General features: G+C 46.8%; 1 protein-coding gene across 1 annotated transcript; it reads left to right on the top strand.

The window, feature by feature from the left end:
* Positions 1-1,950: 1,950 nt before the first annotated feature.
* On the top strand, positions 1,951-222,627 carry ADSS1 (adenylosuccinate synthase 1). The gene is made up of 13 exons (XM_069638146.1): positions 1,951-2,208; positions 80,832-80,934; positions 94,191-94,253; positions 149,919-149,969; positions 152,049-152,115; positions 158,831-158,938; positions 160,779-160,860; positions 164,224-164,350; positions 185,642-185,796; positions 187,213-187,337; positions 199,735-199,832; positions 220,190-220,339; positions 222,090-222,627. Exons 1-13 carry the CDS (start codon positions 2,035-2,037, stop codon positions 222,140-222,142), a joined length of 1,356 nt encoding a protein of 451 aa, XP_069494247.1. The 5' UTR covers positions 1,951-2,034; the 3' UTR covers positions 222,143-222,627.
* The last annotated feature ends 65,731 nt before the right edge of the window (positions 222,628-288,358 follow it).

Below are 288,358 nucleotides of genomic sequence, written 5' to 3' on the forward strand. Positions count from 1 at the left end.
GACTAGCTAGCCCCCAGTCCCAACAGTTCCGACATCAGTTTAGCCCCAGGTCTTTTCCAGACCTAGCAACTCCCCTGCCCCTCTCCCACCGTGTCTGAAGTTAGCGCGTCTCCCAACATTTGAAGGGTTAGCCCGCCTACATTTTAGCCTAGGTGCACCCCTCTATGTGTACACTTGCATTTTGTTAGGCAGAGAGGTGAGGGAAGCCTTTCCCCGAAGCTGCTGGTGTTAAAGTTTTACTCTGTTCAGAAAAATGTACTTGAACAAACGCAGTAAAACTTTAAAGCTGCTACTTTCAAGGAAGACTTCCATCTCCTCTCTGCAAATTGTGCTTTAAAATATACTATTTTATAGTTGGTCCCCACACCAGACAATGGGGGCAGGGGGGTAGAACACTGGCGGCGGAGCCTCCAAGTTTGGCCCACACATTTTCTGGAGTGGCCCCTCCCATCACCACTTAGCTTCCCCCCTAGGACTCGTTGCGCCCCCGGGTCTGATTTCGAGGATGTTAGTTGTCTGTTAGACGTCCGGAAGGTTTAGAATTCATCTGAATTCTGGCATAGCGCTGGGCATCCCCCCAGAGCTTCGTTCTTCACCCTGCCAAGCCATTACCCAGGGTGGCTTTATTGCTGTCCCATTGGGAGCCGAGCTGGACCTCACTGATGAGGCCCAACAAGGTCGAAACGTGTCTGGGTTTGCTTATGGACGGGACATGCCTTAGAAGGGCAGCCTGGACTGCTCCCATTGGTTGCAGTACCTTACTGGTTTGCATACTGACTACCCTTTTGCAGTGGTGCAGGCTGACCAAAAAACTGTGGTGAGCAAGGTTTCTCAGAGCGATGCCAGGGGTTATGGTTAATCACTTTTTTTTGGTTACAGTTTCCATGAAAGGACAGTGGGTTGGAGTACCACTCACATGTCATTCTCAGTGGTCAGTGCCTGTGAAAGCTCGGCAGGGCTGGGGCAGAGTATGTCACATGGCGGGCTCACTGAATAGTTTGTCAATTAGATGAGTAGGGTTGGTACAGAATCCATCGCGTGTTACGATCAATTTGTACTGCCTCTAAAGGGCAGTCGGGCTGGGATCGAGTCAGTCACATGTCAGTAAAGTGCTTCTGAAAGGCTGTTAGTGCTGGTTTTACAGGAAGCCGACACGTGACTGGGCCCTACCCAGAGGTCAAAGTGGGAGGGAACTAAAGGGTACAACGTTCCCTTACTTCGCAGGGAAATCGGTCATAGTTCGCTTACTTTCTGTGACCTGCAGTACCGTTCCAGGATGGTAGCAGTAACAGTTGCCCTGCTGGGGATTTGCACCAATGCTCCGGTTTAAGAATCCTGTGCCAGACGACATTGTGCTGTCTCACAAGTGCTGGCTATGCTTTGTTTATTTAAACGGACTGCTTGTGAATGACGCCTATTGCCAGGCAGTCGTGCAGTAATCTGGGAATTGCTGTAGGCCCATGGAGCTTGCTTAGGCACAGAGGTGTTTGTAGGTAATGGGAGGGGCGGGCGTATCAGTGGCGTGAATGGTGGGTGAGGGGAAGGCTACATAAAGCTGCATGCTAAGGGGGCAATAACACACTAATGGTGGTCATGTAAATCTATACTTTTTCACAGTGTTTTCTTTACTCTTGCAAGACTTTTGTAAATCACAGCTTTTTGGGGGGGAGGGGAGGAAAGGAAGGACTCAGGTAGGGAGTTTGAATTGAGGGTGGGGGCTGGGGGTGGTAATGACTGTATGGGGGATTGAATGGAGCAGAAAAGAGGTGCGGGGCAGAAAAGGGGGCGGTACCGATTGCACACTTCAACCACTGGCCCTGCCGTTGTTTTATCCCTCTGCCTGGCCAGGGAGGGAGTGAGTTACTGATATGCCCAGCCAAAAGGGACTGGCCGTCTGTCACCTCCCACGACTGCTCTCCAGAGCGCACACACGTGACACCAGGAGCAGGGGCTGTTCTATATTTGGTTCTTCAGTGCCCAGGCTCTGGCAGGAGTAGGCAGTGCAGCGGGAGCTCGCAGCACCCCAGAAGCAGCATGGCAGCCCCCCGCTCCGCCAACGACCGGCCCAGTCCCGGGGGCTGCAAGAGGCCCCGCCTGGAGCAGGGCAACAAGGTCACGGTGGTGCTTGGAGCCCAGTGGGGCGACGAGGGCAAAGGCAAGGTGGTGGATATGCTGTCCACCGAGGCGGACGTGGTGTGCCGGTGCCAGGTACGTGTTGGGACGGGTGCTGCCAGGCGGTGGGCACAGGGCATGGGGCCGCCAGGCGTGTGTGCTGGGCATGATCCCCCCTCGCCCCCACCCTACAGACTTGGAAGTGTTCGGGTAGGACATGGCATAGACATACCCAGAATTGTGACCGCCATAGGAGTAAGTGATGGAGGCAAGTGCAGTATCCAGGAGTAAGTGATGGAGGCGAGTGCAGTGTCTAGGAGTAAGTGATGGAGGTGAGTGCAGTATCCAAGAGTAAGTGATGGAGGCGAGCACAGTGTCCACGAATAAGTGATGGAGGCGAGTGAAGTGTCCAGGAGTAAGTGATGGAGGTGAGTGCAGTATCCAGGAGTAAGTGATGGAGGCGAGCACAGTGTCCAGGAGTAAGTGATGGAGGCGAGTGAAGTATCCAGGAGTAAGTGATGGAGGTGAGTGCAGTATCCAGGAGTGATGGAGGCGAGTGCAGTATCCAGGAGTAAGTGATGGAGGTGAGTGCAGTATCTAAGAGTAAGTGATGGAGGCGAGCACAGTGTCCAGGAGTAAGTGATGGAGGCGAGTGAAGTGTCCAGGAGTAAGTGATGGAGGCGAGTGCAGTGTCCAGGAGTAAGTGATGGAGGTGAGTGCAGTATCCATGGGCAAGCGATGGAGACAAGTGCAGTATCTAGGAGGAAGTGATGGAGGCAAGTGAATTATCCAGGAGTAAGTGATGGAGGCGAGTACAGTATCCAGGAGTAAGTGATGGAGACGAGTGCAGTATCCAGGAGGAAGTGATGGAGGCAAGTGCAGTATCCATGAACAAGCGATGGAGGCAAGTGCAGTATCCAAGAGTAAGTGATGGAGGCGAGCAAAGTGTCCAGGAGTAAGTGATGGAGGCGAGTGAAGTATCCAGGAGTAAGTGAGGAGGTGAGTGCAGTGTCCAGGAGTAAGTGATGGAGGTGAGTGCAGTATCCAGGAGGAAGTGATGGAGGCGAGTGCAGTATCCATGAGCAAGTGATGGAGGCAAGTGCATTATCCAGGAGTAAGTGATGGAGGCGAGTGCAGTATCCATGAGCAAGCGATGGAGACGAGTGCAGTATCTAGGAGGAAGTGATGGAGGCAAGTGAATTATCCAGGAGTAAGTGATGGAGGCGAGTACAGTATCCAGGAGTAAGTGATGGAGACGAGTGCAGTATCCATGAACAAGCGATGGAGGCAAGTGCATTATCCAGGAGTAAGTGATGGAGGCGAGTGCAGTATCATGAGCAAGCGATGGAGGCGAGTGCAGTATCCAGGAGGAAGTGATGGAGGCGAGTGCAGTATCCAGGAGCAAGTGATGGAGACGAGTGCAGTATCAAGGAGGAAAGGATGAAGGCGAGTGCAGTATCCATGAGCAAGTGATGGAGGCGAGTGCAGTATCCAGGAGTAAGTTATGGAGGCGAGTGCAGTATCCAGGAGTGATGGAGGCGAGTGCAGTATCCAGGAGTAAGCGATGGAGGCGAATGCAGTATCCTGGAGTAAGCGATGGAGGAAAGTGCAGTATACAGGAGTAAGTGATGGAGGCGAGTGCAGTATCCAGGAGTAATCGATGGATGCGAGTGCAGTATCCAGGAGTAAGTGATGGAGCTGAGTGCAGTATCCAGGAGTAAGCGATGGAGCTGATTGCAGTATCCAGGAGTAAGCGATGGAGGTGAGTGCAGTATCCAGGCTTAAGTGATGGAGACGAGCAGTATCCAGGAGTAAGTGATGGAGGTGAGTGCAGTATCCAGGAGTAAGCGATGGAGCTGAGTTCAGTATCCAGGCTTAAGTGATGGAGGCGAGCAGTATCCAGGAGTAAGCGATGGAGCTGAGTGCAGTATCCAGGAGTAAGCGATGGAGCTGAGTGCAGTATACAGGAGTAAGCGATGGAGCTGAGTGCAGTACCCAGGCTTAAGTGATGGAGGCGAGCAGTATCCAGGAGTAAGCGATGGAGCTGAGTGCAGTATCCAGGAGTAAGCGATGGAGCTGAGTGCAGTATCCAGGAGTAAGCGATGGAGCTGAGTGCAGTACCCAGGCTTAAGTGATGGAGGCGAGCAGTATCCAGGAGTAAGTGATGGAGCTGAGTGCAGTATCCAGGAGTAAGCGATGGAGCTGAGTGCAGTATCCAGGAGTAAGCGATGGAGCTGAGTGCAGTACCCAGGCTTAAGTGACGGAGGCGTGCAGTATCCAGGAGTAAGTGATGGGCCTCCATCGAGGCTCTATCGGCCACAGGGACTTTGTTTTGCAGCACAATGAAGACCGCGTGTACGCGCTATGGACACATGTTACTACCATGGCTCCTGCTAATGTTATCTTGTTGGATTTGCGCTCTTTCAATTTACACATCTAAAGTAATACTGCGAATGAATTCAGTATGTTCCGAAAATATGCACAATCGCCGAATTGTGTACAGACAAACAGCCGCAATGACACCAGGTGCATGACGTGGCGATGGTGTGTGGAGCGGCGTATTAAGGAGTGCTGAGCCATGTGTGAGTCCAGCAAGCTCTGCTGTGAGCAGTGACGATATCGGATCATTATTAATGTAAAGGTCGCCCTGTCCTTCAGAAATGGCCGACTGGCAGCCAAATATTTCCTGTAATTATTCAAACGGGAGCAGGCTAGGCTCATGGAGCTCAGCCGATGCCGTGCAGCATAGCCACAGGCACACACGGCACACGTTCTGCTGTAGGGTGCAGACTTGCCATGTACTGTGTAGGCTGGCACCAGCACAGCACCTACCACTACACACACAAGGTGCAGGAAGGCTTGTGCTGGGGCGACACCAGTGCAAACTGCTTATCCTGGGTTTTTAGGGGAGGTACTTCAACACATTAAGCAGTTTGTGCTGTGCAAGTGGTCATTAACACGCACGCACGTCTGAGTGTGTACTGTATAGGGAGACACCAGCACAGCCGGACAGGCATCATCACACACATTCGTATGTGTGCTGTGCAGACAGGCTATAGCACACACCGCTGGCATTTTGCTCTTGTAAAGTGATGTGTGTAATGGGCTGCTCCCTCGGGATCACAGGGTCAAGGCTACACTTTGGCGTTCGGAAGAGACTGCCACTTGAAGGGCCTTGGGCTATTAATATCCCCGCCTTGTCCTTCAGGCCAGTGTCTGATGCAGGCCAGTGTCTGATCCAGGGCTGGGTGGGGATTACAGCAGCTTAACTGCCTGTGCGCAGCCTAAGCACTGCTACGTATTTGAAGGGGGACTTAGGGTTGGACCAGGTAATGATGTTACGTATTCATATAGCGCTTCCTGTTGGTTTTCTCCTGCTTCTAAGCGCTGCCACATTATTTGTTATTACCCAATTTAATGCTATTCATTGTATCGATCACTGCTGAGCCGTGAACTTGGGTGCAAGTAAAGTGGTGTGGGTGTTGCTGAAAGTTTAACTGCAGGTGAGTGTGTGATTTGTTGTAGCGGTAGATGGTATGCTTGGTGTTGCTAATGGGTAAGATGAATTTATTGGTGCTGCCCAGCTGTAATTTCAGGTACACCTGACCTCATGCGGAAAATCTTCAAATCCACTGTCCAAGCCTTGGTCCTCTCCCACCTGGAGGGTGGCAATGCCCTTTTGGAAGGCCTACCCTGGCACTTTTTGCCCCGGACGGAACACTAGAATGTGCCCCGCCCACCCCACCTCCCATACTCTCCCGTGACAGGCACGGCAAACCCCCTTCTCTATATCAATGAATCATTGCTATACAAATGCAGCTGGTTTCTTTACATTGCAATTCAAGTAATTTACAGAACAGATTCTAATATGAAAACACAGCTGTTGCTGACCAAGTAAATCGTTCTTCTGCCGGGGTTTGAGGGCCCACTGACCACTGGCCCTGTGTTGCAGGCGTTCTGTGTGTACCACCTCACTTGTTTTTCGCAAGGGGGAATGATAGCCTAACCATAGGAATTACTTTCTGATAGAAGGTTATCATTCCAAGATGGACATTCTGGTACACTCCTTTTTTACTCTTTCAAAATAATTTTGAAAGTAGGAAAGGCAATAATTAGCACCAATGAGTGTTCCTGTGTGCTTTGCATTAAATGATGAGAGCATTTCAGGAATATAACAGGGATCAGAGATTTCTATATTTGATAGACAAGTGTGTGATAAAAGGGTTGTATGTGTGAATCTCTAAGTACATACCAGACACATGGCTTGGTGCTCACCTCACGTTCACAACACACACCCTAACATTAAAATGTTTGTAGCCATGAAAAATACATACTCATTCGGACAGCTTGCATTTTTGGATGCAAGTATAAAATGGCTGCTACATCAGCCACTTAAATGGGATACAATGGGCCTCATTACGACCCTGGCGGAGTGGGTTTACGCCAGCGGTATTCGCGGCGGACCCGTCCGCCCCACTACGAGTTCCCGTAGCGCCATGGAGCGTTTTCCGCCTGGTTTTTCCGGGCGGAGAAATCCATGGCGCTACGGGACCTTGTTGTTAATTACGCCACCGTATTTTACGGTGGCGTAATTAACGCCTTCCCCACTCCCATTATACCCTATGGGGCAAAAATGGGAATGGGGAAGGGTAAAATGGGGAATGGGGATTTACCGCCCCGCCAACCTCGGAATGGGGCGGTAAATCCGCCAACCCCCATGGCGCTATCGGCAGCTTTCCGCCGTGCTCCATGGTGCATTTGGCGCCACGATTTCCGCCAGGGTCGTAATGAGGGCCAATGGCTCTTTTCCTTCTTGTTTCTGCAGAATTTTAGAGGAAGGAAGGGCTGGGTCTCAGTGTGAGCATACCCCACCCCCAATACAGAAACATCGTTAGGGAGTTATATCTATAGACAGTGTGAGAAACCTGAAGGTGTCTCACCCGCTAGTCCCCAGGGATCTGTCATCCAGGTGGCCAGGAAACAGCCATCGCTATTGGATCCAGTTCCTGGTGGTGGACCAGTGCGGGAGGATCACCTGGATGGGGGGTCTTTGGGGAGTGGAAGTGTGACACCGACATGTGAGACACAGTACCCCCTTTCTTGTGACACCTTTTCCCCATTCTATTATGTAGGATATTTAGAAACTCTATCCTCCCGCTTTTCCAACACAAACACTTTCTCACACTGTGAAAGACAACAGACTAACACCAGAGCCGTTTACCTGACATGTTCCAACACAAAGGTCAGGCAGAGTCTGGCAATTGCTGATAACTGCACACACCTGACTGCCCTTTCCCTTCCCCTTAGGGATAAAAGGTAGAGCACGAGAGCACACTCTGAGCAAGGCTGAACGCACCAGGAGGCAGCTATTGGAGGGCGCAAGTTCAAACGGAGGAGAAAGGCGGCGAGACCTGAAAGGACGTCAAGGAGGGAGATGCACTTGCCCTTTTCAACCAGACTTGTGAAGCCTACGACAACCAAAACATAAGACTGAGAATCAAAGCTGGTGAATGGTGTGACGGATGTCAGCGGTACAAGGAACCCACCTGCACTGATAGCCGGGGCAGGGAGACACGTTTGACATTGTGGTACCGCCTTGTCCCGTACTAAAAACCTGGGGAAGGGAGACGTGGCCATAAGATCCTGACTTATCATTTTGTGAACACTTCTTTCTTTTCTGGTGAACATTATCCCACACCATTTTGTATCAAATAGCGGTAAGGATTGGCAATAGGTTTTTTAGTATAGGCCCTTTTTTTTTTACTAGACGCCACTAGCACTGTATTATTATTATTTGATGGTCGCAGCTTGCTCCCATCTTAGATTTTGGTTTAGATTAGGTGTTTATCGCACCCATTTTACAGTTTAATAAACACCCTTGAACTGTGATTACTTGTGTGGGTCTTACTGTCATACCATGCCTTCCTTACAACAGGAAAGGATCCCCTGCAAGAGACACACAATAATGCACAGAAAGCATACACAGAAATGATTCTGCCTCTTACAAACTTTAGCATAACCAGTAATAAGCTGATGAAGCATTTTAAACAAAACTGGATTTTAATACATGGTAAAGGGTATACTCTTCCTCAGCCACTACCTCCTCACCATTGCGCAGGCCTCGTGGGTTATATCTGCAAAAAGAGCAGGCCCCAGCTTTAACTAACAGAGCTGTCATTAGCATCTCTTATTAGTGCTGGCCTGCAGCTAGTGAAAACCATGGTGTGGCAGTTTAGGAGGGGCGTTTGGCCTAGTGGATGTACAACTTGAGGCAACTTTTTTGATTGCTTTATGTGTTTAGGTGTGGGCACCGTATGGCATACCCGTCAGAGCCACATACACAAAAAGTTCCAGTGTGCTATTGTGTGGACATGGGACGCATCAGACAAAAACATGCATATGTGCTGTTACATACAGGAGCACCACATTGATGCCATAATGCGACAGGGCACTGTCTTGTGCAGCGCACAAATCCTTGCTGCACAAATGTCACAGCATTGATTTGCCAAGGACTACTGTCTGCATGGTGACATACAATGAACCCTGCTTTTCTAATCAAGGTGCCAAGTCACTTTGAGGTGCCATCTGGTGTGCGTGCTAGGCAGTGGCTGGCTTGTTAATAAAATGAAAAGAGCTTTGATGCCGAGCGGATACATTTAGTCCAAGTCCCAAAGCAGCCACTAGAATTAGAATTAATTTACAAAAAAAAAGTTTTGGTGTGTCAAATAAAAAGACACAAAAATCAAGAACATAGTTTAAAGCTTTTTCTGTGTGGTATTTTAATTCTCTTTGAAGAATGCATGGGTTTGGTCAGCTGACTGATACTTCTGCTGGTCTGGTGAATAAAAATTCCCCATGTTCAGTTTTTATGGCTGAAATGTTAAGCACATACTGTGTAAAAACAATGGCTTGTTAAATGAGCCATCACTTATAAATTACCCCCACTTTAAAGTCTCTGTCAACACAAAGGGCAAGGGGCACAGTTTGTGTGTCTCCAGAGCTTCCCAGAGTCTGCTTTCACAATATGCATTCCTTTGTTTTTAACAAAGGAATACTTAACTTTTTCTCTGGCAGCTCAGAGGCAGCAGTCTGGGCAGGCCCCTCCTGCTGTAACCCCCTGAGCTATTTAGGTGTGCTCCCCTGGCAGTCTCCCACTTCGCCCACCTCAGCAAACGGGTCTGCGGGCACCCGTGAGATGTGTCCTGCATGCAGCAGCATGACTCATCAAAGGTCTCTGCAAATTCGACCACATCACCCGACCCTCATCAAACTGCACTTGCTCCCTCTGTGCGCCTATATCATCCTCAAATCCTGTTGCAACATCTATAAGGCTGTCACCCTGAAGTCCCCAAAGTACCTCACCAAGAAACTCAGCACCTCTGGAGGCATACGATCCACAAGGAATAAGGAAATCTGAAGACTTTAACTCCGCCGGTGCAGGAAGGAAAACAACGGAAGACAGGTCTTCTCTGTCTATGCCCCAAGAATCTAGAATCTGCTACCAATCAACATCCGACTCGACCCTTGCTTCTACAGTTCAGCAAGGAATTCAAGACCCTCCTCTTCAAGGAACGTGTCACCCCTATCACTTATATCCACACACCCTCCACTCCCACCCTACCTCAACCTGGGTGATATGATCTGCACTGTTTTCTCCTCTGGTTGCTTGTAGATCCCTTGCTGCCAAGTGCTCGCCTTCCCCTGTTGTTAACTCCCCGCTCCCATTTTCTCTGCTTCCCTCACTGTGTCCTTCCACCTATGATTCTAAAGCGCTCTGTTGCTTCCCGAAGCCAGGTCCACATTTAATAAATACCCTAATAATAATAATATACATATGCCTGTGGTTGCAGGTGGCATTGTAATTGATGTAGGTGGAAGAGGTTCTTCAGTAATGTTACTTTTTAATTTATTTATGTATGTATAGGTATCACCGTTGCTCATGACGTTAATGTAGGCGCAGGTGCGGCTGCAGGTGAGGTGTATTCGCAGAGGTCTGCACAGGCAGCACTGCAGCTGGCTTTGTGAGGGTGGATATTGGTAAGCTCCAAACTAAAAAATATTCATTAGTGTAGGTACAGGTGTGGGGTTTATTACATATGTATGAATACGCTGGACACATAACAATATACAGTCCTTAAAATGTCCACTTATCTAAGAGTCTGAGGCTGCGCTCGTTAATATGAGTCCATTGAAGGCATACATGAATGGATATACCGCCTCTCTCGACAGTTTAGCCCAATCGGAACAAGAAGGACCCCCTTAAGGGGATTTCCCTTGGTAATAACTGAGATTGCTGCACCTAAGGCAATGGGTCAGAAGTCTCACCAAGAAAGGTTTCCAAGATGTCATTGCGAGTATGCTTGAAATGAAGATCCTAAAACCGAACATAGAAACGGGCTCAAACGACATTGGCAATCTATTTGCAACCTTAACTCATAATGATAGTAAAGCATTCGGGTACATAATTAATAAACATCTTACTAAAGTCGAAACATCTCCGATGAATCCCTTATCAGACAGTACCTGGTTGGTATTCCTAAGGCGCTCTTTCTTTAGCAGTTTGCCTACTCCTAATATTATCATCGAGCGTCATCGGATACATTCAACCATCAATATTGATGACACCATTGTAGAATCCCAGGGGTAAAGATATTAAACAACTCTAGGGCACCTGGCCCAGACAGGCTTTCACATGCTGCGATGAAAGCCTATCTGGTGTGTGGCTGCCGGTTATGAGGAACCTACACAGATGGCCAAACATGTTCCAGGCGGGTTTTTGTTAAAGCTGCTCCACACTACGGACACTCACTCATACAGCAACTGCAGGAGGCAGGGCTCCTCGTTACGCCGCCTTCATAGACGGCCGTTCAGCATTTCACACAGTCAATAGAAGTAGGCTCTGGTCCAAACGTATACACTTGGGCAATCCCATTGGGACTTCACCCTGATATACCAGTAGTATTAAACACTGCTGTGCCTGGAAGTATGGGTGACATGTCCAAGGAAATCTCACCTAATACTGTTTTCAAGCAAGGGTGCGTACTTGCAATTTTGGATTCCATTGTGAGGGGACGCTTATCGTGGAGTTCCATTTTGGCTTACGCCATTTGCTTATGACAAATTAAAAATAGTTTACTCTTTCTGTCCTTTTCCTTCCGAATTCGACAAATTCATCAACGCAGTGGAAAAGACAGCTGTCGGACGAAATTCAAGATTCAACTGACCCTTTTGGCCTTGGAAGGCAGCACCAGTCCTCGGCCCTTACAGTAGGGAGAGTGGGGGGCGGTCATTGTAGGATGCTTTTTCCCACCCATTCCCTTTCTCACACGGTTGACAAATGTGGGCCCGGCTTGGCCGAAAAATGGATCGCACATAATAAGGTAATGGAAATCATTGAGATGTACCCTTTCTTAGGTGTAATATTTGCCACATGACAGATGGAACTTAAATATCAAGAATATAGTTGCACGAAGCTCAAATAATAAAAATCGCAAAATTAGGGATTTTGTATGTCGACATGGTCGATTCAACTACGCAGGATCACTATTAATTTACAAACAAAGCCTTATACCATTTATTTTATGCAGTATGGAAACCAATTGTGCCGCTAAGCTAGAGTGGTTGGATACGTTTCAGGGTAAGGGTGCTTGGTTTACCGAATGCTCTCGCCAACCGAGCAAACGATTTGTATCTGGCATGACCTCTTTAAGCACTTTAGTTAAATTAAGAGGTATGCCTCTTATTCTAAAATTGATTACCAATAGGGAGCATTCTCTGAACACATTTCTGGTGCACATAATTAGTATTGAAAAGTGTACAATTTCTAGCATGTCTATCAGTGACTTAATGTATTTATTTATTTAGTGTGCATTTGTAAGGCGCTTATACATCAAGTAAATTGTGTTTCAAAGCGCCCACAGGGCAACAGGCAGGGAACATGGGAATGAAAGGCAAATATAAAAATGAAAGTTGAGGGGGTCCTACTAGGCCTTGTGAGCATTCAGTACGTGCAAGTGCAGAAAGAGAGAAGTGATGAGGGAGTGGGGGAAGTGCTAGGGAGGGAGCAGCTGTAAGTGCCTGGGTAGAATGGTCAGCTGCCGATAAATAAGTGTGGGCCTGTGATGGCATAGGCGGGAGGGTGCCAAGGCAAAGTGCTGGGAGGGGTGAAGGCTGTAGGTGATTAGGTGTGGGAGGTCAGGACCCAGGAGGACGCATATGGACCCTGGTCACCAATCTCAGCAACTGTGGGAATGGGCAGAGATGGGAGGAAGGGAAGGAGGAGGTGAAAAGGAAAGTCTTGTCCATAGGAGGGAGCCTGCTGAGGAAAGAGATCGGCCACCAGCTTGCTGTTTGGCGAAGCGTTTAACACACAGAGAGTTGGTGCCGGAGGAATGTGAAGATCAGGAGGGAGAGTATTTAGTGAGAGCAAGTTGCAGATAGCGTAGTCCCCCGCCCCAGACAGCCTTGTGGATGATGCAGAGGGATTTGAGTTTGATCCTTGCAGCAACCGGGAGCCTGTGGAGAGTTTTTAGAGATGGAGAGATGCAGTCCCTGGGCTTGAGGCCAAGGATAAGTCGTGCAGCCTTATTCTGGATTAGCTGGAGGGGTCATAGGGAAGAAGAGTTTAGGTTAAGCGTTAAGCAAAGGGCTATTACAGTAGTCTAGCCTAGAGAGAACCAGTGCCCTAGAGACATTGAGCATCTGGCGTAAAGTGAGGAAAACAAAGAATTTCTTTTAGGAGGTTGAGTTTAAAGTGGGACTTCTAGGCAAGGTTCTGAATGTGGGGGATGAAGGAAAGAGAGGATTCGAAGATGCCAATTGCAGTAGACAGAAAGACAACGGGATGCATACAATATGGTATGAATAAAAAAAAGAACTTGGGGGAAAAACATGGGGACATTTCCCAGAATATACTAGAAATTGAGAAACGTAAAAACATACAAGCAATGATAACTATAACCCATACGAATGGTCAACCTCAGCAATACTAAGTTAAACTCCCTTACTTTGAACTTCGGCGTACATTTCATTTGCTACTGTGAGGAACCTGAGGGCATCCTCACTTCTTTTCCCTCTGTATCCTCCTCATGGGGGCCAGGGAAAGGCCATTGCTCTTGGATCTTTACCCTGGGGGTGGATATGCGAGAGAGGATCACCTGGGGGAGGAGACTTGGGGAGTGAGGAGAGGACGTCCTTAGTTGAGACATGGTATCCCCCATTTCCTTTTCATAACAAACCCTCTATCCCTAAAGCCTTAATAGGCTATTGTCAGCCCTTTCCCTGTTCTTCCCTTAAAACATTCCCCAAGAAACATCAGTTTGGCACTGGGACGAGGAAGGGACCAGCTAGAGAAACACAGCCTCATTTCATTAATGCACACGCATACAGGCCTCAGTGATGTTCTAAAACGAAGAAGAGGACAGCAAGAGTAAGGCAGGACCACTGCTTCAACAGTGAGCGGGCTAGTCTTTTTTGGACCAATCATGGTGGGGAAAACTTTAAAAGCCAGAACAATTGTGTAAATGGAGTCAGCTGTGGAAGCAACGCTACGGACTGCTGGGTGCAAACAAACCTTTCTGGAACAACGATATGGCAAGCGGAGCACTCAAGACCCTTTGGAAGAAGCAGAGTTAATGCAGCGGGAAGCGAAGCTGAAGGACGATGGAGGCCGTTGCAGTCCGCCAGAGGGAGACTGGCGTCACCAAGCAAAGCAGTCATGTGAGTCCCGAGCTGTAGGAGGAGCATCAGTGGGTGAGCGAAGCCACAGAGAGCCGCTGCTTGGAGAATAAGCAAAGTACCGCACGGGAAGACAGAACTCATGGCGGAAGAGGACCTCGCAGGAAAGCCGTTAGCTCCGACCAGTGAGTGTACCAAGAAGGGGGAACTAAGGGCTGGTAGGCGAATGTTCAAAGCAAGCAATGAACATTGATTTAAGCAGAAGCGTGCATTTCTATAAATACCAATTTGAGTGAAAGCAAGTATAAGCACTTTTGCAAATCTGCCTGATACAAAGAACTGTATTAAAAGAGAAACCAAGCACTGGCAAATGCCACAAGAGTCAAAGGAACTGTATGTTATGAGACAACAAGCATTGGCAAGAGCCAAGAGAATACAAGGAAGTGTAACAAGTGTATGGTTGCCAACCAAGCCACGGTACAGTATCAGGTGAGTGTGACACAGGTGAATAAATCAAGCAGCACTGTCAAGTTGAAGCAGTGGCCTAGTCTTAATAGAAAAGCACCAAGTAAGGGGTTTCGGTTGGTGCACCTCTAATGGGTGGACCGTGTGATCCGACAACTATGCCTACACCGAGTGCACCCCTGCATGGAAAAGCCACTGAAAGCACCCACAAAGAAGCCTGGGTTTGAACTGCAACAAACTCGCATGTGTTTTGAAGTCAAGAGACTGAACTACTTATGTGAACTAGTGAAAAGTAACAATGTCAGAAGATCTGGGAAGTGTCCCAAGGAATTGTGTTGTTTTGAAAAGCTGGAAGATTTGAACTCTTGGGGAAGGGAACCCCCATATCTTGTGAACTATTTTCAACTTGGGGAAGGCAAAGTTAATTACAAGCCAAGAGCTGGAAGAAGCTCTGAACTTTATTTTGAACACTACTTATTTGATGCTGACATCCCTACACATTGTATGCAGTTAGACATGAGGGCAAGTATAGGTTTTGGACACAGACAGATATTTGTTTTGGACTTCCTGACACAGACTATCCTTAGTTTTCTTTAGGTTGGGAAATCCCCCCTTAGCATAGGGAAAGTTAGGCCTTACTCCATCCTGCATTTTGAGTTAACAATGCTTTGTAGACCAAACTTGATTCTGTTGTCTGTGTCTGCTTCTTGATGCCTTCACACTGAGAATGGATCTTCTCCCTTGTTTAGTGGTATTGGGTTCCAGATTTGGAACTGGGAAGGATAAGCGTAATTGCCGAATATATAATCATGTCGATAAATTGGAAACAACACAGAATCTTTTAACAGAATGCAATGAATTAGTCGGACTCTGCTAAAGAAATCATCACACATTGAGATGTGGTTTGCTGATGTGGGCAGGGCACTTATAGGGAACCGGGACCCAAGCGAGGCTTGCAAGGCAAGCCCGCGTTGTTCTAGGGCTAAGCTGACTGCGCTTGCACGGAAGGCAGGACACTCCCAGGGAGCCGGTGGCCACGAGCAAACGCGGTTGCCACAGACGTCATCGGGGGTAAACCATGACAGGACCCGCCGGTCCCGTTGACCCCGCTTCCTCACCCAGGTAAAGACCAGGAGCCCCAGTTAAAGGCCAGGAGCCCCAGGCTTCCAGGCATGCTTGAGAAAGAATTAACAAACCAAACGAGGGGCATGGACAATACTACAGGGCTCCCCGGTACGATTACATGCTGGGTAGCCCTTCCAGTTCACCAGAAACTGGAGCACCCCATGTCGGATACGTGAATCGCAAATCTCCTGTACTTCAAACTCAGGGGTTCCCTGTACACTAATAGAGGCAGGGCAGGAACAGGAGCAACCATAAGTGTCTGACTCATATGGTTTCAAAAGGAAAACGTGCAACACAGGGTGAATCCGCCAAGCCGAGGGTAGTTGCAAGCTGAATGCCACTGGTGACAAACGCTTGGTGTTCTTAAAGGGCCCAAAATAGCATGGTGCGAGTTTGGTGGGCAGATTATGGACAGGGAGATTATTTGAGGACAACCAAACCATGTCCCCAACCCGAAGCATAGGCTCGGGAGAACAGCTCTTGTCAGCCTGTGCTTTCAGGTGCTCACGTGCCTCCGCAAGGGTACCAGCTACCAGAGTATGTTGATTCTGGATGGAAGTCACCAGTTGGTGGGCAGATGGAATGACGCTGGGCAATACAGGGCGAAAAGGCAGCAGCTAAGGGTGGTGTCCGGAGGAACAGTAAAAAGGGCTGAGACTAGTGGCTGCTTGTACTGAGTTCTTATACGCCACCTCTGCAACATCCATATGGGCCAACCAATTGTTGTCCTGTATGGCATTAGCGAAGCACAGTAAGTACTGCTCCAGTGTTTGGTTAGTCCACTCTGTCTGGCCGTTGGTCTGGGGGTGATAGCCCGAGCTCATTGCTCGTTGAATGCCAAGACTGGTACACTTCTGGTTCGAAAAAGACGAGATAAACTGGGAGACGTGATCAGACAATATTTTCTCTGGTTATCCATGGAGACGATACACCTCATGAAGAAATCCGCAAGCCACCTGGAGAATACCAGGAATCGTTGGGAAGGGGACGGAGTGAGCCTTCTTAGTGAAACAGTCCACAATCACCATGATACAAGAATGTCCTTCAGATTGTAGGAGATTGACAATGAAATCAGTGGTGATGGTGTGCCAGGGATAAAGTGGCACCACAGTGGGTTGTAGCAGACCCAAGGGTCTTTTCCTCTGGATCTTGGTTTGTGCCCAAACGGGACAGGACTCCACGTATTGTCTCACTTGACTAGCCCATCCTGGCCACCAGAACTGTCTAGCAATCAATTCCTGGATGGCCTTCACTCCATGGTGTCCACTAATCTTGGAATCATGAAAACCATCCAGAATCGCGGTCTGAAGGTTGGCAGAAGGAATGTATAATCAATTCCAAAAGAACACCAATCCATTGCATTCACTCACATGAGGCCAACCCAACACCCCTGATCTGGTCGAATCAGCCAAGGTATCTTGCAGGATAGACCATAGGTGGGGAGAGAATGTGAGCAAGAAATGTTTCGGAGCGATCAGCAGGACATCCATATCGCCTCTTTCAACATAATTCTCCAAGGAGCGAGACAATGCGCCAGCCTTTAGATTCTGAGCTCTGGATATATAGGTGATTACAAAATCGCAATGAGAAAAGAAGAAGGCCAATCGAGCCTGTCGAGATGTATGGCACTGTAGCTAAAGTAGGTACTGCAAATTCTTATGATCAATGTGTACTTCTACAGGAAACCTCCCTCCCAGCAGGTCATTTCTCCACTCTTCAAACGCTGCTTTTATGGCCAGGAGTTCTTTCTCGATTATTGCATAGTTCCGTTCACTCAAGGAATGTTTGCGAGTATAATATGCAATAGTGTGTTAAATTCAAGAACCTGGATCCTTTTGTAGCAGCACTGCTCCAATGGTGAAATCGGATGCATCCGCTTCAACAATAAACAGTGTCTCATCATTAGGATGCCAAAGGATAGGTGCTGTCACACCTGAAGGGGTATCTGCAACCACCCTCTAACCACGGAAGCCGAAGAGAGTACGACCCTCCCACCTGCACGGGTTTGTGATGCGTATAAACAGGTCACCACGAAACAGCCAATTAAGGGAAGAGGGTTAGGGAGAGGTTGTGGATAGGTAGAGGGAGATTAGGATTACCGGAAAGAGGGTCCGGAATGCATAAATGGATGGGCATGGGGAAATACAGGGAAAATACCATACTGTATATGTGCAAATACCAGACAGTCTACAGCCTCTCTTGCTTGAGTCAGATGCTTAACACTTACAAACCTGTCTTGCTTCCTGCTTCCTGTCTGCCTCCTGACCTTCTGAAACATGTAAGCACATGTAAGCACATCCATGTAAACCACCCCGCTGGGAGTTTCCCCCAGGCACTGTCCAATTATTGTATGCTCTTCAATATTGTCGTGCTGTTCAGTTAACAACCTGTGTCAGGACTTTCTGACTCCCAACTCAGCATTGAAAGAAAAGTTTGCAAAAACATTCACAAGAATAACTCCTGTTCGTTCACAGAGATTCCTTTTCACAACACAGTTCACTTATGAAGCTAAACCATATCCATTCCACACACACTGGATTATACATTCAGGGCTTGTACTTATCTTTGGCTCGGGAGCGCCATTCGGCGACCCCGAGCGAGTAGCAGAAGTCAGTAACACACGTTCCGGCAGGCAGCGCACCGTTCACTGCATTGGCCCGGGGGCACAAGGACTTCACGGGTCTCACCACTATGGCCTGGGACTTCCAGACCGCCGCTGTCAGCCTCGCCCCGCAACTTGCTTTGTCTGCTCCTGCCTCACCACGCCACACTTTGCCCGTGCTCCTGAACGTCACAAGGTCACAACAATCAGCACTGAGCATGGGCAGGTGTGAGCCTTTTCAAGCTCAGGCCACACATGCTGTATGCACGCTGCCGCCGAGCCCGCTGGGAAATTTAGTTTCCGGGTCTCCCCACGCTCCACAGCCCTCCAATCCTCACAGTACCTCCTCTCCTAGCGGCATCCCCAGGTCCTGGTTTCTCCAGATGTCGTTTGTGGAACAATTTAATCAACCTTGGGGCATGCACCTCCTCTGCTGGCTCCCAGGAACGATCCTCAGGACCGTAGCCAACCCAATCCACCAAGTACCACAGGCGTTTGTAACATGCCCTGGAATCCATTATTCTTCATACTTCATATTCTTCCTGCCCATTCTTCAAAATGATAGGTGGCTGCTTGGGCCGAGTACCCAGGCCTGAAGGTTTAACTAAAGATACACAAGTTTTAGTTTTACAGCTGAATCAGACACACTTTTAAGCACCACATATGGTCCGATGAACCATGGCATACGTTTTCGCAGACCCACCATAAGAATGTTCTGAGTGGAGAGCGTCACCTTATTTCCTATCATATGCTTAGGGGATTCCTGCCTTTGCTTGTCAGCATACCCTTTGTATGTGGCTTTAGCTTTTTCCAAATTTTGGGATGCCTTTTGCCTGATGTTTGAAAGCACCTCCATCAGTGCTGGCATGTTAACTGCTCCTGGAAGATGTTCAGGAAGCATATTTTGCTCTTGCCCGTACAAAAGCATGTTGGCCAACATTCCCAAGGAGGTATATTGAGAGTTATTGTAGGTGAATTCAGCTACCCAAACGGTGTGTACCCATGAACTTAATCCATCAGCTAACAAGCATCTCAAATACTGTTCCATGGTTTGGTTAACCCGTTCTGTTTGTCCTGTTCTGTTTGTCCTGTTCTGTTTGCGGGTGATAGTTTGTGGATAATGCACAGTTGATTCCCAGCAACCACCAAAATGCTCGCCAAAATCGTTAGGTAAATTGCGCACCTCGATCAGATACAATTGTGTGATGTAACCTTGCTCTAAGACCCATAACTCTATCCCCTCTGAAATCATGTGAACTACGCACTGCCAAACTGCCTATCTCCAACTGTCGCACCCTATCTACATACCTAATATAAAGGCCACCAGGCCCCATCAGCACTTTCAAGGAGGACCTATCCAGCCTGCGAGCTAATAACATAAACTAATACTAGGTAACTTCAACCTAGGTTTTAACAACCCAGAGGACAAACATGCCCAAACTATAGCAACCATGCTTGAGGAACATGGCCTTACTCAAAAAGTCCTTTCTCCAACACTTGACAAAGAAAGGACCCTTGGTAGGGTTGCCTGCTTGAATCGTCCTACTACCAGCACTCATCTATGGATGGACCACCACCTAATTAATTTATTTTCAACCCTAGATAAACAACTCTCCAAAGACAAAGTTATTGCACCACCCCTCCCTACCAGAGCCAGGAAAAATATCACACCGGACAATCTCCTGCCACTCCTCCTTCCCACTATGCCACTCCTCCTTCCCACTATTAATACCCTCACTATAACCTAGCCCCAGATCTCCTTGTGGAGACCTACAACAAAACTATGACCAAGGCTCTGGACTCCATTGCCCCTCTTAAGGTACGCAAGAGCAAACAACAGACACACCTCAATGCATGGTTCACCCCCCACTTCAAAGAATTAAGACTACAGAAAAGGAAACTGGAATCCCGATGGCAACACTCCTCGTCTGACAAAAATAAAATACAACTTAAACACTATAAAAAAGAAATCCTATGCACAAAAACAATCTATACAATGAAAGAATATCCAATGCCAGCTCTAATACCAAGGAACTGTTTACTATCCTTAGGCAATTGGAATCTCTGATACCTTCTCCAGACAACACCCCCGAAGACAAACAATGGTGTACTAGCATTCAGAATCCCCCAGCAAACAAAATAACAACTCTCCAACTCAGAATTGGCAAGAAAAAAGCCTCCCTGTCCCCCATGGGACACTACCTATCAGCCTTACTGAAAACACGCCACGGCCGGCTCCCTTCAAATTTGCCAAAGTATCCGTCCAGGAAACGGAAAAAATGATTGCGTCCTTAAAGCTGTCTAACTGCAAGGGTGATAGCTGCTCGGCCCAACTAATTAAGGATGCTGCAAGGGATTTAGCCCCCTTTATCACTAAATTGATCAACGCTTTCTTCTCCACTAACACCGTCCCAAGCAATTTAAAAGTGTCATGGGTTTTACCTCTTCTCAAGAAACAAACTCTCGACCCCTCTATCCCCACTAATTACAGGCCCATTACCACGGTACCCTTCCTCCTCAAGATAATAGACAGAGTGGCCTATTTACAAATCCAGCATTATCTTGAAACTAATCATCTCCTAGGCTCCCGCCAATCTGGCTTTAGACCACAACATGGCACACAGACGGCCTTAATAGATCTCAAAACACAGATTGGCGAGCTCAACGACAGGGGAAATACTGCCATGCTGCTCCTCCTTGACCTGTCGGCGACCTTTGACCTGGTGGACCATGCAGTCCTGTGTGAATACTTGGCATCGGCGTCCCACTTTACAAGAGAGGCTACCGCCTGTGTCCAGTCATTTCTAGACAAAAGAACAATGAGAGTTTTCTCCGCATCAGCGGATCCTATTAAAAAATGTGGTGTGCCCTAAGGTTCTTGCATTTCGCCAACTATGTATAATATCATTACCAAGCCCTTATTTGACAAATTGGACAGACTGGGAGTCACCTACACTAACTATGCAGATGACACCCAGATCCTCATTCCGCTTTCGGGCAATTCTGTCTCCAATACGGCCTTGGTAAACAAAATATACCTTATCATTCAGGCATGGATGGCAAACCATGGCCTCTGCCTGAATGATGAGAAAACAGAGATCCTGCTCCTCGGCTCCGCTGCCAACTTAAAAAAAATCAACCCTGGCTACTCTGCATTTAACATTGATGGCAACATAATTACAGTAGCTAAAGAAGTGAAAATGCTAGGCTTTTACCTTGACTCTACCTTATCATTGAAAAGACAGGTAAATTCTCTAGCATCCTCAACTGCCTATACATGCAAACTTATTAGAGCATGCAGAGCGGTCTTAACTCAAGCTAGCTGCATTATCCTCGCCAATGCCCTTATACTTTCCAGATTAGATTACTGCAATGCCCTGTATTTAGGAGCCAATAACTACATCACGGACAAAATTCAGATACTACAAAATAATGCCCTGAGAACAGCCTTGAACCTTCCCACTAGAGATGATATATCCGATATGAGAAAAGAACATCACTGGCTAAAAATCAGAGACAGAATCACACTCAAAACAGCTTAGCTAACCTTCAAGTGCCTCAATAATGCAGCCCCACCTTAACTCGCGGAAAGAATAGTCGGAAGAACATCAACCCGTCTCACCAGAACTGCAAACTCCCACTGTTTTCTAATACCCAGATTTAGACTAAAAAAATCAGACGGAAGTAGCTTCCCCGTTAAGGCGGCCCAGTACTGGAACGCGCTCCCACTTGACCTTAGAAAAGAGCAATCTTACTACAGCGTCAGACGTAACATCCTCACATGGCTACACTCTAACAACCTCCTTGTTTGACAACGCACACTGCACCTGCGATCATCTGAATTACTGTTCCCTCTTGTATCCATCCCTATGTATCTTTATGTATATTCACTAGCTAGACTTGCTGATTACGTATTGCCTCCATGTATGTATCTGTCCTCATTTTGTAACTAAGCTTGAAGTAACCTTGTATGCTCTGGCGCCCAGTTACCTAAGGGTCCGGTGCGCATTACAAATGAATAAATAAACAAATAAATAATGTAACCCATGTAGTCATACTATGCTGTGCAAAAATAACTCTGCTAATGTATCAGCACTCAGAACTCCAATACAGGGAATAGAATCCTCCTGTTTAGAGAAATAGTCAATAACCACCAGAATAGTGTCATACTTATTATGCTTAGGTAGTTCTGTCACAAAATCCATAGAAATATGGGACCATGGCCCCTATTGGGTAGGTAATGTTTGCAACAACCCTCGCTTTTTCCCCATGATCTGCCTTGTTGCTCATACAAACATTACACTGTTGTATGTAACCATGCATTTGCGTGTTCATACCTGGCCACCAAATGTATTTACTCAACATCTGTCGAGTCTTGTGCTCCCCTGCATGCCCTGCTAAATGGGACTTGTGACACCATAGCAAGGCTTTGTTTCTTGTTTCTCAGGCGTGCCATTGGCAGAAACAGTCAGCCTGCATGGTAAGGTAACCCATTGCGTATGGACCTGAGAGAATTCTTACACAACCACTCCTGCAACTCTTCCTGAATTGATTCCGTATTTCTTCTAGTAGACCTTGCGTGACTGCTCCTCCAACCTTGTCTACCCTTATTATGGGGCGGGAATCCTGTGCTGTTATTTCGGGCGATTGCTGCCTGGTGAGTCCATCTGCTTTCCCATTCTTTGCCCCTGTCCTGCATGTAATGACAAAATCAAACTCCTCAAAGGACTGAGCCCATCGTAATTATCTTGCACTCAAAGTCTTGACAGTCTTAAGATACTGCAAATTCCTGGGATCAGTTAACACCGTTACCTGTTGTCGCGCCCCCATAAGATAGTGCCTCATTCCTGAAAAGCTGCTCGAATGGCCGACAACTCCTTATCCGTAATGGAATAGTTCTGTTCACAGGTAGTCAATTTGAGTGAAAAGAATGCGACTGGGTGCAGTAACCCCTCCTGATCCTTCTGTGAAAGAACTGCCCCCAGTGCCAAATTAGATGCATCAATTTCCACCTGAAAGGGCATCTGTTTGGATGATGTAAAATGTGTTCTATGTTGAACGCCCACTTGAGCTCCTGAAAGGCTACCTCCGCCTCCCTGTCCCACCTGAATTGGCTTGCCTTTTTTTTTAGCAGGCGGGTAACAGGTGTGATGATCTAGGAAAAATTGCCAATAAACCTGCGATAGAAATTGGTGAACCCCAAGAACGACTGCACTTCCTTTACACTCTGTGCGGATGTCCACTCAGTAACTGCCTGGACCTTTTTCCTGTCCATCTCGATACCTCATGGAATAAGAATGAACCCCAAAAATTCTACACATGAGGCGTGAAAAACGCATTTCTCTAACTTGGCATACAACCAGTGTTCACTAAAGCGTTGTAAAACCGCCTGAACATGCTGGATGAGCTATTCCCTGGTTTCATAGTAGATCAAAATATCGTCAATACAGACGATCACAAAAATGTCCATATATTCCCTTAATACATCCGCATTAAATGTTGGAATGCCGCTGGAGCATTACATAACCCGAACGGCATCAGCAGGTATTCATATAAGCCAAACTTAGTCCGGAATGCTGTCTTCCACTTGTCCCCAGTCTTCCACTTGTCCCCAGCCTTCACTCTGATCAGATGGTAAACTCCCCCAAGATCCAGCTTCATGTAAATAGTAGCTAACTTCACCTGGTCTAGCAAAACCGAAATCAAGGGCAGAGGAAATCTGTTCTTAATGGTCACTTTATTCAATGCCCTGTAGTCTATTCAAGTTCTCAGAGTGCCTTCCTTCTTAGGGATGAAAAATAATGGAGAAGATACTGGAGACTTAGACACCCTGATAAAACCGCAAGCTAACATGTCATTTAGATATTTTCAGAGATGCTGGTTTTCTTGCTCCTTAAGAGCATAGATTCGACTACATGGTAACTTGGCATCAGCCTCCAGATCGATCATGCAATCATGGGGTCTATGGAGGGGCAAAGATTCTGCCTTCCCTTTATCAAAAATGTCTGCAAATTCTGAATAGATTTCTGGCAATGTGGTTTCCACTGCCCCAATGCTACCCTGGCCTCCTTCCTGGTCTGTGACCCCATCCATCAAAAATGTTGTGGGCCTGCCTCTCCACAAAAATGCACAATACAATCTGGGGTCTCAAATGTCACTGTTCGCTCAACCCAGCTCATCATAGGATTATGTTGACCAACCAGGGCATTCCAAGAATTAGTCCCAAATGCAGCACTGAAATTAAATCAAAGGTTATCATTTCCTTATGTCCTGATAAACACTGCATTTGTAGTTGTTGCGTTTGTGTAGTGATGGGCCCCAAGGTTAACATGGAACCAGCTACAAACCTCACTGGTTCTGTGACCTCCTTACCCCGAGTGGGCAGCTTTAATTTCTCTGCTAATAACACATCTGCAAATTTCCCTGTTGCCCCTGAATCAATCATTGCGGGCACCGTTACCTTAGTAGTGGAGAACAGCAGTGCCACTAAAATATACAAATGAGGAGCTCTGTTTTGTAATGTGTTTGCAATACTGCTTGGGAACCTTTCTTGCTTAGGACTTGTCAATTCAGTTCCCACTATTGACAAGTCTGTTCTTTTCCCGCCTCTGATTTCACCCTAGGACCTCCCCTCTGCTGTGGTGTATTTGGACAATTCCGAATAAAATGACCACCCTTCCTACAATACAAACAAAGGTTCTCATTCCGCCTGTTCTCCTTCTCCTCCACTCTAAGAGGGCCCCGAATGCTGCCAATCTGCATGGGCACACCTTCTCCCTGTTTGACATTAGTTTCCTGACTCCTATCCAACCGTACAAATGGAACCTCTGGTCTCCTTTTTCCCCCCTTTCGTTCACTTATTCTGTGATCCAACCGTAAATCTAAATCAATCAGAGCTGGACATGTAGTGGGTTGTGGTTCCACTTGTGCTATTGCATCTTTCAACTCCTGCTTCAGACCCTGATAGAATAACACAGTCTGGGTTGCTTCTGGCCAATCTGTCTCTATAATAAGTCTATTACTTTGTTTGATGTAAGTCACTAAGTCCTGAGTTCCCTGGCGTAGCGCAAGCAGCTCCTTATCTTGGGCTAATTTACATTTTTACGATCAAATAAACGCCCAAACTCCGATCATCTTTCTGAACTAGCAGAATTGCCCATGCTGTTGCGTCCCAAGACAGATAGGAGATGACAAATGCTGTCCTAGCTTGAGAAGTATCAAAAGCCACTGGCTTACATAGAAAATGGAGTTGACACTGAGTCAGGAAAGCAAGGTATTTCTTGGGATCCGATGAGAACCATTCTGGGGTGGCCAGAGCTACATTTAATGGTTGATTAACTGCCACCATAGGTGGTCTTTCTGCAAAGAGGATGCTGGCCCGCCCCCTGTAAAGGTGTACCCTGGCCGATCAACCTGCTCACCTGCGCTTTTAATGCCATCGCCTCACCCAACTCTTTCTGCATGTCCTCAATAGCCTTTAACATTTCTTCTAACAGCTGGGAGTGGGACTCCATTTGACTTAGGTGGTCAATCTTCCCGTATGGGCGCTAATTGTTATGTCACACCTGAAGGGGTATCTTCAACCCCTCTCTAAGCAAGGAAGCCGAAGGGAGTACGACCCTCCTACCTTGGTCGGGCACGGGTCCCTGATGCGTATTAACAGGTCACTACAAGACAGCCAATGGAGGGGAAAAGGGTTAGGGAGAGGTTGTGGATAGGTAGGGGGAGATTAGGATCACCGGAAAGAGGGTTAGGGATGCATAAATAGATGGGTATGGGGAAATACAGGGGAAAAAACATACTATATACGTGCAAATGCCAGACAGTCTAGAGCCTCTCTTGCTTGAGTTAGATGCCTAACACCTACAAACCTGTCTTGCTTCCTGTCTACCTCCTGACTTCCCTAAACATGTAAGCACATACAATGGATATGATGTAGCCACATAACACACATGGAGAGCTGCTCTCCTACCAAAGGCCATGCATGATAACACATAATTCACGTGAGACAAATGAACATGAATGATCCAGAATTAAGGTTCTTGCCATCCTTTCTTCTACTGGCCTGTCTGATGTGAAGACTTCGCACTGGGAGCCACCCCGCTCAGAGTTTCCCCCAGGCACTGTCCAATTATCGTATGCTCTACAATATTGTCCTGCTGTTCAGTTAACAACCTGTTAACCACTCAGAGTTTCCCCCAGGCACTTTCCAATTATTGTATGCTCTACAATGTTGTCCTGCTGTTCAGTTAACAACCTGTGTCAGGACTTTCTAATGCCCAACTCAGCATTGAAAGAAAAGTTCACAAAAACATTCACATGAATAACCCCTGTTCCTTCACAGAGATTCCATTTCACAACACTGTTCACACATGAAGCCACACCATATGCGGTCCACACACACTGGATTATACATTTAATTCAGGGCTTGTACTTATCTTTGGCTCGGGAGTGCCATGCGGCGACCCCGAGGGTCAAGCAGAAGTCAGTAACACACGCTCTGGCAGGCAGCGCACCATTCACTGCAGCGGCCCAGGGGCACAAGCACTTCACAGGGCACACCATTACGGCCCGGGACTCCCAGACTGCCAGTGTTAGTTTCGCCCCTCAACTTGTTTCATCCGCTCCTGCCTCACCACGCCACACCTTGCCCGTGCTCCTGAAGGTCACAACAATCAGTGCCGAAAATGGGCAGGTGGGAGCCCTTTTAAGCCCGGGCGGCACATGCTGTATGCACGCTGCCACGGAGCCCCATGGGAAATGTAGTTTCCGGGTCTCCCCGCACTCCACAGCCCTCCAAGCCTCACAGGTGCTGTGAAAAAGGCTTCCTTTAATTTCCTGAAGGTCGCATCAGCCTGGGAATCCCAAAGAAAAGGTATCTTGATACTGGTCAAGTGGAACAAAAACCATTGCCAAATGCGAGAAATTAGGTATAAAGCAACGATAGAAATTGGCAAACCCCAGAAACCGCTGAAGTGATTTGAGATCAAGTGGTTGCTTCCAGTTCCGAATTGCTTGCACTTTCGCTGGATCCATGACAATACCTGTACTGCTAACCACATACCCCAAGAACTCAATTCTTTCTCGATGGAAAAGACACTTTTCTGCCTTGGCGAACAGTTGGTTGAAAGACAGTCTTTGTAGCACGTCCTTGACATGCCATATGTGTTCCTCCAGATTTGTGGAAAAGATAAGGATATCATCAAGATATACCCAAACGGTCACCCCAATCAGATTGGAAAATATGTGATGCATGAACCGTTGGAAGACGGCCGGGGCATTACACAGGCCGAATGGCATTACCCGGTATTCTTAATGCCCAGATGGTGTCTTAAAGGCCGTCTTCCAATCATCCCCTTCCTTGATCCGTACCAGGTGATAGGCACCCCTGAGATCCAGCTTGGTAAAAACACGAGCAGCATGAAGAGATTCCATGAAATTGTGAATTAAAGGTAAAGGGTATCTGTCCTTTTGAGTAATGTCATTCAATTGACAGTAATCAACACAAGGATGAGAAAAAATCCCTCCTTTCTTTTGCACAAAAATCAGTGGAAAGCCTGCTGGAGATTTGGAGGGCATGATGTATGCTTTCTCGAGGCAGTCCTTAATGTACTCTTGCAAAACCTCTTTTTCGGATGGAGATAGCGAACACACCTTCCCATGAGGAACCACTGCATCGGGCAACAGATCGATGGCACAGTCAAAATGTCTGTGAGGTTGTAGAGGGATATCCCCTGGTTCTGTGAATACACTGTGAAACTCTGAATAGCCCTGAGTTACTGTGAGTAAGGAACAGAAATGAGTCGACCTGTCTTCCAAGGAAAAAGGAGTGTCAGTCGTAATAGTCTGGGATGTTCTGGAGGAACAGCAATCCTTGTTACAGTGCGTGGATCCAAATTCCAAAGTCTGTGTTTCCCAGTCAATGCAGGGATTGTGGTATTACAGCCACGGTAGACCCAAAACTATCGGGTATGAGGGTGACTTGATTACATCCAAGGAAATGCTCTCTTGATGTTCGTTAATCCTTTGGAGCAGGGTTGCAGTGTTTTGACGAATGGGACCGGAAGATAACAGAGTTCCATCGATGACTTCCACCGTAGTAGCACATTCCTTGAGATGTAGCAGGATGCCGATGTTTGCCACAAACATGGAATCAATATAGTTGCCAGAAGCTCCACAACCGAGAAGTGCCAGAGTGTCTACACACGTGTCCTGCCAAGCAATCTGTATCTTCAACACTAACAGGACTACCGGCTGCATGGGCTGGATGACCGAAACGGGATTCAGAAGGACTGGAACAGAAGGAGGGCCTGTTGTTGCCTTCCCCATGCCTGCTAGTTTTCTGACTTCCTTAGAGGATGTAGAGGTCAGGATCCCAGGTAATGACCAGCGGCTATGCACTACAAACACAAACAAAGGCTTGTTCTGCACGTCTTCTCGGTCTCCATCAAAGGGCCTCTTACAGCAGTCAATTGCATGGGTTCTGGACCAGATTCAGTAGGGCCTGGTACCCCCATCGGGGTGGCTGGAGGTCTAGAGCATGCTCTCTCGACCCAGCGCCTCTCACCTCTTCTTTGTGTCAATGTATGGTCAATACGAAGCACCTGGTCCACGAGAGTCTGTAAGGCATCTGGTTCTGTTATATCCAATAGATCGTCCTTGTACTCCTCTCTCAGGCCCTACAAAACAAGGTCTTCTGGGTAACTTCTAGTCATTGTGAGTCTGTTGCCAGTTGCCGAAAGTGAATAATGTAGGCAATAATGGGCCTCATTACAAGTGTGCCGGTTCGCTAACAAAACCGTTGTTTCTGGAGCAGCACACTACGAGTCTGCCAGCTGGAGTTGCTGTGCCTGGCAGGTCTGACTGTGCCGGGCACAGCGGCCACAGTAGGCAGACCGTCACGGAACCCCTGGCACAGTTAATAATGGTGCCGGTGCTTCTGTGGTCCCCACTCCCATAGAATTACCGGCGCCTGACTTCCCGGCAGCTGGGGTTGTAATACCCGGTGTTACCGGGAAGTCAGGCACCAGTAATTTCTTTCAAGTATGGCGGCAAACCGCTGGTATCACCGGCAGGGTTACTGCAAGGCCCGTAATGAGGCACAATGTCACTGGAACCTTGTTGGATATCCATCAGCTGGTTCTGAGCAGCTGAGGCCACATTAGGGAACTTGAAGACACCCAAAAACGCTTCTTCGAATGTTGCAAAGTCGTTCAGTATAGGACTGTTTGTCGAAACCAAAGTAGCGGCCCAAGCAAGAGCATTCCCAGTCAAATAGTCCAATATATATCCAACCTTGGCTTTGTCATGACTGAAATGAGTAGGTCTAAAGAAAAAATAGTTCTTACAGTGTTTGCAAAATTCAGCCACATGTCTGGGATCACCGTTGTACTTTAGAGGTGAAGTGGGAGCCATGGCAGCGCTTCCCTAGCGTGACGTCAGGACAGTGCAAACACTGGGAGGGAAGGACAATTGATATCCAGTAGATAGCTATGTAGTACGCAGAACTCCAAAGGCAGGGTGCTGGTCTCTGGAGGCAAGGTACCCAAAAGGAGACTCGAGACTAAGCAATGACATAGGACCAAGAAGAGAACCAAGGAACAGGTAGGAGGCGAGAGAGCAAGGGACAGAGCACCAGGATGGGATGCCAAGGAAAGCCTGATCGGAGGGAGAACAAAGGGCAGAGAACCAGGAAGAGAGGCCAAGAGAAGCCTGACAGAGGGAAGCCCCCCTCCCTAAGGGAACCCAGGACAGGGGGCCAGGACAAGGACCGCCTAACCCCAGGAAGAACAGTGAAACAGGCAGGGAGCAAGGCGGGCCAAGGAATATGGAGAGACCAGAACCAAGAACACCAGGGCCAAGGAACTGCGTGCAAGAGCGTACCAGCGATCAGTAAACAAACTGCATTGAGACGCGGTTTGCTGATGTGGGCAGTGCCCTAATAAGGAATCGGGACCCAAGCGAAGCTTGCAACGCAAGCCCACGTTGTTCTAGGGCTAAGCGGAATGCGCATGCGCGGAAGGCAGTACATGGTCGCACGCGCATGTGCAGACCCGTAAACGTGGACGCCCCCAGGGAATCGGTGGCTGTGAGCAAACACAGTCACCACAAGCGCCTTTGGGGGTATCACAAAATATGTCAATACATTTAATCCTACAGTGTAACAACTTTCACGTCAATTTCTTGTTTCCTAAATTTAAGGAAAGGCACACAGGCTACAACTTTGCAATTTCTCCTAATCCACTTCTGCCAGCAGCTAAAACAGCATGCATAGCTTTTACAGGACAAATGCAGCTCAATAACTGCATTTCCAGCCAATCAGGGTGCAGTGTCCATTGTCCTATGAATAACAGCAGATCCGTGGATCCTTTAGTTCTGCGCTGCTGGAAGATTCAGTTAGGTTTGTAAGTCTTTAGCTCCTTTCATTTCGAACATTTTCATTCAATGTTGACATATAGGTTTCTATATTTTTGCAAGTATGTCGGAACTGATTGTCTGCAATGTCGTTTTTTTGGACCAGATTCAGTAGGGCCTGGTACCCCCATCGGGGTGGCTGGAGGTCTAGAGTATGCTCTCTCGACCCGGCGCCTCTCACCTGTTCTTTAAGTCAACGTATGGTCAATACGGAGCACCTGGTCCACGAGAGTCTGTAAGGCATCTGGTTCTGTTACATCCAATAGCTCGTCCTTGTACTCCTCTCTCAGGCCCTACAAAACAAGGTCTTTGTAGACCTTGTTTGTTTTCCTATCTGAAGCGGCGTCTAGTGAGTAGTGAGCAGAGCGAGAGAGAGAGAGAGAGAGAGAGAGAGAGAGAGAGAAAGAGAGAGAGAGAGAGATCATTGTGCCCGCTCACCGGGCTCCTTTTGCCAGACCCCACTGTGGCTATCGGGACACTCTTATCCCTTCAGCCATCTGCTCTCTAACGGCACTTACCCAGAGAACCGACCACGGCACCCCTCCTGTCCTACATCTCATCTCACAACATCTCCATTAATAGTGAGAATGGAATTGCTCCCAAGCACTTCTCACATTTCCATAGCGCTTCCTCGAATGACCCGATTTCCCCTTTCTCGCAGGTGGCACAAGCATCACTCCCAAGTCTCAGAGATGGTTCAACGGTTTTTATTGACATCTTTGTGCTGCCTAGGACCATCCCTCTCTCTCGTGTCTTATATTGGCTATTAGTTCATCAGCTTTCCGTGTCCAATCTGTTAACTACGCCCTGCATCTGGTCAGATCACTCATTGCTCACCTTTGGTGTTATTCCTCCTGCTTTACCTGCCAGACTTGATACCAATCTTAGATTGGATGTTCGTACGCGTAACGTGAATTTATTGACGCCTATTGTCAGAGAAACTGGGTTTATTAGGGGACTATGAGTGTGCAGAGGATTTAGCATTACACATTACTAAGTCTCTCATGGATGCCACTAACCAGTAACCAGTTGGCGACACTTAAGATTCGTCACATAAAAACAGAAAATACCCAGAAATCCTGGTTCAATGAGGACATTCTTGCTAGCAGGAAGAAAATACATGCAGTAGAACGCTGCCGGCGGAAAGATCCATCCAGTATAACCGTAGCCAACTATAAACTTCTGGTAAAAGATTATAAGGAGGCCATTATTAAGGCCAAGTCTGACATTTATAACCACAGGATCCAGAATGCTAAGTCACGTTCGAAGGAATTGTTTTCTGTTCTGCGGGAGTTTAAGAATAGACCCCCACCTTTGTCAGGGCCTGTGAAGGACAAGGAGTGATGCCAGGCTATTCATAATATATTTTTCTAATAAGATCACTACACACCAAATTAACATCCAATGGACAAAGGATACTTGTCCCTCTGTGGCTATGTTGGAAGCTGACCCAAAAGAGGCTGCTCTGCGCAACCCAGTGCCTCTTGTTTTTGACTTCACTCTGTACTCGAAATCCTTCATCATTCAAACTTTCTCAGAGATTAAACCCACCTCTTGCCAGAGTGATGTTTGTCAATCTATCCTGTTTATAAAGTGTAGGGACATTCTTGGCCCCTGGGTAACTAAGTTTATCAATCACTCATTTGCAGAGGGTAGTGTTCCTCTCTTTCTCAACGAGTCGTGGGTTACCCCACTTTAACAAAAGGAGTCTCTGGACCCATTTGTCCTGGAAAATTATCGCCCCATCACGAATGTGCCATTCATGTTAAATATATTGGACATGATGGCTTATTTGCAATTTCAACATTTTGTGGAGGGTAACAAGATCTTACTGCCCCACCAGTCCGGTTTTAGGAAAGGTTACGGCTATGCTTGACCTACAGACAACCATATTAGCGAACATGAACCAAGGGCAACAATCAGTTCTTATGCTGCTGGATTTATCCTCAGCATTCGACCTTGTTGATCATCCTCTTCTTGAGGATCGATTACAGTCTTTTGCCGGGTGTTCTCCTAAAGCTGCCAGCTGAATCTCCTCCTTTCTATGCCCAAGGAACTCTAGGGTGACTGTAGGTGACGTTTATTCGGAACCTTCCTCAGTTACCTGTGGCGTGCCCCAGGGGTCTTGTATTTCGCTGACATTGTTTAATGTTTACCTGATTCTGTTTCTGCTCCTGCTGATCAGCCTGGGTGTCCAGGTGGCTAACTATGCGGTTGATTCCCAGGTGGTTGTAAAGCTCTCTGGTTCATATTTTGAGGGCGCAGCCAAATTGGCCAAATTGAAAATCATTTATAAGTCCATCCATGTGTGGATGGCAGTAAATTCCCTGGCTTTAAATGCCAGTAAAACAGAGCTTCTAATTGCAGCTTCCGCCACCAAGTTTAGGTCACTACCCGCAGGTTATAAACATTTCTCACTTCTGGGCACATTGATCTTGATCCCGGTGGTGAAGAAGGTAAAAACTCCAGGGGTAGTCCTGGACTTTGAATTGTCCATGCTTCACCATATGGCCCTCATTAGATCATCATGTGGGTTGATTACCAAGCTCTTGTGTAACATTTGTCCTTTTCTCCATTATGAGAATTTAGCCACCCTGGCCTCGGTCCTTATTAACACGCGACTGGACTATTTTAACAGCCTGCTCAGTGGCTGTACGCATTCCACCATAGCGGCCCTTCAGGTCACTCAGAACGGTGCAGTGCGGACAGTCTCGGGTCTTGCAAGGCGAGCCCATGTTATCTTGGCCCGGCGGGGCCTACACTGGCTGCCTGTCAAACATGGAATCAGGTATAAAATCTTAATCCTAACACACAAATGTGTGAGGAATACGGCACCCCAGTATCTCACAGCACACCTTCATCCCTATGCTCCCACATGCTCTCTTAGATCCCAACCTCGCCTTAAACTGATGAAACCCAGATTTAGATTAGTCAAGGCTGGGGGGCACAGTTTTAGTGTACAAGGTCCCAACCTCTGGAACCTGTTGCCTTTGAACCTTAGAGCTGTCGAGACTACAGCTAAGTTTAAGAAAGAGCTAAAGACACTACTTTTCAATTTGCCTGCCGATTAGGCTGCTTAACTTCATGACTCATTACTTGGTTCCTGAGTTTCACCCCTGGTTTTGTTTGTTTGTTTATTTATTTATATAGCGCTCCAGACCCAGGGGTAAAAGGGCGCTTAGGTAAGTGGTTACAGGATACAGTTTATACATTTGGATATATTTTACAATTTTTACAATTTAGATGGTTTATGCACATTTATGGTACAGAACAATACAATCGAGGCGTGGAGGTAAGAGAGAGTGAGTGCTAAGGTGTGCGTATGTGATGTCATGAATGGGACAATGTGGTGTTAGTTTTGTTCAGTATCCATGAGATGACATGGTTTCTGAATGATTGAAAAGTAGAGATGGATTTGATGTATAGTGGTAAAGTATTCCAGAGTTGGGAGGCTAGAACCGGGCTAGCTGGTTCTGCCGGCTCTTTTTAAGGTAAATCTGGGCACCACCAAACATAATGGGCCTCATTACGACCCAGGCGGTAAGGGTTTTACGGCGGCGTAAACAGCGCCGACCCTTACCGCCTGAGTACGAGGTCCCTTAGCGCCATGGCGGACTTAACACCTGCTTTTAGCAGGTGTTAAAATCCATGGCGCTAAGGGACCATGGAGTTAATTACGCCACCGTAATTTACGGTGGCGTAATTAACGCCTTCCCCACTCCCATTATGCCCTATGGGGCAAAAATGGGAATGGGGAAGGGTAAATGGGGATTGGGGACTTACCGCCCCGCCAAGGTCGGAATGGGGCGGTAAGTCTGCCAACCACCATGGCGTAAACATAGTTTACGCCATGGTGGTAAAGTCACGGCCCAGGCGGTAACTTACCGCCTGGGTCGTAATGAGGCCCAATGTGTTGGAGGCTCTTGTAATTCTGGCAGAAGATTTCAGGGTGAATTTGTTGGTGAGGTATGGAGGGGCTTGGTGGTTCAGAGCTTTGTAGGTGAGGCAAACGGTTTTTAGGTCAGTTTTTGTTGTATGGAGAGCCACTTGCACGATTTTCTAATAGTAGAGATGTGCTCTCGCCTGGGAATGTTTAGAGCCGCTCGTAATGTGTTATTTTGGAGGACTTGCAGTTTGTTGATTATGGATTTGTTTGCGCCTAAGTATAAGCTGTTACAGTAGTCCAATTTGGACTGTATAAGAGCCCTAGCCAGTATGAGGCAACTGTTAGAGGACTGAAAAGGTCTGCAGGCCCTGATCAGCTTACCTGTGTAGGCAGTGGCCGAGGCAGTCATGTTGGTTTGTTTAGAGAGGTTGGTGTTAGCATCAAGGTAGAAACTGAGGGTTTTTACACTTTTTGCAATAGGTATGATATTTCCATTGATGATGATACTGTTGTAGTTGGGGCTAAGTTTCAACAGGTTGTTGGGTGAATCGACGAGGAGCAGTTCAGTCTTATCATCATTCAGGCAGAGGCCATTTGTGGCCATCCAAGCCTGAATGATAGTCAAGACTTTGTTGATCCGGTTGACGTCAGAGCTGTAGTTACCTGATATAGTTAGAAGTATCTGGGTGTCATCTGCGTAGTTAGTGTAGGTGACACCCAGATGGTCCAGTTTGTCGAATAGAGGCTTTGTAAAAATGTTGTACGAAGTTGGTGAAACACATGAACCTTGTGGGACAGCACATGTGATGGGTATCGGGTCATCCGCCGCTGAGGGTGAGAAGACCCGCATGGTTCTATTTGCGAGGAAGGATTGAATCCACGTGACAGCAGAGAGGGAGAAGTGTGCTGCCGACGACAGGTGGTTACAAAGGATTTTGTGATCAACCAAGTGAAAGGCTGCTGAGAGGTCTAAGAGAAGTAGGATGGCGGCGCTGCCTTTATCTTTAAGTTCATCAATCTGACTTTTGAGGTCAGCAAGGGCCGTTTCAGTTCCATGTTGAAGTCTGAAGCCAGATTGACGGATTCCTAGTAGTTGGTTTGTCTCTACATAGTCTTGAATTTGCAGGTAGGCAACTCTATCTAGAATTTTCAGAAGGAACGGGACAGTAGTGATTGGTCTGTAATGAGTGAGTATAGACGGGTCTAATGTTTGTTTTTTTAGAAGTGAGAGAACCCATGATTTTTTCAAATTGATTGGGACTGAATTACTGGCAAATGATGAGTTTATTAGTTTGGTGATGAAGGGGGATAAGTCTCTGGCTGTGTCTTTTATAATTTGAGCAGGGCAGCTGTCTCCTTTACAATTGAATGGTTTCAAAGAGGCTATAGGTTTTTGTACTTCAGGTATATTTACCTTCTTGAATGTGAAGCCTGAGTTAGAGTCAATGGTAGGTGGTGTGATGGGGTTGGTAGTCTTGCTACCGATAAGTTTTAGACGTTTGTTCTCTATTTTAGTTTGGAGCCCTGTGATTTTTTGGCGAGGGTGTTCTGGATGCTGGTGCACCAGGGTTTGTCCATCGTACAAGTATCTGCAGGAGGACTCAGGTTTTCTGATTCCTTTAGAATGTTAAATAGTTCTTTGGTACTAGATCCTGCCTGGTTTATCCTGGAGTTGAATGATTCTTTTTTGGTCCGAATTATCTCATTTTTTTTATAGGGATCTGATATTAGTGAGATTGGTTCTGTTTTCTGTAGAGGGTGCCGTTTTCCACAGCGTCGTAAGTTTTCTTTTTTTGTTCTAAGTAGTTTGAGTTTGGGGGTGCACCAGGAGTTCAGGTGTGCTCTAGGTTTCGTTTTGCATATTTTCAATGGGGCGATAGTGTCTATGGCTTTTGACATGGACTCGTTATAGGTATTGACCAATAGGTTAAGGTCAGCTGTGGCAGGTAGTGTGTCAGGTATAGGTACTACTACGGGTATTAAGGCCTCGGCAGTAATGTTGCGCTTATTCCTGGTAGGACAGGCTGGAACATTAGAGGATTTTTTAGTCTCTATGTTGTTGATATTAAGGTCTAGCGAGAGGAGATGGTGATCAGTCCATACAAGTGGTAGGGGGTCTTTCAGGTAATATTGCAGTTAAAGGCAGCTACCCAGACGAGAATTCTACCTTTCAGATGAGTGGGTTGAACGCTAAATTGTGTGAAGCCATGCTCAACTAGTGCATTGGCCAAAGAGGAAGCTGGGGGGTCATTTGAGTCGTCGTAACCAAGGTTGAAGTCCCCGAGGATGATAATTTGTGCCGATGGTTTAGAATTCTCGGCTACTAAAGAGGTGATGTCTTCTTCGAAAGATCCTGGATGACCTGGGGGCCTATATATTAGGTGAATAGCAATTGTGCTTTTGGGAGATGTTTGCAACTTGACTGTAAGGTGTTCACATGATTTTAGTGGAGAAGAGGTGGCTGATCTGATGTCTAGTGAGGATTTAAAGATGATAGCTACGCCTCCTCCTCGAGCATTGGGTCTATCGGCTCTGAGAATGGAGTAGTTGTCAGGGATAGCCAAGGTTAGGTAGGGGCCCGCTGCACCATGCAGCCAGGTTTCTGTTATGGCAAGGAAGTCAAGGTTATTGGTCAGGATGATGTCAGCGATTTCCGTGGGATGGGCAACAAGGGACCTGACATTTAGAAGTGCTCCTTTTAGGGGGATTTGTTTAGAGTTGTTAGAGGCTGTGCTCTTTTTGTTAGTCTTGATGTGAAATTTGGCAAATTCGTATGGGGGAGTCTGGTGCCCAGTCTGTTGTTACGGTCAGTAAGGTTAGGGTGGTTCTTTCTCTCTTCGCGTCACCTCTAATGATATTTGTGCCTTTCGTTTGTCTTGTCCTTTTTGTGCATGCCCTGCGGCCCGTGGGCATGTGGCGCAATGTTTCAAAAACTTAAAATAAATAAATATGTTGACCCCCTACCCTAACTCTGGCGTCCCTGACCCTTGTTCAGTAGACATTGAAGGTTTACCCCTACTTTCTACAGTCTGTCTTGTCCTGTGGCGAAAACCTAAATACAGAATAGCCTTTTTTACCTAAGGCTCCCCCAGGGACCTCCTAACTGTCCCTACTCTATCCACTGATTAGTGCTCTACCGGGATTCTGCCATACACATGTCATGCGCAATTCAGACTCTGCAAAACACGCCCACTCCCACTCCCTTTCCTACCCTTCCACCTCAGTCAACCCTCCATTCTCCAGTCCCATCGATGTTCTCACTCCTTCTAGGTCTTGCCTCCACCCTCTGATGTTACTCCTCCCTATTGAAAAGACTACTCTTCCCTCTTACCCACTGCTCATCCCTCTAAAACACTACTCATCCCTCTGAAGCACTAGCCCTCCCTCCAAACCACTACTCAAACTCCATCATTTCACTCTGTACCATCGACTTCACAAACACTACTTGCACTAGCCCTCCTACCACACGCATCACACAAGCACGCAGACTCCCACTGCAGTACCACTTCCACTCTTTAGCCAATACCATATCTACTCCAAAAATCACCTCCACAGTCCGCAGGTTGCTGGCCTTGTCACACCTTTGGTGAATGGTTGCACACCACGTGTGTCTATCTATTAAAGAGAACATCTTCCCACATAAAAAAAACCTTTAGAGTGGGTAAAATTGGGCGGGTGCTAATAGCGTTGAGCCACGTGTTGTGCTTTCGGGCAAGCATGTCTCCAGTAAAAACAAAGAAAACCGAAGTATTAAAAGACCAAAAGCACATGCCATTATAATGGTTTTTAGCATTTAGGCTATGTGGCACTATAAAACTGAGACTGTCTGTGATTTATTAGACAAAAAGGGTCAGTAAGATAGTACTTGATTGTGCCCTCTGAAATTGAATGTACTCATTGTGTCACCCATGTATGTGCCTATCAATTTGATATTTTCACTTATTTGTCAGATTGGAGATTTGTCCTCCCCTGTCTGCATACTTTGCTTATACATTTGAAAAATTGATAGGATTGAGTATAACCTATTGCTAAATATGGAACATGTGATGTGCGACTTAGGCAATAAGAGTGAATGTATGAATTATTTCACTGTTTTATACATCTATATATGCTTTGTTTTATCTGTAAAATTACAAACCGGTTTAGTCAGCATTTTTATAGTTGCAGTTGTAGGACCCATGGCCTACGTAATAAATTATGAATAATTATATACGAACAAAAACACTCCTTTTTGTGTGTGCTTTCTTTGAGGTAAATTAATAGCCCATTGAATATGGCCAGGTTTATGCAAATAACTAGGCCATCGAACCAATTCCTTAAGGGGTTCGTTTGGAGGGCTCCCCTTTGTGTGTTAAGATTACTATTATAATAGGGGCATTTATGAGGCACTCCCAACCTTGTTAAATAATAAAATGCTTTGCAGGACATCTTGAGGCAAAGCGGGAGACTTCCACTTCCATGGTACAAATATATCAAAACTTTCCCATCTTACATTGATCTCCCGGTAATGTGTACAAACCCCCTGGCTGTTGGTAAAGACATGAAAAGCCTGGCAAAATATGCGTTCAGCATGAGGGAAGAAGACTGAATACTTTTTAACATTGCCAATTCCACTTCCTATTATTTTTTTTATTGTGTTCTTGGTTAAAAACAAACCTTACACAGTTAACACTGATAAAAAGTGAAATTACATATGCATTATACACAACAATCATACAATATATAAAAATAAGATTAAAATGGCCAATGAGGTTAAAAAAGAATTGTCCCCGCCTGCTAAACTAACATCAGTCCTTTATAGGCCTCTCAAGTTAATCCTGTGCAAAAATTGCGTTAAGGAGATCAGCAGTGCTATGGAGTGACCACTAAGTAGCTCCCCCACACACTTACGCCGGGGTTGCTCCGAATATTGATAACAAATTTACCAGAGCGCAAGAGTCTTAGATTTATCAGAATATTGCAAAACAAGAGGAGGTGTTTTAGTTTTGGTTTGCCTCGAACAAAATCGGCATAAGGGGCACAAACTATTTGAGCGATCCCACAAACTCAGGTTCTCTTTAGTGTGCAAACGATTGTGTCTGAAACTCAGGATAGTGTTCTTGAACAACGGACAAGGAGAGCGTGTCAAATATGCCGGTTGTTGCCCCAGTTTACCGTGGGTGGCTGCAAGGCCAGAGAGGCGCTTGTAGGTCCCTAACTTCGCTCAACTTCGCTTGAGTCATGCCACTCAAGCTTTTCTTTATACTTAAACGGATTAGCCATAACATCAACCAGGTTTAACCTGGGAGTTGACAGCAAATCTTGACATTTTGTTATATAAGGATATGTTGACGAAAACTTTGTGCAAGAAAAGTCCTCAAACAATGAAGAGCAGGGAGGTACAAGGAATCTTCTGCACAAAAGCAGTCATTGCCATGTGAGACACATATTGTCTCGGGAGGATATATCAAGGGCAACGTGCTCGCCTTGGAGGCAAGACGACACCGAGCACCACATGTTCGATCCCCTCGTCCGCACTTAGAAACCTCTGGGTATTAAGCGATGTATCCATAACCTATCATATCATATCATATAATTCAGGGAAATAACCCTAACTCATAACAAATGGCTGGCATAGACGTTAAATTAGGCAACGTTAGGACTTATTTCAATAAAAAGCCTCCAGAATAGTCCATCAAGGTCAAACTGCATGTGGCACATCCCAAGACCAAAAAATGGTGCGGGCAGCACCTTCATCTCATAAAATGTAAGTAGCAGCAAGAGTGAGAACTTGCCCAATATTTTAGGAAAGTGTTTACTTTGAGTCAGAACATGGGAAGCTTTTAATTTCAGTTGATTCATTAGAGATTTAACCTAATTCTTAGATTGGTATCCGTGTCTAGGTGGATTAAAATGTTTAATAGGTGACTTGGGATACTCCACAAATCTAATTTGGTCCATAGAAGGTTCCTATTAACCTTATCAAAGGCCAACGAGAGGTGGATACTGGCCATGAATATGCTGGGAATCTCTCCTGACCCTGTGCATCTTTGGATGGTGTCCACAATGGATCCACAAATTCCCAGCCGGAAACCGGTTTGATTTGTTTTTTTAGAATATTATTCAAGGTTGCCCACGAATTTCATTCCCTCAGTAAAAGAGACGCAGAGATTTTATAGTCTGTGTCTAAGAGCACAATGGGCTGATAGTTCAGAGGGTTGGACTCTTTTTCTCTTTAAGGATCGATAAGAAGTGAATTGTAAAGATATTAGCCCACATGGAAGGATTTTGTTTAAAGTGCTTATGTCATAAGCCGTTCAGGCCTGGAGCACGTGAATTACTGCTCTTATTAATGAACTAGCCTATTTCCTCTGCATCGAACTTCAGCCACCACGCCACGTTAACGTCGATTATTGGGGTGGAACTTAAAGGTTGGGCATGCAAGGTCGTATAATATGCTGCCTAAAAAGACTCCATAGTAGGGTTTCCTTGGGAAATTAATTGGGAACCGGCCCCGTGAATTTACTAATTTCCAGTAATTGGAGCAGTTATAGGTGCGAGAGCAGGAAGCTGAGAGAGACATGGAAGGAGGTTGCATAACTATGGAGTTCCTAATAAATGTCAGAAAGTTAAGCTGATTCAAAGCTTCTATTCTCGACTCCACAGGACTAGAATCCAGACTTATCATCAATTTATAATCAAATGTGGTAATAGAACGGGTCTCCAGGTCACTCTATTAAGCCCAGTGGAGGCTGTCAATTAAGGAATATTGTGTTTCTTAGGAGCTGGTGACCCACCGTTAAAAAACACACACAAAGCATCTGATATCACTGGACGCATCCTCCTCAACAGAGAACTGACGACATTGAAAAAAGAACCCCTCCACCCCCAACCGAGACAAAAATAAAATCAATACAGGGGTGGAGAGGGTCTCAGTGCCAGGTACTCCTTCCGTCCCAACCACCTTCCACATTCGAATTAAGTCTAAACAAATTACATTCTTTAAAAAAGATAGCCACTGATTACCTCTGACAGTGGATTTCAGGTAACAGGCACAACATGTGAAGATCTCCATGTGGCTGGAATCTTTTTCTCTTTAAGGATGGATCAGAAGAGAATTGTAAGGATATTAGCCCACATGGAAGGATTTTGTTTAAGCAAATTCTATTCTTTTAAAAAACATAGCCAGTGATTACCTCTAACGCAGGATGTCAGGTAATAATTGGTGACCTGGTTGTCTGCTGTTTCATTAATTATATCCTTAGCTAAAGAGTCTGAATTAAATTCGCCTGCAATAAAAGGGAAATAATTCCAGTAGACACCGTGCCACTTATCTAAAATAGTTGTTAACTTGGTCAAGAAAGATTTTAAAGTGCTTTGTGCCTCGTTAAAATACAAATTGATCAATAGGAAAAACCAATGAAAATTACTTTATGTTAAGATGAAGAGGCAACGGAGCCTGTTTGGTGTTATCGAAGATTTCAACATTCGTTGCACAGCAGGAATTTACGGCGACGAGCATGCCACCTTAAGGTCTTCCATTTACACCCTGTATTGCATGTTGCACAATCTCAGAGAAGCCATCCAAAATTACTTCACCACAAAGAAATGTGTCCTGTCACATAATGATATGATGACTTCTTAATTTTGTACAAATGTTAACATCTTTCAAAATGTGAGGAAAGCCTCTTGATTTCCATGACACCACTCTAGTAATTGGGTAGGTGCTAAAAACCTGGATGCTTAATACAGCTTTTAGGTTTAACAGAACTCCATCCAGAAGCGAGCCAGGACCAGTCCTGTGATGAAGAATCAGATAGACAGGGGCGTGTCTGCAAAGGCTACGCTGTGATTCGGGGAAGATCCGTACCTGCAAGACATTTCTAAAAGAGGAAGAGTGCAATTTAAAGGTTGGGAAGCAACTCGTTCCTCATGCGGGATTGTCCTTCTTAGATCAAAGCCCCTTTTACGAAGATCATCCGTTGCATCTAATAAAATGTCACTCTCAATTCTGAAAGGTTTATCAATGGCAACTACGTCAGTACGAAAAGGGATGGTAAAATCAACAAGGGCAATGCAAGCCGACGTAATCATTTGCAATGAAGGCATATCATGAAAAAGGGTGAAAATGTTCCCTTGATTTAAGATTTCTTGCTTTTCAGAGTGAAATAGGTATTTGAGCTCCACGCATGGATAAAACCATGGTCCCTCCTGTTTTTCTGACACATTGTGGACCGTTGAACATACATGAATCACCCCGTGATGGAAACAACTCCTTTGAACGGAAAGAAGGCAACCGCATGAATCTTCCAGGGAAGACAAGAGGGAGTGTAGCCCAGAGGCCTGACCCACAGAGGAGACCTGGAGATAACATAACAGGTGTATTTGTAGAGCGCGCGTTGATCCCCAGAGGGACATCTTGGCGCTATTGACAGATAACAGATGTTTATTGTTACCCAACCTAATGGCACCCATCGACCAGATCAAAAACAGGCCCATGTAGTGGATGAATTAGTTTACTAAGCCACAGACCCGGCTGATGACCCAGAGATGAAAAGAAAGAGCGCTCACGGGAGCGTCGCCCTGCTCCATCTGGGAACAAGTGTCCACCACAGTTATTGCAGCCTCACTAGCGACTCCTTGAGTGGCTCCTGCTTGCTGACCTTTATTTTACTTCTTTTTTTGGTAGGGTGTTGTTACATCGCCTCTTATTTTTTCAATTTGTTTTTTTCCAACAGTTTTTTGTTGAAAAAACTTGTTGACAAATGTGGGGGATGGAGGGTGGGTAAGGGGATATAAGGGATGGGGAATAGGTAGTAAATAATAGGGGAGGGGGAATTGGGTGGGGAATCCCCCAAAAATAATAACAATTTTTAGATGAGTTTTTGAGAGGGAAACTGTCAGAAAGAAATTAATTGCAAAAAAACAGGCGATGTAAGAATGTCAGGAATCGAGGAGGGCGTGTCAAGAATCGAGCTGGGCGAGCGCCTTCCCCGTCTTGTCAGACACAACAGGGGCATTCCAAAGTACGCAATTCATACCACCGATCACATGTACAGTCTTATTCTTTCCCTCTTAAAGAAGGGTTAACTCACTGCCGCACCAAGCTCACAAAAAGATATCCTTCCTTCCTGTCGTGGTGGCGGTTGCCATGGAAATTGGGGCAGGGACACTGACTCCTTCAACGTCAGACGCACGTTATGGTCATGTGACCGTAACTTCAAAAACTCTAGTTTGCATTAAGCCCATTGCTTCTGATTTTGTATGAAGTGAGCTACGTTCAATGATCAAGATTCTGTTTCCCTGTTCTTGACCCTTTTGTTCCTGCCTTGTCTTCCGCTCCCCTTATCGAGTCTCTGCACCTTGGTTTCATGAAGTAACGTCTTCCGTCCTGTGTGTACCCATCCTTCTTTTCCCGTCCTTTGTGTTTCCTCCCCGCCTTACCTGTTTGCCTTCCTGCTGCCATTTCGGACTTCACCCAGAACTGTTTTTGCATCATACCCAACTCTTGCTGTGATAATTCCAGCTGCCGAACCGGATCTCTCCTAGGACTGCTTACTGCTTCACGTTTTGTCATTGTTGAAGATACTCCTGCTGCTGACCCGGACTGCCTTCAGGATTGCCTTTTGCCTCACGACTGATCATTGTTTATTGCCAGCCCGTTACCGACCCGGACTTCATTGGATTACTCACTATGCTTTAGGATCCACACAAATGCAAGTGTTCCAAAAGACTGCCGATACCTTACTCCTCGCCTGACCTCGGTACCGACTAGCGACTGCCGGTGTACCATCGTGAGGTGAGGGAGGAGCGTCCTTGTTTCGTCGGGTATTCCTTGTTGGACTTCCTTACCCCTAGACGTTTGCGTGCCGGCGGGAATAGCCCCGTACACCTCTGTACCTTGCGGTCTTACTTGGAGAAGATGCCCTATCTGGACTACCATCTGGCCCTCCCTTGGTAAGAAGTGTCTGTCCATACTTTTCATTTCACTTGCCATTTTGGTCTTTTGTAAGTACTAAGAATTCTTATGTCCTTGTTTATTGTAACAGACATCTTCCGGCTTTCCCTTTGATGTTGATGTAGTTTCAATTCAAGTTGTGTCACCTTGGAATTTGATCGTTTACACAAAGGTAGTAGAATTCTGTCTGTTCTACCTTTGCCAAAATTCGGATAGAGTTATTGTTAATCACTCTTTTCCTTTCCGGTTTAGGGAATCTCCTGCCACGCGTTTGGGTCCATTCTTCCAAACAATTGACCCCTTGGGGCTGGTTTCTTTCTATCCAGACACAGGGTTACATTGTAGGGTAGAATTCTTCTTCTACACTACGAGGGCAACTTAGATCAGGCATTCTTGACATAATCAGAAGCCTATCATGGACCCAAACGGCGCTTTGGCCCAAATCATGAAAATGGTCACTGATTTACGAGCGGGTATGACAGCTGCACATACCGCTACCCAAAAGCGCATCAAGGAAATACAAGCAGGCATGATCCCTGCTGCCCCTCCTGTATCTGATCCTATGGCCCCTTCAGGTTCAGGGATGGCTAGGTCAGGGCAGGAAACAGGTCCTGTTTTTATGACAGCCCATTTTCCTTTAGCCCAACCTGAACGGTTTTGCAGTGATCCTCGTACTTACCGTACCTTCTTGAATCAGTGCTGCCTACGCTATTTATGTAGACCTGCTTTGTTCCCTGATTCCAGGACAAAGGCGGCATTTCTGTTGTCTCATCTCGGTGGTACGGCTGCCTCATGGGCAAACCGTTTACTTGAACAGGGTAGTCCGCTGTTATTTGACTGCGATACCCTAATTGCAGCAATGAGTCGGGTCTTTGATACCCGGTACTAGACCCAGGCCACGGACCTTGAACTTTTGAGTTTACATCAGGGGATTCTCCGTTGTTGGCATACTTGGCCCGGTTTAATCAACTCGTGGCTGAGACCGGATGGCCCGAAGATAAGAAGACTTCTATGTTATATCATGGGTTATCCGACTCCCTGAAAGATACGTTGTCCACGGTTCCTATTGTACCCACAACCTTTCCCGAGCTCTTAGATATGGTGCTCCAAATAGACTCACGAAGAGCAGAAAGGAAAGGAAAGAAAAAGTCTTCTACACCTTCGGCCATGTTACCTCCAACTCCCGTTACTGGAGGACCGGAACCCATGCAAATAGGAGCTGTTCGTGGTCCGTTGACCACCGAGGAAAGAGAACTCCGAAAAAAGAACAATCTGTGTTTTTACTGTGGGTCATCAGAACATCTGTTGAAGGCTTGTAACAAGAAGCAAAAACGTCAGGGAAATGCCAAAGCTCGGCAGTAGAAGGAGTCAGTCTGCCGAGCTCAGTGTTTCTTGACTCCCTGACTACAAGACCTTTTACCATCTCTACCCGATGTTCCCATTCCCCAGATCACGAATGGTTCATTGATGCTGTGCTGGATTCAGGAGCCACGGGAAACTATATCGACGATGCTTTTGCCAAGAAATTGGGCATCCCAGTAGTTACAAAATCTCAACCAGAAATGGTCAATGCTGCGGATGGTTCAACTTTGCTTTCCAGTCTGGTCACGGAACAAACGGTTGACTTGTCATTAACCACAAGTCATGGCCATGAAGAAACCATCAGCTTCGACCTTATAGCAGCCCCACATAATCGCTTGATCTTGTGGTTACCTTTGTTGAGGCGCCATAATCCTGTGGTAGATTGGAACTCGGGGAACTGGATTTTGTGTCCTCCTATTGTGAGGCTTCATGTTTTTCCTTGAATTCTGAATCTAGGAATCCTTGCAGACTATTGTTACACGGTATCTCTTTCATTGGAGCCATTGTCACTAACACCTTACCTGAGGAATATGTTTCCTTTGGAGATGTCTTTGATGCTAAAGGAGCAGAGACCCTTCCTCCTCATAGACCATATGATTGTCCTATAGACTTGATCCCTGGGGCTAAAATACCCGCCAGTCGTATTTACTCTCTTACGCAGAAGGAGGATGTGATTCTGAAAGAATATATCGATAAATCTCTAAAAACTGGGTTTATCCATCATTCGCGCTTACCGGCAGCCTCTCCGATGTCCTTCGTACCTAAGAAGGAAGGAGATCTCAGACCATGCATAGACTACCGTGCCTTAAATGCCATCACCATCCGAAATCAATATCCGATTCCTCTGATATCTGTTCTCCTTGATCAACTCGGATCTTCCAAAATCTTCACCAAACTAGACTTACGTGGGGCTTAAACCTAGTGAGGATTAGGGACGGGGACGAGTGGAAAACTGCTTTCAAGACCAAATATGGTCTTTTTGAGTATTGCGAATGCCCTTCGGGTTGTACAACGCTCCGGCTACATTCCAACATTTTGTTAACGACATCTTCAGGGATATGACGGATCGTTTCCTTGTCATTTATCTAGATGACATTCTGATTTACTCCGATTCCTATGACAATCATGTACAACATGTCCGTCTGGTTCTGCAACCATTAAGGGAGTATTTGTTGTATGCTAAATGGGAAAAATGTATTTTCCATGTGAAATCTGTTGAGTTTCTGGGGTACGACATAACGGACCAGGGTATACAGATGAGCTCGAGCAAAGTTAGGGCGGTTCTTGATTGGCCGGTTCCAAAAGACCTCAAAACATTGCAGTCATTCTTGGGTTTCACCAATTTTTACAGGCGTTTTGTGCGTTCCTTCTCTGAAATCGTATCCCCTTTGACAGCCTTGACCAGCAGTAAGAAGTTATTTGCATGGGACCTGGTGGCTAACAATGCTTTTGAAATACTCAAACTAGCCTTCACTACTGCCCCAGTGCTCCAACATCCCAACCCACTTCTGTGCAGTTTGTGGTTGAGGCAGATGCTTTAGATACAGCATTAGGAGCTGTCCTATCCCAGCCTTGTCATGATTCTACTGCTTTACATCCTGTAGCCTATCACTCCCGGAAGCTTACTATTCATGAGCGGAATTATACTATTACTGAGAGGGAACTTTTAGCGTAAGAGATGCATTCATGGTCTGGAGGCATCATTTACTAGGTATGACAATCCCTGTTCAGGTGTACACAGATCACTGCAATCTGGTAACCCTTCAGTCAGTGAAATGTACCACTGCCAGACTAGCTCGTTGGCACGTCATTTTTTTTTTGCTTTCAATTTCATGATCACATATCGTCCTGGCTCCTGCAATTCCAAGGCAGACGCCCTATCACATATACCTGGTAATGATATGTCGAAGCCTGTTCCTACCTCTGTGTTACGCTCACCTGGTATCCACGGGGATGCCACCCAGCTGCCGGGACTCTGGTACCCCTCTCGGTCGCTCCCTGGATTTATCAGCGGGGAAGTTCTGCCTGGAAAACAGGTGGGCAATGTTCAAGTCTGGGCAACAGGGATAAGAGCCTCCCAACACCCGGTATGCCCACAGCCCCTCCCGACCTTTCCTCACCTTGTTTTGGGTTCTGGCGTGCTCTCCGTCCTGCCTTCTTGGCAGGGGCGCGTTGTCCTCTGTGGGCGAATGCGATCTAGTTACTTCACTTATGCTGCCCTTTTAGAGTCTCTAAGGTAGGTCTTATTACTGTATACTGTAAACCTTTCCTTGATTTACTAATGTCTTTTTTCTCTCTTTAGGTGTGCGGAAGTCTGCTGTGGAACGTTGGCTGGATTTGGACTCACCGACGAGTGATGGTGTTTCGAGAGCGCCTTGATGGGGTAGGTGAGTGCTTGCGCAGCGCTATGATGATGTCTTGCCTTGCTAACCTGTTGTCCTTTGCTCCCGCAGGTTGTGGTGTTCACCGGTGCAAGGAGTTCCAGAGCGGTGCTGATCGAGGGGTGACTTGAGTTAAGCTGCCGGCTCAAATGTATTGTCTAGTGTCTCTTTTCTCTCTTGCAGGTTCGACGATCCAGGAGGCATGCTGTTTCTTGGAAGCTGCTCGCAGGAGCAGTGGACAGCTAACGGTGGAATCTCAGGTAAGCTGCTGCTAATAACAATGTCCTTTTTGTCCTTTCAGGTGCAGTTCATCCGAGATTTGCAGATGCTGCAGAACACGGTGAGCGTCACGTTGCTGGATCGCAAAGTAACGTTAAGCGTGTTCTTCCAATCGGGTGTGGTTTAAATAGCCTCAAGAAAAATAGTCCAGGAAAAGTAGCCCCTAGGCTACCACACCCAAAACACTATACCGCATATCTTGGTTCCCAGGATGCAAGATATGTGGATGCCTCCATGTTGACTGGCATTGAAAAAGTAGTCCCCAGCACCAAGCACAAGTCTCATTAAGTATGAGCATGGCGCCAAAGGCGCCAGGACTTGCCCCAAGAGGTCCTTAGCCAAGGATGCGTAAACTTGTTGGGGGCCCGAACCGAGACCCCTCCTGGCCCATGGGCCTGCCCGGGGGGTTCAAGGAAATGGGTTGTGACAGCACTCCCCCCCAACGCCCCTCTCAAGGCGTTCCTTCTGTCCGGCCCTGGTTTAGTTGGGAAGCTGCGATGGAATGTTCTGAGCAAACGTGGTGCATGAATGTTTTCACAGGGTTCCCAGGATCTGTCTTGAGGTCCGAATCCTTTCCAATCGACTAGGTAATATAACCTTCCCCTTGAATACTTGGAATCCAAGATGCTTCTGACTTCAAATTCTGGTTGCCCGTCAATAAGTACGGGTTTTGGTGGCGTCTCAACCTGTGTACCGGGTTGCATTGGTTTTAGTAGGGATACATGAAATACCAGGTGAATCTGTAGGTTAGGTGGTAAATCTAGTTTGACGGCCGCTGGATTGATAATTGCCTTGATGGTGTAAGGTCCTAAGTACCTGGGTTGAAAAGTCCGGGTTCCCTTGATGGGTACAAACTTGGCAGCTAACCAAACCTTGTCTCGTATTTGATAGTCTGGGGCCTTTTTTCGGTGTTGGTCGGCAAATTGCTTTTGTTTTTCTTTGGCGAGGTTAAGGTGTTATTGGGCCTTTTTAAAAGCCTGAGTGATGTTGGTGTGAAGGGTTTTTACTGCTGTCATTTCCAAGCTTGTTGGGACATCCAATTCTGAGGTGCGTGGGTGTCTGCCATAAAGGATATAAAAGGGTGTTTGCCCGGTACTGGAGTGGAAGGAGTTGTTGTATGCGTACTCGGCTATCCATAGCAAATCTTTCCAGTCTCTTAGTTCATGGTGTAACATGCACCGTAGGTATTGTTCAAGGGTCTGGTTGCTCCTCTCGGTCTGACCGTCCGTTTGGGTGTGATAGCTAGTGAATAGCCTGACGTCAATTTGTGCCATAGTACAACATTTCCTCCAGAAGTTGGAGATGAATTGGCTACCTCGATCGGAGATCAGGACTGAAGGGAAGCCATGTAGTTTTACAATACCGTCCAGGAATACCTTGGCTAAAATGGGTGTGTCAGGGAGGCCTTTGAGTGGGAAAAAATGCGCCATTTTAGAGAATAAATCCACTACCACCAGGATGGTGTTAAACCCTTGACTAGGAGGCAGGTCAGTAATGAAGTCGAGGGAAAGAGTGTGCCAGGGAGTGGGTGGAATGTCTAAAGGTTGTAGAAGACCGGATGTTTTGTGTTTCTGCGACTTGTTTTGGACACAGACTCTGCAGGACAGAGCATATTGAATGACATCTTTGCGCCAGGCTGGCCACCAGAAGTTTGTTTTACATTGGCCAGAGTCTTGGTGATTCCTGGGTGCCCTTCGATCAGGGAATCATGGTAACTAGCAACAATCTGTTGTTGTAAGTCTTTGGCGGGTATGTACAACCGATACTTAAAAAAAGGTAAATGATCTTTAATGGAATATTGTTCCCCTTGTGCTTGCCAGGCGAGGAGGGTGGCTGGGTTCATAGTTTGTTGAATCTTGTTCTTAAGTTCAGCTTGGGTTAAGGCTGTAGTGAGACCCAAGATCTTGTCTTCCGGTATGATGGGGACTGGATCTGGAGTAGCATATACCAGGTCATCAGTGCCTGTGCGAGAGAGTGCGTCAGCTTTTCCATTCTTGACCCGTGGTCGAAATGTGATGACATAGTCGTATTCGGCGAAGAAAAGGGCCCACCGCAATTGGCGTGATGACTGGGCTTTGGCCGATTTAAGATATTGCAGGTTTCGATGATCTGTGATAACTGTGATGGTGTGTCTGGCCCCCAAAAGGTAATGCCACCAGGCCTTAAAGGCGGACTTGATCGCCAAAAGTTCCTTATCCGTGATGGCATAATTCATCTCAGGGGGAGAGAATTTCTTCGACCAAAAGGCCACTGGATGTAGCTGGCCTGTTACTGGGTCTCTTTGCGAGAGGACAGCTCCCATTGCTATGCTGGAAGCTTCTGTCTCCACGATATAGGGGAGATGAAGACGAGGATGTCGCAGGATTGTTGCAGAGGTAAATCTTTTCTTGAGGTCCTGAAAGGCTCTTTCTGCTTCTTCGGTCCAGGCAAATATTGTATATTTTTTGCTTAACAAGGTGGTGATCGGGTGTACAACCTGTGAGAAATCTGGTATGAACAGGCGGTAGAGGTTTGCAAAGCCCAACATGCTTTGTACCCCTTTTACAGATGTTGGTGATGGCCATTTCAAAACGGCATCCACCTTATGCAGGTCCATTCTGATGCCTCCCGGTGTAAGAGTAAAACCCAGAAACTCAACTTCGGTGACGCGGAAAAACACTTTTCCAGTTTTGCATATAAACGATGTTCCCGGAGCTTGGAGAGGACTGAATGGACGTGCTTGATGTGATCCTGTTTTGAAGTTGAGTACACTAAGGTATCGTCTATGTACACTAGGGCGCAGACATCTATTAACTCTCTCAAAAAGTCATTCATAAAATACTGACACGCTGCAGGGGCTTTGCATAACCCAAAGGGCATGACTTGATATTCGAACAACCCATATTTGGTGCGGAAAGCAGTTTTCCATTCGTCTCCGCTTATGACCCACACCAGGTGGTATGCTCCTCGAAGGTCCAGTTTGGTGTAAATCTGGGCATCTTTGACCTGGTCCAGCATCTCAGGGATGAGGGGCAAGGGGTAATGGTTCTTTACAGTGATCTGGTTTAATGTGCAATAGTCAATACAGGTTCTTAGGTCCCCTTCTTTTTTCGGTACGAAGAACAAAGGACTGTCTGCAGGGGACTTGGATGGGTGGATGAATCCGTTTGTGAGGTACTGGTCTAAATAAGCCTTCAGATGAAGGTTTTCGGGTTCCGTGAGAGCGTAAATCCTGCCACAAGGAACCTGAGCACCGGGAACAAGGTCGATCTGGCAGTCATAGGGCCTGTGCGAGGGTAGCGTGTTTGCTTGGTCCTTCTGGAATACATCCTGGAAATCTTGGTATTCTTAAGGCAAGGTACTAGTCACTCCCAAAGTTGCCACTTCTGGAGTCGTAGAGATACTGAAAGCGGGTTTTGGTCCTTGGTAATAACAGGCTGGAGAGCAGTTGCTGGTAAAGGTTCATTTTCTTGCCCGGCAGTCAATCAAAGGGTTGCGAGCAATTAACCATGGCATCCCTAGTATAAGCTGGAATTGAGGTGCCTTGATGAGATCGAACGAAATAAGCTCTTGGTGTCCATCCTGGCACAGCAAGGTTATTTCAGCTGTGCGCTGGGTTACGGGTCCAGAAGCGATTTTAGTTCCATCCACTGTGGTTACCTTGTCTGTAGTCGGCTTGGAACATAGGGGAAGCCCCATCTCTGCAGCTAAGTCCTGATCTATATAGTTCCCAACTGCTCCGCTGTCGATGTATGCTTCAATGGCATGCATTCTTGACGACCGTTGGTTATTGATTAAGATCACCGGAATTGCAAAGTGTAAGGTCGGTGGCTCATTTCCCTTACTCGACAAACTGGCCTCTACGTTTGCCGAGCTAGGCAGTTTCCCGACTGACACTCCTTCTCTTCATCCTTTTTCGGTGGCTCCAACGACCTTCCTCAGAGGTTTTACTGGGCAGTCCTTCAGGAAATGCCCTGACTTTCCACAGTACAGACATAGTTGTAGTTGCCTCCTTTTATCTCGTTCTAGTTTTGTTAGAGGGGGTTTTACCCCTCCGATTTGCTTGGGTTCCACAGTATTCTCTTGTAGTCGATGTGCATTGTCTCTAGGCCTAGCATACACTGGCCGTAGGTCCATTTTCGAACAGTCTGCCTTTCGATCTTGCAACCGGTGGTCCAGTTGCACTACCAAGACTATGAATTCTGAACAATCCCTGGGAGGGTCAACCACTTGAGCTAGGACGTCTTTTAGTTCGCCTCGTAGGCCTCGGTGAAAAAGCGTGGTTCTTTTGTTTTCAGGCCACCTCGCTTCAGCAACCAATCGGTTGAAAGTGGCGATATACGTTAGTAGGTCCTGAGTCCCCTGTCTGAGGGAAAGGAGTTCATTGTCCACAGCTTGTTCGAGGGTATGGCGAGCAAAGAGTTTTTCCATCTCCCTCTGGAAGTTCCCAAAGTTATGTAATAAAGGGTCATCATGGGATACCAACGGTACCGACCAATCTGCGGCACTGCCACTTAGGTATGATAAAACAAAAGCTTGGTCATTTGGGAATGCTCCCGGCCTGCAAAGAAAATGGAGGCGACATTGATTCATGAAAGTTGCGTATTTTCATGGATCTCCAGCAAACCTCTCCGGTGTTGCCAAAGGAACTGTACCTGGTAACACGACTTGTACCGGAGGTGAGGCTGTGGTTGACATGCTAGGATTTTGCATCGGTGCGTTACTCCCATGTAGAGGCGTCTGACCCACTTGGGAATGCAAGACTTGCCTGCTAATGTCTTCGGTACGCTCTTTAGTCACCAATAAGTCTCTCCGAAGAGCGTTAGTCTCCTGTCTGGCCGAGTGAACCTCGGCACGAAACTCTCCCAACAATTGGGCCAATTGGTCTAATTCTGATGTTTCCATGGCGCCCAGGTGGATAGGTTCGGTAGGCTTTGCGTTCTGTTACGCTTACCTGGCATCCACGGGGACGCCAGCCAGCTGCCGGGACTCTGGTACCCCTCTCGGTCGCTCCCTGAATTTATCACCGGGGAAGTTCTGCCTGGAAAACAGGTGGGCAATGTTCAAGTCTGGGCAACAGGGGTAAGAGCCTCCCAACACCCGGTATGCCCACGGCCCCTCCCGGACCTTTCCTCACCTTGTTTTGGGTTTTGGCGTGCTCTCCGTCCTGCCTTCTTGGCAGGGGCGTGTTGTCCTCTGTGGGCGAATGCAATCTAGTTACTTCACTGATGCTGCCCTTTTAGAGTCTCTCAGGTAGGTCTATTACTGTATACTGTAAGCCTTTCCTTGATTTACTAATGTCTTTTTTCTCTCTTTAGGTGCGCGGAAGTCCGCTGTGGAACGTTGGCTGGATTTGGACTCACAGGCGAGTGATGGTGTTTCGAGAGCACCTTGATGCGGTAGGTGAGTGCTTGCGCAGCGCTATGATGATGTCTTGCCTTGCTAACCTGTTGTCTTTTGCTCCCGCAGGTTGTGGTGTTCACCAGAGCAAGGAGTTCCAGAGCGGTGCTGATTGAGGGGTGACTTGAGGTAAGCTGCCGGCTCAAATGTATTGTCTAATGTCTCTTTTCTCTCTTGCAGGTTCGACGATCCAGGAGGCATGCTGTTCCTAGAATGCTGCTCACAGGAGCAGTGGACAGCTAACGGTGTAATCTCAGGTAAGCTGCTGCTAATAACGATGTCCTTTTTGTCCTTTCAGGTGCGGTTCATCCGAGGTTTGCAGATGCTGCAGAACACGGTGAGCGTCACGTTGCTGGATCGCAAAGTAACGCAAAGCGTGTTCTTCCAATCGGGTGTGGTTTAAATAGCCTCAAGAAAAATAGTCCAGGAAAAGTAGTCCCTAGGCTACCACACCCAAAACACTATACCGCATTGCTTGGTTCCCAGGAGCCAAGCTATGTGGATGCCTCCATGTTGACTGGCATTGAAAAAGTAGTCCCCAGCACCAAGCACAAGTCTCATTAAGTATGAGCCTGGCGCCAAAGGCGCCAGGACTTACCCCCAGAGGGCCTTGGCCAAGGATGTCTAAACTTGTTGGGGGCCCGAACCAAGACTCCTCCTGGCCCATGGGCCTGCCCGGGGGTTTCAAGGAAATGGGTCGTGACACTCTGTTTTGCTTCCTCACCAGGTGATATGTGGGTGTACGGTTGACCCCTCGTTAAGATCCCTTCTGGTCACCTGGGTCGAGCAAAACCCACAGACCGTTAAGGATGAGGGTATTATGATCATACACTCATTACCCTATCTTCATGAGAAAATCTTTCTTCCCAACGATGCGGCTCGTTCTTTGGCGTTAAAGTGGTGCCATGATTTAAAGTTTTCTGCATCACCGGAATCAGAAAAACCTTGGAATTACTGGACAGATGGAGTTGGTGGCCTACCATGACGGCAGATACTAGTCAGTACATCAAGACTTGTGCTAAACCTATGGGACTGTTACACCCGCTGCCTGTTCCCAGGTTGCCATGGAATATGATATCTATGGATTTAATTGTGGATTTACCACCGGTTACTGGTTACAACACCATCTGGGTTATTGTAGATTATTTAACTAAATCCGCCTTGTTCATTCCTTGTTCTGGGTTACCATCTGCTCCGGTGTTGGCTGACCTATTAATTTCCCATGTATTCAGGCGATTCGGCCTCCCTAGTGTTATTGTTACGGATCGGGGGTCGCAATTCACCTCCCGGTTTTGGAGGGCTATTACCTTGTCCTTAGGCATCGAAGGCAGGTATTCCAGCGCCTATCATCCCCAGACTGATGGGCAAACCGAGAGGATCAACGCAACCCTTGAACAATTCCTCCGTTGTTTCCTGCTCCATCATCAGGGTTCTTGGTTGTCTTTATTGGCCATGGCCGAATTTGCTTATAATAATTCCTTACATACGGCCACGGGGACCACCCCATTTTTGCTCTTTATGGACATCATAGCCGCACTTTGCCATTGCCCCTTTTATCTGGTTCCAGTAACCCAGCAGCTAATACTTGTGTTCAGTCGCTTACAGTTTTGCATTCCCGAGTGAGACAACATCTTTTGGAGGCCCAATGTCATACCAAACAACATGCGGATGCCCACCGTTTGTTGTCTCCGGCTTACTCCAAAGGCATGCAGGTGTGGTTGTCCACCAAAAATCTACGCTTACCTGGTCGTAGCTCTTTGTTGCCACGATTCTCTGGTCCTTTCATGTCTCGCTTCTGAAACCCGTCCAAGGGGGTTCCCGGTTACTCGTCCCAAAACACCCCTTGCCTGTGATAGGGTCGGTTGAGTATGAGGTGCATCAAATGCTGGTCACCAAAGTCTGTTGTAGGATCCGCCTTTTTCTAGATGATTGGAAGGGATACGGTCCTGAGGATCGGACCTGGGAACCTTTGGAACATATTCACGCCCCGACTTATTTGCGGGATTTTTGGTCTTCCTGTAGAGGGAGGCGTTCTTTGAGGTGGGGTACTGTCAGGAATCGAGGTGGGCATTTCATGAATCGGGCTGGGTGAGCGCCTTCCCCGTCTTGTCAGACACAACAGGGGCATTCCGAAGTACGCACTTCATACCATCGAACACATGTACAGTCTTATTCTTTCCCTCTTAAAGAAGGGTTAACTCACTGCTGCACCAAGTTCACAAAAAGATATCCTTCCTTCCTGTTGCGGTGGCGGTTGCCATCGAAATTGGGGCAGGGACACTGACTCCTTCAACGTCAGACGCACGTTATGGTCATGTGACCATAACTTCAAAAATTCTAGTTTCTATTGACCCCATTGCTTCTGATTTTGTATGACGTGCGCTATGTTCTATGATCAAGATTCTGTTTCCCTGTTCTTGACCCTTTTTGTTCCTGCCTTGTCTTCCGCTCCCCCTATCGAGTCTCTGCACCTTGGTTTCATGAAGTAAAGTCTTCCGTTCTGTGTGTACCCATCCTGCTTTTCCCGTCCCTTGTGTTTCTTCCCCGCCTTACGTGTTTGCCTTCCTGCTGCCATTTCGGACTTCACCCTGAACTGTTTTTCATCATACTCAACACTTGCTGTGATAATTCCCGCTGCCAAACCGGATCTCTCCCAGGACTGCTTACTGCCTCACATTTTGTCATTGTTGAAGATACTCCCGCTGCTGACCCGGACTGCCTTCAGGATTGTATTGTGCCTCACGACTGATCATCATTTATAGCCAGCCCGTTACCGACCCGGACTTCATTGGATTACTCACTACGCTTTAGGATCCTCACAACTGCAAGTGCTCCATAAGACTGCCGGTACCTTCCTCCTCGCCTCACCCTGGTACGGACTAGAGACTGTCGGTGTACCATTGTGGGATGAGGGAGGAACATCCTTGTTTCTTCGGGTATTCCTTGTTGGACTTCCTCACCCCTGGGCGCTCACGTGCTGGCGGTAATAGCCCTGTACACCTCTGTACCTTGCGGTCTTACTTGGAGCAGTTGCCCTATCTGGACTACCATCTGGCCCTCCCATGGTAAGAAGTGTCTGCCAATACTTATGATTTCACTTGCCATTTTGGTCTTTTGTAAGTACTAAGAATTCTTATGTCCTTGTTTATTGTAATAGATATCTTCTGGCTTTCCCTTTGATGTTGATGTAGTTTCTTTATTTTTATTTATTTATTTATTTTTAATGTGATATAGTTTTATGAACAAAAACTTTACACAGAATTCAACATAACAAACCAATTACAAAAAAAAAAAAAAAACATTTTATTCAATTTCAATGTTGCAAATTTATCCAAGTCAACATCATATGCACCGCTAGATAACTTAATCTAGTAACATATTTCCTTGCTATTTCTGGGGTGGGTAACTGTTCTTCGAGTTTTACCTTGACCATATTCCATACTCTATAAAGAGCCAGATGTAAGCTTGGATTCAGGGTATTAACACACATATACCAGAAATCTTTTGACTTGATGTGATCTAAATTATGAACATACTTACTATAATGCTTCATATAGATTGTACTCAGTCTGGGGCATAGCATGAGGACATGTCTCGTCGTTTCAGGGGCGGTTTTATTCTTGCATATCCTGCAGAAGCGCTCTAATTTGGGGATAGCCCTTTCAGGGCCGAGAACAGTTAGGACTGGTAGATGGTTAATACATAGCAGTAATATAAAACGTCTTAAATTGTCCAAAGGACATAGGTTCAAATATCCTTGTGCCTTTCTATAGGTGTAAAGTATATAGGATATGAACCCGTAGCTAGGTAAGCTTTCAAGATGTTTAAAGTTATTTTGCCAGTCCCAGATTTTTAATCGCTCCCCCATTTGATATTTCAAAAGTTTGAAATTCTCACTCCAATTAGGGGTCCACTCAATCCTCTCAAATAGCGATGTCATTTCTCTTACAAACTTGATCTGCTTGTTCCCAATTATCTCTTCTTTCATTGTCAACAGGAGAGAATTGGCAGTGCTCGTATGCATCTTAATATAGAGTTCAGCTCTTTTCTTTAAGACTAGAGCTTTTAGGGAGAGTAGCCCCAGTTCCAATCTTAATATCGCCATCGGTATTCCCTGTGATAGGCCCAATAGCCTACGCCAAAACCTACCCTCCAATACCTGGAGCCATTCAAGATTAAGATGGATCAGAGCTTCCAGTCCATAAGTTACCATTGGCACCAAGCATTGGATGTAAAGTTGGCGGGCCGCCCAAATAGAGTAACCACTCTGGTTGTAAGAAACCTGGCAAATCATAGCGGTTAATTGTGCCGCCTTTATTTTACGATTTTGTTCGCAGGATTGGAAATTTCCTCTGGAGTCAAATTCCACTCCTAGGTATTTATAGGAATGTGTGTATTGGATTTCCAGACCTCTGACCATCATTCTAGGGCGGCTCACCTTGCCGTGGCTGTAAAGAATCAGTTCTGTTTTCATATGATTTATTATGAGTTCATTCTCTTCCGCATACTTCCAGAGCCTCTCAGCCGAGCGTGAGATTCCATTGAACGTGTGGTCAAAAATAACCACATCGTCTGCATATGCCATGACTAAGCAATGCTGCGTGCCTATTTTGGGGGGGCAATTATGCACCTCACGTAAGTGTTCCGGAATATCAGAGACAAATAGATTATACAGGGTGGGTGCAGTTACACACCCCTGTTTCACCCCTCTGATTTGCTTTATCACCCTGGTTGTAGTCCCACTTCCATCTAGCCTCAGCTGCACTGAGGTACCTTGATGAAGGAGCTGTAGGTAGTAAAGCAATCCTTCGGGGCATGCCATTCCCCTTAGCTTCCTCCACAGGTTCTCTCTATTGACAGTGTCAAATGCTGCCTTAAGATCAATATATAAAGCATACAGCGGAGGGTTATTAGGTGAAAGGGCTTTATCTCTAAGACTATTCATGATCAGTAGGTTATGAGTAGTAGAATATCCCATTCTGAATCCGCTTTGAAAGCGGTCCAAGACTCCTGTCTTTTCTACCCAGGTCTGTAATCTCTGCAGAAGTAAAGAGGCAAATAATTTGCCCGAACAGTTTAACATGGGAAGCAGGCGATAGTTTCCTGGGTCCGATCTGTTACCTCTTTTGAATACCGGCACTAGAATTGCTTTTTGCCAGGTTTCCGGAATTCTCCCCTCTATTAACACCTTTCCAAAAAGTATTTTTAGGAGATTAGCCCAGAAAACCGGGTTATTCTTCATGAGTAAATTAGAGAGGCCATTCGGCCCAGGTGCACGCGAGGCTTTAAGTTTAGAGATCTTATCTATAAGCTCATCAAGATGTACCGGGAAGGGCTTAGGGATATGTATGGTAGTACCAGAAATTTCAACATTACCAACCAATGTCCCATTACGTTTCTCAAGAAAATTGACCCATTCCTCAGCGTCAATCGGATTTATTTGAGGGGTTTCCCTGCTTCCCCTTGCCTCCCCCAATAGTGCCCAAATATTGCGGGAGTTTCTTGAGCAAATAGTTCTCACAGTCTTTTGCCAGCATGCCAATTTTTTTGATCTTTTCCAATGTTTTAACCATGACCTGTACTGATTTTTTATCTCTTTAGTCTTAGTATGTAGGCTGATGAGGGATTTTGTATTGGCCCTAATTCTACGTATCTCCCCCCTTAATAAGCGTTTGGCATCTCTTATTACCTTGTCATAGGTCACAGTCGAGCCCTGTTCTTTAATAACAAGTGATGATTTTTTAGTTACATATTTGCCCGTAAAGTTGTAGATCCACCCTTCCAGGTCCTCCATAGACAGATTAGCAAACATGATATGATAGTCATTATCCCAATCACCACAGTCCTGGCTTGCTCTGAGTATATTTTTCTCAGACCATATTATTCGCGAGACAGCATGGTTAACAAGCAGACTTCCTGTCGCTATAGTTGGGGGAAATTCAGTGCCACTATTCAGGGTTAGACTGAGACCATTATGATCACTCCAATCATTATCTACTATTCTCATGTCATTAACTAAGGATGCCACCTCGGCGCTAGTGAAGCAATAGTCAAGGGTATGAGACGCCACACCCGCTCCCCAAGTAAAGTGCCCCGGGCGATCACTCATGGTTCGTCCATTTAGACATTCCAAATCCCAGCTCCTCATAAAACATAACCATTTCTCCCCTTCCTTATCATTATAGTCATGTTGCATAATAGAATACGGGTAAAGGGACTTGTTGTTAGTCGTGCCTCCTTCTCCTTTGATAAGGCAATTAAAGTCACCTGCAATAATGATAAGATTACTTTTACATTCATTTTTCATCGCACTCAGCATATCATGCAGCCTATCTTGAATTTGATCACTGGCTGAAGCGTCACATGGATTATAGAGATTAACCAACAATAACTTGGCCCAATTATCCTTAATTAATATGACCACTTCCACCGCTTTGATGTTATCCCCCAATTCGGTGGATATTTCTCTAGATATTATTGATTTCCCTATCCCAATCATCAATCCTCCATATGGTCTTCCCATTTGCCCTTTTTTAGCAAGAGTATGATACAGTTTGTAGCCATCTATTACAATCGGTACAGTCAACCAGGTTTCTTGCAACATGAAAAAAGAATGGTTCGTGATGAAGGTTAATGACCCATTAGTTGCAATAAAATGTTTAAAACCCCTGGTATTCCAAGATAACAATTTACAAGTTCAGGCTTTGTTTAATGCCAGGGGTAGCGCCTCCGCTATCCATTTAAGAGTGTTCTGAATATCGCTCATTTGTACTTGTTTCCCAACGATTGGCGGGGGGTTGGTTTCACCATTGATTTTAGCAGGTTTCATTTTATCATTAATCAATGGATCTACGTCGTGAGGGTTGACATCTACGCCCAACCCCACTTGCGTCAGATAGTCTTTGTGTTTTCGAATCAGCTGTGCAGAGGCCAAGACCGTACAATGTAACGCCGTCACATTCGGGTTAGTAGTGTGTAAAGGCTCCACAAAAGAGAAGTCCTCCGACCTGATTACTCTTAATTGAGGGATCAGGTGGAGTTTTTCAAGCATAGCCCCTCGTGGTAACCATTTACCGCAGGATTTCTGATTCAAGTTCTTCACAATACAGATCCTATTTCCTTCGCAATTTTCTTCTCTTAATGGCACCGAGGTTTCCCTCTCAGTGTTCACGCTTTCACAAGTACTATTAGCACTATTCCTTTGCGGGGTGGAGAATTGATTATCCATAATAGAATGGTTATCTATAAGAATAGAGTCTTGACTTGTATTGCTCACCGCCAATATTTCTTTGGGTTTCTCCGGCAATATCCAGCTAGTGAGTGTTCCAGGGCCCTTCATTAAGAGTTTCTTCCTTTTCAGAGCCCTTTTTTTTGCCTTTCTTGATTTTTGCTGCGGCTTTGCTGTATTGGACAGAGGTGAAGCCACCTCCACAGGGACATTCCTTAGTGCTGCTCTCTTCACAATTCTATGCTGTTTTTTGGTCAAATGGATAAATTCTTCTCTTGTAGGAGACTCAGCCCTCTCAATGTTCGTCGGAATAGCCGATATTTCAGGCTCCTTTATTTCTTCAGGCTCCTCTTCATACACAGAATCAGTGCCCGGACCAGTTAAGTTCAACTGCAGAACGGTATTGACATGTATTCTCCCACAGAGTTTTAGGAGGATTTGTAGCGCAAATTGCAGCGAGGATATTGACGCCTGCAAATCTGCAATAGCTTCAGAGTTCAATTGAGATAATTCATTTAATCGATCTGTATTATGCTTCCCTGGTTCTTCAAGATCAATCAATAAATTCGGAGATTCAGATAGTCGGCCCATACCGGGGGCCTCTAATGAGGTATTTGCTGTTTTTAACACCTGCGCTTCTACTGCAATACTTACAGCTTTCTGTATGTTCCCCGTCTCAGCACTCCCTCCCCTATCAATCTGTGGGGGGGGCATTGATTTCTGTATGGATAGACATAAATCGAGTAAAGAATTGTTGTCTATATTATCAAAATTCGTCAAATCCAAGGGACGACTTCCATTGTGCACTGTCGACAGTGTCTCCTCAGTATGTTCACTATTGCGCACCAGTGGAATTATTTCAAATAGAGCAGGTATAGTTCCTCTAGTATTAACTGGGGATTTCAAATTGTTCCCCCCAGATAAATTGGTAACAGGCATATTTAGGTTATTGATCTTGCCTTTCCTCAGGTTGTAAGACATTTTGGTACCGCGTGCTTTTGGTGGCATACTATCTCCAGGGGAGTTGGTGCAGGGTTACTAAGATCAAAGTAATAGAAAAATTACAGACCTATTCACACTGCACGTAGTTTCAATTCAAGTTGTGTCACCTTGGAATTTGATCGTTTACACGAAGGTAGTAGAATTCTGTCTGTTCTACCTTTGCCAAAATTCGGATAGAGTTATTGTTAATCACTCTTTTCCTTTCCGGTTTAGGGAATCTCCTGCCACGCGTTTGGGTCCATTCTTCCAAACAATTGACCCCTGGTGCTGGTTTCTTTATATCCAGACACAGGGTTGCATTGCAGGGTAGAATTCTTCTTCTGCACTACGAGGGCAACTTTGATCAGGCATTCTTGACAAAGAACATAGAACCTTTTTAAGAATTCTTTTGTGTACGATTGTGATGGTTTAAAAAGAAGTTACAACATAGGAGCAATTGGTGGAAGGCAGTTGGGTTTCTTAGTGTTTATGGGGGCTTGGCCCACTTGTTTGCCTTCACATGCAGGAAGGGCATGAATGGATTTCATAGAGGAGCTCTAGTTCACTTGTTTAAATTTTAGATTTCTTCCTTTGTGGTTTCTTGAGTGCTTCTTTTTTCCCTGGTTGGCATTCATCATGAACAACTGCTCCCATACACAATATTGAAGATGATGGAGAGTTTATGGAACTATTCTTAAATGGAAAGTTACTTAGCCTTTCAAATTCCAGTAAGAAATCCCTGGAGAAAGTGTTCCATGGTGTCAGACTATGCTATTGAGTAGGGAGGATCTGCTTGCCTTCCCTATTCAATACTGGATAGGTAGAAGTTGTAGGCTGCTTAACAAAGTTTCTTAATCCTCCAGTTTTTGATCAATGGCTGCAAATTAGAGGGTATGTGCCTTATCTTCAAGTTTGATGAGGTCAACGACTTTGACCAAAGAATGGAGTACAAAGTTTAGGGCAGTAAGTGAGGGAACATTAATGTCCTTGGCAACTTCGGGGCCGGTCAAGGGATAGGGCAGGCGAGAGGAATAAGAAGAACTAGATCAGTCAGAAGGAGAGCCCAATAAAAGAGTATCTAGGAGCAAATCAAAGCTGGTGTGTCTGAGAGTGACCCCAGGGAGCGAGAGGAGTTTCCCTTACGGATTAGGATATGTGGAGATATCTAGGTGTGGAGGTTCATGGTGACCCCACGGAGCGAGTGGAGTTTCCCTTATGGATTAGGATATGTGGAGATAGCTAGGTGTGGAGGTTCATGGTAACAACACCATCGTTAGACGGGGTTACCCCCGGCTTGGGTGAAAGGTTACCAATGCCATCCGATGAAATCAAAGGTAAGTCTCCCAAACAAGCACTCTGCGTGTGGAAAAAATCCATTATCTTTTTTAGATTGGTTGAAGCACACGTAAAGTCGTAAATACAGGGAGTTGGAGGGTTCTCAGAGGAATTACGCTGCCTGGAGGAAGAAGGGGACTGCCTGCGTAGGCTGGTAGGCGGTGGGGGAGAACCGCAGGAGACAGAATACCCCCAGTCGCTGAATATTTCTCAAAAGTACATAATTCGCTGCTTCAATAAAGAGATACCTACTTACACGGTCAATCAGGACCCTCCAACAATAACCCCAGGTGCGGTGAATGCGAAAAAGAAGGGCGGCTGTATCTCTCTGTTCTTCTGCTCCAACTGCAGCCACTCTGCAACACTCTGCTGCACTCCCCGCAGGATCGATTCATTTAAGCAATAGAATGTCACACTCAAAGCATTTCTCCAAGAAACAGAAAATGCTCTGCCACAGATTATGCCAAATCAAAACAACAGAAAACTGCTCCCAACTGCAGGCACTCTGCAACATGCGTTTTATTGGGATTCTAAAAATAGCTGGGGCTTCGAACACTATTTAGACCATTTAACTCCAGTCTGCATGCTCATTGAATATTAAATTTGGGTTCGATATTCTCCCTCTGTTTAACCTACTTAATGCTTGGGAATCTTTCTTATCCGATAAGTGCCATTTTTGTGTATCTGTTAGGGAAACGGTCACTCATTTTTGATTACTGTGCCCTTTTTACATACAACTCAGGAGATTATACTTAAGACCAATGTTTGTCAAGAAGAACAGCCGTAGCACGACTGACACTCTTCTCCAGTGTAAGGTCGCCAAGCACAGAGCGTAGCTTAAGAGGAAAATTGGTGTGGACACTTGCTTGTGATCTTAGTTCCAAAATACTATAATGCATTTAGGAAATCCAATTGTTCTCATTTTAATGATCATGAAACCCCGCCCCTCTTAAATTGCACCCCGATGTTTACATTTTTAATGCTATAACCCTTTAGATATTACTACTCTGACGAGTTTTATTATTTTAAAGTTTTTTTACCCCTGTCTTTTATCATGGTTTTAATCTATTGTATATGTTGATAGAATGTTTTTTATTTTGCTAGCCTAAATGATTTTTGATCAAATAAAGGCTGGTGATGATGATATTACTATGAAAGCAACTATTTTCAAAGTGCTTGCAACCTGTTCAATCATTCAGAGAGTGACTGATTAGTAAGATAAGCAGTGGCTGCTGAGATCTGAGTGAGTGTAACCTGTGTGTAGCCTGTTTGAATACCGGTAGGCCCGGTTCAAACCTTCCCTCTTTAATTTTTAATCAACAGAGTACGATTACGTTTATTGCTAGGTACACCTGTTAAATATAGATGCTACCAAAGGGCAAGCTTTTATGAAATATCCTCTTTGCCTGTCAAAACAGAACTCCCTTAAGTCTGTTGTCCATGTTTATGGTAATGGATCAGACCTGCGGCATGACAGGATATATGAAAAAGAGATAACATCATAGGGCATAATCTGCTGAAGAGCCTGCAGAGCAAAAGACAGCAGTGGAGACACTGCTGCCACGAGGAGCAGAAGCTGCACGCTGGTCCACGTTCTGAGAGCTGCCAAATGTCCAAGACCAAGTCTATTCCACTGTGCAAGGGAAGGCACCCAAGCTAGAAGGAAGACCCAGCACACTGCCACCAAGGAAGAGGATGAGCCAGATGGAAGGAAGGAGACAACCCAGAAATTACGACACCCTAAAACAGGACAGACTCGAAGTGGAAACAGGAGGCTTAGTGCTCTGCAGAAACTGCAGAAGGAGCGGAACCAATTGAAGAGCAGGGAAGACAGGGAGTTCTCTGTCACTGAAAAAGCACCCAAGGAGATGAATGCTGCGAGTCAAGAGCACTTATGTCATGTAAGGTTATGACAAAAGTTAGATGTACGTTGGAACATCAAAGTCTAGGACAGTTATGCCCTGCCTCCTGAAACCTACCTACAACAGTAGGAAAGGATACTGTGAGAAAGAGAGAAACATGCAGTGCATTCTGGAACCTGGAGTCAAGGTTTCCACGCCTTATCCAGCTACAATTAAAGATTAAAAGAAAGACAGAAACCAGTGGTACATCTCGGAGTAGAGAATAACATGTGACAATGTCCCCTCTTGACACTGAGAACTGATGGTGGGCTGTTCATAGGAGCCGGGTACCACCAACAGTATGTGGATACAGGGTCTGGTAGAGTTAAGTGGACTGGTCCCCAGACCATACTCGCTAAATTCCTTTGATGAGCTGGGGACCTGCTACATGAGTTTCCAAAGAAGTCATTGATGTTCATTTGAGGCCTATCCACAGACCTTTGAGGACTCTTTTGATGTATTTGGACGAAAGCTGCAGTGTCAGAACTTGTGGAGTAATCCCCTTAGACCTTCCCTGATCCTAGGACCACAGGGATTAGGAACAAACAGAAACTGTAATGATCCATTGCTGCATTCAAAATCTGGGCCTAGTCGAAGCACTACTACAGAGTGGCAGTGACACTGAAGAATTCTAAACTCATACACACACTGGCAAAATGCAGAATGTGTCCCTTCTTCATAAGGGGGACCCCCGCTACCCCCGTGTGAGGCTACGGATGTGCGCCAGCTCCGCAATACCCACCCTAGGCGTAGAGGCAAGGGGACCTCGCCAGGAGAGACTCTGGGGGTCATTACGAGGTAGGCAGTAAGGGGTTAACGGCGCTGGTAAAGGTGCCGGAGCCGTCAACCCCTTACCGCCTCATTACGCTAAGGACGTTCCCGCTAGCAGACGAGGATGCTAACAACGGGCCTGTTATTAACGGGCCCGTTGTTAGCATCATCCCCATTCCCATTGAGCCCTATGGGGGCTGTAATGGGAAAGGGGATGTACCGGGTCTGGGTTCATTGAATGAGGAATTACCGGGCCCTCCAAGGTTGGAATGGCCCAATATCTGCAGTGTCACAAGAGCATTACTTGCATTGATATTGTAGGTTGCCTTCTTTTATAATATAGCAGTTTTATAAGTGCTTTATGATGGAGTCCTCCTGCTTCTAAGCACTCTAATCATTGGTGTTAGCATGACGCGGTTTAACAGAAACCATGATATCAGTCTAGGAAGAATGAATGGCTGAGTCGGCCCTGCCGGGTTTTGTACTTCTGACCTGCAGGGTGGCCGAAGGTCCGAAGTGGCTGCTTAACTTGCTGGCCAGCACGGCATTAACGCTCAGCAGTCTTCAGGCGAGTGGGCAGGAAAATAGGCCTCTCTGCCCTTTACCCTATGCAGTCAGGCACGTGGAATGCATCCAGCTGGCATCACATGACTACTCTCTGCTTCCGTGTAGTGGTAGTGCCTATTCTTGCAGCTGGCTGAGAGAGGTCATCGTACATATACACGCAGCAAACTAAACATACTTTATAACCGCGTTCTGTAAGGCACCCTGCCCTGAAAGCGCGATTGAGGAGAACATTCGGAAGCGTGTTCAGGACTTAAAGTTAACAGTAAGTTCTGAATTCTTCTTACAAGGAGGCTCCATTTGGACTGAAGCGTGGAGAGAGAGAGAGAGAGAGAGAGAGAGAGAGAGAGAGAATGTGTGTACACAAAACTTAATTCGGCATAAAACCATAAAAGCAGTACACAAATAAAGAGAATATCACAAAGTATAGCAGACTATTGTTCCTTTTCACCAACTAGTGACATCCAATGTGATCATCTTGGGATCCCAAACAAGTCTCTGTTGACTATCCTTATTTTTTTCAATAAACTGAGTCTGGGTTTTTGAAACCTCATCGCATGAAAGCGTTTCGTCTGTCAGGGTGACCCGCTTATTTTTAACCCGGGCCTCTCCTTTGCATGGATCAAGGCAAGTATAAATACCGCAGGAGAAGGTCAGTCGGGTTTAGAGTTACGCCGCGGGCCGCAGACAGACCCTTCTCCAGCTCCACTCCAAGGCTGCCGAGAAGACCTACGCAGAGGTGTCTCTCTAATGAACTGACAACGGAACAAAGGTCCCAGAGAGTTCTCAGATATGCGCATGGCCACTGTGAGGGTGCCCCACGGATGCGGTAATTACCCACATGTTATGCGCCCAGCTAAAGCCTTCATCATGCGCGTGGCAGAGCTTCCAAACCTCATTGGGCAAAGCAGCCCCCTCTTGGGCTTGGAGGGACCAGGGCCAGGGGGGAGGGGGGCTGTTCTTTGTGCATTGTGAGGTAAAAAGGGGATACTATTGTGCCCAGGGGCGCCGAGTACGGGGGCTCTAGGACTCATATTGGTCCTGGAGGGGAGGGCTTAGGCATCGGTATTCAAGCTGTGGGGCGCGCCCCTCTGGTGGGCCGCAGCCTCATGCCCAGGGGGGCGCGCATCCACAGTTTGAAAAAAGAAAAAAAAAAAGAGGATAAATTATCAAAGGGTCGGGCCCTGCCACACATGCTTAGTGCCACAGGGGAGCAGCAGCCCGATCCAGGGCCCCTGCCACACATGCTTAGTGCCACAGGGGAGCAGCAGCCCGACCAGCGGCCCCTGCCACACATGCTTAGTGCCACAGGGGAGCAGCAGCCCGATCCAGGGCCCCTGCCACACATGCTTAGTGCCACAGGGGAGCAGCAGCCCGACCAGCGGCCCCTGCCACACATGCTTAGTGCCACAGGGGAGCAGCAGCCCGATCCAGGGCCCCTGCCACACATGCTTAGTGCCAGCAGCCCTATCCAGGGCCCTGCCACACATGCTTAGTGCCAGCAGCCCTATCCAGGGCCCTTCCACACATGCTTAGTGCCAGCAGCCCTATCCAGGGCCCTGCCACACATGCTTAGTGCCACAGGGGAGCAGCAGCCCGATCCAGGGCCCCTGCCACACATGCTTAGTGCCACAGGGGAGCAGCAGCCCGACCAGCGGCCCCTGCCACACATGCTTAGTGCCACAGGGGAGCAGCAGCCCGATCCAGGGCCCCTGCCACACATGCTTAGTGCCAGCAGCCCTATCCAGGGCCCTGCCACACATGCTTAGTGCCAGCAGCCCTATCCAGGGCCCTGCCACACATGCTTAGTGCCACAGGGGAGCAGCAGCCCGATCCAGGGCCCCTGCCACACATGCTTAGTGCCAGCAGCCCTATCCAGGGCCCTGCCACACATGCTTAGTGCCAGCAGCCCTATCCAGGGCCCTGCCACACATGCTTAGTGCCAGCAGCCCTATCCAGGGCCCTGCCACACATGCTTAGTGCCACAGGGGAGCAGCAGCCCGATCCAGGGCCCCTGCCACACATGCTTAGTGCCACAGGGGAGCAGCAGCCGGATCCAGGGCCCCTGCCACACATGCTTAGTGCCACAGGGGAGCAGCAGCCCGATCCAGGGCCCCTGCCACACATGCTTAGTGCCACAGGGGAGCAGCAGCCCGATCCAGGGCCCCTGCCACACATGCTTAGTGCCACAGGGGAGCAGCAGCCCGATCCAGGGCCCCTGCCACACATGCTTAGTGCCACAGGGGAGCAGCAGCCCGATCCAGGGCCCCTGCCACACATGCTTAGTGCCACAGGGGAGCAGCAGCCCGATCCAGGGCCCCTGCCACACATGCTTAGTGCCACAGGGGCCGGGCCTTTGTGAGGCCTCGGGCTCCATTAACAGCCTATTTATGAAGACAAAAGAAGGTGTGTGCTTTTTATTTTCTTCATGAATAGGCTCCTAATGGAGCCTGAGGCCCCACAAAGGCCCAGCCTCTGTAGCACTGTGGGTGGTGGCAGCAGGGTAGTTTCTAGCCCATTTGGTGCCCAGGGTGAAACACTAGGAATGCGCCCCCCCACCTAGCGCACCACTCTCACCACACCCCACTTCCACTGCACCCTGCGCGCCACTTCCAAACTCAATATAACACTGCACAACATTGGAACACTGGGACCAGTGGGGGCACAGCAGTGGGACACAGGGACCAGTGGGGGCACAACAGTGGGACACGGGGACCAGTGGGGGCACAACATTGCGACACGGGGACCAGTGGGGGCACACATTGGGACACAGGGACCAGTAGGGGCACAACAGTGGGACACGGGGACCAGTGGGGGCACACATTGGGACACAGGGACCAGTGGGGGCACACATTGGGACACAGTGGGACACGGGGACCAGTGGGGGCACACATTGGGACACGGGGACCAGTGGGGGCACACATTGGGACACAGGGACCAGTAGGGGCACAACAGTGGGACACAGGGACCATTGGGGGCACAACAGTGGGACACAGGGACCAGTGGGGGCACAACATTGGGACACAGGGACCATTGGGGGCACAACAGTGGGACACAGGGACCAGTGGGGGCACACATTGGGACACAGGGACCAGTGGGGGCAGGGGACCAGTGGGGGCACACATTGGGACATGGGGACCAGTGGGGGCACACATTGGGACACGGGGACCAGCGGGGGCAGGGGACCAGTGGGGGCACACATTGGGACACGGGGACCAGTGGGGGCACACATTGGGACACAGTGGGACATGAGGGCCAGTGGGGGCACACATTGGGACACAGTGGGACATGAGGGCCATTGGGGGCCCACATTGTGGCACGGGGGCCAGTGGGGGCACACATTGTGGCACGGGGACCAGTGGGGGCACACATTGGGACACGGGGACCAGTGGGGGCACACATTGTGGCACGGGGACCAGTGGGGGCACACATTGGGACACGGGGACCAGTGGGGGCACACATTGGGACACGGGGACCAGGACACAGGGACCATTGGGGGCACAACAGTGGGACACAGGGACCAGTGGGGGCACACATTGGGACACGGGGACCACTGGGGGCAGGGGACCAGTGGGGGCACACATTGGGACATGGGGACCAGTGGGGGCACACACTGGGACACGGGGACCAGTGGGGGCACCCATTGGGACACAGGGACCAGTAGGGGCACAACAGTGGGACACGGGGACCAGTGGGGGCACACATTGGGACACAGGGACCATTGGGGGCACAACAGTGGGACACAGGGACCAGTGGGGGCACACATTGGGACACGGGGACCAGTGGGGGCAGGGGACCAGTGGGGGCACACATTGGGACATGGGGACCAGTGGGGGCACAACATTGGGACACAGGGACCAGTGGGGGCACAACAGTGGGACACGGGGACCAGTGGGGGCACAACATTGGGACACAGGGACCAGTGGGGGCACACATTGGGACACGGGGACCAGTGGGGGCACACATTGGGACACGGGGGCCAGTGGGGGCCCACATTGTGGCACGGGGGCCAGTGGGGGCACACATTGTGGCACGGGGACCAGTGGGGGCACACATTGTGACACAGGGACCAGTGGGGACACACATTGAGACACAGGGACCAGTGGGGGCACACAGTGTGAAAAGGGGACCAGTGGGGCAGGGGACCAGTGGGGGCACACACTGGGACAAGGGGACCAGTGGGGGCACACATTGGGACACAGTGGGGGCACACAGTGGGAAAAGGGGACCAGTGAAAACACACACTCTCATACTTTCCTGCTGACACAAACACACACTTAGTACACGCCCACCCCCACCCCAAGTGGCGCGAAAGTCAAGGGAGGGGGTGGGCTGGGAGCCTGCTCTTACTTCCGTAATGTCACATAGTACTTGGGTACTTGTGACATTACAGTCAGAAGAGGCAGCGCCAGCACCTGTTACGGCGCTGCCGAACTCTCTGCCCTCGGCAATCGCCGCCACAAACCCAGACATGTGAACCCCTCCAGCCAGGGGCAGGGACCGGGGCAATTGCGCCCCCGGGCAATTGCACCCCGGGCAGCTGCCCGCCTCAACCGGGCCAAGAAACGGGCCTGGGTGGCATCAGTGGTGTGGAACTGCCCAAGTGTTCGCAATTTGGTATATTTCGGTGAATGCCATTTTTTATTTTGCACACTTTAATTCTCTCTTCATCCGTCTTCAGTAACCTCAAACAAGCATTGGCAAAGCCAACCGTTTGGGCTTTTGTGCAGGCAGGGGAAAGGCACTTGCCAGGCACAGCCATAGTGGTATTAACTGCCCATTGATTGGAGTAGGTGCAAAATGGTGCGAGTACCAGGCAGGGCCTCTAATAGCAGTCCCTGACAAATGAGGTGTATGCTCGTTTCTTGTAAGGTAAGACCTTATTAAGCATAAGTGGGGTGTACTTTTTTCACGGACTCCTTTCACGCGAGTGCTTCCATCAGTCCCAAACATCACCTGGGTGCAGGGTGAGCCTGGCTAACTGCTTTTTAACATTGTACACTACTTTACCAGAATTTCTGGTAAACTACAATGTTAAAAGCATTTAACACTCTTCGCCCCCCAAGTCTGAAACCACACTTGATTGCATTACACTTCAGCGAATATTGCATTATACTTCAGCAGAACATCTGATGTGTCCACTGAAAGGTTTAAGATTAAGCTACATCCCTAACTCTATCTGGTTACCCAGAGGTAACATCTTAGCAAATGTCACTTGTGGCTGGCCAATCTACAGCAGCACTATTGTAAGTTTGAATTGTTGATGTTTTACTGAACTATGGCACCACACACGTCTTGCTTGGTAGTTTTTAATCGGGAAACGTCTTTACTTCTCGTTTCCCTTGAATTGGGAACTTTCTGTTGTGGTGGTGGTGGTACTCCACCTTGCAGCTGTACCTTCTGTTTAGCAAGCATTTCATTCTCCCATCCTAGTTGTGTTGCTGGGCGATTATAGAGCGGTGGAGTAGGGGCAGTGATGTCTTACTGGAATGCAACTCGATGGCTTAAATCTCCTTCTTATTTGACTTTAGTATATGCAGTGCATGCTAGCCAATGTTTCCACTGTTCTGCGCTGCGCGCGCCCCCACCCCCCCCCACGCGCCGTTGCACCAGGTGGGCGACTACATGCAAATTTGCGGTCCTATAACTGCCAGAGATGTCACTTCCTGTATTTGAGATAATGAAAAGAAAAAAAGAAAAAAATGTTGAAATTAGAAATTTGGCTAGGGACTATACCATTCGTTTTGATCAAGTAATGTATAGGAAAAAATTAATTATGAATAAATATAAACAGGATATCAAAACCATTAAGTTCAATGCGTATCTGAGAAAAAATCAAAACATGATTAATCTCATGATAGGTAGGAAAACACGCGAAATATGGGCTATACTAAGAGATCCTATGGAAAGAAGCCAGACAGAGAAATGCTCCACAGTGAGTGGCGATCTATGGACTGAATTTTACAGTAACAAATATATACTACCAGATAAGTTCAGCTCACTTAAGTACGATGTAAAGGTATCATTACTGCCCCACAGTTGTCCATGGGACATCGAAACAATTGAGTCAGTGATTACGAATTAAAGTTTTCAAAAGCAGCGGGCCCCGATGGAATTCCTCCATGCGTGTTGAAGGATGATCCAAAATTTTGGGCAGCTCACTTAATGCGCAGCTTTGATATCATCTTTAAAACAAAGAAACTACCAGCTTCCTGGACATCTGCTCTAATTATTCCCCTTTATAAAAAAGGAGGAACAGCTGATCCAAAAAACATTAGACCCATAGCTTTGATAGATACTCCTGCAAAAATTTTTGCCAGTTTACTTTTTAGAGAATTGAATGCATCTATAATGTCTCTGCGTATCCTTTCACGCTTTCAAACAGGCTTTAGAAAACGCATGGGAACACAATTGAATGCAACTATTCTTGCGCACTTATTAAAGAGCTCAAGAGGAGCACTTAATGGTCCAATTTACATGGCATTGGTGGACCTGTCCTCAGCGTTTGACTGTGTGATTAGAGAAATATTGTGGGCAAAAATGCACAAATGGCAGATCCCAGTCCATTTAATAACAATGATAGCCATGCTCCATACTAACACCAGTTATAGCGTAAGAATTGATGGTACGGGTCGGCTAACTGACCCAATAAATACGTTTATTGGGGTGAAACAAGGCTGCAACCTTGCGGCCACTCTGTTTAATTTGTATCTAGCAGATATAGACAAGTTGTGGGAACAATCGAACAGCTTTGCTGTAAAATTGGGACATCTAAGGATAAATTGGCTAGCTTTTGCCGATGATATCATCCTTTTAGATCGCACGCCATTTGGACTACAAAACAAAATTCATCTGTTCTATGGCTACTGTGAAGAACACAACTTGACAGTCAACCCTGGAAAATCAAACATAATGATTTTCTCTAATAAAAGGAAAACAACATCATTTAAATGGCTAATCAATGGAAACATGATTTCTCGCTCACTGGGGTTGATTTATTTGGGATATAATTTAACGAATTCCGACTCGTTGGAAAAATGGCAAATATCAATATCAATCAAAGCATTGCCACTTGTAGCACAAATGAAGATTATCCATCGTAAGCTCTGCAGATTCTCTCTTATCCCACTAATAGAGTTTTACCTGCTTAAAGTAGAGGCAATTATATTATATGGACTAGATTTATGCACATTGGCGATGGGGCATATTCTAAATTCTGTACAGGGAATGATTTGGAAAAAGGTATTACTCCTGCCCCTTTCGTTACCAAATCCCATAATACTTCATGAATTGGGGCTTACATCTCTCGCGTCAAAAATGACATGGCGCAGGTTGGCAAACTTTGCTAAAGTTCTCCAACCAATGGAAAACTCGCTATATGAAGATTTAGCAGTTATGATTAAGAGGGGCAAACCTGACTCTATACAGAAGTCTTATAAGGAGATACAACAGGTATTGGATTTGATTGCGCAAAGTACAATAGACTTAGCTACCTTGCCTCAAATAGTAAAAAAAAAATTATATATTTATGATTGGGCAAATACATCTGATTTAATTGGACAATATAAAATGTATGAAGAATATTCTAAATTTAGGCATAACCAAAAACCAATATTACTATATATTAGGCAGGTACCTAGTAATATTATTAGAACAACGTACATGCGATTCAAGTTTAATCTACTGTTAACGAAAGACCGCATGAAATGTTGGAAACATAACAAAAATGAGGGGAATAACTTGAATTGTAGATTTTGTATGAGTGATGTAAATGAATCCTTGAAACATCTAGTATTATACTGTATTTCTTTTGAGGAAGTTAGACAAAAATATTTGGGCAAATTCCTATTTGGCACCTTGGGAATTCCCCTAGAAATGTTATGGGTAGAATGTATGTGGGGAAACAGGATTTCACTTATACTTGCACTAGTCAAAGTACTACAAATTATTGAAAAAAAACTCGATTGGTTCGAGAATTATAGTAAAGAATAGTAAAAGATGTGAAATTTGTAAATGTTTTATCTAAGTAGGCCCAAGTACATTGAAACCCTCATCCGATAGTGTTTGTACTTGTAGTGCTTGAATTTAGACTTATAAATGCTTTTTGTATGTTGGTAGAAATATTTTATACTTTAATAATAACTGTGTTATACATTGAAGAAATATGTTTTATATGTATTTGGAAACTTGAATTTTATGTTTGAAGAAAAAAAAAAAAAAAAATTGGATGTTGTAAAGATTTATTATCAAAAAAAAAAAAACTTCCTGTATTGGGGCCTCCCCCACCCCCGGGGAAATTCATAACTCGGCTCCCCTGTCTGTGCCCTTGCTCCGGTCCCAGTCTCTCTTGTTTCTTGTCACCAAAGAAACTACTGCTAAAAGCTACCGGAAGAGTCATTTGCCATTTTGGAAGAGCTGGTTCTGTCCCCAGGCGCCTGTGCGGACTTCCTCCTCCTCCTCGTAAGCGAGTTCTTGGGGAAGCTGCCTCTGCTCCAAAGCGGAGTGTCTGTGTGTGTGTGAGGAGAGCACTGCCTCCTGTCCTGACTTGCAGTGGAGGGCTAAGCCCACTCGCCTTGCCCCTGAACTCGGGATATTTGGGTCACACAGCACGGCGAACGTTTGACTTCCACTTGACCTCAAAATCGAAGAGCAAGAAAACATGTGTCTGTTTTTTGAATTGCCTGGTGTGACGTCCCAGTTGGACGTAGCGTGCATGCGCGGGCCTCGTTATGGACCCGCGCATGCGCAGTTGAACAAACTGCGTCCGTGCGGCAGTTGCCGCCGGGACGCGTAGCAAGCAACATCGCGTCCCGTGTCCTCATTGAGCTGTGTGCGGGCGCGTATGCATGTGAGGGCCGAGGGGCCAGATGTAACAACTGGCGACGAGGCGGGATTGCCACCACAGCGTTCGCCCAACGTACGTGGGCGCACAATCCACATCGGCACGCGAGGACACGACGCGGACCGAGCACGAACGTTTTTCTCCTCAGAGCAGTAGCGGCCTGAAAAGGTGCTCGTGCGCTGCTACAAGGAGAAGAAAGGAACATTTTTGGAACACTTGATTGTCCCCAACAACTTGGGGACAATCCAAAAAAAAAAAGCCGGACACAAGGATAAGGCGACAGACAACAACGGGAGGTACGTCGAGACTTACACCAGCCAGGTTTGCGGCCTCTAACACACCCAGAGGTGCCTGTGCGACCTGTGAAGATGGCAAGTAGCGACGAGGAGACAGAAGTGGCGACAAGAGCGGTGAGGACACAACAGGGGTCGCTGCTGCCCATGCAGGAGTTTGACACGTCGGGCCCCCCGTCCAAACTAGGACCCAGGTGGCTACTATGGGTCAAGAAGTTAGAGATGTACTTTACAGCGACCGGAACCACCAACGACGATGCAAAAAGGGCGACACTTCTGTATTCGGCCGGGCTGGACATTATGCGCATCTACGAATCATTTACCCTGCCAGTAGTCACGTACGACACTGTCAAGACTGCGCTAGAAAACCACTTCATCCCACAGTCGAATGTCGACTATGAAAGATTTTTGTTCTGCCGAGAGAAGCAAAGGGAGGAAGAGTCTCTCGATCAATTCTGCGCCAGACTGAGAATGATAGCCAACACATGTCGCTGGGACAACGACGAGCTGATGATAAGGAACCAGGTCCTCCAGGGCTGCAGCTCAGGTAAATTGTGGCGACAAGTGCTGAGAGAGCCGGGGTGGACACTGCAGCAGATACTAGATAGTGGCCGGACGTACGAGCTGGCAGAATCCAGAGGAGCGAGCATGGACGCGGCAGTCAGGCCAAGCGCAAGGGAGGAAGCTTTTGCCGTAAACAAAAGGACGAAGCTGAAGGATAAGTGGGTCCCGTAGACAACGGAGAACAGATATCCCACTGCACCCGGATCAATCTGCCAAGATTGCGGATATGACCTGCCACATGTAGAGGAGTGTCCTGCCAAAACGAGATCCTGCGGACAGTGCAATGGACCGGGGCACTATGCCCGCATGTGCCGCGCCCCTGCTCCTGTACCTACTCAGAGAGGCCCCGCGAGAACAAGGGGCAGCAGTTTCAGAAGGCAACGCAGCATCGCAGCTCTCGAACAGGAGGTGCGGAGGTTGCAACTTGCAGAAGAAGAAGAAGAAGAGGAGGACGAAGAAGAAGTGTTTTTCATTTCAAACATTGCCTCAGAAAGCAAACGGAGGAGACAACCCAGGTGTGTGGTAGACATACTGGGCGTGCTGACGCAGATCTTCATCGACACTGGAGCATCCGTATGCGTGCTGGCGGAGGAAGATTATCTAAAACTCCCAGGCCCGCCAGCACTGGACAAGTCCATGGCGAAGATATTTACGTTTGGGGGAGACACCCCGTTGCCACTCAAGGGTGTATTCGTGTCACCAGTGTCGAGGGGGGAAAGCACCATCAAGGCAAAATTCTTTGTCACGGATGTTAGCCCTCACTCGCTTCTCAGCTGTGCTGCGTCGGAGGCCCTCAATTTGGTTCACTTTGCATATGGAGTATACCAGATCGACATTGAAACGCTGTTGGACAAATTCTCGGGCATCTTCGAGGGTATAGGGAAGCTTAACGCACCCACAGTACGCCTGCATATCGACGAGTCCATCAGACCGACAGCCCTCAAGCACCGTAGGATTCCGTTCCACCTAAGGGAGAAGGTGGAGGAGGAACTCCGATCGCTCGTAAATATGGACATTATTGAGAGAGTGGAGGGGCCGACACCCTGGGTGTCACCAATTGTGGTGGCTCCCAAGCCGAAACAGCCCGGGGCGGTGAGAATTTGCGTGGACATGCGCCTCCCAAACGCTGCGATCAAGAGGGAGAGGCACATTACTCCAACTCTAGATGACATTATCGGAGAGCTTCAGGGGGTAAGAGTCTTCTCAAAGCTGGACCTACGAGCGGGCTACCATCAGCTTGAACTGCACCCGGACTCCAGGTTCATAACAACTTTCATGACGCATGACGGCCTATACCAGTTTAAACGCCTGAGCTTCGGTATCTCGTCTGCTGCCGAAGTATTCCAGAACACCATCAGGGGGGCGTTGGCTGGCCTAAAAGGGGTAGTTTTCGCGGACTCGGAAAGGGAGCACATGAAGAGGTTGGAGAACACGCTCCAGAGACTGAAGAACTTAGGGCTCACCCTTCATCGACAAAAATGCGAGTTCTTTAAGGACCGTATTGGTTTCTTCGGATTCATCTTCCATGCGGCCGGTGTGTCGTCTGACCCAGCCAAAGTGAAGGACATTAAGGAAGCCGCCCCCCCACAATCCCGCACGGAAGTAAGGAGCTTCCTGGGGATGGTAACTTACTGCGGGCGTTTCATCAAAGGGCTAGCGTCGCTGGCAGAACCACTCAGAGTGCTAACAAGGAACGACGCAGCGTGGAAATGGGGCACCGGTGAACAAGAGGCATTCCAGACCCTGAAAAACGCCCTATCTGATGGGGACACCATGGCATACTTCAACCCCAAGGTGGAATCGGAGGTGGTGGTCGATGCGAGTCCAGTGGGAGTAGGGGCTGTGCTGCTGCAACCCGATGATCGCGGGGACATGCGTCCCATCGCCTACGCAAGTAAGGCTTTTCGGACACGGAAATGAGATACTCGCAGATCGAACGGGAGGTGTTGGCCATCCTGTGGGGCTGTCGCCATTTCCGCTTGTACATTCTGGGCAAACCTGTCGTGGTGGTGACTGACCACAAGCCGCTACTGCCCATACTGGCGAGCGTGTCATTCAAGCCGCCCCCCAGGATCGAAAGGTGGATGCCTGCCCTGATGGAGTATGGGGTGAAACTAATTTACCGACCAGGAACGAACAACCCGGCCGACTACCTGTCGCGCCACCCCAGCAAGGAAAACTCTGTCACCGACATTGGGGCGAACGAGTGCCACGGGCTGCTGTGTCAGGTGGTGGAAGGGTCCCTTCCAATGGCAATCTCAAGAATTGCAATTGCGACAGAATGCTCCAAGGACGAGGTTTTTAGCATCATCAAGGCCGCCATGAGGAGCGGTGATTGGAGGGAGGTACTGCATAACAACTCGTGCCGTCAAGCAGAGGCCCAGAGCGACCTCCAAGCACTCTGGAAAGTGAGGGATGAACTCTCCGTCTCAGACGATGGGCTAATACTTCGAGGGAGACAAATAGTCATCCCACAGGCACTGAGGACAAGGGTACTCGAACTGGCCCACATTGGTCATCAAGGGGTTGTCAAAACGAAGGCTCGGCTGAGACACAAAGTATGGTTCCCGGATTTGGAGGGGCGAGTGGAGAGCTTCGTGAGGAGATGTGTGGCGTGCCAAGCAGCAGCCCCAGGAGACAGAGCCCCGCCGATAAGGTCGATGGAGCGTAGCAGCAAACCATGGGGAACTGTCCACGTGGACTTCGGCTCGACTGGTCGTGGCATGTACTTTCTGGTAGCAGTTGACCAATGGTCCAGGTACCCCGAGGTGGAGGTGGTGGAGTCGACAGCGACAGAGTTCGCGACGAAGGCATTAGACAAAATGTTCGCCACGCTTGGGTTCCCGGACCTACTGTGCTCAGACAACGGGCCTCTGTTCAAGGGCAGCCAGTTTGCAACTTACCTCCGGGAAAGGGGGATCCGGCATCGTAGGGTGTCCCCACTCTGGCCGCGAGCCAACGGAGAGGCCGAGAGAATGATGCGGACTCTTAATAAGGTCCTAAGAATTTCCGCCAGTGGCGGTGAAGACCTGGAGAGAAAGCTAGTGGAGTTTCTAAGAGAATACCGCATGACACCCCACCAGTCCACGAGAGTGGCTCCCGCCGAAGCACTGTTTGGACGATGCCCGAGGGGAATGCTACCGGAAGAGGAAGGCCGTCCGCCAGGGATAATAAACAACGAGGGTGTCCAGGAAGAACGGGCTAGGCGTAACGACAAAGAAAGTGAACGGAGGGGTCTGCAGGAAAAGGAGGTGCGTGTAGGGGACACAGTGCTGGTCCGAAACCGGCACCCCGAGGGGAAACTGTCCCTGCCATTTGAGCCGCGCCCGTGGAAGGTAACGCATTTAAAGGGCACAATGGTGACGGCAGCCTGCGACCGAGGAACAGTCACGCGCAACCGGTCGTTCTTCAAAAGAATCGAAACACCCGCTGAGAACGGGGTTTCAGAGGAAGCCATGGGTCGGGAGGGCCCACCTGGAGATCAGGAGGGCGAGCAGAACAGGGACTCCGCTAGCGCTGAACTGGAGTGTTCTACTCCGGCCACCATCTCGCCAAGGTACCCGGTCCGCCGCGAGCGGAGACTACCAGGGCATCTCAAGGACTACGTCCTGGACTCAGGTGACTGAACTGAGAAACGTAAGGTGAGACTCCAAGTTATTCATGCACCCGCCCACACGGGCACCAGTTGTGCAGGGGTATGCACACCCCGAAGGTTTACATTGTTTTGGTTAAAGTTGAAAAGGGATGTGACGTCCCAGTTGGACGTAGCGCGCATGCGCGGGCCTCGTTATGGACCCGCGCATGCGCAGTTGAATAAACTGCGTCCGTGCGGAAGTTGCCGCCGGGACGCGTAGCAAGCAACATCGCGTCCTGTGTCCTCATTGAGCTGTGTGCGTGCGCGTATGCATGTGAGGGCCGAGGGGCCAGATGTAACACCTGGTAAGCCTTTGCTATGAGGCCATGTTGCAATCGTCTTCATACATTTGGAAACCATCTTTCCAACCTCCAAACTGTAATTCCTGTAATTGGCTGTGGAAGCGAGAGTGGCAAAACTTGCTTATTTCCAAGATGAGGCCGGATCAGATAAGCAGACTCTGCAGCGCATGCGCTATTCACAATCTCACTTTCTCAAGTTAGATGCCACGGTTCCCATCACCAGGCCACAAAACGTGCACTCGCCACTAGCCACTGGCGAGTGATAATTCACTGTTGGCGAGTAAAACATTGTGTGGTGAATGCATGTGGGTAGCTAGCACTCATGCCAGGGGTTCCGTGACTTGGATGCCTAGCTAGAAGGTTTTTGCTTTAATTTAATTTATTTGTTCATTTATACAGCACGCACAAACCCACAGGCACGAGGGTGCTTTACCAGTTACATTTACGCAAGACTGGGCGTAGGCATATGTATAGATACATTGTTACATTGTTACAGGCATGGCAGCGCATGTACAGGTACACTTACAGACCTACAGCGTTCGAGGTACGCGGGGGTGGGCGGGTAGGTGTTCGGCGAACAACAAGAGTTTGAGGGATTTGCAGAAGACCCAGTTGGATTCTTCCACTCTAAGCACAATTTGCACCCTGTTATCCACACACTCTGAGCTCCACAGCACCCATCGTTTAGAAAGGCATTCAAAACTATGTGATGTTTTTTTATAACTTTTTTTTACAAGAAATTAAAAAGATGAATGTGAAAAGAATATTTCTTTCTTGTTTCTCTTTTGTTTTTTCCAGGGAGGAAACAATGCGGGGCACACGGTGGTTGTGGATGGAAAGGAATATGATTTTCACCTCTTTCCAAGCGGCATTATTAACCCAAAAGCCACATCCTTTATTGGTAAGTAGTTATTTTTGGATGTTGTCACACAAATAAACAATGCGAGTATTGTGGCTATATGAGAATGCAATCACATTTGCTCAATTAAGAAAAGTGTATTCTGTGCCTCTGTCCTCAAGGGGGTTTAAACTGCAAGGCATATTTTGCACCCATATTCTCTTCTCCATATTTTCATTTCTCCATCAGAAAAAAATGAAAAATCACAGCTATAGAGATAGCAAAGGTTACTTGATTTAAAAATCACAGCTATAGAGATAGCAAAGGTTACTTGATTTCCCTCGAAAAGGATTCCCACTTCTAAATTTTAAGCTCAGGTGATTTTTGAAACAACGAGATGAACAAATATTTGGGTCCTGCCTCCAATATGATTCAGAAACTCTGCAGATAGTCAAAAGTCGCTTAGGGATTGTAAGGTGCCGAAGAAGGAAACTGACCCAACGGAGGCATGGTTTTGGATATAACCCTTTATTTCTCAAATAGAAAACCTCACTGTCCCTTTCTCTAAGAGGGGTTTCGCTGCCTCAAACTAAAACTAAAGGAATTCTCAGAATGTCAGTCAAATCAAAGTTCCACCGTCCTCTGTCAAATCCTGCTCTAACCCTTACACTATACCATAAACTAACAGAAAGTTCCTTCTTCAAGAGAATGGCTCCCTTCTCCTGTTGTAAACTTAGGCAGTTCCCAATAGAACTCGAGGGAATGACTCCCTTCCCGTGGTGTCACCAGTACTACTCTCAGCCCAGTGCCAAGAGAATGCCTTCTTTCTCCTGGTGTTAATATGTACAGTTCACCATAAGGCCAGGGGGAGTGATTCCCTTCTCCTGGCATCTTCAACACAAGTTCTGGGCCTGCACCAGGAGAATGATTCCCTTCTCCTGGTGTTGCTTGGTTCATTTCCCAATATGGATGGGGGAATTACCCCCTTACCCTGGCGTCTTTATCACAGCTCTTAGTCGGATACCAGGAGAATGACTCCCTTCTCCTGGAGTTGCTTGGTTCAGTTCCCAATATGGCCAGGGGGAATGACCTCCTTCCCCTGGCGTCTTTATCACTGATCTTTGTCCGATACCATGAGAATCACTCCCTTCTCCTGGTACTGCTTGCTACAGTTCTTTCTCACTGTTGGAGTTCGAGACCTGTCTCTGGTTTGTTTGTTTGTTTGTTTGTTTTATTATTTATATTGCGCACCTGACCCAGAGGTATTCGGGCATGAAGAGGGTTGTTAAGCTTAAGTTACAAAGAACACAGGAATGAACACAGCTAAGGTTATAATGCTGTATGCATGAACAACAGACAGGGCAAATAATACTAGGTATATACAGTAAGAACCAAGAATAAGTATGAGGCACATACATATAACAAAAAACAGTGAAATCACATATTTATATACTATAAATACTGGGAGGCTTGCAGGTGGGGAAGGGCCAGACGTCATGTTCCTTTAGCCAGTGTAGAGGAGGTCCCAGACATGGCCTGCGCCCCATCCCCTCATTTCGAGGTACCAGGAGCATACTCGCCAAGGTATGTGACGTATGAAGAGCAAATGAACCAACAAAGAGCTGCACTGGGACTCTGCCCAGTATACATCAGAAGATCCATACCTGTTGAAGCACCCATAACCAGACAACCCTGGGCAGCACCGTACCCTATCCGGCAGCCGTACCAGCCGCTGACACGAAACGAAGAGTACCTACAGGCAGTCCATGAAGAGACCCAAAGAGCCCTATTGGAAGGCCAGTGGAAATGACACAAGGGCCTGAACAGCCTCGTGAATGAACAAAAGCAGCTATCAAAGATAGCACGCCAGTGCAAGTAACAACGAAAATAAATGTAATGGACACAGAGAAGAGACGATGTTAAAACGTGAGGAAACGTTGCTACGCGACAATATGGAAGCAACCGACTAGTTAAATGTATGTAAATAGGCTTGGAACGCAAGAAGCTAAAGATATTGATAATGCTTGCAATGCTTAGTAGAAGATTAGAGCGGCAAGCGCCAACCATATATCTACCTCAATAAGGCACATTATACAAGTGCGCCTCCATTTTGCAAAAGCAGAAATGCACCCAGGCTGCCACAGGCCTGACAGGCCAAGTTTCGTAACCCAGCCAAAGGCAAGAGAAGGAGCGGAATCGAAACTCAACAAAGAGCGGCTCATGCCTAGGAAATCAAGGTCAACCAGAGAAAGGGAGGAGAGCGTCAGCTAACAAGACTCAAGTTTCAGAGCATACCAGCCTGCCCCATGAAGGTCAAGATAAGGGGGGCCCATGCAGATGGCGAGGCTGAAACAGAATTAAATACACTAAAAGCTGGAAACTGAAGCAGATTTATGGTGAACTAACACGTGACCAGCCAGGCGCAAAGAAGTACCACCGCCTGATGTCATCCAGGACCCGAGGATGCCATAACTTTTCCTGATAAGAAGCTACAGTTTCGAGGCCATACCCAGCCAACTAATTGACACATAGCCCTAAGATACTGATTGATGGAAGGGAGGCACGGTGAAACTTGTGACACCAGGCACATGGGTGTCCATTCTGCATGCCGCTAATTAAAATGGGGATTTATGTCTAGGGGTGTAACCTGCCCAATCACAATGGACCAAGTTATCTGGAGTCCTATAGATAGTAGAACCAATAAGACGTCGTACTTGTAGTGACGTCAATCACGTGTGATGTAGTGGGATGGGCGTAGACGCCCACCCAATAAGAGTTATCCAATCTGCATGCCCTGTTATCATATACAGATATAGCACCTATACTTAAGTCACCTTTCCTAACCAATTGTATTGCCTGTCGAGTTTTTTAGAATTAGACGTCAGTGATGACGAGTTTTGCCTATAACTATTGCTGTTCGACTGAAGTTTGAGGAAGTCGGAGCGAGACAGGTGATCGCAATGCTGCTGATTTCCATTTATTTCACTGTTTGATGTACTTGTCATTAAACAGACTTCCCTTTGCCAACCTACTGAGTCCTCATTATTGAGTCGTGTTGGAGTATGTGAATCTTGCACCCCCAGTCCTCACATGGTGCAGCTATCTTGTCTTACAAGTACTAGAGGGTGCGCACTGATCTATGGGCCTGTCAGTGAAACCATGCTCCTCTGTACACCAGTCAATGAGGCTAGATCTGAATTGTAAGTAGGGTAGATCTTCCCTTAAGGCAGGGGGGAGGGAATTCTAATATTGTGCTGCTTTAACAGGGAAGCTACTCCCACCGTATTTGGTAAGCTTAAATCTGGGTACTAATAGTAGGTTAGAGTTAGTTTTTCTTAGGGGACGTGAAGCTGTTTTGTCTAGTGAATCTGGCTGTGAGGTATTGTGGGGCTGCTTCGTTAAGACATTTGTGTGTCAAAGATGCAGTTTTGATGGAGGATTTTATCTTTCGTAGTGAGCCAATTAACGGATCTCCTGAGGTCAGAAATATGGGCATTTTTGGGGAGATTTAGGGCGGCTCTCAAGGCATTGTTTTGGAGAGTCTGAATTTTGGACGTAATGTATTTGTTGCTGCCTATATATAGGGCATTGCAATAATCCAATTTGGATAAGATTAGGGCTCTCACTAAAGTAATGCAGTTATTGGGTGAGAGGAAGGGCTTAGCTGCCCTGATCAGCTTGCAGGTGTAGGAGGTAGCTGAGGCCATAGCGTTTACTTGTTTACCAAAGGTAAGCGTAGAGTCTATGTAGAAGCCAAGAGTTTTAACTACCTTAGCCACAGTAATGTTATTGTTGTCAATTATGAGGGATGCGTAGTTGGGACCTAGTTTTTTGATGTTGGATGGGGTACCTAGAATGAGAAGTTCTGTTTTGTCATCATTCAGGCGTAGACCGTGAGAGGCCATCCATGCCTGGATGATGTGGTAGACTCTGTTCACAAAGGCCAAATCCTTGTCATAATCTCCCGTCAACGGGATGAGGATCTGTGTATCATTGGCATAATTTGTGTAGGTGATACCTAGACCATCTAGATCATTGAAAAGGGGCTTTGTGAAGATGTTGTACAGGGTAGGAGATACACAAAAGTCTTGGGGTACACTGCATGATATGGGCACAGGGTCCGCAGCTGCGAGGGGAGAGAAGACGCGCATTGTCCTATTATCAAGGAAGATCTGGATCGAGGCGACTGCCTCTTGAGAGAAGCAGAGACCAGGTGGTTGCAGAGTATAGAGCGGTCTACCAAATCAAACGCGGCTGAGCGGTCAAGGAGTAGCAAGAGTGTCATCTTACCTTTGTCTCTCAGTGTGTCTATTTGTGCCTTGAGGTCTATGAGTGCAGTCTCAGTGCCATGCTGAGGTCTGAAGCCAGACTGACGCACTCCTAGGAGGTGGTTTTGTTCCAGATGATGCTGGATTTGTAGATATACTACTTTATCCAAGATTTTCAGTAGGAATGGCACTGTGGTTATGGGGCGGTAGTTAGTGGGGATGGAAGGGTTCAGGGTTTGTTTTTTAAAGAGAGGGAGGACCCAGGAATGTTTTAGGTTGCTAGGTGTGGTGCCTGATGTGAATGAGGCATTTATAAGTTTAGTGATGAATGGGGAGAGTTCACGGGCAGCGTCTTTTATGATTTGTGCTGGACATAAGTCACCATGACAATTTGACAGTTTGAGGGTGAGGATAACTTTTTCGACTTCTTTGATAGAGACTTTATGAAAGTGGAAACTGGGGGTCAGAGGTGTGGGTGGGGTCCGAGTGGTCTGGGGTGATGGTATGATGTTCGTGACAGTCTTAGGAGTAGCAGCATTGATACCAGTCTTAGAGGCAATCAGGGTATCTTTTTTATTGTTAATCTTCACCTGGAGAGTTGTTATCTTATTGGCCAGAGCATTTTGTATGCTCGTGCACCAATCTTTGTCCTTAAGGCAGGAATCGGGAACTTGAATGGGAGATTCAACCTCTTTAAGGATGGTGAACAGTTCTTTGGTATTTGATTTGGCTTGGGAGATGCAGGAGTTCTACGTGGCTTGTTTGGTTAGGATTATTTCTTTTTTGTAGATGGTGGCTAGTTTATTCAGGTTATTTTTGTTGAGGTCTGAGGGGTCTGATCTCCAGATTTTTTCGCTTAGACGTTTCTCTTGTCTGATTGCTTTCAGATGAGGCATAAACCAAGTGTTTAGGTGTTGGCGAGGTTTGCTCTTTCTAACCTTCAATGGTGCAATGACATCTCAAGATGCGAGCATCACTTTGTTGTACATTTCTACCATAGTGGATGGGTCAGTCTGGTGTGAGATAGAATTCAGTGTAGGAAGGATGAGGAGGATAAGATTTTCAGGAGTAATATTTCTTTTGTTTCTGGGAGGAACAGCAGGTGCTATACGGCTAGTATTCTTGGGAGGTGTGGCTTCTAGCGTAAAGGATATCAGGTAGTGATAGGAACAAGGCTGAGGCATTATAGAAGTGATAGTGGTAGGGCAATTGTGTTCGGCAACCCAATCGAGGGTCCTTCCTTTACTATGAGTGGGTTCTGTAATTTTTTGGGTGAATCCTAGTTCCTCAAGGGAGTTATTAATCTGTAAAGCGTTAGGGTCTAGTGGGTCACTGAATCCGAGGTTGAAGTCTCCTAAGGTAAGGCATTGTGATGAGTTTTTTGAGTTGTCAGATAGTAAGTTCATGAGGTCTTCCTCAAATGAACCTTGAGGGCCTGGTGGTCGGTATATCAAGTGAATGGTGATAGTTTGATTATTGGAGATGGTAAGTTTGGCAGTGAGAGATTCACAGGAGTTTGTATTATGGGATGTGGAAAGTCTTAGCGTTAGGTTGTTCTTAACAATTATAGCAAGACCCCCAACTCTGGAGGTGGTGCGATCCAATCTTAAAAGAGTATAGTTGTCCGGAATGGCTAACATGATTGCGGGGCCTGCTGCAGGGTGAAGCCAGGATTCGGTAATGGCCAGGAGGTCAGTGCTTTCATTATGGATTAGGTCTGCTATATCTGTGGCGTGGGCTACCATAGAATGGGCATTTAATAATGCGCCTTTTATGTCAATTGGGGTAGGTTGGACAGATAGAGGCTGAGCTTTGTGTTGGCAGTTTGAAGAGGAAGTGGGATCGCTGAAGAGTCGACAGTTAAGCTGAAGTGGGTGTTGGCCATTGGTAACTTTGTATGGCGAGATATTGGGGGTAGGCCAAGCGTCCCTTGGGCGATTAATGGTGAGGTGGGCATTAGTTCGGGGATCATAGATTCTTGGGAGTCTGGCATGAAGTTTATGGTTTCTCTGTTGGAGGCTACAGGGTTTGGTGGCCATGTCAACATGCTTAGGAGGTACACGAACATGTGAAAATTGGTTCTGGGACTGGGCCATGTTGGGGTCTTGTAAAGTGATCAAGTAGAGGATGGTTCTAAGTAGAACAGTGTGGGGTCTTGTAAGGTGATTAAGTAGAGGATGGGTCTGTGTAGAACAGTGTGGGGGTCTTGTAAGGTGATTAAGTAGAGGATGGGTCTGAGTAGAACAGTGTGGGGTCTTGTAAGGTGATTAAGTAGAGGAAGGTTCTGAGTAGAACAGTGTGGGGTCTTGTAAGGTGATTAAGTAGAGGAAGGTTCTGAGTAGAACAGTGTGGGGTCTTGTAAGGTGATTAAGTAGAGGATGGGTCTGAGTAGAACAGTGTGGGGGTCTTGTAAGGTGATTAAGTAGAGGATGGGTCTGAGTAGAACAGTGTGGGGGTCTTGTAAGGTGATTAAGTAGAGGAAGGTTCTGAGTAGAACAGTGTGGGGTCTTGTAAGGTGATTAAGTAGAGGATGGTTCTGAGTAGAACAGTGTGGGGGTCTTGTAAGGTGATTAAGTAGAGGATGGGTCTGAGTAGAACAGTGTGGGGGTCTTGTAAGGTGATTAAGTAGAGGAAGGTTCTGAGTAGAACAGTGTGGGGTCTTGTAAGGTGATTAAGTAGAGGAAGGTTCTGAGTAGAACAGTGTGGGGTCTTGTAAGGTGATTAAGTAGAGGATGGGTCTGAGTAGAACAGTGTGGGGGTCTTGTAAGGTGATTAAGTAGAGGATGGGTCTGAGTAGAACAGTGTGGGGGTCTTGTAAGGTGATTAAGTAGAGGAAGGTTCTGAGTAGAACAGTGTGGGGGTCTTGTAAGGTGATTAAGTAGAGGAAGGTTCTGAGCAGAACAGTGTGGGGTCTTGTAAGGTGATTAAGTAGAGGAAGGTTCTGAGCAGAACAGTGTGGGGTCTTGTAAGGTGATTAAGTAGAGGAAGGTTCTGAGTAGAACAGTGTGGGGGTCTTGTAAGGTGATTAAGTAGAGGAAGGTTCTGAGTAGAACAGTGTGGGGTCTTGTAAGGTGATTAAGTAGAGGAAGGTTCTGAGTAGAACAGTGTGGGGTCTTGTAAGGTGATTAAGTAGAGGATGGGTCTGAGTAGAACAGTGTGGGGTCTTGTAAGGTGATTAAGTAGAGGAAGGTTCTGAGTAGAACAGTGTGGGGTCTTGTAAGGTGATTAAGTAGAGGATGGGTCTGAGTAGAACAGTGTGGGGGTCTTGTAAGGTGATTAAGTAGAGGAAGGTTCTGAGTAGAACAGTGTGGGGTCTTGTAAGGTGATTAAGTAGAGGATGGTTCTGAGTAGAACAGTGTGGGGGTCTTGTAAGGTGATTAAGTAGAGGATGGGTCTGAGTAGAACAGTGTGGGGGTCTTGTAAGGTGATTAAGTAGAGGAAGGTTCTGAGTAGAACAGTGTGGGGTCTTGTAAGGTGATTAAGTAGAGGAAGGTTCTGAGTAGAACAGTGTGGGGATCTTGTAAGGTGATTAAGTAGAGGATGGGTCTGAGTAGAACAGTGTGGGGGTCTTGTAAGGTGATTAAGTAGAGGAAGGTTCTGAGTAGAACAGTGTGGGGTCTTGTAAGGTGATTAAGTAGAGGATGGGTCTGAGTAGAACAGTGTGGGGTCTTGTAAGGTGATTAAGTAGAGGATGGGTCTGAGTAGAACAGTGTGGGGGTCTTGTAAGGTGATTAAGTAGAGGATGGGTCTGAGTAGAACAGTGTGGGGTCTTGTAAGGTGATTAAGTAGAGGAAGGTTCTGAGTAGAACAGTGTGGGGTCTTGTAAGGTGATTAAGTAGAGGATGGGTCTGAGTAGAACAGTGTGGGGTCTTGTAAGGTGATTAAGTAGAGGAAGGTTCTGAGTAGAACAGTGTGGGGGTCTTGTAAGGTGATTAAGTAGAGGATGGGTCTGAGTAGAACAGTGTGGGGTCTTGTAAGGTGATTAAGTAGAGGATGGGTCTGAGTAGAACAGTGTGGGGTCTTGTAAGGTGATTAAGTAGAGGATGGGTCTGAGTAGAACAGTGTGGGGTCTTGTAAGGTGATTAAGTAGAGGAAGGTTCTGAGTAGAACAGTGTGGGGTCTTGTAAGGTGATTAAGTAGAGGAAGGTTCTGAGTAGAACAGTGTGGGGGTCTTGTAAGGTGATTAAGTAGAGGAAGGTTCTGAGTAGAACAGTGTGGGGGTCTTGTAAGGTGATTAAGTAGAGGATGGGTCTGAGTAGAACAGTGTGGGGGTCTTGTAAGGTGATTAAGTAGAGGATGGGTCTGAGTAGAACAGTGTGGGGGTCTTGTAAGGTGATTAAGTAGAGGAAGGTTCTGAGTAGAACAGTGTGGGGGTCTTGTAAGGTGATTAAGTAGAGGATGGGTCTGAGTAGAACAGTGTGGGGTCTTGTAAGGTGATTAAGTAGAGGAAGGTTCTGAGTAGAACAGTGTGGGGGTCTTGTAAGGTGATTAAGTAGAGGATGGGTCTGAGTAGAACAGTGTGGGGTCTTGTAAGGTGATTAAGTAGAGGATGGGTCTGAGTAGAACAGTGTGGGGTCTTGTAAGGTGATTAAGTAGAGGATGGGTCTGAGTAGAACAGTGTGGGGTCTTGTAAGGTGATTAAGTAGAGGAAGGTTCTGAGTAGAACAGTGTGGGGTCTTGTAAGGTGATTAAGTAGAGGAAGGTTCTGAGTAGAACAGTGTGGGGGTCTTGTAAGGTGATTAAGTAGAGGATGGGTCTGAGTAGAACAGTGTGGGGGTCTTGTAAGGTGATTAAGTAGAGAATGGGTCTGAGTAGAACAGTGTGGGGTCTTGTAAGGTGATTAAGTAGAGGATGGGTCTGAGTAGAACAGTGTGGGGGTCTTGTAAGGTGATTAAGTAGAGGATGGGTCTGAGTAGAACAGTGTGGGGTCTTGTAAGGTGATTAAGTAGAGGAAGGTTCTGAGTAGAACAGTGTGGGGTCTTGTAAGGTGATTAAGTAGAGGATGGGTCTGAGTAGAACAGTGTGGGGGTCTTGTAAGGTGATTAAGTAGAGGATGGGTCTGAGTAGAACAGTGTGGGGTCTTGTAAGGTGATTAAGTAGAGGAAGGTTCTGAGTAGAACAGTGTGGGGTCTTGTAAGGTGATTAAGTAGAGGATGGGTCTGAGTAGAACAGTGTGGGGGTCTTGTAAGGTGATTAAGTAGAGGATGGGTCTGAGTAGAACAGTGTGGGGTCTTGTAAGGTGATTAAGTAGAGGATGGTTCTGAGTAGAACAGTGTGGGGTCTTGTAAGGTGATTAAGTAGAGGATGGTTCTGAGTAGAACAGTGTGGGGTCTTGTAAGGTGATTAAGTAGAGGATGGTTCTGAGTAGAACAGTGTAATGTCAGATGCATAGTGTGTTCATATGAGTGACTTGAGTGCTAAGAAGGTAAAGCTAGGCAAGGCTAAACATGACAGTCAGAGCAAGCTATGAAAACGGATACCAAGTACATGGGCGTTAACAATATTCGCTCAGTCTAAACGTGGCTTTGCTACTATAGGCAGGAGAAGATTGGCAGTGGCTAGTTACTAAAGCAAGTTCTCATGCAGTCTGAATATGATTTTGCTGCTGTGGGCAAGAATAGATTTGCAAAGGCAAACTGTTAGGCAATCAGGCAGGTTACAGAGACAGTTTCTCACACAATCTAGATGTGACTTTGCTACTGTGGGCAGGAATAGGTTGGCAGAGGCATGTTACAGTGACATTTACTCACACAATCTAAATGCAGCTTTACTGCTGTAGGCAGGCATAGATTGGCAAAAGGTATGTTACAATGACAGTTACTCACACAATCTAGATGCAACTTCGCTGCAGAGGGCTGGAGTGGTTTTGCAAGTGAGTGTACCTAAAGTGAGTTTTGCACATTGAGAGCAGCTTTGTTGTTATGGGTAGCCCAGCATTGCATTAGCAGGCGGTGGGAGCCGCAGTGCAGAGGAGTAAGGCTGCTTAGTGGCTTACAACTTAAAAGCAGTTAGGGAGTATTTGGCTAGTGGGTGCTGAGCAGGAGGAGGATTAATCTACCTTTCTAGATAGTGGTAGGTAGTGATAGGGCAAGTAGTAATCCCTGTAGATTGCAGGATACGTTTAGGAGTATTGTGATCACTAGAAGTGATTAGAGAAGGGTCAGTGGGTGCGCGTTAGACAATGAATAGTGACGTGTTGTGCAGCCGTGGTGAGGGAGGTGGAATGCATGACTAGAGACTAGGTAGGAACAAACAGCAAAGAATACTATTTCTGGTGACAATCGATCGCAAGTATATAAACAGTTAATTAGATTAAGCATATGAGTCAAGCAGCCTTGGGTCAGGCAATAGCACGTGAATAGTATGTGGTCACCCAGTGCAATGCAGCGGCTGAGGTGGTGTAGAAATGTTACCTTTAGGAGGAGCCAATGTGTAAGAGCCAGGGGGTCTGGCAGACGGCAGACACGGCATAAACAGGCATGAAACAGGCGCTGGCCTTGTTTCCCTTGGGCCTTGGAGGGAATGGGCCGGCGTCCAATGGGAGTGGAAGTTGGCCAGGTAGCCAATCGGCGGATGGCAGTGTCTACTGCTGGGGCCTGGTTAGGCAAAGGAGGCTGAAGGCAAGAATCGGTCAGCCATCTTGGAAGGAGTTCAGTACCTCGTGTACCTTGATGGTGGAAAAGGGCACAAAGAGTGCTCTTTCAGGCAGAATTATGCAGATATCAGGGTTTTCTTTGCTAGGCTTCGACGATCGCAAGTGTGCAATAATGCAGGGCTTAGATGGCGGTTTTGCAAAAAATAGCGCAATGGTGGCAGAGCTTACCAATATTTATTGGCTGTTCAGGGATGCTTTCCTTTGTAGGCCCGCTGCTCCTGCAGGGTCGGAACCTACTTGGTGGAGCTCCTGCTCCTCAGGTGGGTTGTGGTTGCCAGTGGTTTCCTCACTACCACTGCACAGAGGACGATTTCCTTTTATACTCTCTTTCTCACTGTAGGGGTCGCAGACCCTTCTCTTGTGGGCAGTGGTTTCCTCGTTATCACTGCCCTGAGGGAGATTTCCTCTAATGCTAGCCATCTCACTGCTGGGGTGCCAGACCCTTCTCTGGTGGCCAGTGGTTTCCTTATTGCCAGTGCACCGAGGAAGATTTCCTCTGATGCTAGCCATCTCACAGCTGGGGTGCCAGACCATTCTTTCATTATGCCCACTAACGTCCTTGCTAATACTGGGCCGGGAAAAAAGCCACCTTAGGCCCTGTGTCCCATATGGTTCTCATGTACCTCCCTTTACCTCTTACCAACCCCTGGGTCCCATCTGGTTCTCATGTACCTCCCTTTGCCTCTTACCAACCCCTGTGTCCCATCTGGTTCTCATGTACCTCCCTTTGCCTCTTACCAACCCCTGTGTCCCATCTGGTTCTCATGTACCTCCCTTTGCCTCTTACCAACCCCTGTGTCCCATCTGGTTCTCATGTACCTCCCTTTACCTCTTACCAACCCCTGTGTCCCATCTGGTTCTCATGTACCTCCCTTTACCTCTTACCAACCCCTGTGTCCCATCTGGTTCTCATGTACTTCCCTTTACCTCTTACCAACCCGTGTCCCATCTGGTTCTCATGTACCTCCCTTTACCTCTTACCAACCCCTGTGTCCCATCTGGTTCTCATGTACCTCCCTTAACCTCTTACGTGGCTTTGATATCTTGCTGAGACTTTCTGGGAAGGGGGCACACTTCTCCAGCTCTGTGGGCTCATCTCCTCTGCACTCATGGTTTAGCAGCATCTTCCTGGCTCGGGGTTTTGGTCTGCCTCCACTCGGCAGGTGGAGAACTTCCTTGGCGTCCTCTTGCCACTCACTGCTTTTCCACAGCTGTCGGTCGGTGTTGGAATTTCCCACGCTGGAAACATCAGACAGCGGCTGGTTTCACCAACAGGACTGGATACTGCTGCACCTGCCACCATTGTGTTTCTCGTTACGGCTGCGTACGGCTCCGCGGCAAGGCTTCTCCTTTGTTCATTTTTATACTTGGTATCCAGTTCCTCCCATGCAGATTGCACAAGTCCTTCTTCTTTGTTATTGACTTAATCCTCATACCTTCTTGGGGCAACCTTCTACCAGTGTTATCCTTTCTTCCGCCACCCCACTTACCTGCCCCACCCCTCCCACACTGGCAGGTTGTTTGTCAATCGGGGGTTCCACCCCCGAACCACCTTACCTCCCTCTCTTCCGCCCTTCCCCGCCAAAAGCCTTTCTCGTCACAGACTTCCATGCGTTCAAACACGCACACACTTACAGTTACCAGCTCCCTGCCCACGGCCTCCTTCCCCAAACATTACTCACACACACACCCAGACATACACAAAAACAAACCACTTACGTTGGCCCCAGCAATTTCCCTCTTCTGGCTCCAGCGTGCCTGTCAGCGCCTGCGCGCACTCGTGCGCCTCGCAGGGGCTGACAGTTCAATTTAGAAACACTGCTCGGAGCAGTCTTTCCAAATCAGTCTTTGAAGAAATCGATTTTTACAAATCGATTTCTTCACTAAGTACCGTCACATCACTTGGTTTGGTTAACTTTAACCTGCAAGCTTTGTGTATTTTCTGCCTGCTCCACATGCAAGAGTGGAGAAATGTGCAACTTGGCTGAACAGGCAAGCGACTGCTATTGGTTATTTGAAGGTAAGGTGATTGCTCATGAAAATAATTGCATTCAGCTGCCAGTGCATACAGTCTCTCTATGTCGTGTGCACTGGATCTTGAACCATCAGAAATAGTGTGTCAGTAGTTGCCTCTATGATATTTTATGTTACTGGGATGGAGTGTACAAGCCCTCTGTCCACTGTTTGAAACCCGTAACTCCCAGAAGGCTTTAGCCAGCACCAACAGCATGGAATGATTTCTTTAGAAAAAAGGCAATAGGCGCTACACAGTAGCCAGCTGTCAGGAATATTATGTGTCTTGCCATGTCCAAGGCCAGCTTGATATGAAATGTTTTATGAAGTAGAGTTCAAATAATGACTATTTCAGATAATATATTTTTCACTTGTTTACTTAGGCAATGGAGTTGTGATCCATTTACCCGGCTTATTTGAAGAAGCAGAGAAAAATGAAAAAAAAGGTATGTAAATTCCTCTTCACTATTTTCAATCTTTAGCGAATGCTTAACATTTCTAAGTAGGAACATTTATGAATGAGGACATCAAGGACGTCATTTCACCAAAATTCCATGCGTAGTGGAAGTGACATCACACGACCCTCTGCCTCTAATGACATCATAGGAAGTGATGTAATTTGACCCCACCCCGAAGTGACATCACAGGAAGTGATGGAAATCGACCTTTCAACTCTTGAGAAAACAGGAAGTGGCATCCCATAGCATTGTTCCTAAGTACACTATGAAAAATATGGTTACGATATCACTGTCATCTCATATACATTTCATGTAAGAATGGACCACCAAATGTACCATTAATATCAGTGCGTATAGGCCCATATTGCTGTGAATGCAGCAGACCTCCAAGGCCAAATGATAATGATGTGTTATTATATAGCACTTACGCTTAAGCGCTTTATATAGAACAAATATACATACAATATCACCCAACCTGTGTTGGTACTCATTTATTGACCTCAGAAGGATGAAAGGATGAGTTGGCCTTGCCGGGGTATGAACCTGCAGAAGAAAACATGGTATAACTGCAACTTGCAAAAAGCAAAATACATAGTCCAAAATGGATGCTTCTTCTACTCTAAGGGCCTCATTACACGGAAGGCGGTAATGGTTAACGGCCACCGTTAATGGTAACGGTGACCGTTAACCATTACCGCCTTACTACGAGGTCCCTTAGCGGGTTGGTGCTTTAACGCCTGCTTTTTGCAGGCGTTAAAAACCAACCCGCTAAGGGACCTCGGAGCTAATTACGGCACCGCAAAATTGCGGTGCCGTAATTAGCGCCTTCCCCATTCCCATAGAGCCCTATGGGGCAGAAATGGGAATGGGGAAGGGCAATGGCGGAAGGGGGATTTACCGCCCCACCAACCTTGGAATGGGGCGGTAAATCCCCTTTCCGCCAAGGCGGTGCCGGTAATTTACCGGCATGGTCCAGGGTGCTAATAGCACCCTGGATCACCGCCTTCCGTGTAATGAGGCCCTAAATGCATTTTGGAGGTTTTTGTCTGCATTGTGAATTTGAGGTGTTTAAGAACAGACTAAATCAGCGACTCACCCCCTGAAGTGTGCCTGAAAAAAACCTTGAATGAGTCTAGCAATTATTGTATAGAATCCCAGAAAGGTACATTATTTGTTATTCCTATTCTTTCATATTTAGCGTCACTGCTCAACGTGGTACACTTGGGGATCCCTCTGTTTTTTTATGAGGCCTGAACAAGAAAGCCAGCCACTCCAGAAACAAAGAGCCACATGGCAATGGCCACATTCCAGGAGCTTCCATTAAAAATAAAGTAAAACATATTTTTTGGGGGTAGCAAGGGAGACCAGGGTGCCCCCCAAATGACGTCCCTGGAGGACATCATAACAGCCCAAGGTGCTGAACTACTGTTTGCTATTGATTATTGCTGTAGAACCACAGAGCATGCTACCTATTGTGTTCTCTGACGCGTGTTTCATGTCAACGGTTGGTCATGTGCAGGGGCTGACCAAGGTCGGGCTGGGAGGGATGAAGGTGGGACAGAATCATCCACACCAAGGTTAATAGTTAGAAAAACGAATTCAAAGGGTACAGAAGGGATAAGGCTTTTAAACAGGAAGGCACCCCACACACCAATGAATGTGCTTCTATCCCGATCAGCACTAAAGGCAACATGTATGCAGCGCTCTGAGGCCCGCGGGCGAGTTGGCGCTTTATACAAATTCTATAGAATAGAATATGTTACATTGCATTCATTTTCCCGACGTGCAAACACACACACATTTGTCTTATTGCAAACATAATACATGATCAGCAGCCGCTTGAGAACACAGAGGCTCACAGTTCCGCCCGCTGCCGAAGGTGAACACCAGCATGTGCCAGTCACTCAGGACCTTCAGTCACTGACAGTCAAGCAGATGAAGCTCAGACATTGTTCTTCAAAACTATCACCCTGATATGCTCCGTCACAACATATATAAGCAGGAATTTAAATATTCACCTGATGGCCAGATGGCCAAGTCCACCACCAACCCATTCTCACTGAGCTTAACATGCAAAGACCTATGCCTAATAATTCCAAATGCTGAACTTACTTTTATTTAAGAAATCATTCAATCTGAAATACATATTTGTTGTTCTGTTGGTATTGTTCTTTTAATACTCTCCAATGCATCCCCTTTACGTAAATTGGTTTCAGAAGCGCGCGGTTGACAGAAATGTGTGACTGATGCCCGGCAACCCTTTAAGGGCCCGACTCTTTTTAGACACGCAGAGAGAACAGGTTTTCCATCAGTGTTTGGGGGATGGAAATGCAAGTTTGACAGACGTGGTTTGAACCACAGCTGTCACACCTAAAGAAAAGTTCATGACAGGATTAGAATTTCCCCTGTGCTGGTTTGCGGCTCCCCTTGCACCTGTTCCCAACAGGCGCAGGAGGATGGCCCTCATTTATACTCATTTAAAAGTGCATGATATTTGAGAATTCGACCTGTGCTTTTAAATGTGCAGGAACGCCCCCTGAAGTGCACAAAAGGCATCTAAGAAGTGCTAATTCATGCCCAGTGTGCTCACCTGATCATTTGCGCCAATACATTTTCAGAATCTTGCCAATTGTGTTTAAATACATGCTATTAAGCAGTGTACCGAGGGTGTTCTCACTGGTAGACCTCAGGGATCTTTTGTTCAGGAGGCCAAGGATCCCAACCCTGGGGGAAGACAAGCAAGGGAGGATCACCTGCGCAGGGGATCCTTGGGGACTATGGAAGGAATGGCCTTGGTCGAGACGCAGTATCCCCTTTCTTTTCACGTACCCCTACCCGACATCCCCTCTGTCTGTATGGGATATTGTCACTAAAGACCCATCCTGACCCAACCCTTCCCTATATACAAAAGAAGGCGAAACCATCCGGGAAAACCAAAATCATTCCTAAATCCTAGCATAAGTTTTACCCCTCCTTCTTCGACACCCACTTCTCAACAACCCTACGTTCAAATTCCCTTTTCTGATAATAATCCACAACATCTTTATCCCCTTTTTGTTGAATACCACAACTCCCATAATTCCTCTCCAGTGCTGTTTCCAAAAACCACTGGGACGAAGAAGAGGAAAAAGAAAGCTGTAAAGATTACCCATAGCAACCAATGCACCAGGGATTCCTATGAGCAGTCACCATTTTGTCCCAATAACGAGGCCAGTTAAAGTCAGGCCTCCCACTGCAACCATTTCCACCTGAAACCTATCAAGACTCCCAGTCACTATAACAAGCAGAACACACAAGCACACTTTGAGCGAGCTGAGATGCTGGATGGAGCACAGAGGCCACAAGGAGATTTCGAGCTAGAGAGACCTGGACGGCCTGGAGAACCAAGGGCTGCCTAACTGCTGGGCCTGTGAGTACAGGGGAGGCTGCAGTGAGGCGAAGGAGTGCGAACTCCAAGGAGCCAAACCATGGGCTGCTGGGGTCACCTGGCAGTGCAACACCAAAGCTCCTGCCCTGGTCAAACAGGAGGGCCTAGGCCTTTGAGGGCAGGTGGTAGGACCCTGACCTCAACATCAGGTGGGCAGTAGCCCAGCCTGCAACGCAGCGCCGTTCAACCTCCATGAGAAGCACATCTCCCGACAGCAGCACTCGATCCGTGGCAGGGTAAGACCACATGAGGGTGCACCTCGGCCACAGCAACACGGATGAAATACCCCCGAATCATCTGTGCGCCGTCATTAGCTGTATTTGCCGTTCCTTTAGCCCCATTTCCATTCATCCACACGAGGAGCTCTCGAAAATGGCCGCCGCAACCATTGTTTATCTGGTTGCCTAGCAACCCATACTTGCGCGCTCTAACGGCATTGGTCCAAGCACGTACTTCCTGCAGAGTGACGTGCCGGAAGGCGCAAGCCTGCCCCCTCACAAGGCACCCTGGTAAGGTACAGGCCTGCCTCTGCCTGTCCGTGCGTGGCCGTCGGCCAGCTACTCTGCTCGGCTGGTCATACCATACCCCACCACCCACACCCTAATCCAGTCCCTTCGCCCCCTCCACTGCTGCCGCTTCATGCTCTGGACGCATCGCCTGCACAGAACTGAACTTAACAGCCGCTGGACCTTACGATAAGGAACTGGAGTCGCACGTAAATCAGAGTACTTACACTCTTCAAATGCTACTCTGACCGTTTTTATCTAAGTCTCGACTGTAAGTGATCATTGTATGTATTGCATTGACATGATTTGACCCATAATGCACTCCTGGGCGACCATATGCAACCTAGTACGGTAATTAGCAGCCGCTTCCCACGTATAAGCAATTGTCCCAAAGACTCTTAGTGCCACGTACACCGGCTCATATATTTGCCGTTAACAGATCTAGAGTCATACGCCTGCATAGACCATGGACATGCGCATAAATTGCCAAATGCTTACATGCTATACCATTTAGCCCAAAACTGTCAAACATAAGGCAACAACTCTAGTTAGTCTGTCTGAGTTTCCTTCTATTACACGTCTGTGCTTATCACTGCACTCAAATGGTAATAAGGGTTTTGTTTATCAATGTTACTCTAATTTCTGCCTCAAGCAAAATGTGCCTCACACTACACAAGCAAATTGACGTCTCTGACTTATTGACTTATGTATAAGTCTAAGGTACCATTGTTCTAAGCACCCAATCCATGAATTGACTTTGTTTATTTGATCTGTGCAACCGTGTTAAACTTGTATTCAGGTAACTGTACTGGGATAGCACCATAGCAATTCTGATCAGGCTAACATTAAGTCACAGTATCAGCTAGTCTAACTAAAGAAAACTGGGCTCACTCATAAACTTGCCAATCTGCCCGTGTCTCAAACATGGAGTTCAAACTGCCCTGCTCACACTTGATCTTGCCCACACCCTTTCTCCCTGCTCTCCTCAGAGGCACACCAGCCCCACCTACCAAGTTGGCCGCCTCAGCCTCAATCACACCTCTGAATCCAATCACGAACGCACATAAGCTATCACCAGCCGTACAGGTCCCTACTTACCCCATGCCTTTCCCCCTGAGAACCCAATGGTTAGCATCCCGCTGGATCCATCCTTCGTATACTCACAAAAAACATTTAGGAAGGCAAGCGCTTTCTCCACCCTCACCGCCCACCACCCTTAGGCAAAAGGTCACCTTGCATAATCATCAAGGATACCAAAGCCCAAACTAACACCAAAATAAGGGACACTTCTTCCAGCCAAATCCAATCTGCCCTTATCAATGCACACTCCATGTCAGCACAGTCAGCACATGCCACAGAAATCCATGACCTTATCACTGACTTAGATCTTGATGCCTTAGCCATCACAGAAACCTGGCTCCACAAAGCCTCTGGCCCGGCCATCTGCCAAGCCCTACCACTAGGATACACCATATACCGCCAAGACACAACCTCCAATAAGGGTGGAGGTGTTGCCCTCATTGTCAAGGAAGTTCTCAATTCCAGACAAATTAAATCTGCCATCTCAGAAAGCTTTGACGCCCTCTCAGTCAAAATATCCTTTTCATCTCACGACACAATAACAATGCATATAGTCTACCGCCCTCCAGGACCCCTCCTTGATTTCCAAGGTAACCTACTACACCTTCTAGGCGACAACCTAAAAAATACCACAAGAGCAACTCTCTTAGGAGACCTTAATCTTGGATTCAATGATCACAATGATAAGATAGGCAAATCCTTTACTAAAGCTCTCCTAGACATGGGCTTCATTCAAAAAAGTGGATAACCTCACCCACAGTAAAGGTCGCATATTGGATTGGATAGCGGATCACATCTATGCAGTGGACATCAGCTCCAACACCCCACTACCTTGGTCTGATCACCATCTCCTACACTTCCAGCTACCTTCCAGAATAACAGTTAAACATAGCCCACCTATGCCAGCCGCTATGGCTAGATCAAAAAGACTACTTACTAAAGATAGAATCCTGCCTTTCTTAGAAATCTTAGTGCTAAAACAACTGTTTTCCAACAACCCTACAGAACTAGTAGAGCTCTACAATATCACTCTCAAAGAGGCAGTAAACGCTATTGCTCCATTAGCGAAAAGAAGTCCTAAGCTCCTCAAAGATGTTAACTCCTGGTTCAAACAAGCTACTAGACATAAGAGCCCTCAAACGTGCATCGCTGACCAAATGGCACTCCCGCCCCTCTGTCGCTACACGAGATTCCTACCTGGCAGTTGCCAAACAATACAAAAAAGCTATCTCGGCAGTCAAAGCCACTGCATACAACCTCAGAATAGACCAAGCCAAATCCCAGTCCAAGGATTTATTTGCCATTTTCAATGAACTGGTCGTCCCTCTCACCTCCACACAACAAACAGTGAAAGATGAATAATGGTGTAACAACATTCAACATGCCATGTTGGATAAAATGAATACTCTCCGGGAAAAAATGTAATCTCACTTCAACAATCTGCCCAAAGTCGCCACCCTCCACAATACCTCCACAGGCAGTGCGCCAATTCCAAAGGACACAGTGCCTACTGAAAAACCTAAGCCCTTTGCTTTTAAGGATGTAACCGTCTCAGAAGTCCTACAGATCATGAAACATATCAAACCTTCGCTCTGCAAGGGGGACATTTTCCAAGCCAACCTAATCAAACACTGTGCTGAATCGCTAGCCCCTTTTGTCACAGCATTTATCAATGCTTCCTTTGCCTCAGGCATCGTCCCTCCCTCTCTTAAGGAAGCATGGGTTCGGCCATTGCTAAAAAAAAACACCCTCGAGCCAGATTCCCCCAACAATTACAGACCGATTACCACCGTTCCATTTTTGCTGAAAATTCTAGATAGGGCTGCATTTCTACACATTCAGTCCTACCTAGAATTGCACGACATTCTGGGCAAAAGGCAATCAGGCTTTCGGCCCAGTCATGGTAAAGAGTCAGCCTTGCTTGACCTGAAGAATCAGCTACTTGAAACTACGGATAAAGACAAGCCTGCGCTTCTCCTTCCCCTAGATCTGTTGGTCGCCTTCGACCTGGTTGACAAGAAGATCCTATGTAAACACCTTAAGGAGGCTGCTCACTTCTCCCGAGAAGCCACAACCTGGATAACATCCTTCCTGGAGGGCCGAGCCATGAGGATTTTCTCTGACCAGGCTTCGGCCATTCCTTCCCCCATAGGCTGTGGAGTTCCACAAGGGTCATGCACCTCTCCTACCCTCTACAATCTGTTCACCCTACCCCTCTTTAATGATCTAGAAGAACACGGCATAGCATTCACCAACTATGCCGATGATACACAAATTCTCGTACCCCTATCCGGTTCCTACGAGCAAGACCTCAACACTCTCAAGGAGACCTATGCACTCATCCAGGCTTGGATGGCAGCTAACGGCCTTTGTCTCAATGGGGACAAAACTGTATTCCTACTGGTGGGCCCTATGCAAATTCTGAATAAACGGTTCCATGTGTTAATTCCACCGCAAAAGTATTGCGATGCAAAAATATCGCCATATTTTTGCGGGGAAATTCACACATGGACCCTGCGGGGCACACCCCCGCAACACCCGCATCATTTTTTAATGTGCGGGGGACACCCCTGCAACCCGTCTCCCACAATATATCTCCCCCAAAAATATTGCTTATGGCGAACCAAACGGCCATATCTACGGCAATATTTTTGTTGGGGATATTATCTAGTGATACCGAATAAACAAGACAGCCAATACAGCACTTTCACTATTGAGAATACTGTAATCACAGTCTCTGCGGCAGTAACAACCCTGGGTGTCTACCTCGACTCCACCCTCTCAATGAAAAGACAAGTCAGGGCCAGTTCATCGTCTGCAGCTATCACAACCAATATAATTAATGCAGTAAAACCTCACCTCTCGCCAAAAAACTGCCTTAATATAGCGAGAACTACCATTGGCGCCAAGTCGGATTACTGCAATGTCCTGCTCCTATGCACTTCTGCCAAGAACATGAACAAAATGCAAATCACGCAAAACAATGCTCTCAGACCAGCTCTAAGTATCTCCAGAAGAGAACATATTTCCCAGGTCAGACGAGAGTACCACTGGCTCCCTGTCAAAGAGTGCATACACTTTAAAGCCCTCACCATGACACACCAATGCCTTTCCCAGTATGCACCTCCTTATCTGGCAGAACAAATCCATAAAGCACCAGCACTTAGACCGAAACATGCCCAATACTCTCACCAACTCTGGGTCCCCACCTTCAAAAGAGTCAAAGCTGGTGGTTCAAGCTTTCAGGTATTAGCACCCAAAAACTGGAACTCACTACCACTTAAACTCAGAAGGGAAACATCCCTTACTGTCTTCAGAAAAGCTCTGAAAACAAAGCTTTTTAACTAAAATGTGCTTGAAGATGTTCCCCTGTAACCATGGAACACACCTACTGTATTACTTCTTGAACCCTGTAATCAATGTCTATTCAGCTTTGTTCCTCTGTAATATGTATCTAAGAGAAATCTGTAACAGCGCCACGATGCCCCAGGGCCGCTACACGCTTTATAAATTCAAATAAAAAAATAAACAGAACATCCCCCTTTGCTCTTGCTGCTCCCCAAAAAAATACCACAGTGCCCAAAAGGGGAGCGGGCGAAGACTAAGAAAAATTGGAGTGCATTCTGGGACTTGAAGTCCAAAGACATTTAATCTGTGCATTTTGAAGGGGTGTGAGCCCGACTGAGGGAGACCCATCTGTGAACCTTTTGAAGGGGTCCAAGCCCGACTGAGGGAGGCCCATCTGTGAACTTTTAAAGGGGTCCGAGCCCGACTGAGGGAGATCCATACTTTAAAAGGGATCCGAGCTCGACTGAGGGAGACCCATCTGTGAAGTAATGTGATTTGAAGCTAGGGGAAGGGAACCCCTACAGAACACTGTCATTGTGTTCCGAGAACGCCAGCAACCCTCCCGGCTGAACGGCAGAGTTGGGGTGGCGAGGCAAGCAACCTGTGAGTCCGGTGTGTGTTAAAGAAAGTTTGAAGTGGTAACATTATATCACAAGTGAGGGCTGCACGCGTGTGGATGAGACGTGGAAAAAGGCAGACCTGTGAATGAACTTTTGAAGAAAGGACAGCTGTAATATCAGCGATACTGAGTAACGAAGTGGTGCGGCCTAGTAAGTAGCCCACTCGAAAGTCTCTGTGAAAGGTACATTGTTTGTAGCGATAAAAGTTAATGAAATGCAAAAGTGAAATAAACAAGATCAACCCCGAGAGAGAGGGAGAGTAAAAAAGCTGAACAGTGAACTTTGAGCCGAAGTGGTCCTGCGGCGGTCGGTAAAGAAATCCACGCACATTCGAAAGTCTTCGACTTCCGAAAATTGTCTGAACACAATTGAGGGAGACGCGAAGAGTAATAAGCTTTGGGAAGGGAGCACCCTGGCAAGTATTGTTGAACTTTGTTGTGAAAGGTCTGATCCCGACAGAGGGGGACTGGCGTGAGATCTGACCCCGACTGAGTGGGACCCACATGAACTGTGTTTGTGAAAGGTCTGAGCCTGACAGAGGGGGACCCATGAGAACTGAATTTGTAAAAGGTCTGAGCCGACAGAGGGGAGCCCACGTGAACTGTATTTTGGAGAGATCTGAGCCCAATAGGAGGAGACCTACGTGAACCTTTTTGTTCAACCATTATTTGGAAGTGGAAAGAGAGACTTTAACGTGGAAGGCCAGACGGGCATCGATCCACGTTTTGGAACTGTTTATTGTGTTGAAACCCTGAGCCAGAGTATGTCATCCTGCCTGCAAGGACTGCCTTACTCTGTGCGGTCTAAGGTGAGGAGGAGATCTGGTTCAGCCACATTATCATTTGAACACTGATTTTTCCTTTTCCATACATTTTCTCCTTTTTACACTTTTTGTACAAGAGATAGGGCAGTCATTAGGTTTTGTTAGCATAGGCCATTTTGATTTGACGGATTCCACTAGGACTGTTTTGTTTATATTTTGATGGTCGAGACTACTCCCATCTTAGGTATAAGGCAAAGTAGGAGTTTTTCCAACCCCAGAAACATCAAGAAAGGTTTGAGGAATTGTACCTATTGTGTCTGTGTCATACTTGTGATACCCTGCCTCCCTACAGCAGGCATTGCCGCAGACACTTTCTCTGCAGAAAACCCACAAATGTATTTTCAAAATATTTTGTCTGTAACGGTTTAACATCATAATCATTAATAAAAGGTTATGACGCTTAATACAAATCAATATTGTGTGCATCAATTAGTTAATTTTAACTTGGGGAATGAAAGACAGATCAAGTATTTCTCTCAAAACATGGCTCTTTCCACAACACCTGACCAAGGACTAATTCCAATGGACACACATACAGACGCACAGACCTCACAGTACTGTGCTACTGTTAAAAGATGCCAGCCCAAATGCCGGCTATCCACACTCTGTACAGCGCTCCACTGCTCTCGAGCTAGGTCCCCGCTTTAAAGAATAAAATACACAAAATAACATTTCATTGTTTTGATTCTTGCATAAATCTAGGTGGGGATGGAAATGTCCAAAAATTCTGATAAAAAAAGACTGAATGAGAAATTTGGCCAAATTTCAGCCGTTCGAATATTACAAACGTCCGAAAAGTTCCACCGAATCCCTCATTCGGTGGCAAGGCCTGCTGGGGTTTCCCCCATACCCTTGCTCGCTATATTGTGAGTGAGGGCTGCGGGGGGTCCCCGCAGCTGGTCCCAAAACACATTTTAAAAAGAAAGGAAAGGACCCTGCGGCGCCGGTTCCCGATCACGGAAGTGAAAGGGAACAGGCGTTGCAGGTAAACAGCGAGTCGGTGGCACACAGTGAACTGTGAACTCCACAAGGTAAGTAGGGCTGTGGGTGTGAGGCAAGGGCAAAGGCTGAAATGTTCAGGGGAGAGAAGACCAAGTTATTTTCGGAAAAAATAAGTTTTGGTCTTTACACCCTCAAACATTTCAGCCGCAGGCTTTTAACCCCGATCTGCTGGGGATATGCCAATAGAAAAGGAAGTCAAAAATGCCCATCCCGTTTACAGAACAGTTACATTAACCTCATCTCCTCTGATTCCCGAATATGTTACTTCAGTGAGAAGGTTAATTCAGCAAGAAGGAGGCAAAGTAAGAAAGGAGGCCTTTAGAAAGGGGATCTAATTGGGACAAATGCATTCTTGAGGGGAAAGGATTTTAAATGTTAGTAGTAAGGATAATAATAGATATGAATCTATTCACATACTGTGGACGAGGGCACATTACATATATATTATGCGACTGGCAACTTGTGCATGTATGCAGGTTTCATCGTGTATGTTCATCTTTCAATGGCATAGGGCCTGTAAGGATATTTGGCGTGTTACAGCACAGAGTACAGCACTACTGCACAGGTAGCATTTTTTTTTGATGCAGCACCACCACATGGGTGTGGTGCATTGCTATATGTGTTGCCAGAGTAACATGGACATATAAGTAAAGACAGGCTATTCAGTCAAAAACGATTTTTACATATAAGATGAAAATCTATTTTTACAGTTAAAAGCACACATGTGCACATTCAAAAATGCACACTATTTTTCACCTGAAATGCCTATGTTGCAAGAGACACATTTGAAAATTAATAACTAACCTTATTAATAGCTAACCTGACTAATAAAACTTCATTTAACATAACCCACTAATAAAAATGTGTCTCCACTGCAGAATTAGGTCTACTCTGAAAGTGAACTTTTAAACGCACATTCATTTTTTTTCTCTGCTGCTCTGTCCACATAACTACAGGAAGCAAAGAGCTCGAAGGAACAGGAAATCAGTTTGTTACAATTTTTACTGTAGAAATGAGCCATTGTGTAATGAGGGAGGAGATGACATGATTGATTCTGATTGGAGCAGCGTCATAGCAAGTATCATGCTAGAGGCTGTGATTAGAGTTTTGCTGGGGAAGCTTGAAGAGAGGGGGAGAGGCAATCGAGATCTTGCAGAGCTGGGAGAAGGATCTGTTTCCTGGCTGAAGCATTCCTGCTGCAAAAGCTGAGAATTCCAGGCAATAACCCCGGTTTGAGAACGGCAGACGCTTGTTTTCACTGGGGTTAATCTTCAAGGGAGCCAAATTCAGAAAGAGAATAGCCGGAGAAAACTCATGCTGAACAGATAAGGTAATTACAGAAGTGTGGGAGCTGTGCGAAAGTGTGCGAAACTGTTCAGTCAGTGTATTCGAGGGAGTCCCAGTCCCTTATCAGCATATTTAATGTTACCAATTGAATATATTCTCGCAGTTCTCTATTGATTTTATCACAAATAATGTTGTACCATTTCATTTATTTCTGTAAAAAAAGGTTAAACTGTGTTTAAAGGAAATTTCTATAATACAAAAATATCTGAAAACAGATAGCTAGTGTGTATTATTTCTCTCTTTCATTTTGCATGGGAAAAGGTTTAAACGTGGGTAGATTTTTAAACAGTGCAATTGTCATTTTAAAACAGATGTGTGCATGATTCTATTCAGTATGGACAGTTGTGAGTGACTGTTTGTAGCATAGCCTGTTGGAGGTACATGAGTCAACGGGAAGAGAGACTCTCTGGACATAGTTCCATGCCGTATTTAAGGTAGTGGAAATTACCACAAAAATACCACAATAGCCCATGGTGGCACACAACACTAACACTGAAAATGTGGTATGCCTAAAATGTAGGCCTGAGGTCTCTCTAGTGATCAAGAACAATCTAAATAAAAAACAAGGGATGTTGGATATTGGGGCCACAAATAAACCAACCACTATACCAACCAACCACGCAAATTATCGCGCACATTATCTAAATAGGTCTGAATTCTGAAATAATGCAATGTATTATTGTTATCTGTGACCCAATATGAATACAGAGAGTGATTATTGCTAAAGGTATTTTGGCGGTAAGAAAATACCGCAAAGCCCCAAATATCCACAAAATACCCAACAGGCCTCATTACGAGTCTGGCGGTAGCCGTGCTGGTTAAACCGGCAGGCTGCCGCCGGACCTGTGATGATTTACCGGCACCTGACTTGCCGGAATAACTGGGGCATTACAGTCCCCGCGGTCCGGTAAGTCAAGCGCCGGTAAAATGTTGATCCCCATTCCCGTGGAGTCCCATAGGACTCCACGGGCATGGGGACCACGGAAACACTGGCACCATTAATAACGGTGCCGGTGTTTCCGTGAAAGTCTCCTGGCGGTGTCTTTCTGTCTGCCAGAGTCAGACCTGGCGTGCGGAACAGCACCCGCCAGCAGACTCGTAGTTTGGCGGTCCGGAAACAATGGTGCTGGTAAGCTGACCGGCACCGTTGTTTCCGGACCGGCAAACTTGTAATGAGGCCCCTAGTCATTTCATGTAAATGAAATTGAATGGAACAGAATCATTAATTTCAAAGAACCGTTTCAAAGCATGTTTGTAGTGTTAGATGGTGGTTCTTTATAAATAAGTCAGGCTTAGCTGTGGATGTCGCATGGAAGTTAAGACTGAAGTTGTGGATGAGGATTATCAGGGAATAGTCAAGGTATTACTCTTCGACCAGAGCACAGAAGTGTATGTAGGACAAGATGGAGACCTGGAATCCAGCTTGTGTGTGAAGTCTTTTACAAACTTGATGTCCTGGAATGTGCAGATGTGTACAACAGTGAACAGGGGGAGAAACGGGTTCGCTCATTTCACCATGTACTGGCACAAAGCTTAAAAACCCGATTCTTCTCCACTTTGCCCTAACTCACGAAATGTCCTGTTCCTCAAGTCCCCTATGCATGGGACTTTTTAGTGGTGCGTGGCAAGAGTAAGGGGTATCCTTATGTTTAGAAAAATAGAGAGATACTTTATCGTGCAGAGAACAATGTTGCAGGGATGGGGACCCCCCTTTCCAAGCATTGACACTACCTCCATTTACAAAGGTGGTCATAGAGTCACCCCATTCACAGCTAACTGGAGGACATCAGGGCATTGCAGAAATGTACAACCATGTTCTCAACAGGATCTTTAGGGTCAGCATTTACCATCGCGTAAAGAATGTCTGCGATTAGTGTGCAATTGCAAAAAGACCTCAGATACAGATGAGTGTTGGGCTCCTTTGTGATCCACACCATTATTGATATCACATTCACCAGGCTGGGCACCGATGCTATGGGACCCTTGAGTACATTTAGGTGATTTTAGACTATGGTGCCCGTTATCCCGAAGCCTTTGCAACACTACACAGCAGATTATCAAGCACTTAGTTGCTATTTTTACCCAGTGGAGTTGCCTTCAGGATCAAGGATAGAAAGAGTCCAGCTCTAGAGAAAGGTTTGTGAAAATCTGAAGACATATCTTTCGTACTTCTGAAGAAAATAAATTCCATTTCAGAGAGAGGGGAACTAACAGGAACTGTCCAATCATTTCAAAATCTGCAGGTGATTCATAAAACATGTGGAGAATGTTGAATGCATGTGCTCATAAGAAATCTGTATTTTCTGCAGAGAAATCTGCCCTGTAGATTTGGACTGTTTCTAATCAAGGATGCACGTTCCTGTCTGACTTCCGTCTATAGGCCTCAGATGGACGACTTATATCAGAGAATTATTCAGACCATAAAGAACCTCCTGCAGAAGTTGGTGGATAGAAACACAAAGAACTGGGGCTACCTTCTCCTCTAGTGCTTATTTGCTGTGAGGGAAAGCCCCAAAGCCTTCACTGAGAGCTTTCCATTTGAATTGGTTTATGGATTTGAGCCCAGAGATGCTTTTGGTATGCCTCCGGATGGGAGAACCAGGAAGAGACAACACAAAACACTGCTAAGTTCATGGAGGCCACCATAGAGGAGATAGGTCTAGTCAGAGACCTTGTGCATCAACACCTACAAGAAAGTCAAGCAAAATAAAAGTAATTATATGAACAAACAGGATTGCTTAAGGGAATTCCATGTAAAGGATCAAGTTCTGTGGCTCGTCCTTACATCTCAAAAGAAGCTCCTGTTGTGATAACATGTATCCTATTGAGTTACCAAAATTCAGAGTTACGAAAGCTACCGGATACAGCAGGTCTGCCAACCGAAGACAACACAAGCCCACTTTATCAACTGCCTCAAAACCTGGAATTAGCATGAAGAGCCAGCCCTGACAGAGACCTGCAGGGCAGCAAAGGAACATCTTACATGAGTAACTGACCCAATGTAAAGACTTGTTTCTTGACAAATCTGCCCGAGTCAGTGGCTTCCTACACAGCATTGAGACACTGCCAGGGAAATCAATATGGACCAGGCCCTACCTTCATCGTAGTGTTTCGGCAGTCCAAACAGATCTTGAAAAGATGTTGGAGAACAGGGTCATCAAACCATTGGAGAATAACTGGTAATCGCTGATTGTTTTAGCTACCAATCCAGGCGGGTCAAGTAGATTCTGTATAGATTCCCCTAAAGTAAATAAAATCTCAAAGTTCAATGCATATTCAATGCCATGCATTAACAAAATGATTGAGAGGATCAGACCAACAACTATATATATCCATATTGGACCTAGACAAAGGATACCTCATGCTCCAGAAAACACCTGTATGTTCCAATTGTGGTGTCATACTTCTGGGTCCACATATCCCAAGCAGCATTTCAATGAGTAAAGGATTACATCCCACAACCTGACTGTGAATACAATGGTGCGTACCTGGATAGCATTGTGGTGTATGGTAAATCTTAGTTATAACCGAGCCGCTACCTATGCCTAGTTACCCCTAGTCTAACGGCAGATATGCCCAAAAGATTCTGATACAACAAGATTGCCTGCATTAACATTATGGAGGAGGTCCGCTGAATAGTGAACTCACTTAGATATCCACAATTCCTCATAATTCCGAACTCCAGTCAAGCATACATCATCCATGTAGACGGCCCCAAGGTTGGACTCAGGACAGTGCTATTGCAAGAATGAAAGTGGTGACAATAACAGAAATTGCAACTCAGCTGCAAACCTTTCACGAGGGAAAGGAATTGTGCTGCCTTTAAGCTGGAGCACCTATAATTTTATCTTTTAATAACTGTTTTTTTATAACGCGCTTAATCCCAGAGGTTTCTAAGCGCGGACCCGGGGATTGAACCTGTGTTGCTTCATGTCGTCTTACTTCCAAAGCGAGTGCGTTGCCCCTGATCTATCCTCCCGAGTGCCTAGCAATAAAATGGGCCATTGAGGCATTAAAATGATATCTGAAGGGCTACACATTGTTCATTGTTTTTGATCACATGGGCCTTGTTGTTCATTATTTTTGATCACATGCCCCTTGCCTGGTTTACCAGGAACACGTATAGCTATGGACAAGTATTTAGATAGTTCCTCGCATTACAGCTATACACGCTTACATAGTCTGCATAGGTAGCCATCTACATGTTAACATGGATTTCCTTAGTCGACTCGCACCCATGGCAGGGAGCTTCAAGGGAGAGGGTATGTGACGAAATCCCTTTCCTGTGTATTGGGTTAGAGTGAGGGTGGGATGGGCTGGCAACATGGGCTTGGTGTTGCCACCTGCTGTATGATGCTGCACCACAGGGTCATGTGGGGATCCCTGGGCTTGCAGTGCAATGCCCCTGACCTTTGACAGGGGGGCACCACATGGGACTTGCCAGAACCTCGCCCCCTTTAGGAGGCTTTGGTGTTGGTAAAGACCTGCTATGTTCTGCAGCACCAGGTGATGGAAACACAGAATTTCCAAGCTCACTTACTGGTATTTCACAGCGAGCTGGAGCCACCCCAAACTCTTTCGCAGCTGTCTCAGCATGGCCACTGGAGAGGCAGGAGAGCTTGCACTTTGGCAGTCCACCTTACGCTTACAAAATAGTATCCTACATATCCAAAATGGCAGCCAACCGTCAAATAAGCTTGGTCCGCAGCACTGTGCTCTGCAGTGGCAATCCATCACCCATGTCTGACTCCCACAAAGTAGTCCTTTTACACCAATCACACGCTGGACCTATTATCCACCCCAGTGATCTGATAGGAAAGAGAGTGGTCCTAATGGAGGGCCCCTGTAAAATGTAAGTGCGATTTTTCCAAGGTGTGAGGGTTTGGAGTAGGTGAGCAAGATGTGGTTGGAGATTGAGGCAAGAGGCATTTAATTTGAAGAATTAGAAGGAAGGAGAATGGAGAGAGGTAGCTGACTAGAGGTGGCAATTAGAAGGAGGTTGGAGGTAACAGAAAGGGTGTGGAAAAGGATGATACTAAAAAGGAATTTTGTGGTAATATTTGTAGAGAGTTGAAGGACATTACTAAAAAAGGAGATTGGCGGTGTGGAGGAAAATTTGGAAATGAAGATTGAATGTACTCTCCGTTCTGCCACTGCATTATTATAGTGACTAGGTCCTGTAACCTGCCATGGTTAAACAACGTTTCCTGCTTAAGCGAAGTAGAGACTGTAGGATGTACGTTGCATGTCTTTGCAATGAAAGCCTCTCGCCTAGATTGTTGGAATGCTCGCTTTCTCATCTCTTGCTTCTGACGTGTTTCCCTTTTGGCATATGCAAGCAGGATCTAGACTATTGCTTCCTTAAGAAAGAGGCACAGGAAGTTGTCACATCGCTTACACTCTTGCTTGCCTCAAAGCGTATGGGAATCTTTAAGGAGTGTAGGCACTGTGAGTAAGTTATGACTTGGTGACCTCACTGATAACACTGACTTTCATGAAAAAGCACAGCTGGTGTCAAAGGCTGATATAATGAGGCTTTGTTCTTTGCTGGCAGGATGAACTTATCGTGCAACCATGACCTGTTGGGACCCCCCCGACATTGGAAAGCATGTGCCCTGGTGGGTATTAAGGCTGGGGAATTGGAGGGAAGGGAACGCTCTGAACTTTGTGTCTCGTATTGCCGTTGCGTTTGTGCTGTAACTGCTTTCTACTAATAAAGTGTTCGCCAATCCACTAGAGTCGTGAGTGATCCTTTTCCTCAACAGAGGTGACATCTGTGGAAAAGAGAAGAAGTACATTTGGGAGACGGTTGGAGGGAGACTCTGTGGAGAGGTGGAATAGCCAACTAGAGAGGATGAGAGCTGTAACAAGGAAGTGGCTCAAGGAGACAACCAAATGGCAGGTGTCAAGGTCGGTGCACAGGAGAGAAATGTCTCCAGATATCAGCTTGGCGGAGGAGCCAAGGAGGTAGAAAGGAAGATGGGGAGAGTTGAGGAGGCCGAGAGGACATGCCTACGGTGGTAATAGCGCATAGAAGGAGTCACTGAGGCACAGGCGGGGGTGGAAGAGAGGCAAAGTGAAGGAGATAGATGAGCCCTCTAGACACAAGACTATTGTGGAGTGTTGAGCAGGCAAATGTAGTCGATCTGCTGGGGATTAGTGTCGGGACCCTGAGCAAAGCAAGAGGTTAGAGGACTCCAAACAAGTCTGCAGCTGGGATGTGCCTGCCAGCCCTTTGATGGTCGCTCTTGTGGTTTTGCTCCCATCCCTCCACCCCAGAGAAAACATTTCCACTGGTTCAACGTGCAAGTGCTTTTCAGCCATGAGAGGTCCAGGAGAAGACCTTTAGCTACTAGCATTCCTAGACAAGAACAAATTGCAGAGAGCACTTTAAATCTCAGGACTGTGAATGACTGAGAAACCTGAAGACATACTGGGATGAGGCCCCCCGATTATAACCTGCTACTGAGCGCAAGGACTGAAGGAGCGAATATTTAGAAGACATCCTGTTTGCGTGTTCCCCAGTTGGTCCATTTGTGTAACAGTTACAAGTCAATTTTCCTTAAACTTCTATGTCTGCCTTTCATTGACCCTGCTCATCTTGTTGACACTAGTTTGGTGGTATTTACGGTATTACTAAGGGCCAATATATGTATTGTTCCATCACTTAGAGGCTTGGAGCACGTCATTGATCAGCACCACTAGCCAACCAACGGATGGTTTTACTCTCTGCTACTTGTAGAAAACATCTTTGGCGAGCAGGACCAGACAATGCATGGATGTTTTTATTCATTGAGGCCCTATAAGCCGCTGTATTATTTGTTTCAATCACTGGTGTATTTCAAGCACTTGTTGATAGAGTCTAGCAGTCAGCAAAGGCATGGTGTGCATTACTGATGTATACTGGTCAGTCCCACGAAGAGCCCACTAGCCAACCTATGGCTGGTTTCAATCACAGATACACGTGGAGCAGGTCTCTGGAACACCTGTTATCATTAATATTATCATTAGCGTCATTATGGTATTTATTGAGCCTGGACCTACCTTCAGAAAGCAACAGAGTGCTTTACAACACTGCAAGGGATCAATACAAGGGATCAGGATGGGGGGAGCAGACCGTTTGGCAGCATGCGATCTACATGCAACCAGGGGAGGAAACAGGGTGGATCTCGTCGCCCTGCCTCTGGCTAGGTGGAGAGTGGAGGGGATGTGGGCCTAGGTGTTATGGAGAAGCTATTTAAAAAAACCTTTTTTATTAGTGTGTTTCAGTTTTTACAACATTTCACACAAGACAGAAAAATACATAATAAATACATGCTTTAAAATATCAGTTCATCCAAATAAAAACTCAGTCCATCCAACTAAAATACATACCATTACAATCATACTTAAATCTCCATTATATCCTAATGACTCAAACCTAAATCATAAAATGTAACACCTTTGAGCAACATTCATCATGCAACTGTCTATTTGCTGCAAATCACTGCCTCATTGCACTCACAGTAAACAGCGACTTAATAGAACCTCACCATAACCGTTGCAATAGGTGGCAAACCATATATACGATTCACGTCTACTGCGAGGAAGGGACTTCATCACTTCAATAATTCCACGCACTGGGAATCGGGGCGCGTTTTGCCTCCGCCCACAACCACGCTCTGGTGATGACCAAAACCAGAGATATCCCACAAACAGATGCGTATCGCAGCAGAAAGAACTCATTCATGATCTAATTAAAATCCTGCACATGCTCCCAATACAGGTGCTTGTCAGTGCCTGGCAGCAAGTTAAGACATGTCTAGCTGTCTCCTTCATGGATATGTCCCCACACAGCCTGCATACCCGCTTTCCACTGGCAATCCCATCCACACCCCTCTAACTGCCATCACGTTCAATTTATGAAACCTAATTAGCATATACGCTCTTCTCAGAGCTGGCGACGGAGACTGATATATACATATCGCTGAGTTTTCTTGTAAGGGAATCACATCCTGGCGAAGGTACTTAGAGGTTTCAGTTTCCTCACGCATTCATGGTTTACCGCCCAATCCCATTTCTCTGCACACTTCAGCATATTGCCACTTGGGGGACCAAGCAATTAAAACAAAAAACCTTTACTTACAAGCCTTAAACTCCTCCAACGAGCGATACGTATCAACCATAATTGCTTCTGAAGTCATTATTTTAATGTACAGATTTCCTCTGGTAATCTTAACCATGACCGCCAAAGATGTCAAACCCAGCTCTACCCTTATAGCTTCAACTGGGGTAGCATTCATCAACCCCAATATTTTACGCCACAGTAGGCCCTCACGCCTATTAGCCCAAGAGTCAAGGTTAGCATATGACGCTTCCATTGCATATAACATGCCTGCTTCTAGTTTTTGTCTGTGAATCCTGACGATGCCGATACGGCTGTATCCAGCCATTCTCTGAGCAAACGTCTTGATAGTGAGCGTTATTGATATTGCCTTCACCCCTCTTTTTCAGAACATTTCCGTTTCACCCTTCGCAGCTTCCACTTAATACCTAAAGTAAATGTATCGGTCAACCTTTTCAATGTCAATTTCCGTGGTACAAATCAACTTCCTCTCTAGCTTTGATTTCCCAAATCTTGTGAACTTTGTCTTATTCATAGTAACGACCACTTCATTAACTTAAGCATAATCCAGGACTGCCTGAGCACTTCTGCAGATGCTGTGAGAAATTGGAGAGCGTCCTCACATTTTCTCCCCTCGGATCCTTTGCTCAGCTGGCCAGGGAAGAGCCATCGCTTTTGGATCCTAATACTGGGGCGGAAAAGCGAGGCAGGATCACCAGAGTAGGGGGTCCTTGGGGAATGGGAAAAGGCTACCTTAGGGTGAGATGTGGTATCCATCTCTTCCTCATTATCAATAACCCTACTATGACTGGGCCTGTAGAGGCCATTTTCAGTCTTATCCCATCTCCCACTCCCCATTTCCAACATGTACTGGGACGAGTAAGAGGCAACCGGGAGTTGTAAAGATTACGCTTGGGAACAACACTGTGAAGAGGAAGATGCAGGGAGTGGCCTACTGCACTCCACCACTAGGCTGTCCTGTTAATAGAGTCAGACAAGGTCAGGTACCTGACATTAACCATATACACCTGACTCCACTTAACTCCCAGTTAGGGCATAAAAGGTGTGGTTCTACCAAGAGAAATGAGTGAGCTGGGGTTGCTGGATGGACCGTGGAAACCAGGAGACAGGAGACTGCAGCTATAGGAGCTGGGAGGATCTGGAGGAGAGCGGAACGCCAAGACGCTGACCCAATGTGTAGAGGGGGGCTGTAGCATGGTAAGGGAGCCGTGTCACCAAGGAACCTGATTGGGGAGAGCTGCAACCTGCTGGCCGTGTCCAGGCCACTGGTCATTCCCCTGGGACATGTGCCGGTCCCAGGGTTGTCTGAGCGGCAAGTGGTGAGACCCTGACCTCGAGCCTCATGTCCTGATGCGATTGCCCACCAGCACCGCACTACAGGGTGTGTTTCATGAGAGATAGAGAGAAAGAGAGAGAGAGAAACTCAGGAGCGTGCGGGTGGCTGTCGCGGGAACAATGACGGAGCGCCAAAGTGTGAAAGGCAAAAGAAAGCAGAAGAAAAAAGGTGTGCGAACGGCGCGAAAGCAGAACATTGTGAAAGACATTTTTATAGGGTGAAAGGCCAAGGCCTGGGGAAGAGAACCCTGGGAGACCCAAAGGAAACTGTGAAAGGAACTGTGAATCTTCATTTGGGACAAGAGGGACCTAGGCTTGTGGAAGGGAACCCTGAGAGGTCCAAAAGAAACTAAAACACATTGTTGAAAGGAGAGAGGCCTAGGCTTGGGGAAGGGAACCCTGAGAGGCCTAACAGGAACTGTGTTTTTTTACTTTTGGAACCAGTGGGGTCAGAGCTTGGGGAAGGGAACCCCAAGAGACCCAGAGATATTGTGAACCATATCAACTTGCTGCAAGAGCCTTACCTGGAGGATCTTGAGGACACCCCTTTTGTGTTGAACTATTTTTAAACTGACAGAACTAAACCTGATGGCGAGGCTACCTGAAACCAGGCTTAGTTTGCATTTCTTTTTGAACCACCATTTTTCTTTAAGAAGACCTAACATCACATTTGTTTTAAGAGTGTGGGCAAGCAAGGGTTTTTGCAGACATACTTTGGTTTCGGATTTACGGACATCGACGGCCCTAAGAAATATCAGTTGAGGGAACAACCCCCTTAGAGTAAGGACCAGTTAGGCATTACACCAGCCCAACCAAGTTTTATAATAAAGGTTTTCAAACTGTTACTTTTGAGTCTGTGTCTCTTGATGCCAGGCCTGCCTCACAATGCCTACATAGGAACTGTCAAAGATTACCATGTTATCCGCGTATGTGGACCACACTTTATCCGAGTGAGCCATCGTAGGCGGAAAATCATTCTTGCCAACACAAGCACTACCCAGGTTTGATAACAAAAGGTTGAAGAGCATGGAGGTAGCGCGCAGCCCTGCCTGGCCCCCATTTAATATCGACAGAAGCTGACAGCTCCCCCATGCTCTTCAATCTCGTTCTTGCCTTGTTATCATGATGTAACAATCTGGACAGCAGTAACAGTACCTCGGGCATGCTCAACTCTGCTAACTTAGTCCACAGTTTAGATCTATCTATTGAATCAAAAGATGCTGAGAAATCAACAAAGAGGACGTACAGCGGCGACACCCTCTAGTCCTAGCCTCGTGTGTTCGAGTATTCAATAGCAATATATTATACGCTGTTGATAAGCCTTTTCTGAACCCTTCTGAAATATACTAAGCATCTGCGTACATTGTATACAGTCATGAAGTCCCTGTAAAATGAAGACCACAATGACTGTCCTCATACTAACCAGTAAGGACAATGATCTACAATTCAAGAGGGGTAGCCATCAATAATAAGCCATTTCTTAAAGAGGAGGGTTTTGAGGTGCTCCCTGAGATGTAGAAGCATGGAAGCAAATCTGGTGTTGATGGGGAGGAGGTTTCAGGTTCTGGGGACAGAAAAGGCCTGTCTTCTGGTCCTTTCCGGCACCAGCGGAATTCGAGTTTTCATATGTCCTTGCTTCTGATAGATCATAGACCTCCGGAGATGCTGAACCTTTCATCGCAATAGCTTGGGGACATGAGGGTGATGGCCTTGTAGATGGGGCACTAGGATTTGAAGGTGATACATGCTTTCAGTGGAAGACAGTGGTGGTCGATGAGGAGTGTTTGATGTGGTCGATGCAGAGTCCTTTGATGAGTCATGCTGCATATGTAGGACACATCTCAGGTCTGCCAGGGTATTCGCCGGAGGCTCTTCCAGGTGAGGAAGGAAAAGAGCTTGGACAGCAGGTCTGAAGTTGTTTGCTGGGATGAATGGTTTGATTTTCCACAGGCGGGAAAGGGGGCACTATGTCATTTGTGTGTTCCGTGCTATGTGTACCTTGAAGGAGTGATGTCTGTCGGTGTAATGCCAGCAGATTTAAGTGACATGACCAGCATGCAGATTTTCACACACCGCAACATTGCCCATCATTAATTTACCTCGCAGATCAATGCGCTGTAAGGGAAATCCAAATGCCGGTGTGACGGCGAAACCGTAAACTGGTATGAGCCATGGAGCTTATAAGATGAGCCGTAGTGTATACAAAAAATAAAAAACAATATTTTGTTTACTCCTGACGAAGAGAGGAATATGGGCCATTTAGACGTCCTCAAAACTAGTACAGAATCGGAGAGTTGAGACACGAGGGGCTCAGGATATACAATACTAGTTAGATTGGCGATTTCACAAAAGTCTTTTCTCCTTTACTGTTTGTGACAACTATTTGTTACAGAAAGTAAGGTGGTGACCCATTGTATGGAGTATGTGTCTTATATGTCACCGGTTATGATCTGCTGTTGGGACCACTAGGGGCTGCCACTTTAGGGGTCACCAATAGAAAATCCTACTATTTGCTAGAGACTCTCAACTTTTGCCTTTTCACTGTCTTGTGGCTGGGCTATAAATACATGGCGTATGTGGGTGCCACGTCTAGCCAGCCAGCTTCAACGACATGGGACACTCTATGGCATAAATAGCCCTGGCAGAGTGCGGCTGCACTGATGAAGTTCACAGCCTTGAGACACCAAGAGAGGCTATTTTAGAAAAGCATAAACAGTCTGGGGAAACATGGAGGTCTCTTGTGGCAAGTAGTGCAGCACAAATGGTATCTGCAAACCTGTACTTGAGTCTGAAAAGAATTCATGGGTCTACCGCCATTCATAATCATTAAACGCTTCACTGCACGTTTTATAAATACTAGTGAATCTGAAGATTGAGGTAGCATAACTAATTGTACACTTGTATGTGCTTCCGAAATGATATTATATAATGATATAGAAACTTTTAATATTCCTGTTATTGTATGTAGTGCTTGTAAACTGCCTGTGACACCTGTTACCTGCAGTGTCTTCCAATCTGGACCTACAAAAGGGCACTCCTCCAAAGATATCCCACTCTCTAGATTATATGTCAAGAAACCTTTTAATCGCTGTAGCTCATCAATTCATCAGTTTATCCGTGTAATTCAGTGTGTGTAAAAATAGTCAAATTCTTGTCAGATGCACCCCTTACCTGTGTTACCCTCTGGGTCCGATCAGGGAAGAGGAAAGGTCTTACCGATTCCACCACATCTTGTATCCGCTGTGGCTCTGAAACGCCTCTGGCGAGTCGTGTCGCGTTCCCCCGGACACTCCATACTGGAGGCCATCTTGGGGAGGTGAGGTGGAGCAGCGCAGCCGCCATGTTGGAATGAGAGCTTTCCTCCGCCAACGCCACGACAGCGAGGCCCGTAGATGCATTCTGATATTACTATTCAAGTAGAAGCTTTTGTAAAAATGTCAAATCAGTACTGACCAAGAGCTCAGTTGTATTATGACAGCATTCCACATAGCTCTATGCATTTCAAATATTTTTTCATTTTCATTAGGAGTCAAAATATCAGCATACTTCTGAGGTAGAAGGCAAAACAGTTATCTTCCAGCTACTCACTGTAATAGTTAAGAAAATCCAGAAAGCCAGCACAGCTCCCCAGGAAAGCAAAGGAAATCACCAAGACACTGGGCATCAATATGACTGCGCTGGTCCGGTAACAACGGTGCCGGTAAGCCTACCGGCATCATTGTTACCGGACCGTTACAGTACGACTCTGCGGGCGGGTGCCATCCTGCTCGCCAGGGTCAGACCTAGCGGGTGGAACGGCACCCGCTCGCAGAGTTTCACAGATGCACCGGCACCGTTGTCAACGGTGCCGGTGCTTCCGTGGTACCCATTCCCATGGAGTCCTAGAGGACTCCATGGGAATGGGGACTAACAAAATTACCAGCGCCTGACTTCCCGGCCGCTGGGGTTGTAATGCCCCGGTGTTACTGGGAAGTCAGGCGCAGGTAATTTTTTCCAGATCTGGCGGCAAACTGCCAGTATCACCGGCAGGGTTACCACCAGACCTTAAATGAGGCTCTCTATCTTTTAATTTCTCAACAAATTTACAAAAGACTGAGAAGATAGAGTTTGATTCTAAAAGCCTACATCCATGTAAATGGTCTGAAAGGGCCTCCAGAGGTTATCGAGACAAACTGTTTATGAGACGTCCAGGATTAACTATTATGGATACTGAAAAAAAATCCAAATCTAAAAAGTTAAATATATCATGTGTGCAGAGATTAGATAGACCATGCATATAGAATATCACCTTCAAAATGGTCAAGAAGTTTTGATGCAGAAGACAAGATGAACCTGATGGTGTATTCCTCACAAAGACCTTGTCAACATGTGACTGGTCATTGGTATGCAGACTGACCCTGCGTCTGCAGCTACAGTCATAACAAGTGTAAGGTAGAAGTGTGATATCTTAAGTATTGATGTAAAATATAAGCTGAAATGCAATTTTGGGCTCCCTTTGGATACCGACTTACTACAGCAACCAACAGTTCATCACACCCACTGCCTCTACTGCTCGCATTAACCTCCTCAACATTTGTAAAGAATTCGTCCTTTTCTTACTAACCACTCTACAAAAACCCTACTCTCATTCTCCACTCTCGTGCTCAGCAAACGTGACTACTGCTCAAGCCAATTCCTGGGCCGTCCTACCTACTCTTTCCTCCCTTGAGACAAAGCCCTTCCCTTTACTACCCGCACTCTCTATGACCTGCCTAGGTCCTCCCACACTTCTACCTACCATCTGTTTGACTCGCCATGGGCAATCACTCTCTTCAAGTTCCTTCTCCTAGTCTAGAAAGCTATCAATGGTCTTGCTCCTCAGTAACTATCTGGTTGTATCTAATTTTCCTCACCATGTCGTTCCCTCCGATCCTCCTCTGCACTCAACATCCCCATTCGATACGTTCCCTATGCCTCCTCTTGCTTGCGATCTTTCTCCTTACTCGCCTCCCTCCACTGGAATCCACTTAACAATCAAAGCCACCCCAACTGTGGATCTCTTTAAAGTTTGGCTTAAACTTCACTTACTTGATAAAAGGGAATCTCTCCCTGCCCCTCCCTCTCATCCTCCCCACCTGACCCCACCACAGCCTCCAGTGACGCTTTATAAAGTAATTTTGTATATTTAAGTAGTATTCCTCATTAGTTTGAAGCATTTGCCCCTTAGGGTAATGTTACTTTTGTAAATCACCTATTTTCTCATATAGGTTTTTCAGTTTTTTTGTTGTGTCGCTGGTATATATCTCACTTTTTCACGCCCTTGTAAACTGGCTCACCACTTGTTCTCATTTTTGTGCTATTGTGCAGGATTGCCTGCGCCATCTGTTAATGTGTTATTGTAAGTCATTTCCAATCGAAATTGACATCCCCGTTCTTCCAATAAATACATGTAAACAAAGGATATCACACTGCGGCTAGGAGCAGACTTGCAACTCACAGGAGCGCCTGCATGCCATTCTATCCACTGGGCCTGTGGGCAATTAATGTGTATGTTATTGAATGAAACATTTAGGGTCCAAGGACACATTCAAGACATAAGCATGTGAAGAATTATATCTTAGAATCTAGAAGAACACTTGCTGTGGCAATGTAAAAATCCATGTCACCACCCTTTTCTGTTTTTCTTCATGACTTAAGATCTGACATTTTATTTGTGAATTGTATCTATTGTCCAAAACAGCATCTGGCCGGTGGGGATTTTGAAATATTATTCCTAATGTCCGAATTTCAGTTAGTGTCGCAAATCTTAGCTTTATGATTTGTTTTACTATTGTATAAAAGACATCCTTCATGGATCAAATATTATTCAACAGGTGATTCTGTGAGCATTGTTTCCCCCTAACCTGTGATGGTCAAGATATTCATTCACACAAAAAGATATTAGGGGTTCAATGTTTTGATCAAGCTTGATACTTGTAGCAATTTCCGTTCCATGTTACAACCGCTTCTTCATGCTGTGCAGCACAGGTTGTAGCAAAGAAATGCTCAGTCCTGGGTAGCTCCTGTTAAGGGACTCCACAGAAGGACTTCCAGGTAGCAAATGTAAGTGGAGTTATGCTCACAGACAAAATCAGGAGACACTGATCCCGGTTTTCAGGCATATGTGTGGCGGCCATGAGGATACTCTATCTCCTGGCAGATGTTGCCTTCTTTGGGAGCCACAGTGCAACCATCTGCGCTGCGTTTCCTTTCAGCAGTATTTCTTCCATTGCACTGACGTAAATGTTGGACGGCCTTCAGAAATTCATGGGTCTTGGGAGGATAGCTCAGCGGTAACGTACTTGCCTTGGAAGCAAGACGACATGGAGCAACACAGGTTCGATCCCCGGGTCAGCGCTTAGAAACCTCTGGATATTAAGCGTGTTATAAATAACCTATCATATCATATCATGAGGTGACACCTGATCATGGAAATTGGTACGAGGCTCAGAAATGGGTAGAGGACCCTGGAAAACCTGCATCTAGTTCATACTGAGTAGGAGGGGTTGGGTGACCCTTAAGCCTGCAACACGAAAGGATAGGCAGTGAAGGGCTTCTTTGAACTGTAATGACTGGGACTCTGCATAGCCCTAGATACCCACATTCTGCTGGAGAGACATTGGAAGAAAGACCATCCTGATTATTGTTGATTTTGGTAAGAGGCAATTTAGTTGGCCTCTGTGTGTACATTATGCCCAAATAAAATTCTAGAAGCTCAGTACACAGTCTTGGGATCCTTCTTAATCCCAGGTGTCTCCCCCTGTGGCAAGGGATAGAGAAACTCTGAATGTGGGCACTGCTGGAATGTACAAAGAAATAGGCGTAGTATAGATTGAAAAAGGAAAAGAGACTGAGCTGTGTGAGAAAACAGAAGGTATTCTCCCAGGTAGAGCCTAGGAATCCCTTATCCAGGTGGCCTGGACACAGCCATCATTGTTGGATACAGTTCCTGGGGGTGGACCAGTGGGGGAAGATCACCTGGGTAGGGGAGACAGTGGTTATGCTTGGGAGGATATCAAACTTTGATCTATAAACTATGGGAAAATGAGGGAAGTAAATCCTGCATTGAGAGAAAGCAAGGGAAGTGAATCCCGCATTGAGAGAAAGCAAGGGACGTGAATCCGGTACCACTTGAAAGTAAAGTGAATGTAAAGAAGAGGGGTCCGAGCCCGGCATAGGGAGATCCAGGGGTGAAGCCATCACTCAAGCACTAACAGTCAAGAGGGCTCCGAGCCCGGCAGAGGGAGATCTAGGGGTGAAGCAATCACCCAAGCACTAACAGTCAAGAGGGGTCCAAGCCCGGCAAAGGGAGATCCAGGGGTGAAGTAATCACTCAAGCACTAACAATCAAGAGGAGTACGAGCCCAGCAGAGGGAGAATCCAGGGGTGAAGCCATCACTCAAGCACTAACAGTCAAGAGGGGTCCGAGCCCGGCAGAGGGAGATCCAGGTGTGAAGCCATCACTCAAGCACTAACAGTCAAGAGGGGTCCGAGCCCAGCAGAGGGAGATCCAGGGGTGAAGCCATCACTCAAGCACTAACAGTCCAGAGGGGTCCGAGCCCGGCAGAGGGAGATCCAGGGGTGAAGCTCTCGCCCAAGCACCAACAGTCAAGAGGGGTCCGAGCCCGGCAGAGGGAGATATAAGGATGAAAGAATCACTGAAGCACTAACAGTCAAGAGGGGTCCGAGCCTGGCAGAGGGAGATCCAGGAGTGAAGCAATCACTCAATCACTAACAGTCAAGAGGAGTCCGAGCCCAGCAGAGGGAGATCTAGGGGTGAAGCAATCACCCAAGCACTAACAGTCAAAAGGGGGCTGAGCCCGGCAGAGGGAGATCCAGGGGTGAAGCAATCACTGAAGCACTAACAGTCAAGAGGGGTCCAAGCCCGGCAGAGGGAGATCCAGGGGTGAAGCTCTCACCCAAGCACTAACAGTCAAGAGGGGTCCGAGCCCAGCAGAAGGAGATCCAGGGGTGAAGCCATCACTCAAGTACTAAAAGTCAAGAGGGGTCCGAGCCCGGCAGAGGGAGATCCAGGTTTGAAGCCATCACTCAAGCACTAACAGTCAAGAGGGGTCCGAGCCCAGCAGAGCGAGATCTAGGGGTGAAGCCATCACTCAAGCACTAACAGTCAAGAGGGGCCCGAGCCCGGCAAAGGGAGATCCAGGGGTGAAGCTCTCACCCAAGCACTAATAGTCAAGAGGGGTCCGAGCCCGGCAGAGGGAGATACAGGGGTGAAGCAATCACTGAAGCACTAACAGTCAAGAGGGGTCCGAGCCTGGCAGAGAGAGATCCAGAGGTGAAGCCATCACTCAAGCACTAACAGTTAAGAGGGGTCCGAGCCCGGCAGAGGGAGATCTAGGGGTGAAGCAATCACCCAAGCACTAACAGTCAAGAGGGGTCCGAGCCCAGCAGAGGGAGAATCCAGGGGTGAAGCCATCACTCAAGCACTAACAGTCAAGAGGGGTCCGAGCCTGGCAGAGGGAGATCCAGGTGTGAAGCCATCACTCAAGCACTAACAGTCCAGAGGGGTCCAAGCCCGGCAGAGGGAGATCCAGGGGTGAAGCTCTCGCCCAAGCACCAACAGTCAAGAGGGGTCCAAGCCCGGCAGAGGGAGGTACAAGGATGACGCAATCACTGAAGCACTAACAGTCAAGAGGAGTCCGAGCCCAGCAGAGGGAGATCTAGGGGTGAAGCAATCACCCAAGCACTAACAGTCAAGAGGGGTCTGAGCCCGGCAGAGGGAGATCCAGGGGTGAAGCAATCACTGAAGCACTAACAGTCAAGAGGGGTCCGAGCCTGGCAGAGGGAGATCCAGGGTTGAAGCCATCACTCAAGCACTAACAGTCAAGAGGGGTCCGAGCCCAGCAGATCGAGATCTAGGGGTGAAGCCATCACTCAAGCACTAACAGTCAAGAGGGGTCCGAGTCCGGCAAAGGGAGATCCAGGGGTGAAGCTCTCACCCAAGCACTATTAGTCAAGAGGGGTCCGAGCCCGGCAGAGGGAGATCCAGGGGTGAAGCCATCACTCAAGCACTAACAGTCAAGAGGGGTCCGAGCCCGGCAGAGGGAGATCTAGGGGTGAAGCAATCACCCAAGCACTAACAGTCAAGAGGGGTCCGAGCCCGGCAGAGGGAGATCCAGGGGTGAAGCTCTCACCCAGTGTTCATTGAGAAAAGAACTGATACGTGAAACTGTGGTAAATACTTGAAAAGTGTCAGCACCCTGAAGAGGGGGACCCAGGGGTGAAGCCATCACCCTATGTGAAACTGTGGTAAATAATTGAAAAGGGTCAGTGCCCGGAAGAGGGGGACCCAGGGGTGAAGCCATCACCCTACGTGAGACTGTGGTAAATAATTGAGAAGGGTCAGTGCCCAGAAGAGGGGGACCCAGGAGTGAATCTGTCACCCACCGAACAGTAGAAACTAACTTTCATTTGTTGAAGGAACGTTTGTTTTTGTTAGTTAAAGACATCAGGTCCTCAAAGGCAAGAGACTTTCAAGTAAAACGAGACTTGGCCGTTGACGGTCCTGAAAACTGCCATTAGAATTGGCGTCTCGTGCTGGAGAAGTCCGAGACTGTACTGTGCTCCAAGATCCCACCTTACCCTGTGCGCAAAACGTGGGGAAGGGAGACCCAGGCTACTACATCCTGACATATTATTTTAGAACACTTCCTTCTTTTCTGGAGAACTATCCCACACCCCTTTTTGTATTAGCTGTGAAGTTTGGCAATAGGTTGTTCTTAGTATAGGCCCTTTTTGTTTGACACAACTCCACTAGGACTGCCTTATTTTTCATTTGATGGTCGAAGCTCGCTCCCATCTTAGATTTAGGTTTAGATTAGGCGGTTTTCCAACCTGCATACAGCATTCATTGTTCAATAAACACCCTTGAACTGTGATCACATCTGTCGGCCTTACTTGTTGCCACCATGAGTTCCTCACAGTAGAAAGAGGAATAAAAGATGTCTAATAACAATGCGTATTTTAATTGCAAGCCAAGTTAACTGTTTGAGTGAAGCAAGGGCCGTTAATGTGGGTTAAGGGCAATGTAGTGCTTTTATTGTTCACACCAACACTCACTAATGCTATTAGCACATTGATGCTGGTGCAGGTGGCTTGTTTACACATCAGATTAGAAGTGTTCTCACTGAATGTTAAGTTTTGGCAAGCTATTGCAAAACCCTATGTCTAAACCAAAAGAGAAAGCCCTTGAAAGAAAGCATTCTGGCCCATTTGTGGGGGCTGCAATGGGTTGCAATATCTCCTCCCGCCAGCCGTCCACTACCTATTCTTTTCCTAAACCAAGCTTCCCTTACCTTTCTTACTTTCTTCCTCATTTTTCTTTCCCACCTCTCTCCTGTTCTTCTGCATCGGAACTGCTATGCCTTTTTCATGACCTTTCTTTAATTTGTTTTCTTACTGTCCACTTAGAATTGAGAATCTGTTTTTATTAATGACAACAGGCTTACAAGTGAGTGTTTTTTCACTGACGGAAATGTGATTAGCTTTCTAATCGCACTATTACCCATGACTGCGGGCCACATTGCATGGCAAGGTCGCCGAAGCCCCTTCCTGAAGGCCCAGGCCACCAACTGGTGTGGCCAACAGGTTCAGGTATTATTGCTTTCGTAGACACAATTCTAAGATTGCTCTCAACTTCTTCATACACAGTGCTTCATGAAAGAGCTACTTTATAGTTACTTTCATCGGTGACCACTGCATTAATAGTTTGACTAAATGCATGTACAATGTCATCATTAGCAGGAAGGTGCAGGAAATTCTAAGCAATATTGCCAGAGCCTTGAAAGCATCATTACTGAAGGTTGTGCTTCAAGAGCCTCAGCAGGCCACTCTGCGGTGCTCTGTGTTAGACAGAAAGGCAGCCCAGTGGCATCAGGGCAGCGATGCCCATGCGGGCAGAGGGGCTTTGGCATGTCCTACATCCACAATGCTAGGGTTGTCTGCTTGTGTTTGTTTGGATGCAGAATATCCCGGTAAATATCTGCTCTTATTAAAACCCACAGAACCGCCCTGTGCATATATTTCTTTTTTTGCATCCTATGTAATTAGCCCACGTTTCCCAGATTCCAAGGATTGACAGAGCTGTAGAGGAGGTCCCAAATGTAGCCTGCACTCCAGTCGCCCATTTTGAAGTACCAGGAACGTTCACACCGAGACATGTGACGTATGATGAGCAAATAAACCAGCAGAGAGCCGCAGTAGGGCTCTGCCCAGTGCCTATCAGGAGAACAATACCTATTGAAGTACCAATTACCAGACAACCATGGACAGTAAGGTATCCATTGAGAAAACCCTACCAGCAAATGAAACAAAATGAAGATTGCTTAAACACTGTCGCGGAAGAAACTCAAAAGGCCTTAATTGAAGACGAATGGTGACGTCACGAAGACCCGAACAGGCTTGCAGACAAAAGATAAGACGACCCAAAGATGACACATAGAGACGAAAACGCCATGAATAAGGATATTGTGAACCTAGAAGGAGAGACGATGTTGAAATATAAAGAAACTTAAGCTGTAAAGCAGGATGACGTCATTCAACCAGCTAATGCCTGTACATATGCTTGAAACCGCAAAAAGCTAAGGAAACAGTGCGGCTTGCTATGCTTAGTAGAAGACTAGAGCGGCAAGCGCCACCTATACAGATCTACCTCACAAAGCACATTATACAAGTGCGAGTCCACTTTGCACAAAAGCAGAATGAACTCAGGTTACTAGAGGTCAAACAGGCCAGGATTCGTATTCCAGCAAAAAACGAGAAGAGAGGGCTGAATCGAAACTCAGCAAGAGCAACTCGTGTCTGGGAAGCCAAGGACAGACCAAGAGAAGGAACGAGCAGTGGCTTTGTGGAATCGAAACTTAAGAACAGCACAGCCCATCTCAGAAGGCCGAGATAAGGAGGCCCCAGTCAGGTGGCAAGCCGAACAAAGAATTAAATGCGAAAACAGAAGGAAAACTAAGCAGATTCACGGTGTGCTAGCACGTGACCAGCCAAGCGGGAGGAGGCACAGTTTAACACCTATGCCTGGCTGTAACTTTTTCTGACAAGAAGATACAGTTTTTTGGCTAACCGCAGTCAACTAATTGACACATAGCCACTAAAGTAATGATTGATGGAAGGGAGGCTGGGTGAATTTTGGGGCATCATGCACCTGGTTGACCATTCTGCGTGCTGCTCATTAAAGTGGAGATTTATGCATGGGGTTGTAGCCAACACAATCACAATGGACCAAATAATCTAGGGTCCTATAGATAGTAGAACCAATGAGACGTCGTACTTTTAGTGACGTCTACAAGAGTAATGTTAGAAGGAAGGGTGTAGACACCCACCTGATAGTGTTTATCCAATCCCCTCACTCCGTTACCATATACAGATATAGCACCTATATTTAAGTTACCTTTTCCTACCAAATAGAATTGCATGTTAACTTTTGAGTGTTACACGTCAATGATGATGAGTTTTGGGTATAAATGTTACTGTTTGTATGAAGTTCGAGGGAGTTGAAGCGAGACGGGCTATCGTATCACTGTTGATTTCCATGTTTCCCCGTTTTTTGTACTTGTCATTAAACGGCCTCCCCTTTGCCAAACCATTGAGTTGTCCTTATTGATTGGTGTTGAAGTAAGAAACCTGCACCCCCATCCATCTCAAGGTGCAGCTATCTCGTTTTAAAGTACTGCAGAGCAAACTCGGACTCTATGGGCCGGCCGGGGGTCTCTCCAGTACACTTGGTAGCAGAGGATGGTTGGAAACCATTGATTATTTGACTAAAATAAGACACCTATTGACCGTCGACATAAAGTAACTCTAGGTCTTCGGCAATATCGCGAGTCCTTTGCCATTCGGCTGAGTAGACCGTGAAGCTCCCCGTGGACAATGGTAGTATAGAAAAGAAAAGCTGCAGTAAGGGCCTGAAGGGACCCCTTTTCCCACATATCCCTTCCCATTCCTATGGGCAGCTAAGCGAGCAAAAAGCTGAAGAAGAGAGTAACAAAGGTGGTGATCCCGAGGGTCCAGAGAGGAACCATGCGAACGGTGAGTGAAGAAAAAAATGGAATGCTTTGGCAAACATTGTAAGCCTTAGAACAAGTAAAGGGAAAAGGTAACGGAGGGAGGAGGGAAAACAAAATAATTAGAAGTAGAAAAGACTGTATATATATATATATATATATGGGGATAATGGCTCAAGAGTAACAACTGAATAAATAGAGGTTACCGGGGTGGACACCCGAGAAGATAGAGGTTACCAGGGCAGACACCTGAGAAGTGAGAGGATTCGCCTTATTCCTGCGCTTTAATATAGCGGCCAGAAGAAACGTGTACCCAAAGTCCCACATAATGGGGAATGAATAGGCTACCACAACGTTTAAAGACATTCTGAAAGGGGTAAGTTTACACTCCATGAAGGGGTATTGATTAGAGGCAGAGATATCTGTGTCCAGCTGGTGTCCGTCTAGTCTGTTAAATGTCTGTTTTATATGTTTTTGTTGTGACGTTATATATATTGAAACATTTTTAAGAGAATTGTTTAAAAGTTTTGCGATTTAATAGCTGAGATAAAATTGCACACAAACTGTTGGGGTTTGAGTAGATTAGATTATATAAAATTTTGAGAAAATTTGGATTGGAGCTTGCGATATTTGGTGCTCGCTCATATTGTTGGAAGTGTTAAAGTTGCATGAAAGCATTGACAAGTGTTATATAAGAGGAACGGAAACAGATTTAAGCATGGAAGACATTACTCCATTAGCACACTTATGCAAGCAATTGCCAAAACACACACCCAAGCTAAAGAAATATAGTACTGAGTGGGTTAAAGGTACCGCCCACAACATGTTTATGCCGTGGCCACAAAATGGGTCTTTATCTAAAACCGTTTTTACAACACATGACGACATATTTGCATGCCACATATACAGGCAAGAAGTTAGAAAAATGCCTTGCTGTTCTCGAACTGTGGAGAATGTACGAACAGGTAAAGGAGGAAGAGCCTCCAGCAGATTTGATACCAAATGTATGCACAGAGGGGGATGAGATGCCTACCGTGCCACTTGTCCTGCCCGAAACGAAAACTGAAGAAAATAAGGACGAGGGATTGTACCCGTTAAGGGAACTCAAAGCAGCCACGGGATACAGCAACCCCGCATATGAGTCACCTACACATAGTAGTGACGACAATCAAGGGAGAGAAAAGGACAAAAGTATTACCTCCATAGTCCTAAGTGACAAGGGGAGACGCGATGATGAAAGAAAAGAGCAGGCACAGACAAGTGCATCTCTCGACAAGGAGAGAGATGGGAAAAGATGGAAAGGGAGCGAAGGTAGAACTGATGAGATAGCATTCGCAAAAGACGAATGGACGGGAAGACACATTTTATTGAAACTTGATGGGAAAGGCATTGATGATGCGAGACAAAAGGAAAGGTAAGATGAGACACGGAGGAAGGGGAAAGAAAAGGAGTTAAGAGACTAAAGGATAAGAAGGAAAGACAGGCAAAGGCGAGAACAGCTATATTGCGAAGAGCAGGAAAAACAGCTTGTTCGCAACCCAAGATCAGCCTATGATCAAGACAGACAGAAACAACAAAGGTTAGAAGAAGAGCAAAGGGTACGTGAAAAAAGGATAAGGAGATGAAGAGATGTGGAAATTCGAAGGGCAGATGAATGTAGAAATCAAGAGAGAAAGGAAGAAGATAGGGTCAGAGAAGAGGCGAGGAAGCGCAAAGAATTTGATGACAATATCGAACGTAAACGAAGACATAGGACACGCAATCTCGAATATTTGGAGAGTGGGGCTAAAAAGCCTGATCCAGTTGTAGACTGGGAAGACATTGAAGAATTCTTTCCTGCATACGTTTCAGTACCAGGCACATCCATGGCAAATATTGATGATGACTTTGATACCAGAAGCATCAGGGAAATGATCGATAGAATACATGATGAAATGGGGCTAGAACAAACACCCCAAGAAGAGGGGGAGGACGAGCGCTTGGAAGTCACCCGAAGCAGTGGGAATAGAGAGCTATCCCTGGATAGATTGGAAATAAGCAGGGACAAGGAGGATACGAGAAGTTGCGTGAATTGGGCACAAACAATGTCCGACTCCGAAGGGGAGGAGTACGACGAAAACGAGAAAGGGAGACGGAGCGAAAGACAACTCCCAAGGGAAAGAGGGATACGATGGTTAAACACTAGCGCGTCCGCACCGAGGGCATCAGAGTCAGCCACGCAGTCTGACCGACATGAAGGAGTACCTCATGGTCGGAGGGGGGTGTCTTCACCGCCCTATGTAGACAGACTAAAGACATTGCCAGGTAGACGGTGATGCAGGAATATTACCCCTGCAATAGACAGGAAAACAGTGAGAGAAGAGAAAGAGGGCTACGCATTCCAATTTCCACTACTAGAGAAAAGGGGAGCAAGACCACAATATATTCCATGGCCACACATGGATCGAGAACATTTGAAAAACAAGCTTCCAATGCTGACATCGGGAGCCGGAAAATGGATACATAAGTTAGAAAAAATGACAGGAGGAAACACGCTAGCTATAGAGGACATTAAAGTTCTCCTGATCGCCATACTTGGTGAGAGAGCAGACTGTGTGGACACGGGCAGGCTACCCTGGTGTAACCACAATGAATACCGCGCATGACGGAGCACCATTTAATAATTGTAGAGCAGCAGTATGGAAAGCGCTACGAGTACTATACCCAGATACTTCCGATATGGGAGCTATAAAGACTCAAAAAATGAAGGAGTCAGAAGACCCGTTGATTTATATACAGAATTTCCAAGACGCGTGGGTGCTCGAAACGCATGCCTCTTGGACAAAATCTATACCCGTATTTTACCATATATTGTACCAAGGATTGCCAGAACCGTAACAAAAACAGCTCAAGAAATTGGTGGGAATCGAAGCTAAACCCTGGGCTGAAATACAATTGACTATTGCACATTATTGTAGACTGTTGCAAGAAAAGAATCACAAAAAGGAAGCAACTCAAAAGTGCGAGGAAGCAAAGTTGGTGCAAAAGAAATTATCAAAGTATGCTCTTGAAGGAGCCATGCTAACTAGCACAGCTGAACAAAGCATACAGCAGGTGGCTCATCCACAGCAGAATAACAAGGCAACACAGGATTCTATCCCAGAGGAAGAGGATTTAGGGGAAGAGGATGGCAGAGCAATCAGGGAGGTTTCCAAAATAATCAAGGAGGCTTTCAAAATACGCAAAATGGTAACCAAGATATGTCAAATGGGCAAATGATCCATCCACCGCCAGTTTGTTGGCTGTGTGGAATGGCAGGGTATTTGGCACGCACATGCAGAAGTCAAGGCATGATGCAGAGCCGCCAAGGGACAGGAGCAGACATGACAAGTCCACCTGCAGGTTTGCAGCAGGGTGGTGCACAAAATCAAACAGTGCAACAACAAGCACAAGTAGTGCTGCAAGGGGTGCAACCACAAAATATGGGGAATTTTCCACAAGGACAATCTCAACAGGCACCGCCGCAACTATCACAGACCATGAACCCTGGAATGGTAGGTAACAATGGAAATGGGGGAAATCCACCGGCACACGGTGGGCCGAATTTATACATAAGTTAGGACAGCTCTCTGGGAACCCTAATGTGTTCTATCCCATCAGTGGCACCAGACCCTCATAAGGAACCTAGGGTGGATGTCGTTATAGGGGATAAAGAATATTCCTTCCTAGTTGACACGGGTGCGACACGCTCGTGCATACGTGAAGGCAAGTTTTCCTTGTCCGGGGAGGCCATAGATACTCAGAGTTTTACAGGAGCTCACAGTCGAGTTCCCTTTACAGACGCATGCCCAGTCTCCATAGGAGAGCGAGAAATGAATGTACCTTTATTATATTCACATCAGACCGCAGTAAACATTTTGGGTCGAGACTTAATGACAAAGTTCAACATGACAATTTTGTTCACGGAGCAGGGCATAATATGCTCCACTCCAGGAATGCACTATTCAAATGTATACTAAATGATTAGAGCATACTCAGGACACATAGCCATGAGAGCCATACCATTGGAACCAGAAATTTTCGCATATGGCATGCGTGTGCTTATGGCGGGATTCCCAGGCCTTGCAGACAGGTTCATGAGCACCCCTGATGAGTTTTTATTCAGACCAATAATACCTATGCATGAGGAGGAGGGACAAGTATTTCCCTTGATGATACATGCAGTTGCAATACAGGGGAAAGTAGTATTGGTTGATGGTTACAATGATGAATGCAGACAATGGTGCGCGATTATCACCATTGAAGAAGGATATCGAGTGACTGATGTCACAGATGATGATCTGTTTGAAGAACAAGCAGACACGGGAGAGACAATGGTGGAAGTAAGTCTCACCTTTTGGGTAAAGATGATCAAAAGAGAAGTGCCTTCGAGAATGATGTTGGCATTAAAACGTCCTGAATAATTTGATGACGATGTCGCCAAGGTGCCTGTCTCAGTGTGGACTACAGGACCCTATGACGTAGGCCTCTTGAAGGGCGTGGGAGAGGTGAAAATTAAACTAAAACCAGGAGCAATTTTACTGAGAGACCGACAATATCCCATGTCCAGAGAGGCAGATGAAGGGATTGCTAAGACAATTTCCGCCATGATGGACCAGGGCATCTTAGTGACGTCAGAGTCACCATGTAATACGGCAGTTTATCCTGTCAAGAAATCAAAGGGGGGGTCTTGGAGGCTAATTCAAGATCTTAGAGCAATAAACAATATTGTTGAGACTGAATTCCCTTTAGTCCCTAACCCGGCTACAATATTATGCAATATACCCATCGAGGCAAAACATTTCACAGAGATTGACTTGAAAAATGCTTTTTTCTCAATTCCATTGCATCGTGACTCACAAGATCTGATGTCATTCACGTTCAGACAAATGCATCTGAAAAGCACAAGGCTACTACAGGGGTACTGTCAGTCTCCGTCTATTTTCAACAGAGTCCTGCAGATGGACCTAAGCAATATTGCATTAGAAAGTGTTGTCTTGCAGTATGAGGATGACATCCTAATCTGCAGCACCACAGAAGAGCAATGCTGGCACGATTCTGTTGAATTACTGACTATACTGGCTGAGAAAGGATATAAGGTTGACAAGGAAAAGTTACAATACTGTCAACAGGAAGTGCTGTACATAGGCCAGCTAATCTCACAGGAAGGCAAGAAGGTGACCCCAGAAAGGGCTGAAGCCATATCGAACACGGCTAATCCACACACGGTAAAGCAAATGCAGAGCTTTCTAGGCCCTAAAGAAGGCCCAAGTGACAAAAGAAAAAATTGAATGGTCTGAAACAATGGAGAAAGGGTATGCTGAACTCAAAAGAGCGATTTGTACAGCTCCAGTTCTCGGAATTCCCAACTATGCAGAGGAATTTTACCTGTTTTCACACACAGATGGCAGCGTTATGACGGCAGTGCTCGCCCAAAAAACCTTTTTTGGGGTTCAAGCCCCTAGCATATTACAGTGGGAATCTGGACCCAGTAATGAGAGGCCACTGCCCATGCAAACAAAGTTTAGCTTCCGCAGTGTTCGCCATAGAGAAAGCGAGAACCATTGTAATGGGATGCTCGATGACATTATATGTCGAGCACTCATTATTTGCCATTCTAGAGAAACCAAAAGGCACATTAACACCTCAGAGAGCTTCTGCTTATGAAGTGATCATATCAAACCCTTCGATTAAAATAGTCCGATGTAAGATAGTAAACCCAGCCACGTTCATAGCAGAGCCAGTCAATGAATGAGAGAGCCGATACATGACTGCACGAATTATGAAGAATTCTATGATGAAATTCCCAGTGTGAAGGAAAATACCCTGGTAGAAGGAGAGATCGTCTTTATTGACGGGTCTTCGAGAATTGAACAATGTGATGGGCAAAGATACTCAGGCGTCGCTGTAATAAGGCACACATCGAATGGAGAATTTCAAATGCTTCTTAGTGCTCGAATACCATCTTGTTATTCAGCACAAGCTGCAGAATTATTGGCATTGATACTCGCCATTGAGAATCACGCAGACCAAGAAGTAACAGTGTACAGTGACTCTGCCTAGGTGACGTCGTCAGTGCACGCAGGCTTAGCGTGCTGGAAAAGGAGGGGCTACCTCCGAGAGTACGGCATGCCAGTGCAGCACGCAGATGGGAATTCTGCTGCATGGTAGAATACTCCAAGTGGAACTTTCCAACCATCAGAGAGATTATCCAAGGAGATTCTAAAGAAACCTTCCGCCGAGGGACAGATAGAGGGAGCAGAGTCAAGAACTTTATTTGTCATATTTTTTTTCCCTATTTCTTCATACTGACTAGTGTCCAATATATCCTCCGGACTGAAGCAGATTCGAGGAGTGGACTGGGAACTCACATACTTTGAACATGCACAGTAAAAGTGACTCACCAAAGTATTATTTTAATCTATTTTTTCCATAGTCTAGCAAAGGAACTGTATCCTGTATTAAGAGACAAACGTCTTGCAAGAGGGGGGACACTTGTGAAGCACCCGACACTTTTGTCACAGAACTCAAAAGAACAATATTGGGTGTTGGAAACAATAAAATTGACATTGGATAAATGATCGAGATGGGGGTCCAGAGCAGTAACTTGGTCCTCCCACAAGCAGAGAGGCACCCTCGCTTCTCTGGAAGAAAATGCTGCCGCCTGACCTATAAGGGAATAATGTATTTATGTACATTATTATGCCTGCTTCCGACATCTAAGTGCCCCCTTACAGCACGGGCCCAGGCCTTGCAGGCCGTAGCTTCCCGGCTCCCCACTTCCCTCTCCCTCCCTCCTCCCGCCTCCCAGTCCACCCCATGATCCTGATTGGCTGCCTTAAAGCAACCTGCCCCGGTGTTCACACTGCGGCTCCATCTTGCTACACTTATCATCGTGCGCCCGAGGTGAGTGAGGCTGTGCATGGCGACCCTCCTGGGGCCTGCTTCCGACCATCTAAGTGCGCCTGCCCCATGATCCTGATTGGCTGCCTTAAAGCAACCTTGCCCGGTGTACACACCGCGGCTCCACCTGGCTGCCCTTATCATCGTGTGCCTAAGGTGATTGAGGCTGTGCATGGCGACCCTCCAGGGGGCCTGCATACGACCATCTAAGTGCCCCCTTACAGCCCGGGCCCAGGCCTGGCAGACCGTAGCTTCCCGGCTCCCCACTTCCCTCTCCCTCCCTCCTCCCACCTCCCAGCCCGCTGCATGATCCTGATTGGCCAGGCGATTACTCAATCTCACCGACCCTGGACAGCCTGTGCGACCGAGGACCCAGAGGCAAAGGGCGGCTCCTTAAGTGGCGGCTCGAAACAGTGTCGGCGGGGTCAGTGGGGGAAGCCAATGAAGCCAGCAGTCAACAGGCACCAACAAAAACTGTAAGTGTGGCATGGGTGGGGTGTAGAGCAGTTACTCTACGCCAGAAAGCCCCTACCACTCTACCTTACCTTTCCATAACACAGACTACCATAGATTTAGGAACACCAGCCTTAATCTATTCATGGCTGGCCTGTAAATGTTGCCTTGCATTACACTATAACTTACTTGCCAATGTTAACTAGTACCACACCTAGTGAGAACTGTGAAGATTGGCCTGTGTCACATTGTGAATGTGAATGTTAGTATGTGCCACACTTAGATGGAATTACTTTAGCCTGCATCACACTTAGATGGGATTGTGAATGTTAGCATATGCCACAAGTAGATGGAATTCTTAACTTTAGCCTGCGTCACATCTAGATTGGATTGTTAATGTTAGCATATGCCACACTTAGATGGAATCCTTAACTTTGGCCTGCGCTAAATCTAGATAGGATTGTGAATGTTAGCATGTGCCACACTTAGATGGAGTTCTCAACTTAGCACTCGTCACATCTAGATTGGATTGTGAATGTTAGCATGTGCCACACTTAGATGGAATCCTTAACTTTGGCCTGCGCTAAATATAGATAGGATTGTGAATGGAATTGTGATAGGATTGTGAATGTAAGCATGCACCAAACTTAGATGGAATCCTTAACTTTAGCCTGCGTCACATCTAGATAGGATTGGAAATGTTAGCATGTGCTGCACTTAGATGGAATACTTAACTTAGCTTACGTCACACCTAGATAGGACTGTGAATGTTAGCATGTGCCGCACTTAGATGAAATTCTTAACCTAGCCAGCGTCACACCTAGATAGGATTGTGAAGGTTAGCATGTGCCACACTTAGATGGAATTCTTAACTTTAGTCTGCATCGCATCTAGATAGAATGTGAATGTTAGCATGCGCCGCACTTGGATGGAATTCTTAACCTTAGCCTACGTCACATCTAGATAGGATTGTGAATGTTAGCATGCACCAAACTTTGATGTAATTCTTAACTTTAGTCTGCGCCACATCTAGGTAGGATTGGGAATGTTAGCCTGTGCCACACTTAGATGGAATTCTTAACTGAGCCCGCGCCACAACTAGAGAGGATTGTGAATGTTAGCATGTGCCACACTGAGATGGAACTCTTAACTTTAGCCTGCGCCACGTCTAGATAGGATTGTGAATGTTAGCATGTACCACACTTGGATGGAGTTCTCAATTTAGCACTCGTCACATCTAGATAGGATTGTGAATGTTAGCATGTACCACACTTAGATAGAATTCTTAACTTTAGCCTGCGTCGCATCTTGCTGGAAATTTGAATGTTAGCATGCGCCACACTTAGATAGGATGCTTAACTTAGCCTGTGTCACACCCAGATAGGATTATAAATGTTAGCATGGGCCACACTTAGATGGAATGGTGACATTATAGCAAGCATCACACCTAGACATAATTGCAAGGACAGCAATGCCAATTAACCATTCCACTAACAATTTCACCCCTCTGCATACACCTCTCACACTCTAACCAAACACAACCACAACCCTACAACACATCAATCCGCACAAAACTTCACTACACTGCAACAACAAACCAAACCACACATAGAATCGCACAACAGCACACAACGACTACCGACCGTAAAACACCCCAAGCCCAGCCAACGGACCCACCGGCTGAGGCTGCCAACAGCACATCACTGCTCTCTTGCACTTTTCCAGCTTATTCCCACTAACTTACCACCCCCCCTTCCCTTTTTCAGAACCGCCAGAGCGCCAGAGGACCACTCCGGTGGTGATAGTGCGTGGTACAAATATCCTTTAAAATTAGCATTAACATATTATAATTGTCATTATTTTTCTGTCATTAACAATCAGAACTGCATTCTTTATTGGTGCACGAAGCATTCCAATTTCAGTGCACCCACCTGATGATACACGCATGAAACCCACAAAAGCATCCAGACCTTATATAGTCATTCCAGTGGCTAGAAAATCTGCTGGTAGAGTAAATGAACTGGAAATGAATGTGATTAATAGTGATATACACACATTTATGGTAACGAATGAGCAGAAAAGCCAGAGACAGGGTCGGCATGAGATGAATGAAGAAAAAACCCTGACAACTACACGCACACACACAATGAACGCACACGGAACAGGCCTAGTATCAATTACCGCAGAACCCCAAACAAAAGCAGCAGAGAAGATGAGACTGCCTGCCATAAAAACCTTCATAGAAGATAATGCAAGAAAACAAGAAGAATTAAGAGAAAGACCAACAGAAGCAGACATATCAGAAACTCTTCAGAAAACAAAAGCCAACGTGGAGAAACTGTCTGCACGAACACAAAGGATAGTAGAATTATTAGTCCCATACATAGCCAGAGCGAGGAAACTGCAAGAGGAACTGAAGAACAAAACAGCAGAGATGATATTGACAAGCACACAAGAGACAAGTACCAGGTCTACAATACAGCAATATACCGGACCGGTGTCAGGCTGGTTGGCATGGGCATTTGCACGCAGCCGAGAAAGGATGCATGAGGACCAGGAAAGAGCTGCCAGGCGCGTATCCACTCAAATGGTGCATATGAAGAGACCTGCACCATGGACCAAAATACCTGAGGATCCTCCAGCAAGGAAAGGCCATACAGAGGCATTCAGAGATGTAGTTATAGCAAACTACAGGAAAACCTTAAGAACCAAGAGAAGCATGCATGAAGATAATAATGAACTAAACGACTACCTAGACAGCACAGCACATCTAGGAAACAACATTTGGTACCAACACATGAAAGAAGTTGGAAGACGAAATTTAGAAGGAGAATGCCTTGTTTGTGCACTCCTACCGTACAGCATGGGGAAATCCAAGATCTTTGTAGCTGTCGAAATTGATGTCCCGACAGCACACTGTCTCTCACACATAGCAATGTGCAACACCAGAGGCCAGTTCATGGGAAATTATGCCTCATTGATATGGGCAACTGAAACCGCTTATCCCGATGAAGATGACTATATCCAGGACATTAAGACGAAAAATAGAGCCCATACTAGGAATCACGTGATCAGGTACGAGAAACCTGAAGTTAAAGGAGCAGGAATAAAATGGGAAATAAACCCGAGACTGAATGTCCAAGGAACAACTCCAAAAACAGAGGCCAAATGCAGATTTGGGGAACAGTGCTTTCATCAAACGGATGGGAAGAAGGAGTAGTGATCTGCCGAGCATGGATGGTCCTTGGAGTCTGCCAGGAAGCAATAGAAAACTCACAGAGACTGTGCAAACCACTATGGCCAAAACATACAAAATTACTGACATGGGTCGAAGACAGAGGAGGACCCTTGCAGATAGTGCCACTAGAAAGCCCGAAATTATGCTTCAGGAACAATGGCACGAGATAGATGGGAGAGAATTAGAACTGCGGCTGAATTTTTGAGGCTCCAGGAATGACTCATGGGACTGCAGTAATTATGGATCATTATTGGGCATGCAGATCCAAAGCATACATCAGACTACCGAAGAACTGGGGAGGCATATGCACGATAGTGAATGTCCACGTTCCAGCACTAGTAATCCCGAAAAGCGACCTTAATATTGACAGTTTCCCAAAAGCAGATGCTCACCTGAGGAAGAAGAGATCTGTGGAACGGAAAACCCGAATGAAGAGAGAGAGAATTACTTCTCTGCCAAATCAGAAGAAGCATTTCATGCAATTCGATATGCACGCAGGCTGTTCAGCCTCACCTGATCAGTGTTCACAACAATCTTCATGCCAAGAATCCAAGTTGGAGTAAACTCTAAATGGTTGCAGATAACCAGATGGGAGTTATTGCAGACCATCAACACGACCATAAAAGGATTAAATGTGATTAAGGAAGAGTTAAGAGCAATCCGACTGATGACTCTCCAGAACAGATATGTACTTGACATGATCACAGCTATGGGTGGAGGAGTTTGTGCAAAAATTGGAGAATCATGTTGCACATTTATACCTTCTCACGACGAAGTAAATGGAACTTTAACAGAAGCCATACAAAAGCTGACAAACCTACAGAACCAGATGATCAATGAAACTGATGAAGTTGATGATGACAGCTGGTTTGGTTCACTATTCTCATGGGTCCCACAATGGATGGCAGACGCATTCAAGTTCCTGGGAGTCCTGCTAGTGATGATATTGCTAGGCTTTTGTATCATCAAGATAATAATCTCTCAGTGCCAGAAAACTGCAAAGAAGGCCATAGGGATGAAGATCATGATTGGTGTCAAACCAGGATGGAAGCCCAGAGATCTAACTGATGATGAAATAAGAGACTTTGTGAAGGCCAGCGAACATGCGCCAGAAGGTACAACGTTTCTCTACCCTTGGAAACGCAGAAACTATGAAGGAAAATGGATTTATTGCAGCCCAAAAGGACAATGTCAGCTGATGACATGGAACAAAGACGAACATGTGAGGACAACAGGAAACCTGAGAGGAGTAATAAAAATATGGACTCCAAAGAGACACTTCTTCAAACCATCATGTACAAACCCAGAAGATGAAGAAGAAATGAACACAGAAGAACCAAGTAACATGAACAAAAAAGAGGAAGTGGAAGTGGTCGATGTATCGACCAGACAGGGGAATGTAGAGGAGGTCCCAAATGTAGCCTGCACTCCAGTCGCCCATTTTGAAGTACCAGGAACATTCACACCGAGATATGTGACGTTTGATGAGCAAATAAACCAGCAGAGAGCTGCAGTAGGGCTTTACCCAGTGCCTATCAGGAGAACAATACCTATTGAAGTACCAATTACCAGACAACCATGGACAGTAAGGTATTCATTGAGAAAACCCTACCAGCAAATGAAACAAAATGAAGATTGCTTAAACACTGTCCCGGAAGAAACTCAAAAGGCCTTAATTGAAGGCGAATGGTGATGTCACGAAGACCCGAACAGGCTTGCAGACAAAAGATAAGATGACCCAAAGATGACCTAGAGACGAAACGCCATGAATAAGGATATCGTGAACCTAGAAGGAGAGACGATGTTGAAATATAAAGAAACTTAATCTGTAAAGCAGGATGAAGTCATTCAACCAGCTAACGCCTGTACATATGCTTGAAACCGCAAGAAGCTAAGGAAACAGTGTGGCTTGCTATGCTTAGTAGAAAATTATAGCAGCAAGTGCTACCTATACAGATCTACCTCAACGAAGCACATTATACAAGTGCGAGTCCACTTTGCACAAAAGCAGAATTAACTCAGGTTACTAGTGGTCAAACAGGGCAGGATTCATATTCCAGCAAAAAACAAGAAAAGAAGGCTGAATCGAAACTCAGCAAGAGCAACTTGTGCCTCGGAAGCCAAGGTCATGTCAAGATGCACAATAAAAGGGGAAGAGCGGTCGACACTCTCCCCCGAACCACAGAAGCCGAATGAAGTCGACCCTCCCACCGTGGTCGGCACAGGTGCCTGGAAGAGTGAACATGACACCACGTGGCAGCCAGTGGGGGGAAGAGGGTTAGGAAGAGGTTGTGGACAGGGTGGGGAATATTAGGAAAACCGGAAAGAGGTTGAAAGGGTTGAAGGGTGTGGATAGGACGGGGGACGTAACAGGAAAAAACCCTACACTACTTAACTCCTAGTATTCTCATAAACATGCCTTGTCCAAGACTATGACACAAATTCTATGCATCCCTTGAGACCACTTTAGCACATCTTGATACATGTACCACAATCACACATTGACATAAACACTACATAAAACAAGCAGTATGGCCCATACAATTGGGCAAGCTCTCCCTTATGAATAACATAACACATGGCCCAGTCGGGCTAGCAGATAGCAACACTGATCACAATGACATGAAAGAACATATACACATGGAAACATGCTTCTTCTGGTCATTCCCCTCTGCAGGCCATAGTCTTTTAGTGCCTTAACTCTTCCTTTCAAGATTTGACCACCTAATACCTGTCGAGGGAGACCTGTGTCTGAACGTCCTTAGAAATGCATTGCATAACAGGGAATAGCCCCTAAAAGTGTCCGTATACAATGCAGGAGTAATTCATGCACAATAGCGGACCTGCGGAGTGCAGTGCCGCCACTCCGCACCCAGACCCACCTACCATCAATACTAACTGTCCGTGTGCATAAAGAGAAATGCTGATTCAAGCCTTTTGAAAAATACACATTGGGCACTTATCTTAAGCCTGGGAGGCTCGGAAGCCTTCCCGGACGCTGGATGAGAAGGCACGTTGCAGCTGCAGTCTTGTCCATTATGCGTACCGCATTGTTTCCGCCCGCCACCGCCTCCGCTGCTTCACAAGTTCTCTCCAGCATGGAGCTCCGCACACACCCACAATAAGCAACACCTGCCGTGCGCCGTGTGGCCTTAATAAACAGTTCCTCATCAAACTCAGCTGGCCACACGCGCGCACGGCTGAGGACTACCAATCTCCCCAAGTGCTCTTGGGAAATGTAGTTTTGACTACTTATTCAGTTTCTGGCGCCGCTTTTGTCCCTGCCAACCCCTAATCCTGACATTACCTCCTCTCTCAGGGCCCTTCCCAAGACCTGGTTTACCTGGATGTCGCTGATGAACTTGTTGAATCAAACATGGGGCATGTATTGCCTCCACTGGTTCCCAAGAACAATCCTCAGGCCCCTAGCCTTTCCACTGAATCAAATACCATAGTTGGTTATTTCTTCTCTTGACGTCCAAAATCTTGTTCACTTCATACTCGGTCGCCCATCTTTTATGATCGCCGGGGGTCTCTTAGTAGTCATTCCCGGAGCTGCGGGTTTAAGTAAAGACACATGGAACACCGGGTGGATGGGTAATGATTTAGGCAAACGCAATTTCATAGCAGTTGCAGACACACATTTAATAATTTCGTATGGCCCAATGAAACGAGGTAAAAACTTCCTTGATCCAATCAAAGCTAAATTTCGTGTTGATAACCACACTCTATCCCCCACTTCAAATTTAGGACCTTCTTGTCTCTGTTTATCTGCCTGTATTTTGTATTGTCTTTTGGCTCGTTCCAAATTTTCCCGTGCCTTCTGTCTGAACCGCAGAAGCAACTGTTTACGCTCCTGTAATACTGGCATATGTACCACTCCAGGCAAGTGTTCTGGTATCATATTTTGTACTTGACCATATAAACATTCATTGGTGCCATTCCTAAAGAAGTATGATACGTATTATTGTAAGTGAACTCTGCCAACCATAAGGCCTGTACCCAAGATTCTCTGCCATCTCCCAAGTACCCTCTTAGATATTGCTCCAATGTCTGGTTCACTCGTTCTGCCTGACCATCTGTTTGAGGGTGATAGCTCGCGGAAAGCGCACACTTGATGCCTAGCATCTGACAAAAGGCACGCCAAAATCTGAAGGTAAATTGCGAGCCTCTATCTGAAACAATTCTCTTTGGTAACCTGTGCAATCGTACCACATGCTGCAGAAATAATTCGGCCAACCTCCCTGCTCCCGGTATTCCCATACATGGGACAAAGTGAGCTTGTTTGGACAAGCAGTCTACCACTACCCAAATGGTGTCAAAGTCATTATCAGACGGTAAGTCTGTAATAAAATCCATAGAAATGTCAGTCCATGGTTGTACAGGAGTTGGTAACGGTTGTAACAACCCTCTTTTCTTCACATGTTCCGCCTTGTAACGTGCACAATTCTCACACAACCCCAGATAAATCTCCATGTCTTGTCTTAAAGTTGGCCACCAGAAGTATTTTTCTAACATATCTTGCATTTTTCTGAACCCTGCATGTCCCGCTAATGGAGACTTGTGGCACCAATATAATGCTTTGTCCTGTAATTCCTGAGTGGGTAAGTACAATCTACCCTTATGATAGGGTAACCCATCACAAACTGTTTGTGCCGTGTCACTTTTTCTCAACTCTTGCATCTTTCTGAAGGGTAGCACCTTTTTTACTTCCTCAATGACCTGCTTTGTAATAGCGCCAATAATTCTTTCTGGCGAAATGATGGTCTTAGTTTCACCTACTACAGTATCCAAATTTTGTTGTCTAGATAAAGCATCTGCCTTTCCATTCTTACTGCCTGGTCTGAAGGTAACCATGAAATCAAACTCATTGAAGTACTGAGACCATCGTAACTGTCTAGGGCTAAGTGAATGGGCTGTTTTAAAGTACTGTAGATTCTTGTGACCCGTGACCACCACCACCTGATGCCTTGCCCCCAGTAAATAATGTCTCCACTCCAAGAATGCTAACCGAATAGCCAACAACTCTTTATCAGTGATGGAGTCATTTTGTTCACATCCTGACAACTTCTTAGAAAAAAATGCTACAAGGTGCAATATGCCCTTCTCATTCTTCTGGGATAGAATAGCTCCTATTGCCACATTACTAGCATCCGTTTCCACCTGAAACACTCTCTCTGTATTGGGATGTCTTAACACTGGAGCAGTAGTAAAGGCTGTCTTCAATTGCTGAAAGGCTTTCTCTGCCTCCCCATTCCACTTAAACTGCACCGCTTTTTTCAATAGTTGTGTAATAGGAGTGACAATATTAGAGAAATTGCTAATAAAGCGCTGATAAAAATTGGCAAACCCCAAAAAGGATTGTATGTCTTTTATGCACTGTGGAGAAGGCCAGTCCGTAACAGCCTGAACCTTTTTTGGATCCATTACAATTCCTGTTTTAGTCAGTATAAACCCCAAAAACTCCACTTGTCTCACGTGAAAAGCTCACTTCTCAAACTTCACACACAATTGATATTCCTGTAACCTCTTCAAAACTGCCCTTAAATGTTTTACATGTTGCTCTGGGGACTCTGAATAAATCAAAAAGTCGTCAATGTACACAATGACGAAAACATCAATAAACTCATGCAATACCTCTTGCATGAAAAACTGAAAAGCTGCGGGAGCATTACATAACCCAAACGGCATCACAACATACTCAAATTATCCAAACTTAGTTCTGAATGTCGTCTTCCATTCATCACCCTCTTTTACCCGTATCAGGTGGTAAGCTCCCCTTAAATCCAACTTAGTATAGATGTTTGCATTCTTTACCTGATCTAACAGGACATAAATTAAAGGCAAAGGAAATCTGTTCTTGATAGTTACTTTGTTTAATGCCCGATAATCAATGCAAGTGCGTAAGGTACCTTCCTTCTTAGGAACAAAGAATAACGGTGAAGACACAGGAGAGGAGTATGATGACATACTCACAACATACTCAAATTATCCAAACTTAGTTCTGAATGTCGTCTTCCATTCATCACCCTCTTTTACTCGTATCAGCTGGTAAGCTCCCCTTAAATCCAACTTAGTATAGATTTTTGCATTCTTTACCTGATCTAACAGGACATAAATTAAAGGCAAAGGAAATCTGTTCTTGATAGTTACTTTGTTTAATGCCCGATAATCAATGCAAGTGCGTAAGGTACCTTCCTTCTTAGGAACAAAGAATAACGGTGAAGACACAGGAGAAGTAGAGTGTCTAATAAATCCCTTAGACAACATCTCATCTAGATACTCTCGTAGATGCTCATTTTCCTTTTCTGTGAGGGCGTAAATCCTACTGCAGGGTAGTTTTGCTCCTTCTTCCAATTCGATAACACAATCATATGTCCTATGAGGGGGTAACTGTTCTGCTATTCTTTTGTCGAACGCTTTCTCAAACTCCAGGTATTGTGAAGGAACCTCCCCCCCACAGCTCCCATTACCTGAGTTCCTATTTCCTTCTCAATTAACAATGCTGCAGGGCCCGCTTCCGATAGTATGTGTTCCTGACATCTTAACCCATCAAACCCCACTGTCTGTTGTTCCCAATCATTTTGGGGATTGTGTAATTTCAACCATGGCATTCCCAGAATCAACCCGAACTGTGGTGCAGCTATTAAATCAAAAGTAATTTCCTCTTGATGACCCCCTACACAGATAATTTCCAATGTCTCAGTCTGCTTCCGTATGAGTCCCGATATAAGTGGAGAACCATCTACTGACTGGACTCCTTCTGCTTGTTTCTTGTCCACCAACGATAAACCTAACTGCTTGGCCAATGAAATATCCACAAAATTACCTTTAGCCCCCGAATCCACCATAGCCATGACCTCCTGTTTAGTTAGGGCAAAACATAGCGTCACCAAAATGTATAAGTGGGACGTTTTACCCCCCACCGTATTTGCAATCCATTTGGGAAATCTCACATCCAATGGGCCTGACACCTGTGTTCCCCCTAAGGCCGGCCCAACTATTTTCCCGCCTCCTTTGAACTCTTCACATCACTCTTCTGAGGAGTATTGGGGCATGTACGTATAAAATGTCCTGCCTGTCCACAATACAAACACAACTTATTGGCCTTCCGAAGTTCTCTCTCTCCTGCTGACAAGGGTCCTCTTGCACTCCCAATTTGCATTGGTTCCACCTCACTTTTCCTTCCTCCTCTACTCCTGTCCAGTCGCACAAAAGGTGCTGCTTCTGGTCTCCTTTTATCACCTTTCCTCTCATTCATGCGATGATTCAACCTCAAGGCTAAATCTATCATGGCAGTACATGTTCTAGGTTGAGGTTCCACTTGAGCAATTGCATCTTTAAGTTCCTCCCGCAGCCCCTGATAGAATAACACTGTCTGCTTGGCCACCGGCCGTTCATTCTCCATTATTAATATGTTAAATTGGGTTACATATTCTACCAAATCCCGCGCTCCCTGTTTTAGACCCAACAATTCCTTATCCTGCGCTAAAGACACCTCTCGTCGGTCAAATAGTCTCCCAAGTTCTGCTAAAACCCCATCCCAGTTATACAACAGCGGATCATCTTTCTGCACCAATGGCATCGCCCATGCCGCTGCGTTTCCTGTCAAGTAAGAAATTACAAATGCTGTCCTAGCTTGGATTGTCTCAAACGCAGCAGGTTTGCACAAAAAATGTAATCTGCATTGTGTAATAAACATCATGTATTTTCGAGGACTCTCTGAAAAGCGTTCTGGTGCGGTCAATAGTACATTACTAGGGGGTTGAACTATGACCGTAGGATTCTGACTTGAAGAGGCTCCCATAGTGCTAGTGCTAGCCCCTTCTAACGGAGTACTCTGAGCTACCAAACTTTGTACTTGTTGTTTTAAATGATCAGATTCTTGTCTAGCATGTGCTAATTCCATCTGAATGTCTTCCAGCACCTTTAGCACATCAACCAAAGGCGGAGGAGTCACTTCCATTTGGCTTAGGTGGTTATAAGTATCCCAATTTGGGGGTGGCTTATTATGTTAAGATGCACAACAAAAGGGGAAGAGCGGTCGACACTCTCACCCGAAGCACAGAAGCCGAATGAAGTCAACTCTCCCACCGTGGTTGGCACAGGTGCCTGGTAGAGTGAACAGGACACCATGTGGCAGCCAGTGGGGGGAAGAGGGGTAGGAAGAGGTTGTGGACAGGGTGGGGAATGTTAGGAAAACCGGAAAGAGGTTGAAGGGAACCCTAGTGTGGATAGGACGGGGGACGTAACAGGAAAAAACCCTACACTACTTAACTCCTAGTATTCTCATAAACATGCCTTGTCCAAGACTATGACACAAATTCTATGCATCCCTTGAGACCACTTTAGCACATCTTGATACATGTACCACAATCACACATTGACATAAACACTACATAAAACAAGCAGTATGGCCCATACAATTGGGTGAGCTCTCCCTTATGAATAACATAACACATGGCCCACTCGGGATAGCAGATAGCAACACTGATCACAATAACATGAAAGAACATATACACATGGAAACATGCTTCTTCTGGTCATTCCCCTCTGCAGGCCATAGTCTATTAGTGCCGTAACTCTTCCTCTCAACATTTGACCACCTAATACTTGTCGAGGGAGACCTTGTGTCTGAACTTCCTTAGAAATGCATTGCATAACAAGGACTAGCCCCTAAAAGTGTCCGTATACAATGCTGGAGTAATTCATGCACATTAGAAGACCTGCGGCGTGCAGTGCCGCCACTCCGCACCCAGACCTGCCCACCGCCAATACTAACTGTTTGTGTGCATAACAAGAAATACTGATTCAAGCCTTTTGGAAAATACACATTGGGCACTTATCTTAAGCCCGGGAGGCTCGGAAGCCTTCCCGGATGCTGGATGAGAAGGCACGTCACAGCTGCAGTCTTGTCTGTTATGCGTACCGCATTGTTTCCGCCCGCCTCCACTGCTTCACAAGTTCTCTCCGGCATGGAGCTCTGCACACACCCACAATAAGCCACACCTGCCGTGCGCCGTGTGGCCTTAATAAACCGTTCCTCATCAAACTCAGCTGGCCAGACGCGTGCACGGCTGAGGACTACCAATCTTCCCAAGTGCTCTTCGGAAATGTAGTTTTGACTACTTATTCAGTTTCTGGCGCCGCTTTTGTCCCTGCGAACCCCTAATCCTGACAGGTCAGACCAAGAGAAGGAGCGAGCAGTAGCTTCTAAACTTAAGAACAGAACAGCCCATCTCAGAAGGCCGAGATAAGGAGGCCCCAGGCAGGTGGCAAGCTGAACAAAGAATTAAAAGCGAAAATAGAAGGAAAACTAAGCAGTGTGCTAGCACGTGACCAGCCGAGTGAGTGGAGGCGCAGTTTCACACCTACGCCTGGCTGTAACATTTTCTGACAAGAAGATACAGTTTTGAGGCTAACCGCAGCCAACTAATTGACACATAGCCACTAAAGTAATGATTGATGGAAGGGAGGCTGGGTGAATCTTGGGGCATCCTGCACCTGGTTGACCATTCTGCGTGCTGCTCATTAAAGTGGAGATTTCTGCATGGGGTTGTAGCCAACCCAATCACAATGGACCAAATAATCTAGGGTCCTATATACAGTAAAACCAATGAGACATCATACTTTTAGTGACGTCTGCACACCTGATAGTGTTTATCCAATCCCGTCACTCCATTATCATATACAGATATAGCACCTATATTTAAGTTACCTTTTCCTACCCAATAGAATTACATGTTAACTTTTGAGTGTTACACGTCAATGATGACGAGTTTTGGGTATAAATGTTACTGTTTGTATGAAGTTTGACGGGAGTTGAAGCGAGACAGGCTATCGCATCACTGTTGATTTCCATGTTTCTCTGTTTTTTGTACTTGTCATTAAACGAACTCCCCTTTGCCAAACCATTGAGTTGTCCTTATTGATTGGTTTTGGAGTAAGAAACCTGCACCCCCATCCATCTCAAGGTGCAGATATCTCGTCTTAAAGTACTGCAGAGCAAACTCCAACTCTATGGGCCAGCCGGGGGTCTCTCCAGTACAGAGCGTTTTTATTCACTTGTATATTTTATGTTCTACTAATATGCATTTCACAAAATAAATTATAAAGTTCCCTGGGAGAGCAGCCTAGGATGAGGGATTTCACTGGTTTCCGGATCTCCTATCACGCAACTGATTTTCTAAATTCCATGTATGTGTACAGATGTCAAATGCATGCGCCAGGTAAAATAAAAATAAAATAAAAAATGACATACTTACTCCAAACAAAGGCAAGCAACAACCATAAACATGAAATGACCAGTGAGAATGCAGTCAGGTAACAAACAACTGAGGCAGTAACCATTGAGATGTTTATCCTGTGTCTTCTTGCAGGGCTGAAGGACTGGGAGAAACGGCTGATCATTTCAGACAGGGCACACATAGGTAAGTTGTGTGCAGTTCTTCTAACGTGCATTGTAGCAAGGACATTAAAGACAAAAACCGTGCATTATGTTTACATGATACAATCATGTTTTTCCAGGTCTTAATTATAGAAATAATCTAATGTTCTTTCAAATGTGACCTCAATCTCAGCAACAGAACGTACACTCTAGGATGAGGGATGCTTGTCGCTCTGCCTTGTTTGATTTATTGATTCTAATAATTTCTGTAGAGCAAAGGGCCACGTGTCTTATGTTTTGAATATGTGGGGCACGTCATTTGCATGACTTCTTGGCATTGACAGTTATCACTGAAGCAAGAGGTTGTTTTCCATAGGTGGGCGAAGATCTTCTGGGGTAGTTCTTGAACACTGGTAAGAAGGCTCACTTATTTCTGGAATTTTGAACCCAGGAGTGACACATGTTGTTGGTTCAGGATGCAGGAAGAGGGCCTCATTGGCTTTCTCCCACTTTGAAAGGGAGGTCCGTGGCATAGTCAGGGGGATAGATACTGGAGCTGAAGAGGGGGCCTGAAGATGGATGCAGGAGCACCCTCAACTCCGGGTTTTGAGGGGGGTTAATGAAGTCAAGGCTGATGTAGATTCACAAATCTGGAGGCCATCAGAGCTGATGATTTAGGCTTTAATGTGAAGCAGAGGAAGTGCTTCCCGTCCTCGAAAGCCTTGCTGCTCATGTATTCAAGGTGACAGCCAAAGAGGTCCAGGATGAGGAGTGGAGCTTTCATAACAGTGGACCTGTGGACCAGACTCTTACCCATATATACCTCATAGCAGCCATAGTAGCTCTATAGGTCAATGCACCATCATGAATGTCATCCAAGTAGGCTTGTGAAAATAAAGCCAACCTGAGGCAAAACCTTGTGGCAGATCTCCCAGCACTCAGAGCCATTCTGTATGGTATAACAGTGGGCCGCAAGGTCCTACACAAAGATCTGCAGCAACATACACGGAAGGTAGGTATGCTGGCTCGATAGCTTCCATGTGTTCAAATTGCGACAAGAATTGCTGTTTACACCAAAAATTGCAGCAAAAAGGCAGTGGTTTTGCCGCCGCAATCCATGTAATGGATGCGGGGCACACCCCTGCAACCCCCAGACCCTTTCCCCTTAAATAATATAATGGGGTACACCTTTACCAGGTCAAACCACTGCATTTTTCCTGCCTTTTTTTTACAGATTACTTTTTTGCGGCGATTTTATTACTGCATACCGCTCGATGGGACAAATAACCACCAGTGTAAGCCCTTTTGAGAGGTCACTCGGCCTCAGCCCACCTGATCACTGGGAGTTTAGTCAGCAGAGGCAACAGCGGGATGTGTATTAGAGTTTATATTAAGGTTATACAGAAGTCGCTCTGGGGTTCTCTATAGGGTAGGACTTTGGCAGACACCTTGAGATCTAAACACTGACAAGGTCCCTCCATTACCTTCTCATCGTGCACAGAGTAGTAGGATCAGAGGGAGAGATGCATTGTGGGAACGTTCATATCTGCTAATGCTGTCTGAGGAATTAGAGACTGCAGGTTTTAGCCGCCATATTCATCAGACAACATGGCATTGGTGCCCACATGTCTCAAATGAGATGGGGAGGAGAAGGAGCTGGATTAAGGAAAGCCTAGGTGGAGGGGCACTGAAGGAGCTCCCTGCCCAGCAGGAGCTAGTTTCTGGCAAAGGAAGAGGATTGAGAGCGGTGCCAGCAGCATCACCATCAACCTGTGTGTAAGACAGACACAATCAGGATTGGTGCTGGTAGTGTGGCCTCTTATTGGCCAGTGGTAGAGGGGTTCTCCTAAATGTTTAAAGAAGAATGCACACTTCCCTATTATGAACTTTGACGAGGAATAGGGTACGGGTGACAATGCAGCTTTACTGCCCCCATCCTAGCAGCTCTACTGAAGCTGTCCACTTTAGCCTGTCTGGGAGCAAATAGCAAAATAATCATGCACTGTTGCAGCACACCTGATGACAAACTCTGGGGCAGCACCCTGGCTGTGCATGGCAATGCATTCGAATTGTATCCTTTACCTATTTCAAATGTTCTCCTCTTGGTTTCCTTCTACTGTAGTGTGCGACTTCCACCAGGCCGTTGATGGACTTCAGGAAATTCAGCGAGAAGCGCAAGAGGGGAAAAAGTAATTATATACCACCATCTTATACTGTTAGTAACTTTTAAGTAATCCACGTGTTTCATGTTTTACTCCTCTATCGGCCGTCTATTGTGTGGCTGTGTTCATCTGCACATACATTTCACACTGAGGTTCTGACTCAACCAGGCTGTGGCGTAACGTTGCTGAGGAGTTATCACTTTGATTAGACTCCTACTTAATCTTCTAGGTCTAAAAGGGCTGATTCCCAAAACAAACAGTTCAGGGCAAACATGGAACAATGAACCACGTCACCGCGACACACGTGACGGTCTTTGAATTGATTACTGCAGTCATACTTATCAGACGCCCATTGGATTTCCAAAGACATGGACAACTTTGCACATTAACTCCCTCAAAGGTTTGGGGGGTACAGTTGAAGGGCCTGTTCTACTTCATGACACTATTGTCGTCAAGCTATCTCATTCCCTGGTTATAATTGTTATAGTGGAGAAATTGCATGTTTTCTTTTCAGAAATGAATATAGTTGCGGTCTGCAACCTTTGGGTTCCAGACATTTTGAACCAGAACTGCCAAAACCCACTATGGTGGCTAGAGCTGACGGGGATCACAGTCAAAAACATTTGGAGAGCCAAAGATTGCAGGGGTAAATTATCCTATTGAAAGCCCCAGATGGTTTTTGTGCAGCTTACTTTCCAATATCAACCACGTCACTCCTTTGGGGAATTCACATAACCCTACCATTCCAAAACACCGCCTCTGAAACTGGATAGGCTGATGTGACTCGCTTAGTGTTTGCCCAGTAGCTAAAGAATTACTTTAGATTTCATGACTCTATACCACGGGGCTTCAACCTTTGGGTCTCCAGATATTTTGGACTACAAATCCCATCAGCCTGGGCCAGCATAGTCAATGGTGAGGAATCAGGGGAGTTGTATTTCAAAACATCTGGATAGCCAAAGGTCGCGGACCCCTGCTCCATGCTGTCCAGCCACTTCTGCATTCCCTTTCACCACCAGCCTTAAGAGTAACCAGAATGCCATGGTCCCTTGGGCCTTGTCTAGCGAACCTTCCTGCTTTCTCAGCCTCTCCCAATATGAGCGGACCCTGAAGCGATTATCATTATAACCCGGTCAAAATAATCCAAGAGTAACTGCAAGGTTTGGCCTCCTGCTTGTCCCTGAAAATATACAAGCTCTGCTGCTGCTTGTTCGTCCAGGGGAAACAAGGCTCGCTGTTACCTAGAAGCTTTGGAACCCTCCCTCCCAATTAACTTCAAGGACTACTATGCACAAAAGCCAGATATAATTTTTTTTTGTTTGACGCCCTAGCAAAAATTCTCTTCAAGCATATTCAATCCGTACAGTAACCCAACACCTCCCCCCTTTTTAAACAAGCACTTAAATACATGTAGGCCATGTGCACATCTTAACATCTCCATGGTCGCATTGCTAACCTAAACAAAGCCTTTGTCTTTACCTGAAGAGAGTGGGAGACTGTCTTAGCGAGAGAGAAGATGGGAGTGTTCATGCTGCTACTGCTGAAAGGGAACGTACAATCCAAAATGGTGGACAGAGTTTGTATCCCTTTGTATCACTGCCTCCACAGCTAATACCTCACCTATAAGCCCCGGAGCACATGAGGGGGTGGGCTTGAGGACCTATAAACCTGTGGAAAGCCAGGCAACTAGACACCCAATGAGCAAAGAGAAGGTGAATGAGGGGGGGGGCACGATCTCTGTCTATGGAAAGCCAGACAGTCCACAACACAGCTGTTTGAACCCAAGTGCTGAGGACACAAGAGCTGCTCAATCTTCAAGGCAGCCAGAAGAGACGTGGCAGAGCCTCACTTCTGCAAACAAACCTTATAAACAGGCTGGTAGGAACCATGAAGACTGTTGTTCTCAAGCCTGTAAAAGAGCACGTGAAGCAGCCATTGAGACTCTATCCATTCCTATCTCCAGAGAGAGCTCAGGAAACCACAGAGGCATCTGGAGTTTCTACCCTATGATCTGAGGGAGTTGAAGGATCTCAAAAGCCTCCTTAATCATGTCCCCATGTGAGAGGGAGAAGAGGCTTAGGTATACCTGAGGAAGTGGAAGAACTCACAGAATGACTGAGCTAAAGAGGGCTAGTGAGGGCCGAGGGAAACTGAAGACCTCCTATCTCCCTGGAAGAGTATAGAACACCAAGGCCCATTTATAGCTTTAGATTAAAGATGGTGGTTTGGAAGATGATTCGCCAGACTCCACAGCAACCAAACGAATTCCAAGAACAGCACCAGGACATTCTGTGGCACCCCAAGAACCCAGCAATAACATGTATGTGATCAGTCTGTGTAGTCAGGACTTTTTGGAGATGCAATGACATTAATTGAGCATTTAGAGAAGGGGAACTCATCCAAACTGTGTTAAAGACATGCAAGAGATTCTATTGTATGTGCTATTAGGAGTCACATGCATGTTTTAGGAAAATCAAATCCAATAACGTTATTTACATAGTTCCCCTGAATGGGCACGTGGCAAGACTTACAGATGGACATATTGCACTATGGAATATATGAAATAAAGTCCTAACTCCTACCTATTATTAACAATAGGCTTTTAAAGCGCCAAGAGTCAGGTGGACATGCTCAGAGTTATGATAATGGGATTGGGGCCTTAATGCAGTTAAGTCCCCCAGAGCACATTTGTTATATCACTAAATCTGACTTGGTTTTGCCTGATTTAATTACAAGATATAGATACATTTAGTGGTGAAGTCAATTCAGAACATTTCAATTTTACAATTCAAGTTTTTATAAAAAATCTGGCAACTGTCTTCACATGCAAAACAAATAATTGAGGTTGCTAAAAAGGAAAGAAAAAGAAGGAGGGAAAAGATAACAGTGTAAACTCAGCAATTCATAAAGGGAAGACAGACGGCGTCAAAAGAGGGAGATCCGGCAGGCGCAGAGAGTGAGGGGAGTGCAGGGGAGGCAGTGTGTGCAACGGTGAAAGGGGAAGAGCAGAGTGAAGGAATAATGAGATTACACAAGATGAATGTATACAAAACAAAGTTCACCTCTGTCTGAAGGGATTTACGCATGATTCCAGTAACATGCATCGTGAATCAGAATGAATAGTTAGGCCCCCCCTTTTTGTGCCGGAGACAGTCTGTTGAAAACCTGTCCAGCTAGTTTACTTATGTCTTGGCTTGTCTTGTGAGCACCTCATGTGAACCATGGTTCTTCCAATTCTTGGAACAGGAACGGTCTTGCTTAGGCATATTAGTTTTCTCTCTCATCCTCTTTATTGCTCCGTTGTACACACGTTTTAGTTGGGTTTTGGTCATAAGTATTATGGCGTTTTGTGAGCTACGATATGATGAGGGCTCTGGGAGTCTTTTCTTTAGTCTGTGTCTGTTACACTTTCCAGTGACATACTCTTGGCAGCTATGTTCAACATGGTTGTTAATAGAGGTATCCACGTCTTTTATCTGTGGATGATGTCACTGCTTTCCTGGCTTGTGGCCCTGCCAACATATGGCCTCCCACCACTTCTAAGAATGTGAGAGGTTCTGAATTTTTTTGAATAATTTTCATTGGTTTAACCATAAATGAACCTTTCTAATCCAATGGAAGAGTGGTCTAGATTTTTAATCTTTAATATGAACCACGTTGACGTGATTTCTAATCCTAAAATCATGCTCTATTTTAACAGATTGCCATTACACTATGATCTAGACAAGATTGAAGGAAAATTGATTTTGGCCCTCACCAATGTTGATTTCAAAATATGTTGAAGGTTATAACGTTCTCATTCATGTGGCATACATAGGCACGTGATCAGCCTTCGGTTGGAATGATATGCCCAAACTGTTAGATGCATTGTTTGATCTGGACATTCTCCCTTATTTAATATATTAAGTAATATGCTTTTACATAGAGAATATTGCCAAGTTTACTAGGATGTTGGGGAAATCTTCCACTAAAGTTTCCATTTAGGTATGGGGGTGCCAAGGGTGCATTCATGCACTCTTGTTTTTTTAATTTATATGTTAACGATTTGCCAAGCATGGTAGAGACTGTAATCTGTATTTTCCCTCTAGAGCCAGGTGCAATCTGCCTATTTTGTTATATGCAGCCAACAGCAGTCAATTAGCTTAAACACAGGCCACTTTAATGAAATTAACAGGACAGATGGGTATGTCATCTTTTTAGAAGTGAATAACTCAAAGGTATGTGCAATGCAGTATAATCCTAAACATACATTGATAATACCCCCTATTGCCAATGGACTCCCAGTGCCGAGATGCAAATAATATGACCACTTAGGCCTCAGGATCTCTGAGGATGAGCGCTGGGACCAACACATTGAAAGGCAATCAGGGAGGATGATTCGGCTGCTGCCTCCGTCTTGATATTTTGCTAAAAGACCAATTGCTACTATTTTTAGAAATCTATCATATCAAGGCCCTACAAAATATTCTATTTGGTAGGTTCACTGAATGCAAAGAGATAGTTGGACCTGCAGTCTCTAATTTGGTCAAAAGAAATAAGTACACATGCTGTTCTTAGGCGTCTATTGGAGTGTATAGTCTATGGACTTCATTGATTCACGTGCGTCACCCTTTCTCAACTCTCATGCTGCACTTCCTTTGCATCTTGTACACATGGTGGCTCTGAATCATGCTGTTCTCATCTTCATCTTGTATCCTGGCTTGCAACATTATGTGTTACTACTGACTTCTGCAATTGTATTCGCTCTCCCCTTTTGCTTCTCCACTCTTTTTGACTACTTACTCTCAGTTCTCTCCTCCTCTCCCTTTCACCCTTTTCCTATCTCCTCCCCTCCTCCCCTTACTTTATTTTATGCACTTACTATATCAGAATTGTCCCTGGACCTAGTATGATAGCAACCTTGTCTGTTTCCTCCCCCCTCCCCATACTTGTTTTTTTCCTCACCCCCACTCCCCACCTTCTAGCACTTTCTGAAATGTCGTCAGGCCTAGTACGATAGTCGCTTGTTTTGCTCCTCCCCTACCCTTTCTGCACCCCTCTCCCTCACCTTTTGTTTTTCTCCGGCTCTACCAGAAATGTCGTCAGGCTTAGTACGGTAGTCGCCTGTCTGTTTTCATTTCCTTCCCACTCTCCCCCTCCCTTCCTTATCTATGTCTTAGCACTTGCACTATCTGAAATGTCGTCAGGCCGAGTACGATAGTTAATTTCACATCCTTACTGTTCATGGCCTGCAAGAATGTCATTGTATTTTCCCTTATTCCCTCCCTTGCCTTGAAGCGCTTTGAAACACATTGTGTATAGGAGCTATTTAAATAAACTATCATATCATATCAAGTCACATTGTAAATCACATTCCCTGGCTTAATATCCTACAGTCTTCCATACAGTTAAGGATGGAAGGAACGGTGGGCGAATCTAAATGCGAAAACGATGACAGTGGTCGGAATCCCAAGTCGAATCTCTTACGTCTATGGTGGATTGAGCGGGAAGAGTAGAAGAACATTGTTCATTGTCTCTAGACCAGTTGTTGCGCTAACCACTTATCTTACTGCAATAAATCATTATGAAAGGCACGCACTACATCTCACCTGCAATCCTCTTCATGTCACGCCGGCTGGAGCGGGGTCCTGGAGGCGATGGGGAACTGATGTCTATTCCTTCTCAAGCGCTGAAAGATTCTGCTCTTCACTTAATATTTTATTGTCCATTGCATAAAACACCTAGGATGAACAGAATGTACCTTTCCTTAGAGAGGAAAAGAATATATTTATTAGCCGGCAAGCTGTACTTTATTTCTCCTTTCAATGCCGAATTTATCTGCCTGTGTAATAGTGGAAATATTTATGGATGCAGAGTTGTGCCTTGGAACTCATATTTAAGCAGCTTTATAAGGATTCATTTTTGCTATATTGACGTTGTTGGTTAATGTTTATCTTTATTCTGCAATTCAAAATTTCCATAAAAGCAACCAGTCCATTAAATCTGAATAATGTATTAAGAGGCGAACTTGGTATTTGGGAATTTTTCATCTAAACCAATGCTTCACACATTTTATGGGTAGATAGGAAATATACCTATAATGGTGTACCTGGATAATACTTTAATAAAGCCTAACATTTCCACACATCTATATTATGGCATGGGAACTCTTATCATCAGTCTGGGATTCAGCAGAAAGGTGTGCTCAGTTCACTGTCGGAGTTGGTAATTTGGCCCAAGGTATCATCCCAACTCTGAAGCAGCTGACAAGTGCCAAGAGGCATGTTAGAGTTGTCATTTCACAGAAGAAATTTACATATAAACAACGACAATCTGAATTGTCTGTGCAAGAGTCATCACAAATCACCTTCAAGAATATGTGGAACCCTGAAATCTTCTACTCGACTGACACTCAGGTTTTAGATACCCCGATGGGTTGAATCTATAAGGTCCAACATCTCAAACAACCTCTTCACCACCCATGACATGAACCGCCAAGAGTCTTTATTCCTCCTGGCTCTAACTGCAGCTCACAACACTGTAGAACACCAGATCCTTCCGGAAAGCCTTGCGGATAGAGGCATGCACCTGTCAGTTTTGTGAAATAGATCCAATCCTGCATCCTCATTTACATTTATCTAATGCGTAACATTCAGGGGTTTGAGTGACACAACTAAATTGTTGCTTTTCCTTTCTTATTAATATATGTTTTTCAAACTTGCTTTCAATTTTAAACGTAACATAAACATCTATATCCCTTTAGCATTGGCACTACAAAGAAGGGAATTGGACCAACGTATTCATCGAAAGCGTCACGAACAGGTCTCCGCATATGTGACCTTCTCGCTGATTTCAATGAATTCTCATCGAGGTAAGAATCGACACATTTTAGTGACAGGTCATGCGGCGAAGACTGATCTTTCAATTGCAAATGTATGTCTTGACTTCAAGTGGGAGAACATGTTCCGAGGTTATCAAACGTTAGCATGTCTGTATGTGAGAAACCTGAAGGTATCTCACCCGCTGGTCCCAGAGGATCTGTCATCCAGTTGATGAGGACACAGCCATTGCTTTTGGATCCACTTCCTGGGGGTGGCCCAGTGCAGGGGGGTCTTCGGGGAGTGGGAGTGGGACACTGGAGGGTGAAATGCTGTATCTCCTTCCCTGTAGCACCTTTACCCCATCGTTCCCAGTAGGATACTTAGGAATTCAATCCCCCTGCCCCCCCTCTTTCCGACACAAACACTTTCTCATGGACAACTAATTGTAAAAGAAAACTGACTAACACCTGAGCTATATACCTGACGTGTCCCACTACAATGGCCAGGCATGGTCAGGCAATTACTGATCATTACACACACCTGACTTCCATCACACTTCCCCACACGGATAAAAGGCGGATCACGAAAGCACACACTGAACAAAGTACATGAGGAAGCAGTAGTTCCACGATGGTAATTTAATACAACGTGAAAGACGGCAAGACCGAAGAGGAGTGTAAGGAGGGAAGTGCCCTTGACCTTGTCACCGAAAGCCAGTATCTTTCATGAGCTTTCAAGAATAAGAAACGTAAGACCTGGAATTGCAACTAAAGAACCCTGCATTGTGTCGACAGTCAATGCGGGGAGAAGCGATTGCTGCCGCGGTACTGTCCTTTGCTCCTACAACAAAGCAGCAGCAGTGAAGTCAGCACAGCCGGTGAGTTGGGCAGACTGATACCAAACCGGTCTGTACGGACGCCAAGGTTGCAAGCAGCCACATTGTATAAAGACCATTGAAGGAGAACTGTGCATGAAACGTATGTGGCGAGCGTCATAAATGTAATCAGAATAGCAGACTATTGATGGAACTTTGAAACTATAGTACGATGCCATAGACGGAGTTTTCTGGCAACACATGGGTGCTCATTCGAAGGTTTCAGTTAGGTATCCAACGAAAAGGTGACAAAGGTTAAAATAAGAGGAATTGTGAAATCATAGTGGCCCTGCAGCGGGTCAAGCCAAAAAGCCTGTGCACATCCGAAAGTCTTCGATCTATGAAGTTAATTGAAATAGGTCCGAGCCTGGTCAGGGAGACAAATTGTAGACAAGGGATCTGAACCCGGCGTAGGGGGGACCGGGGTGAACCCTGAGTCGCCTGAGAAAAGAAAATACTACAAACATTTTGTCAATGGGATCTGAGCCAGGATGAGGGGGGTCCGGTGTGAATAGTGAATCACCGAAGTGAACACTTGTACAAAATGAAGGACAACAAGAACTTGTTGTTTAGGTGTCTGCATCCAGCCCTCTGGGAAGAGACTTTTAAAAGCAAGAAGACTTGCGCACCGAAACCCTGATGTGAATAATTGGAACTGTATCCTTCTGCTAAAGAAGCCAGAGACTGAGCTATCCTCTAGTGAACCGCCTTGTCCTGTGCTGAAAACGTGGGAAGGGAGGCCAACGGCCCGAACAACCTAACATATCATTTGATTTGTGTTTAGAGGTAAGGATTGGCAATCGTTTTTTTAGTATAGACCATTTTATTTTGACAAATACACCACTTGGACAGAATTATTATTAACTTGCTCCCATCGGTAGATTTAGGATTAGATAGGCATTTATAACACCCCATTTGGAGCGCAATAAACACCCTTGAACTGTGGTCACTTGTGTCTGTCTGTCTTACTGTTGATGCCATGCCTTTTCTTACATGTCTCTCCCTTTGTTTCGCAGATTTAAGAATTTGGTGCACCAGTATCAGTCTATGTTTCCTAGTTTGGTGGTAGATATAGATGGTGAACTAAAAAAATTAAAGGTGAGTTCTTGTGTCAGATACTAAGATATCTAAGGAGGTACTGGATTGTTTTCTTAAAATCTTCAAGATGCTGTATTCATTTTATGTGTGAGCCACTGTTTAGACTGAAGCCAACATGTTTTTTGTAATTCATCTGCACACAAATGCTAATAAGGTTAATTAAATATGGATTATTAGCTGATAATAATAATTAATTGATGTATCCAATACATCGTATGCATTCTCCAGTTTCTAAGCAATGTAATAATCTGTCTCGCCATTAACCACTCGTGGTACTCAATTAATCGACCTTCAGAATATAAAGGACTGTGGCGGCCCAACGGTTGTATCAAACCCATGTCACTCATTATCGCCTTAGTCCCAATAGGAGTGTATTGTGCTTGAGTTTTCACTCTGCACTTTAAACTACACACGTACATAGTACAGGGCTACTTTTCAAGACAGTATTCCATTATCGCTACAGTATTTACAATAACATTTCAAGGAATTTAGGACAAATCACTAGGACACGTTTCTAGTCCTTTGTTTCCTACAAACCCATCTTTTGTCTTGATTTGTTTTGAGACGGATGTACCAGACATCTATCAGTTTTCCGACTGATTTAACTTGTCAATCAGATTTAAATAATTTTCTGTTAAATTATCTGTTGGATTTGTGTAGACCAACCTCACGTTTTTGATCCTGTGAGGACCAGTTCTCTAGTCCTCAACCAAGATGGAGACTGTATGTTTTCTGGTTGAATGCCAGCCAATCCTTTGGCTCCAGACTCTTTACAGATTGACATATAAGTGGATTTTGTGATGAATCGAGGGAATTCGTCCCTTCTCCCCAAGGGGGGAGCCCCCTCCTATGATACTAGGGATGGTAGCCCGCTCCACAATACCCTCCCAAGTGGTCGAGGCAAGTGGGACCTCTCCAGGAGAGACTCCCCATTAGGGGGACAAGGACTCCTGTTCCCATGAGGAGCACCCTAAAGCAAAATGAACTATGGCCTAAATGGCATGCTCTCAAATAGCAGAAACTGCTATGCATCAAAACTGTGACGAAGAAACTTTTCAGAGATGCCCTGATCTTATAGGGAAAGGATATCTCCCTTTAAATCAGAATCACCAATCCACTGGGACGAGGACGTTGATTTACGTACACTCGATGAGCCCAAGGATAAAGGGAGAAAAAAGCAGACGCCAATCCGGGAACACCCTGAGATGTGTGACACCTGCAGGAAGCAGCAATCGGGAAACCCTCGAGATTCAAACTTGCTCACGATTGTCAGACGGGACGCCAGAGCTACGGCAAACCCAAAGCCTGAGAAACCAGCAGGGCAGGATCCCGCAAATAGGTGGTGGCAAGACCACAGAAGAGGATACGTGTTGGACCGCGGGTGCACAGAACTTTGCTGATACCACCGACAGCATGAAGAAATAGGATGTCCGGTTACTCATCAGAGCACTGGTATAGCAGGAAGGGACAAGATACCATAAGGAGTAGAGAAACCGCAAGGAAACAGACCTCAAGGTAGAGAAGGCCCCAGTGGTCCAGGACGAACGAGAAGGATTCCGAGGAACTCGATTCCTGAAGCTGTTCTCCTTCAAATCCGAAGGTAACAGGGAGGACAGGAGTTACAGAAGGCCTCGAAGAGAGAATCATTATACCATACCGCCTCCTCGTCTCAGTAATAGTTATGAGACAAAGTTAACCTTGAAACAAGCAAACTTAAAATGTGATAATACGAAAGAATGCATGATTGAAAAGGAGACTAATGATATAGATGAACCAGTGATCACAATATCCTGGGAAAAGAAAGGAGTAAAGATCAATTTGAACCTGATGAACTTAAAAAGTGATAATACAACAACAAGCATTATTGAGAAGCTGAATAAAGGAAGATCAAAATCAGTGACCATAAAACCTTGGGAAAAAGAAAAAATAATACAGCAGATAGAAGGTCAAATAGACCAAAGTGAACTGAAATATAACAGTTCAGGTGCGATAGCCCATCCGAACAAGTGTATCAAGGGACGCATTGAAAATCACAAACAGCACAATAAAACCTAAAGGGTGTTCCTAAAGAAGAATGAAAAGTCATCAGCCCATTTGAAGAGTTACGGAGACTGATCCTAGAAATCACGAGGAGCTATTTAAGGATACCGTACTAATCCACAGTCTTTAGACTGATACTAGAAGTATCCTGATGAGAAGGGAGCCATTCTCTGAGCCGAAGTTAGTTTATATAGTGGTAGGGTCAGTTAGGATAGTTTGGACAGTGGACTTCTTTATTTGGACTCTCACGATGGACGCACAAGCACCTTATATAGGTAGGGATCACCCATTGAAAAAGCAAATGTTAGGCCGTGTTATACTTACTTTAATACATATTGTGAACCATGTCCTTCAAGAGTCTGTGTCCTTCTTCTGACTCGCCACGATTTCCAGCTGTCAATCCCTTCTCTGCCATCATCTGCCCTTTGCATGCAGATCTACCTGCACCTCCACCTTTGACCCATTGATGCCCTCCTTTAGTATGCCTAAGTTTGCCCATTAATTTGTGGCTGAACATTATTTTCAACGGTTTACTCCAGTTCTTCATGTGGAACAGTTAGACTTGGCACCCTCTCTGTCTCAGTCTCTCTGCAAGTGCCTAAACACTCCAAAGATTTCATAGGGCGGATCTAAAGCTCTGTCCCCAGCGGGGGTTTTAATTATTACATCTTTTCTCACACCAGCATTTCAACCTTAGAAAAAACAGGCTGATATGTGTAGACTAATTGATCAGAGATATGGTTGCAAACTGTTCACATGAGCTTAGGTTGATCAAAAAGCAGACACGCCTCCATCTATGAAGCATGTGCCCTTGAAGTTCACTTTACTACTTCTCTTTCAAACCTTAAATTGGTTTAATTCCATGCTGTTATTTTGAGAGGAGTATGATGGGGAGTTAATTGCAGAAATTGTGGAGCATAAGCTAGAGAAGCTACAAAAATACTTATAATTACAGCATCGATAGTGGTACAAATGTATGTGATATCATAGGTTACAAATGCTCACTGCCTGATTATCCACTAAATACATGTGTTTACTATTTTTGTTTAGAATTGTAATGTTTTTAGCATGAGAGCCTATGTTTCTTTTTTATCTATTTATATTTCTTTATCTTTCTATCCATGTGAACCATCCATCTCTTACCACCACATTTCCCATTTCTATTTTTCGATTACAAAATGAAGGTTATGATATAGCCCTTTAATATCCTCAAATTCTGAAATTTGTTTGTTGTTTGTTCTGAAACATGTGTATGTGCTTGTTCGAGTTTGTGCTTGTTCAGCTATTTAATATGTGGTATTTTTTGTATTTTGATAATTTCAGATGTATGCAGAGAAAATCCGACCATTGGTCCGTGATGGTGTTTATTTTATGTATGAAGCCCTTCACGGATCCCCCAAAAAGATTTTGGTGGAAGGTGCAAATGCTGCCCTACTTGATATTGACTTTGGTGAGTTGACCATGGAATGTAAATCTGCATGGGGAGTAGAGGGGTAAAGAAATCATTTATAATGCATAGAAAATTAGAAATTGAAAGCCATTATCAAGACCAACACACGCATCTAGCAATGCCTACCATGACGGACTCGCCTACTTTAGTACTCACACATAGTTAAACCCAAAGCCCTCTAAGATCAACATTGTGCACATCTGCTTGCCACTGTCTAGAGAGGCAACTTTATTGCTGTTGGCATAAGAACGGCATATTCACATCGATGTGTGCTCAAGCGTCCCATTTCAAAGGTGGTTGTTTTATTGCCGAATACACGTCCTGAAAAAAGACACTTTCAGTCATCTGGCTTTTCATCTATTCTTGGATATCACATTAGGACCAACCTAACATGACTTCTACCCCATCTGGGTATGGGGAGCACACAATCCTCAAACCTTCTCTTGATAAACACCTAACACCTTTTTCTGCTGAATGTGATAACAGTGCCTCAAGTTTCTGTTCTCAAGTCCTCCTTGCTTTTACAGTACTACTTTTACCTATTTGGGAGCGGGCCTCCCAAACAATAGAAATACAACCTGGAAAAAGCATCAGGTAACTCATTCACTGCTACAATTGGCACAAAGCTGCTTCCAAACTATTATTCATCGGTAAGGATGTCAGCATAATACCCACCATAATTCCAGTTTTTCACCATCCTTCGCTGAGTGCTTATTTGCTGATTTTCTATCTGCCTGGAAGACCGTGTTCTTGTACTGAAGGTATACTTCTGCACTGTTACTACCACTAACTATGGAAAGAGCTCCAAACATGGTATGCACCTCGTACTCCTACGTCCCATCCCCTTTCCTCCATACTTGCGGGATATTCCGTCCTTCTTGATGGGACATTCCACTCGACTGGCATAGAGGCCTGCCTAAGGCGAATAGTAACAGCTCAGACTGGGGCTGGTTGAGGCTCACCGAAGTGCACTACATTTATTGATCAATGATATCAAAAATATCTTCTTCCCTGAGATTTTCCTCAGGTCTCTTTCAAGCATAACGATGATTGCTGTGTCAGCTGCATAGTTACGGAATTAAATGCCCCCCTGAGCAATAAATCACATTAAATGTTAATCTAGGTGTTACTCAGGGGTTGTATACTTGATCCCTGAAGGATATTGTAATTGACACTGGAAGCAGCAGACTCATAGGAGTATAGTTTAACTAGATAGCCTGTTACTCAAAAACGAGTGAATCCATCTCAGACCTGCTCCCAACATCCCCCACCACCTGCACCAGTGTGGTCGTCAAGATGATGTGGTCGAGGATGTCAAACACGACAAACAGATTCAAAAGCATCAGGTGGCTGGCTTTGCCTCTGTCCAAGATCTCTAGTAAATTGTCTTTTGTGTCTAGCTGCGGAATCTCAGTGCCACTACTTAGTCTAAACCCAGACTTCCTATTCCCAAGTAGTTTGTGTCTTTGCTGAGCACTTGCAATGGAATATATGCAGCCTTGTGTATGGTTTACACTACAAATGTGAGACTTCTACTAGGAGAATGACTTGCACTCAGGGAGGGGTCTAAAGATGGCTTTCTGATAAGGTGGGCATTCCTGCTCGATAGAGGAAAATTGTCCTATCAAAAGGAACAGATGATGTTATCTATTATCATAGGTGCAGTTATCTGCACAGTTTTCGACTGCAAAGAAGAAGTATGGGGGGAAATGGCAGAATAGGGCAGAATGGCAGTGATTTAGCTCTTGATGATTATAGTTTTATCAATAGGCACTGGCGTGATTTGACGATTCACAGGATCTCAACACTTCTCCTTAGAGGTTGAGCCATTCCCTGTGAGGCTAGGGAGGTGAGCCTGCTACGCAATATTCCACCTAGGGGTGGCTGTAAGCAGCACCTCCCAGGGAGAGACTCCCCGCTTGGGGATAGGGACTCTCGTTCCGTGAAGGAACTCCGTAATCCTCTTTCCTATGAGATCCCAAGGCCCTCATTGTCACAGTAAGTCTAACCAGAAGAAACTACTGTTTGCTATTGTAAGAGCTCTTTTAGTCAGCCAAGACATAAAACCACTGAGAAGAGGAAGTGTAAACGAGACATGAAGAATAGCAATAGGTCAGAACCCAATAGTAGTGAGAAGAAGAAGAGTGAAGGAGCAATAACAATCACTCCTTCAGTGTAGATAGCCAGTAGTGGGAAGAGTTGATCCCAAAGAGAATACCTCTTGAAAACAAAGGAAGGACTTTAATCCTCCACTGGGGAGGATCCAGCAGCAAAGGATGAAAACAGAGGAAGGACATGCTGAAGGGAGATGCCGGAATCAAGCCAGCAGAGCCAGGGGAAACTCAAACCTGCGAAGTAGAAGTCCATGAGAAGAAGCTGGTCCTCAGTACAGGGGACGGGATAGCCTGGATGGAGAAGCAATCTGGGGGCCAGTGGAGGGCCGACTCATTTGAAGCTTGGGAGAATTCATACGGTGGCATAACCTCAGGTAGGTGGACTGTGTCATCCATAAACAACACTGGAACCGCCAAACCAAGGGCTCCATGGAGCCGCAGACCAAGACAAGAAGCTGGGAAGAGAAATGCTGAGAATGCATACAGGAGAGAAGCCAGCCCGTGACCCCAGGAAGAAATGGTGATGCTCATCTGCCACGTCAGAGGTAACAGGAGCTGCGGGGTACCCAGCAGGGGTCCAGGGAATTGTGAAAGCCTTAAGAAAGATCAAGAGTGGTACTGGAGGGATCTCTCTTGTCACAGTATTTGTGGAGACCATAAGAAAAGGCAAGAGTGGTACCGGAGTAATCTCCCTCATCACAGTGATTGTGAGAATCCTAAGAGTGGTACAGGAGCAATCTCCCTCATCACAGTGATTGTGAGAATCCTAAGAGAAGTCAAGAGTAATACAGGATTAATCTCCATCGTCACAGTGAATGCAGAAACCCTAAGAAAAGCCAAGAGTACTACTGTATTAACCTCCCTTGTCTAAATAGTGGGAAGAATAGTTTGTTGAACCAAAACAAAGAAACTAGGAGACAGAGAATATATGAACAACATTTGAGGGAAAACCCGGCTTGGACTTTGAGAGCCAATAGTCATTGGGTACTTGGAAAAGACCAACACAGTCCCTTTGAGGAGCTGCAGGGGCGATTCATAACTATCACAAGAGACTATCAGAATATCAGTCATCGAGGCTGAGTCAGCCACGCCAGGACAAGGGAGTCATTCTCCTGAGCCCCTTTTTTGTTTTCTGAAACCTTTTTGATTAGTGGTAGGGTCAGAAGTAGGGTCGTTTTTTTGGACAGAACAGTCTTTTTCCTTTGTGCAAACCACCCCGATGACGAGCTCTTTAATTAGAGTTCTGTTAGTCAGGGCAAACCATTTAGTATAAGGAAAGGTAGGTCTTTTAATTATTATATAAATAAAAGCCTTGTGCAGAATGCCACCCCTTTGTCCGACTCCTCCTTCTGATTTACCACGGTGCAGACAAGCCTACCCCTGGCACAAGGACCTTGATTACTACCTCTGTTACTGTGGAGGGCACATGCATTGGGTGAGAGGGATTATCCCTCCCATGCGAGGCCCGAGAATGAGTGCAGATGATTCCTGGGGATGTATTTCAAAAGCACTTTTGCAGCTCATAGCGCAAATCTTTAGAGGGCGAACATGGTTTCTTACCTAAATTGGGCTTTTCCAGTTGCTTAAGTAGATCACAGACTGTTTTAGTGGAGTCTTCTGCTGTTTCGATCTGCTTGGCATAGGAGTTTCCGTGTTAGCTCCGATGATGGTGGCTGTGTTTGCCTTCTGGGCTGTTTGGTAGACTGGACTGATGAGATGATTTCATTGGCGAATATTGAGAAGCTAATGTACAGGTGGTTGGGGAAATTGCAAATACATGCTAAGGTATGGGATGTGTTCTTAAATCTGTATTGGCAAGAGGAATGTATATAAACCTGTATTAGCAAGAGGTATGTATATAGTAAATGTGGGTTTTTTTCTCTCGCTCTTTATGTATTTGAATATTGTTTGTATTGTTGTATTTCGCTCGTGATATGATGTATTTGCTTTGTGATCGATGTATATTTCTTTTGTTAAAATGTAAATAACAATTAATTATATAGCGCTACGAACCCTCAGCATCTGAGCGCTGCTTATTATTACCCACGGTGTGTGGTGGTGCTCATTAATCGACCTCAGAAGGATGAAAGACTGAGTTTGGCCCTGCGGGATTCGAACCTGCGTTGGCAGACTCTGTGCGGTTGTCAAAGCGAGCACTCTACTCACTGTGCTATCTGACCGGTTAATGAGTTGCAATGTTGAGCTCAGGGGTCTTTTTGCCACTTCCTTTAAACCTGTCTTGAGTTCTGATCTCATTTGATGTTGCCCAGGTGTGAACCCTTTGTCCACGCAATGGAAAGAGTTTACAGATTTGATTTTAAGAGGAGCCACCAAGTCCAACGTAGCAGTAAACATGGAATCAGAGATATATGGGTGGTGTCAGCTTGTCTGAGGGCCAAGCTTGTCTGAGGATCTGGCATAAGAGGTCACCTTTTAGAATGCATTGATCCCTGTATGAAATGTTCAAGCTCTCTCAACTTTACATAATCTAGGAGGGACCACACTCACGATAAGTAGGACTTTGTGGCCTGACCAATATAGGGGCAGGAGCTGGATCATGCTGTAGGTTGGGGTATATAGAGCGAGAAAGCACCCAATCTAAGGTACGTCGTCCCTTAGTGTGCAACAGGGCACTGGCCACTTGCTCAAAGCCCAGGGGTCTAAGTGAAGATCAAATATCAGCTTCTTGAGTCTATAGCACGTCACCAAACCCTAAATTGGACTCATTGGCTATACGCATTTTGCTGGATGTATGCATCACTGGCACTATGCATTCCATTAGACCAGAAATAAAACCTGAGTGACAACTCGGTGGGCAGTACATCATGGCTCTGTAGCAAGAAGATGGCCTATGTGCAAGGCATGGCAGGGAAGATAGCATGCATTTACCAGGATGCAGTTGCAAACTGGTAGAACACAGGGCATTCCAAGGATTGTCAACCAAGAGGAAGCATCTGCACAGCATGCTTGCATGCCCAGGTCGAGAGGGGTGCAGGTGCTAAGATGTTCAGGCATGAGAAGAGAATATAGCAGATTTTATTGGTTTACTTATTTATTGAAGTGTGTCACGTGGTACACACAGTCCAAGCCTCTTCGGCGCACATTCTGAGGTGTCCATCTGCAGTTCTGAAACAAGGGGGGGCCTGTATTTCTGCTCCAAAGGGTACATTGAGAAGTGTGTCATGTTGGAGAAATAGCAGAGAACAGTGGGCTCAGGATATGTGGAAGGGCACGGCACACAGAACTAATATGCCCTTAGCGATATGCAGCACCAGCCGTCATCTGAGAGGGGGTAGGGCATCGTAGCTTTGTGCAGAGTGATGGTTCATGTGTCAGTGGAAACTTGGCCTGAGAGCAGCATGCCGTACACAGTGATCTGGGAGTTCTCTCAAGGGCCTGCTAGGATGCTGTGATTCACAGCTCCTTCCGGGAGCAGAGTCAGGGGCCAGAGTGCTTTCATCGGGCCAAGCCATCCCTCTACTATGCCTATGTTTCACAGGCTTGTTGGGAAAAACTGGCAAATGGAGCAGGAATCCAGATTATGCTCTGGGTATCTCCGTGAGGCTGACAGGCCTCTGGGGAGCTGAATGAGACGCTGTGAGGCACAAGAGCCTGACACGCCTCTGGGGATCTGAATGAGATGCTGTGAGGCACAGGAGCCTGACACGCCTCTGGAGATCTGAATGAGACACTTTGAGGCAAGGGAGCCTGACACGCCTCTGGGGTTCTGAATGAGACGCTGTGAGGCACAGGATCCTGACACTCCTCTGGGGATCTGAATGAGACACTGTGAGGCACGGGAGCCTGACACGCCTCTGGGGATCTGCATGAGGCGCTGTGAGGCACAGGAGCCTGACACTCCTCTGGGGATCTGAATGAGATGCTGTGAGGCACAGGAGCCTGACACGCCTCTGGAGATCTGAATAAGACGCTGTGAGGCACAGGAGCCTGACATGCCTCTGGGCATCTGAATGAGACGCTGTGAGGCACAGGAGCCTGACACTCCTCTGGGGATCTGAATGAGACGATTGGAGGTACAGGAGCCTGACACGCCTCTGGAGATCTGAATGAAACGCTGTGAGGAACAGGAGCCTGACACTCCTCTGGGGATCTGAATGAGACGCTGTGAGGCACAGGATCCTGACACGCCTTTGGGGTTCTGAATGAGACGCTGTGAGGCACAGGAGCCTGACACTCCTCTGGGGATCTGAAGGAGACGCTGTGAGGCACAGGAGCCTGACACTCCTCTGGGGATCTGAATGAGACGATTGGAGGTACAGGAGCTTGACACACCTCTGGAGATCTGAATGAAACGCTGCGAGGCACAGGAGCCTGACACTCCTCTGGGGATCTGAATGAGACGCTGTGAGGCACAGGATCCTGACACGCCTCTGGGGTTCTGAATGAGATGCTGTGAGGCACAGGAGCCTGACACTCCTCTGGGGATCTGAATGAGACGCTGTGAGGCACAGGAGCCTGACACTCCTCTGGGGATCTGAATGAGACGATTGGAGGTACAGGGGCCTGACACACCTCAGGAGATCTGAATGAAACGCTGTGAGGCACAGGAGCCTGACACTCCTCTGGGGATCTGAATGAGACGCTGTGAGGCACAGGATCCTGACACGCCTCTGGGGTTCTGAATGAGACGCTGTGAGGCACAGGGGCCTGACACTCCTCTGGGGATCTGAATGAGACGCTGTGAGGCACAGGAGCCTGACACTCCTCTGGGGATCTGAATGAGACGATTGGAGGTACAGGAGCCTGACACGCCTCTGGAGATCTGAATGAAACGCTGCGAGGCACAGGAGCCTGACACTCCTCTGGGGATCTGAATGAGACGCTGTGAGGCACAGGATCCTGACACGCCTCTGGGGATCTGAATGAGACGCTGCGAGGCACGGGAGACTGACACGCCTCTGGGGATCTGAATGAGACGCTGCGAGGCACGGGAGCCTGACACGCCTCTGGGGATCTGCATGAGACGCTGGGAGGCACAGGAGCCTGACACTCCTCTGGGGATCTGAATGAGACGATTGGAGGTACAGGAGCCTGAGATGCCTCTGGAGATCTGAATGAAACGCTGCGAGGCACAGGAGCCTGACAATCCTCTGGGGATCTGAATGAGACGCTGTGAGGCACAGGATCCTGACACGCCTCTGGGGATCTGAATGAGACGCTGCGAGGCACGGGAGCCTGACACGCCTCTGGGGATCTGCATGAGACGCTGTGAGGCACAGGAGCCTGACACTCCCCTGGGGATCTGAATGAGACGCTGTGAGGCACAGGATCCTGACACGCCTCTGGGGTTCTGAATGAGACGCTGTGAGGCATAGGAGCCTGACACTCCTCTGGGGATCTGAATGAGACACTGTGAGGCACAGGAGCCTGACACTCCTCTGGGGATCTGAATGAGATGATTGGAGGTACAGGAGCCTGACACGCCTCTGGAGATCTGAATGAAACGCTGCGAGGCACAGGAGCCTGACACTCCTCTGGGGATCTGAATGAGACGCTGTGAGGCACAGGATCCTGACACGCCTCTGGGGATCTGAATGAGACGCTGCGAGGCACGGGAGACTGACACGCCTCTGGGGATCTGAATGAGACGCTGCGAGGCACGGGAGCCAGACACACTTCTGGGGATCTGCATGAGACGCTGGGAGGCACAGGAGCCTGACACTCCTCTGGGGATCTGAATGAGACGATTGGAGATACAGGAGCCTGACACGCCTCTGGAGATCTGAATGAAACGGTGCGAGGCACAGGAGCCTGACACTCCTCTGGGGATCTGAATGAGACGCTGTGAGGCACAGGATCCTGACATGCCTCTGGGGATCTGAATGAGACGCTGCGAGGCACGGGAGCCTGACACGCCTCTGGGGATCTGCATGAGACGCTGTGAGGCACAGGAGCCTGACACTCCTCTGGGGATCTGAATGAGACGCTGTGAGGCACAGGATCCTGACACGCCTCTGGGGTTCTGAATGAGACGCTGTGAGGCACAGGAGCCTGACACTCCTCTGGGGATCTGCATGAGATGCTGTGAGGCACAGGAGCCTGACACTCCTCTGGGGATCTGAATGAGACGATTGGAGGTACAGGAGCCTGACCCGCCTCTGGAGATCTGAATGAGACGATTGGAGGCACAGGAGCCTGACACGCCTCTGGGGATCTGAATGAGATGCTGTGAGGCACAGGAGCCTGACACGCCTCTGGAGATCTGAATGAGACGATTGGAGGCACAGGAGCCTGACACGCATCTGGGGATCTAAATGAGATGCTGTGAGGCACAGGAGTCTGACACTTCTCTGGGGTTCTGAAGGAGATGCTGTGAGGCACCGGATTCTGACACTCCTCTGGGGATCTGAATGAGATGCTGTGAGGCACAGGAGCCTGACACGCCTCTGGGGATCTGAATGAGATGCTGTGAGGCACATGAGCCTGACACTCCTCTGGGGATCTGAATGAGATGATTTGAGGCACAGGAGCCTGACACGCCTCTGGGGATCTAAATGAGAGGCTGTGAGGCACAGGAGCCTGACACGCCTCTGGAGATCTGAATGAGATGCTGTGAGGCACAGGAGCCTGACACGCCTCTGGAGATCTGAATGAGACACTGCAAGGCACGGGAGCCTGACACACCTCTGGGGATCTGCATGAGACGCTGTGAGGCACAGGAGCCTGACACTCCTCTGGGGATCTGAATGAGACGCTGTGAGGCACAGGAGCCTGACACTCCTCTGGGGATCTGAATGAGACGATTGGAGGTACAGGAGCCTGGCACGCCTCTGGAGATCTGAATGAAAGGCTGCGAGGCACAGGAGCCTGACACTCCTCTGGGGATCTGAATGAGACGCTGTGAGGCACAGGATCCTGACACGCCTCTGGGGATCTGACTGAGACGCTGCGAGGCACGGGAGCCTGACACGCCTCTGGGGATCTGCATGAGATGCTGGGAGGCACAGGAGCCTGACACTCCTCTGTGGATCTGAATGAGACGCTGTGAGGCACAGGATCCTGACACGCCTCTGGGGTTCTGAATGAGACGCTGTGAGGCACAGGAGCCTGACACTCCTCTGGGGATCTGAATGAGACGCTGTGAGGCACAGGAGCCTGACACTCCTCTGTGGATCTGAATGAGACGCTGTGAGGCACAGGATCCTGACACGCCTCTGGGGTTCTGAATGAGACGCTGTGAGGCACAGGAGCCTGACACACCTCTGGGGATCTGAATGAGACGCTGTGAGGCACAGGAGCCTGACACGCCTCTGGAGATCTGAATGAGACGATGTGAGGCACAGGAGCCTGACACGCCTCTGGAGATCTGAATGAGACGATTGGAGGCACAGGAGCCTGACACGCCTCTGGGGATCTAAATGAGATGCTGTGAGGCACAGGCGTCTGACACTCCTCTGGGGTTCTGAAGGAGATGCTGTGAGGCACCGGATTCTGACACTCCTCTGGGGATCTGAATGAGATGCTGTGAGGCACAGGAGCCTGACACGCCTCTGGGGATCTGAATGAGATGCTGTGAGGCACATGAGCCTGACACTCCTCTGGGGATCTGAATGAGATGATTTGAGGCACAGGAGCCTGACATGCCTCTGGGGATCTGAATGAGATGCTCTGAGGCACAGGAGCCTGACACGCCTCTGGAGATCTGAATGAGATGCTGTGAGGCACAGGAGCCTGACACGCTTCTGGGGATCTGAACCAGACACTCTGATGCACAGGAGCCTGATGAGCCTCTGGGGATCTGAATGAGATGCTGTGAGGCACAGGAGTCTGACACTCCTCTGGGGATCTGAATGAGACGCTGTGAGGCACAGGAGCCTGACATGCCTCTGGGGATCTGAATGAGACATTGTGAGGCACAGGGCCTGACAGGCCTCTAGGGATCTGAATGAGATGTTGTGAGGCACAGGAGCCTGACACGCCTCTAGGGATCTGAATGAGACACTGTGAGGCACAGGAGCCTGACACATCTCTGGGGTTGTGAATGGAACGCTGTGAGGCACAGGAGCCTGACACTCCTCTGGGGATCTCAATGAGATGATGTGAGGCACAGGAGCCTTGCACGCCTCTGGGGATCTGAATGAGATGCTGTGAGGCACATGAGCCTGACACACCTCTGGGGCTCTGAATGAGACACTGTGAGGCACAGGAGCCTGACACGCCTCTGGGGATCTGAATGAGACGCTGTAAGGCACAGAAGCCTGACACGCCTCTGGAGATCTGAATGAAAGGCTGCGAGGCACAGGAGCCTGACAAGCCTCTTGGGATCTGAATGAGACGCTGTGAGGCACAGGATCCTGACACGCCTCTGGGGATCTGAATGAGACGCTGCGAGGCACGGGAGACTGACACGCCTCTGGGGATCTGAATGAGACGCTGCGAGGCACGGGAGCCAGACACACTTCTGGGGATCTGCATGAGACGCTGGGAGGCACAGGAGCCTGACACTCCTCTGGGGATCTGAATGAGACGATTGGAGATACAGGAGCCTGACACGCCTCTGGAGATCTGAATGAAACGGTGCGAGGCACAGGAGCCTGACACTCCTCTGGGGATCTGAATGAGACGCTGTGAGGCACAGGATCCTGACACGCCTCTGGGGATCTGAATGAGACGCTGCGAGGCACGGGAGCCTGACACGCCTCTGGGGATCTGCATGAGACGCTGTGAGGCATAGGAGCCTGACACTCCTCTGGGGATCTGAATGAGACGCTGTGAGGCACAGGATCCTGACACGCCTCTGGGGTTCTGAATGAGACGCTGTGAGGCACAGGAGCCTGACACTCCTCTGGGGATCTGCATGAGACGCTGTGAGGCACAGGAGCCTGACACTCCTCTGGGGATCTGAATGAGACGATTGGAGGTACAGGAGCCTGACCCGCCTCTGGAGATCTGAATGAGACGATTGGAGGCACAGGAGCCTGACACGCCTCTGGGGATCTGAATGAGATGCTGTGAGGCACAGGAGCCTGACACGCCTCTGGAGATCTGAATGAGACGATTGGAGGCACAGGAGCCTGACACGCATCTGGGGATCTAAATGAGATGCTGTGAGGCACAGGAGTCTGACACTTCTCTGGGGTTCTGAAGGAGATGCTGTGAGGCACCGGATTCTGACACTCCTCTGGGGATCTGAATGAGATGCTGTGAGGCACAGGAGCCTGACACGCCTCTGGGGATCTGAATGAGATGCTGTGAGGCACATGAGCCTGACACTCCTCTGGGGATCTGAATGAGATGATTTGAGGCACAGGAGCCTGACACGCCTCTGGGGATCTAAATGAGAGGCTGTGAGGCACAGGAGCCTGACACGCCTCTGGAGATCTGAATGAGATGCTGTGAGGCACAGGAGCCTGACACGCCTCTGGAGATCTGAATGAGACACTGCGAGGCACGGAAGCCTGACACGCCTCTGGGGATCTGAATGAGATGCTGTGAGGCACAGGAGCCTGACACGCCTCTGGAGATCTGAATGAGACACTGCAAGGCACGGGAGCCTGACACACCTCTGGGGATCTGCATGAGACGCTGTGAGGCACAGGAGCCTGACACTCCTCTGGGGATCTGAATGAGACGCTGTGAGGCACAGGAGCCTGACACTCCTCTGGGGATCTGAATGAGACGATTGGAGGTACAGGAGCCTGGCACGCCTCTGGAGATCTGAATGAAAGGCTGCGAGGCACAGGAGCCTGACACTCCTCTGGGGATCTGAATGAGACGCTGTGAGGCACAGGATCCTGACACGCCTCTGGGGATCTGACTGAGACGCTGCGAGGCACGGGAGCCTGACACGCCTCTGGGGATCTGCATGAGATGCTGGGAGGCACAGGAGCCTGACACTCCTCTGTGGATCTGAATGAGACGCTGTGAGGCACAGGATCCTGACACGCCTCTGGGGTTCTGAATGAGACGCTGTGAGGCACAGGAGCCTGACACTCCTCTGGGGATCTGAATGAGACGCTGTGAGGCACAGGAGCCTGACACTCCTCTGTGGATCTGAATGAGACGCTGTGAGGCACAGGATCCTGACACGCCTCTGGGGTTCTGAATGAGACGCTGTGAGGCACAGGAGCCTGACACACCTCTGGGGATCTGAATGAGACGCTTTGAGGCACAGGAGCCTGACACGCCTCTGGAGATCTGAATGAGACGATGTGAGGCACAGGAGCCTGACACGCCTCTGGAGATCTGAATGAGACGATTGGAGGCACAGGAGCCTGACACGCCTCTGGGGATCTAAATGAGATGCTGTGAGGCACAGGCGTCTGACACTCCTCTGGGGTTCTGAAGGAGATGCTGTGAGGCACCGGATTCTGACACTCCTCTGGGGATCTGAATGAGATGCTGTGAGGCACAGGAGCCTGACACGCCTCTGGGGATCTGAATGAGATGCTGTGAGGCACATGAGCCTGACACTCCTCTGGGGATCTGAATGAGATGATTTGAGGCACAGGAGCCTGACATGCCTCTGGGGATCTGAATGAGATGCTCTGAGGCACAGGAGCCTGACACGCCTCTGGAGATCTGAATGAGATGCTGTGAGGCACAGGAGCCTGACACGCTTCTGGGGATCTGAACCAGACACTCTGATGCCTTTGAGCCTGATGAGCCCTGGGGATCTGAATGAGATGCTGTGAGGCACAGGAGTCTGACACTCCTCTGGGGATCTGAATGAGACGCTGTGAGGCACAGGAGCCTGGCATGCCTCTGGGGATCTGAATGAGACATTGTGAGGCACAGGGCCTGACAGGCCTCTAGGGATCTGAATGAGATGTTGTGAGGCACAGGAGCCTGACACGCCTCTAGGGATCTGAATGAGACACTGTGAGGCACAGGAGCCTGACACATCTCTGGGGTTGTGAATGGAACGCTGTGAGGCACAGGAGCCTGACACTCCTCTGGGGATCTCAATGAGATGATGTGAGGCACAGGAGCCTTGCACGCCTCTGGGGATCTGAATGAGATGCTGTGAGGCACATGAGCCTGACACACCTCTGGGGCTCTGAATGAGACACTGTGAGGCACAGGAGCCTGACACGCCTCTGGGGATCTGAATGAGACGCTGTAAGGCACAGAAGCCTGACACGCCTCTGGAGATCTGAATGAAAGGCTGCGAGGCACAGGAGCCTGACAAGCCTCTTGGGATCTGAATCAGATGCTGGGAGGCACAGGATCCTGACACGCCTCTGGGGATCTGACTGAGACGCTGCGAGGCACGGGAGCCTGGCACGCCTCTGGGGATCTGCATGAGACGCTGGGAGGCACAGGAGCCTGACACTCCTCTGTGGATCTGAATGAGACGCTGTGAGGCACAGGATCCTGACACGCCTCTGGGGTTCTGAATGAGACGCTGTGAGGCACAGGAGCCTGACACTCCTCTGGGGATCTGAATGAGACGCTGTGAGGCACAGGAGCCTGACACTCCTCTGTGGATCTGAATGAGACGCTGTGAGGCACAGGATCCTGACACGCCTCTGGGGTTCTGAATGAGACGCTGTGAGGCACAGGAGCCTGACACTCCTCTGGGGATCTGAATGAGACGCTGTGAGGCACAGGAGCCTGACACGCCTCTGGAGATCTGAATGAGACGATGTGAGGCACAGGAGCCTGACACGCCTCTGGAGATCTGAATGAGACGATTGGAGGCACAGGAGCCTGACACGCCTCTGGGGATCTAAATGAGATGCTGTGAGGCACAGGCGTCTGACACTCCTCTGGGGTTCTGAAGGAGATGCTGTGAGGCACCGGATTCTGACACTCCTCTGGGGATCTGAATGAGATGCTGTGAGGCACAGGAGCCTGACACGCCTCTGGGGATCTGAATGAGATGCTGTGAGGCACATGAGCCTGACACTCCTCTGGGGATCTGAATGAGATGATTTGAGGCACAGGAGCCTGACATGCCTCTGGGGATCTGAATGAGATGCTCTGAGGCACAGGAGCCTGACACGCCTCTGGAGATCTGAATGAGATGCTGTGAGGCACAGGAGCCTGACACGCTTCTGGGGATCTGAACCAGACACTCTGATGCACAGGAGCCTGATGAGCCTCTGGGGATCTGAATGAGATGCTGTGAGGCACAGGAGTCTGACACTCCTCTGGGGATCTGAATGAGACGCTGTGAGGCACAGGAGCCTGACATGCCTCTGGGGATCTGAATGAGACATTGTGAGGCACAGGGCCTGACAGGCCTCTAGGGATCTGAATGAGATGTTGTGAAGCACAGGAGCCTGACACGCCTCTAGGGATCTGAATGAGACACTGTGAGGCACAGGAGCCTGACACATCTCTGGGGTTGTGAATGGAACGCTGTGAGGCACAGGAGCCTGACACTCCTCTGGGGATCTGAATGAGATGCTGTGAGGCACATGAGCCTGACACACCTCTGGGGCTCTGAATGAGACACTGTGAGGCACAGGAGCCTGACACGCCTCTGGGGATCTGAATGAGACGCTGTAAGGCACAGAAGCCTGACACGCCTCTGGGGATCTGAATGAGATGCTGTGAGGCACAGGAGCCTGACAAGCCTCTTGGGATCTGAATCAGATGCTGGGAGGCACAGGAGCCTGACATGCCTCTGGGGATCTGAATGAGACATTGTGAGGCAGAATAGCTTGACACGCCTCTGGGGATCTGAATGAGATTGTTACAAGCTGTCTCTCGAGTCTTCTATTATGGAATTTAGAAGACTCAGGAGATCGGGGAGTTACAGTTGAGATGGAGCAGTGATCTGTGATCTGTGGAGGCGACTCCTGCGGGGGACGCGAGGAGCAGGCTGGAGATCCTGCCTCCACGAGCAAGCCAAAGATCCTGCCTTTACATTGGCTGCTGCTCCAAGGCCCGGCAGAGGGCCCGGCAGAGAGAGCAGCAGCTCTGTGGTGCCCCAGCTTCCCTGCCCATCCAAGCCCCAATCGCCTCAGTCAGGACGGCGGTGAGGTAAGGAGAGGGCTCATAGTAAAAAAAGGGGGGAAAGAGGAAGAAACAAGAACAGCATATGCGTGACACTCGCGGCCTAGAGGAAAGGACCAGCGAGCGTCAGCGCAACGTGAGGGAGGCAGCAGGCGTTACCAGGGCAACAGACTAAATAAGGCCTTGTCAAGAATCGAGGCCTCTATAAAAAACAAACATTTTAAAAAATAAACGAAAAGGCAGTGCAACGTATGAGAAAGTAAATGATTTCAAGGCCCCACTAAGGAGGTTAAACCTGAAGAGATTTAAAGTGACAGGAAAGATAATAGGTTGCCATAGCAACCAAGCCAAAAGGCTTAAAGTGACAGTGCTATTCAAGGAAAAGCAGTCGGTTGCCATGGCAGCCAGCCAACAAACACAGTAACAAGTGGACAGAGATTTAAGTGACAGTGGGCTTCATTATAACTGTGGCGGTTCGGTAACAACCGTGCCGGTAAATCTACGGGCACTGTTGTTCCTGGACCGGCCCAGTACGGGTCAGCCTGCCGGAGATGCTGTGCCCGGCAGGTCTGACCTTCACAGGCACAGCGGCGACCGTAGGCACACCATCACGGAACCCCGGCACAGTTAATAACGGTGCTGGTGCTTCTGTGGTCCCCTATGGGAATGGGGATTAACAGAATTACCGGTGCCTGACTTCCCAGCCGCCAGGGTTCTAATACCCCGGTGTTACCAGGCATGTCAGATGCCGGTATTTTTTTTTTGGGTCTGGCAGCAACCCGCTGGTATCACCCGCCAGACCCATAATGAGGCCCAGTGCAACTCAAGGAGTAGCAGTAGGTTTCCATGGCAACCAAACGTACAAGCACATTTAAAAGTAAATAGAGGCTGTAACAGCCTCAAAAGTAAAAAGGGGGTGAAACCCAGCTTCAGCAGAAATCTGCAAACATGGCAGCTGCCAGCATGGCACCACCGCCACCCTTCTTACCTGAACCTGGCACACCAGCAATCAGGTGGGACTGATGGAAAAGACTGTTTGACACCTATTTATTGACAATAGGTGGTGACAAGTTTACACCGGTTAGAAAACAAGCTGTACATTTATACAACCTAGGAGCAGAGGGGCGCAGTGTCTATGATGGTATCCCGGAAGCAAGGGAGGAAGGTCAAGGGGATGCAGATGAGTATACACTAGCGGAACAGAAACTACAAGAGCATTTTGAACCAAAGAAAAACATTACCTTTGAACAGCACACATTTTTTTAGAGGTCGCAGGAACCACAGGAACCTGTAGAATGCTTTGTGGCAGCTCTTAGAACTCTAAGCCACATCTGTGACTTTGGAATACTAACTAACTCCCTAATCAGAGACCAATTGATACACTGCACCAATGACGCCAGAGTACAAGAACAGTTACTCCCCAAGGATTTACCACTGGAACAAGCAATAGAAGTTGCAAGGGGAATGGAACAAACATTTTGCTACATGAGAAGCATGCGGAACAAAAGACAGGCACAAGTAGTTTCCACAATAAGACAGAACAGAAAAACAAATGAAGGGAAAGAGGTTAAGTGCTACAAACGTGGCAGCATTAGACACCTGGCCTCAAATATATTCCGCCCTGCAAGAAATGTAAACTACATCAAGTGCAAGAGAAGAGGACACTTTGCCCAATCACTACACAAGTTAAGCACGTTCTGGAAGTAAGTACCTTGTCAGAAAAAGGAAAGGGTCCAACTGATGTGTTCGTAATAAACGGGAAGGTGGTGACCATGAAGGTGGACGGCTGTGATCCATGGACTATAATGTCGCTTGAGACATATAAGGAGTGTGTAGAAGGGAAAATGGAGAATCTTCTCAGACATGATGTTGAACCATATACCTATGGAAATGTGAAGATTGAATTAATGGGGAAATTCTCAGCTGTCATCAAATACAAGGGTAGAAGCTGTGTAGCAGATGTGTATATCACTAAAGAAGGATTGTCCTTGTTAGGTTGGGAGGAGCAGCACAACCTGGGTATTTGCATTCAGGCGAATGCTTCCACACCGATAACTGTAGCTGAAGTAGGGGACAAATAGGAAAGGAAATTCCCAGAAGTGTTCTCAGAGTCTTTAGGCAAACTAAAGGATTTTGAACATTGCATCAGATTCAAGGAAGCCACATTACCTAAAGTACATAAAGGGAGGTCAGTTCCACAGCAGTTTAAGGAAAAGCTAAAGGAAGAATTGAAAGAATGACTTCAAAAGGCATAATTTAACCTATTGAGAGCTCGGAATGGTTGTCTCTAGTAGTGATAGTAGCAAAACCCAATGGCTACATCAGACTTTGTGTAGATTTAAGAGACTTAAACAAGAATATTTGGGTAGATCGTCACCCTTTGCCCATTATCTCTGAAACGTTGTCCAGCTTGAGAAATTCCAGAATATTCTCGGTGATAGATTTTTCTTTTGCATATCATCAAGTACCTCTCACCAGTGAATGTGAACATCTGACTGCTTTTGTCACGAATGAAGGATCATTAAAACACTCCCGAATGCCCTTTGGACTAGCTTCGGCAGCTTCAGTATTCCACAGAGTGATGGAAAAAGTGTTAGAGGGAGTACCTAACATAATTGTGTTACAGGATGATATTTTGATTCATGCGTAATCACCGGAGCGATATGAAGAACTGTCAATGGTGTTGAACAGACTCAAGGCAGCAAGGTAGACGGTTCAAAGGAAAACATTTAAAACAGCAGTGGAGAGTGTTGATTACTTGGGACACAGCATTTCCGGGAGTGGAATCTGTCCTTAATTGAGTCTGGTGAAAGCCATCGATAAAGCTCCTAGCCCCGTTGACAAGCACCAAATAAGATCATTTTTAGGGTTGGCAGAGTATTACCACACGTTTGTGAGAAATGTTGCAGTAATATCCACGCCACTTAGATCTTTGCTCGAGAAGCGGGGGCACATTTAATTGGTGAAAGGAAAGCGATGAGGCAATCCAAAGAATAAAAGAAGACATTGTGAAGGCGCAGTCGATAGGAAAATGTTGTCCAAGAGACAAGTGCGTCTTGACAGTGGATGCAAGTGTTTTGGGGTTGGGAGCGACTCTTACTCAGTATAGTGGAGACAAGGAAGAACGGGTGATAGCGTTTGCGTCGAGGACACTGAAGGGTGCTGAAAGGAACTACTTGGTCATCAAAAGAGAAGATTTGGCAATGTTTTGGCCAATAATACATTTTAAATATTTTTTGTGGGGCAGGGAGTTCATAGTCTGATCAGATCACAAACAATTAGCACACATGTTTGAATGTGGGAATTGGGGTGCAGGATCAGGTGGTTCTTGGGATTGCAAGGCTATGACTTCAAAGTTTGTTATCTTCCTGGGAAACAAAATGTGGTTGCTGATTGTCACGTATGCCTGTGGCATTGGATAAGGAAATGGGTGATGATTGGAAAGAAAAGGTCATTGTTGGCAATGTTGAAATAGGGAGTATATAGCAAATGGAATTGGAGAATTGCGAAAATTTTGATGAGGACATGAAGATTATTAAAGAGTGGACTGTTTTAGTTTGGCCAAATAAAGACATTTTAGATAAGAGATTCGAGGTTTGGTGGGAAGTAAAAGAATAATTGAGTGTCATTGATGGGAGACTCAGGAGAGGGTTGTGTATTGTCCCTCCAGAGAAACTCAGAACTCAATTAGTGGAAACAGCTCACCAGGGTCATTTGGGAGTGATTAGTAGAAGGCTAAGACAGAGCGTTTGGTGGCCTGGAATGGGTGCTTTGATATAAAGGTGTGTCAGAAATTGCACAACTTGTTGCTTAAGTGATAAGACCAAGGTTGTATGTGAAATTCCACTCATTCCCCATGTTGTTCCTGAGCAGCCCTGGAATAGCCCTGGAATAGGGTAGCAGTTGATATAACGGGTCCTATTCATGGATTAGGGGAAGTTTTGACAATTGTGTTCGTTTTAGTAAATTTTCACACCAAATGGGTGGAATGGAGTGCAGTGACGGCGAGAGAATTGGTAGCATTCCTGGAGCAGGTATTTTTGAGGGAAGGTTGTCCAATGGAAATTGTCACTGACAATGGTGTACAATTTTGTTCAAATTTCATGAAAACATTTTTAGATAGTTAAGCCATTAAGCATACCCTCACAGCATTATATCACCCAAGGGCAAATGGTGTGGTAGAGAGAGCCGATAGATTAATTAAAGGAGGAATTCAGTTAGCGTTAAGATCAGCGTTGCCATGGAAGGAAGTCCTCAACCACATGATGTGGGGTTACCTCACCACACCACATTCGGTAACAAAAACATCACTGTTTGTATCATTAAAAGGGAAGGAGCCTGGTACACAATTGTGCCCGGGGTGGTTAGGTTTAGCTACTTCAGTGGAGGAGTGTAGGGCAGCAATAATGTATTGCATAAAGAAGAGTCAAAGGAATACCAAATAAATATTTGTTGCGAGAAGAGAAGTGAAAAGGCAGAGTTGGAAAGTGGGAAATTGGGTGATGATTCAGAATCCTGGGGTAACTCACAAATGCATTGAAAGTAAATGTATTGGTCCAAAAAGCATTTCTGCTGTTCGGAATGGTGTGGCGATCGTGGAAGGAGGGGAGGTGTGGTCGATGTGTAAGTTGCCAAAATGTGAGGAAGGTCAGAATGGGCTGAACACCAATTCTGAGGATGTTAAGTTGTCTTTGAAGAGATTAAGAAGATAACCCAAATGGTTGGAGAATTTTGTATGTGAATGAACATATAAGTGTAGTCATAGCCACAATATCTAAAATTATATATTCGTTTTATATTGTATTAATGATTAATATCTTTTCAATTCTGTTTGTGAAAAATATACCTCTTTTCCCAAGTTGCATACATTCACTTTCCCTTAGTTTAAATGTTGATTTTAGGTATGGTTAAGCAGGGAGATGTGTTACAATCTGTATCCCGAGTCTTCTATTATGGACTTTAGAAGACTCAGAAGATTGGGGAGTTACAGTTGAGGTGGAGCAGTGATCTGTGGAGGAGACTCCTGCGGGCCTGCTAATAAAGAAACAGCTGATCTTGCTTACCGTCTCGTAGCAGTTATTTCAGAGCCGCTGTGAGGCACAGGCGCCTGACACTCCTCTGGAGATCTTAGTGAGATGCTGCAAGGCAGAGGAGCCTGACACACCTCTAGAGATCTTAGTGAGATGCTGTGAGGCACAGGAGCCTGACATGCCTCTAGAGATCTTAGTGAGATGCTGCAAGGCAGAGGAGCCTGACACACCTCTAGAGATCTTAGTGAGATGCTGTGAGGCACAGGAGCCTGACATGCCTCTAGAGATCTTAGTGAGATGCTGCAAGGCAGAGGAGCCTGACACGCCTCTAGAGATCTTAGTGAGATGCTGCGAGGCAGAGGAGCCTGACACGCCTGTGGGGATCTGAATGAGATGCTGCGAGGCAGAGGAGCCTGACACGCCTGTGGGGATCTGAATGAGATGCTGCGAGGCAGAGGAGCCTGACACGCCTCTGGGGATCTGAATGAGATGCTGCGAGACAGAGGAGCCTGACACGCCTCTGGGGATCTTAGTAAGATGCTGCAAGGCAGAGGAGCCTGACACGCCTTTTTGGGATCTTTGTGAGATGCTGTGAGGCAGAGGAGCTTGACACGCCTTTGGGGATCTTTGTGAGATGCTGCGAGGCAGAGGAGCCTGACACGCCTCTGGGGATCTGAATGAGATGCTGCGAGACAGAGGAGCTTGACACGCCTGTGGCGATCTTTGTGAGATGCTGCGAGGCAGAGGAGCCTGACACGTCTCTGGGGATCTGAATGAGATGCTGCGAGACAGAGGAGCTTGACACGCCTGTGGGGATCTGAATGAGATGCTGCGAGACAGAGGAGCTTGACACGCCTCTGGGGTTCCGAATGAGATGCTGCGAGACAGAGGAGCTTGACACGCCTCTGGGGATCTGAATGAGATGCTGCGAGACAGAGGAGCTTGACATGCCTCTGGGGATCTGAGTGACATATGCCTGAGCTTGCACTGGAAAGTCTTTTTGGTTCAGCAACAAAACGCCAAACTGAAATTGGCCCATGTACAGAGTGTGTTCTTTGTTTTGTACTTTTAAGCAATGTGTTGCAGCAATGAGGGACTCAGAGTAATTTAAAAATATGCAAATCTATTGAAATTCACACCACACTTAAGTCTAATCAGGGAAATTTGCAAATGTATCATGACCTTTGCCTTTCATGCTTAAGCGCTGTATTTCTTTCCAGGCACTTATCCATTTGTGACTTCCTCAAACTGCACTGTGGGCGGCGTCTGCACAGGCCTTGGAGTACCGCCACAGAACATTGGCGACGTGTACGGCGTTGTGAAAGCATACACAACCAGAGTTGGCATTGGAGCTTTTCCAACTGAGCAAATAAATGTAAGTCTTCCATCCAAGGTCAGGAGGATGAATGGTACGTGTACATCTGAGGGTGAACCACCAGCAACATTCCCACCTTTTATAAACTCCATAGGGTTCATAAGGTCCTGACCTTGAGGATGATACAGTGAGGTGGAGGGCATGAAAACAGATATGCCTCTCTGTAGGCTGTTTTCCTAGCATTACAACACTCTATGGTCCATTCTTCCAGATGGTCACACCTGGCTGGATCCTCTTGCATTCAGTGATGTGCTTGATAATAGGGTCACGATGGCTAGAGGCCTGGGTCTTTGCATTCATGACGTTTCTGTCCGTCTATGTGAACTCTAGCTCCATACCCTAGTTCCTATGGCAAACGGCTTGCTATTTCTAACACTGTACTAGTAAACCGATGTGCGCCTGTGCCTGTGGTCTTCCCTCGTTATAAGAGGAGTATCCGCTTTTCCAAGTCTCTTCAATATTAATACCATAAAAACTCTGCTCTACGCCATGTGGTCTTCCACAGTTTACTGGGAGTAGTATCCTTCTTTATGCTAAATCTCATCCCTTCCCCCTACACGTGTGCTGTCATTACCATCCAGGGGCAATTAGTAAAGACTTGTAAATACACTGTACGTGGAATAGAAGATCAAGTAAATGTTAATGACCTCCCTCCCATTCATTAACACAAACAGTATATTATTGGGTAATATTGGAATTGTGAACTAGTTGTTTTTCAAATGAACAAAGACAAGAACCTCATGTTGATTGAGAGATTGTTGGACAAACTCTGGTGACCATCCTTTTAATGTTTCTCCCTGCCTCCAACACCAATCCCATTCTCCCATATGTTACTCCCCTGACCTCTTCACTCCGTCATGCATGGCTTTAATCCCAAGATTTTCTTTACCAGTGACCTGAAACTGTTCTAGTTCACCATGTTTTCTTTGGTGGCTATTTTTATGGTTGTATACTAATTGACCTTTTCACAATTGACCTCAGGGGGATTGACCTCGGGAGGATTGACCTAATTTAGAAGGTCAATTAGGACATATATGCGGGGGAAACCCCACGCAACACCCCACCCAATCCAAAACCCCCTGCATCCCCCCATCCAATCCCCTTATATTATTTATAATCCAAAACCAACCCAACACATATATAAAATAACTAAAATAATATAAAGGTCAATTGTGCAGAAGGTCAATTAGGACCACTATAATTAGGTCAATTGTGCAAAAGGTCAATTGGAAAAGGTCAATATGGGTAATACCATTTTTATTTATGCCTTTATTAAAAAATGCAATATTTGAGTGTGGCATGTTGTACGGATGAAACACCTGCTAAAAGGATGATTTGACAAAGGTGACTGCCAGCTCAGAGCATTGCACGCCCAGGAATGGGTTTAGGACTAAACATGTTTCCCCCTTGTTACAGCAAACTGGAGACCTGTTACAGAATCGAGGACACGAATGGGGAGTAACAACGGGCCGGAAGCGACGCTGCGGGTGGTTAGATCTTGTCATATTGAGATACGCTCACATGGTCAATGGATTTACTGCGTAAGTTTCACATGACCATGTCCTGCAAACAGTAAATGCACTTCATGCTATCCCAAATCTGCGAATATTTTGGAACTCGCTGCCCATGGAGGATTATAACAGTGGCAGCCACGCCCATGACACACAGTCTGCACTGTGGTAGATACTTTAGCAAGAGAGTCACGCCCCTGAAACCTATCCTAGGATGTGCTGCTGTCTACTGATCTGTGCGGTGATTGTGAGCATCCTCGCCTGGGCTTCTGCCCCATCCTGCATGAGCTGTAGTTGCTTTACGGACTTTGCGGTCAGGCTGACTTAAAGGGTGTTGCCGTAGTCCAGGTGGGAGAGTACTCAGGCCCTCAATGGAGCAGCTCCAGGGGGGTCGAAAAGATGGCTCTTGACCATGAACAAGTGGGTAGGGAAGGCAATAACAGTCCTCACATGGTTATCCTGAGAGATTGCGGCTATGAACGTGTGAGCGAGTGGGTTTATTAAGGAATTCCTCCAGTGGGGTCCATGCAAATCTTCGCTTGTTGCGCGAGGTTGGATCCATGTTGGTAAGGAACCTTTGTCACCTCATTTCATAGCAAATGTCTGTCCACCATTCGGCATAGTGGTGTCGCTTGACATTTTTCCAATGTGAGTTTTGATTGCTAAATTGTCTAGTCCTTTCTCAGTGTCTTTATCTCTGTTGTCAGGAATGCATATAGAACTGAAAATTACATTAAAACTAGTCATGTGGCATGCAACACCCAAGATGTGTTATATGTTGGACCTACCCTCTCCCAGAACTAAATGATAGAGCCGCGTACGTAGATTAGGTGTAAAAGAGAGCCTTTGTGAGTGCCAACATACCCCTGAAACCAAAGGATTCCTTTTATGCAGCTTTAATGGGGCCCAGAATAATGGGTGTAAAGAAAGACCCTTGTTTTTGTGAGAGTTAACAGAGTCTTGTTCAAAGACGACTTCCTGCTCGTTCCCATCCGCATATTGCATGATGTATGTCTGATGTATTTACTCAAGGCTCTGCAAATGGCAACATATTGTGACAGGGTCAGGAAACTGACTGTGTCAAGAGTGAAAGGGGCTCCCCAAAACTGGGGTGGGGTGCCTAGCAGGGATTCTTCCCAAGCCACTCCTGCCCCAGAAGTGGGGTGTGGGAGTTGAGAGACCCCAGTCTCTGTCCCTTCTACCTTTGCCTGTATGACTGAAACAAATACCACCTTTCTTGCCACCTAACTGATTTGCACAATGCTGGCCAGTTTATTCCTTTTTGTCCCCTCTGGCTGCATCTCCCAGAAGGCCTAGTGGTGGAGGAGTGTGAGCAACGCAACAGGGAGAGGGGAGTCAGGAATTGCTGGACGGCTGAGCAATCGGCACCTCAAAACACCAATCCCAGCGCTCTACGCAACTCGAACTGTGACCAGTATCTTACCTGCAGCAGAACCACACAGCAATCTGCACATCAGGCTGGCAACACAGACGCGCTGCATGGCACAAACTGTCATGCCCCCCATTCCCAGACTCACCGCCACGGATACTTATCTGGAGATTGTATCCTCGCTGGTGTCTTTGACACTGAGGGGCTTGCGGGCTGGGCGGTGGGAGCCAGAGTCAGGGTGGGTCTTGGCGCGTAAAAGGCCGACACTTGCACCATGGGCGCCACCATGTCTTCTGTTCTGGAAATGTGCGGGGGACCAGTGCCTCTCTCCAGCCGAGACAGCTTTTGCATCCGTCCATCCATAATCCAAGCTGAGGCCACTGATAAAGCCATTGGGACCATTCTCTTGCAACACAACCCTAAAACAGATTCTGAGCACCCCATCTCTTACCATTCTAAGAAACTCACACCATATGAGATTAATTATTCAGTAATCGAAAAGGAGCTCTTAGACATAAAGGAAGCAGTTCAAGAATGGTGGCACCATCTGCTTGGCAGACTCCACAAGGTCGAGGTCCATAGCGACTTCCGGAATCTACAGTTTCTGCAATCCATTTGTTGTAGGAACAGCCGCCAGGCCCGTTGGGCTTTTTTCTTCTCGCAATGTGATTTTGTCATCACCTACATTTCTGGAGCACAAAATCAACGGGCTGATGCCTTATCTAGAATAAACAGGGAGAACTCCTCCTTCCTCTGAAGCATTTCTTGAATGTCATTTTACCCGTTATGCAACATGTTAAGGTGGAAACGGCACAGGATAAGGAGGCAGCCGAGCTACTGTCATAATGGTCACTTGTACTTGCCCTTCAAACTCGTCGCCGGGACAATCTTTCCTGTTTTCATGATTCATGTATTGCCAGCCATGGGGAACCAAGGCCACCAGTGACCTAATCTCACTGCAGTTCTGGTGGCCGGGTCTCTGTCAACAAATACAGGAATATGTCAATTTGTGTCCCGTGTGCGCTGCCCAATCAAAAACCAGTTGGTGTCACCCTGTGGGCTTGCAACAATCGCTGGAGAACCCAATATACGCCTGGCATACCATTGCCACCAATTACATTGTTGAATTGCCTGAATCGCTAGGGAACACCTGTATTGCTAGGAGACGCCTGTATAATGGTTGTGGTGGACTGTTTCGCCAAACTTGCATGCTTCATCCCTCTGCCTGTCTGGCTGAAAGCTTTGCAGATGGCTTGTTTTTTTTCCACAAGATTTACAGACTACACGGCCTGCCAAATAAGGTGATATCTGACAGGGGACTGCAAATCATCTTCTGCTTCTGGAAGGCACTCTGTACCCACACAGGCTTCCACCGTGCACTAAGCTCCTGGTACCATCCGGAGAGCAACGGCCAAACTGAGCGAACTAAACAGTTCCCCAAACAATATCTCCATTGTTACGCCAATGCCCTACAATCCAACTGGTGCAAATAATTGGATACTGCCGAGGTGGTATACTGCAACGCTCTCCATGCCTCCGTCAAGACCAGTCCGTTCTACTGTACCTACAGCTACCACCGTAAGGTGCTGCCAGTTCGGAGTACTGGGCCTACTGCAGACACCTTGGTCCAGCATACAGCAGTTATAATCAGACGTGGCTCTTGTTCTCCAGAAAACAGGTATGCACCGGTTATGGGGGGCAGGAAACGCTTGATGGTACCCAGGTAGAAAATAAGGCATAAGGTGTGGCTGTACAATAAGGAACTCCCTGGTCGAAACCTACCCACCAAACTGGCTCCACGGTTTTTGGGTCCATTTTGCATTATCTCTTGCATCTCCCTGGTGGCCTTACATCTGCAGCTGCCAGCTGACTGGCATGTTCAGCTGGTGTTCCACATCTCCTTGTTGAAGCCTTATTGTCCATACACCTATGGCCGTGCTCCATCCTGGCCCCTGCCTCTCGACATCTACGACCAGCCTGAGTATGAGGTCCCGGAGGTCAGTGCCTCCCATCTTCGCAATGGTGATTTGCAATTCTTGATTGACTGGAAGGGGCATGCTTCTTGTGATGGGTCGTGGGAATCGGCCACCATGTACAAACCTGCAGTTGATCCAGTGGTTCTTCCTTGAAATTTCCTTGGCAGGCCAGGGCCCCGGGTGCTTCAGGGTTTGGGGGAGGCAGGGTGTCATGCCACTGCATTCTCAGACTCACTGCCATGGCCCGTGGATACTTACCTGGCGGTTGTATCCTTGTTGGTGCCTAAGACACAGAGGGGCTGTTAGGTGAGTCTTGTGGGCCAGAGCCAGGCGAGCCTCTGCGTGGCACAGGTACACGGCTGACACTTGCACCATGGGCACTGCTTTGTCCTCCTTTCTGTGTATGCGCGGGGGACCAGCGCCTCGCTCCCGCGGATACATGTCCGCGCTGGAAACTGCTACATTCGGTCTTTCAGCACAAGGGGATTTAAACCCTGCATGGGTCGTAAAGCGCTCTGTGTGCTGTACAGTCTGCCCGACTTGTTCCTGTCTTCTGGACCCCAGGGAATGTCCCTCTGTTGCCTCGCCCCTTCCTTGTTCCTCTGTTGTCTTCCTTCCCCTATTGATCTGTCTGTTCCCTTGGTCTGCTGTCTCCCTCTCCTTAGCTGTGGCCATCCTCCCTTCTGGTTCACCTCCTGCCTTGTTCTTTGCCAGCCTACCTACTATCCAGCGCCTTTTCAAGTTCCAATACCCTACTGGTCTCCTATGCCTCTCCTATAGTTACAATCTTCAGTCTTCTGCTGCTGGGTCCACAGCTACTTCCAGTCTGCCTACTATCCAGCACCCGTTCCAGATCCAATACCCTACTGGACTCATAGGCCTCTCCTATAGTTACAACCTTCAGTCTTCTGCTGCTGGGTCCACAGCTACTTCCAGCCTGCCTACTATCCAGCACCCTTTCCAGTTCCAATACCCTACTGGACTCCTAGGCCTCTCCTATAGTTACAACCTTCAGTCTTCTGCTGCTGGGTCCACAGCTACTTCCAGCCTGCCTACTATCCAGCACCCTTTCCATTTCCAATACCCTACTGGACTCCTAGGCCTCTCCTATAGTTACAACCTTCAGTCTTCTGCTGCTGGGTCCAGAGCTACTTCCAGCCTGCCTACTATCCAGCACCCTTTCCAGTTCCAATACCCTACGGGACTCCTAGGCCTCTCCTATAGTTACAACCTTCAGTCTTCTGCTGCTGGGTCCACAGCTACTTCCAGCCTGCCTACTATCCAGCACCCGTTCCAGTTCCAATACCCTACTGGACTCCTAGGCCTCTCCTATAGTTACAACCTTCAGTCTTCTGCTGCTGGGTCCACAGCTACTTCCAACCTGCCTACTATCCATCACCCTTTCCATTTCCAATACCCTACTGGACTCCTAGGCCTCTCCTATAGTTACAACCTTCAGTCTTCTGCTGCTGGGTCCACAGCTACTTCCAGCCTGCCTACTATCCAGCACCCTTTCCAGTTCCAATACCCTACTGGACTCCTAGGCCTCTCCTATAGTTACAACCTTCAGTCTTCTGCTGCTGGGTCCACAGCTACTTCCAGCCTGCCTACTATCCAGCACCCGTTCCAGTTCCAATACCCTACTGGACTCCTAAGCCTCTCCTATAGTTACAACCTTCATCCTTCTGCTGCTGGGTCCACAGCTACTTCCAGCCTGCCAATTATCCAGCACCCGTTCCAGTTCCAATACCCTACTGGACTCCTAGGCCTCTCCTATAGTTACAACCTTCAGTCTTCTGCTGCTGGGTCCAGAGCTACTTCCAGCCTGCCTACTATCCAGCACCCGTTCCAGTTCCAATACCCTACTGGACTCCTAGGCCTCTCCTATAATTACAACCTTCAGTCTTCTGCTGCTGGGTCCACAGCTACTTCCAGCCTGCCTACTATCCAGCACCCGTTCCAGTTCCAATACCCTACTGGACTCCTAGGCCTCTCCTATAGTTACAACCTTCAGTCTTCTGCTGCTGGGTCCAGAGCTACTTCCAGCCTGCCTACTATCCAGCACCCATTCCAGTTCCAATACCCTACTGATCCCCTATGCCTCTCCTATAGTTACAACCTTCATCCTTCTGCTGATGGGTCCACAGCTACTTCCAGCCTGCCTACTATCCAGCACCTGTTCCAGTTCCAATACCCTACTGGACTACTAGGCCTCTCCTATAGTTACAACCTTCAGTCTTCTGCTGCTGGGTCCACAGCTACTTCCAACCTGCCTACTATCCAGCACCCTTTCCATTTCCAATACCCTACTGGACTCCTAGGCCTCTCCTATAGTTACAATCTTCATCCTTCTGCTGCTGGGTCCACAGCTACTTCCAGCCTGCCTACTATCCAGCACCCGTTCCAGTTCCAATACCCTACTGGACTCCTAGGCCTCTCCTATAGTTACAACCTTCAGTCTTCTGCTGCTGGGTCCAGAGCTACTTCCAGCCTGCCTACTATCCAGCACCCTTTCCAGTTCCAATACCCTACTGGACTCCTAGGCCTCTCCTATAGTTACAACCTTCAGTCTTCTGCTGCTGGGTCCACAGCTACTTCCAGCCTGCCTACTATCCAGCACCCCTTCCAGTTCCAATACCCTACTGGTCTCCTAGGCCTCTCCTATAGTTACAACCTTCAGTCTTCTGCTGCTGGGTCCACAGCTACTTCCAGCCTGCCTACTATCCAGCACCCGTTCCAGTTCCAATACCCTGCTGATCCCCTATGCCTCTCCTATCGTTACAACCTTTAGTCTTCTGCTGCTGGGTCCAGAGCTACTTCCAGCCTGCCTACTATCCAGCACCCGTTCCAGTTCCAATACCCTACTGGACTCCTAGGCCTCTCCTATAGTTACAACCTTCAGTCGTCTGCTGCTGGGTCCACAGCTACTTCCAACCTGCCTACTATCCAGCACCCTTTCCATTTCCAATACCCTACTGGACTCCTGGGTCTCTCCTATAGTTACAACCTTCAGTCTTCTGCTGCTGGGTCCACAGCTACTTCCAGCCTGCCTACTATCCAGCACCCGTTCCAGTTCTAATACCCTACTGGACTCCTAGGCCTCTCCTATAGTTACAACCTTCAGTCTTCTGCTGCTGGGTCCACAGCTACTTCCAACCTGCCTACTATCCAGCACCCTCTACACTACCATCCTCAATGGGTCTACGGCTGCACTACCATCATACCAGTGGTCGCCATGTGGCTCCCTGGTACAGCGCTTGTCACGTCACTGTACCTACATCATGTTAATCCATGGAGCTGCAGCATGGTGTACGCAGCTGGTTCCGGGGGCCAGTCCCATGTCCTTCCCTGGGGGTTACTCGGAGACTGGTTCCTTCTCCACATCTGCTGCCGTAAAAGAAGCCTGGGCCGTTTAGGGTGATATAAGCCTATTTCTAGTTACCACTAATGTCTACCCCAGAGCCCAGAAACGGCATTACCAGGTACTTGCCACAAGCTGCAATATTCTCACTTTCAGTGGGGCCCAGAGCACTTCCTATATCAACCTGAAGTGGGACAGTGACTGTATTCGGAGCGGGCCACCATTCACAAATGCTGGGGGCATTTTTCTCGTGTCCAGTCAAAGGATCGAATGAAAAGGATTGAATGACAAAAGGTTTGAGTCAATAGGACCGAAAACAAAAGGGTTGAATGCCTTTTTTTAAATGTATATTTTTTTGGGGGGTTTCCGTATAGGAAAAAAAAGTGGTTTTTACACCAAAAACAGGGGATTGGAGGGGACCACAGGCTCTGGGGAGAAGCAATCAAGCAGTTGGCCCGGAGAACCAGCCGAAGCAGCGAAGCAAAGGGAGGATAGGGCAGGTTAAAAAGGGGCACAGGGAACAATAATGTGTGGGGTTTTATGTGAGGTCAAAGAAGGAGGAGGGCCAAAGAAAGCAAGCTGGGCAGGGATGATGCAGAAATCTATGGAGAAGGATTGCTGGAAGAATGTGCCAGGAGGTTGCTGGGAGAAATTGGTACTTGAGTGTGAGTGTGTGCAAAGTAAGGGTGTGTCTAGCAGAGTAGTAAGTGAATGAGAGTGAATGGGAAGGTGACTGGGAGAGGGAGCGGGAGGAGAGCAGAAGGAAGGTAGAGGTGGGGCAGTACCCCAAGGCAAGGAGTACGCAGGCGTGCAAGGACAGGACCAAGCGAGATCTGAGCGTCGGGAAGGCACCTTTTCTTGTAATACCTTCTCTGGGACCTGGATTAGGATTCGCCAAGATTGTTCGCCGAGGGAGAGGGAGGGAAAGGGCCTTTGCACTTGGGCCATTCCGGCCAGCCAAACATGCATTAGACGGGGTTACCGATCTCCAGTGACCATCCTGGGGTTCTGCGGCGCCTGGGCTGTGGAAGAGAATGGATGGGGTAGACGAGAGAGAGAGATTGTTAGCCCTTAGCAAGCGTCTTTCCATAAATAAAAACCCTTGGCCTGCCCTCAAGCGTTGGTGTTGGTTGTTGGAGTTGGTGGTGATTGTAGAACGCTCACATGACACATTGCTTAACAGAGCCATGTTTAACAATGAATCCAGCGTAACGTGTATCCAAGTCATGAAAAGTACGGCGGAGTGTCTCAGAAAAGGGCTGAGACCGGCGAAAGAGAAAGTAAGCCAAGATATCAGTAATGCACTTGCAGGATCATAGTTAAAACGCTCCCTTTAAGCATTTTCCCAAAGGTAGATGCTACACGTGGCCGCTAGATGGCAATATTGTATTTGCTATTTTGATGCATCTATTCAGCGCTTTCACCAAAGCCCTGTATATATATATATATATATATATATAAGCAATGGACATGATGGCAATCCAGCGCTCAGCCAAAAGTAGTTGTGTAACAGAGAGGGGAGGAAGCATGGCGAGGGGAAGAGGTGTGGATGGCAAGGGGTAGGAATTCCAGTATTTATGGGCTAAAAGAGAAAAGGAACAAAAGCGAGAAGGGGCAAAATGAGGTTTGGGAACAGAAAGGAGATGGGCTGCATTACAAGCATGTCGGTACTAGCAGTGTTGTTTCCGGGCTGGCACACTACAACACCCGCCTGCAGAGTTTCACGGAAGCACCGGCACCGTTATTAGCGGTACTAGTGTTTCCGTGGTCCCCACTCCTATAGAGTCCTATGGAACTCTATGGGAATGGGGAACAACATTTTACCGGTGCCTGACTTCCCGGGCGCCGGAGTTGTATTCCCCCGGTGGTACCAGCAAGTAAGGCGCTGGTAAATGTTTATGGGTCCGGCAGCAACCAGCCAGTAACACCGACACGGTTACCGGCAGACCGGTAATGAGGCACAAGGGGTTGGAAAACAGAGAGGTCGGGAGGGGGAGTAAAAGGAAACTGAAGTAGAAAGTCAAGGCCATGTGAACACATAGACAAGGCAAAGAAAGGGGAGAAGATGAGAGTCGAATGATATGAAAGAGAATGAAATAAGACGGGTAGAAATAGTGGATCGAGCGGGTAGTAGCAAGAGAAGACTGATAGCAGAGTTATAGGCAGAGTTATAGACAGAACAAAAGGGCTGGGAAGAATGATAACCAAGCAGGAGAGCAGAGCAGTAAAAAAGACGGGAGGGAAGAAGTTTAGTGTCATGAAATGAAAATAAACGTGAGCACGATAGTGTGACCAGATTTTGAAAATAACCGGGACAGACCACAAACATAAAGGTAGGACTTGCGACCCCAGCCCATTCAAATCTCCCTCCCTCCCGAACACCCCCTCACCCCTCTCAAGCATCCACCCCACCCAATCGGTCAGATCGCACATTAAAATAAATCACTTCTCTTTTATATAAACTGCCGATTTGGCTGGGACACTAAGCATGTTAAAACAGAAGAGCTGTTGCTTTGATTTTTATTACAGGCTTTGCATGCACGTTTCATATGCAGTCTCCGTGGCGCACTCAGTAAATGCTTGTGGCTGTGATCAGGAAGGATGGGGGTTCGAGCTGACCCCTGCGTGGCAGAGGTCGGAGAAAGATGATAATGGGAAGCTAAGGAACTATTCAAGTGTTTATTATCTATAAGTGCCACCTTGATTCGTTGCCTCTCTGCAGTGGTCACCCCCCCCCCTTACTGAAATACAGGATGTGGTTTTTAAATTAAAAAAACTCCAGGGACGGGGGAGAGAGCGCCTAGTTCCCGGACGGTCCTAGCAAAACCGAAAAGAGTGCACAATGGCCCTCATTCCGAGTATGGTGGTAGTCATGGCGCTATTTGCGCCCTTCCACGTCTGCAAATGAATGATTCGATCAGAGCACAAAATAGGGATAGTCTAAAGAGAAAGCAAAAAAGTCCAAGTACAGAACCTTGGGAGACACCATAAAGTAACGGACATGGCCAAGAGTGGTGGCCAGCCCAAGAGACAGAGTAAGAATTGCCTGAGAAATAGGAATCACACCACTGGAGGACAGTGCTCAAAAGGGATGGTCAACAGTAACAGAAACAGCCCAGCGATCAAGAATAATAAGTATACAAGAGAGCTTTCTATGGTGGGCGCAGAGAAGGGAGCTGTGAAAATATAATAACGCATTTTCCGTGGAGCATGCAGGATGAAAACCAGGTGGAAGAGGGGTAAGCAGGGAGGGTAGGTTTAGGGAAGAGGACATTTGAGGGTACACAACGCTTTCTAGGAGTTTGGAAAGAACTGGGAGAAGAGCAATAGGACACAAGTTAAAAGGAAGTGAAGGGTCAAGAGGGGTTGTTTCAGTAGGGCGATGGTCATTTCATTTTTGCAGTAGGAAAGGAGGGGGTAGAGAGAAAGAGGTTGAGAAGATAGGTAATGTAGGGAAGCAGTTGTGAGCAGATGGATGGTATTAGAGAAGAAGGGATAGGATGAAGAGGAGAAGCAGTTGAATGGGAGTGGTTTATAAAAGAATCGTCATCAAGCTAAGTAATTGTCTCTTCAATGGTTTAATGGGAGGTTTCTTTTCCCTACAGAGCCCCACTTGGTCTTTGCTGCAACTTAGTCAATTTCTAAACTCACCATTGACCCAAAAAGCCTTGCCCTGCTTGCACAGTGCCTCTGCTGGAGTACTGTAGGAGGTTTTGGGCAGGGGTTAAATAGTGCAGTACCCAGAATGCTGCCTTCTGCCCTCTTCACTGTGGCACAGGGGCCAATTGGCCAACAACTCGCGGGTCTGACCCGGGTTTGAGAGGTGATTTGTGCAAGACTGAAATGCTCTCTTTAAACATATGAGGCTTGGAAGAAGTGTGCAGTGACGTACACCCAGCCAGCTCACTCCATTACTATGACTCCATTACTATGACTCCATTACTATCACTCCATTACTATCACTCCATTACTATGACTCCATGGAACATTCACCCAAGACTCTTCTAATATTCCACAGCGCCATTCCATTCATGCGCCCCAGCCCTCCAAGCTCGCGCATCCATGACACACAGACATATGCACTTTACTACAAAGTGTCACTGCTGCGCCTCTCTGCTCACTGCCTCTTCTGCCAAACAGATGCTTCACGGTCACATTTCTCGTTTCTTCTCAGACACATATAGCACTACGCATGATTGCTGTTTATTGGGACAAGATGGGGCACACAGCCAAGGTGGCTTTCGAAGAAAATCGCTAATTTACATTTTTGGCAATCTGCCACTCTCCCAGTTCTAGCCCAGCATTGTTTCACCTATTCCAATAGTCTTCAATGTTCTCATTCCTGCACACAATCACTCCACGTTAAGCCTAATAATCCCTGCTACTACTTAAAAAAATAAGAATAGTGCCAGACATGATTTTAATATTAGTAAGCTTGGCCCCTTAACATGGTAGTAACAGTGGGGGTCATTCCGAGTTGGGTGGTAAGGGTTTACGGGCACCGGTAAGGATGCCGGTGCCGGTAAACCCTTACCGCCCTATTCCAAGGTCCCTTAACGGGTCCCAGCAGGAACGGGTGGTCTAACCACCCACTCTCTGCGGTTCCCGTTAAGGGACCTTGGGCTAATGACGGGGCGCGCAATTTGAAGGCCCGTTATTAGCGCCTTCCCCATTCCCATTGAGCCCTATGGGGGCTCAAATGGGAATGGGGAATGGTTTACTGTATGGGGACTTACCGGGTCCTCCAGGGTCGGAATGACCCGGTAAGTCCCCATTCAGCCAGACCGGACCCAGACCCGGTTTTGGAGGCAGCCATGGCAGTAATAGCACCATGGCTACCTCCAAACTCGGCATAACCCCCTGTGTCTCGTAATAATGTAATCTGTTCCTAAAGTGCTTAATGCTGCATTCCTCCTGCTTCTAAGCTCTATAATATTCAGTTTCCTTATTGCACAATTTAGTGGTACTGAATTCATGACCTGAGATGGATGAAGTGCTGTGTCAAACTTACCGGCATCAAACCTGCTCATTGCAAGCTGCTTCCACACCCGAGGTGAACAATTGCATTATGAGCTGTCCCCCTGGACAGCCCCCCCCTTCCCTGCTATAATCTCTGCACACATCCGTTATCTCATATTTTTGTTTGTTTTAAGAATAATCCCCCAATTCCCCAAACATCCTTTTAAGATTTAGGGATTGGAAAAATTGCTTATCTTTCCCCAATCTCAGACACAGATTTGGGCGGTGTAACTGCCTCACACGCCAACCCAAAACACCTGAATGTCCTCATGCTAAATTATATAGACCTGAGAGTAATCTTTAAAAAAATGGTTATCCGGGCAAAATCTACAAATGCATAAGTGGTAGATGAAAGGTACCAACACAGATCCGAAGGACACAACCTACAAGGATATTCTGGGAAACAATGTGTGTGATTGGCTAAGCTCTCAGAAGCCGCCCCCTAAAATAGTTTAGGGTAGCATTATCCATCACACAGAGATTGGTGAGCCCCAAAATCTGAGGATCTCTTAAAGCTTTCACTTGATTTCATCTTCTCCATGTGGTCACACAGTAACTCTCTGCTCATGAAAGCTGTCAGTGCAATACATGGGGTGTTTTCCTGTGTGCCCACTTTTCTTTCTCCAGTTCTGGGTGATCAATGAATGAGTTCTCTTGTTTATACTTTATTTTCTTAAATAGACTGGCGTTAACAAAGCTGGATATTCTGGACGTCCTCGACGAGATCAAAATCGGCGTCGCATACAAGCTCAACGGCAAGAGAATCCCACATTTTCCAGGCAAGGCTACACATACCCTGTCATTCTTGTGTGAATGTGGAACTCTAAGCACTAGACGTGGCTACTAACTCAATCTACTGTATATCAAAAAGCAAGAGCAAATTGTACAATTTGATAAACCGTGCAGGACATAACAACGTCGAATATATCCAACTGTTCTGGATTTGTAGTGGAAAGGGAAAGTTTGTCACAGACAGTAAAGGATCTATGGATGGTTCTAGTCAGAACATTTCTCTGATTGGACCACTTTGTCTGCACGGTGCTGCATGCTCCACCGGTTGTGTAATTATTCAACAGTTGAAGACTCCCTGCTGGTCAAATTACAACTATCACCCACGTTCTCCCTCAGCTTCCTCCTCCTTTACAGACCTCTGGGCTATAACAGAACTTTCGCAGACTCTCTGAGTAACTCCGTAGCAGCCATCATGGTCTCTCCACGCTTAGCCTTCTAGGGGATCTGAACAATTCGACACTCACTCCAACACCTTGACCCGTCATCTCATCGACAACGTGGAAGCCCTCAATATGACCCAACTAATATTAGGCCCCACACACATTGCTGGTCACACCCTCAATGTAGTGTTCAGCTCTTCCAATCTGATCTCATCCGCCCTCACCCACCCCCTAATTTGGACTCACTACTCTGCTATTTATTTCTCAGCTCTGACTCCTGCCAAAAGCCCCACCCCTAAACCCCTCACCCCCGTCGACTCCTCCAGGACCTCGCTCTGGAACAAGGTAACTGTCTCCCCGGATTTATCTCCTCGTCCCTACTCTCTTCCCTTCCCCAGCCCATTTAGACCAATGGCTCTCTGATGCTCCATCCTCCTTTACCCCTACCAGACCCCCTACCACAGCACAGGTCCTTCCCCCAGGGGGTTCAGCCCTTCCCTCAAAGCCCTCAACCATCACCTGGAGCGCCATTGCCGGACCAACCCTTCACCCAAAACAAAGCCACTCTTGCTAGACAGACGAGGGTCTGCAGATTAGAAATCAGAAAAGGCAAACATTCCTTCAACAGCTCCCACATCTCCAACACCAGCAACCCCTGCAAAGAATTCCACAAGATTATTACTGAGTTCAGGACCCGTCTCTGTTTAACCTCCCCGTCCCAGTCTCCCAAGTACTGTGCGATGCCCTGTCTGACCATTACTACAACATAGTCATTGAAAGAGACCTCACCATCAACGCTAAATGAGCATCCTCCCCCTGCTCCCCACCCCCAATCCCTGCCCACGACAACCATCCTCTTTAGCTCCTTCTCTGCAATATCCCACCCTGAGTTCTTAAGACTTCGGGACCTCAGCCCTCCTCAAAAACATTCTCTCCTCCAACTGTGCAGCAGCCTCACCAGATCCATAATTAACCACTCACTGCACTCACAACTTGGATCCCGGAAGCATACACAACCTCTCACGTCAAACCTCTACTAAAAAAGCCTGCTCTTGGCCTCCTGCTCCCCTCCAATTACTTCATCATCTCTAGCATTCACTTCATAGCCAAACTACTATATTGCATGTCCTATTCCCAGTTCAGTCTCTTAGTAGAATCCCACAGCCTTCTTGACCCTTCCCCGTCAGGCCTCAGACCCCTCCATGGAACTGAAACCTCCCTTGTCTCAATCTGGGATGATCTGAAAAGAACAGCAGACTCCAAAGGCTGCACCACGTGCATCCCTCTGGACCTCTCATCAGCTTTCGACACAATCAACCACTCCATTCACATGGAGAGACTCTTCATCCTAGGCATCAGGGGCACCGCCCTTAGAAGGAGCTCCTCTTTCCTCTATGGCCGCTCCCAAATCATTTTCCTCCATCTGTTCTCTGCTGTCCCCCTCCCAGTCACCCACAGAGTCCATCCTGGAGCCTACCTATCCTCTTCAACCTCTACCTTTCACCACTCCCGCGCTTATCTGCTCCCACAGTCTCACCTACTACAATTATGCCCATGACACTCAGATCATCTTCAAGTTCCATAACTCCCTGTCTTCACCCAACCCAGATATTGCAGCTTCCCTCTCAGACATAGACCAATGGATGATGAACAACCACCTCCTCCTCAATCCTGGAAAAAATGAAATTCTAATCTGTGGCAAAACTGCTCTCCTTCCTAACCTACCCCTTGGTCACCTTCCTTAGGACCCCACCCGTGCATCCTCCTCAGTCAAAAACCTAAGATGCACCTTTAGCTCAGACCTGACCCTCTCTTGCCACATCAATGCCGTCTCCAGATCATGCAACTTCCGCCGCCGCATTCTCAAGCAGATTTTTCTGTATCACTCTTATCCTCATAGAGTCTCTGAAATCATGACCATCATCCTCTCTCGCCTAGACTACTCTAATTCCCTCTCGCTAAGTGCACCTACATCACAACTCAGAAAGCTCCAATGGATCCAAAACTCAACTCAACAAGGCTTCCCCTCTCGATCTCCCCTAGAGAACACATCTCCCCTGCACTCAGGGTACTCCACTGGTTGCCCATCAACCGACAGGCCTCCTTCAAAGCCATGTGCATTACCCATCAATAAGAAAGGCCCTGAATTCCTCCAAATCAAACTCACATGCTACCACCACACCCAAGTCCTCAGATCAGGTTCAGAACACCTCTTCGTAGTCCTTCCTTTCAAGTCCTCCAGACTAGGAGGAGCCTCCTTCTCTGTCCTTGTACCCACCTTCTGGAACTCCCTCCCCCTCGCTCTCCATCTCTTAGAAGATCCCCTGGCTTTCAGGTATGCCCTCAAAACCTGACTGTTCCCTCCCACATCCTGAGCCCCCCTCACATCCTCCATACACACCAGCACTGACCAGCAGTCAGATCCTCTTCCCCTGCCCACCCCCTCCGGCCTGCCTGCCATTCATGTGAGACCGGAAAACAATTCCTGCTTTTGGCCTACCCCGTGTGGGCGACCATGTATCAGTCTTAGACAACCCGAGACAATCTCCTAGGGGGGGGGATCACTATGTCCCCCCCTGCTTTCGTATCTCAGGGCCTATGTGCACTGTGTTACTTCTAGATTACTCCTAACCACATACACCTATCTTACTCCTATGCTATGCAATAACATAAGACACAAAGAAAACACATGAATCGATTCCATTATAACAATAGAATACATTTATTCATACATAACAAGGCATGATGCAAGCAATAAGATAATGCAAATATCGAATTTGCACCTTTTATGCTTCTGGTGCAAATCTACCATGCAGTGAATAACTATAAGCCTTACAGGCTTCTAATGGAAGCCTGTGATTATCTGGATCTATAATGTCTAATGCAATATACATATGGCAAGTGCCAGCATTCAGCATTCCTCTCCATTCCACACTATACTTCTCTCTCTCTCTCTCTCTCTCTCTCTCTCTCTCTCTCTCTCTCTCTCTAAGACAATCCGTATCTGATTTCCCCTTTCCCAAACCCAAAGCTCTTTGTGTGAGTGTCTGTTCTCATCAATCAGGTTTAGGCCCTAAACCATACTTCCCATTTGAGCTTTGTGCATTTCTCCCCTCTCCAGCTCTCTTTGCCAGGTCTCTCCTCTCCTGCTACTCTGCAACCAGCCAGTCAGTGTCAGGGCCAGGCCTCAAGATGTGGTCACTTGAACTGCCTCAATGCCTCATCTCCAAGAACTAGCGAACTCCCCTTTCTCCATCTCTCCATTATACTGTGCAATGACGTATACAAATCCCTATAGTTACTTTAAGCATTCCTTCGTTTCTCTGTGTGTCAGCATTTCTAAATATGAGCAATGCCTGAAAGTCTGTGTTTGCATGTACTTTCACTCCGTGTTATGGTCAAACACTGTGTGTTCTGTCAGCGTGACATTTCAAAGCATATCTCTATCATGGCCTTCTTCTGTCTGCCTGCAATACACCATCTTACCATACATTCCTCCATTCACGTCATTCACTATCCCTCACTCTCTCAGAGAGCAAACCATCTCCCTGCTCCATGGCGCTGCCTCCCACCTTTTCTCGCTGAGCGGCACACAAGCCATGCTGATAAGGCTCCTTCGCCTTCCACTCAGACAAGGTTCATCTGTGCCTGCCAAGAAACTGTTTACATTCCTTTCTTTCACACTAATTCATAACAATTTGCACAAAACCAAATGGCGCTTCTGTGTGTCTCCATCCAGAAACGGCTTTAGTAGCCAGCTACATGCTTTCTAGCGTTCAAGCTTTCTCTCACAAATCCAAGCGCTACATAATGCTCAAAGCATATTCTAAGTGCATCTGCATACATGCATACAAAATACATTCTGCATGTGTCTTGTGTCTCTACATGCCTCTACATGTCTCTGCGAATATACAAGGCCTCATTCATTCTTTATAGTGCCTAGCACATTTCTCTCAGCCTAGGCGCTACATAAATGGCATAATAAAAGCATCTCTTTCGACATATATGGCAGAGAAAACCCTTCATATAACAGGGCCTATTTCTCTCTTCAAATGCATGGTAATAATGTGAATAGTATAATGCTACTATTTCATGTACTCCTGATCAGTACTAATCAGATGATGGATAACTAAGCAGGATGAATGGATAACTGGATTCATAAAGTGGTTATAATTAAGCAATATAACCCGAGCGGCGGGGGCATTACTGACTCAGGTAATGCCCTGGGGCCCATAGTTAGTAATTCCCCGCCGCGAGGGGTATATTGCTATTAGTACCCCGGCCCGCATTATGTGCAAGACCGGGGCACTAAAAGCATTTTTATCTGTCCTGAAACGTTTTGGGACAGAAAAAAAAAAAAACGACCAAGAAAATGGCCGACCAAGAAAGTGTTCCCAGCGTGTCAGCTCCCGAAAGAAAAAAAAGAAGCAGAAGGTAAGTGGGGTTGGGAGGGAAGAAAAAAAAAAAAAAACGTACCTGCGTCCCCCGCGAGGGATGAGGGAAGCCTCCAGCCGTGTGGAGGCATGGAGCGGGGATGGCCCCGCTCCAAGTCTCCACACGGCTGGAGGCTTCCCTCGTCCCTCGCCGGGGAAGCATGAACAAGCAGGTAAGTGGGAGGAGGGGGGAGGAGGGAGGAAAGGGAGGCTCGGAGCGTGGATGGCCCCTCTTCCTGCCTCCTCATTGGCTGAGGGGCTGCCACTCCCCCAGCTGAGGACAAGGCAGCTCGAATCCCGGCCGAGAATTGAAGGATTCTCGGCCGGGTAAGGACCCGGCGAGAGCCAATCAGAATGTGTGTTGCATTCTGCTTGACTCTCACCAGGTACTAATAGGTAATGGTTCTGTAACGAAGAGTAATGATTCTCTAACAGTGAGTCTAATGATTCCATAACAGAGTAATGATGCCATAATGATAACAATCCAGGCCTATCCATTCTATCAGGTTCTACATTCAGTTGCCTTGTTTCGTCTCTTATTTATCTTCTGAGCTCTACTCCACACATTTCCCCCTGAGCCACAGCATCCCGCCAAATCCCCCCACTGAGCAATGCACGCAGGGCTCGGTACCCGGAGGAGTCAAGCGGGCATCTAGTAACTTGCACTTGATAAGAATTCTGAGAGTGGGCTGGGTAGTGCACTCAAGCAGACTTCTGAGGATGGGCAATGTATCACACTTAAACACACCCTTAGGTCAAGCAATTGAATCCATGTGGAAGAGGATAATTAGTCGCATTTGAATTATCATTTGGAGTTTGGTAATGTATCACACTTTAGTGCATATGAGGGTGGGCATTGTCGCTACAACTGGACATTTAAGGTGGGAATTGTATTGTGCTTGAAGGACCTGGGTTTGGCTATGTATCTCTCTAAGATCCACAAAGAGGGTGGATATATATTGCACTTAGGTCGTATGTGAAACTAAGTACTTCTCCTAGCACCTGTTGGACTCCTGGGGTAAAGAATGCTGAATGTATAGCTCACCCATTTATTCCCAACGCACGCCGCACCTTCGGAGCATAGCAGAAGGCATGGCCTCACTCCCACACACAACTCAAGACACTTTTGCACAACACTCCTGCCATAAGAATGCAGCTACTTTTCATGAAAAAAACCTCAAACTGTAGCTACTCACATAACTGGCTATGCTCTCACACACACCTCCCGCTTAACTCCCAGTATACCTCCTTCCACCCATCCACATGCCATTGAGACATGGGTGACTGGCAGGGTCTTGGCCACCCTCTCATATATTTAATGGCCAAAATGAACACACGCATAATAGCACCTCCCAATGTTCCCATACTTTGGACTCCCGTCTGTGAGGGGTTAGTAATGTGAGACTCACAACTAGGTTTAGTTTTCTAAACTAAGCTTACTCTACCAGAGGGTTCCCTACCTAGTCGAGGATCTAAGGAAACTCCTCCTAGCATGCACACAACTAACCCTCACCCCAAACAACAGAAACATTCAAAATAACATATAAACAACATAAATAAAAAGGTTGCCAAATAACCAGTGTCTGGGATGACTTCTACTGGTCCTGGGCAGATCTTGCTCCCGCAGAAATGTCCCAAAGTCAATTTCCTCCAAGAAAAAGAAAAAGAAAGTCTTAAATAAAGTCTTGGAAAGTTCCAAAGAAACAAAAGTTCACACTAACAAAATCCACTGGTAATGAGTCCTTCTTCGCTTGATGAAAAGATCGCTTTCCAAGTTTCACAAAGAAAACAACAGCACCAATTGTGTTCCTGGACAGCCTCCTTCCAGGAAAGAATGGGTAAAATTTGAGACAAAATTACCTCTCTTGTTTAGCAACCACTCCTCTTTTTGAAACTTCTGCAGCGTCTTTATATACAATTTTGTCAGGATGCTTCTTCTCAAGGTTTACTCTCTCTATAGCAATTCCCTTCTGCTACGGATACTGTGAGAGTAGACTCCCTTAACCCACAGTGTACTTATGCTTCTACTACAAAATAATTTCCTGACAAAAGTATTGACAACCACAGTTTTACTGCTGCTAGTGCAATTTAGCATTTTAGACAACTTCAGTAAGACTTCTTCGACCTCTACAGGTGGGCAAGGCACTGTTCCTTCTTGTATGACAAGAAAGGGCAGCATATTTGCCTTTCCTTTCGATCTTGCAGCTACCGAAAAATATGTCTTTGGCTTCCAGGCTGCTTCTTCTTGGGGTTGAACAGTCTCAGCTTTACAGCTTGAGGATTTTTTTCTTTAACAAGTACTAAGCTCTCTTCGTATGTTCATATACACCTTCTTGTCTTCAATAGTTACCCCAAAGCTGTATCGCCACTCTTCCAGCCTGGGTAAGCTGGTCACCCTTGTATCAGAGGACTTTGGGTTTTGACAGCTTCAACAACTTTATAACAGTGAGGTGCAGTTCTGAATGGAGCCAGTTTCACTTTAAATGGGTTTGGTCTACGGGCGTTCATAATACTTGTTCTCTTCTTAGCTTCAGCAGCTACTACAACTGGTACATTAGTGTGCAGTCTCTTACAAGCACTCAGTCTCACAATAGAAACTAAATTAGACACACACAATTTAGTTTAGGTGATGAACTGGCACTTCAAAGAGCCTTCTTTTGGTCAGTGTCATACAACAAAATGGTATCGAGGCATTGCTTTGAATATATAGTTTTGAATGCCAAAGTTTTGGAAAAAAATGCATCGAAAACATGCATTTTTTTGTGTAGGTAAAGTTATTTTTTTACTATAATGGGTTTTAAGGGGTAAAAAACAGGGGTTGGGAGGACCCCCATTAATTTAATTTTTTTTTTAAATGCATTTTTCGATGCATTTTTTTTTTAAACTTTGCCATTCGAAACCTTCACTAGGAACCCAACAAAAGAACTTGGGAAACGCATATGGGCAGCCTCTTCTTGATGTTTTACGAGCTTGTAACAATGCGGGCAAGTCAGCTTCCACTTCATACGGCTTACCAGCAACACTCTCCTCTTTATTAGGAGACTCGCAAGTGCTCTGCAGCCGTTTATTCTTAACATTGGTGAAAAGAGAAGCTTTCTCTACACGCGGGTACTTTAACTTTCTTGACCTACGTGCGTGATACATTTCCCTTTTCAATATGACTTCCCACTTCTGCCGATAACTTTTACTCAATTTGCTATGCCCGCGATTATGAATTAAGCTGGTTAAAGTTACCGGCAAGGTTTTTCTGGTGATTTGGAGTACGGAGCTTCATTCACCGGCTCCACAGTCACAGAGGCTGTGGGTGGCTTCTGCTTCCTGACTTAATTTCTTCTGCTGCTTCTGCTACAGGCACTCTTTAAACACACACCCTTCTGCTGCATGGGTGTCTCCAATCTGGCCTCATTAAGGGATAGTCCTCCACTCTCCAGCTTCCTTCGGCTTGCTTTTGCACACCAGCCTTGGGTAGATGCACGGCTTAAGCTCTGCATTCACGAAGCACACCTGAAAAGACTGCCTGTTTCTCTCAGTCTCTTCCAATGCTGCCACAGAACCAAACAGGGTTTGTGAGCAGAGGACCAACTCAGAGCCTGCAGGTGAAGTCTGTTCTTCCTCTGCTCCAGCATCCCTTCTGTGGCCACACTTACTAGTGAACTGCCAGCCTCGTATTCTGCTTCTGCTACTGCCAACCTTCCAGCTCCGGCTCCAGCTTCTTTCTAACGGTCCTTCCTGCTGCAGCCTTTTATGCCCCTCAGGTGGGTTAATTGGCTTCAGGTACATACCCTTAGGACTAATTACCTGACCTTGCTATTAGCTATTAGGCCTACTTGCCTGGCCTTGGCTCCTCAGCCCTCTTCTTCTTTACAGTCCCTGAGGGATTGTGGGACATGCAGTCTATTTTATAGAAATTCAGTTTTTCTACTTCTTTAAAAGGCGTAAATATGTTTTTCCTCCCTTGATGTTGATAATAAAGGCGTTATAGGGTTTCACCTTTTTAGTGATAGATGGTACAGTAAAAGGCACATAGTCAACATTCCTGTAGGCATACCTTTGGCATTGAGGAGAATATATGACTTTAGGGGTACAGAAGAATGGTTCTGGGGATGTAGCAGTTTTAGACATTTTAATCCTAGCTTTTACTGGATTGGTTTTAACTATAGACTGACATTTATCAGAATGCCAAGATGCTATGACCTATCTCGGAATAATGTTACCAGCATCGGAGGAACAATACCATGTCTCACCCTGTGAAATCACCCCACTACCCTGGGCCCTGTCTCCACCCAGTTGATCCCCCGCGGTACTCCACCACCAGGACTGGGATCAGGAAGCATCTGCCCTCTCCTGGCCCCCTGGTAGGAGACTTTAGGTAGGGTTTTAGTGGGAGATCTTCATGATTCTGCACAGGTCCCTCTGAGGGCTTTCAACCACCAGCACGATGGGACTTTGGTGAAAGGCGCTATACAAATGACAAAATGATGATGAATATGTTTTGCACCATTTTTGAGTTTGACTCCATTTGTCTCATCATTTCCTACCCCTCATTCAGCCTGTGGCATATATGTAAAATCGTGTGCTGGGCACTTCGTTAACACTACATTTTTGCCATTTAAGTTCTTTTGCAGCTTCTAAAATTCTTGGCACAATACTAGCAGGAAACAAACAAGCAGGATATGTTTTTTCAAAAAGGCACACTGCCAAAATAATACATGTTGTTTTCAGACATTTTTATAAAATAATCACCGTGCTCTCCTCCCTCTGGTAGTTGCCCTAAAACCTCGCCATCCCTGAGATTAAGCGTCTGATGGGAGTCTCTCTAAAGTGTATTATGAATTTTGTTGAATATAAGTTTAATATTGGATCTAATGGAGAACTCAAAATACTACTTCACTCTTCATTTGTCTGTTGCAAGAGTTGCAAGCAAATTTACTGTTAGGGTGTGGAAGGAGAAGAGTGACAAAGAGGTGGCTTGATTGTTTACTTCTATGCAATACTTCTGTTCAGTGAAAACAAAGGAGGAAATCCCTAAACATTCCTAACCCTAAGAAGGATTTCCCTGCATCACCTTAATACTAAGTATATGTCTAAATGTCCATAACATGTCCACCATCATGTGTCAAAACCTATTTCCTTCCCTGATACTTCTAACTTCCCTGATACTTCTAACTAAAATAACATATTAGTGGGTCTTTTTACTGTAGAAGAATGGCTCCCTTCATCTTCGCAGACTACCATGCCAGTAGTATAGAGGGACTATCTTCTGAGGGAATGACTCCCTTCCCCAGGTTGCGGACCCTTTCAAAAGGCACCACACAAAGTTCCAGATTGAAAAGTCTCAGTTACCAAAATAAGCAAAGTTCCAACTCAAAACATTGATGTCAAGAGGTTAACTCCCACCCCTTGAACTTTCTCAGGCTTCTTGCAATGGTCACAATACCAGGGGGAATGACTCCCTTGCCCTGCCCTGGCATTTCTCAGGTTTCTCACAATGCCAATAGAATGACTCTCTTCCCTTGGCTTCACTCACAATGGTCACAAAGCTGGGGAAACGTCTCCCTTCCTCTTGCCTTTCTCAAGCCTTTCTTGGCAGTTCAAAAAAGATGGGGGAAATGTCTCCCTTCCCCAGGCCTTTCTTGGCAGTTCAACAAAGGTGGGGGAAATGTCTCCCTTCCCCTGGCCTTTTTTGGGCCTTTCTTTGTAGTTCAACAAATGTGGGGGAATGTGGTTGTATCAATTTCAGTGGCTAGACAGGCAGTCCTGGTATACTCCCCTGCAAGGTACTGCCTTAGGTCCCAGACTTGTTAATGTGGTTTTGCTTGTTTCATCCCAGACCCCTTATATTTTGTTTCTCTCGTTTGGATCCCAGTCCATGTTATTGTAGTTTCTCTTGCTTGGGTCCCAGACCCCTTTGTGGACCCAGGCAGCCCCGGTACCTTGTTGTCGTGCTCCTAATCCGTGTCGTCGGCCTTGGTCTTTTCTGAGTCTGCCAACAGCTTTTATCAGCCTCCATCAATGTTCCTGCTACCTCCGGCGGCTCCACCGCACTTCCTCAGACCCGGGCAGTACATCGCCATTTGTCGGCATCACACAGCGTTCTCCTGTGCTTGCTTCTCCTTCTCCTTCTGGTCTCATCTGGGACAGTCCAAAACTCCGACCCATATAACGAACACATTGTACTGGCCCGGAATCCATTCTGACATTAAAAATGTCATTCAGGCTTGCAAAATCTGCCAGAAAACTAGCGCTCACATACCATCAGCAGTTCCATTAAATCCGCTGCCAATAATTGAGGTTCCATTTTCCCTAATTGGTATGGGCATTGTAGGACCCCTGGAAACTTCCAAACCGGGGAATAAATACATTCTGGTCATTGTAGACTAGGCTACACAATATCCAGAGGCCTTCCCCCGAGAGCCAACACAACACAACAAATCCTGAAACACCTGCTCCCTTCTTCTCTCGGGTAGTGTTTCTGAAGGAGATTTTGACTGACCAGGGCTCTACTTTTATGAGCAAGCTTCTGGGGGACATTAAACAACTGTTGCATATCACCACACTCTGAACATCTGTGTATCATCCCCAGACAGATGGCCTTGTGGAAAGATTTAATAAACCCTCAAAACCGTACTCCGAAAATTAGTTGAACAAGATGGTAGGAACTGGGATCAAATGATACCAAGGGCTTTGTTTGCAGTCAGGAAATAATACCCATCAGGTCTCAACAGGATTTTCCCTATTTGAACTCCTTCATGTCTGAGAACCCCTGGATATCTTGGATATGTTTAGAGAAACGTGGGATGAGAGAGAGGTAGCCCCAATTCCACTCTCTCAAACTGCAAAAAGGCTGAAAGAACAACATGACGACTGTTAGATCTTTAGTACAGATTCACATGGTTAAAGCACAGGAACCTCCTATAATAAAAGGGTTTCCTTCCATTAGTCAAAAGGTGGTGGTACTATTACTTACCTCGGAAAATAAACTTGGGTACATGCATGGACCATACAAGGTACTATAACAAATGGGTCCGTGTAATTATGCAATCTCACAACCAGGCCGCAGTCTTAAAACCCAAGTCTATCATGTGAACCTATTAAAAGAGTGGAGGGAAAATCCTTCAGTATCCCAAGCTATAATTCTATCTTCACAAAAAGAGGTTAGGGTGCCCCTCTGCAAGAAAGAACACGACATGATAACCTGTTCTCTGGGAATGCACCCACTCAGAGTCTGCAGCCACATGTTTTAGCTCACTGCACCTTTCACAAAGGAGGAATAGTCATTTGCATATCAGTCTTTTGTCCCGCCCACTTGAGCAGTCCAGCACCGAAATGCTATGGCAATCCGACTTTGAACAGGAGTACCAACAGCAACCCCAGACATGTGTTTCAGCCTAGTTAGGCCTCATCAATGAGGTGGATCTGTGCCTCTATGAGCACAGTGAGCAATAGATATCCCTAGGTAACCCCAAATTCCTTTTACATACAAAAGGAGGCCAGGGAGCCCCTCTGCAAGAAAGAACATGGCATGCTAACCTGTTCTGTGGGAATGTACCCACTCATAGTCTGCAGCCACATGTTTTAGCTCACTGTCCCTTTTACAAAGGAGGAATAGCCATTCGCATATCAGTCTTTGTCCCGCCCAATTGAGCAGTCCAGCACCGAAATGCTATGGCAATCCTCATTGGAACAAGAGTACCAGCAGCAACCCCTGACACATGTTTCGGCCTAGTCGGGCTTCATCAGTGAGGTGGAGCTGTGCCTCTGAGCACAGTGAGCAAGGGGTCCACGTCTGGGTAACCCTAGGTAATTTAGGGTAACCAACCCCAAGTTCCTTTTACATACAAAAAGAGGTCAGGGTGCCCCTCTGCAAGAAAGAACACGGCATGATAACCTGTTCTGTGGGAATGTACAAACTCAGATTCCGCAGCTACATGTTTTAGCTCACTGTACTTTTCACAAAGGAGGAATATCCATTTGCATATCAGTTTTTGTCCCGCCCAATTGAGCAGTCCAGCACCGAAATGCTATGGCAATCCTCCCTTATCCTGTCTATTGCCAGAAGACCCAGATAACAAGGCTTTCATTTTCCCTGACCTCAGTAACAATCAAAAGCAAGACCTGTATGACCTTATAAGACAATTTACTGATGTGTTACGAGAGGAGCCTGTAAGAGTGAAAGATAATTATCACATCCGCCCTCCCATAGGCAAAGTGGTAAACTTGAAACCTTATCTGTTACCTGAGGCTAGAAAAGATACCATAATTCAGGAACTTAAAAGCATGCTAGAGGCTAACATCATCAAACTTTCTAATAGTCCTTGATCCTCCCTTATCATGTTGGTGGCAAAATCTGATGGAAGTTGGAGGTTTTGGATAGACTTTAGAAAGCTGAACGCCATTTTTCTGCCTATGATGCGTACGCAAGGCCCCGTATAGATGGTCTGATCGACTGGCTGGGCAATGCTGTCTACCTTTTAACAATAGATCTAATGAAAGGGTATTGGCAAGTTCCTTTGCATGGACCTGATGAAGAGGAAACTGCCTTTGCCACTCCCATAGGGTTGTTTCATTTTAAAGTCCTGCCTATTGGTCTGCATGGTGCTTCTGCAACATTTCAGAGATTGATGGATAAACTCTTACAGCCATACTGTAGAGCCTATATAGACGACATTGTGATAGCTAGCTGGACATGGGAAGCCCATTTGTACCACCATTACACAGTCATGAGAGTGTTAAGGCAAACAGGGCCTACCGCTAATCCCACAAAATGCAAGCTTGCCCAATCTGCGGTTAAGTATTTGGGGTCCTTTGTGGGTAATGGCACTGTCCAACCACAGCAAGAGAAGGTGAGAGTTGTTCTCAATACTCCGACTCCAAAAACTAAGAAGGGCTTTTTTGGGACTAATCGGGTACTACCGTAGGTCTATTTCAAATTTCTCCAGCAAAACATCCAGATTGACTGACAAATTGAAAAATGCCGAGCCCCAAAAGGTCATATGGGAAGAGGAAGATGAGATCTGTTATACGACCTTGAAACAAGCCCTATGCCAGAGCCCCATTTTGAAAGTCTCTGATTTTTCTAAAGAATTGATCCTCCAGACTGATGCCTCCTTATGGGGTTAGGAGCTGTTCTATCACAAAACCATGTTGTTTTGTAACATCCAATTTTGTACATCAGCGTGAAGATATTCCCCAGGGAGAAGAACTACTCAGTCATCGAGTTAGAGGAACTGGCAATCAAGTTGGCAGTGATTCACCTTAAGTATTACCTCCTGGGTCGTAGGTTTTGCCTAATAACAGCCACTCTACTATGGATCAATCAGAGGAACGAATCCAACCCTTGTGTAATGCGGTGGTTCCTGGACCTTCAACCTTACTGCTTCACAGTAGAACACCAGAAGGGCCAAGAGCAAGGTAACGTAGACTTCCTCTCCCGGTTTACCTGTGAAGCACCCTGGGCCACCCGCATTAGGAAAGTGTAACCTGAGAAACCTGAGAGTATGCTCACTCCTACTCCCCCTGGATCCACTTCTCAGGTGACCAGGGAAAGGCCATCACTTTTGGATCCTGACCCTGGGGGTGGAGAAGCAAGGAAGGATCACCTGGGTGGAGGGTCCTTAAGGATTTGGAAAAGGGTACCCACAGGTGAGACTTTGTATCCCCTTTTCCCTTCTGAAAACCAACCTAACCATCCCCTGGCCTTTATGGGTGACTGTAAAACAGCTCCCCTCAATTTTTCTCATTCAACCTGGACGGGGAAGAGGCAACTAGGAGTAGTGAACACCAGTAGGTCATTTCACCACTCTACTACTGAGACGAGGAAGATGCCTGCAGAGTACTGCAAATGTCAGGCATGTCACTCTAATTGTAGTCAGGCAATGCTAATTGGGAAATCACACCTGCAACATGTCGAGTGGTTGCAGGTGTATAAGAATGGAGGAAACCAGCAACACACGGACAAACAGGGAGGCATGTGTGGGAGAGACCAGCAGGGTATCCTGTTTATGAGGAGGCAGCCATGGTACATCCTGCAGGGGAGCCAGGATGCCGGCAGATGATTCTCGAAGACCAGTGGAGCCCAGGGCAAGTTGGGCCATAATAATTCCACAGGTGTGGGAGCCTCCGTGGTCAGAAAGGCACAGTTGAAGCTGTGGGCAAAGAAAAAAGAATCAAAGTCGCCGTCAGCGTCCACGGGAAAGAAGCAGAGCATGCCGGCGAGCACCGAGAAGCATCTTAAGTGCAAGCAGGGCTCCCGGTTAAAGGCAACTCAGCAGGCGGAGCAGAAGTGAAGCAAGGCAGCTGCCAGAAAGGAACGCAGAGGACCGGTAAGTGAAGGGGAACGCCATTCGAAGCCACGGCGCCCTCCTATGGGCTGCGTGGAAGTGAGACGAATGCCGAATGAACCAAATTACATGTGCAGATTGAAACAAACCCAAAGCCACGGGTTGAACCAAAATTAAGCGGCAAAGTAAAAAGTCACAAATATTGAATACCAAATTGAAAGAAAACTTTATGTGCCTAGCCACAATCTGATGAAAGATGATTGTGAAAGTGCCCATTTTAAAGCAACATACAAAATAAGAGCACAAGTGTGGAAGTTTGAGAAAGAACCTGACAAACGTGGGAAAGAAATGAAAACCACCATGCAGTGAACTTTATGCATGAATACAGTGCAGCAAGGCCAAAGACGGGTGGGGGATATGTGGCATATTGTGGCAAAGCCAAGAGGTTAACCAGGAGATGCCAGGAGACTGTGAACCTGCCCATAAAGCCAAGAGGCCGACAAGGAGAAGCCAGGAGAGTGTGCAACTGCACAGAAAGCCAAGATGCCAACAAGGAGAAGCTAAGTGAATGTGAACCTTGACACAGGGGCAGATACAGAAGAACCTGTTTGGGCTGAGGAGCCCAGGGGTCCTGGTTGCATGACCTGTAATGGGTGGACCATGTGGTCTGACAACTGTGCCTAGACCAGGGAACCCTCAATTGTGAAAGCCAAAGACATTGTGGAAGTAAACCAAGAAGTAGTAATTTAAGTGAATTTAAGTGAACTGTTAATTCAAACCAGAAGGAGTGTCAAGTGGACCTGGAGTTGTGTTGAACATTGAAAGACTGAAACCAAGTACAAGTTGGCAAGTTAAAGTCTTGGATAAGGGAACCCTGAGACTTGATGAACTGCAATGCTGTTTTGAGAATGAAAGCCTCAAGCCCCGTTTCTTTGGAACTGTGTTGTTGCCTTGAACTTGGGGAAGGGAACCCCGAGGATTTGTGGAACTTGTTTGGACTTGGGAGCGGTAATCTTGAGACTTTTGTGGAACTTTCTTTTACTTGGGAAAGGGGAGCTGAAAAGGAAGCTAGGAGCTGGAAGAAGTTCAGAACTTTGTGTTAATCACCATTTCTTTTATTGTTGACATCCATACACATTGTTTAGCTTTAGTTGTGAGGGCAAGGATAGGTTTTGGACACAGACAGACTTTTAAGTTGAACTTTCTGACTCGGACTTTCCTTAGTTTCATTCGGGTAGGGAAGTCCCACCTTAGCATAGGGCAAATTAGGTCATCAACCATCCTGACATTTCAGTTAATAAACCATTTTATTTTGAACTTTAAATCTGTTGTCTGTGTCTTGCTTCATGGTGCCTTAACAAAGGAGGCCACATCACCTATCCTACAGCAGTACATGGAAGTATGTGGGATTATGGAAGCCTGCATAGGGTAGGAGGAGGAAGGTGGGGATATATTTTGGGCATACCGCATTCTTCCCAGACAGTCGTCCCTAGTCCCAAAGGGGGATCCCTCCCCGTGAGATCCACCCACTGAGTACCATCCCCAGTGGGACTATCAGGTAGCGGCCTCACCTCCCTGGAATCATGGGAAGGGGCTCCCCCTAGCGGAGAAAGGATGACATCCACAGATTCGTCACACTACTTTCAGAGTCAAAAGCACCAATGCCAGAACATACTATGAACTCATTTTAAACAGATCTGAAAGTTTCTGATGGAATTTTGTCTTGTTTTGCTTATTTTCCTCTAGTAATGTTAAGAACATTGGCTAGCACCCGTAATTCTAGTGTGTTCATGAACGCATCTTAATCAACAGCATTTATTCTGGTAAGAGTGTTGTGATGGACCTCCCTATTGTCCTCCATTCGTAATACTTTTTTTGACAGTGACCCTCTAGTTGGGGACATAAGGGAGCAGCAAAGTATTACATGTCCCTTTCCACTCTAGTAGACAACTTAAAACATGTGCTTTTGTTCAACATCCATATTGTATGGAATGGCCAGTTCTAAATGAGACTGGAAAAAGCAGCAAACATGTTGACATAATAAAAACAGTTTTGAAGAAACTTCCTAGATGATTCCTGACTGAGTTTCCACCACTAGACAGCACATAACCCATATCCTTAAAAAGGCAGTCTCAGTCAGTGACAGAGAAGTGGCTCCGGTCATCCTTGCACCTTCTACAGAATTCAGTGTAAACGACAACAGGTTCCTGTTTCAAATTCCAATGATTGTAAGAGCCTATCTATAACTAAATGCAAATTAAGCCAGTGCTAGTTACAAAACTGGTCCCTTGTCATGATATGTTTGTACTTTACAAAGCACAAAGAGTAGCTACCAAGTGTTTTTTTTAAATAATAACAGCAAATGTGACATGATCATATTATAAGGAGTCTTCAATCAACGGCCCGTGCTAGATGCATATGAGACAGAATTGTCGTCTGTTAGAGTATCTTGTATTTATTCCTATAAAACCAAATGTCGTCTACGTTTAAATGGTAGTTGACTCTAACAGAACTAAAATACAGAGAGTTCTCTGCGTTCTCTTATGACATAATGCACCACAGAGGATAGACTATCTAAAGGACAGTGTTATTTCCACCAATATCTGTAAGGTAGCAATTTCTTATCATGCTAACACTTATTTGACCGTACAAAAAAAACTCACTGAGGCAAAATGTGATCAAGTGATTTAATACTTTGCTGTTCCCAAAGTAGGAGTTCAATGATTTTACCTCATAACGTATATTACAGTCTAAATAAACTCAGTAAACAGAAACAGTTTTGAGGGCATTTTTGAAGTTTGGCAATTGCAAACGTTAAAGTAAAAAAAAGCCAACCAGAAAAATAAATCATTATGATAGCAAGTTTAAATCCAAATAGAAAATGCATGTACACGTGGAACTGGTAAAACTATTTCACCGTAACAAAGAATGCAATGAAAGGGTGATTACTTAGATAGCAGTATTGCGTGTCAAAGCTTTGATTAGGGAACATGCAGATCCAAGAGTGGGGGTATAATCTGGCACCTTCTATTGTCAGGAGGCTGACTGAAGGCATAGAAGAGGGTATGGAGTAGAAAATCCTCTGGTTCTAGGAGTGGGACCTATTTAAAGTAGCCACACGTGTCTTGGAAATCATACATTGCATTTAATAAATGTGTATATATCTTTATTCATGAATCATATAATAGGTTTTACATAATGCATACATCTAAGCAACCTAGGAGATCTTAGAACTATTGTGGTAGGTATGAATATTAGGGAAGGCAGAACATTGCAGAACATAAATAAGATCTTTTGATAAGTATGAAAAAAGCTAATGCAAGATTATTGACATCCAGTAATGAAACGTGATCTTTCTAACATTATTTCCCTTTAATTGCTAAAAGTTAAATACATTTAAAAACAAATTAACTGCCTTTCTTTGTATTCTGAAAGTTCAATTGCCCATAGCTGAGCATGCTGAATATCGTTATGCTCGGTTCTTGGAAGTACAGAGACCGTGGTTGTGAGGGTCGGTCTGATAACACTACAGCAGAGCCAGCAAGACGAACGCCTCACAGATTCAAGACTTGAAGTGCAGGATATTGGGGGAATCTCTTCAAGCCGTTGTTCCTTCACCTTCAGACACACTCCTTTATAGATAACATAGAAAGAATTGCAAAAAACATGTTCAGCCATAATAAATATAAATCTCACATCTTTATTAAAGCTAAATAGTTTAATACATGCACATTTGGGTCCCAACTCTTTCATAGACCATTGACTGAAATTGAATACACATTCGGTACAGACAATCTACTTATGATTGTCGAGACCTAACAGATCTGTGGTTGTGCTCCATTGTTAAGGTTATATTTCCTGTTCATTGTTAAAATATAAAAATACTTTCCCCCTATACTTTCTGAAACCTTGGATGGATCTTTAACAAATTTGGCAGCAAGCTACCTGGCCTGACAGATCCAATTAATCTTGCCAAACTTTGGTAATAATCCATTCACTCGATTAAAAGTAGCTGAAGAAACGTAATTTTTTCACTTTACTATAATGGAGATCTCAATGGGAAATGGGAAATTTAGAACACGCTTCTTTAAAATATGCAGCTTCGGTTTTGAAGATTATTGGCACCCTTAAACACTTTATGCCTCAAAAATGTAAAAAATAATTTCCTCAGCCAAATTTGAGATATGCAGAGTAAACCCCAAGAAAGACCTCACAAACTGAAAATGGCGAAAAAAGAATTCAGGGGCCATTTTGACAAAATGATCACCCATGGGTGCTGTACTGCTGCTGAGGGTTCACCCTGCGGTACAAAAGTACAATGCTAGGAAAAATAAACCACTGACACCAGCCATTTAAAGTAGTGACCGTAACATAAAACATGTTACATGAGAATGTAGAATAAGGGTCTACTAGGTAACCCCCCTGCACTCCACATAAAATGGTGTGTGCTGGACCTACAAAGAAAAAAAGTAAGTAAAGTCACTTTCACTTTACTATTCTTGGGAACAGTAGCTCACACAAGAAAATGTATTTAAACCTTAAGAGGAATGCAAAGGATTTCTGTGTGACACTGCAATGAAGGTGCTGTGTGTCACCATACAAAAATTAGATGCCAATTGAATTTGTCAGACTCAAAAAACTGTGGAAACACAATCCAAATCGGGTCAAAACACATGAGAGAGTGAGAAAAAGGTCTCACTCACTCCAAGGTTTAAGATTTAAGTCCAGCAAAAGAGCTGGGGGTCTCTAAGGTTGAAGGGAATTAGCACAGAAATTAGAATTCTCCCTAACAGATCGTATGAAGGACTTGCGTGGCCATTTCCCAGTCGAGAGGTTGCGCGATCGAATATACGAATATGTCTCGTGCTGCGCAATTGTGGGCGTGCAAAGGATGCCGGCAGGCCGTCTCTCAGAACATTCACTTTTTCTCATGTTCTTCCCATTTTTGGTGTTCCGCCCCCTTCCCAGCCCTTTGCGCAAGCCATGCTCATGCTCTGCGTGGAGTCTCGCGCAAAGCCCTCGACGGCTCGCACAGACGTGCCGAGCCAGCACGAACTCCACGCAAGTCCAGGAAAAGTACTGCACATTAGATTCCATGAATCGACGAAGGCGGATTTTTGCGCAGTTGCGCAAGCAAGTACCCTATTTAATAATTCCTTGAATCTGGCCCTAAATCTGTGTAAAATTATTCAGGAGACGTTGTTCACAGTAAGCAGCATTTTGCTTATCTGAATATGCTTCTTTTTCGCAGCCAATCAAGAAATTCTACAGAAGGTGGAGGTGGAGTATGAGGTCATGCCAGGGTGGAAGACGGACACGACCCAGGTCAGGAAATGGGACGAGCTGCCAGTGAAGGCTCAGAACTACATCCGATGTATAGAGAACCACATTGGAGTGCCAGGTGAGCATTCCAACGCAAACGACTATTGGAAATGCATGATCAAATGTAACAAAGACAAACAAAGCCCTCACTGTCATTGCCACATTCAATGAACCTACATGTGCTGTGCATGCCTGGGATAGGAAACATCTAACAGACGCCTCACACATGTTTCGAGTGTTTAAGCAGGCATGATGTGTTATAAACACATCACCTGTCAGTGTAACACAAAGGGATTTATGGAAATAAATATAGATCATAAAACAATAGTGTGCAAAATAAATGATACAATTCTAAGCAAGAAACAAACGCCTGGCAATAAATGTGCATCAACAAGTACAAAAGCAATCTTAGGAAAAACATTTGAATGGATTTCATGGTAATAGCATGCAAACTGCGGCCCTACATGGCTCAGTCCCCGTTGAAACATGTGGTTCATATTGGTAGAGGCTTTTGGGTGCCGGGGTGTTCTGATGCGATGGGATGTACATGGCTGGGAACATCGGATGTGCAGTGCAGTTCTCTGTGTCATTTAAGCACACTACATATGTACAGTTTAGTAGCCGAGGATTGTGGACAGTGGGGTCTGCTGGGGATGACTGAGTTGGCAGAGCACTTTAAGACTGGTTTCAGCTCTAAAGTACTGGACAGCTGGGTAGCCAAGGAGTGGCAAGAAACTAAAGCAGTGGCATAAGCAACACAAGTGCTCTATGTATTTGAGCAGCTGACGAGCCACGTGTAGCAGGTGTGTGCAGTCCTGTACATACTTATACAGCCAAGGTAGCTTCAGAATAGAAGCATTAATCTCTGTGCCCTGGGGGTGCTGTGCCAATATGCAATACACTGATATCTACAGAAGCGATACACAAAGTCTTGTCAAGAAAAGACGCTTTGTTCCTGCACAGGTACGTTTTAAGGGCAAATATGTCTGGCTTCAGTGTCAGTGAGCAGATGACAGCAGTAGAAATCTTATGTTATGTTATGTTAAATGTTCTTATGTAGTGCACTGTTGCCACTTGCGTGGTCTCTTAAAGCTCTGGTGGATCTGTAATGCAAGCCGGGCGGGGGGTAGTTAGTAGGATTGAGCAGGACAAAATAGCGAGAGAGTTGTGACGAGCTGTTGGCAGCTTCAGTTCAGATACACCGTTCACTGAGCGTAGGTGTGATTTTTTAGTTGGTGGCCGCCATGTGGTGTTGGGCGAGATTATGTGTGGTTTGTTTCGTTGAAGTGGTGTTGTGAGGTATGTGCGGTTTGTTGTGCTGTAGAGGCATGGTTGTGTTTAGTTCAGAGTTGGAGAAGGGATATGCAGAAGCGTGAGTTTTTAGTACGGTTTGTTAGTGGCAGTACCTTGCTTACCCCCGCTGTTCTGACGAAATGTGATCCATTTCCTTCCCCTGTCGATCATTCCAGATTGTAGCAATTACCACCCGACGAGTTCCTCCAGGGGTAATGCGCTCCCTGTGCCTTGTGGTCCGCCCGTGGGTTGCCTGGTTTCTGCGTCGAGCCCTATTCCTTTATGTGTGGCAAGTTTCACACCCAGACCCTTCTCTTCTCCACTGCCCTGCACTCCGTCCAGCCGACTCCCCACTCCTTTTCTGCTGTATGTTTGTTGCATGCTGCGTGGATGTTGTTCAGTCTGTGTTGGTTAGTAGTCTACACTAACCAGCCCACAGTCTGACAGTCCAACAACACAGGGAATCGAGTTGTGTTTAAGCCTGATTTCCCTTTTAATGTTGTATTAATGTATGTGTATTGTTGTATTTTATGCAGTGAAATGGGTCGGTGTCGGAAAGTCCAGGGAATCCATGATCCAGATGTTTTAAGGAAAGAGGCAAAATCTGTGAAGGAAATACACAATTACACGTTTACTTTACTACCTGTGCACCAGATGGAAGTTGTTCTAAGTGCCTTGTACAGGAATATGCCAAGAAAGCAACAGCTCAATATTTCTTTAACTATGAGGTTTATATATTAAAGAATCTTAAGCGGTGGGAGAAGATATGCAGCTTGAAATAAAATAACCTGTTCAAAATGGGGCTCTGTTCTTTTAAGCAATAATTATATGTATAATATGTCGATCCTGTTGGAGATTTCTTTGAAAAAATTGCAATCATAAATCATTTAAAGTCTTTAAAACGGTCACAAGCTCTTCTGCGGACTTTAAAACAAACTGAATTTCAGAATAACATTTTTATGATCAATTAACTTTGGTTGAAGTAATAACCTATGTCTTTTAAAGTAAAGATGCTGGAAATTGTTTTCATGATAATTGTGTTGTTTAAAATAAAGCTATAAGATATGTTTGGTTCATGGACGTACCTTTATTTGAATCGCGGTCCCTAAGCATGTATTTTATTGTGCCCATTATTGATAATCACAGTAAACACATTGTAACGGAAAGCCTGTACTACTAAAAAAAATCCCTTTGAGAATAACAAATGTAATACCATATGTACATAATGCGCCTCCTACAGGCCAATGTGCAGAAGGCTGCATACAGAAGGCAACATCCCATACGCCATCCTGTTGTGGATATGGGCTGGGGGAAACTGGAACACTTCTGGAGCTGGTTAGGTTAGGGAGGATGACACATACCTCTGCTAAGGGACGGCCTGTTCTCTAAGAGGGGTCACTCCCAGTGGGATTCTGCTTTTCCTGTCCCCTCTGCGGTGTCACCTTCTTAGTCCCAGAGAGGGTGGCTCTGCCTTGTGAAGAGGGAATGAATAACCTGGATTTGTCATACCAGGCACGCTACTAGGGATATTCAGAGGTTTTCATGTTAAGTAGATTTAGATATTCTTCAATGTCTTGTTAGTGTCATCACAAAACAGCTCTTTAAAGAACTATGTGTCATGACCTACAGAACACGCCCCTTTTGGACTTCCTGGTCCTTGTCTCAACGGGGCTTCACTCCCTGGTACTCCCAACATGGCCGTCCACTGTGAAACACCTTCCTCGCTCTACACGTTGGACGTAGCGTGTTCTATTAATAGACCACGCCTCCCGGTGCTCAGCGCGTCTCAATGCTATTGCGAAGTAGCGACCAGACGTGTGCTCCGTAGCTCGCGGTATTGTTTTCCTTGGTTCTTTCCCAGCCAACCCCATTCCTAGTCCCTTTCCTTCCTTTCTTGATTCCTGGACTCGTGTGCTGAGTAGCGTGCTCTGTAAATTTCCCAGATTCCTGGATCTTTGCATCCCGGAACTTTGAACGCACCCTGGAGTCGGAAGAGACTCTTGCAGCCTTATTCAAGAACCGATCCGTCCGCAAGAAGGTATCGACCGAGAAATCCAGCAAAGATCGAACTCGGGTGAGAAAGGGGGAACTCCTTGACAGTTTGAGACGCCACCCAACCGAACTCGATATGGACATGGAAGCGGCCGTCCAGGACCTGATGCGTGGAATGCAAGAGCTATCAACCGAGGTGCAGAATCAAAAGGCGGAAAACGCCGCTCTCAAACAATTAGTTCTATCCCGTGATTCTGCCACAAAAGAAAGTGTGTTGCTGGGCGCCATAGTGGACAAATACGATGGGTCAGCAAAAACCCTTCACGGATTCCTGGATTCATGTTTGGTCCACTTTACTTTTAAGCCCTACTACTTTTCGACTCCCAGGGCTAAGGTGGGGTTCATAATTTCCCACCTTTCAGGAAACGCCTTAACCTGGGCTACGCCCCTCAGTAATTCCGGCGATGCTCTCCTAGATGACTATGATGGGTTCATACAAGCCCTTAAGACTATGTTTGACCGTCCAGAGCAGGTCTATAGTGCCCAGGAACGCCTATTAGACTTTCAGCAAGGATCCCAGGATATGCTCACCTATGTAACCCGATTCAAGCAATTAGTCAAGGAAACTAATTGGTCCTGAGGCGAGTTATACCCTTTTCAGGAGAGGACTGAATGAGGAGATTAAGGATGAGTTGGCCAGAGTGGCTCGCCCAAACTCATTCCAGGCACTAATGGACCTTGCCATGCAAATAGATTTCCGTATCCAGGAAAGGAAGGCAGAGAAGAAGAAATCCAGAGGTAATCCTCCGAAAGTGTCCTTTGAGAGTACCACCAAGACGGACACAAACACAGGCTCAGTCTCTGAACCAGAACCCATGCAGATAAGAGCCTTCTGTGGACCGATAACCCTGCAAGAAAGGATGAGAAGGATTCATACAGGGTTGTGCATGTATTGTGCCTCAGACAAACACTTGGTTAGGAAGTGTCCTCTAGCCCCTCCTCGGCGTTCGGGAAACGCCAGCTCCCGATCCTAGATGGAGCAGAGCTTCGGGAGAGAGATGTTTGCTCCACATCAATTCCATCCTTGAACTCTCCTGGACAAAACAATTTGGTGATACTACAGGCCTTCCTATCGCCCTCCAAGAATAAGACCCATCCCATTCTGGCCTTGGTAGACTGCGGAGCTATGGGAATTTTCATTGATCAAGATTGGGTTGTTAGTTTTCATATTCCATACGAGACACGAAGCACCATGCAGCCAGTGGAAGCAATCGACGGAAGACCCCTCACTTCAGGACCCATAAGCCTGCAGACAAAAGAAATCCAGCTTTCTATAAACCATCACCAAGAGCGGTTTACATTCGACATCATTAAGTCAGCTCATTACCCCATGGTATTGGGTATGCCCTGGTTACAGAAGCACAATCTGTATATCAATTGGACAGCAGGATCACTATTCCTAGGCTCAGAGTTTTGTATGTCCCACTGTCTATTCCTGGATCCCTCCTCGACACCCCCTAAAGAACCACCAAGAGACCAGCAAACACCACTCATGGTTTCCAATATCATACAAGTCCCAGAGGCCTATCAGGGATATGCTGATGTATTTTCAACTGCCATTGATCAGGTCTTACCCCCTCACAGACCTGAAGACTGTGCCATAGATACAATCCCTCAGCCGTGATTCCTTTCGGCAGAATGTTCATCCTTTCCGAACCTGAGAAAAAGGCCCTCCGAGAATACCTGTATACCAACCTTGAAAACGGCACCATAAAACCCTCAAAATCTCCAGCGGGTGCTTCGTTGTTCTTTGTTCGCAAGAAGGACACCAAGGAACTCAGACCTTGCCTCGACTATCGTGGCTTAAATCAATGCACCCTCAAAGATCGGTACCCACTGCCTCTGATCTCGGATATCCTGGAAGCTGTGAGAGGCGCCGTAATATTCACGAAGTTGGATCTCCGGGGTGCCTATCATTTGATCCGTGCCCGGGAAGGAGACGAATGGAAAACAGCCTTTAGAACACCCTTTGGTCACTATGAATATCTAGTCATGCCCTTTGGACTAGCTAATGCCCCCGTAGTTATTCAACGTTTTATGGATAGGGTTTTTTCTGACATGTTATTCCTCTTCATCATTGTCTATCTGGACGACATATTGATCTTTTCCAAGGATCCTCTAAAGCATGAAGAACATGTAAAGGCAGTATTACAACGACTTCGTGAACACAAACTTTTAGCCAAACCCGAAAAATGCTTGTTTCACGTTACTTCTGTTCACTACCTAGGATTCATCCTTAGCCCAGAAGGAATTGGTATGGACCCTTCAAAGGTAAAGGCCATACTGGCCTGGCCCGCTCCCACGTCCGTGAAACAAGTTCAATCCTTCCTGGAGCTTGCCAACTTCTACCGGAAGTTCATATCTACCTTTTCCGAGATCGTTCAGCCGATCGTTGCTCTCTTGAAGAAAGACACCCCCTTTATCTGGTCTACACCGCAAGATAAGGCATTTCAACGTTTAAAAACAGAGTTCACGCAAGCCCCCATCTTGACCCAACCTGACATAAATCGACCATTCCTAGTGGAAACGGATGCCTCTAACTACACCATAGGAGCGGTCTTGAAGCAGGAACTTGAGGATAAACTGGAACACCCTATTGCTTACCTTTCACGAACCCTGACTCCCAGTGAGACACATTACTCCGTCCTGGAAAAGGAACTGTTAGCCATCCGCCAAGCCTTCACTGAATGGCGACATCTACTTCTGGGTGCTAGATATCCAGTTCAGGTCCACACGGACCATCGGAATCTTCAAATTCTACAGTCATTGGAGTGTAGGAACAGTCTTCAGGCGCGTTGGGCCTACTTCTTTGCCCAGTACCAGTTCCACATCACTCATGTTCCCGGATCACAAAACCTGATTGCTGACGCCTTATCTCGATGTCCTGACTATGTAGCTACTGAAGATAGGGCCTATCCTAAGATGTTTCCCCACACGATCTTTGTAGCTCAAGCATTCAATCTCCTGGAAGAAATTCGAGTGCAAACCCAATCCTCTGATCTCTGGAAGGATATTTCAAGGAAGAATCAATTGAACCTAAGAGTCAAGGAAGGATATTTATTCAAGGACAATGCACTGGTCATTCCATTACAGAAATTACAACAAAGAATAATAAACCTCTGTCATGATACCCTTCACTCCGGACATCGTGGCATAACCAACACCCTCCGTCTCATACAAAGACAGTTTTGGTGGCCTGGAATGAAGACCAACGTACAGCAGTTCATCAAAGCTTGTACTATCTGTAGTCAAAATAAACATGATAACAAGAGACCGGCGGGTCTTCTACTGCAACCGACACTGCCAACTAGGCCATAGGAATTCATTGCTACAGACTTCATTGTGGAATTACCACCTTCCCGAGGATACACGACCATCATGGTTACCATAGACTTGTTCTCTCATATGGCTCATTTTACACCCCTGTGTAAGCTACCATCCTCGTCCGAGCTTGCTGGAATCTTCCTGGAACACATATTCCGTTTGCATGGACTTCCGTCCAAGATCATATCTGATCGAGGACCTCAATACGTCTCTCAATTCTGGAAACATCTCTGTCGCATTTTGGGAATCCAACGCGCCCTCTCATCTGGTTATCATCCCCAAACCAACGGGGCCACAGAACGTGCTAATCAGACACTGGAGCAGTATCTTTGATGTTTCGCTACCAAAGTTCAGGATGACTTGTCGCTCCTGATACCCGTGGCTGAATTCACCTACAACAATTCCGATCATTCAGCACTTAAGACCATTCCCTTTTATTGTAGCCGAAGTTTCCATCCATCGGTTCTACCCTCTGTTCTCCCTCATCCTACACCAGTACCTACTGTCGACTCCTGGATAGAAACCCTCATCAACGTACACCAGGAAGCCAAAGAAAACTTAGAGAAAGCCAGAACACAGACTAAGAGGTATGCGGATTCCAATAGAAGACCAGGTCCTTCTTATGCAATTGATGATCAAGTCTGGTTGTCCTCGAAATTACTACCCCGACATCTACGGCCAAACAAGTTGGCCCCTCGGTAATATGGTCCATTTCCCATCAAGGAAATTATCAATCCAGTTTCATACCGGATCAGACTACCAGACTCCTGGAAGAAAATTCACCCAGTATTTCACACATCCTTATTAAAACCCTACACCAAATCCTCCCAGAAATCCTGCCGACCTCCTCCTTTGCTGGCCGACAACCAATTGGAATATGAAGTATCCCGAATATGTGACTCCAGGTATAAACGGGGTCAGCTTCAATACCTGGTTGAATGGAAAGGATATCCTCCTAGTGAAAGAACCTGGGAACCACTTTCTAATCTCAAGGCCCCTCGACTGCTCAAGAATTTACCTTATACACCCGGGCAAACCCAGAGGAACGGGTCTTCGGAGGAGGCATGCTGTCATGTCCTACAGAACACGCCCCTTTTGGACTTCCTGGTCCTTGTCTCAACGGGGCATACACTCCCTGGTACTCCCAACATGGCCGTCCACTGTGAAACACCTTCTTCGCGCTACACGTTGGACGTAGCGTGTTCTGTTAATAGACCACGCCTCCCGCGGCTCAGCGCGTCTCAATGCTATTGCGAAGTAGCGACCAGACTTGTGCTCCGTAGCTCGCGGTATTGTTTTCCTTGGTTCTTTCCCGGCCAACCCCATTCCTAGTCCCTTTCCTTCCTTTCTTGATTTCTGGACTTGTGTGCTGAGTAGCACGCTCTGTAAACTTCCCGGATTCCTGGATCTTTGCATCCCGGAACTTTGAACGCACGATGGAGTCGGAAGAGACTCGTGCAGCCTTATTCAAGAACCGATCCGTCCGCAAGAAGGCATCGACCGAGAAATCCAGCAAAGATCGAACTCAGGTGAGAAAGGGGGAACTCGGAGTAGGACGCCGAGTAGAGCAGTCCTGCAGTCTCCGTGCTTTTTGCAGTCTCCCCTCCATTGCTGCTGTTAGTGGGAGGACCCACTAAAACCCTCAACCTTTCCGCGGAGAGGAACGCAGAGTGGGACGCAGAGTAGAGCTGTCCTGCAGTCCGCGAGTGGCCACGGTGGCCTGGGAGCCATCGGTGAGCCCTCGGGCCCTGCCTCTCCCCCATTCCTTGGACAGTGAATCAAAGCGCTGCCTCCGGAGCAGCGTTATGTCAACAACACGTCCTGAGAAAATAGCCTTCACCTCCCCAGTCAAGAAAATCAAGAATAAAAACAACACACTTGCGGGAGGAGCGCCTGCTGCTCGTCTGGGAAAAACGAATGCCTCACCCGCTCCGTGCACGCCGCCTCCTCCATCTCCCAATTCGGAGGTGCCCGCGGCCGTGGGTAGTCTGGAAAAGGCACGCCCATCGGCCTCCTGCTGCGAAGAGGGAGTGGGTAACAACAACACGCCGTTGCAAGCAGAAGAAGACCCGAGGCTAATCGGGGAGCGGGTCAATCTTGCAGAGACCTTACCGCAAGCTGTGGAGCCTTCACCTGCTCCACCCGCCGATTCGTCTGTGTCTGTGGTCAATCGCAGCTTGGGCCGGAGTCCCCCCTTAGCAAGAGGGATTACCCCCGAGGCCGTCAGAGGACGACCTGGGGGGGTCCCTTTCTCCGGCCCAGCACGAGTCCACAGATTGCATTGACAAAGTCGGGTCATGCACGCCTAATTCCACTGCAAATGGAAACCCAAGCAACAACAAAAACCCGCACGATCATGGCCACTACCATGAGAATCTGGTACAGTGCGGTCCTACAAAAATCAAGGCAACAACTATGATCCATGCCAAACCCGTTCTTGCTGGTGTCTCGCCCCCCACGGACAGTAACATCAGGGCGGGGGTGCCTACGTCCGCCAAATAAGGACCTACAACAGGATGGGACCAGACCCATATCGGCCATCTCGACCCCGCATCCTATCTTAAAGTCTACAGCAATCACGGATCCTGCTGATTCTCCAGGGGGGGCACAAGAGCCCCCAGCCCATATGACCAGATTGCCTCCATTCTACCGTTAAGGAAAATCCCCTACAACAAAAACAGAACTGGAAAAAAAGGGGTTAAAGCCAATGACAACCAACAAGCGAGAGCTGACATTGGAAGCAAATCCAAAGGAAAAAAATTCACACTAGCAGACGCCAGTAACCCCAATCAGAACTCAGAAAAGAAAAATGATACAGGGAAACAAGCTCGCCCAAATCCATCAATCTCGAGTGCACTTTTCAACCTTTTCAAAAAAAATAGCAATGCAAATGCAAACTGAACGTTGAGACGGAACTTTCAGATGCAGACATTTTGGAGGTTCTGGAAAAAACATTTCCAGCTCCTAAGCTAAGAAAAACAGACAACCCAAACACTGCGGCACCTACGTCAAGCCCTACTCAACCCTCTCTGCCAACCCCTGACAACCCGCCAGTAAATACTTCCCTGGACCATGCCCAGCATCCCAACCTCCTGCAACCAGAACTTCAGGATCAGCCGACTGAAGCTCACACTCCAACATTGTGTCCAGTCACCCCTCAGGGTAAAACTATCATCGAAGCAACACGGTCCCCCATGGGAAAAGCAATCGATACAACTGCTACTTCAGTACAACACATCATGGACCATCAACGCCAAGAGGCGAGAGTAGTGCACTCAATGAGCCCTCAGCAATGGGCAAACATCCATCTTGAAAGGCTATACTGAGGCAGTAAATCAGTGTCATCCCAGTCAGCCATCGGTAACTTAAACTCAAGCCGCAATGAAGAGCCATTGACCCCAAGAACTCCTAAACCAGCCCATCATCTCGCATCCCAAGCAGAAAACTTATTCGCCTTTCAAGATCCGTCAATGGACCTAAGAGATGCTGTTATGAAAAACAGACAATCTATGGCCTCATCGGGTGATCTCAGCAAAGGGTCGCCCAAAAAGAAGCCTGATCTGACAACAATCATGTCAGCTATCACTATAGCCTTAACACCCTTCTGTAAAGTGTACAAAGCCATCAATGATTCTACTAAAGACAATACTTCAATTCTAGCAACAATCAAGTCCAAACACATTTATTTGGAAGGGTACATGGCTGCAGCGGAAGCAACACAGGGCACAGTCCACGCCAATTGGGAAGCGAAGCTGACTCGTTTAGAATTGCAACAGAACTATGCCATCCAAACCAGGCATTCCGAAACATCGACCTTAGAAAAAGCGTCCAAGACCAGCGAACCCATCGTTCAGAGAAGCATGGCCCCACTCTTCATAAAACGTGCTACCAGAGACCAGTGCGACGCCATCACAGCGTACCCCAGCCCAACGAAAAAGAACAAAGGATCTGGTCCCGCAAAGAAACAAAATTCAGTTTTTCAATTGGCAGGTACAAACCAATCATCCTCTGCGAAAGCAAAGTCAGCTGGTTTCCAAAGACAAGACAGCAAAGAGGACTCTTTATCGGGCAAAAAACAACAAACAAAAACATTGCAAACAAAGGATCCAGTTGAAACACAAGTGTTCATTGACCTCAGTAACTCACCACGATCGCCGGCTGAGTTTCAAGCATCAAGTAGTCTAATGGACCTATCGCAGCACCTACATGCAGATGAATCCTCAACCGGCACTATGGCACAGAGCAGTCCGAAGATAACCATAGCCGACGATAGACAGCTTTACAGAGTCCAAGGATTCTCCAGTTTCGAACGAAACTCGGATCCCTGTCGGGCCAAATCACCAGTACACGACAGGAAATCATCCAGGAAAAAAGCATGACCAGAAGCCATCACCTGAGGAAACCGAAAAGCCACATACAGGCAGTTCATCTATTTGTAAAGAAACGCCACCTAAAAGGCTGCAGCAATTTCTGCTAGATGAAAACGTACCCAATAAGCAGTGTGTTGGCCACCATAGCGACACGGAAAATACACCTAAGGGGACAAGAATTTTTAAACTAGAACAAGTTTCAAGCAAATCTGGCTACATGGTTCTGAATAGAAAAACTGTGCTGAAAACCCTGAGTAAAATTAAATCACTGAGATCACTAACAACTGGGGACTTTCGTTTGATTGAGCCATATCACAGAGAACAAAAGGCCAAGGCATTTCTCCACATAAAATCTCAGGCCCTTCAAATAATCCCGGTGGAAGCCTACAGCGATCTTAAGCAAGCCAGCCTCCTGCTAACTGAACTAGAAACTCCCGATCCTGAAGTAAAAAAAAGGAATAAGGAGGAAGTAAGGTCCTACAAACAGCACTACATCTCAAAAACCCAAGACCTGTACAACAACAAGTACAGCAGAAAGAACTCTACCAGTGAACTGCATCACTTTAGATCTCACAGGGTCTACTCAGAGAGGCACCTCTCGCCTAGTAACAACGATTCTCGTGGGAAGGTCTCCTCAGGATCTGGTACACTAAGACTAGATAAAGCAGACTGCCACCCTTGCACACGACCAGATTCGACACCGACAGGAAAGCCAGAAGGGCATATTACCCAAATCAGAGAAAAAATCTACGAACAGGAAGAATCCAGATTTCCAAGAGGACCATGGCAATGGCTAAAGACAGCTGTAAAGGGGAAGTCTGTCAGATAGCAATCAGAATGGGCCCCATCTACTCCAGCCCAAGAATCAACTGTGATCAAGACACTATCAATGTCCTCAAGGAACACCTGAGGACACTTACATCTCACCAATAGAAACAACCAGGACCTGGTGGGTTTCGACATCATATGCCTCCAGGAAACCTGGTTGATAGAGAAACCCACCTTGGACGGTTATGAGATCGAACTCTCATCGGCTACAAGGGGCTTATTCGGACGTCCATCCTCTGGCCTCCTTCTCGCAACTCGGATTGGGTCTGGTATCAAGATTTCAAAAAAACTAATAGAGTCTTATGGGATGCTTGCAGTCCTTACAACATGGACGTACCAGGACCCGTGGACTAAAAAATCACACACGTCCCAATTAGCGATCATTAATCTCTATTGGAATCCCCAGAAAACCTAAATCTCAACTTTTTGTACCAGATAACTGATGCCGTTGACAGCATCAGAGTCGACATGAATACAAACTACATAATCATATGCGGAGACCTGAACGCTAAATGCGATCTGGAAAATACTGGCCAGATTAAAACCAAACAGAAACTGTCGACAGAAGAAAGAGGAATCGCGTGGCTGGCATCAATGAACTCATGAAACTTCCACAACGTAGCATGGCTGAAATCTTGGGAAAACATCATCCCAACGTGGGAGCGTGAAAACTCCAGGGCAACACTCGATTATTTCTTAACTTCCCACTGCCTATTGCCACTAATTGCCTCATTTGAAATCATTCGGACCACAGAAAGTGATCATAATCTGCTTGCAATGACATGGACGTCAGTGCATCATGAGGGCAAATTGTTTCTTCCGTCTTTAGAAGCAAACAGCCAACAAACCAGCCTTCGCCTAACCGCTGCTAACATCAAGGTCATTACCGATAAATATGAAAGAAGTATGGCAGGCAACTCGAAAGAAACAGGTCGCCAGACTATCTTCCACTCCTACTAAAATTCAAGGCTGACCCTAAGAAAAACAAGGGACCAGGGAGAAAGCACACCATGAGTTTGACCGAGCTCTGGTAGAAAGAAGAAAGAGCCTGAGGAAAGCGATAAGAAGAGCAAAAACTGAGAACTCTGAATCCGCTAGGCAAGATTGCAAAAACGAAGCAAACGGCTATAAATCATGGCTACACAGCCGCAGATGCTTAATGTACCAAAATGATGCAGAGAGCATGCTGAGAGCGCTGAGTACCAAAAAATCCAGTGACTTTTGGGCACTCATTAAGAACACAGACAAGACCCAAGAAAAGCAACTGGCAAATTCGGTTACTGAAGAAAATTGGATCAACTTCTTTGAAAAGTTGTTTGCATTACCCTTCACCCGGACGCATACACCAGCTCAGAAGATCAGCGGCTCATGGGTTAATCTATCCGCAGAAGACGATATCAGAGACGTTATCAAACATCTAAAATTCTCAAGAGCCCCTGGCCCAGATGGTCTCTGCAACATCGACCTCAAACAACACCCAGAGGACTGAACAAGATTCATCAGCATCCTATTCCAGCACTTTGAGTCACTAAATGCAATTCCGACTTCATGGACGCACTCAGTAATAGTTCCACTGTTCAAACGGGGAAACAGGGAAGAGCCAAAGAACTACCGCCCAATAGCGCTGCTGGACATCATTGGCAACATTTTCGCTACACTACTACTTAAACACTTCCATCCATGGGCAAAGGTATCACCAGCATATGACCCATTCCAGATGGGCTTCTTAAAAAACGGCGGAACATCCGTAAACATCCTGCTGTTAAGGGAGCACCACCAGTGTTTTTGGCCTTCATAGACCTTTCACAGGCCTTTGACAGAGTAGACAGAAGCCAGCTCTGGTCTAAACTGCAAAAATGGAAGTGCCCAAGCGAAATATTAGACCCAATCATGGCACTACACGGCAACTAAACTCCGCGTCCGACTAAACAATCAAGGATTGCTGTCAAAGGAGATTCCTTCAGAGCGTGGGGTCAAACAGGGCTGCCCTTTAGCCCCGGCCCTCTTCATCAGCTTCTTGGGTGACCTTAAGGACACAGAATCCTCAGTTTGAGCATTTCCGCCAAAAATAAGAAACATCAATGTGTCCCGCCTACTCTACACTGATGATCTAATTTTGTTAGATCAGACGGAAATTGGCTTACAGCGTCACTGACAAACCTGGTGCAGTGCATAGGCTCAAACAACTTGGAAATCAAGAAACTAAAAACCAAAGTTATGAGTCTCACAAAAAAACGTCCATAGAACAGACGAAACAGGGCTTGGTTTTTGGAAAACACCAAGATTGAAGTGGTCACACACTTCAAATACCTGGGCGTAACGATTGATAGCTCAGCACAGGAATCGACCATGCAAAGCGTACTGTGGGGTAAAGCCAGGAATTTAGCAGTCCAGATGAGAGCTATTGACAAGCAATATGGGAAATTCTCGCTGGTTCCTGTAATCCAATTTTACAAAGGCAAAGTCGTCCCAGCATTAACCTATGGAATGGGAGCAACACTTACAATGCCAAATTCCATCTGGGCAAAACTGGAAGGGCTACTGTGGAGATCAGTCCTGGGCCTCCCAAATTCGGCCTCAATCGCTAATATCAGGCGCGACCTGGGCCTGCTGTCTCTACTATCAACAGTCGAACAGAGCTCTATGCAACTCTTTAGAAGACTCCTTCTCCCAGACACGCTCCCTATCTATAAATTTATTGCTGCAGAACTTGCATCCGGCCACATCAACACCTTAACAAAATGGGCCAAGAAGCAAAAAACAAAGCTTGAAGAAATAGCATGTACTGAAGAAGACCTTGCATCGAATCCAAAGAGAATAAAATGCAAAATGGAACTGCTGGATTGGATCAACACAATCGAAAAAGCCCAGGCGAACAAACTAACCACACATCTGCCACCGAGCTTTAACAAACTTAAAGTTCCACTGCCATATTGTTCCAAATTTCCAGATAAAGGCCTCATGAGGGTCTTTCTGAGAGCACGCCTGAACTTACTTCCCACACGGGAAATTCTCTGTATCAGACTGCAGTCCGGGTCTAAGGAATGCAGACTATGTGGCACATCGGAAGAGCCTGAAAATGTAAGACACTTGGTGATGCACTGCAAAGCACTAAACCAGGAAAGAGTAGCCTACCTCTCGCCTCTTGGGATGGCCTCTTCGGTTCTGGAAGAAGACGTCTGGTGGAACCGATTACTGTCGGGGGAAAATGCTAAATGGACCAAGGCTACAGCAAAACTTTTGAACATTGCCCTCAGCAAAATCAACTCGCAGGCCGACCAAAGTACTGTCGACTGCTAAGTACACTAAACTTCATCTCTTCGGAGAAACTTTAACTTCAACGTTCAGTTCTTTCTTGTCAAAATCAAAATGTGATTATACACAAGTAATACATTTTTTTTTTTTTAAATACCCTATTTGTTACTACCTGATCTTCAGTCTGGGCAGCAGCCTGCCAGCAGGCTAACCTTATATTTATTGTGCTGTGGCTAGCCTTATTTTAGCATCAGGTTTACTCCAAGCCTGTTCAACATGTATTTGAAGGTTTTGTAACCGGGCCAACTGTTGAGTTCTGTACATGGCCACAAATGACTCTGGCATTCTTGGGGGAAAGTTAACTCATTTACTTAGTTTAGGGTTCATCAAATACAGTTCTTGAGTCAAACGAGTATTAGGGAACATAGGGCACCCACCGGCCTCCTCTTTCAGGGCTTACATCCTTGCAACTGATAAACCTGGAACACGCGCATAGGTAAACATTCTAAGCCGTGCATTCATCTCAACATTCCAGTGACTTGCTCCAGATGCAGGTAAAGCTCATCACAACACCAACCTGATCCAGTCTGATCAATCTTGTAAAGCCAGTGCTTGCATGTGTCTGAATTCATACTCGGTCTGCATACTACGAAGTTTGATTTTCTTGATAAAGTAGCTACCATATTGGCCAGACACTACTCTTTTCAGGCAAGTATGATACCATTCTGAATTCTCTGTTAGCACCCAGCAGGGAGGTCAGGAGACCTCCAACCAATCAGAAAGCTTGGAAGGCGGGCTATACCTCACGGTATTGCCCGCATTCCTAGCCTCCTCAGAAGCAGGAGGTCCCTATCTTCCCTTCCGAGCAGGAACGTCCTTGCTGCCCATGCCCACTACCCCCACCCTCGTCTCCAATGTTCACTCCTCCCCTCCCAACCCCAGCCTCACTTACTTGCGACCACCTCGTCTCTCGCCGGTTCCGTAACACTCACTGTTCTGGACCTACTCCATGGCACGGCCATCATGGAAAGGGAGAGGGAGCTACATGTAGTCCCCTACTCTCTACATCCATGGTAGCCCTATAGGTTTGTAGTTTTTCAATTGAGAAGCAGCACCGAGCTGCTTCGCAAAGGTAAACAATCCCTATTGGCACTCCCAGAGAGCATGCGAGGGTGCTAAAAGCAATGAAACCCTCCAGGGTGGGCATTACCAGTCAGGTAATGGCCCAGGGCCCAAGTAAATACGGGACCCAGTCCATTACGGACCGATAATGCCCCTCCTATGCCAGTTTCATTCCTTACATAATGAGGTAGGGTGATATTTAATGATTTCAGGAAAATACATATTGGAACAATAACTATGCAAGGTGTAGAAATTCTTATTTTTAGCCCAACGAATATGTTTTGTAAATCCATGTTTAATCCACCATGAGTTTAACAACTATCTCGCAGTGTAAGCATTTCCTTAGATGTTGAGCTTTATGCTCAAATTACAGTCCAAATAAAATATTTTGGGATAGACTTGGTGATCAGCTTAATCATTTCTACCATCCAGTTATCTGGTGTGGCGATTTGAATATCACATTACTCCTACATCCCATCCCCTTTCCTCCATACTGTTTGGGTGATCACATACGGGGACGGGGTGGGAGCCTTTTGCACTACAAAAATGTGCTGTTCCCTTTAAGATTTAATTTGGGTGTGCAGAGATTCGGCAACAAACGTGATCACGCATGTTGACCGCGCCACTCGTGCCACACCTCTGTCCACTTTGCTGTGTCAACAGCAACGGAGGCTGAGCACTTTGTCGCAAATTTTCATTGCTGTATACTTTCTCTAAAGCGCAGTAAACCTGTATATTTTTTTTAAATTGTTTACATTCATTTGTCCCAGCTTTGGGTGCACCGGTCCCTCCAGCGCATGTCGGGCTAGGCACGGTTTGCAAAGTGCGTGTCATGTGAAGGCCCCGTCCTGGCCTCAAGGCCTAACACACTCTGTTTGGAGTGTTTGGGGGGATCGCTCACCAGTGGGATTCTTGCGTGGCCTGCAACGTGCTTACACCGAGATCTCTGAAGAACAGATTAGGCGAGGGAGATATTCTCCACATCTCCTCTGAATCATCTCCCGAAATGTGTGGACAGAAAGACATGGACAGAAAAGGTAAGTACACCTTTATTTACTAAGGCACCCCAGCAGGAGGACTCCCTTCAAGGGCGCACCGCAATTGGGAGGAGTCAGAAAGCCTCTAGCATCAGTATCAGACCCGAGGCCTCAGAGGCTACCAATGTTTGCGCTGAGGAGTCTCGTGACTCTGCAAAGTCAGATACCGAGGGGCCTGTAGATTCTTTTACCGGACAGCGGTCCAAGGATCCTTTAGTTTCTGGTACCAGGCCTTGACCCTGAGGGGGTGCACCTAAGCATACGGACTACCAGGGCTTTGGCTGATGGCTACAAGCCTCCCGGAGGGAACGCCGTGGTCCGTAAGAGAACCAGGCACCTACCAGAGGTTCAATCAGTACCTTCTAGATTTCCTCTGCATTCCCGATTCCTCTGAGTGGTGTCAGAAAATAGCAGCAAGGAGAGAGTGTTCAGCCTCACGCGGTCGACACTGACGAGGAAGGGGAAGAATCAGAGTTTCCATCCTCACCCAAAGCATTTCACGAAAGTTTGGAGGGATTGGCAGAATTTCTAGGAGTTCTTTTATGTGTACCTGCTATCCAGCCAAAGAGGTAGGGCCGCCTTGCTGGGCATGCTGCAAGAATTGTACACAAAATTCTTTCACAAAAAGCATGCGAGTCTGGCATTGGCAGATTCATGATAACATGAGCGAGCCTGGCTGTGCTCCAATACTTCTTTATCACTTGTGCGAGAAGCACAACAAATGATGGTGTATTATAATGAAATGTTTGAAAAAGTGAATGTTTTTCACAATATTGTGGTCATGCGACTAAATATCCACATAGGAAATCTATGGTCCCAGTAAGTAATGCAGAGCTTGTCGAGAAATGCACGCCTGAAGATTGTCAATAGGAAGGTCTGAATAAACATCTGGTCCCAGGAGGATATGGAACTGGGTGATGATAATGTGTTATCATTTGAAATGCTATGACCACCGCTACTAATAAAGCTGTGTGAAGAAAAATCAAACGTATCCAAACTCCTTGCCTGTGTGCACGCAGAGTGAGGAGACATTTCTGTTTCATTAAGTGGAAAAATGCAAAGTGTTTGCTATTCTTCAATGTCAAGACATTGTAAAGCAATTCATTAAAAAGGAAAGCAGATCCCAGGCAATTGATGATAAATGTGCATACTGTTGAAACAGACATTGTGGGCCAAACTTCAACATTCTGTACTTGGTAGCATGAATGGTGACAAATGTAATACCATTTACATCATTGCTGTGATATATGTCCATGGTATCGCCACGCTTTTCAACTGTACGCCAGCAGAATAGAAGGTTTCCTACCAAAGCTGCCCTAGAAGAGGAAGGCGCAGTCTATCATTTGTATAATGGCAAAGTACCAAAGCACAGGGGATTTTTATAACAGATGTTAACTGGCTTTTCATATTAGAGTGCTGATTCTGTGAAGATCCTAGTCAAGCCGCGGGCTAAGGGGGTGTTTAGCTTTGCAGCAAGGCCACTTCCACCTTTGTCTTCTAAACTCTACACTAAGCAACTTTAATAAGAAGTACGAGACAATGGCCCTCATTACGACCCAGGCGGTAAGCGGAAAACGATGCCGGTAAATGAATACCGGCATTGTTTTCCGCTAGGTCCGATTATGACCCGCGAAAGTGCAATAAGCGACATCGTAGTTTACGGTGCCGCTAACAGCACCAAGATCGCGCGCGCGCGACCCACCATGCCTTAAATACCGGCATGGCGCAAAGCTACGCAGATCACAAACCAAGCGGACATGCCCCTAACGCCATCGCCAAGGCCGTAAAGTACCCTACCGCCATGGCGCTAATTCCGCCATCGCGAACCAACCGTAAATTGCCATGTGCAGTGTTCCCAGCTGCCACAGGTGCACAGAATAAGCACCGGTGGAGGCAATACAGACTCTCCCAGTGCAAAAAGAGCACACCCCACCCCTACCAGCCCCAGTCACACTCCACAATGATACCAATAAGACTAGCAATGTTTGTGCTGGAGGACCTGATAGCAATGCGAGTGCTACAACTGCAACAACAACAACAACAACAACAAGCTGCACAGAGGAGACGCAGGTGGAGAAGGAGGGCAAGGCAGGCCCAGCAAGCCCCACTAGCACAGCCAGTGGCACCACGCAGACAGCCCCCAATCCCACGCATCAGAGCCAGTCCATTCAACCTCACCGCAGAGCAAATCCACACCCTCTACCGACTGGACCGGGACACCATCACCAACATTGTGCACATGATACACAACGACATCGTCAGCATGATAGAAACACCCACCGCCATCCCGCCCCTACTGAAGGTCGTGTCTGTGCTCCACTTCCTGGCCACAGGCACCTACCAGCACACAGTGGGCCACTTGCATGGCATATCCCAACCATTATTCTCACGTACACTGATCCAAGTGCTCGATGCCCTCCTCAAGCACACAGACGACCACATCTCATTGCCACGGTCTGCCCAGGAGATTGCCAACACCAAAGTGGGTTTCCATGCACTAGCTGGCATACCTGGTTGCATTGGTGCCATCGACTGCACCCATGTTGAATTGGTGGTCCCACATGCCATGGAGGTACCATACCGCAACCGTAAACTATTTCACTCAATCAATGGTCTGCGACTCCAACAGGATCTTCACACATTGTTGTGCCCGATTCCCCGGATCAACCCATGATTCAATGGTCCTTCGGAACTCCACAATACCACGCTACATGGAGCGACATGCAGGCCCAAGATCCTGCCTACTCGGTGAGTCTAATGTCATGAGCATGGAAATGCAAAGTGTGTAGGTGATCGACGTACCAATGCATATTTCACCTGGCAGAAAGGGGGGGGGGGGAATGATGCATACGTCACATGGCTGCGACTAGCAGTAGCCAGATCATACCCTGAGGCAGCACTCACATCATCTGACAACTGTATACATGATGCCTCATCTAATCAGCCCTAACATGTGAATGAAAGTGTACCCCAACCATGACACAACCATCTGCAAGTGCATTGTACGAATTGTGACCACATTGACTCCAAAGGAACGCACCTACATGCACGTCACCAAACACCATCAACTGAAAGGCCTGTCCCCCATAACTGCACACAAAGGAGGCACATGTTGGACAGGAACATCAATGCACCACTGCACAGACAGCAAGAACCACAAACTCCCCCCATTGACACCAGTATTGTTCCCTGGGGTCATAATGAGCCAGACAGCAATGTTGCAATCATGTGAGCTTTGACCTCACAGGACACGTGCCAGGTCACATAAAGTAACGGCCTGAACGGACACAGTGGATGGGCACTCACAAGGCAATTGTCCCCCCTGCATTGTGTCTTGGCATGCAAAACAGTACATGAGAGCCATGAACATATACCGGTTGCATAGTGTGAATCCATTAGCACAACTAAATTTGGTGCAAAGTAACAGTTGAATGCAAGGCATGGTGGCGCGTCATGTTCAGAAAGCAATCTCATTCCTGACACATACATTGTTGCCCATTTACAGGTGATGCAGGCTATCCCCTGAAGAGGTGGCTCCTTACACCAGTCCGGAACCCACAGAACCAGCATGAGGAGGACTTCAACCGTTCCCATGCACGTACCCGTGTGGTGATAGAGCAGGCCTTTGGCCTACTGAAGGCACGTTTCCGCTGCCTCAGCAGGTCTGGCGGGGCACTCCTGTACCGCCATGATAAAGGTTGCGAAGATCGTCATGGCATGTGTCATGCTACACAATATGTGCGTCAGACGTAACGTGCCTCTGCCCCCTGACGCAGAACTGCAACCACCTGATGATGAGGATGATGAGGGTGGGGATGGGGCAGCACCTCAAGGAGGCAGTGATGCACAGGAGGGGCGTGAAATGCGTCAGAATCTTATTGACCAATACTTCTAGCACACACAGCGTGTGCGTGTAACATGTGGACGGCACTTGGGGCACTGTGTGTGTCTGGTATATGCACACTGTAGACTGTACAACAATAAAGCACACATACACAATGAGCAATGTCCACACATTTGGTTTGTGATAAACGAAAAAGTGTATTGTGCTTCTGAAAAGTTATGACACACCCAATCCCCCCTCCCCCCTGAACACCCCAACACACCCAATCCCCCTCACCCCTGAACACCCCAACACACCCAATCCCCCCTCCCCCTGAACACCCCAACACACCCAATCCCCCCTCCCCCTCCTCCCAGAAATCCCTGCAAAGGAGTGCCAGTGCCTGTGGTGAAGTGGGTAATGTTTTAGTGGTCCACTGGGCGGGCACTATTGGCAGCCCCCTGTCCCGGAACCTGGGGCCCCCCTGCCTGTACTCCTCCGGGCCCTGGATGACCTGCGGACGGGGCTGGATGGGGCCGAACTTGCAGCCTTGGAGGTACCGGCCTGCTCGGTACGCCTTGTGTCCATGATTGTCCGTATCAGTTCACCAATCACATTCCGCACTGCGGCTAGTTCTGTGCATATGTTCGTGCTTGCTGATTGGATGGCTGCCTTGATGCTGTCAGCACCCCTCTCCATGCCTGAACTGGCACCTCCACAATCAGCAACATGCTGCGTTAGGATTGACGCCAGTTGTTCTTGCCTCGCTGATATTTGGTCCAGCACCTGGCTGAAATCAGGCACAATGTAGGTTGCAATTGCAGGCCCAATAGGACTACTCCCCTCTTCCCCTACTCCCACTGGGCTTGGAGTGGCTGGCCATGAACCTCCAGGGGATTGCCCCTGTGTGTCCTGTCCATGCAGGCTACATGGGGACAGGTGTGGGGAGGTAAGTTGGGTGTTGGGGGGACCTTCCATGTCATCATCCCCATTCGCCACATCGCTGTCAGAACAGGCTGCGATGGCTGCAGTCTCCCCGACTGTACTGCTCCCCGCAGACACGATCCCCTCAGTGGGCAGCAGTGGTTGTGGGTCTGCCGTGGGTGCCATCATGTCCCTTTCCTCGGGGCAATTGCTGCCCTGGGCTGTTCGGCAACAGGAATTTTGGCCTGCTGTGGGTTGGCCATGGGTCCAGCAGAGGTGGATGGTTGGTGGCCTCTTCCCTCTGTCCTGGTCTTCTTGGCTGGGGTGGTGCCACTCTCGTCCCTGCCGGTGTCCGAGTGTGAGCCTGTGGTGGAGCAGAGGAGGGAAAGTGTTATTGATGGTTCAGCAGACATTGAGCAGGCATTGTGATGAGTGCCATGGTTTAGATGGATAAATGGTGGACTTTGTAGGCCGTGACATACAGGTTGTCTCCCTTTTGGGTGGGTTGAGCATGCAGGAATGTGTGTGCCTGCTGTAGAGTGTACATGCTGCATGTGTGCAGGGTGTGGGTCTTCTGCTGATGTGTTGCGTTTGCCATATGGGGCGACATTGTGATTCCCATGTAAGTGCGATTCAGGGTGTTTTGCAAGGCTGAATTGGAGGCAACTACCTGTGTCTCCTGATGTCGGGGCTCCTCTCTCCATTCCGCCGACGCCCTCAATGCACTCTATGCCAATCAATGAGGCACATGTCTCCTCCCATGGCTGCATCTTCAGTGGGGAGTCTGCTCCACCACCAGTTGCCAGTCCCAGGTTGCGGTTTGCTGACAGTATGCCCCTTACTCTGAGCCAGAGGTCATCCCACCTTTTGCGGCACTGTCTGGCGGTGCGTGGGGTGGTACCTACGGCACTGACGCGTTGTGCCACGAGTTCCCATACTGCTTTTTTCCGGGCTACGGCTGGTCTCGTCATCTCTGATGAGAAGACGACGTCTGCCTTCTCCTGCAGCGTTTCTGCCAGCATGGTTAATTCTTCGCGACTGAAGCGGTCCTGCCGCTGCCTGTCGCATGATTTTTTTACAATTTTTGGCATGGTTAGGTGTGGAAATGGGTGGGTAATGGGATTCACAGGGTTTCAGGGTCGAATGTAGTGTGGTTGGGTAGGATGGCAATGGATTGTGTTTTTGAAGAAGGCCGCTGTGCTCTTTCCCGTTCCGCCGCGATGACGATACTTCCGGTTCCGCTTATTTGCGGTGACCGCTAATTACGGTGCCCGCTAATTACGGGGCCCGCTGATTACGGTCGGCGCAATGATGGGTGGCGGTAGGTCACCCAGCGCGGCATTCGATGCCGGTAAGGGCTGTTTACGCCATGGCGTAGTTTACATTACCGCCATGGCGTAATGCTCGTGCGCGATGGGTCGGAATATGGCGCTCTTTACGCCATCGGTCCATGGCGTAAACGATGATTACGCCATGGCGGTAATGTAGCTTACTTACCGCCAGGGTCGTAATGAGGGCCAATATATAGAAAAAGGCATTGACAGACTTTGTGTTTCCATTTAGATGTTTGCACGGAGAGCCAGATCATTTGACATCTGATTGCAACAACACATTTGTGATGTGATGAAACCCTTGCGGGAATAAGAGCTATATGTATCTTCCACCTTCAGAAATAAATGAACAATAAACTGCATCAAAAGCTGTGCAGGATCAATGCTTGTTTCCTCCTACTGATGCCTAATATACATTTTCTTAAACGAGTGACACCTTTACTCACATCAACACATTGCTATTTCTAAAGATCATTAGATTGCAATCATTGGCCCTTGCAATCTTGGCAGAGTTAGCCGGTCGACAAACGAGTGAGACTATTATGAAGTACTGCAGTGGCCGGCGTTAAATTGCAAGTCGGCTGCATACAAACAAACAACAGCTTTGCGAACAACGTGGGACTCAATGCCCACTTCGCTAACTACATAGAAGTAGCGCTATCTCGATTGATTTAAGCATCGAATACAACGCTTGGGTTTGTTCGCATCTGAAAACTGTCGCCTAAATGGAAAAATTGATGTCAGCCTATTAACATATAAACCATCTTGTCCTGAAGAGGTTGGTACAGTAGAAAGCATGGGACCACGATAGCCGAAACTCAAGTGGACATGACACCTTCAATGAATATGTCTTCAATTAAATGCTTAGGTTTTTGATAAGTGTTACTATTACTGCCAACCTGATGACAGGCAATTAATAACTTTGCAGCTGCAATTTGAAATAAGAGGTGTGGATACTTGCGTAAAGTCATGACACACAGGGTCCCATTTAGGACTTGAATTGTAGCAGAATTGTTATCAGATCACACTGAAGAATTGTTTTAAGTATTTTTTTTAGATATGTTATATGAGCGCAGAGAATGTGTGTATGATAGGAATGTTTCAGGGCTATGCACTGACACTTAGGACTGTTTGGAGCCGAGTGAGCTCTGCAAAATAAATGTTATGTTTTGTATTTATCCACTTTAGAAAATGAATTCTATTCAAATGCAGGAGCAATCAAGCAATACAATTACAGTTTTATGTCAAAATTATCTGTCTCTTTTGAATGCTAGAGGGTAATTCTGAGTGTGGTGTTTCTGTTTGATACGCGTTATATCCCAGCGCATTATAATCAATTGCTTTACCTCGTCCTTTTGTTGTAAATATCATTAGATAGACATTCTGCTAAAAGAGCTGGTACCTAGAGAAAGATGTCAATATGAAGGCATCTTGTGTATACACTGACAGCTCCAACGCCCAGCAGATGGCTACTTGTGGCATATATTTATACATCTCTCGTGTTGAGTACACACATTGATAAAGGAATCCACGGAGAGGGATGTTTTAACAGACAATCTTTGTTGCCAATCTAGAAATGACTTCAGTACCTACCAAGTAGGTACTACCAATAATCCTATTGGATTACCTGAACCCCGGGATTGTTGGCAAATAGTTTACACAAGTTTTAATCTAGCCAAGATGCAATCTCAAGGTATCATTCAGTTATTTCAATGTATAACATGACAATTTTTATTTGCAAATACACATAACGGAATTCACAATTTTTAGAGTGATATGAAGGTTAATTAAAACTGTATGTATGTATGATATGATAGATTATTTATAACACACTTAATACCCAGAGGTTTCTAAGTGCGGACCCGAGGAGCGAACCTGTGTTGCTCCGTGTTGTCTTGCTTCCAAGGCGAGCACGTTGCCCCTAAGCTATTAACAAATGTCATAAAAGCGGATTTTAGCAATTGCATATTCAGTATCAATCTTTTGACGTTCAATATGTGCACTCATTGTACGAGGATCTTGATTGTACTTCTGCTTTGCAAAATTTCCAAGAGTACCATCTAATTTCCTGCCACTCCCCACTGAGTCTTCTCTTTGTTACTAAATTCCTGTCCCCAATCATGTCCACTCAGATCGTTCAAGCAGCTACAGCTCACGCGCAGCACTGTGTAAATTGTCAATAACCCAATGAACTAATATTCAACTTTGGTCAATGCAAGCATTCTTAATATTTATTTTAAATCTTTAGGGCTGAGTAGTTCAGCTGTGTGAAACGGATATGTGCAAACATGCATGTGGTTTGCAGTGGACATGAATTGATGAACAAGACTTTCAAAATGCAGGTAGAGATCCATTAATATTGGAAATTGTTGATCATATTTGGGAAACTGTGGAATTGTGCAAGACTAATAAGAATATTTTGCAGCTTTTGATACTGTATTATGCGCACAATTCTAATAACAAAAGCATGGTAAAAAAATATAAAATTAGGAACTTCCAAGCAAGCTTTGAGCTTTTCATTGCCTTTAGGACTCCAATTTAGCCCATACCCTCCTAACCACTTCTCATTTGCTTGAAGGCAGCATTCATCCATCAAAATTACCCTACATACAGTACAAATTCGATTTCTGACTTTTTTATATGTTGTTGCGGGTTGGTAAAGGAGACGGACACGCTGAGGACATGATTCAACACCTTTATGAAACTTATAAGAAAAAAGCCTAACTTTCTCTATCACTAAAGGTAATACCCTACCTATCTAAGGAAACTAAAAGTACCCATCAGTTGTCAGGAAGTCCAAAGTAAAAATGTCCTCCATCACAAATAACTCTATTTGACCCGGTCACTATTTTTAACTAACTTAAATAGACCAATAGAATGTCTTATCTTCGCCTGGTCTGTTCCTTTATGGTATCATCTCTTTGGTAGAGATATATCTTGACATAATCCCCTGGGATAGTTTTTGAGATCAATGTTTGGAGTTCTTCAAGAATAGTCTTGGCTTTTGTATTTTCTGTAGGTCTGTATTTACAACAACTTTCCTTCAGGTACTTTCTCACACTCTTGTCATCACTTATAGATTCTTTCCTCTGTTTACAGTCAGGCTTTCCTGAGGTAGGTTTATCTTGACCCCTCTGTTTCTCATGACATTTTCTTATATTAGACGTGCTTCAGTCTTCAATTCTGAGGTCATAGGATTGCTTTCCTTCCTCCCAGGGTACTTGATTCCAGTCCCTGCTTGTTCCCCACCTGCATTGATTCAAGCCCTCTGTTACAGGCTTCTCACTTCTTTTCTTAACTGATTTGTCTTTTGGTATCTCACCCTTAGGACTGGGACGACTCTCTTGCTGCATATAATAACCGTCTTCCTTATTCAGGTTATTTGTTACTGGGTTTTAAGCCCAATCACCAATTTTTAATGTTAGTTTCTCGTCCTTATGACTGGCATGAGTTTCTCTCTTTGTACAATAACCCTCTTCCTTATTCAATCTTTTTGTTACTTTTTCCTCAACTCCAATTATGCAATCTTAGTCTTATTTTCTCATACGTAGGACTGGGACGAGTTTCCTCCAGACTATAACGATGACCCAGTGGCACGCCGCTTCTCCTAGTTGCTCTGATACTTCTCTCTTTGGCAGGGACTGTGGCAGGGCTCGGATCTCGCTCAGGTGTGCTTTCTCGTTCCTCTCTCTCGTTGGATTCCCCTTCCAGGTTCCTTGTCGTGTTATTGCTCTGCACTCACACTACAGGTATAGGTCGGAAGCTTTCCACGTTCCCCGTACCTGCGATCTCTGCGTCGTTCTTCGGACATCCTGCCCAATATGCAGCACCTGTGGTCATGCCACCACAGGATAGTTCGTTTCTCTTCCTTTCTTCATGATGCGTTTCTCGCATCGACACATACTGTGCCCCCGGCTTCTCGTACTGGCGTTCTCTGCCTGGTTTAAAGCTGTGGGCTCCGTGAATTACCTTCGCACCACCTCCATAAGGTGTAATGATCTGAGGGTTTCTCCTGTGCACCAGGATATCTCTCTTCTCTCCTACTCGTCGCAGTTAAATATCCGTTTCTTGTCAAAGAGACATCTTCCTTTTCTTTCACAAATGGATTTCTTTTTGCATTGCCTTCAGCCAACTGTCAAGATGTGATGTTACTTGTTCCAACAGGCAGTTCCATATTGTAGATGGGCAAGGGAGTTCTGCACAGGACCAGGAGTTTTTGTCCCCAAAGGGGGAGTCCCTCCCGGTGAGATCCCACATGCAGGTCTTGCGGAGCGGACTCACCTCCATAGCCTTACAAGGGGGACTCCCCTTTGGAGAGAAGGGACGAATACCTGTGATTCGTCACAATGTGCATATCTTTTTGTTGTACATTTCTCTCCATTCTTAAACATATCTGATATAATGTTATGAATTTCTCATTTGACAGTCACACTCCATAAAAGTGGCTAATTTGCACACATGCGTTTACTTTATTTATTTTTCCAACTTTATTTAACATATTTACACAAAATTATAAAACAGAAAAACATACATGTGAGAATAGATTTGCAGGTAGTTCTATATAATCAATTTCTACATAACACATGCCACTACCAATTGCCATATTACATTACCATAAGATACCCACCCCCACATCACATTTCAACAACGAGCCATAACAGAAACAACACAGTAGACAAGACAAACACCCCCCCACCAACCAACTCCCGATATCATTGTCACACCTACAGAGCAAGTCCTACACTTTAATCAAACAAACTATTAAACGATCCCCACATCTCATCATATTTAATCACGCTTCAGAGCTTGTGTGTTTTCGCACCATGAAAGTGTTTGCATATCTGATATCCAATTTTCATAGTGTGGTTTATTCTTTTTAATGTTCATTTGTAGATATTTTCGATTCTTGAGATAAGCAACACACAAACTGCCCTGTGTTTTGCTATTCTACATTGCCTTTTTGAAACATGGGGGACTTGTTTTCTATAAGATTATCATTTTCCATATTTTTTTGCTCTCTGCTTTAACAAACTCACAGTTTACCAAATGCACAATAAGAATAAATGTGAATTGCACCACAAAGATCCGAAATTCAACTGAAAACTGTGAAAAGTGATTACTTTTGAGGTATTCATTTTTGGAACTTGCAGGTCCAATTCTTTTGACTTACCAGCTGTTTGTCAGTCTCTACTTCCACTTTCCCTAAAAATTAAAGCATTTGCATTAATAGTGTATTTTATGTTTACATTAGCAGAACGGGCCAGCTTAATTGCAGACATCAAGCACATACCTCCTCATTTTGATTGTATGCATAATCATACTCGGTCCACCATCGATGACTTTCGGGTCTCCCGTATATGTCCAAGGGAATTGTTCTCTTGAGTGTCTTTTCCACCTCAACACCAGTAGGGCACCGATTCTCAGCGAAGTGCACTTTTAAAGGTGAACCTGAAAATCTACAAAGTTTAATATTGGAATTAATGTATAGCAAGCTATGCAACAGGCATTACAATGCTCAGTGTTTTGCGAAAGTCCAAAATTGCTCAATCTTTCTAGCACAGCAAACCAAGTACAAACTTTGAAGATACATCACTAAAAAATCAACCAACTTCTTCCCCAACAGAATCCAAGTCCTAAATAAGAAAGTCGCTCCCAAAAAATATGCATTGACCCTCTTTGCCACTCAGGGAAAAAGATGTACTTGAGACCAACCAGCTACTGTGCTGACCTACTATCGATATTTTTGTCCAAACAATCCTAAGCAGCATTGGCTGTTTATTGCTCAACTTAATCAATGTTTCCCTCTGACAAGAAGAACAGCAATGAAGCCTCAAAGATGCACAAGAAACCCCTCCTAAAAAATTAGACCATCCTTGAATTAGTCGATCTGAGCAATTTCCGCCCTATCATAACCATGCTCTTCTAGGTCGAGACAGTGGGAAAAGGTGTTTACATATTTTTGTATGTATTTATTTATTTAATGAGATAAAATAAAACCTTAATGTCTCCAAATATACAAATCATCACATCACAATTACAAATACATTCATAAACATGACTTTATATTACATCTCCTCCACATTTGGGTATGCCTACAACTTAATGTCACCCTGTAAGTTCTATTTAGGAGTTTGATTAGTAGACATCATTCAATGGTACTACTTCACTAAAATCTTATCATGCTAAAATATACTTAACAATTCAAAGTGTGTTGATTCTAACATTAAAATTAGCCAAATTCTCTCCAAGATGGCCTAGGTCACTTAAAAAGCTATATATCATAATCAGTGTAGAAATGCTGTTACAATTCATAGGTCTAAACCAGAATCTTTAAGACGAAATTTCTTCACCATGGACATTATATCTATTAAAGTACTTCCGGTGTATATTCAGCATATCTCCACGCACCCTGGATAAATGTTTAATAGTTTCCAATTGTTTGGGAGTGTTACACAGTCGACACGCTCTGTCTCTAATTGCAAGTTCTCTTCTGGGACCACAGCATTCGAAAGTCGGACAGAAATTAAACCTAAAGCGCAAGTAAAAGGTACTCCTGCTTGCATCAGCGCAGTGGTCCCATTACCTTGGTATGGTTTTCTATTTCCTAAATACACATTTGCACTGTTCATATAGAACATATAGGTCATCATGCTGCTTGCACCAATTATATAATTTGCCAATATGTTTGATCTTTCCTGGAATATTCTTTCAGAAGATCATGTTTCCACCAATAATTTATATTCCCTGTGTCCAGCGTTGTAGGGAATGCAAAGTCCCAGTTGTTAACGCTGTATTCAATATGGCATCCAGTGTGCGTACCACCGCATTCAGGAGCTTCTGAGGCAGCTTTCACTTTTTGGTATTGTGACGGGTCAGAAGAAAGACACAGACTATTACATGACATGGCTCAGGGTGGTTTATTAAAATAAGACTTATAAGGCCTAACTTTTCCTATCACTGTGGGTGGTCCCTGACTATGTTACTAACTAAGGTGTGGTCCGCTGTCCAAAATGACCCTAGCTCACCCTACCACTATGTAAAACTAACTTAAGTGGGGAGAATGAATCGCATCTCATTAAGATACTTCTAGTATCAGGCTACAAATCAATACAGGAGCCTTAAATATCCTCTCGCTACTTCTTTGATTAGTCTCTGTAATTCTTCAATCGAGCTTGTAAATAACCTTCTTTCTTTTAGACATTCTTTTATGGTTTCCTTACGCCTTGTAGCCTCTTGTTTGGGTTTCTCAGTGTATTATAGGATTTCCTTCTTGTGTGGGGTGGCTACCGCTCATAGAGTATTATTGTTCTACTCACTTAGGTCTATCCAACCTTGTATCTATGTTCCAGGGAGGATCTCCCAGATACCCTCAAAGTGATGGCATATATGGATGAGTCTAAAATAACAGAACATTATCAATTCCATAAAGATTAAGTGAACTTATGCTATCCACAACAGGAAACAAAGACTATCCCTTTAAATCAGTCCCTCTAATGGACCGTGCCGAGGATGCTGTAAAGGGATCATATGACAAGCGAGAGTGAGAGACGGTGAGAGAGTGTTAGAAGCCAGGAGAACCAGGGGAAGCCCTCCGTGCATAGCAGAGTGGAAGGAGGCTGAGCTCTCACAGAACACAGAGCCCACGTAAGCCAGTCGAGCTCCGACACAGAGCCAAAGATGCTGGGAGATCGGCATATGAGAACGGAAGAAAGCACAATGCAATTGAAGAGAGAGTTTGGTGATGGCGTGGCCACACAGCAATGGTGCTAGGCAGTCCGCTCGCAGGACAATGCCGATACAACTGCAGGGACAAACCCACTCCAGACCCGAGATACAGCGCAAGTGCGATTCGGAGGACGAGAACAAATCGCACGTGTGACAGATGGCTCAACAAGTGAGCCGCAGAGCCAAGAAGAAATGGAAAGAGAGTCCAAGACCTTACCATTACCGGACAGCTTTTACCCGGATTAACAGACAGTTAAGAGGGACTCATTATTACTCGAGCAAAAACTCGTCCCAGTATTAATGATAAAAGTATTGAAATAAGCCGGGTAATGAGAACCATGTTTATGAAAGGCAGAGCTACATGAAATACAACAAGAGGGAGAGGAGTAGAGTTGAAAACCTGTTAACTCGGGAAAAGGGAAAAGTCAGCCAGGTTCCGAAGATGAGAAAGAGAACATAATAAATAAAGAAATTTGGGAAGCAAGCACCTAGAACACCAGAAACAAAGAGCTCATACATGAAATAGCACTCTGGGAAAAGAGCCTAGAGCCTGACAAGAAAGAGAGAAGGAACGTATACAAAAGGAAGATTGCTTGCATAAAAAGGGATAGGAAAACTAGATATCCCCAACAAGAGTTACAGAACTTAATACAGAGAATAACAAGAGTCTATTTGCCTATGTTCTATGGAGAGGAATGAAAGAACATAGAAAGTCCTGTGACAAAACAACAGCATCCAGGAGAAAGGAGTCATTCTCCTGGCCTTAGTTGCATTAGTGGTAGGGTCAGATAGGTTAGTTTTGGACAGTGGACAGACTTGTTTTCTGACTTTCCTTCTGACTGACAAGCATCTTAGTAAAATAGGTAGCTAACACCCCATAGATATAGGGAGAGTTATGCCGTTATATTTTAGAACAAATCTCATGCTTAAAATGTCTTCACAGCCTCAGTGTTCTTCTTCTGATCCTCCACAGCTGTTGGTTTCCAGTATATACCAATCAAGAGCAACTGTAGCTTACTCCAGCTTAGAGTTGCCACTAGAATGGTGTCCGAGTCCACCTTAAGTTCATTGATACTTCTTCCCAAGGCGGAGTTGACACCTAAGATTAGGCACCCATTTGTATCTATCCTTGCTTTTTGTTATAAACAGAGAGTAACCATCCACGACAGGGGCAGAAGAGCGCCATGTTTCTTGTAGGAGGAAAATATCGTGCTTTAAGAATATGGATGACCCATCCAGGAAACTATTGGACCCTCTGGAGTTCCACGATATAATAGTCAAATCCTTATATTATGCGTTCCTGCTCTTGCACCTCTTGTTAGCCATGACCAATCGTCACCTGTTTCAAACAGGTCCTTCTGTTTACGGGCTATTTGCACACTACGCACCCCCGTTCTCCCAAGGGTGCATTGTATAAGTTCCTGCTGATTGAAATCTATTTTCCATGAATAGGTTAATTATTTGTAGGGTTGGTCCTTAATTCTGCAGTTATCGGTTCCAGCTGCATACCGGCAAACAGGTCTATGCCATGAATCAAGAACAGCTCTATCTCCAGCATAATAAGGTTATAGACCACTTTAGACTTTAAGTGAGCAACCACCAAGTTTGTTTTATTATCTACCACAAATTCCACCAGGTATATATCATTTGAAGTCAACACTCGAAGTGTCGGAATAAGGTTAAAAAGACCCAGAAGCGCTGTTCTATTTAGTACAATATGGCCTTGCTTGCAAAATAATTCCTCAAAACCAATCAAAAGTGCTGATAGTTTAGATGTTTCCTCTTGCCTGGTCAGATGTAGTAATTTCTCAAACTTTGCACCCACCATTTGTATGAGCTTGGCTGATCAATCCTTATAATGGATTAAGGAGCTCCCTTGGAACCCTTGCTCAGTATTTTCATATGATATAATATGATATGATATGACATTTATAACGCAGCTATACACAAGTGTTTCAAGGCTCGACGAGGCAAGGGAGGGGAAACAAAGGGAGGACAAAGACAATGATCTTACTAGGCCAAGAGAAATTGAGATCGCGCAAGTGCATGGGTGAGGGGAGCGTAAAAGTGCCAGGGGGAAGGGCAAGTGCAGGACACAGGATCAAGTTGTGCGGCCAACAGGTGGCAGTGCAAGGTTAGGTGCAGACAACAAGTGTCTGGTAAGTGCAGAAAGGGACTGTAGGGTTACAGATACAGACCCAAGTGCAAGGGATGCCCGGAGGCAGTGCAGGGGTGCAACTGGGCGGGCAGAGACCTGGACCCGTAGTTCAGAGGGTAGCAAGGTGACCAGTGCAGTATCAGACATGAGATCAGCAGGGAAGAGGAAGAGAGAAGGCAGAAACAAAGAGGAAAGTCTTGAGTTGCTTCCGGAACCGGAGATGGTTCTGCTCAAGTTTCAGAGGGGCAGGGAGGCTGTTCCAAAGGGAGGTGCCAGCCGAGCACAGAGACCTGCTGATATGCAGGGGTTTCTGTTCTCCATTAAACCTATCCTTATGTTCCGCGGGTAGGACTAAGTCTTGGACCTCTCCTTCAGTTGTAAGATTAGAGAAGCTATCCATATTTTGTTACATTGGTTCTAACCCCACGTCTCCTACCTCCTTCAGGTGTACATCTATACCAGGTATTGTGGTATGTTTCATTTTACTTTTAGGGCTTGCTTTTGAGCTTTTCTCTTTTTTCCACTTTTTTTCATCTGCCCTTTTTTAGTCATTATGGGAAGTTCAGTGTTGAGAATCCCCAGGAATTATCATTACGGATTTAGAGGCAATATTTCGACTCCTTCAAAATGTTGTAGTTCCTTTTGAGGATGTCTTGTTCTATCTTTGGGCTCGTCTCTTGTTCGTTTTCCTGATCTTTTTAACAGATTCACCTAATCCCCTTCTGTTATGTATCATGCTTTCCCTTGATGTTTTCTGATGATCAGTTTCCTTTTCAGACCAAGATTGAGGGATCAGCTCAATATCCTCATAAGGTGTGTGAGCGCCAGCGCATAGGAGCCAGTTTGTGCCAATTTGTCCATGGGCGCTCTGCGTTTGGGGAAACATTCTGCTCCTTTTTTACTTCAACCCCACAGGTGCTCTCTTAGCCTTTGCTTATTTGATCACATGGTCTGCAGTTAAAGCTAATCCCTTATCTGTAATTGAGAGCTTGAAGTCCACATTAGAACATAATTGTGTTTCATACGTTCCCACTCGTCCTGCACCTAGAACGGCTGCTAGTATTTTACGTCATTACCTATTTTGGGATATTAACCCTGCTACTGTCCCTAATCATTGTCTGGCTTCTCGTTGTTTTTGATCACCTACGGTTCTTAACTAGAACATGACTACTTCTGAGGTTGATGTTGCTCCTGTGATCGATTTGGTGGGCAATGCTGATCCACTGAAAACTGTCATTGTTATCCAATCTGGCTAATCAATCGTTAAGTTTAATAATGCTGATTATAAGGCCCACAATATTACTCTCACTATGACAGACCAGCCGGACTCTGAAATTTAAATCTGCTGACCAGAATGTTTTCATTTCACGCATTAACAATCTTAACATTGTTAATTCAAATGTTCCGTTTATTGGTATTGATCAGCGTGATATTGGATCTAATACTTTGGAACAACCTTCTTTATGCATTAATAATGCTGATTATATCAGCCCAGGTGTTATTTTTGTTACTGAGCAATCTGATACCAAAATCAACTTATCGGCCCAGTCTGGCCTTACTCCTTACTTGAACAACATTACTTGTCCCAGCTTACTCGTTTTTCTAGTACTCCTGATTGGTCCAGCGTTGTTACTTTCGATCCACCTGTCTCTGTTTTCAACAGGTGCAATGATGATGATGTTGGCCAAAATGCTTCCTTTACTGTTAAGGATCAGTCTGATATTAACTGTGACTGTCCCAAGATACCCCCCTCAGTCTAGTCAGGATTGTTCCATTGTTTCTTTTCCCTTGGCATGTGTCAAGACCGAGCAGGTTCCATTTCGCCCCATTAAGTGTGTTTTACTTAACACGTGGTCCTTAGTTGAATATATCACAGAAATTGCAGAATACATTATCGCTCATAATATTGACATGTTTGCAATTTCTGAGACATAGCTCCATAGTGCTGCAGTTCTATCTCTGGCTCTGTCTAGCCCCTTGGGATTTAGTATTATTAGAGCCGAGAGGAATGACAGTAAAGGGGAGGGTTGCGCTCATTTTCAGGTGGTTGCTTGATATTCATGAGGTTGGTGTGCCATGCCCCACGGCCTGATATATTATCCATGCTAAGATACTCACAGATCCTAATACAATCATCAACCCGTTTTTACTCTACAGACCTCCTTCACTTATGCTGGATTCTCACAAACAGCTTACATCTATGCTTTTACCACTGCTCAGGCCTACCTCCAAAGTTATTTCATGGCGTGATTTTAATTATTGGCTGTCAGATACAGCAGATCCTACAGCACTCTCTATTGAACAATCACTGGCGGACTAGGGATTTAGTCGATATGTCAGGAACCCTACTCATGTTAAAGGAAACACACTTGACAGGCTGGCCAGCTGTAACACCACCATAGAGAGAGTGGGCCTCATTACGACTCTGGCGGTGATAGTATTAACAGTGCCAATAAGGCACCAGCACAGTTCATACCGTCCCACTGCATTACGTGTTCTGCTCGCGGGTGGCGGGCTGTGTGGCACCCGCAAGCAGAACTCGTGATTGCACCGGCACCGTTATCAACGGTGTCGGTGCAAACATGCTCCCACCCCCATTCTGCCCTTTGGGGCAGAATGGGAATCGGGAGCCCGGCAATACCGCCACCTGCGAATGGGCAATTACCGGCCCATTCAACTCGTAATAGGCCGGTTATTGGCCAATCGCGGGTGTGGCGGGCCGGTAGCGAGCATGGCGGTAGCCGTGCCTGCCATACAGCCACGGCTACCGCCATGTTCGTAATGAGGCCCAACGTCTACAATTCCCAGTCCCTGGTCTGGTCATAGCTTTATTCATTTTGATATCATTCCGCCTTTGCGGCTTAGGAAGAAGAAACCAATTAACGTCATTATAACCTCTGGGAATTCTCGTGCACTTACTGCTGAATCACTGATCCCTCTTATTGCTCCTCTGCAATCTAACTTAGATGTCTGTGTTACTTCTTGTGACCTTGCTTCTGCATGACAGACGTCTCTGTCTGCCGCAGTAGATCGAATTGCTCCAATCACATCTTGCAACTTTCAAGTTAAAAAACCCTGGTATTCATCTGAGTTACATGACTTGAAACTGATCAAGTGTAAGGCTCATAATATTTGGGCCAAATCTAAATCCTCTGACAATAGGGTTCTTTACATCAATGTGGCGAAAAAGTATAAGGACGCAATAATTGAAGCCAAAAAATTAGACTATGATCTGCATATTACAAACGCTCATAGTCAAATACAAGTAAACTCTTTAAAATCTTAAAGGAGTTAGAAAATCTGTTTCTCCCAAAAGAAACTTTGACCAAAGATAAAACCTGGTGTGTTTCTATTCTGGAGGCCATGGTTAAAAAAGTTCAAAATATCAGGGAGAATGGGGGCACTCCGGTGCCATCGAATATTGGCACGCTGAATTGACCCACATTGTCCATGAGGTGCCTCGTATGAAGCAGAGGGACCAGTAGCGGAATGAGCAGAGACACCGCCATTCAATTCCCGACTAGCCAGGAGATTCCGTACTTTGGCAGAATCCCGACGAAGATCTGAGCAGCCCGATAGGGATGCCATCAGACCTATGGCCCAGCCGCACAGCCTGCTGACAGGGGCCCCCACCACCACTGCACGTTCTATTGCGCTGCCCTGCATGAGCCGGTTTGAAGATACTGTGCAACCCTCCCGCCCTTGCGCATAATCCTGAGCTCTTTCAGCGGGCTGGGGACGCCACATGGATCGCCCAACACCTGACTCGAGGGGACGGACCACTTGTGAAGCGGATGCAGCTGGGTCGCCATGCAGTGCTGCAGTACTGAGCACCTAGGGGCACCCAGCCATCATCTGGCGGGCCAGGCGGCCCAGTGAGACACAGCCGGTGAGTCAACTCAAGCAGGGAAGCTCCTGTGCTGCATCTAACATTAAGGCGCATAACTCCGAGGGCCGCTGCCTACATGAGACCGACCTGCACAGGCACAGTGAACTACCCGGGAAATAGCACCCTGACCTTGCTGCTTTCCAACCCAGCCGCTGGTGATCCCAGGAGGGGGGGGACACCCTACGACGGCCACCTAACAGTCACCAGGCAGCCAGCACACTCTGCTACCAATGAGGGGGAGAAGAACATATAGAGCACTACGCACCTGACAGTAACAGATTCAAAGGGAGAGGGGGAGGAACCATCGACTGGTGGGCATGAGATCCTGACAAACGCTAGGCACACCCCTCCAAAGGACGGATCACTTGGGCCATCCTTTGCGAACGGCCCCCAGCGATACCCAGCATAACGACTGCCACGACAGGGTGCCGGCCGTCTTGACCACCATGTCTGCACATCATATACCCCCTCCCGCACCGATCAGTTGAGTGGGGATGCCCGCAGCGACCAGGTGAAAGCTCGAACCACACAGTACATATCACGGTCAGTCATCCAGGCTCTCTAAGCTCTATGTCATCAGATTGGCGGCTTGTGTTATCCGCCTTTTCTCTTGATGCAAGCCCCGGGCCCCAGGGTTGCTCCTGCCCGTCCCTTTTCTGCCACCCCTGGAGGGCATGATACAATCCGCGACTGACCCTGCTGAGCAGCCAAACCCTAAAGGCGATAGAGCGGCTACGCCACTGCAGCGTTCTACGCGAAAGCCACCCACAATGGAGGCACAGATCCAAAGTCAGCTCCAGCCGATCCTACAAGAAATGAAAACCATTGCCCAAATGCTGCATGCATGAGACAAACAAAACATTCCAGGACATCAAGCCAGATCTGCAAGATGTGCAAACAAGACTCAATGCAAAAGCGGACCGGATGACGGATAATGAACAGCAAATCCGCTCACTGTAGGGCAATAGCACGTCTGTGGCCACGGACGTCGAAGGGTTGATCAGGGAGGTGCAACGCCTCGGAGCAAAAGTCAAAGACCAAGAAAATAGGTCCCGACGCAACAATCTGCGCCTGGTTGGTCTTCCCGAAAACACAGAGGGCTCGGACCTACCATCCTTCACGTATGATCTCTTTCGGGACAAAATGTTGCTACCGAACCCCAGAAGCATGACAATCGAGCGTGTGCATCGAGCACCTACAACCAAACCCACGCCTGGTGACCGCCCACGGCCCATCACCATGCCCCTAATGAACTTCCAGCATAAGATGTCAATGTTGAGGGCATATCAAGTGGTGGGTACCCTTAGAGTTGAGTGAGCGGAGATCAATATTTTCAATGACTACTCAATCGAGGTCTCTAGGCACAGAAAGGGGTTTAATCCAATATTCAATGCCTTGAAGGGGACAGATCATCGGCATTATCTCAAGTTCCCAGCGACCTGGTGCATCCATCTCGATAAACGGTGGCACTCTTTCAAGGACCCGGAGGGGGCCTGGCACTTCCTGAAGCAACGGGAACAGGTCTCAGAGGAATTCCCCTCTGCAGAAGACTGTAACCCCAATGCGACACGCTCGAATTCGCCATCCTCGAGGCCACAATGTCAACAGGGCCCACATGGACGCTGGAGGAGAGCGGGACAGCGGACCTTGGGCCAGAGGCATGGCACAGGAACACCTGGGTGATGGCCTGTCGGCATTACGCTCCGCCACTGTCTCAACTAAGCTAACACTTGCCCTGGGGTCGGTGAGGGCGACCCGGCATCAGCAAACTTTTCCACTTGGGAGAAGCCAGGACCATTCGCTTACGGCAAAATGGCGACACCAGGACGCACGCTAATCCACAGAATATGATGGCCTCTACGTCCGCTGGCATGCTACATGGTCCTACCTTGGTCCCCGTTTTGAGCAGACTGAACTCGAGCACCATGGGCGGGAGGCCGCTGCAGGCACTGATGCCATTCCCCCTATGGTTTCACTGTTGGTATTAAGGTTCACATTATTTCCTGTTGTTATCTTTGGCCACAACCTCGTTCTGGGGGTCGGGGTATGCAAGAGGAACAGGATGGCCCCTCTGACCCACACTAGCTTCCCTCAAGCATGGGCTTTTCTTGCCCAGTAATGGGTCCAAGTGTTACATTGTTATACACGTTTTTTTCTGGTTCGGGGGGTCATGTTGATTCTCGGGAGGTGTCCTCCACCTAAGATTAATTTGGTATGTTGGCCGTGGACTGAAGAGTCGGATTTCAAAAGCGAGGGTATAATCTATGCCCCCCCCCCTCTGAGGTAAAGTTACCCTCACACTCATCTCTCAATGTACAGGGGTTGGGGCATATGCAGGGCGATGTCATCTTCTTGCAGGAAACCCATCTGAACGCTGTGGAGTCAGAAAAGCTAGGGCGGGGTTGGGCAGTGTTTGCAGTCCACTTTCCATGCCAAGGGAAGAGAGGGGTGTCCATCTTAATACATAAGCGGATCCCTTTTCAAGAGGTGCAAGTGATGGTGGATGGGGGGGCAGGTATGCCTTAGTACAGGGATGGATTAGACAGCAGCCGATTACCCTTCTCAAAATCTACCCGCCCACAACAGATTCACCAGCCTTTTTCTCGCATACCTTTGGTAAGTGTACTCAGTATATGGGGGCTTTGCTCTTAATTGGGGGAGATCGTAACGTAGCCTTGGTCCCGACGGAAGACAGTCAGCACTCTACCACCTCATCACAGACACCTCCAAGGAATCTCACCACCCTCCTAACCCTCATGGCCGAGCTCAAACTCAAAAGACGCTTGCCGAGTTACACATGTACACCAAAGAGACTACACCTTCTAATCTAATAGACACAATAGCTGTTCCATACTAGACTACTGACTCCTGCCCTCAAACACACTCCACCTCATGCGCTCATGCAACATTATGGCCACCACCCTTTCTGATCATGCGGCCGCAGTACTGCGCATTGACCTGCCAACTACCCCCCATGGGAGACATCACTGGCGTTTAAAGCTGAGGGCGTTGGGTTATCCTGACTTCCACGAACACCTGGAGGGGGACACAGATATATTCTAGCAAGCAAACCTAACAGACGAGTTCAATGCGGCGACCTGCTGGGATGCATATAAGGCATATATATGGGGCAGTGTATATCTAGGTGGTCCCACAAGCTAAAGAGCTGGTGGGCACAAGAGGTGAAGCTGAGAGCTGACATATTGATCGCAGAGAAGCTACACAAATGCATGCGTGACCCTCAAACATTCCCAAAGCTCAATAAACTTAGACTGGATCTGAAGCGCGTGACTACAGCCAGGACTCAGAAATTCTTTACTAGTTGGTCACAGGCATACTACAGCGATGGGGATAGACCCTTACATTTAATGGCGCTGGCCAGACGATAGACACCATTCAAGACCTAAACAGGGAAGAGCTAGAGAGTGATGAGGCTATCAACCAAAGGTTCACACAAATCTATGGCACGCTGTATGCTTAGGCAGCCCCAACGGACCCACAGTGTATCTCCGACTTCCTAGCATCTGTCGACCTCCGCAAGCTGACCCCCCCCACAGGTCGACCAGCTTGCCGCCCCACTTATGGTAGAGGAAGTGGGACAGACGATTAGATCCCTGAATCCAGGAAAGGCGGCGGGGCCAGGCGATCTCCCCATTGACCTTTATAAGTCGATGGAGGGCCGTCTTGCACCTACTCTAAAGGCAATGTTTATGGACTCTGCTGCAAGGGGCCACCTACCCAATTTGATGCTTGCCGCTAACATCATGGTATTCCACAAGAAAGGACGCAACCCTAAGAATGTGGTTCATATCGTCCCATATCCCTGATTAACGCTGACGCAAACATTCTCTCAAAATGCCTGGCACACCGAATCGCAACGTTGCTCCCATCCTCATCCACAAGGATCAGACAGGATTCATTCATGGCAAACACTCAGTGGACAATGTCAGACGTCTCTTACATGTCATCATCAGTGGAACCGGCCCAGAAGAGGGGATATTGGCACTTGATGCTGAAAAGGCATTTGACAAGGTCCAAAGGGACTTTATGTTCCAAGTGCTAGGTAAATATGGGTTTCCTGCTGACTACAACAATATGGTACATCTCTCGTACAAAACCCTACAGTGTCAGTGACCACCAATGGCGTCAGGTCCCCTCCGTTCACCCTTTATTCGGGTACGCGCCAGGCATGCCCGCGGTCGCCTCTCATATACGTGCTCACCATAGAACCACTGGCTTTAAACTCCGAGCAGACTTCAGGTGGTTGGGTGCTAAATGAAACACAGAAGAACATAGGGTATTCCTTTATGCAGACGATCTACTGGTATATGTCAGCGACTACAAAATATCCCTCCCTAGACTGCGATGCCTACTCCAAGACCTCGGCCCCATGGCAGGCTATGTTACAAACTGGGCCAAGTCAGAATTCCTGCCGCTGAGACCAGACATCCCATGGGACCCTGGTGGGGTGGCACCCTTTAAGCTCCAACTTGAAAGCATTACGTATTTGGGCATACACATATTTCCCAACCTACATGGCATAATGGAGCTGAATTTCCCCCGATCATAAATAAGATCCAGCAGGACCTTCTCAGATGGACCACGCTGCCGCTATCAATCTCGGGCAGAATTAACGCCTTTAAAATGAACTCCCTCCCATAACTGTCATACTTCGCCATGGTGCTGCCATTTAACCCCACAAAACTAATGTTCAAGGACCTTGATTCCCACATGTCTAAATTTATTTGGTGGGGCAAGAAGGCACAAATTAAAACTGAGGTCCTGCAAGCTGGCAAACCAGACGGCGGACTAGCACTCCTGGTATGGTAAATGTACTATATGACGGCGCAAGTGTGCTGGGCTAAACACTGGCTAAACATGGAAGACCAATCCAGCTGGAGAACCACTGAATTGTCACTTCTGAAACCATTTACACCCCCAAGAAATGTTGGCGACACCACTGTCACAACTTCCCAGCGCTATCAAGCAACACCGGATAATTTAGCCCACTCTCGACCAGTGGCCCAAAATGAGATCCCTACAAGGGTCACAAACCTGAGAGAGGCGCCTGCTTAGATCAGCATAAGGGCTATTCTGTCATTTGGAATTAATCAGAAACCTCTCCACATACAAGACACAATCTGGCCGCAGGTCCGAGTCATGGACCTTTTTTTGACAAGGGGGTGCCCTTACCTTCGCAGAGGCCAGACGGGTTCTGGGTCTGGGGAAGGACACAATCTCCATAATGGTTCTAAAATGGAGCCAATCTCCAAACATACCACAGAGGAGACCAGGCAAGCTGCCCCAACAGCCGTAGAAGAAGAAATGGGTCAAAATCTGAACACATTCCTGAGACTGAAGGCATTCTACTCCATCAGCTTTCCAAATAACGTTGGACACAACCACACTCTTGCATCCCTGTGGTCAGCATTCTTAGGTAATGAATTTGACACAGGGGATATCTGTGAGTTCTTGAAGTCCATACCTTCAGCCTTGCACTGCTTTAAAAATATGGATATCCAATATAAAATCATCCAGCGGCTATACTACACACAGAGCAAATTGTTCAGAATGGGGCTTATACAATCTCCAAACTGCTGGCGAGAATGTGGGGGGCTGGGTACCCTAGGGCATATCATCTGGTCCTGTCCTCATATCAAGGGTTTTTGGCAAATGATATATGGCCGGATCAAAGGAATAAGTGGGACAGACATATCTCCGGCGCCTGGCCAAATGCTATTCGGCGCTCAACACGAAGACTGGCATGAGGCACATATAACACGTGGGCTCATACATAATGTACTCTTTGCAGCCCGGATGTCCCTGGCCCTGGCATGGAAAGACCCAATCCCATCCTCTCTAGCCTCATGGGAAACACTCTTGACTAAAATGTGCTATATGGCGCACGGTGCCCTCAAACATCTTGCTAGACCCACCCAGGCAGTTTGCTACGTAGAAGCAGCTGAGTAATTTAGGGGAAGCGCTCCCACCCACAGCATCTGAGTACACTTGATCTGGGCCACCCCCCCCCCGCCCGCTGGAAAACAATGATGGGGACTTGTTAGTTACTTCGGATCCACCAGCTACCATGCGCGCTATGACGCCTTTTTGACCAACTACCTTCATGGGGAGGACGGGGGGCAGCGGGGAGGTGGGGGGAGAGAGTAGGGGATATATGGAAAGGGTTGGGGGTATCTGAGCAATTCATCATTCTTGGTACTGCACTTTGTGTGGCGCCGCACTGACGCAATCTTGTATGCCTACTTTGATCGTTCGCGGTGATGTACCATTATGCTGGTAACTACGATGGATGTGATTTGATTGTTCAGCCTGTTGAAATCTAATTAAAAAAGAGTTAAACATATATATATATATACATATATTTGTATATCAGGGAAAATATTAAGGACAAACTTAAGGAGGTGACAAATTCACCAACTAATGCTGGGTCTTTGAAAAGAGGGCCATTATACAGTACCCCATTACCATGCCACCTGGCACAATGTTAGATCCGTTTGTGCTCATGTCAGTAACTGAAGCAGAGGTTTCAGACATTGTCGCCCAGCTTAAAATGACTACTTTCTAGGTGGATGATTGGCCAGCAGTCTTATTTAAAGCCTGTGCCCCAACTGTAATTCCTCGTATTACTAAAGTTATGAATAATTATTTTTTAGAGGGGTTGCTGCAGGGCATCTTTAAAACAGCTTGCATCACCCTTTTAGTAAGAAATGCTACGTTAGATCCTGCAGTCGCAACCAACTACAGACCTTTTACTAATGTGCCGTTCTTGCTGAAAATGTTGGATAGAGTTGCATACCTCCAAGTGCAGGCACATTTTTACGAGCCACATATTCTTGGTAAAAGTGAATCAGGGTTTAGGCACATGGCACTGAAGCTGCCATGTTGGATCTGAAAGCCAACATCCTGCAGTTTATGGGCAAAAAAGGTGTTATCCTCTGACGTTGCTGGATCTTTTGGCCACTTTCATCTAGTTGATCATATAATCTTGGTCGCCAAGTTGATCCATTCTGATAATTTCTCACCCTCTGCGGCTGATTGGGTAAAAGTCTTTCTGTCTTAAAGGTCAGCAAGACTGTTCAGTGGGGCGGAAGCTGCCAATGCTGTCAATGTGCATTATGGGGTTGCCACAGGGTTCATCTCTGTCTCCGGCCCAATATAACATCTTCATGAAACCGCTGTTTGAATTATTGGATGCACAGGGTATCACCTATACTAATTATGCTGATGATGCTCAGTGCCTTCTCATTTCGGGGGATTATAAGAAGGAAACCGAGTTAATCAATGAGGTGTGTTCCCTTGTTTTGCACTGTATGACATATAATAGGTTGGCACTAAATTATTCCAAGATGGAGTTACTGTTAGCAGGTACGGCCACAGGACTTGAGAAATTAGATCCTGAATATAAGAGCTTTATTGTCAATAACATTGTCTCAAGCTCAGCCTAATATCTAGCGCTGCTGAGCCAAATTAGACATTACTTCTGCAAGGAGAGTTGTTGCGATCATAGCAAGGGCCATCATTGGAGCCAAAATTGACCATTGCAGCAGCCTGTTGTATGGAGCTAGCAAGAGCAATGTTTCAAAATAGCAGGTGATACAGAATAGCACCGTGAGAATTATTGAAAGATTGGGAAGAAGAGACTCAGCAGGGGCTCGGCGGAGCAGTAGAAATGCGGTGGTAATGCTATTACTGCTGCATCACCGCTCAGCCCAATCCCGAGTTTGGGCAGAAACTGGGCAGTTTACCTCCAGCTTTTTGCTGGTGGTAAAAACATCCCCTGTCCGCCCATTTTCATTGCTATTTCCACCGAGATACCTGAGATCTAATTCTGCTAATTTACTGACTGTACCATGAACGAACCTGGTGTCAGGGAGTTGGTGTGCTTTTGATTATGTTATGTTATTTGGCATTTACATAGCACCTTATGTATCATTGGTATGATCTCAAAGCACTGGTAGGTTGAACGCCTTCAGGAACCGCAGTTCAGTCAGTAGAGAGAGAGAGTGTGTCGTATGGTGCGTGGGCGCACCAGATATGTGTGCAGCTGGTGTGGTTGTTGCATGATAGCTGCTTCTTAGCGGTAGGTGTGGTGCTGAGGAAATCAGTAGGATGTGGTCAGTCTGGAGGGTGGACACTCAGACTGAGTTCTGGCTGCGTTAGGCCCGAGGAGACGCTTAAGCTAGCCGTAAAGTGCTCAGCTAGCTGTGTTTTATTAGGATGATGTGGAGTTCGTGGGGTCATGTCATTATGAGAACAGCTAGACCGAATGTGTCATAGTACAGCTGTGTTCTAGTTGAATGATAATGTATAAGTGAGAGTAAGCATAGTAGTGTGATATGGTGGTTATCAGTAAAGCGCCTGTGATCAAGCACGAGAGCAGGACAGGGGGAGTACATTAGGCACAATTTCTAAATTCAACAGTAAGTGTAAGACATACCATTCAAAAGTCTATCTAAGTGTGGTTCATGCTATCATTCAAAAGTCTATCTAAGTGTGGGATATGCTATCATTTACTATTCCAACTAAGTGAGGGATATGCTTTCATTCACAATTCCATCTAAGAGTTTCACATGCTATCATTTACAATTCCATCTAATTGTGGGATAATGCCACCACTTATAATTTTATCTAGATGAGGCACATGCTATCATTCATAATTTTATCTAAGTGAGGGATATGCTATCATTCACAATTCAATCGAAGTGTGGCAAATGCTATCCTCCCCAATTCTATCTAAGTGCGGGACATGCTATCAGGCCTTGGGGAGGAGGGCCGGCATCCACCTGCCGGCGTGGGATTGGCCCATTAGTACAAGCCAGGAACCAATCGTACTACAGCAAGAGCTGGGCAGGCAGAGACAAAGGGAAAGTTGGTATAGACCGCCATCTTGGAAGGTGGTTACTAGCATCAGCCATAGTATGGCTGAAACACAACAAAAGCAAAAGTCATGGTGATCCGGGAGGTGCACTCACCAGGCAGGATGTTTTCAGCCTGTGTCCTCACGGAATGTGCACAATGCAGAAAAAACAAACTTCGATTCTTGTTGGTGCTACATGTTCACAAGCATGCATGCAGGCTCCATAATTCATTAGTAGTTCCCCATGTTGAGCGCAGCCTCGAGAAAGTGATAGCCTGGCACCACACACTTAACCTTGATTACGACTTTACACATATGGGTCGCTGCCGCCATGCAATTTATGGCTGACACCCTGTATATGTTCACTATTATGACCAGGCAATTGCTTGTAGCTACCTCCATACAAGACATGGCAGGCACCATGCCTTCGCCCACCTACTTGACAACGTAAATTATGTGATGCTACCGTAAAAGATGTGTTTGTACCATACAGTCTACCACCATAACCATGCATTCTATGCCATGCACTTTTTAATATTCACAAAGCAACATCTTTGTATGCCTGCTAATGCACTTATGTAACAAAGTAAGCCTTCTTCACAGCGCCACGATGCCACAGGGCAGTGGGTGCTTTACAAATTCAAATAAATAAATAAATAAATCATTCACAATTCTATCTAAGTGCGGGATATGCTATCATTCACAATTCCATCTAAGAGTTTCACATGCTATCATTTACAATTCCATCTAATTGTGGGATAATGCCACCACTTATAATTTTATCTAGATGAGGCACATGCTATCATTCATAATTTTATCTAAGTGAGGGATATGCTATCATTCACAATTCAATCGAAGTGTGGCAAATGCTATCCTCCCCAATTCTATCTAAGTGCGGGATATGCTATCGTTCGCAATTCTATCTATCATTTACAGTACCAACTAAGTGAGTGATATACTACAATCCTATTTCTATCTAGATGAGGCACAGGCTATCATTCATGATTCCATCTAAGTGTGGCTCTTGGTAACATTGTTGCACCTGTCTTAGTGTGAGGCTGGCTAATCTTCATCAATGTCTCCGGGAGTGGCACAGGTTAACATTGTTAAGTATGTTAGTATGTTATGCAGGACAACATTTACAGTCCAGCCTTGAATGGATTTAGCTTGGTGGTCAAATCTCTCTAGGTGTGCATGGTGTGATTCTATGGCAGTTTACGTTAAGGAAAGGTAAGGTAGAGTGGCGGGGGCTTTCTGGAGTAGAGTAATTGCTCTACACCCCACCCATGCCACACTTACAGTTTTGTTGGTGTCTGTTCACTGCTGGCTTCACTGGCTTTCTGTGCAGCTGCAAAGCTCTGAAATGCTATGTCATCTGAGCTGAGGGGCAGTCGTCTTTTGAAACCTTTTTAATAAGCCTTGGGAATGTACCTTTTTAATTGATTAGTTTGATTGCGTTAGTTTCTCCTTTTGCTTGCTGCTTTTGGTGCTGACCTCAGCCATGTTCTTTTATGTTTTGTTTCTGTAGGTGTGTCTATATCCTTGATTTATGAGTGCCCTGATGACTCTGGGCTTGTGTTTGGCGCAATGTAAATAAATAAATAATATCTGTAAGATTTGCCTCAACTACCGAATCCTCATATCTTTCTTGACATGGGGCTGTATTCAACCCCCAATTGGCATTTCCGACCATACTTTCTTCCATTTGTACAACCTGCATGTATTGTTCTTCATAGTTCGGGGTCTCCCATTTGTACCTCTACTATAATGAGGCATAGTCCTTGCTGTATATTCACTCATTCTTTTTGATCCATTGTCTAGTCACATCGTATTAGAGACGTCTTGCAGAAAATGTTTACGACGGCTTGTTTCTTCTTTAATGGTTTTCTAAAACCACACTAACGATTGTAAGATTAAGTGGTGTGAGTAATCCCCAGATGTGGTAACTTCGCCCTTACAGAGAGCCCATTCCCATGAGGCCAGGGAGGTGAGGCAGCAACCTGATAGTCCCCCCTGACGGTAGTACTCAGTGGATGGGTCTCATGGAGAAGTAACCCCTGTTGGGATTAGTGAAGACTTGGGGATGACAGGGTATCCCCATAGCCCACCTAACCCTAATACACCTTCTTACCGCCCTACCTATTACACCTTCTCGAGTGTACTCATCTACCTTTGCCATATCAGTAATGTAGAAAGTACTGGGACGAGTAATAGTGTAGACTCTAAAAGGGGCTTCTATGCTCTATTTACTGAGATGAGATAAAGACCAACTGACCCATTGGGAATTCGCAAGATCAGTACTGGGATCAGGAAGAAATGCAGGGGAATACAGATTACCTTCAGAAACCATCTTGAGCGGTCTAGTCTATACAGACTTTCTATTGGTCAGAACATACCTGAAATAGAAGAGGGATATCCGAACAGAGAGGGATATCCGAACCGAGAGAGAGATATCCTCCCTCCAGGAACCTCAAACTTTGTAAGCCGCTGGAGGGACTGAGAGGCAAAAGTGCAACGAACGGAACACTTGCGCGCCAGCAGAGGCATCCTTGACAGATCTACCACAGTTGAGTAGAAGAAGGAAACCAGAGCTCAGGCAACCAGCTGGACGAAGGAGCTGGAGCATGTCATCTACACGGAGCATGCCCGAACTCTGGTGAGTGCTGGTAGACATACTCTCCGTTTTAATTAATAGCGATATCAGGGGGACGTTCAAGAGAACTTCCCCCCCCTCGCGTCCAGCCACTCCACAGCCAAGAGCCATCAGCCGGTTCAGAAGCTATCCTTAATCCACACTTGCACACTTGCGCTTGAGCTCAGTGGGGCTTCTGTGTATACAACCAACAGTGGGTGCAACAAGATTACTTGCGCAGTAACTGCACTTATCTCCACCACTGCACCTGCAGTGGGGCTCTGTGGCAAGCACCGACCCAGTATATGCTCTCTCCTCCGCTACTGCTCTTGTCAACGTGCTCTGTTCAGCCTGTGTTGCAAGTATCATGGGCAATTAACATAGGGGAGTTCAGTCTTTGCCTCCTACTCGTTCAGCCGGTACTGCAGCAGACTGTTCATCATGGGTACCCATATGGGAAATGACAGGGAAGTCTTCAATTGTTCTCATCATTCCCACATCTCCATTCAAAGCTCATCAAAACTGACAACACAAAAAACACAATCGTACAGGTACAATATGTAAGCTAACAGGAATCCATGTTACCCAAATACATTTTCAACTTTACTAAAATAAAAAAATAGGCCTAGCCTAACTCCCAGAATGTCTGATGACGAGAGGATTTGACAACAATGACTATGTGCGCTTCTGATGCTACAAGCAAAGGTTATCAGTCAGTCTTGATACAGTGTTGTTATGATTCAAATGTACCAAGCATTCTTGGTGTACCCAAAAGTAAAAGGAGAAATACATCTCTCAGAATGGATACAGTGTGATGAGCATTTAAAGATCTCTTTTTCGCTTAACATGGTCCATAGCAAGTACATATATCACAATGCAATGAAAAAATGAATTTTCCTCATGTAGAAAGCCTGATATCGTAGTTGCTTATAAAATGTATTGTAAGGAAGGCATGGTATGAACAGCAGAAGCTAGTCTTCTTTTTACCTTCATTACAATCAGGCGCTCATGCAATGCCTAGCTGCTGCCTTTCTCGCGGCATAAATGTGCTGGGACCGCACGGGACTATGGGCTCCACACGACTTGGTGAAATGCCAAGGCCTACTTGCATGCCATACCTACTCACACAGTAGCCTGATCTTTGCTGCCCTAAAGGCTTTACCATTACTGTCCCTCGTGAGACACGGATCGAGGAATCTAACCACGCTGACATTTATTGAAAGGCCTCCTTATCAATGCAAGATCAGCTGTGGGCCATCGGGACGATATTCACTCTATTCTTGAGGAATTCCACCTTGACCTCGTATGCCTGACAGAATTTTGCCAAGTTGGTTGCTGACCTCTCCTTGATATACTCTAACTTAGTCATCTTGGGTGAATTTAATCTCCGCCCCAATAGTCCTAATGATCAACAAGCTAACAAACTTGTCTCTATTCTGACAGACTGCACCTTCATTCTGAGAATTCAAAGCCCTTCCCATGTGGGGGGTAATCAATTAGATTTAATCTTTTCTGATTTTAAGGGACTCTATGTTTATCCTCCCCCGTCCTTTGGCGTGGTCAAATCACTATCTTTTGCCATTTTACTTCCCTTTTTCTAGACCCAAAGAGAGGCCTTTAGCTCTCCCCAAAATCCGTTGACACTGGACTAAGGTCTCGTCCGAGTCTATCTCATATTTGATTATCACCCCTACCTGGAGTGGGATAACCAATGAAACAAAAATCCCTGTAGTGCCCTGATTCATGCCATTCAGGCCACAGCTGATACCCTTGCCCCCCTGTACAGAATCAACTGGATGGGCTGAATTCTCTGCTCCCTGGTACTCGTCCGCACTGAAAGGAGGTGGCACTCCAATTCCGACCCCTCTGCAAAATCTGCCTGGTGACAGGCTTGCATCATCTATCACACCGATATTAAAAAAAAGCAAAATCAGGTTATTTTGCAGAGCGCATTCTTACTGCCTCTTGCTCTAATAGAGAACTGTTTCGGGTGGCCAAGGAGCTCCTGCAAAGGCCCACTTAAAGATCCTGCAAAATCAGGCCCACTGCGACTGTATTGCCTCCTTTTTTAGGGACAAAATGTGTAACATTTGAGAACTGATAATGAGACCGATTCTGATAGACCCCCCTTTCTTATTTGCTGCAACTGAAGAGACTCAACTGAGTGCCTTCCATTTCAGGGCAGTGACAGACAATATGGTCTCGTCTGCCCTGTTGAAACTTCGCTCTGCTTCTCCCATGGATCCCATCCCCCTTCATACCCTCCAAGCGGCTTCTAACAACTTTATCTCCCTATTCACCGCTGCACTCCATTCCTGAGCCCCTTAAACACACAGTGAACTCTCCACTACTAAAGAAATCACATCTTGACCCTGCAATAGTGGAAGATTACCATCTCATTTCTCTCCTCCCAGTGCTGATGAAATTTATGCAATCTATTGTGACCCCTCAGCTTTCTGCCTTTCTGGAAGCCAGTCACCTTCTCCACCCTTTTCATTCCGGATTCTGCCCCGGCATGGGTACCAAATCCGTGATGGTTGCTCTGATGGACGATATCGCCCCTGCTTCAGGACCATGGAAAGGTGGGAGTAGTGATCCTCCTTGACCTCTCTGCAGCCTTTGACACTTTTGACCATCAGAAGCTGCTTCAATGCCTCCAGGAGGCTGGCATGTCGGGCACCCCGCTGAAATTGTTCTCTTTCTTGTCTGAACAGGCTCAAACTGTCACTCTTCCTCCTTTCACTTCCATGCCTATAATTCTGAATTGAGGAGTTCCCCAGGGCTCAGCCATGTCTCCTCTACTCTTTAATCTATATAGGCAGGCACTGGCTAAACTTATTGCCAGCCATGGAGTTCACATCTACTCTTATGCAGAGGATACTCAGATTCGTTTCTGCTTGAACGTGCCATCATCTGACCCCCCCCCCCCCAAACAAAATGAAAAACTGCCTTGCTGCAGTTGGTGATTAGATGGCCAATAATCAGCTCAAATTGAACAGAGAAAAAAACTGAAATGTGGGATCTAATATTGTGAGTCAGTGCTGGACCTGTGACTATTGGCCTTCTTTCCTGGGACCAAGTTCAGAGCCTACTCCAATAGCGAAGAGCCTAGGGATTAAATTAATGGCTACAGGCTTTAGAGAAGCCCAGATCTCTGCAGTCTGCCAACTAGGCTACACAAAACTGAAAAATTTGAAAAGGTCCTACCGTTTCTTCCAACTACGTTCAGGTCCAAAATTGTAACCGCGTCCATTATGAGTTCCCTGGACTATTGCAAAGCTATGTATATTGGTCAAGCTGAGATGTTACTCCAACGCCTTCATATTCTCCAGAAAGCAGCGGGTGCCATGCTCTGGGAGCTCCCAGACTAGCTCACTCTCAAGATCTACTCTACCAACTGCATTGGCTTCCTATCAGGAGCCGAATTATGTTTATGGCACTCTTTCTCGTTCACCGTGCTGCTCATGACGTTGGGGCAAAATTCTTGCTTTGTAAACTTGTGTACATTCCTGGCAAACCACTACGCTCGACAAATCGATCCCTGTTGTGTTCCTAAGTTTTGTCGTGCCAGAGCAGGAGGGAGATCTTTTACAGTTCTTACCCCTACGCTCTGGAATGCCCTGCCCTTGACCTGCGTAATCTTTCTGAATATCGCCCTTTAGGAAAAGCTCTAAAAACGTACCTGTTTTAGCCTTGCTGATTAGTGGCCTCCCTCGTACCCTAGCGCCTCGATGCCTTGCCATCTTTGTGTGCTCTATAAATACCCTATACAGTACAATACAGACACAATAGATGCAAGGTTCAAAAATTGTTATTTGGTATCTTAATAGGGTTGGGAGAATTCCTAACTGGCTCTAATTCTAGAATCAGTAATCTCGACCATTAAATAAATAACTAAAGGGTCCAAGTCAGTCTAGTCAAAATAAAAAGACTTATACTAAAGATACCCAAACTTGCCCTCCTTCTCAAATGACAAATATGTAAAGGGAATATCAAAAGGAAAAATAGGGATTCACCACGAGTTGGGTGGTAGCCCTTAAAAACAGTGGTGACAGGGTTAACGCCACATTTAAGGGTCCGCCCAATCATGAATAGGGCCTGTTTATCCCCAGCTCAGGGCTGGGAGTAAACATGCTGGAAAAGTGCAGATTTTTGGCGCAATTACTGTGCGCTAATACAGCCGGCGATAATTGCACCAAAAATTCCCCATTGGGTCCAATGGGTAATGGAGAATAACGTTTACCGTCCAACCCGTGATCCGGCAGTAATACTGCCGGACGAGTGGGCGGTACCGTGAATAAAGTTGGGTGGTATCCCATTTGGGATGCCGCCGAACGCGTGAAATGGCCCATAGTGTCCTAAAAGAAATGTCAGAATGGCTTATGTAACAACTCTTCCCCACGTTCAAAAGCATGGGGTCTCGAGAGTTTCTTAAAAAGGATAGGTGGATGGCACGGTTCTATCAGTCTTGCACACTTTGGCTTACTGGCACAATTCAACAGCTCAGGCTTGGTCTTCAAGTTATTGGCAATTCAATCAGTTCTTTAGGCTTCTTCCACCTTGCCACAAATACACAGTTCTACTCTTGACTTTTACTTTATCACAATTCAACACAGGCCTCCGTCCGCCGGGCTCGATCCTGCCTTTCTTTTCACGTTTAACTTCCCCTTTCCCACAGTTCAGCACAGGCTTCCCTCCGCCGGGCTCGATCCTGCCTTTCTTTTCACGTTTAACTTCCCCTTTCCCACAGTTCAGCACAGGCTTCCCTCCGCCGGGCTCGAGTCTGTCTTTTCTCTTTATTGGTGTTCCCTTCCCCCACGTTTTATCTTTCTCTGTTGAAGACTTTCGAAACTGCAAGGATTTTACGTAGACCTCTACATGACCATTTCGACTTCTCTTTAAACAATTCATCAACAATCTTCTTCACTTTACATCACCAATGCCTCTTGGTACTTGTAGTTCTCTTATTCTCTTTACTTTGCCCTCTAGGCATCTTTCAAAGTTCAATTTCTCCAGCATGGGGTCTGGCATGGATTCACATGCTCATGAATATTCCCAGTCGTCAGGCTGGGAATCCTCGGTAAAGAAACAATCAGTTTCAGTATCGTTTCTGAACTGTCTTTCTACTAATAACCAATCACTGGTCTCTGGGTCATACTGCCCCCAGCCAATGACTGCCCTCTACCTAAGCCCCTCCTCTGGCAGCCATCTTCAGATTTTTACTACACGTTCAACTGTTGGGAGTCCTCGTGCTTAGCTCTCGAGCTTTTACTGCGTGTTGCGTTTTTTCAAAGAGTTTACTCATATTTTTCGGTTAATTCGAGCCTCAAGCTCCACCAATTCATCTTCTGATTAACAGGGACCTGTTTTGGAATTTTCTACGCCCCTCAAGGGTGATTTTTCATCGAATTTCACTTCTTGGATTATTCCGGAAGATCTTTCAGGCCTACCCCGCGTGGTCATGGCTCAAGACAAAGGAGAGTCGACGCCCGTTGGCCCCAAGCTGTTTAGGATATGCACTACAGAACGTCTTCAAGGAGGATGAGCATTCTCGGTGTCTCTACTGCCTGTACTCCGGCAAGTCGCACGTGGAGGAGGACTGTGCGTTTTGCATGAACATGTCTGTCCGGACCATGAAGGACCGTCGGAAACGACTTGCTGACTGGCTGGAGGCGAAGAGCCCGGCAGCAGGTGAGAAGAAGTAGTCTGAGCGGTCTTCTAAGACCTTTAAGGGCACTCCTGCGACGGGGGCCCAACAGAAGGCAAAGCACTGCGAGTCCGCAGGCACCGGGAGTGCTGTTGGTTCGGGCTCCTCGGCTGCCATGCCGGGCGCAATCTCACCGATGCCGTCAACCACGAGCCAATGCTCCGACTCGGTGAAAAGGAAGTCGGAGAACCCGGGTAAGCTTCGGGAGAAGCCCTGGCCGATCCCGACAGAGAAAGCCAAGGGGGAGCGAGGCTGTGACCCTCCCCCCACGGTGAAGGCCTCCGACGCACCTAAGGTCATGAAGGCCCAGATTCACCCGGCTAAGGCAGCCCTGGACAAGAGGTTCGAGGAGGTCAGGGCCTGCTGGAAGGATCCCGACGAGGCGGACGTAGAGAGCGAGGGTGGAGCTGTTGAAGAACGGCAGGTTGAGGAGGAACCGGAGGAGCATCTGCCGACGCTCCCGTCTCAACCGATGCCAACACCGTCAGACAGATCGGAAGACATCTTGCTGGCACTGCACACCTTGTGCACAGAGATAAGGACAAGGTTGCCCTTACCGCCGGCAGACGATCCAGCGGCGCTTGGATCGTCGGGGAGCCCTCCAGCCAAGCGGAGGCAAGTCCATCCACCCCCATCTTTCCATCCTTCACCCCCATCCCCTCCGCCGAGGAATGAGATGGTGACGACAGGGACGGACGACGGCGGAGGCGACGGAACAGATCTCCCATCGCCCCCTCCCTGGGCTTCCCCTCCCGACGAAATTGGCTTCTTTCACTCCATAATCGCCTGGGCCTCGGAGTTTTTCCAGCTATGCCCCAAAGAGCAGAAGAAGGAGGGATTCCTGTATCAACTACGAGAGGCCAAAAGGAAGACCGTACTCTCAGTCCCTCTGTTGGACGACATCTGGGACAAGGGATTGTCCATTCTGCCGGACCTGTCCACGGCCCGCGCGAAGAGAGACCGGTACGAGAAGAAGTACCGGGTCCCAGATTCCGCTCCTATGTGCCTCAGGGTGCAGCCGTCCCCGGACTCAGTAGTCTCCGCGGCGGCCAAGAAGAAATCGGCAGGAGTGACGTCATCGACTTCCAGGGGAAGAAGCTGGATGCCATGGGACGTCGGGTCCTCTCGTCTGCAGCGACAACCATTAAGGTGGCCAGCGCTCTCGCTATCGTGGCCCGCTACGATAGGGAGCTGAGGTTTAAAATCGCAATCCCCCCCACCCTCTCCTGGACTTCCTCCCAGACAACAAGAGAGCGGAGGCCCTTGAAATCCTGCATGAAGGCGAGGTGGCTTCTGATCACGCCATCACGGTATACAAAGAAAATATGGCAGGGAGAGTCCCTAAAGCAAAAAGTGGATTGGGACATGCAGGAAAAATATGTAATACCAATAGTATCCACTGTGCTAGAACAAATTTATAATAAGTTTAAATAATTCCAGCTGGTGTGTATCCAAAAACAGATATCACAATTATTTTAAGCCTATATAGATGCTGAAAACAGTCCTTGTTGTTGAACAAATTTAATAGAGCATTTTTAATTGCAAAGCAAATTTTGTAGAACATTTTTTGTTGAAAAGGACATTGCTAGTTAAAAGGAGAAACAAAGTAAAAAAAATGACAAACAAGTGTTGAATCAAATTACAAAAATAAACCAAAAACCTAGGTTAAGGTAGTGCAGTGTTCAAATCTTGAAGTAGAAGTAAAAATAAAAAATAAAAAATAAAACAACATTAAGAGATAAGACAAATGACAAGCAATTAATGCATCAAAGTTGGATCATGACTGAGAAAACCAAAAGGAAAGAAGAGAAGGACTGCGGCCTCTATTAGTATTAAAAGTTACGCAGTGCCCAATTTTTTGTTTTTGTTAACAAACTCAAATATTTATATATATGCTGGTCTGCCGACGTACTAGTGTCATCAAAAGATCCAATATCAGAAATGGACTCAAAATGGACTCAGTTCTGATAGGATCTCCTTATCTGCTGTAGAATTTAAATCACAAGAAGTCCAAAAGAACTGTAAAATGTTTTTGTTACAATAACATCTCTGTCACGTTTCGTCGAGAGCGCCCCCTGCTGGGTAAGATATTTTGATCGAAGCCTTCATCAGGGCGATAAAAAGAAGAAGAAATCTTTACCCCTGGTCATTAGCAAGGACTGGTTAAGTCCTCACTCGGCAAGGGCTGGGGTCCCCCACTGATTCAAGAGGCGCACCACGGACCTGAAGGCAGACAGGTTCAAATCCCACAACACGCGTGTTGGTTCTTGATTTTAGGAATCCTTGGGAATATGAAGGGCGAGAAGTGCAATTTGTAGCAGCTGGGCTTACTGAGATAGAAATCCCACCTTGTAGATGCCTCAGAAAGCAGAGCTGGTGTTTGCTTCCAAGTTTCCTGACATAATGGCTCGAGTCAGAGATTTGTTCAGCAAAACTTGTGCGCGGCGTCCTCGCTGCACCTGTGGTCCCTGGGGCAGTACAGAGCAGACCGTCACTGGTAGACACGGACATCGGCAACACCGATTTTCACCAGATGGGCACAGCGTTTGCCTTCACCTGCGCGGTTGGCTGAGGACACCGACTTGACTTCCGTCAGGACGTACAGACCAGGGTACTGGACATGCCCTTCGACAGGAATAATCTGTTCGGCAAGGCAGTGGACGAGTCACTGCAGTCCATCAAGGCAGACACCAAGACGGCCGTGCCCTGTCACGCTACATCAGCGACGGCCGTCCTTTCTTACCTGCAGATGCAAGTCCCAAGGTGCCTCCAAAGGATTCAGCTGCAGTTCTTCGTCATACCGCCAGACGACCCATTCTTCGTCTACAGAGGCCGCAACAAGGTTGGTGGACATTGTCGCCGTCGCCAAGGGGGCAAGGCCTTGGCGAAGCAGGACTGAACCGGCCGTGACGTCGGGCCCCCACCTGAGCACCTCGGTGGGAGGCTGGCTGGTGAAATTCATCAGCGTGTGGGAATCCATTTCCACCGACCGTTGGGTGCTGGATGCGCTGGCCCACGGGCGCACTCTGGAGTTCCAAAGGAAGTGCCCAGACTTTCCACCGGTGGCCAGGAAAGAAAACCACATCCCACAACTACTTCTTGAGGTACGAGCGATGCTGGCAAAGGGCACAATAGAACTCGCCCCGAAGAGACTCTGGGGCTCCCGAGTATACTCACGGTGCTTCCTCGTTCGAAAGAAGACCGGCAGCTGTCGGCCTATCCTGGACCTCCGCTGACTCAGCAGATACATAAAATCCCCAAAATTCCAGATGGTCACCCTTCAGCACATGCTCGGACAGCTAGAAGAAGGGGACTTCCTGTCGTCGCTGGACCTGGAAGATGCATACTTCCACATCTCCATACACAAAGGACATAGGAAGTTTCTACGCTTCAAGGTATCAGTTCAGGGCATTGCCCTTCGGTTTTGAAGTCAGAACCAAGGGTCTTCACCAAGTGCCTGGCACCGGTGGTGGCGTGGCTGCGCCTGCGCCTGCAGGGGATCCACTTCTACCCCTATCTGGATGATTGGCTCATTCGAGCGAAGTCAAGGGAACTCACCGTTGACTACACAGCAAGGACCGTCCGTCTGCTCACAGAACTGGGTTTCTCAATCAATTTTGCGAAGTCCTGCTTAGTACCATCGCAGGACGCCCTGTTCCTAGGGGTAGGCTCAACACGGTGGCGCAGCCGGCTTCACCGTCGGAGGAGAGGATAAAGGCCATCCTGGGCAAGTTACAACAGCTGTTGACCATGGAAGTAGCCAGGGTGAGGTCCATCAAGTCCCTGCTCGGCATGATGTCGTCATGCACCTACCTCGTGCGTCTGTGCAGGTTGCGGATGCGGCCTCTGCAGGAGTTCCTCGACGCCCATTGGATACAAGTGGCGGGAAGCTTCGAGGACAAGATCTCCCTCAACAAGACTTTCCGTCAAGCGATCCGGTGGTGGGGCACCCACGCGCATCTCACGGCAGGCATGGACTTCCAGACCCCAGCACAGGAAATGGTGACGACGGACGCCTCCCTGGAGGGATGCGGCGTGCACACCGGAGATCTCCACGCAAGAGGCCTTTGACTCTCGGAGGAGAGGTCACTGCACATCCACATCCTGGAGCTCTGGGCCGTGTTCTGGGCCCTCAGGTCCTTCCTACGTCCCTCAAGGGCAAGGTGGTACGGGTCTTCACCGACAACACCACCACAAAGTTCTACATTCGGAAGCAGGGGGCACCAGATCTCTAGCTCTATCCAAGGAAGTGCAGGATCCGTGGCACTGGGCCGTTGCCCAGGGGATGTTCCTGGTACCCTTTCACCTAGCAGGAGTGAAGAACACCGTCGCCGACTCACTCAGAAGGGAGCTGTGCTGTTGCCACGAGTGGGAGCTTCGGCAAGATCAATAGGATCTCCTATTCTGACGATGGGGCAGTCCCCAGATCGATCTGTTGGCGATGGCGATGAACACCAAGTGCCAGAGGTTCGCCAGCAGGTTTCCCCAGCCGGGGAGCATGGGGGATGCTTTCTCCTTTCCCTGGGACGGCCTGTTCCTCTATGCATTCCCACCGTTCAACGTTGCTACTGCGACTCAGTCAACTCAGACGGTCCCGGTGCAGGATGATCCTCGTCGCACCGGCGTGGTCGAGGCAGATATGGTTCCCGGACCTTCTGGACATGTCAGTGTCCCTTCCGGTCAAGCTACCGACGGACGCGGATCTGCTCGCCAGGGAAGGGGGCGCGATCCTGCATCACGACCTAGGATCGCTGCACCTGCAGGCCTGGCTCCTGCAGCACTAGAGTTTGGAGACTACGAAATCCCAGCGGACTGCAAGGAGGTACGTGCCCAGGCCAGGGCTTCCTCAACTCTTAAGTGCTATGGACATAAATGGAAGAAGTTCTCTGTCTGGTGCCGTGCACAGAAGATCAACCCTCTTTATGGATTATGCCCCCTCAAGGGCTGCTGTACTTGCTGTCACTGGCCAAGGCGGGGCTGGCACATGCCTCCATCAAATTTCATCTGGCGGCTATCTCCCGCTACACCAGAACTCTGGGGTTGTCGTCACTGTGGTCTCACCGCCTGGTGAAGGAGTTCATGAAAGGACTAATCCGCTTGTTCCTGCCGGTGAAGGCTCCGGCCCCGGCGTGGGAGCTCAACGTGGTGCTGACGAGGCTCATGTGTCTGCCATTCGAGCCTTTGCAATCGGCCACGCTGAAATTCCTATCGTGGAAGACAGCGTTTCTTGTGGCCATCACCGCTGCACGACGAGTGGGTGAGATCCAGGCCCTCTCCTGTAAGCCGCTGTACCTGACATTCCACCATACGAGGATAGTGCTGAGGACGCAACCCTCCTTAATGCCCAAGGTGCCGTCGGACTTCCGCCTCAACGAGCCTTTGGTGTTGCCTGTTTTCTTCCTGTCACCTTCGTCACCAGCTGAGAGAACTTTGCACTCGCTGGATGTGGCTAGTGCGGTGAAGTTCCACGTGGACCGCACAAAGAGTTTTCGGAAGACATCACAGCTGTTTGTGAACTTTGGCCCTGTGAACCAGGGGAAGGCCCTCTCCAAGGCTTCCATTTCCAGATGGCTCTCCGGCTGCATCATGCACTGTCACCGGTTGGCAAACCGACCGTTGCCCGGCCGTCCGAGAGCCCATTCGACCAGCGCGACCGCTGCTACTACTGCATTCCTGACTGGTGTGCCTTTGCTGGACATTTGCAGGGCAGCTACGTGGAGGTCGATGTACACCTTCACGAAATTCTACTGCGTCGACCGGGATTCCAGGGAGGAGTCCAGAGTTGGCCAAGCAGATTCCAGGGAGGAGTCCAGAGTTGGCCAAGCAGTGCTGCGCAACCTGTTCGCTTGAAGGTGAGCCTGCTGAGGAGGTAAGAGATGCTTAATGTTGAGTTGTTGAAATGCTTAATGTTGAGCTTTGCCACCCCCCGTGGTTCTGCATGTGTGTACTGCTATGTATTCTTTTATTCATGAGCATGTGAATCCATGCCAGACCCGATGCTGGAGAAGGAACAGGTTACTTACCTGTAACTGTTGTTCTCCTGCATGGGTCTGGCATGGATTCCCATGCGAACCCTCCCTCCAACCCCTCTGCGGCTCTTCTCTTAGTCCTACTGCCAATTTACCTGCTACCAAATCTGAATATAGCTGCCAGAGGAGGGGTTTAGGTAGAGGGCAGTCATTGGCTGGGGGCAGTATGACCCCAGAGACCAGTGATTGGTTATTAGTAGAAAGACAGTTCAGAAATGAAACCGAAAATGATTTTTTCTTTACCGAGGATTCCCAGCCTGACGACAGAGAATATTCATGAGCATGTGAATCCATGCCAGACCCATGCTGGAGAACAACAGTTACAGGTAAGTAACTCGTTCCCTCTTGGCGTATTCAGAGTTTACATACTTTGATTTTCATTGATTCCACTCTTGTTCGGGATTGCAGTAACTTTCTTGACTTCGCTTCGTGCTTCATCTCATTTCAGAACATTTCACAGAGACTTTAGAATGTGCAATTACGCCTCGCAGGACCACTCTGTTACTTTGTATACTTTCCTCACAACTCAGCAATTGTCCTTTGCATTACGTGTTTTATCGACACACGTGCAACCTTCAACTCTTGCTTCAGTCACTTTCGCCATTGACACAAACCAGGCTTTTGTTGCCTTTGATAACTCATCAGTCATGTTAATTAGGTTGCTTTCTTCAATGCCTTTCATGTAGCAGTCATGGACATTTCCAATGCCTCCTCTGCTCCCCCCAACTCTGTTGTTAACCCCGGAGGGAAGCGTGCTGTGTGGCAGTACCTTGAAGGATTCTCCTCTCCGCTCACTCGGTTTCAGTCTTGGAACGTTTACAGCTTCCGAAATTATTGGAATTCTCGCCTGGCTCTCTCTCGTTCTTTGCAACTGCTGATCAGCCCCTTGGACTTCCAACTTCAATAGCCTAGTTTGCATTAGCCCCAAAAGAGCTGCTCCTTCTCGACCCAGCCTCACTCACAGTGTGCCTGTGTGTGCCACCTTTTGTCCTGACAGGGAGTGTTAACAAGTGGTAGGTGTGCGTAGTTAGGATTACGTGTCTGACACTGCCTGATCTCATTAAAGGGACAGAGCCATTGCAAGTCAGTAGACGTAATCTTCCTGGGCTCATTCCTCATCTTCCTCGGCTCAGTAGGGTTGTCAAAGGGACGTGGAGAGGAATTATGTGAGCTGTAGTTTCCCATAAAATAGGCGAAAATAGAGGTTAGATGGGTGATGGAAAAAGGGGGATACCATGTCTCACCATCAGGTGCTTCTCCCCCACTCCCTGAGAAACCAATACCCAGGTGATCCTGCCTCGCTTGTCCACCCCCAGGTTCTGGATCCAAAAGCGATGGCTTTTTTTCCCCTGGCCACCTGAGTACGGGATTCCTGAGGACTAGGTTGTTAAACACCCTCTGGTTTTTCACAGTATGTAAGATAGGATCTAAACTAATTCAAATCCCAGTGCTATATGCCCGTTTTGATTGCTATACATGTAAAACAGTGTAATCTCAACCTCAAGATTGTTATCTCATTTGTTGTATTTGTTTTCAGGCGGTAAAACAAAATATCTGTGTAAGTTGGTATGCTCATTCTGAATACATGAAATCTAATTGTGGATTCGCTTTTGCAAGCTCAGTGTTATTGGTGTAAATATGTTCGAGGTGGCAGTTTTCCGGTAGATGCGAGGGTTTTACTATGATTTAAGGGTATCTTACTTAGCACATGTTATCTATCACTTCTTGTCTGTGACAACTGTTGTGTATGCTTGAGTAGACTTAGTGGCGACTGATCGGGCAGTTTTGCTATGTTTCATATGGGTTCCATTGAACCCATTTAACAAATAAGTACAAGTCAAAAATCCATAACTCCCTTCTATGACATTCCATGAGTCATATTTCATTGCCGTGACAACACACAACCACACACCCACCTCTTTCTTGGGATTTGGAGTTTTCTAATTAAGAGAATTTTTAATTGATATTGAAGGCCAAAAGTTCAGGGGCAAGGGAAGCTGATGGCCTTTCTAATGACATTTTAAAAGGAGACCTGAATTTATGGGCAATACATTATTTTCTACTTATTCTCTAATATTGCATATAAAAAAAAATTTCTGGGTCCTGGAAATTGGGTTTTGTGATTCCAATTTATAAAAAAGAGGTAGTGACTGACTACCAGGGGGCGCACGGATGTGTGTCCCTCCTGTGTGAGCTCTGTTCTTCATGTCCCAATAAGCGGTATGAGCCCCCGCTGATGGACCCCCCCCGACCCATGAAAGTTGGGGATACTGAAATCGGAAGGCACCCCACCCGCCTGAGAAACAATCCAACACAAATCTGAGTCATTTTGGCCGAGAACTCAGACATTTTCGGCGTGCCCGACTGCTGCGCCACGAGAAACGTGCACATAGACCCAGGGCCCATGGAGGTGGTCCCCCGATCGCAGTTGGCACAGCAAGGAGCCTATGAGAGGCAACGAGCCCCAAGACATCAAGAGGCTGCACGGGGTGAGTGAAGTGACCGCACTACACGACTGGGCGATGAGGGACCCCAGGGCCAACAGGTCAGTGTGATTCGCGTAGCCCTTGTCCCGGCTGCGGAGCCCACGCCGCGGGCCGTGCCCTGGAAGCAGTGTGTTGCCCAGCCCAGACGGCACATTAAGCCTGCAGTGTGCTGCATCCCGGTCCCGTGTGTTACTGCACCACCCTCTGCCGAGCTGGTTTGCTCCCGTGGAGCCAGAGAGGAGGTTTCCCCATACCTTAAACCGCATTGGGGCAGTGCGGGTCCCTGTGGTTTGACATGGGACCCCGAAGGTTGAGTGGTCTAGCCTGGCTGCGGTTGCAGTTGCGGCTGCCCCCGCTGCCTCGGCACTGTGCGCGCCATCACTGAGTGCTGCGAGGGGACATTAACAACAGATGGCACACCTGATGATCTAACATAAGGGAGACGACGACCTCCGCAGTGCTCGTAGCGGACCCATCTTCAAATTGTATGTCCACCTGCCGAACACTCAGACTATACACCCCTCGCATAACACGCCGTGTTCTAGGCCTGGAAGTGGTCTGCTGGTCCCACATCTGGACACAGAGCTGTAACTCCCTGAGCCGTGCAAAGCCTATGTTGAGCATACCAAGAACTGCCAGAACACAGTGCTCTCCGCAAAGCGAGAACCTGGCAGAGCAGTAAGGTGGGCCTTAAAGGAGGATGCATAACCTAACGCCACTTGCAGTCCCTGCAAACGTCCAGGAGACACCCAAAGTCTGAGCTACCGTCCCTGTATATCATAGCTGGCACTGGGGGTATAGTGCTAGATATACAATGAACCCAAGTTACCCCAAAATTAGAGCCTCTCAGTAACCGGTAGCTGGTAACCAACACGCACTACATGCACCCGGTGGGACTTGCCCTGTAGCCTCAGCACGCCCCTTGAAGCTCCTCAACAACGTTGGTTGGGTTGTGTTGTGGACCACCCTGGCGTGGGGTTTGTCACCCCAGTCCCTCATTGCTTTGCCCGCTCCACCAGACAGACTAACAGGACACACCAACTCTGTTTTCCAGAATCACCAAGCACACTAAGAAGTAACCCACATCTACAGAGCGACGGCTCCCCACCCAAGCTGATGCTCAGTGGCAGAAGAACAACATAACCTCACTGACGGACCATGCGTGCTGCCAGCACGGAATACTGCAGGTCTCTTTCTTGGAATCATCTTGAAGCCATCCCTTCTAAACACAGCTCATCCACTCTGGTGAGCAGACCCTGCACGCCTCACTCGCCTTAGGAAGTGAATGCAGAATGGTCTCCCCCTGGAGACTGCACCCCTAGGTTTTCTGCTTCGTCCCAGATTGGACTGTCAGCGCATCCTCGTCCCAGTGGTGCCTCACACATAGGAACGGCTAAGCAGACACCCATTAAAGTGAATCCTCGGGCCGAGGGAACAATGCACTCTTGGAAATCCTGACTGAAAGTTGCGTGCAGAAACACCTCAGAACACACCACTCCGACCCACAAGGCTGAGAGTTGGGCCCCTGCACAGCAGGGTGTGTCCCCTCCTCGGCACCAGCGAACAATATTGTTCACATTTCATTCGGCTCTCCGACAGTCAGACTGAGGAGCTGCGATCCCCAAAGTCACCCAGCAGCCCCCTACTCAAGTGCATACAGACCTAAGGAAAACATAGCACGGGGACACAGAAGTGAAATGGTAAGCCCCACAAATCACTCTCAGTGATCCGCAACAGCGGATAGTACTAAACTGAGCCCCACTGGTGAACCACATGCCCACTCATGAAAAAACAGACAAATTGTTGCACGGGAAGACCCCACCCAGATGCCCAGTGGACCACCGCACCGAGGGTTGGGCCCCTGCAGTCCAGGGCATGAGCCCTCCTCAGTATCAACGTGCGACCCAAGCCATGACCTTGCTACACTACAGTTGCCCTTTGCAACCCACTGAGATACACAACACGTCATCATAGAGTTATACCCATCTCGATAACCAAAGCTCCAAGGAAGGACAATGTCACCCATCTCGACATTGTAGGTCAAAGGGGAAAACCCACCCTAGCACTGCAGATTCGCTGTTCATAAGCATCAAGGAGAAATTGGCAATATATAAGTTCTCAAAAACACCTGACTGTCACCGCACAACTAGCGTCGTAGCAATGGCGTCCCCGAGATCCGAAGCAGCCGCAATCAAAGCAGACGTCGCTGACTTACTGGCTCAGATGAGGAACATGACATCGGTGGTAAAATCGATAAAATCACCCAAAGGATCAACAAAATGGAGGATAGACTGGAGGAAGTCGAACATAATCAGACATTACTGAGTACCCTAGAAACTCAAATGGACAGAATAATTGCTGAAATTGACAGCAGGGAGGAGGAATCCCACTTAAAGGTCGACGACCTGGAAAATAGGGAGCGACGCAACAACATACGTGTGTTCGGCATCCCAGAAAAGAATGGCGAGACAGAGCTCGATCTAAAAAGAATCCTCCATACTCTATTGAAACAGATATTCAATGATGACTCGTGGACAAACCCAAAATTGACCGTATCCACAGGACCGGCGGTAAGGCAGGCGGTCCAAGAACAGTCCTAGCCTGATTCCATAAATTTGCGGACAAAGCCCGAGTCCTGGAGAAAGCCAGACACACGCCGCAAATCACATTCGACACAGCAAATATCTCCATCTACCAGGACCTGTCCTCTCTCACACTGGCAATGAGGAGAAAATGTCTCCCGCTTACCAAAATGCTCAAAGAAAAAGACATACGGTACCGCTGGGGATACCCCCTTTCGCTTGCCTTTGAGTGGGAAGGGACTGAGGTAAAGCTGATTTCTGAAAAGGATATCCGCGGCTATATAGCAGATTTGCTCAGTGTTCATGAAGAGGAGGCGTCCCAGAGTGGGAGAAGAGCTGAGGACAAGGAATGGCGGGTTAAGGGACCACGGCGAAAGAAGATACACGGTTCCAGGAAGTATAGAAGGATGAACGCATCCCCGGACAGGGAGCACTGAACCCCTCAGTGGTATACACCGGTGGTCGTGTGTAAGTGCTCTCGACGACGGGAGTTTGGCTGAAAGGGGACTTATATCATTGGCAAACGTATACCGACCAAACACTAGAGAAAGAGGGAATGACTGGTATACTGAAGGTACCGCAAAAGGGGAGGGGACTTCCTCCTCATGACGCTCCAGTTGTCTCGTATTTAGTACCCAATGATTGGATTTGGGTAAGGTTGAAATTGCATGATGGTAGCCACTTTAATAGGCCATCAGAAAATGAGAATAAAATTGAGACATGAGAACCGCCACGTGGGGTCGGGGAGGAACGTGAATGATACAAAGCTATCTTAGATATGTTAGTTGTTCTCATGTTGTGAGGATGAGGTCCGAGGCTGGGGCTTGCACAAAACAAAATACTGGGGTTTGCAATGCAGTTTGGTTCGATATGAGTTTGTTACAATGTAGGGGAGGAGTTGGGGGCTCATTGTTAGTTGAAAGATAATGTGGACGGGACCGTTCAATGTACGGCTCCCGCTGGTGGTCCGAGAACAACAGGGTGACAATAACCCGGCCAGATCGGATGCCGTATGAAGGGGTTGGGGGGGCTTAGGGTGGGTGGGTGGAACAAGTTTGGGGTGGCGGGTTGGACGGGTGGGCAGAAGGGACAGAAAGAGAGGTACTGTGCAAAGAGCTGATTATAGAGCCTGAAGAACAAACAACGTCCCTTCTATGGTCAGTCATGACCCGACTCACTGGCGAAGAGTCTGACACAAGGCAGGACTTAGGAGCAGAGGCACTAAGACGGGCACGCCCATCACGCAAATATACACCTAGGAGTATCAATGTGTGCGACACATAAAAATTGCACACTACGTATATGCACACTCAATGTGAAAGGCCTGAACTCCCCCACCAACGGATCCCTGGTTGCAAGAGAGTTTAAGAGATCTAATATTGATATTTTGTTTCTGCAGGAAACGCAATATCAGCGAGGAGAGCGAGGGGGGATCCCTAGTGGTATTATAGGTCATACCTTCTGGAGCTCGGGCATCTCCAAAAGGGTGGGAGTAGGGATTCTGATCCGAAAGGACCTCCACATGACGATTCTGAAGACCTGGGCTGACACGGAGGGAAGAGCCATGCTAGTGGTGGGGACTATCCAGGACATAGTGATTACCCTAGCCACAGTCTACACGCCCAACCAGGGGCAAAAAAGGTTTCTCCACACAATGGCAGAGAAGGTGTTCAACAAATCACAGGGTCACACAGTCCTTGGAGGAGACTTCAACACATGGATGTACAGTACCATGGATAGGCAAACCACAAATGAGACAAAGCACGCCCCTCAGACACAGGAGGAGGCTAAGACCACTTGGAGGGGGATCCTCATCAGAGAAGGGGCCCGGAAGTAGAGGGAGTGCACCCTATTAGAGAAAAACATCAGGGGTATATTGGACACAGCAGAGAAGCTAGCACAGTCATCTCCACTAAATAGCATTAAACACCTTGCTGAGGCCAAAGAGCTTAGGGAGGAACTGAAGGCCCTAGAAATGGGGAAAGTGGCTCAGACTCTGCAATATTTGCAACAAAAATACTATGAAAGGGGAGACATGGCAAAGAGATGTGTAGACATAATAGAAAGAATGGACGGCGCTATCATAGATGCAACTGTATCCTCCCCAGAAGGAATACAAGAGGCATTTGCCTTGTTCTATTTAGATTTATACACCAGCAACCCACCCCCCCTCCGGGGAGTATAGACACCTATCTTAAAGAGATGGGTCTCCCTGCATTGTCTCAAATTGAAGCGGATACCCACGACGCACCTGTCACAGGGGAAGAAGTCTTAGACGCCATTAAAACGTCTCAAGGCAGGGAAGGCACTAGGGGAGGACGGCTTCACGCTCGGCTTCTTTCAAATGTTCTCCACGCTCCTTACCCCCTTTCTGGTAACCCTTTTTAATGATATCTTTGGGACTGGCCGAGCACCACCGTCCTTTGCACAGGCCCTTCTGACAGTCATCCCAAAGGAAGGGAGGGACCCGAAACATTGCGGATTATACCGCCCCATCTCACTCCTCAACATTGATGCCAAAGTATATGCGAGGATCATTGCGGCTAGGCTAGAAATACACTTGCCGAAGCTAATACACTCAGATCAGGTCGGCTTTGTGATGGGGAGACAAGGGGCAGACACGATGAGGAAAACATTACACCTGATATATGAA

The sequence above is a fragment of the Ambystoma mexicanum genome, chromosome 14, assembly GCF_040938575.1.
Source record: "Ambystoma mexicanum isolate Mex_15411 chromosome 14, UKY_AmexF1_1, whole genome shotgun sequence".
Classification (NCBI taxonomy): Eukaryota; Metazoa; Chordata; class Amphibia; order Caudata; family Ambystomatidae; genus Ambystoma; species Ambystoma mexicanum.

What these genes read in the sequence shown, in the direction of transcription:
- ADSS1 (XM_069638146.1), top strand. Translation starts at nt 2,035, where the DNA reads ATGGCAGCCCCCCGCTCCGCCAACGACCGGCCCAGTCCCGGGGGCTGC. An exon ending in AGAGAAAAATGAAAAAAAAG is followed by an intron (nt 94,254 to 149,918) that starts GTATGTAAATTC and finishes GTCTTCTTGCAG; the next exon opens with GGCTGAAGGACTGGGAGAAA. An exon ending in TTCAATGAATTCTCATCGAG is followed by an intron (nt 158,939 to 160,778) that starts GTAAGAATCGAC and finishes TTTGTTTCGCAG; the next exon opens with ATTTAAGAATTTGGTGCACC.